The 288,358-nt window shown below is 41.6% G+C and overlaps 6 protein-coding genes across 7 annotated transcripts in view; 2 read left to right on the plus strand and 4 right to left on the minus strand.

The window, feature by feature from the left end:
- The first annotated feature begins 62,704 nt into the window (after window positions 1-62,704).
- On the plus strand, window positions 62,705-83,923 carry gch2 (GTP cyclohydrolase 2). The gene is made up of 6 exons (XM_060938879.1): window positions 62,705-62,978; window positions 76,993-77,102; window positions 77,299-77,354; window positions 80,432-80,463; window positions 80,582-80,666; window positions 83,782-83,923. Exons 1-6 carry the CDS (start codon window positions 62,705-62,707, stop codon window positions 83,921-83,923), a joined length of 699 nt encoding a protein of 232 aa, XP_060794862.1.
- A 14,116-nt stretch (window positions 83,924-98,039) lies between these two features.
- Window positions 98,040-116,746, minus strand: cript (cysteine-rich PDZ-binding protein). The gene is made up of 5 exons (XM_060940210.1): window positions 116,608-116,746; window positions 110,498-110,563; window positions 104,652-104,706; window positions 104,449-104,552; window positions 98,040-98,786 (listed from the first exon to the last, which is right to left on the minus strand). Exons 1-5 carry the CDS (start codon window positions 116,621-116,623, stop codon window positions 98,722-98,724), a joined length of 306 nt encoding a protein of 101 aa, XP_060796193.1. The 5' UTR covers window positions 116,624-116,746; the 3' UTR covers window positions 98,040-98,721.
- Window positions 116,747-118,628: 1,882 nt separating this feature from the next.
- On the plus strand, window positions 118,629-143,065 carry pigf (phosphatidylinositol glycan anchor biosynthesis, class F). Its single transcript, XM_060940212.1, has 6 exons — window positions 118,629-118,862; window positions 120,835-121,075; window positions 121,162-121,253; window positions 128,000-128,116; window positions 138,862-138,970; window positions 142,798-143,065. The coding sequence occupies exons 2-6, from the start codon at window positions 120,848-120,850 to the stop codon at window positions 142,909-142,911; spliced, it is 660 nt and encodes a 219-aa protein (XP_060796195.1). The 5' UTR covers window positions 118,629-118,862; window positions 120,835-120,847; the 3' UTR covers window positions 142,912-143,065.
- On the minus strand, window positions 142,057-186,206 carry rhoq (ras homolog family member Q). The gene is made up of 6 exons (XM_060940211.1): window positions 185,846-186,206; window positions 185,480-185,538; window positions 157,561-157,725; window positions 146,166-146,261; window positions 143,791-143,942; window positions 142,057-143,347 (listed from the first exon to the last, which is right to left on the minus strand). Exons 1-6 carry the CDS (start codon window positions 185,985-185,987, stop codon window positions 143,296-143,298), a joined length of 666 nt encoding a protein of 221 aa, XP_060796194.1. The 5' UTR covers window positions 185,988-186,206; the 3' UTR covers window positions 142,057-143,295.
- Window positions 186,207-260,817: 74,611 nt separating this feature from the next.
- LOC132897810 (cytochrome c oxidase subunit 7A-related protein, mitochondrial) lies at window positions 260,818-279,082 on the minus strand. The gene is made up of 3 exons (XM_060939033.1): window positions 278,960-279,082; window positions 263,623-263,757; window positions 260,818-263,541 (listed from the first exon to the last, which is right to left on the minus strand). Exons 1-3 carry the CDS (start codon window positions 279,029-279,031, stop codon window positions 263,401-263,403), a joined length of 348 nt encoding a protein of 115 aa, XP_060795016.1. The 5' UTR covers window positions 279,032-279,082; the 3' UTR covers window positions 260,818-263,400.
- A 6,262-nt stretch (window positions 279,083-285,344) lies between these two features.
- The window catches only part of kcng3 (potassium voltage-gated channel, subfamily G, member 3), an 11,787-nt gene continuing 8,773 nt past the window's right edge, over window positions 285,345-288,358 (minus strand). For both annotated transcript variants that reach the window (XM_060939034.1, XM_060939035.1), the window contains one exon: window positions 285,345-285,990. In XM_060939034.1, the coding sequence (XP_060795017.1) occupies window positions 285,345-285,990 (646 nt within the window). The remainder of the gene's footprint in view (window positions 285,991-288,358) is intronic.

Below are 288,358 nucleotides of genomic sequence, written 5' to 3' on the forward strand. Positions count from 1 at the left end.
CATGTTAATATGGTAAAAAATATATCATGACCTGCTCTGTCTGGATGCTTGATTGGGTGATGGGAGCACACTCCTCAGCAATGATGAGATGCAGATGGGACCCTTAGGCCTGGCCAAGACAATTCAGTTACATTTCACCGGGTCTGGGACATGCGACAGAATGTCTGACGGCCGATTCCCTGCAGGCTACGATAGCCAGTCGAGGTCCCCACTGTCTCCACCAAAAGATTTCCTGTTGACTCCATGTAACTCAGAGGGACAGATTTGGGGTGGGGGGGAGAGAAAGAAAACACAGGTGGTTAGGTATGCCCAATGTCACCTGAATAAGTAGGAACAGTATACATATTGCACCGAGTACAAGCAGGGACTCCGGCAACTAACTATGACAGCATAACTAAAAGGAGAGAGCCAGAAGGTAACACAGGCATGAGGGAGCCCCGGGACATAAAGCAGCCAGCCACTACACCGTCAACAAACTCGAGTGAGCAAGCGAGTGGGGACTGACAGCATCCATACATCCCAGTTTACCAAAACACTCTATGTCTGAGGACCCTCCAGATCTACTCCTTTACCTCATAAACACCATTAACAAAAGGCTTGACTAAACAGATATGTTTTCAGCCTAGACTTAAATGCTGAGACTTTGTCTGATTCCCAAACATTACTTGGAAGGCTGTTCCATAACAGTGGGGCTTTGTAAGAAAAGGCTCTGCCCCCTGATGTAGCCTTCACTATACGAGGTACCAGCAGATAGCCTGCACCTTTTGATCTAAGTAGGCGTGGCGGGTCATAGAGGAGCAGAAGTTCACTCAGGTACTGTGGTGCGAGACCATTTAGTGCTTTAAAGGTCAATAGTAGTATTTTATAATCAATACGAAATTTGATTGGGAGCCAATGCAGTGTGGGTAAGACAGGCGTGATGTGGTCATATTTTCTAGTTCTAGTAAGGACTCTTGCTGCGGCATTTTGAACTAACTGGAGCTTGTTTATACACTTATTGGAACATCCAGACAGTAAGGCATTACAATAATCCAACCTGGAGGTAACGAAAGCATGGACTAGTTTTTCTGCATCATGCAATGACATTAAATTTCTTATCTTTGCAATATTTGTGGATGACATCATTTGACAAAGGCACTGCTTCAGTTTTCTTCCTCTGCTCCAAGACACAAACCAACTAATAATGACACACGTTTAAATGGTAAACATGGGCCCAGCAGCAAGTCAAGAGACGCCTAGCGGTCGGCATTGTAAGGAGTGGCTGGGTGTGTTTTCTTTCAAGCAGTGGCAGGATGCATTTTATTTATTTATTTTTTTTCAATGGGAAACCGTTGATTGGGACAAGGGCTGTATAGCGAATATAAATGTTAATTTTTATCTGATCCTCACGGACCCCCTGAAACCCATCCATGGACCCCCTAGGGGTCCATGGACCCCAGGTTAAGAACCCTAGGCTTAAAACCTTGAAAGGGTTGTGGTGGATCCAGAGTCTATCCTGGGAAGCCTCTGTTACCCCTTTTTCAGTTCCTGGGCTGGTTCGGGGCCAGTGCTGGTGCTGGTTCATAACTCGTTCAACTTGCGAGCCAGCTGAGAACCAGTTTGCTTTTCCATAGCTCGCGGTGCTAAGAGAAGACATGTCATTACGTTGCTGTATACGTCAGTTACGTCGCTGTATACATCATTACATCGCTGTATACGTCAGTTACGTCGCTACGTTTGCATAAGCCTTGGCGCGAATATCGAAGCAAAAACAACACGGAAGAAGCAGCAACAACAATAATAATAATGGATGACTTCACGTTTGTACAGCTGCTGCTTCTCGTCGCTTAAAAATGTCGACCTTTCACGGTCTTGTTATTGTTGTTGGTCTTAACAACTCCGCCCCCCCGCTGACGTAAGCGGTTCTTTCCTCTGGCCCAGCAAAGAGTTGGTGCTAGCCTGGAACCGGTTTTTCTGGCCCCAGAGCCAGTTCCTTGTCAGTGGAAACAGAAAACCTGGTTCCAAACTAAGCACTAGCCCCGAATCAGCCCTGGAACTGCTTTGGTGGAAAAGGGGCATGTGTGGGGTGAGAATACTACCTGAACAAGATGCAACGAGTTCATGCATCCACATATCCACACATTTGTTCATAGCAAGGGCAATTTAGCATAGCCAATCCATCTACTGGCATGGTTTTTTTTTTTTTGAGGGGGGGTAAGAGGAAACCGAGAACCTGTAGGAAACTGGCATGATCACATGAGAGAACATGTGCAACTCTATATGGACAGTAACCCAAGCGTAGGATTGAACCAGGGCCGTTGGGGCTGTGAATCAGTGTTATATGCTGTTAATGGAGTTCTGAAAAGTTTTGAGACACCTGAAACTTCAATTCTGATCTCTTGCTTTCACTCCTTCTGACAAAGTTTCTGCACCCACTGCCATCTCGTCCAGACTATTCAACTCCAACCCCTGACCTTTTTAGAAGGAGAGTCTTGCTGCCTTGTAGGGTGTCATGGTGGTGCAGTGGTTAGCACTGCCACCTCACAGCAAGAACATTCTGGGTTCGAGCCCAGTGGCCGGCAGGGACTTTTCTGTGTGGAGTTTGCATGTTCTCCACATGTCTGTGTGGGTTTCCTCCTGGTGCTCTGGTTTCCCCCACAGTCCAAAGACGTGCGGTTAGGTTAAATAGCTACTCTATAGGTCCATAGGTGTGAATGTTTGTTTCCCAAGCTTGGAAATGGGAGGGTTGCAGCAGGAAAAGCATCCGATATAAAACTATGCTCCAATTAATATGACATGTGGATCAATACGGTCCACATGGCAGCGACCCTACATATATAGCTGGAAGAAGTGAGTGGGTCTTGCTGTCTAGTGCAAAGCTACATCCTCAGAGTTCTTTATCTTATTACAGTGCCACTCTCACTCTTCATACCACTCAGTTGAAGGTGTATCTGCAAACTGTAAGCAAGCAAGACCCCTAAGTGCTCAGCTCTCTGCTTGAATTGTATCCTGTCACCATAAGGTGCTTAAACTCCTTTACCCAGTAAATGAATGCCATATTGCTATAAATCTGCTTCTCATTTTCATGTTTTCACTGTTACATAAGGGTAAGAAATCCTTTAATCAACTTAAACTCAAAGTAGTAATTATAATCACAATCAGATGATCATCCACACACATGCTGGTTGTCTTTATGTAATATAATTTGGGTATTAAACAAACAAACAGATCATGTGATTAGTTATAGACACAAGAAATTACAAAATTCTTGAATGGCATGAGAAAATTATAACAGAACATACACTCACCGGCCACTTTATTAGGAACACGCACCCACCTGCTGCTTTATGCAGTTCTCTAATCAGCCAATCCCTTGACAGCAGCACAATGCATAAAATCATGCAGATACAAATCAAGAGCTTCAGTTAATGTTCACTTCAAACATCAGAATGGGAAAAATTGTGATCTGTCTGACTTTCACTGTGGCATGGGTGTCGGTTTGAACCAGATGGACTGGTTTGAGTATTTCAGAAACTGCTGATCTCCTGGGGTTTTCACACACAACAGTTTCTGGAGTTTACACAGAATGGTGCGAAAAACAAAAAACACAGAGTGAGCGACAGTTCCGTGGGTGGAAACACCTTGTTGATAAGAGAGGTCACAGGAAAATGGACAGATTGGTTTGAGCTTCCAGAAAGGATATAGTAACTCATATAATCATGCTTTACAACCATGGTGAGCAGAAAAGCATCTCAGCATGCAACAGCAGAAGAACACATTGGGTTCCACTCCTGCAGCCAAGAACAGGGATCTTAGATTTAAGAACAAGTTCCTATTAAAGTGACCGGTGAGTGTATGTGATTATACAGAATTGTCTGGAGGCATGTCGGAATGAATGTACAATGTAGTATGATATATAAGGGTGATTCTTAGACTACGGGCACTTTTATGTCCTTTGATCATATTTTATGAAAGAAAGAAAAAAAGGGAAATTTCACACCTTTATAGTTATCTTTACAATGAGAGTGTTTTAGGAAATTTGTACTGGTAGTGTATGATGACTTTTTCACCTTTTTCAACATCATTATATATGCAAATGTTGCTGTTTTGTGGTTGTCCCACACCCAGACTTTTGATCTTCAATGATAAAAATTAATTGTAAAAAAATGTTTTTTCTAATGTTTTAAAATGTCACTGAATAAAGTATCAGTAAAATAATCAAAACATAATTGGGGTATTCGAGGTCATTCAACTGTTTATGTGGGTTTTTTTAACCAAATGTAGTTGTCCCACACTGTTGTATGTAATTTCCACCACAACACTGTAATGTCCCTTTAAAAAGTTTGTATGAAAGATTGTTTGGGTAGTTTCTATGGAGATGAACAGTGACACATGTCTGATATGGAGGAATTTTGACTTCATCCATCAACTTTTGAAGAAAAGCCAAGGTGAATATAGCTTGAAATGAAAATATTTTTATTGTATGTAATTTCCAAACATGCCGTAACGTCAACTGAGTTTGTAAATAAGTTGTTTTTCTAACGCACATAGATGTATTTTGCGTGCACAAAATGCTAGATACCACTTCTTAGCTAATATAAGATGTTAGCGTAGATTTTTCCTCAAAAAACTGTAGAATTGTAATTTCCACCACCGTAATTTCCACCACATTGCATTCTTGGGTGGAAATTACAATGGTGTGGTGGAAATTAAATTTATGCATGCAGGCGAAATTCTTAGATCCCCATACACTGCCTTTGCTCTCTCACACACTCATCTCATGCTCTCCCCACACATTCAGCCTATGCACACACTTCACGCACTCAGTCTACTCTCCCCCATCACATCCTGTCCATGCTCTCCCACATCCACATCACTGAATGCTCTCTCACACCACAGACACGCATAGACCCCAACTACCTCATGCCCCTTCACATTACCCCACTCATAGCTCACTTCTCACTGACACACACACAAAGTTCATGGTGCCCATCGCATCCAGTATAGTCCATGTTGTTCCACACACTCCATCTCCCTTTCACAGAGAGCCCATGTCCAGGCCAACCACCATGGCAGTGTACCCTCACACACACACACACACACACACACAGTACAGTCGCACAACTCAAACTGCAATTTATTTATTAAATTATACAATATTAACCCCATAATACGCACCGTTCCACCAGTGGAACGCTTTACTATTTGCTGAAAACCTTTTACTATAGTACTACAATACTATGACATTAAAGAGTCTTTAGTCATATATTATGACTTGGTCATTGTCATTCCGATAACGACAAACTTATAACAGGGGCCGTGTCTTAATGGGTTAATGTATGTACCCTGACTATGAATTCTATTCTCATCTCATCTCATCTCATTATCTCTAGCCGCTTTATCCTTCTACAGGGTCGCAGGCAAGCTGGAGCCTATCCCAGCTGACTACGGGCGAAAGGCGGGGTACACCCTGGACAAGTCGCCAGGTCATCACAGGGCTGACACATAGACACAGACAACCATTCACACTCACAATCACACCTACGGTCAATTTAGAGTCACCAGTTAACCTAACCTGCATGTCTTTGGACTGTGGGGGAAACCAGAGCACCCGGAGGAAACCCACGCGGACACGGGGAGAACATGCAAACTCCACACAGAAAGGCCCTCGCCGGCCCCGGGGCTCGAACCCAGGACCTTCTTGCTGTGAGGCGACAGCGCTAACCACTACACCACCGTGCTGCCCATGAATTCTATTATTGAAGTAAATTTATCTGTTTTCAAGATGCCACGGAAGTCCACAAAAGAAAGGTTGCAAGCCTACAGGGACAGGATAAAAGAAGACCCTGTGAAATATGAAGAGCGACTGAAAAGAGACCGGGAGAGATACCAGAGAATAAAAGAGAGGGGTGTGGTAAAACCGATTAGAGAATTAACAAAAAGAGAACAACGCAAAAAAAAGGAGACAAAGAAGAAACTATATGAAAAAATATCGGGAGAAGATTAAGAATGCTCTTGGGGTACAGGCCTACCTTGCAACCACAACCCCACCAAACTCTCCAGAATCTGTTCCACCGGAACCTGTCCCTCCACCTCCCACACCACCCTTACCGTTACCCTCTGGCCAACCTGTGACGCAAAAACAAAGAGGAAGAAAAAAGGTCCTAAGAAACTGTTCAAAAGTGTACCGGTATGCAGCATTATATGAAAGAACACACACACACACGCTCCTCGCTTAGCTCAGAAAACTGTGAGTAATCAGAATGTTTCAATATCTCATCCAAATGTCTTCAGGTTTACTTGATTGCAAGTTCACATGATGGCTGTGTTGTGACATTTTCTTTCTTTATTGTGAATACTGTTCCCAGCCCAATGACTTGTGTTCTCATCGTGACAACTCCAGCCGCCGCCTTATTTTGTTTGTTTGTTTTTAGTGTTCCTGATTAACCATTCACATGCCAACAATGGTCATGCTCTCTTGGCCAACAATGGTCATGCTGTCTTGGCCAACAATGGTCATGCTCTCAGGACAAACCTCCCTCTCTCTGTGTTCAGAATACTTTTCATGATACCGTCAAGACTACTGTTTGTGAACGGTTTCAAAATACTGTTCATGTTGTATGCAATATATGATATGAAATGGATATGAAGTTGTCTTTTTAAAAAGAAAGGTTCAAACATACTAAATGAATTTGTTGAATGGAATTAGGTGCTTCATAAAGTTTTAAAATAAAAGTTTTGTTTTTCTATGGGGTCCATTTATTGTAATTTCCACAACAACCAGTAATTTCCACTACGCCTAGTAATTTCCACCACCCCATTTCTTTTTAATCAAATAGTTACAAAACTCTAATCACTCATTAAAAACATCTGCATAATTTATGAGGTAATGTTCCATTTCAAGTAAAAACACAAGTAGTTACTCCTTGAAGTGTATCTAACCATTCCAATGTTATATCTCAGGTTGTGGTGGACGTAAGATTCGTGTTTGGCCCTCATCACAATTAATTTTCCTAATACATAAATTCATAGGAATTACAATATAGGCATAAACTGCTAAAACTATATATGAAATTGGTCTTCCAGTGAAAAGAAATGATGTGTATCATACAATTTTAAAATAAATGACAAATATTTACATGTGATGGAAATTACATTTGTGCAAGGGGAGTCGGGAAATCTGTTAAAAATCACCAACTTGTCTTAGAATATCAGTGTGTTCTCTTATGAACCATCAAACTAGACTAGTTGTGTTTACCTATCCCAGTGTGACAATTTATATTTTCACACTTTTTTCCCCTTCAAGTTCACAAGGCCAATAGTGCCCATAGTTAAAGAATCACCCATAAATTAGTGGTGTAATGATCAGATGAGGCGGCACAGTGGTGTAGTGGTTAGCGCTGTCGCCGCACAGCAAGAAGGTCTGGGTTCGAGCCCCGTGGCCGGTGAGGGCCTTTCTGTGTGGAGTTTGCATGTTCTCCCCGTGTCTGTGTGGGTTTCCTCCGGGTGCTCCGGTTTCCCCCACAGTCCAAAGACATGTAGGTTAGACTAATTGGTGGCTATAAATTGGGCGGCACGATGGTGTAGTGGTTAGCACGGTTGCCTCATAGCAAGAAGGTTCTGGGTTCGCAGCCGGCAAGGGCCTTTCTGTGTGGAGTTTGTATGTTCTCCCCGTCTGTGTGGGTTTCCTCTGGGTGCTCCGGTTTTCCCCACAATCCAAAGCCATGCAAGTTAGGTTAATATGGGACGGCCTTGGGCTGAGGTGCCCTTGAGCGAGGCACCTAACTCCCAACTGCTCCTCGGGCGCTGTTAACGTGGCTGCCCACTGCTCTGGGTATGTGTGTGTGCTCATTGCTCACGTGTGTGTGTGTATGTGTGTGTTCACTGCTTCAGATGGGTTAATTTCAGAGAGGAAATTTCACAAGTGTGTGATGAATAAAGTTGTGCTTTCTTTTCTTTCCTTTATTTTCTTGCAAAAAGAACAAAAAAGATTGTCTTCAGTTACCCTTTGAATTTGTTTTGATGAGCGTTTACCACATTAAGTTGTTTGTACAAAGTCTTGCACTGAGAATCTTTACCAAGCCTTTTTCGCAGCTATTTATATTTTTATTATAGATGATTTTTCTAACTTTTTATTGTAACCACTCACTCTACAATGAGTCAAGAACCTAGAGTAATTTCAGGCAAATCAGGGCAGCAGATTCACTGGGCTGGAGTTGAGAAAACTGGAATTATTGTTTTATACGTAGGTACTGATATTACTCTATGTTCTGCCCCAGGACACAGGGTCTCTCATGAGACCTTCAGGTCAAGGGTGTGAAAAAGTCCAATGCAGGAAGCACGTGCCACACTGAGCTGCAGAGGGAAATGGAGCTGATTCTTTGGTCCTGCAGAACTAATCGTCTCAGAATATTTATCTGATTTCACAATGCACAGGCCTGCTGATAATCTAATTTTCCCACAATTAATCCTACTCCTACTACTAATCCTAATTAATCTGATTATTTCAAAGTCGGGAAGATCTTGGCCATGTGTAGGGGAGAGTGGGGAAACTTGGGATGGGGGAGACTTGGGACAGTTTGTATTCCCATAAATTAATTTCAACCAATCAGGTTTTAGATTATATCAGAAGTTAGATGTTGTCCCTTAGAGTGACCTACTTCCTTTGGAGACCCGAAGCTGCATATTCCAGTAAGGTTTGTGTAATTAAACATTTTTGTCAACCAAAACTTGCATTTTCTACTTCACAGTCCGCCTTCATTCTATGGTGTAATGGACACTGGTGAATTTGGGATTTGTTACAAATTAAAGTATGTAGTGCAGACTTACCAGATATAATATTATTTATTAAACTTAAATTCTGGAGAGAGGGCGGCACGGTGGTGTAGTGGTTAGCGCTGTCGCCTCACAGCAAGAAGGTCCTGGGTTCGAGCCCCATGGCCGGCGAGGGCCTTTCTGTGTGGAGTTTGCATGTTCTCCCCGTGTCCGCGTGGGTTTCCTCCGGGTGCTCCGGTTTCCCCCACAGTCCAAAGACATGCAGGTTAGGTTAACTGGTGACTCTAAATTGACCGTAGGTGTGAATGTGAGTGTGAATGGTTGTCTGTGTCTATGTGTCAGCCCTGTGATGACCTGGCGACTTGTCCAGGGTGTACCCCGCCTTTCGCCCGTAGTCAGCTGGGATAGGCTCCAGCTTGCCTGCGACCCTGTAGAAGGATAAAGCGGCTAGAGATAATGAGATGAGAAATTCTGGAGAAAAAAACATTGAAGGGTTGGAGATAGTTGAGAGAGTTGGAATAGTTCATGTTACAGCTTTTTTCTTGTGGTTTACAAATATAAAATTATTTAAAATGTTTGTTAAAAATGTGGGCGTGTACCTGCATGAGGATTAAACTTATTTCATTCCTTCTTGAGAATGGAACTGTTTTGTCTCGTCAGGTTGTGGGTAAATTGACATTTTTCTATCACTGTACCGGCATTGTGTGTTCATACAGTTCATATGTTACAAGTTTTGCTATTAAATAAAAATTAAACATGTAGGATTAAGTTAGGCATTTTATTTTTATTCCATGTCTCCCCACTATGTCCCAAGTCTCCAAACATAATGTCCCATGTCTCCCCTCAATGGCTCATGCCTTCCCGCAAAAAATAATGACAGAAAAAGTGAAGCCTGACGGCCAGTATATGTGACAATCTGAGAAACTAATGTTGTAGTAAGAGGGTACAGTAAGTACTCTTGAATGCAATATGAATGTGACGCTACCTGCAAAGAATTTCACACAATCTACCAAAATTGAAAACTCGCCCCAGGTCTCCCCGCTCTCGCCTATATTGAAAAAAAAATCTTAAAGGAGAACTGAAGTCATTTTTAAACTTGCTTTATTTCTTAATTAATGTGTTATTCAATTACGTTTTCAGTTTTAGTAACCTTATATCGTGACTTGTATTGGCAACTAATTGCAATTAAATATTATACTTATCGGCCTATGCGGCACGGTGGTGTAGTGGTTAGCGCTGTCGCCTCACAGCAAGAAGGTCCGGGTTCGAGCCCCGTGGCTGGCGAGGGCCTTTCTGTGCAGAGTTTGCATGTTCTCCCCGTGTCCGCGTGGGTTTCCTCCAGGTGCTCCGGTTTCCCCCACAGTCCAAAGACATGCAGGTTAGGTTAACTGGTGACTCTAAATTGACCGTAGGTGTGAATGTGAGTGTGAATGGTTGTCTGTGTCTATGTGTCAGCCCTGTGATGACCTGGCGACTTGTCCAGGGTGTACCCCGCCTTTCGCCCGTAGTCAGCTGGGATAGGCTCCAGCTTGCCTGCGACCCTGTAGAACAGGATAAAGCGGCTAGAGATAATGAGATGAGATGAGACTTATCGGCCTATTCGGTTTTTAGCCATGTTGAATGTAGTTCGTTTGTCCACGGCAGGCGTCGCTTATCCGGGGAATCTTCATGAGACTTGTGCGAGACTTTGAAACGTGAAATGTCAGCCAGGTGTCCTCAGCATCTTGTGTCACATTTATTCCACCAAATGAACTGTTTTCCAAATGAAATATTGCACAAAAATGAGTTTAAATGACGATTACTGCCTACTTTTTTCAAACTTTCCTGATTGCTATCAAAACAAACAAAACTTCCGGCTTGATTACATCAGCATTCGAAAGAGGGCGCGTGCATCTTTTGACAACATTGGCAGATGTTGGTCACTTTGATTTCTGCTGTACGTTTTACTTCTGTCCTATGATGTCTCGCACAGGTCTCAATGAATCTTGTTTACGGCCATTGTTTTGACATATGGACTGATATATTACAGAGCATTTCAAACACTCATAACTTGCTATAGCAGTGACAAAATAGCGATCAAAAATGCCTTCCTACATTTAATAAAATGAGATAAATAGAATTTTGATAATAAAAAAATTTGCCTTCAGTTCTCTTTTAAGGCATTTGGGTGCAGCGCCAGTCTCCATTTCAATAGCCCTTGGCCTCTTGCCTATACAGCAGGGGGCTAGTCCTCTGATAACCGCAAGAGTTTGACTTCCCCACTCGCATCCGTATTGTAGCATGCCTTGCCACATGGTAGTAGGTACCATTTTTATGATGGTATGACCCGACTGCGAGTAGAACTCGTGATTTCCTAGTCAAGAGGCAGACATGCTAACCACTAGGCCAACTCACAGTCTGGCTAATTAGCGGGCTAATTTAATTGTTGTCATCGTTGTCGGCCATCCATCTCTAGCGATGATGACTGCTTCATTAAGATGCCCAAAAACGCAGATGGGCCATGAGGCCCGCAGCAGAGTGACAGAGTCATCTGCAGTGGTGGCATGAATGGCCTGGTTGAGCTGCGATGGAATGTCTGGTTTTGTGAGTTCTCGTATACTCCCTTTGACGCTTGTCTTCAATTGCAGACACTGGGCTTTTAACTATGCGTCGCCATGTTACTCAATCCGAGGCATCCCTTTTCCACGTACTCCTCTCCTAATGAAGTGCCTTGCACTGTAAGATAAGACAAACGATGTCGTGCCCCCATTGTGCTGTCTCTCTGGACCTCCAGACCTGATGTCAAGTGGTGCACAAAAGTGCCATAGACCTGTCGGGTGTGGAAGTTGCCCCGCAGTGACAACTGACTTGCTGAGTGATGCCATCTGGTGGCCATTTGTGTGGTTCTTCCGCATGCCATCTGTTGATGTGCCATTGACCCTGTTGGGTTCATTTGCCACATTGCACTGAAAAGTGCCCTGCTGCCAGCGCCTTATTGGTGATGTACTGTTTAACCCATAGCTGGAACCCAGGCAGGTGCTACCACTCCGGGTCAGAGCGGACCTGGGCACAATGATGATTAAGGGGTAACTCCACTTTCCCCAATACTCAAGTCCTCCTGGACCTGAGACTCACCACCGGTTGGAGTTTAAAGCCATACCCAGGACTAATTTAATAAAACTAGACTGTTTAATGTAACTATTTGGAAAAATCAAATGGGAGTCGATCAGGGTGATCATGCGATTAAAATAAATATTTTACTTCTTCACTCTGGGTTAATATGACCAGCAAATTCTTGTCCATTTTTTTTTTTTGCTGTGATTCTAATTGTTGGTATTTATAACTCAATATTATTTGTTAATTGAAAACAATCTGTAATTATGCGTGCTGGGAAAAGTAGTAAGAGAAATATAATGCTATTCATTTTATAGTAATTCATTACTGTTCTTCGAGGAAACCTTTTAACAATATAAAAACAGATTTGATTCCAGCTGATTAGGTCTTGCAAGCACATACAGTATCTGTATTTGGGTATTCAGAGTAAGCTCCTTTGAGCTGTAAGCCTATAAATGGCAGGTGCTTTGAGATAAGTGTATTGTACACAAAAGTGTATTGTAAGATCAACTAAGGGGAAACATACTTACATAATTATTACTTTTTCAAATAAGTATTACTTGAAATCATGATGCTTTACTGAACCTCAACAAGTTGACATTTAAACACATGGATAACCAAACCCTCCCAGAGCCTTAAGCGATGTGATCTGGTCACCTGCTCTCCATGGCAATATGACTAGTGTGATCTGACTCCAGGGCAGTTGTGTTTCTTGCCACACTCTGATTACCTGACCCTATCGTCCACTGATGATGTCAGGCCTGGCGCAAATCAGAGCACCATAACCCTCTCCTGCCACGTCAGAGAAGCTCTACAATAGTCTGTGCCAGTGTGTGCAGATCCATCATCGCCACTCACATCACACACCTGCTTTATATCTGATAACATCTTTTACTCTGTTTCCACTCATGGCAATGAGTCATGATAAAAAGGAAAGACAAAAGCTATATGTTTTTCCTCAACCCTAAGTAGGTGTGGCAGGTCATAAAAGACCAGAAGTTCACTCAGATACTGTGGTTTTTGGTTGCATGTTGTCCTAATACAAGCATTTCCATCTTGTCAGCATTAAGTTAGAATGAAAATAATAAGCATTCAGTGTCTAATGTCTTTCAAACATTTCTCAATTTTATTAAGCTTGTGTCTGTCATCTAGCTTTGCTAAAACATACAACTGTATGTCGTCAGCATAAAAGTGGAAGCAAATACCACGTTTACCAATAATATTATTTAGACGTAGTGTAAAGAAAAAAAACAGTGGGCCTAAAATGAAACCTTGCTGAACACCAAACTTTACCTTAGTATATGAAGAGAAGTCACCATTTATCTTTGGTCTGGAGCACATGGTGTCTATTTCTTACAAAAAAGACCTGGATTACTGATTCATCTGACCACAATGCATGTTTCCACTGTGTGATGGTCCATCCCAGATGCCTCCGAGCTCAGAGAAGTCGACTGCATTTCTGGACACAGTTAACATAAGACTTCTTTTTTGCATAGTAAAGTTTTAGCTGCCATTTGTGGATGTAACTCGGTATTGTAGTGCTTGACAAAGGTTTGGCAAACTAATCCCGAGCCCATGTGGTTATATCAGCTATAGATGAATGATGGTTCTTGATGCAGTGCCGTCTGAGGGATCAGAGATCACAGGTGGTCAGCTTAGGCTTGTACCCTTGCTGTTTATACACTGAAATTCCTCGAGATTCCTTGAATCATTGAATGATATTATGTATTGTAGAGGGTGAAATATCCAAATCCCTTCCTGTCTTTCTTTGAGGAACATTATGTTTAAACATCTTAATAATTTTCTTGTGCATTTGTTTACAAACTTTAGATCCTCAACCCATCTTTGCTCCTCAAAGTCCTAGGCCTTTCCTGGATGCTGATTTTGTACCACATCATGATTATAATCACCTGTTGACATCACCTGTTTCAAATAACATCATTTTTTAATTGTTTTACCTCATTACTAGCCCTAAATTGCCCTGCCCCAACTTTTCTGGAATGTGTTGCAGACCTGAAATGCAGGAATGGATGGACATTGACAAATGAAATGAAGCTGACCAGACAAAACTATATACTGTCTGCAATGAAATAGAAGGCAAGGCAAGGCAAGTTTATTTATATAGCACATTTCATACACAGTGGCAGTTCACTGTGCTTTACAGAAGTAAAAGCAGAACAGTAAACAATAGAAAATAAAATTACATAAAATAATTGGGGAAGAAAAATAATAAGAATTAAACAATAGTAGAAATAAAATAATAAAATGGAATAAAGTTCAAAAAAGGAATCAGCCTCGAGATTAATTATTATTATGGGTTTAACTCATAAAGCGCGCTCTTCCACGAGGATCACCAAAAATCGTCCCGCAGACAAAATCTACGAGGATCACCAAATAAAATCGTCCCGCAGACAAAATCTACGAGGATCACCAAAAATCGTCCCGCAGACAAAATCTACGAGGATCACATAAAGCGCGCTCTTCCTGTGGCTCTTCCATGAGGATCACCAAAAATCGTCCCGCAGACACAATCTACGAGGATCACCAAAAATCGTCCCGCAGACAAAATCTACGAGGATCACCAAATAAAATCATCCCGCAGACAAAATCTACGAGGATCACCAAAAATCGTCCCGCAGACAAAATCTACGAGGATCACATAAAGCGCGCTCTTCCCGTGGCTCTTCCACGAGGATCACCAAAAATCGTCCCGCAGACACAATCTACGTGGATCACAGTAACAAAGAATTAAAGTAAAAGTAAAATCATTAAAATCCAAGATTAAAAAGAAATTAAAAGAAAGTAAAATCATTAAAATCAAAATTAAAAGAAATTATGTTAAAGGAAATTAATTACTTAGGTAAAAATTAATCAAGTGAAAGCATCTGAAAACAGCTTTGTCTTGAGCCTGGATTTAAAACTAACAACAGTAGGAGCATTTTTGATATCATCTGGAAGTTGGTTCCAAAGCTTAGCAGCATAGCAACTAAAGGCTGCTTCACCACACTTCGTTTTGACAGCTGGTATTACTAGCAAGTTTTTCTCCTGTGATCTTAGAGACTTATTTGGTGCATATAATTGAAACATATCCAGTAGGTAGCTGGGTCCCATCCCATTTAATGTTTTAAATAGAAGAAGTAGTGCTTTAAAGTCAATTCTATAGTTCACTGGGAGCCAGTGCAGAGACCTTAGGATTGGAGTGATATGGACTACCCTTTTTGTTCTTGTAAGAACCCTTGCTGCTGCATTTTGGATTAGTTGAAGCTCTTTGATGGTCTTTTTTGGAAGACCTGTGAAAAGGCTATTGCAGTAATCAACCCTACTGGAGATGAAAGCATGAATAAGTTTTTCTAGATCATGTTTTGACATGAGACCCCTGAGTTTAGAAATGTTTTTTAGGTGATAGAATGTAGACTTTTTTTACCACTTTCATATGACTGTTGAAGTTAAGCTCGCTGTCAATAAGGACACCAAGGTTTTTGACAGTATCCTTTGCTTTAAGCCCCTTAGTTTCAAGAACAGTGGCAATCCTAAGCCTTTCCTCCTTTTTCATCTCATCTCATCTAATCTCATTATCTCTAGCCACTTTATCCTTCTACAGGGTCGCAGGCAAGCTGGAGCCTATCCCAGCTGACTACGGGCGAAAGGCGGGGTACACCCTGGACAAGTCGCCAGGTCATCACAGGGCTGACACATAGACACAGACAACCATTCACGCTCACATTCACACCTACGGTCAATTTAGAGTCACCAGTTAACCTAACCTGCATGTCTTTGGACTGTGGGGGAAACCGGAGCACCCGGAGGAAACCCACGCGGACACGGGGAGAACATGCAAACTCCACACAGAAAGGCCCTCGCCGGCCCTGGGGCTCTAACCCAGGACCTTCTTGCTGTGAGGCGACAGCGCTAACCACTACACCACCGTGCCGCCCCTTTCCTCCTTTTTGCCAAATATAATTGCTTCAGTTTTATCTGCGTTCAGCTGAAGAAAATTGTGAGACATCCATTTGTTAATTTGTTCAATGCATCTATGAAGAGACTCAAAAGGGGCATAGTCATTAGGTGACATAGCTAAGTAAAGCTGAGTGTCATCTGCATAGCTATGGAAGTTTATTGAGTTATTCTTAATAATTTGTCCAAGTGGGAGCATATAAAGGTTGAATAGTAATGGTCCCAGGATTGAGCCCTGGGGAACCCCACAGTTCAAGGACACGGGTGATGAACTGTGGCCTCCAATGGCCACATAAAAAAAATCTTTGTTGTAGGTAAGATTTTAACCAGTTGATTACTATACCAGTAAATCCAACCCAATGCTCCAGTCGATGTAACATTATGGAATGATCTACCGTGTCAAATGCAGCACTTAAGTCTAAAAGCACCAAGACTGATGTTTTACCAGCATCAGAATTAAGACGTAGGTGATTCATGACTTTAGTAAGAGCTGTTTCAGTGCTATGATTGGCACGAAAACCTGACTGAAACTTATCAAAACATCCGTTTAATGTCAGGAAGGCAGTTAATTGATTAAAAACAATTTTTTCAATTATTTTACCAATGAATGGCAAATTGGATATGGGCCTGTAGTTGTTGAGTACTGAGACATCCAGGTTATTCTTTTTCAGTAGGGGTTTTACAACCGCTTTTTTCAGAGATGAGGGAAACATGCCAGTTCGTAAGGAGGTGTTGATAATCTGAAGTACCTCGTCTGATATTAGGTGAAGAACAGATTTGAAAAAGACTGTAGGTAAAATGTCCAGTTCAGATGTGGAGGAGCTGAGACTTTGTACTGTTTTTCTCAGAGTCTCAACATCAATTAAACTAAATGTTGACGGTGTATTACGACCCCCTCTCTCGTTATCCAATGGTTCCAGATTTTGAAGTGTTTGCACCTGTGTGGCTATATTCATACGTATTTTATCAATCTTTCCTTTGAAAAAAGATGCAAAGTCATTGCATGTATTAACTGAGAGAAATTCAGAAGGCATTTGTCTTGATGGGTTTGTTAGCTTTTCAACTGTAGAAAATAGCACACGGGTATTGTTGATATTCCTATTAATAATGTCAGCAAAAAAAGACTGTCTTGCTTTAGAAATTTCTAAGTTGTATTTACATAACATCCACAGGCGATTGCTCTAAGACAATGAGGGAGGCTCAGCCTCCTCTAAAAATGACAAACATCGTGTAGGATGAATTGCGCTAGGCTTATGTTATAGCCGACCTTATAACATTGCTATTTCAGATCCAGAATCATAGAAATATATGTGCTCAACCCAACTACAGTGCGAAATCATTCCGTTATAACTTTCCCCAGTTCGCCTAATGTGTGCGTGAGTTTTCCCCCCTCGTGACAGAGCGATGCAGCCCAGCCTCAGTGGATTGGGAGCTATGTGCTTGTCAATCTCAAAATGCAAGACGATTATTGGACAAATACTGCAAAAATGCCCGCCCACGGAGTCTCACGGACTCCCAGCCTCAATGGACTTCAACGGCATTTGGGAGCTATGCGCTTTTCAATCTCAAAATGCAAGACGGTTATTGGACAAATACTGCAAAAATGCCCGCCCACGGACTCCGAGCCTCACATGGGAGGGACATGGCAGTTTCCGCGAGGAGACTGGTGATTGGTGAAAGCGGCCGGATATTTTCTTTGATTGACAGCTCGTTTCAACTATAGACAGGCAGCGGTACAGTGTTGCCAGATTGGGCGGTTTTAAGTGCATTTTGGCGGGTTTTGAACATATTTTGGGCTGGATAACGTCAGCAGTATCTGGCAACATCAGTTCAGTCCCATGTGGATTCGCAAGTGCTGTGGTGTATTGTAAGAGATCAGCTTACATTTCGATTTCATTCATTACATACGGTTTCTACCAGCTTTTTTAGTTTGTATATATTTTCATTGTAAATAAAGTGTAAATATAGTGTTGTCAAGTTTGCTATCTTAGTTCCAGAAATTTCGTTTATTTGAGTGACTGAACTTGAACTTGAGGGGGCTAGTCAGCTAGCAAGAAAGCTGCACACGGATGCCAAGCATTGCTGATTTAATTTTGGCGAAGCCATTTGCCAGTCTTCCTTTCGAGGAAAAAATTAAAATTAAAGAGGAGGGTAGACCAACGCCTCAAATTGACTTGGTGAAAAAGGTAGGGAATAATACTCGTTCCTTTCAGCTCTCCTGGTACGAGAAAGTGAATTGGCTAACAGCAAGTGACCCACATCAACAACAGTAAATAGGCTACTTTAGTAATATGTCATGGATGGACCAAAAATATAGAATCTATTTAAAATGTTTATGCTGAGTATATTATATTGGAATATATGTTTTTCTGGATATGAATTAAACACAGCTACAATTTGGAAAACATTTTTATACAAAAACACAGCCGAGGTCAAATTTTAAACAACATGCCACAATTTTAAAATATAAAATGCTAAAATATACCCCCCCCAACACCACCATCATGTATATTGGACAGTAGGCTAATAGGCCAAAAGAACCTGTTATTTCACAGTTTGTGACGCTGCCAACAATCAGCCAGATCAGAGGCAAGAGTATGGGCAAAACTGATGTGTTTTTTCTTTTAAAATCTGGAAATATCGTAACCGACCAGCCTCCCCTGTTTGAAAGACTACCAGCCGCCACTGATAACATCCCTTTGTAGATTTGATAATGAATCTGGAGTTTAGAGTTACGCCATTTTCTTTCAGACTTTCTACATTCCCTCTTTAACATTTTAACTGTTGGATTTAGTTTCCAGGGTGCTTTTCCTTTGTCTATGACTCTTTTGGTTTTAAAAGGAGCAATAGCATCCATAATATGATTCATTCTTGAATTAAAAATTTCCATTAGATCATCTGCACAATCTGAAGATTGACATGGGAGTTCTGAGAGTGCCTGCTCAAAAAGAGCTGCTGTGCCATTGGTAATTACCCTCTTTTTTACAGTCACAGACTTGTTTTGAAAGTGAGGGGAAATGGAAACACCAAAGAAAACACAGAAATGATCAGATATACCCAGGTCCATGACACTAGTAGATACATTAAGACCCTTAGTGATGACAAGGTCGAGGGTGTGGCCATGGGAGTGTGTTGGCCCTTGTACATGTTGTGTTAGGTTGAAGGCATCAATCAGTGTAAGAAATTCATTTGCATATGTGTTATCTGGATTATCAACATGGAAATTAAAATCCCCAGAAATAATAAGATTGTCAAACTCTAAACAAATATTTGACAACAGTTCCCCAAACTCCTCTAGGAACAGTGGTGCAGAAAGTCTTGGTGGTCTGTAAATAGTCAACACTAATATGTTAGAAGAACATTTTAGGATTGCACTTAGGTATTCAAAAGATGTAAAATCACCAAGAGTTGTCCGTTTGTACTGAAAACATGCCTTGTAAATATTTGCTATTCCTCCTCCCCGTTTATTGGCTCTTCCAACACTCATGAAATCAAAGAGTGGGGGAGTTGCTTCAATAAGAGTAATAGAGCTACTTGATTGTTCAAGCCAAGTTTCAGTAAGAAGCATAAAATCCAGTTTGTGTGTACCGATGAAGTCATTAATTAAAAAAGGCTTATTAAGTGATCTTACATTCTGAAGAGCTAGTTTTACAGTGAATGTGGGGATAATTTCCACAGAAGCGTTCTGTGGTTGTTTTGGAACTGGAAGGAGATTTGACGAGTTTACCCCATTGATAGGATGAATAAGAACACCTCTCCTTCTTGTTAGCACAGGAATAGAAAAGTACGTCGTGGGTCCCAGCTTATTTTCAAAACTACCATCTGGACCCAGATTATATCAGTTCGTTCCAACATGAAGGTCTTCACTGCTGCTGGTGAACTGTAGCTGTGCACATGGTCCTTGAGTCTTATCTGTAATCACAGGGGGAGATGGTGCCCTCTGTTTCTTGGGTGCTGTGGCAGTTGGATATATCATTAGAGATTTTGGGGTACACAAGGCCTGACCATGAGACAGCTCTGTGTACGGTACTTGATTTGAGTGTCCTCTTGGGCTTGCCAAAGACACTCGGCTTAAAGACAATAGTCTCTCCATTTTCTCAGGAAAACGCAGTCTGGGGGGTGAAGGAGATACAGAGGGGCTTGGGGTTACATCCACTGCTGTTGTTGGTGATTGCCTATTGCCAGTCTCAGGAGGTTGTGGTGATGCTTGTTTGTCTGATTGTCTTTCTGATAGTTCTGCCAGCTTACCCGTTAGCTCAGATATCATGTTGCTAGCCTTGGAAAGTGACGGGGATGTGTGTGGTCATAGATCCACCCTCTGATCATTTTCCTGAACTGTATTGGGGGCAGATGAGTCAGCATGATCCTCTGTAGTTGCTGGGGGCTTAGTTGCCTTCGCTGGTGACAAGGAGTTTTGCTTGAATCCATCAGAGTGAGCGTTAGTCCCACTTCTTTCTGCCTGCAGATTCACTGCTTGAGTTTGAACCTTAACAGTGTGTTTCCGTACTGTTTTTGAGCCTTTGTTGATGTCCCTGGGACGTTCAGTTTGTACCCAAACAGAGTTCGTATCAGTGTTATTAGCTCCTTTCAGTGCAGCTACAGAGCGCTTATCAGAGAGTGTACCCAAGGTCGGCATGGAATGGTGGACAGAGTGTTGATAATGGTCTGCCAAGACTTTGGCACCAGTCCAGCTGAGTTCTGTGCTATTTGGGCTGAAAAAGGCTTTGCGTTTCCAGAAAAGGTTAAAGTTGTCAATAAAATTAATGCCAGAGGAAAAACATGTCTTTGCAAGCCAGGTGTTGAGACTGAGCAGTCGGGAAAACCCGTAATTGCCGATCACAGATCCTGGTAATGGACCACTGATAAAAAAAAGGCATTCCAAGTCAGTTTAGGGCAGAAAAAAGGTCTTTGAAAGATTTCCTCACAGTGAGCTGTTCCCTGAAAACATCATTTGCTCCAACATGCACAATAATGCGTTTAATTGATTTGTAGTTTGACAGGATTTTTGAAATGTTGTCTGTAGTCTCTGAGATGGAAGCGTAAGGAAAACAGCACACAACCATGGACTCTCCTCCAATATTTTCCACAGTGAAATCACCCACAACAAGGGTTGTAGGATTAACAGGTGTTGGCGGCTGCTTTCTACCTCTACTGCGAGCTTTATTTTTGTTATTCAAATTCTGCCACTTTCTAGGAACTACTCGTTCCATGTCTGTAAGGCACTGAAATCTGTTCTGGAGTGTAATGGGCTGTGTATATCTGTAGTTTTCAGCCCGGTGGTATTCATAGACTGTAGGTTTGACGGCATCAGACTGCAATGGAGTTGAAGTTAATGCCCTTTTGTTTTTGGGTCTAGCACCTTGTCTTTTCCAGCAATCAGTACTCACATTTTGCTTTGTGAAGTCAACCGATTCATCCAAGTTCCCATCATTCAGATGCTGAACATTCCCCGCATTCCCTTTAGCGGTATCGGCTGCTGGACTCCCTTCAATCCTTAATAGACGGGCATTAATCATAGATTCCAGGCTAGAAATTCTTTTTTCAAGCTCAGTCCATTTGTTACTAGAGTTCCTTGGTTTCCCCATTTTGCTATAATCCAGTCTTCTGTGTCAGTTGCTTTGTCTAACTTCTAGGTTATCTTGTTGACTGTAAGTAAAAAGAAAGCAAATAAGAAAAAATAGAGAAATAGTGAAAAAAGCAGAAAAGAGGAGTGCAAGCAGGAGCAAAGCAAAAAGCGTCCTACTCGCTTGAGTAGGAGGAGCAAAGAGAAGTCAAAATAAATTTAGAAATCACTGTTTTCTTTTTTAATTTGCATTTTCCATACCATCCCAACTTTTCTCCTTTTTTTTGTGGTTGTACATCAAATTGATAACAGTCAAATAAGACCTGAGCAAGGGGAGGGCTGTTCCCTTCACTCCAACATTTTCTAGTTTATCAAGGAGAATAGTACAATCAATGGTGTCAAAATCTGCTCTAAGGTCAAGCAAAACAAGCAAGGAGACACAACCCTGATCATAAACCAGCAATAGGTCATTTACTACTTTAACCAGCACTGTCTCTGGTGCTATCATGAGGCTTAAATCCTGATCAATACGTTTCATGAATGTTATTCCTATGTAGATATTAGCATAACTGCTGTGTTACAGCATAGGATCTTGGAGAGAAAGGGGAGGTTTGATATTGGCTTATAGTTGGACAGTGGACAGGGGTCAAGTTTTAAGTATTTTGGTATTTTAATGACTGAGGTACATAGCCAGTGCTAAGGGAAGAACTGATTATTTTTCAAAGATGTCTGATTGCTTCTGGTAGTATCTGTTTGAAGAAATGTGTAGGTCAGGGATCTAGTACACAAGTTAATGATTTTGATCAGGGAAATTAGTTTGGTCTCTCAAACTGGGGGATAAAACATTGTAATTGCTGATCTGATATAGCTATATTGTTATTTACAGGGGTAGTTATCAAATTGTGTGGCTTAAAATTTATAGTTAAAATTTTTTTAACTGATATTTTTAATTTTGCCATTCAAAATTTTCATGAAGTCCTCACTACTACATATTGATGGTGTGCATGCTTCTGTGGTGGTCTTAATTTTGCTACAGTATTAAACGAGAATCCATCTATCCATTATCTGTAGCCACTTATCCTGTGCAGGATCACAAGCAAGCCTATCCCAGCTGACTACGGGCGAGAGGCGGGGTACACCCTGGACAAGTCACCAGGTCATCACAGGGATGACACATAGAGACAAACAACCATTCATACTCACATTCACACCTACGGTCAATTTCATCTCATCTCATTATCTCTAGCCGCTTTATCCTATTCTACAGGGTCACAGGCAAGCTGGAGCCTATCCCAGCTGACTACGGGTGAAAGGCGGGGTACACCCTGGACAAGTCGCCAGGTCATCACAGGGCTGACACATAGACACAGACAACCATTCACACTCACATTCACACCTACGGTCAATTTAGAGTCACCAGTTAACCTAACCTGCATGTCTTTGGACTGTGGGGGAAACCGGAGCACCCGGAGGAAACCCACGCGGACACGGGGAGAACATGCAAACTCCACACAGAAAGGCCCTCATCGGCCATTGGGCTCGAACCCAGGACCTTCTTGCTGTGAGGTGACAGTGCTAACCACTACACCACCGTGCCGCCATTAAATAAGAATGTTTTTTTGTTATATTTTATTAATTAAGGTGGAGAGATGTGTGGATCTGACAGCATTAAGAGCTTTTATATAGTTCAGGAAGCTCTCCTCCCATGCTAATTGCAATACTACCAATTTTGTTTGACAACATTTGTGTTCTAATTTTAGACTAGTCTGTTTTAAGGAGTGTGTGTGTGATTATTATACCAGGGTGCTCATTTTTCTCTTTAATTATTTTTCTTTTAAGTGGAACTACATTATTTAGAGTATAGCGGAACATCAACTCTAAATACTTAGTTGCCTGATCATGTTCTGTGGGATCTGAAACTGATCCAATCAAAGTTAATAACTCTGGAAGCTTATTGATAAAACTCTGTACAGTAACTGACGTGAATGTACGTTTGATGCAATAGTGTGGTAAGGTGCATACATTAGTACTAAGATACATTGTAAATGAGGTGAGATAATGATCTGAGACAGCTCTAGACTGTGGAAATAGCCTGACTATATTTTCTATATTTAATCTGAATGTTAGTATTAGATCAAAGGTGTGACCACCATTATGATTGGACCCTGTGAACTCCTACTGAATCTAGAGTGGACATGAATACTGTTCTCAGAGGGTTGTCTGGGTTCTAAAAATGAATATAAAAGTCTCCAGCAACTAAGGCTTTGTCGAAAAAAACAAGCAGGTTTGAGATGAAATTTCAGAGTATGGCCCCAGGGGTCTGTAAAAATAATTAGCGGAATAAATTGGGTAGATTTGTTTTTACTATAAAGAACTTCAAACACATTGACTTTATGTCCAGGGTTTTGTGTGACACCTAGATTATCATGATAAATAACTGCATGCTTCCTCTTCCAGTTAGACGAAGCTGGTGTATATAACAGTATCCAGGAGGACTAGCTTCATGCTACATGCTCATTTGGTTTGATCCATGTTTCTGTTAAACACAGTACATTCAACTCCTGATCAGTAATAACTTGATTTACAATAAGTACTTTAGATGTAAGAGATCTAATATTGTCTATTATTATACATACAAGACACTTTTTCGATGGAACAAAAACATGTTCTATTCCCTTCTAGCAGGTTCATTCATTTGGTTCGATAGCATGCAATATTGTTCGCATATCACTTATCCTATGTGTATTACATCACTCTACCCAATGGAGAATTAGCGTTGAATGTGGTTAATGATATTGTATGGTTGTCAAGACAACATGACGTCACACGTCAAAGCTGATGAGAATATTCAATGAGAAAATTTTCTGCTGGGGGTGGCACGGTGGTGTAGTGGTTAGCGCTGTCACCTCACAGCAAGGAGGTCCGGATTCGAGCCCCGTGGCCGGCGAGGGCCTTTCTGTGCGGAGTTTGCATGTTCTCCCCGTGTCCGCGTGGGTTTCCTCCGGGTGCTCCGGTTTCCCCCACAGTCCAAAGACATGCAGGTTAGGTTAACTGGCGACTCTAAATTGACCGTAGATGTGAGTGTGAATGGTTGTCTGTGCCTATGTGTCGGCCCTGTGATGACCTGGCGACTTGTCCAAGGTGTACCCTGCCTTTCGCCCATAGTCAGCTGGGATAGGCTCCAGCTTGCCTGCGACCCTGTAGAACAGGATAAAGCGGCTAGAGATAATTAGATGAGATGAAATGAGTTTTCTGCTGTGCATGTGCAGAAACATTTCTTTGTTCGCCGGGAAAGAGAAAGACATGTTGAACACCTGAAAGGCTACCAAAACTTCATTAGATATTCTTCACACATATTTACAAGAGAAAAACATACCAACAGGCATCGAAAAACTGGAAAAGAGACACATCAGAGTCATAAAACTTCAGCACTAGCAAGCAACTGTGACAATTTGTAAACAAACATGGCCACCAGATTTGCTCTGTTAAATACGGAATATTTTGAGAGAATTTTGAAAGAGAAAGACGCGTTGAACACCTGAAAGGAATATGTATGTATAATAATAATAATAATAATAATAATAATAATAATAATGGCTGACTTTTTTTCATGGTATATCAAATATATTCCATTGAGCTAGCATGATATTGAACTCGTCTTTGACTCATTCAATATCATGCTAGCTGAATGGAATATATCTGATGTACCACTCAACGCCAGCCAATATTATTTAAATATCTAATATCTAACACTGTATCTTCGATCATTTTGATCAAACGTGTATCATTTCAGTCAAACGTGATGGCTGAACATTCAATATGATCTAATTTTATGTTAATTAGGTTACTAGAAAAAAAAACCCTTCTGAATATTTCTACATTTTTGTATAGCTCAGGGAACAGACACAGTCTCAATATATTGGAACTCTGTGTAGCTAGCAGATAGTCGGTTTGTGGTGATTCTATGCATAAATGCAAACACACACACACACACACACACCTTGATGTAATTACACATGTATTTTGATTCATATGCAAACACACACCCCTTGATGTAATCACATAAGCAATAGTTTGGTTTATGATGATTATATTTTGATTCAAAGCCAGTCATGTTGATTTTCAGTAAAGAGTAAATGAAGTTGATATTACACATAGATCGGTGAAAGCTTTATACTGTTCCTGGAACCCTGAAGCATGGGTTAAACCAGAATTAAACCTCGTTTGGATGTATATTATTGGAATGACCTTAAAAGCCTTGTTTGGATACATATTTGTCACTTAGCACAAGTGGTCAGTTTTAATATTAAGAACAATCAGGGAGGTCTGTCCTTGAATTAAGAACAATGCAGTTCACTTTGGAAATATCGGGAGATCGAGGCTGAAATGTATCCTTACATAGTGTAAGTCTGGCATTGGTGGAATACTATAAAAATGGATGATTTGAGCTTTGGCATGGTGGTGTAGTGGTTAGCACTGTTGCCTCACAGCAAGAAGATTCTGGATTCGAGCCCAGTAGCTGATGGGGGCCTTTCTGTTTTTAAACAGAAAGTTTTTACCTTTTCATGACTTTTTATATTTGGGCTTCAGTACTAAAGCATGTCCAAATCCAGTGATAAAGATGGTGGGAACATTTAAATGTTACTGACATTTACGAACAGGGGCGTCATAGTGGGGGGAAAAGGGGGACTGAGTTACCAGGGCCCCAAGTGGGGGGAGGGCCCTTGAGAAGTCTGTAATTTTATTTTCCTTTAAATATCAATACCATTTAAAGATCACAATATATGTTGCTAACTAACGTAAATGTAAGGTTTTTTTGATCAATGGATTGAATTGTGTGTCCTAGTCTACATACAGTATAGTGTCTGGGGACAGCCCCCCTTTGCACAAAATGGTTTAGTCAGCTTTCACTGGGCTTTTTAACTAGGTGCATTTAACGTAGCGTTCATTCTTCTGAAGCAGCACTGTGCATTGTAAGCTATCTGTGCTATGGAAGATGATGCACAAGAAAGCAAAATCCAGTTTTCAGAAACGAAAAGAGAGGCAGGAAAGAGACAAGAAAAGAAATGAGGGAAAGCAACTGCTCACAAACTTCTTTCCCAAGAAAAGTGAGCCCAAATGTGAAAGCAAATAGTCTACATTAAATGAACACCTGTGGTTATAAATGCTTCAATACCACCCCGATTGTCAGTGCTAAAAACTGCACAACACAAAATTGGAAATAACATGATGCCTTTTTTGTTTGCATTGCAATAGTATACTAATCGAAAATTAAATTAATATTTATTATTGGGCCATAACATAATTGGAGCGCAGGTGGCCAAGTGGTTAGAGCGCTTGACCGCTAAGTGAACGGTCCCTGGTTCGAGCCTCGGCTCGACGGGGATCTGGGGCTCGCTCCCTGTCCACCCAGCAGTGAATGGGGACCTGGTGGAAACACTGGGGAAGTTAAAGGCGGCGAGGAAAGGAACTGGCCACCCTACCTCACTATGCCGATGGCCCAGGACAAGTGCGCTCTCTAACAGGCACTCCCCCAATGTACGAATCGTATATGGGACTCCCCTTTGCATAACATCTCTCATCTCATCTCATTATCTGTAGCCGCTTTATCCTGTTCTACAGGGTTGCAGGCAAGCTGGAGCCTATCCCAGCTGACTACGGGCAAAAGGCGGGGTACACCCTGGACAAGTCGCCAGGTCATCACAGGGCTGACACATAGACACAGACAACCATTCACACTCACATTCACATTTAGAGTCACCAGTTAACCTAACCTGCATGTCTTTGGACTGTGGGGGAAACCGGAGCACCCGGAGGAAACCCACGCGGACACGGGGAGAACATGCAAACTCCGCACAGAAAGGCCCTCGCCGGCCCCGGGGCTCGAACCCAGGACCTTCTTGCTGTGAGGCGACAGCGCTAACCACTACACCACCGTGCCGCCTCCTTTGCATAACATAATTAGGCTAATAGCCTAAGTTAGTGTCAATGTCATAGGTTCATAAGGGTAGGCTGTCAAATTAGTAGCAAAGCTAACTTGTGAAATGTATGGCACTCAGTTTCAGAGACGGTCACAGAGGGGGATGCAGCAACAGACCCCTCATCCTCTGATACTGTAGATTTGAGACAAGGTGAGCCTTTAGTTTAAAATGAAAGCACATAATTTTAGCTATTTTTACTGTAATGTGTTAAGCAACACTAAAGTCATGCTCTGTGTTTTACTGAAGCTTATGTTTGGCTATAGCCTAATTAGAATAAGAGACTAAAAGTTTACATTTTTGTCACATCCATAAGAAAAATAAAATGCCACATATTTTTTATGATGCAAATGAATATATGAAGTTTTACACAAAATATTTATATATTAAGCATGTTCAATCGGGGCGGCACGGTGGTGTAGTGGTTAGCGCTGTTGCCTCACAGCAAGAAGGTCCTGGGTTCGAGCCCCGGGGCCGGCGAGGGCCTTTCTGTGTGGAGTTTGCATGTTCTCCCCGTGTCCGCGTGGGTTTCCTCCGGGTGCTCCGGTTTCCCCCACAGTCCAAAGACATGCAGGTTAGGTTAACTGGTGACTCTAAATTGACCGTAGGTGTGAATGTGAGTGTGAATGGTTGTTTGTGTCTATGTGTCAGCCCTGTGATGACCTGGCGACTTGTCCAGGGTGTACCCCGCCTTTCGCCCGTAGTCAGCTGGGATAGGCTCCAGCTTGCCTGCGACCCTGTAGAACAGGATAAAGCGGCTACAGATAATGAGATGAGATGAGATGCTCAATCGGGGCGGCACGGTGGTGTAGTGGTTAGCGCTGTCGCTTCACAGCAAGAAGGTCCAGGTTCGAGCCCTGTGGCTGACAAGGGCCTTTCTGTGCGGAGTTTGCATGTTGTCCGCATGGGTTTCCTCTGGGTGCTCCGGTTTCATGTGCACATTGAAAAACATCATTGTCTCTTACGGTATGTCCTCCTCTGTGCAGATCAACCACAATGTCATTGTACTCATAGATGATGCAGAACAATAGATCCCTTCAATTTCCTTTTCACAACAGTACCTACAGTGTCTGATTTGGAGGACCTAATCAAATTGTACTTCAGACTTTCTTTCAGTAACAAGGAAATACTTGCAATTTTAGCACATTACAACCAGACAGTGATAAGTGTCAGAACTTTAAAGAGAGTTTGTAGAAAACTTGGTCTGTTCAGGAGGAAGAACCAGTCTGACATGGAAGAAGTGCTGGCTTTTGTCCAACATGAGGTTATGACCAATGGACAGATGCAAGGTTATCGCTGGCTACATCTTCGAGCAGTTCAGCGTGGATTTGTTGTGTCACAAGACACCATAAGATGCATCATCAAACTGGTTGATCCACAAGGTGTAGAATTAAGAAGAGCACGGCGCTTGAGAAGACGTCAGTACAGCTGCAGAGGGCCAAATGCACTTTGGCACATGGACGGCTATGACAAGCTGAAACCCTATGGCATTGCCATCAATGGCTGCATAGCTGGTTTCAACCGCTATGTGTTATGGATGGAGGCCTTTACCACAAACAGTGATCCCAAAGTAGTTGCAAGTTACTTTACCAGAACCGTGTCAAGCATAGGTGGATGTCCAGAGAGGATTCATGCAGACAGAGGAACAGAAAATGTTTGTGTTGAAGAAATGCAAATGTTTTTGTGGAGAAACCATCCAGACAGTTTTGCAGGAGAGAAGAGTTTCCTTTATGGAAGAAGCACAGCAAACCAGCGCATTGAAGGATGATGGGGTACCCTTCAAAAACAGAGTGCGCAGTTCTGGATGAACTTATTTCCAATTTTCCAGGATGATGGTCATTTCACAGGAGACTTTTTGGACAAAAGTCTAATCCAGTTCTGTTTCATGAATCTTGTTCAGGTAAAAATCTTTCCTCAACCTCTGAAATGAAGTTGCTGTAGGCTGTATTGGAATTGTAGTAGTTGTTGTTTGTAATTATTCATTAAATTATTTATTTTTGATTTTGGCATTTTCTACCCCTCCATATACAATGCAACACAGTAACCTAGGCCTCAGTATAGACAGGCAAGAGTTAAGTGTTACTGTTAAGTGTTAATGTAAGTGTTAATGTTTAAACATAATATTTTTTAAACTGTATTATTGTGAAGCTCCATAGGGCAGATAGTGTATATGGCGCTATAAAAATGCTATATTATTATTATTATTATTATTATTATTATTATTATTATTAAGTGTTGCAAAACCTATTTCACATTTCTGTATGTACTGTGCTTCTTTCTATGCAGGATGAACACCTGAGGCCACACACCAGAATAATTATTTGATTGATAAATTATTTAATTCATGTTTTGTTTACTAACATCTACCATTTTATATATATATATATATATATATATATATATATATATATTTAAAACAAACTTTATCTTTAGCACTTTGTAAAGAGAATAAAAACAAATCTTATGAATTTCAGGACTTCAGCCAGCAGCAGCCTTTTAACGACACACCCATCAGCTATTCACATGTTAAGCGCATGGAACATCAGTATCGTCATTTGCTCATTGTGTAGCAAGGGGAGGTGAGAACACGCCTCGTTTCACCGGTATAAACAAGTGCACATGTTCACTTGTTTCCATACCCACTGAGAAACTTTGAGGAAGTGCCTGGTCAGGACAGTCTATTCCATGTCCCAAACCCGTGGTAGAGTACAACAAGTTCATGGGTGGTGTGGACTTGTCTGACCAGTTGATCCAGTACTCACAGCAAGAAGGTTCCGGGTTCAAACCCAGCAGCCGGCGAGGGCCTTTCTGTGTGGAGTTTGCATGTTCTCCCCGTGTCCGTGTGGGTTTCCTCCGGGTGCTCCGGTTTCCCCCACAGTCCAAAGACATGCAGGTTAGGTTAACTGGTGACTCTAAATTGACCGTAGGTGTGAATGTGAGTGTGAATGGTTGTCTGTGTCTATGTGTCAGCCCTGTGATGACCTGGCGACTTGTCCAGGGTGTACCCCGCCTTTCGCCCGTAGTCAGCTCGGATAGGCTCCAGCTTGCCTGCGACCCTGTAGAACAGGATAAAGCGGTTAGAGATAATGAGATGAGATGAGATGAGATGAGATGAGATCTTCACATCAATAGATGCTGCTAGCTTAGGATCAAAAGATAAGGAGTTCCAGTTCATCCATTTCCTACGCTGGTTCCTAGGAGAGTGAATGGTCAGTTTAGTTGTGATGGTAACTATTCTTGGTCACTACCAAGAGGGTTTCAGAATGAATGGCCTGGCAGGATCACAAGGCTATGATTACAGATCTGTCTCCTTAATGTCTGTAATCATGAAGAACTATAAAGATCTGTAGATCTGAAAATCTGTTATCTGTTAGCATATGCTATATCAAGGCATTTGTTATGTTCTGTATAATAGCTAGTTGTGTGCTACAGTAATCATTAATTCACATTGGTTTCACACCTGAATTTGTGAAACAAATAAGGATCAAATGCACTTATATATAATTAGGTATATAATGTATGAGTTTGGAGCACATGAGATTTTTATATACTGTATGAGTTTGGAGGAAGTGAGGTTTTAGCGGAGCTCCAGCGGAGCACCATACCTAAGAAAAAATGGTAAACCCATAGAGTCGATTTTTTGTGGTTTGTCCGTGTACGTGTACCACCTGTCATACACACCGCCTAGTGGTCAGTGTTAGTAATTACCAGTCATACACACCGCCTAGTGGCCAGTGTTAGTAATTACCAGTTATACACACCGCCTAGTGGCCAGTGTTAGTAATTACCAGTTATACACACCGCCTAGTGGTCAGTGTTAGTAATTGCCAGTCATACACACCGCCTAATGGTCAGTGTTAGTAATTACCAGTCATACACACCGCCTAGTGGCCAGTGTTAGTAATTGCCAGTCATACACACCGCCTAGTGGCCAGTGTTAGTAATTGCCAGTCATACACACCGCCTAGTGGCCAGTGTTAGTAATTGCCAGTCATACACACCGCCTAGTGGCCAGTGTTAGTAATTACCAGTCATACACACCGCCTAGTGGCCAGTGTTAGTAATTACCAGTCATACACACCGCCTAGTGGCCAGTGTTAGTAATTGCCAGTCATACACACCGCCTAGTGGCCAGTTTTAGTAATTACCAGTCATACACACCGCCTAGTGGCCAGTGTTAGTAATTGCCAGTCATACATACCGTCTAGTGGCCAGTGTTAGTAATTACCAGTCATACACACCGCCTAGTGGCCAGTGTTAGTAATTACCAGTCATACACACCGCCTAGTGGCCAGTGCTAGCCAGTAAAGAAATAAAACAAAAGAGACTGGCTATGATATAAGAAAATTCTACAACCCAGAAACAGATGGGAGCTCCGCTTTTAGGCAGTGCCTAAAATCTATATATTATCTTGGAGCATGTGAAGTTTTTATAGACTGTATGAGTTTGGAGCATGTGAGGTTTTCTATATGAGTTTGGAGCACGTGAGGTTGTTATATACTGTATGAGTTTGGAGCACGTGAGGTTTTATAAATGAATTTGGAGCATGTGAGGTTTTCTATATGAGTTTGGGGCGTGTGACGTTTTACAGTGGTGCTTGAAAGTTTGTGAAGCCTTTAGAATGTTCTATATTTTTGCATAAATATGACCTAAAACATCATCAGATTTTCACACAAGTCCTAAAAGTAGATAAAGAGAACCCAGTTAAACAAATGAGACAAAAATATTATACTTGATCATTTATTTATTGAGGAAAATGATCCAATATTACATATCTGTGAGTGGCAAAAGTATGTGAACCTCTAGGATTAGCAGTTAATTTGAAGGTGAAATTAGAGTCCGGTGTTTTCAATCAATGGGATGACAATCAGGTGTGAGTGGGCACCCTGTTTTATTTAAAGAACAGGGATCTATCAAAGTCTGATCTTCACAACACATGTTTGTGGAAGTGTATCATGGCACGAACAAAGGAGATTTCTGAGGACCTCAGAAAAAGCATTGTTGATGCTCATCAGGCTGGAAAGGTTACAAAACCATCTCTAAAGAGTTTGGACTCCACCAATCCACAGTCAGACAGATTGTGTACAAATGGAGGAAATTCAAGACCACTGTTACCCTCCCCAGGAGTGGTCGACCAACAAAGATCACTCCAAGAACAAGGCGTGTAATAGTTGGCGAGGTCACAAAGGACCCCAGGGTAACTTCTAAGCAACTGAAGGCCTCTCTCACATTGGCTAATGTTAATGTTCATGAGTCCACCATCAGGAAAACACTGAACAACAATGGTGTGCATGGCAGGGTTGCAAGGAGAAAGCCACTGCTCTCCAAAAAGAACATTGCTGCTCGTCTGCAGTTTGTTAAAGATCACGTGGACAAGCCAGAAGGCTATTGGAAAAATGTTTTGTGGACAGATGAGACCAAAATAGAACTTTTTGGTTTAAATGAGAAGCATTATGTTTGGAGAAAGGAAAACACTGCATTCTGGCATAAGAACCTTATCCCATCTGTGAAACGTGGTGGTAGTATCATGGTTTGGGCCTGTTTTGCTGCATCTGGGCCAGGACGGCTTGCCATCATTGATGGAACAATGAATTCTGAATTATACCAGCGAATTCTAAAGGAAAATGTCAGGACATCTGTTCATGAACTGAATCTCAAGAGAAGGTGGGTCATGCAGCAAGACAACGACCCTAAGTACACAAGTCATTCTACCAAAGAATGGTTAAAGAAGAATAAAGTTAATGTTTTGGAATGGCCAAGTCAAAGTCCTGACCTTAATCCAATGGAAATGTTGTGGAAGGACCTGAATTGAGCAGTTCATGTGAGGAAACCCACCAACATCCCAGAGTTGAAGCTGTTCTGTATGGAGGAATGGGCTAAAATTCCTCCAAGCCGGTGTGCAGGACTGATCAACAGTTATCGGAAACGTTTAGTTGCAGTTATTGCTGCACAAGGGGGTCACACCAGATACTGAAAGCAAAGGTTCACATACTTTTGCCACTCACAGATATGTAATATTGGATCATTTTCCTCAATAAATAAATGACCAAGTATAATATTTTTGTCTCATTTGTTTAACTGGGTTCTCTTTATCTACTTTTAGGACTTGTGTGAAAATCTGATGATGTTTTAGGTCATATTTATGCAGAAATAGAGAAAATTCTAAAGGGTTCACAAAATTTCAAGCATCACTGTATATATGAATTTGGGGCACGTGAGGTTGTTATATACCTTACTGTATGAGTTTGGAGCACGTGAGGTTGTTATATACTGTATGAGTTTGGAGCAAGTGAGGTTGTTATATACTGTAAGAGTTTGGGGCATGTGAGGTTTTATATATGAGTTTGGGGCACGTGAGGTTTTCTATATGAGTTTGGGGCACGTGAGGTTTTCTATATGAGTTTGGGGCATGTGAGGTTTTATATATGAGTTTGGGGCATGTGAGGTTGTTATATACTGTATGAGTTTGGAGCACGTGAGGTTTTCTATATTGAGTTTGGAGCACGTGAGGTTGTTATATACTGTTTGAGTTTGGAGCATGTGAGGTTTTCTATATGAGTTTGGAGCACGTGAGGTTGTTATATACTGTATGAGTTTGGAGCATGTGAGGTTTTCTATATGAGTTTGGAGCACGTGAGGTTGTTATATACTGTATGAGTTTGGAGCATGTGAGGTTTTCTATATGAGTTTGGAGCACGTGAGGTTGTTATATACTGTATGAGTTTGGAGCACGTGAGGTTTTCTATATGAGTTTGGAGCACGTGAGGTTGTTATATACTGTATGAGTTTGGAGCATGTGAGGTTTTCTATATGAGTTTGGAGCACGTGAGGTTGTTATATACTGTATGAGTTTGGAGCATGTGAGGTTTTCTATATGAGTTTGGAGCACGTGAGGTTGTTATATACTGTATGAGTTTGGAGCATGTGAGGTTTTCTATATGAGTTTGGAGCACGTGAGGTTGTTATATACTGTATGAGTTTGGGGCACGTGAGGTTTTATATATGAATTTGAAGCACATGAGGTTGTTATGTACTGTATGAGTATGGAGCACGTGAGGTTTTGTATATGAGTTTGGAGCACGTGAGGTTGTTATATACTGTATGAGTATGGAGCACGTGAGGTTTTCTATATGAGTTTGGGGCACATGAGGTTTTATATATGAATTTGAAGCATGTGAGGTTTTCTATATGAGTTTGGGGCATGTGAGGTTTCATATATATAAATGAGCAGCTTAAACATTTTTTAACCCAAAACTCCATTTTAAATCCTATGCAGTCTGGCTTCCGACAAGGCCATGGTACAGTCACAGCCGTAACCGTAGTCACAAATGATATTTTAAATGCTTTGGATAATAAGAAGTCTTGTGCTGCAATATTTATTGACCTTTCTAAAGCGTTTGATACGGTGAACCATGACCTTCTTCTGAAGCGATTACAAAGCATAGGTTTTAGTGGTACTGTATTAAGGTGGTTTTCAAATTATCTCAGTGGTAGAACACAATGTATTGTTGTTGATAACTATACCTCATCATCATTAGAAGTCTTTATGGGTGTCCCACAGGGGTCTGTTTTGGGCCCAATTTTATTTTCTATTTATATAAATGATTTAGGTAAGAACTTGAAGCAAGCAAAGGTGCATCTTTATGCAGATGACACCATTTTGTACACCACAGCTTCATCGGTGAATGATGCATTTGCACAACTGCAGTCTGCTTTTAATCATGTACAAACATTTCTTATTGAGTTAAGGTTGGTACTGAATGCTAAAAAAACAAAAATAATGTCTTTTACACAATCACGCTCTCCAGCTAATATTGGTGTGTCAACATTAGATGGCACTGAAATAGAAAGAGTATCATCATACAAGTATTTAGGGATCTGGTTGGATGATAAGATGTCTTTTGGTGTATATATTGAGAGCCTCTGCAAGAAATTGAGACCAAAGTTGAATTTTTTCTTTAGAATGAGGAAGTGCTTTCCTTATCATGCAAGGAGAAGGTTAGTTCTAAGCACGTTCTTGTCAGTGCTTGATTATGGGGACACATTGTATATGCACTCCAGTTTGTTTTTACTAAAAAAAATGGATGTGTTGTACCATTCAGCCCTGCGTTTCATCACTGGTGTATCAGCCAGGACTCACCACTGCACTCTTTATTTGTTTGCCGTGTGCTTTTTTAGTTGTCTGTGTATACATAGGCTGTTAGCATTGATTTGTTTTTGTCTGTTTAGATGTGGTGTAGCTGTGGTTTGTCTTGTCTTATGTGTTTTATTGTAATGTAACTTTTTAGCCGCCTATCTTGGCCAGGACTCCCTGGAAGAAGAGTTATTGTAACTCAATGGGACCATTTCCTGGTTAAAGAAAGGTTAAATAAATACATTTTATATATATAAATATATATATATATATAGAGAGAGAGAGAGAGAGAGAGAGAGAGAGAGTTTGGGGCACGTGAGGTTTTCTATATGAGTTTGGGGCATGTGAGGTTTTCTATATGAGTTTGGGCATGTGAGGTTGTGATATACTGTATGAGTTTGGAGCACGTGAGGTTTTCTATATGAGTTTGGAGCACGTGAGGTTGTTATATACTGTATGAGTTTGGAGCACGTGAGGTTTTCTATGAGTTTGGAGCATGTGAGGTTGTTATATACTGTATGAGTTTGGAGCACGTGAGGTTTTATATATGAATTTGGAGCACGTGAGGTTTTCTATATGAGTTTGGGGCACGTCAGGTTGTTATATACTGTATGAGTTTGGAGCACGTGAGGTTTTCTATATGAGTTTGGGGCACGTCAGGTTGTTACAGTATATACTGTATGAGTTTGAAGCATGTGAGGTTTTCTATATGAGTTTGGGGCATGTGAGGTTTCATATATGAGTTTGGGGCATGTGAGGTTTCATATACGAGTTTGGGGCATGTGAGGTTTCATATATGAGTTTGGAGCATGTGAGGTTTTCTATATGAGTTTGGGCATGTGATGTTGTGATATACTGTATGAGTTTGGAGCACGTGAGGTTTTCTATATGAGTTTGGGGCACGTGAGGTTTTCTATATGAGTTTGGGGCACGTCAGGTTGTTACAGTATATACTGTATGAGTTTGAAGCATGTGAGGTTTTCTATATGAGTTTGGGGCATGTGAGGTTTCATATATGAGTTTGGGGCATGTGAGGTTTCATATATGAGTTTGGGGCATGTGAGGTTTCATATATGAGTTTGGGGCATGTGAGGTTTCATATATGAGTTTGGGGCATGTGAGGTTTTCTATATGAGTTTGGGCATGTGATGTTGTGATATACTGTATGAGTTTGGAGCATGTGAGGTTTTCTATATGAGTTTGGAGCACGTGAGGTTTTCTATGAGTTTGGAGCACGTGAGGTTGTTATATACTGTATGAGTTTGGAGCACGTGAGGTTTTATATATGAATTTGGAGCACGTGAGGTTTTCTATATGAGTTTGGGGCACGTCAGGTTGTTATATACTGTATGAGTTTGGAGCACGTGAGGTTTTCTATATGAGTTTGGGGCACGTCAGGTTGTTACAGTATATACTGTATGAGTTTGAAGCATGTGAGGTTTTCTATATGAGTTTGGGGCATGTGAGGTTTCATATATGAGTTTGGGGCATGTGAGGTTTCATATACGAGTTTGGGGCATGTGAGGTTTCATATATGAGTTTGGAGCATGTGAGGTTTTCTATATGAGTTTGGGCATGTGATGTTGTGATATACTGTATGAGTTTGGAGCACGTGAGGTTTTCTATATGAGTTTGGGGCACGTGAGGTTTTCTATATGAGTTTGGGGCACGTCAGGTTGTTACAGTATATACTGTATGAGTTTGAAGCATGTGAGGTTTTCTATATGAGTTTGGGGCATGTGAGGTTTCATATATGAGTTTGGGGCATGTGAGGTTTCATATATGAGTTTGGGGCATGTGAGGTTTCATATATGAGTTTGGGGCATGTGAGGTTTCATATATGAGTTTGGGGCATGTGAGGTTTTCTATATGAGTTTGGGCATGTGATGTTGTGATATACTGTATGAGTTTGGAGCATGTGAGGTTTTCTATATGAGTTTGGAGCACGTGAGGTTTTCTATGAGTTTGGAGCACGTGAGGTTGTTATATACTGTATGAGTTTGGAGCACGTGAGGTTTTATATATGAATTTGGAGCACGTGAGGTTTTCTATATGAGTTTGGGGCATGTGAGGTTTCATATATGAGTTTGGGGCACATGAGGTTTTTTATATGAGTTTGGGGCATGTGCGGTTTTATATATGAGTTTGGGCATGTGAGGTTGTGATATACTGTATGAGTTTGGAGCATGTGAGGTTTTCTATATGAGTTTGGAGCACGTGAGGTTGTTATATACTGTATGAGTTTGGAGCACGTGAGGTTTTATATATGAATTTGGAGCACGTGAGGTTTTCTATATGAGTTTGGGGCATGTGAGGTTTCATATATGAGTTTGGGGCACATGAGGTTTTTTTATATGAGTTTGGGGCATGTGTGGTTTTATATATGAGTTTGGGCATGTGAGGTTGTGATATACTGTATGAGTTTGGAGCATGTGAGGTTTTATATATGAATTTGAAGCATGTGAGGTTTTCTATATGAGTTTGGGGCATGTGAGGTTTCATATATATAAATGAGCAGCTTAAACATTTTTTAACCCAAAACTCCATTTTAAATCCTATGCAGTCTGGCTTCCGACAAGGCCATGGTACAGTCACAGCTGTAACCGTAGTCACAAATGATATTTTAAATGCTTTGGATAATAAGAAGTCTTGTGCTGCAATATTTATTGACCTTTCTAAAGCGTTTGATACGGTGAACCATGACCTTCTTCTGAAGCGATTACAAAGCATAGGTTTTAGTGGTACTGTATTAAGGTGGTTTTCAAATTATCTCAGTGGTAGAACACAATGTATTGTTGTTGATAACTATACCTCATCATCATTAGAAGTCTTTATGGGTGTCCCACAAGGGTCTGTTTTGGGCCCAATTTTATTTTCTATTTATATAAATGATTTAGGTAAGAACTTGAAGCAAGCAAAGGTGCATCTTTATGCAGATGACACCATTTTGTACACCACAGCTTCATCAGTGAATGATGCATTTGCACAACTGCAGTCTGCTTTTAATCATGTGCAAACATTTCTTATTGAGTTAAGGTTGGTACTGTCTGTTTAGATGTGGTGTAGCTGTGGTTTGTCTTGTCTTATGTGTTTTATTGTAATGTAACTTTTTAGCCGCCTATCTTGGCCAGGACTCCCTGGAAGAGGAGTTATTGTAACTCAATGGGACCATTTCCTGTTTAAGAAAGGTTAAATATATATATATATATATATATATATATATATATATATATATATATATATATATATATATATATATATGAGTTTGGGGCACGTGAGGTTGTTATATACTGTATGAGTATGGAGCACGTGAGGTTTTCTATATGAGTTTGCAGCACGTGAGGTTGTTATATACTGTATGAGTTTGGGGCACATGAGGTTTTATATATGAATTTGAAGCATGTGAGGTTTTCTATATGAGTTTGAGGCACGTGAGGTTGTTATATACTGTATGAGTATGGAGCACGTGAGGTTTTCTATATGAGTTTGCAGCACGTGAGGTTGTTATATACTGTATGAGTTTGGGGCACGTGAGGTTTTATATATGAATTTGAAGGATGTGAGGATTTCTATACGAGTTTGGGGCACGTGAGGTTTTCTATATGAGTTTGGGGCATGTGAGGTTGTTATATACTGTATGAGTTTGGAGCACGTGAGGTTGTTATGTACTGTATGAGTATGGAGCATGTGAGTTTTCTATATGAGTTTGGAGCACATGAGGTTTTATATATGAATTTGGAGCACGTGAGGTTTTCTATATGAGTTTGGGGCACGTCAGGTTGTTATATACTGTATGAGTTTGGGGCACGTGAGGTTTTCTATATGAGTTTGGGGCACGTCAGGTTGTTATATACTGTATGAGTTTGGAGCATGTGAGGTTTTCTATATGAGTTTGGAGCACGTGTGGTTGTTATATACTGTATGAGTTTGGAGCATGTGAGGTTTTCTATATGAGTTTGGAGCACGTGAGGTTGTTATATACTGTATGAGTTTGGAGCACGTGAGGTTATGTACGGTATGAGTATGGAGCACGTGAAGTTTTCTATATGAGTTTGGAGCACGTGAGGTTGTTATATACTGTATGAGTTTGGAGCCTGTGAGGTGTTCTGTATGAGTTTGGAGCACGTGAGGTTGTTATATACTGTATGAGTTTGGAGCATGTGAGGTTTTATATATGAATTTGGAGCACGTGAGGTTTTCCATATGAGTTTGGGGCATGTGAGGTTTTATATATGAGTTTGGGGCGCGTGACGTTTTATGTATGAATTTGGTGCACGTGAGGTTGTTATATACCTTACTGTATGAGTTTGGAGCACGTGAGGTTGTTATATACTGTATGACTTTGGGGCATGTGAGGTTTTCTATATGAGTTTGGGGCATGTGAGGTTTTCTATATGCGTTTGGGGCATGTGAGGTTTTCTATATGAGTTTGGGGCATGTGAGATTGTTATATACTGTATGAGTTTGGAGCACGTGAGGTTTTCTATATGAGTTTGGAGCACGTGAGGTTGTTATATACTGTATGAGTTTGGAGCATGTGAGGTTGTTATATACTGTATGAGTCTGGGGCACGTGAGGTTTTATGAATTTGAAGCACGTGAGGTTGTTATGTACTGTATGAGCATGGAGCACGTGAGGTTTTCTATATGAGTTTGCAGCACATGAGGTTGTTATATACTGTATGAGTTTGGGGCACGTGAGGTTTTATATATGAATTTGAAGCATGTGAGATTTTCTATATGAGTTTGCGGCATGTGAGGTTTTCTATATGAGTTTGCAGCACGTGAGGTTGTTATATACTGTATGAGTTTGGGGCACGTGAGGTTTTATATATGAATTTGAAGCATGTGAGGTTTTCTATATGAGTTTGGGGCACGTGAGGTTTTCTATATGAGTTTGGGGCATGTGAGATTTTATATATGAGTTTGGGCATGTGAGGTTGTGATATACTGTATGAGTTTGGAGCATGTGAGGTTTTCTATATGAGTTTGGAGCACGTGAGGTTGTTATATACTGTATGAGTTTGGAGCATGTGAGGTTTTCTATATGAGTTTGGGCATGTGAGGTTGTGATATACTGTATGAGTTTGGAGCACGTGAGGTTTTATATATGAATTTGGAGCACGTGAGGTGTTCTATATGAGTTTGGGGCATGTGAGGTTGTTATATACTGTATGAGTTTGGAGCATGTGAGGTTTTCTATATTGAGTTTGGAGCACATGAGGTTGTTATATACTGTTTGAGTTTGGAGCACGTGAGGTTTTCTAGATGAGTTTGGATCACGTGAGGTTGTTATATACTGTATGAGTTTGGAGCACGTGAGGTTGTTATGTACTGTATGAGTATGGAGCACGTGAGGTTTTCTATATGAGTTTGGAGCACGTGAGGTTGTTATATACTGTATGAGTTTGGAGCATGTGAGGTGTTCTATATGAGTTTGGAGCACGTGAGGGGGTTGTTATATACTGTATGAGTTTGGAGCATGTGAGGTTTTCTATATGAGTTTGGAGCAAGTGAGGTTGTTATATACTGTATGAGTTTGGGGCACGTGAGGTTTTATATATGAATTTGAAGCACATGAGGTTGTTATGTACTGTATGAGTATGGAGCACGTGAGGTTTTGTATATGAGTTTGGAGCACGTGAGGTTGTTATATACTGTATGAGTATGGAGCACGTGAGGTTTTCTATATGAGTTTGCAGCACGTGAGGTTGTTATATACTGTATGAGTTTGGGGCACATGAGGTTTTATATATGAATTTGAAGCATGTGAGGTTTTCTATATGAGTTTGGGGCACGTGAGGTTTTATATATGAATTTGAAGGATGTGAGGATTTCTATACGAGTTTGGGGCACGTGAGGTTTTCTATATGAGTTTGGGGCATGTGAGGTTTTATATATGAGTTTGGGCATGTGAGGTTGTGATATACTGTATGAGTTTGGAGCATGTGAGGTTTTCTATATGAGTTTGGAGCACGTGAGGTTGTTATATACTGTATGAGTTTGGAGCACGTGAGGTTTTCTATATTACTTTGGGCATGTGAGGTTGTGATATATTGTATGAGTTTGGAGCACGTGAGGTTTTATATATGAATTTGGAGCACGTGAGGTGTTCTATATGAGTTTGGGGCATGTGAGGTTGTTATATACTGTATGAGTTTGGAGCATGTGAGGTTTTCTATATTGAGTTTGGAGCACGTGAGGTTGTTATATACTGTTTGAGTTTGGAGCACGTGAGGTTTTCTATATGAGTTTGGAGCACATGAGGTTGTTATATACTGTATGAGTTTGGAGCACGTGAGGTTGTTATATACTGTATGAGTATGGAGCACGTGAGGTTTTCTATATGAGTTTGGAGCAAGTGAGGTTGTTATATACTGTATGAGTTTGGGGCACGTGAGGTTTTATATATGAATTTGAAGCACATGAGGTTGTTATGTACTGTATGAGTATGGAGCACATGAGGTTTTGTATATGAGTTTGGAGCACGTGAGGTTGTTATATACTGTATGAGTATGGAGCACGTGAGGTTTTCTATATGAGTTTGCAGCACGTGAGGTTGTTATATACTGTATGAGTTTGGGGCACATGAGGTTTTATATATGAATTTGAAGCATGTGAGGTTTTCTATATGAGTTTGGGGCATGTGAGGTTTCATATATATAAATGAGCAGCTTAAACATTTTTTAACCGAAAACTCCATTTTAAATCCTATGCAGTCTGGCTTCTGACAAGGCCATGGTACAGTCACAGCCGTAACCGTAGTCACAAATGATATTTTAAATGCTTTGGATAATAAGAAGTCTTGTGCTGCAATATTTATTGACCTTTCTAAAGCGTTTGATACGGTGAACCATGACCTTCTTCTGAAGCGATTACAAAGCATAGGTTTTAGTGGTACTGTATTAAGGTGCTTTTCAAATTTTTTCAGTGGTAGAACACAATGTATTGTTGTTGATAAGTATACCTCATAATCATTAGAAGTCTTTATGGGTGTCCCACAAGGGTCTGTTTTGGGCCCAATTTTATTTTCTATTTATATAAATGATTTAGGTAAGAACTTGAAGCAAGCAAAGGTGCATCTTTATGCAGATGACACCATTTTGTACACCACAGCTTCATCGGTGAATGATGCATTTGCACAACTGCTGTCTGCTTTTAATCATGTACAAACATTTCTTATTGAGTTAAGGTTGGTACTGAATGCTAAAAAAACAAAAATAATGTCTTTTACACAATCACGCTTTCCAGCTAATATTGGTGTGTCAACATTAGATGGCACTGAAATAGAAAGAGTATCATCATACAAGTATTTAGGGATCTGGTTGGATGATAAGATGTCTTTTGGTGTATATATTGAGAGCCTCTGCAAGAAATTGAGACCAAAGTTGAATTTTTTCTTTAGAATGAGGAAGTGCTTTCCTTATCATGCAAGGAGAAGGTTAGTTCTAAGCACGTTCTTGTCAGTGCTTGATTATGGGGACACATTGTATATGCACTCCAGTTTGTTTTTACTAAAAAAAATGGATGTGTTGTACCATTCAGCCCTGCGTTTCATCACTGGTGTATCAGCCAGGACTCACCACTGCACTCTTTATTTGTTTGCCGTGTGCTTTTTTAGTTGTCTCTGTATACATAGGCTGTTAGCATTGATTTGTTTTTGTCTGTTTAGATGTGGTGTAGCTGTGGTTTGTCTTGTCTTATGTGTTTTATTGTAATGTAACTTTTTAGCCGCCTATCTTGGCCAGGACTCCCTGGAAGAAGAGTTATTGTAACTCAGTGGGACCATTTCCTGGTTAAAGAAAGGTTAAATAAATAAATTTTATATATATATATATATATATATATATATATATATATATAGAGAGAGAGAGAGAGAGAGAGAGAGAGAGTTTGGGGCACGTGAGGTTTTCTGTATGAGTTTGGGGCATGTGAGGTTTTCTATATGAGTTTGGGCATGTGAGGTTGTGATATACTGTATGAGTTTGGAGCACGTGAGGTTTTCTATGAGTTTGGAGCAAGTGAGGTTGTTATATACTGTATGAGTTTGGAGCACGTGAGGTTTTCTATGAGTTTGGAGCACGTGAGGTTGTTATATACTGTATGAGTTTGGAGCACGTGAGGTGTTATATATGAATTTGGAGCACGTGAGGTTTTCTATATGAGTTTGGGGCACGCCAGGTTGTTATATACTGTATGAGTTTGAAGCATGTGAGGTTTTCTATATGAGCTTGGGGCATGTGAGGTTTCATATATGAGTTTGGGGCATGTGAGGTTTCATATATGAGTTTGGGGCACGTGAGGTTTTCTATATGAGTTTGGGCATGTGATGTTGTGATATACTGTATGAGTTTGGAGCACGTGAGGTTTATGAGTTTGGAGCACGTGAGGTTGTTATATACTGTATGAGTTTGGAGCATGTGAGGTTTTATATATGAATTTGGAGCAGGTGAGGTTTTCTATATGAGTTTGGGGCACGTCAGGTTGTTATATACTGTATGAGTTTGGGGCACGTGAGGTTTTATATATGAATTTGGGGCATGTGAGGTTTTATATATGAGTTTGGGGCACGTCAGGTTGTTATATACTGTACGAGTTTGAAGCATGTGAGGTTTCATATATGAGTTTGGGGCATGTGAGGTTTCATATATGAGTTTGGGGCATGTGAGGTTTCATATATGAGTTTGGGGCATGTGAGGTTTCATATATGAGTTTGGAGCACGTGAGGTTGTTATATACTGTATGAGTTTGGAGCACGTGAGGTTTATGAGTTTGGAGCACGTGTGGTTGTTATATACTGTATGAGTTTGGAGCACGTGAGGTTTTATATATGAATTTGGAGCAGGTGAGGTTTTCTATATGAGTTTGGAGCACGTGAGGTTTATGAGTTTGGAGCACGTGAGGCTGTTATATACTGTATGAGTTTGGGGCACGTGAGGTTTTATATATGAATTTGGGGCACGTGAGGTTTTATATATGAGTTTGGGGCATGTCAGGTTGTTATATACTGTACGAGTTTGAAGCATGTGAGGTTTTCTATATGAGTTTGGGGCATGTGAGGTTTCATATATGAGTTTGGGCATGTGAGGTTGTGATATACTGTATGAGTTTGGAGCACGTGAGGTTTTCTATGAGTTTGGAGCACGTGAGGTTGTTATATACTGTATGAGTTTGGAGCACGTGAGGTTTTCTATGAGTTTGGAGCACGTGAGGTTGTTATATACTGTATGAGTTTGGAGCACGTGAGGTGTTATATATGAATTTGGAGCACGTGAGGTTTTCTATATGAGTTTGGGGCACGTCAGGTTGTTATATACTGTATGAGTTTGAAGCATGTGAGGTTTTCTATATGAGCTTGGGGCATGTGAGGTTTCATATATGAGTTTGGGGCATGTGAGGTTTCATATATGAGTTTGGGGCACGTGAGGTTTTCTATATGAGTTTGGGCATGTGATGTTGTGATATACTGTATGAGTTTGGAGCACGTGAGGTTTATGAGTTTGGAGCACGTGAGGTTGTTATATACTGTATGAGTTTGGAGCATGTGAGGTTTTATATATGAATTTGGAGCAGGTGAGGTTTTCTATATGAGTTTGGGGCACGTCAGGTTGTTATATACTGTATGAGTTTGGGGCACGTGAGGTTTTATATATGAATTTGGGGCATGTGAGGTTTTATATATGAGTTTGGGGCACGTCAGGTTGTTATATACTGTACGAGTTTGAAGCATGTGAGGTTTCATATATGAGTTTGGGGCATGTGAGGTTTCATATATGAGTTTGGGGCATGTGAGGTTTCATATATGAGTTTGGAGCACGTGAGGTTGTTATATACTGTATGAGTTTGGAGCACGTGAGGTTTATGAGTTTGGAGCACGTGAGGTTGTTATATACTGTATGAGTTTGGAGCACGTGAGGTTTTATATATGAATTTGGAGCAGGTGAGGTTTTCTATATGAGTTTGGAGCACGTGAGGTTTATGAGTTTGGAGCACGTGAGGCTGTTATATACTGTATGAGTTTGGGGCACGTGAGGTTTTATATATGAATTTGGGGCACGTGAGGTTTTATATATGAGTTTGGGGCATGTCAGGTTGTTATATACTGTATGAGTTTGAAGCATGTGAGGTTTTCTATATGAGTTTGGGGCATGTGAGGTTTCATATATGAGTTTGTGGCATGTGAGGTTTCATATATGAGTTTGGGTCACGTGAGGTTTTCTATATGAGTTTGGGCATGTGATGTTGTGATATACTGTATGAGTTTGGAGCACGTGAGGTTGTTATATACTGTATGAGTTTGGGGCACGTGAGGTTTTATATATGAATTTGGGGCATGTGAGGTTTTATATATGAGTTTGGGGCATGTCAGGTTGTTATATACTGTACGAGTTTGAAGCATGTGAGGTTTTCTATATGAGTTTGTGGCATGTGAGGTTTCATATATGAGTTTGGGGCACGTGAGGTTGTTATATACTGTATGAGTATGGAGCACGTGAGGTTTTCTATATGAGTTTGCAGCACGTGAGGTTGTTATATACTGTATGAGTTTGGGGCACATGAGGTTTTATATATGAATTTGAAGCATGTGAGGTTTTCTATATGAGTTTGGAGCATGTGAGGTTTCATATATATAAATGAGCAGCTTAAACATTTTTTAACCGAAAACTCCATTTTAAATCCTATGCAGTCTGGCTTCTGACAAGGCCATGGTACAGTCACAGCCGTAACCGTAGTCACAAATGATATTTTAAATGCTTTGGATAATAAGAAGTCTTGTGCTGCAATATTTATTGACCTTTCTAAAGCGTTTGATACGGTGAACCATGACCTTCTTCTGAAGCGATTACAAAGCATAGGTTTTAGTGGTACTGTATTAAGGTGCTTTTCAAATTTTTTCAATGGTAGAACACAATGTATTGTTGTTGATAACTATACCTCATAATCATTAGAAGTCTTTATGGGTGTCCCACAAGGATCTGTTTTGGGCCCAATTTTATTTTCTATTTATATAAATGATTTAGGTAAGAACTTGAAGCAAGCAAAGGTGCATCTTTATGCAGATGACACCATTTTGTACACCACAGCTTCATCGGTGAATGATGCATTTGCACAACTGCTGTCTGCTTTTAATCATGTACAAACATTTCTTATTGAGTTAAGGTTGGTACTGAATGCTAAAAAAACAAAAATAATGTCTTTTACACAATCACGCTCTCCAGCTAATATTGGTGTGTCAACATTAGATGGCACTGAAATAGAAAGAGTATCATCATACAAGTATTTAGGGATCTGGTTGGATGATAAGATGTCTTTTGGTGTATATATTGAGAGCCTCTGCAAGAAATTGAGACCAAAGTTGAATTTTTTCTTTAGAATGAGGAAGTGCTTTCCTTATCATGCAAGGAGAAGGTTAGTTCTAAGCACGTTCTTGTCAGTGCTTGATTATGGGGACACATTGTATATGCACTCCAGTTTGTTTTTACTAAAAAAAATGGATGTGTTGTACCATTCAGCCCTGCGTTTCATCACTGGTGTATCAGCCAGGACTCACCACTGCACTCTTTATTTGTTTGCCGTGTGCTTTTTTAGTTGTCTCTGTATACATAGGCTGTTAGCATTGATTTGTTTTTGTCTGTTTAGATGTGGTGTAGCTGTGGTTTGTCTTGTCTTATGTGTTTTATTGTAATGTAACTTTTTAGCCGCCTATCTTGGCCAGGACTCCCTGGAAGAAGAGTTATTGTAACTCAATGGGACCATTTCCTGGTTAAAGAAAGGTTAAATAAATAAATTTTATATATATATATATATATATATATATATATATATATATAGAGAGAGAGAGAGAGAGAGAGAGAGAGAGAGAGAGTTTGGGGCACGTGAGGTTTTCTATATGAGTTTGGGGCATGTGAGGTTTTCTATATGAGTTTGGGCATGTGAGGTTGTGATATACTGTATGAGTTTGGAGCACGTGAGGTTTTCTATGAGTTTGGAGCACGTGAGGTTGTTATATACTGTATGAGTTTGGAGCACGTGAGGTTTTCTATGAGTTTGGAGCACGTGAGGTTGTTATATACTGTATGAGTTTGGAGCACGTGAGGTGTTATATATGAATTTGGAGCACGTGAGGTTTTCTATATGAGTTTGGGGCACGTCAGGTTGTTATATACTGTATGAGTTTGAAGCATGTGAGGTTTTCTATATGAGCTTGGGGCATGTGAGGTTTCATATATGAGTTTGGGGCATGTGAGGTTTCATATATGAGTTTGGGGCACGTGAGGTTTTCTATATGAGTTTGGGCATGTGATGTTGTGATATACTGTATGAGTTTGGAGCACGTGAGGTTTATGAGTTTGGAGCACGTGAGGTTGTTATATACTGTATGAGTTTGGAGCATGTGAGGTTTTATATATGAATTTGGAGCAGGTGAGGTTTTCTATATGAGTTTGGGGCACGTCAGGTTGTTATATACTGTACGAGTTTGAAGCATGTGAGGTTTCATATATGAGTTTGGGGCATGTGAAGTTTCATATATGAGTTTGGGGCATGTGAGGTTTCATATATGAGTTTGGAGCACGTGAGGTTGTTATATACTGTATGAGTTTGGAGCACGTGAGGTTTTATATATGAATTTGGAGCAGGTGAGGTTTATGAGTTTGGAGCACGTGAGGCTGTTATATACTGTATGAGTTTGGGGCACGTGAGGTTTTATATATGAATTTGGGGCACGTGAGGTTTTATATATGAGTTTGGGGCACGTCAGGTTGTTATATACTGTACGAGTTTGAAGCATGTGAGGTTTTCTATATGAGTTTGGGGCATGTGAGGTTTCATATATGAGTTTGTGGCATGTGAGGTTTCATATATGAGTTTGGGGCACGTGAGGTTTTCTATATGAGTTTGGGCATGTGATGTTGTGATATACTGTATGAGTTTGGAGCACGTGAGGTTGTTATATACTGTATGAGTTTGGAGCACGTGAGGTTTATGAGTTTGGAGCACGTGAGGTTGTTATATACTGTATGAGTTTGGAGCACGTGAGGTTTTATATATGAATTTGGAGCAGGTGAGGTTTTCTATATGAGTTTGGAGCACGTGAGGTTTATGAGTTTGGAGCACGTGAGGTTGTTATATACTGTATGAGTTTGGAGCACGTGAGGCTGTTATATACTGTATGAGTTTGGGGCACGTGAGGTTTTATATATGAATTTGGGGCACGTGAGGTTTTATATATGAGTTTGGGGCACGTCAGGTTGTTATATACTGTACGAGTTTGAAGCATGTGAGGTTTTCTATATGAGTTTGGGGCATGTGAGGTTTCATATATGAGTTTGTGGCATGTGAGGTTTCATATATGAGTTTGGGGCACGTGAGGTTTTCTATATGAGTTTGGGCATGTGATGTTGTGATATACTGTATGAGTTTGGAGCACGTGAGGTTGTTATATACTGTATGAGTTTGGAGCACGTGAGGTTTATGAGTTTGGAGCACATGAGGTTGTTATATACTGTATGAGTTTGGGGCACGTGAGGTTTTATATATGAATTTGGAGCAGGTGAGGTTTTCTATATGAGTTTGGAGCACGTGAGGTTTATGAGTTTGGAGCACGTGAGGTTGTTATATGCTGTATGAGTTTGGAGCACGTGAGGCTGTTATATACTGTATGAGTTTGGGGCACGTGAGGTTTTATATATGAATTTGGGGCACGTGAGGTTTTATATATGAGTTTGGGGCATGTCAGGTTGTTATATACTGTACGAGTTTGAAGCATGTGAGGTTTTATATATGAGTTTGGGGCATGTGAGGTTTCATATATGAGTTTGTGGCATGTGAGGTTTCATATATGAGTTTGGGGCACGTGAGGTTTTCTATATGAGTTTGGGCATGTGATGTTGTGATATACTGTATGAGTTTGGAGCACGTGAGGTTGTTATATACTGTATGAGTTTGGAGCACGTGAGGTTTATGAGTTTGGAGCACGTGAGGTTGTTATATACTGTATGAGTTTGGAGCACGTGAGGTTTTATATATGAATTTGGAGCAGGTGAGGTTTTCTATATGAGTTTGGAGCACGTGAGATTTATGAGTTTGGAGCACGTGAGGCTGTTATATACTGTATGAGTTTGGAGCACGTGAGGCTGTTATATACTGTATGAGTTTGGGGCACGTGAGGTTTTATATATGAATTTGGGGCACGTGAGGTTTTATATATGAGTTTGGGGCACGTCAGGTTGTTATATACTGTACGAGTTTGAAGCATGTGAGGTTTTCTATATGAGTTTGGGGCATGTGAGGTTTCATATATGAGTTTGTGGCATGTGAGGTTTCATATATGAGTTTGGGTCACGTGAGGTTTTCTATATGACTTTGGACATGTGATGTTGTGATATACTGTATGAGTTTGGAGCACATGAGGTTGTTATATACTGTATGAGTTTGGAGCACGTGAGGTTGTTATATACTGTATGAGTTTGGAGCACGTGAGGTTTATGAGTTTGGAGCACGTGAGGTTGTTATATACTGTACGAGTTTGGAGCACGTGAGGCTGTTATATACTGTATGAGTTTGGGGCACGTGAGGTTTTATATATGAATTTGGGGCACGTGAGGTTTTATATATGAGTTTGTGGCATGTGAGGTTTCATATATGAGTTTGGCTCACGTGAGGTTTTCTATATGAGTTTGGGCATGTGATGTTGTGATATACTGTATGAGTTTGGAGCACGTGAGGTTGTTATATACTGTATGCGTTTGGAGCACGTGAGGTTTATGAGTTTGGAGCACATGAGGTTGTTATATACTGTATGAGTTTGGGGCACGTGAGGTTTTATATATGAATTTGGAGCAGGTGAGGTTTTCTATATGAGTTTGGAGCACGTGAGGTTTGTGTTTGGAGCACGTGAGGTTGTTATATGCTGTATGAGTTTGGAGCACGTGAGGCTGTTATATACTGTATGAGTTTGGGGCACGTGAGGTTTTATATATGAATTTGGGGCACGTGAGGTTTTCTATATGAGTTTGGAGCACGTGAGGTTTATGAGTTTGGAGCACGTGAGGTTGTTATATACTGTATGAGTTTGGAGCACGTGAGGCTGTTATGTACTGTATGAGTTTGGGGCACGTGAGGTTTTATATATGAATTTGGGGCACGTGATGTTTTATATATGAGTTTGGGGCACGTCAGGTTGTTATATACTGTACGAGTTTGAAGCATGTGAGGTTTTCTATATGAGTTTGGGGCATGTGAGTTTTCATATATGAGTTTGTGGCATGTGAGGTTTCATATATGAGTTTGGGGCACGTGAGGTTTTATATATGAGTTTGGTGCATGTCAGGTTGTTATATACTGTACGAGTTTGAAGCATGTGAGGTTTTCTATATGAGTTTGGGGCATGTGAGGTTTCATATATGAGTTTGTGGCATGTGAGGTTTCATATATGAGTTTCGGGCACGTGAGGTTTTCTATATGAGTTTGGGCATGTGATGTTGTGATATACTGTATGAGTTTGGAGCACGTGAGGTTGTTATATACTGTATGAGTTTGGAGCACGTGAGGTTTATGAGTTTGGAGCACGTGAGGCTGTTATATACTGTATGAGTTTGGGGCACGTGAGGTTTTATATATGAATTTGGAGCAGGTGAGGTTTTCTATATGAGTTTGGAGCACGTGAGGTTTATGAGTTTGGAGCACGTGAGGTTGTTATATGCTGTATGAGTTTGGAGCACGTGAGGCTGTTATATACTGTAAGAGTTTGGGGCACGTGAGGTTTTATATATGAATTTGGGGCACGTGAGGTTTTATATATGAGTTTGGGGCATGTCAGGTTGTTATATACTGTACGAGTTTGAAGCATGTGAGGTTTTCTATATGAGTTTGGGGCATGTGAGGTTTCATATATGAGTTTGTGGCATGTGAGGTTTCATATATGAATTTGGGGCATGTGAGGTTTTATATATGAGTTTGGTGCATGTCAGGTTGTTATATACTGTACGAGTTTGAAGCATGTGAGGTTTTCTATATGAGTTTGGGGCATGTGAGGTTTCATATATGAGTTTGTGGCATGTGAGGTTTCATATATGAGTTTCGGGCACGTGAGGTTTTCTATATGAGTTTGGGCATGTGATGTTGTGATATACTGTATGAGTTTGGAGCACGTGAGGTTGTTATCTACTGTATGAGTTTGGAGCACGTGAGGTTTATGAGTTTGGAGCACGTGAGGTTATTATATACTGTATGAGTTTGGGGCACGTGAGGTTTTATATATGAATTTGGGGCACGTGAGGTTTTATATATGAGTTTGGGGCATGTCAGGTTGTTATATACTGTACGAGTTTGAAGCATGTGAGGTTTTCTATATGAGTTTGGGGCATGTGAGGTTTCATATATGAGTTTGTGGCATGTGAGGTTTCATATATGAATTTGGGGCACGTGAGGTTTTATATATGAGTTTGGGGCATGTCAGGTTGTTATATACTGTACGAGTTTGAAGCATGTGAGGTTTTCTATATGAGTTTGGGGCATGTGAGGTTTCATATATGAGTTTGTGGCATGTGAGGTTTCATATATGAGTTTGGGGCACGTGAGGTTTTCTATATGAGTTTGGGCATGTGATGTTGTGATATACTGTATGAGTTTGGAGCACGTGAGGTTGTTATATACTGTATGAGTTTGGAGCACGTGAGGTTTATGAGTTTGGAGCACGTGAGGTTGTTATATACTGTATGAGTTTGGAGCACGTGAGGTTTTATATATGAATTTGGAGCAGGTGAGGTTTTCTATATGAGTTTGGAGCACGTGAGATTTATGAGTTTGGAGCACGTGAGGCTGTTATATACTGTATGAGTTTGGGGCACGTGAGGTTTTATATATGAGTTTGGGGCACGTCAGGTTGTTATATACTGTACGAGTTTGAAGCATGTGAGGTTTTCTATATGAGTTTGGGGCATGTGAGGTTTCATATATGAGTTTGTGGCATGTGAGGTTTCATATATGAGTTTGGGTCACGTGAGGTTTTCTATATGACTTTGGGCATTTGATGTTGTGATATACTGTATGAGTTTGGAGCACATGAGGTTGTTATATACTGTATGAGTTTGGAGCACGTGAGGTTGTTATATACTGTATGAGTTTGGAGCACGTGAGGTTTATGAGTTTGGAGCACGTGAGGTTGTTATATACTGTACGAGTTTGGAGCACGTGAGGCTGTTATATACTGTATGAGTTTGGGGCACGTGAGGTTTTATATATGAATTTGGGGCACGTGAGGTTTTATATATGAGTTTGTGGCATGTGAGGTTTCATATATGAGTTTGGCTCACGTGAGGTTTTCTATATGAGTTTGGGCATGTGATGTTGTGATATACTGTATGAGTTTGGAGCACGTGAGGTTGTTATATACTGTATGAGTTTGGAGCACGTGAGGTTTATGAGTTTGGAGCACATGAGGTTGTTATATACTGTATGAGTTTGGGGCACGTGAGGTTTTATATATGAATTTGGAGCAGGTGAGGTTTTCTATATGAGTTTGGAGCACGTGAGGTTTATGAGTTTGGAGCACGTGAGGTTGTTATATGCTGTATGAGTTTGGAGCACGTGAGGCTGTTATATACTGTATGAGTTTGGGGCACGTGAGGTTTTATATATGAATTTGGGGCACGTGAGGTTTTCTATATGAGTTTGGAGCACGTGAGGTTTATGAGTTTGGAGCACGTGAGGTTGTTATATGCTGTATGAGTTTGGAGCACGTGAGGCTGTTATATACTGTATGAGTTTGGGGCACGTGAGGTTTTATATATGAATTTGGGGCACGTGAGGTTTTCTATATGAGTTTGGAGCACGTGAGGTTTATGAGTTTGGAGCACGTGAGGTTGTTATATACTGTATGAGTTTGGAGCACGTGAGGCTGTTATATACTGTATGAGTTTGGGGCACGTGAGGTTTTATATATGAATTTGGGGCACGTGATGTTTTATATATGAGTTTGGGGCACGTCAGGTTGTTATATACTGTACGAGTTTGAAGCATGTGAGGTTTTCTATATGAGTTTGGGGCATGTGAGTTTTCATATATGAGTTTGTGGCATGTGAGGTTTCATATATGAGTTTGGGGCACGTGAGGTTTTATATATGAGTTTGGTGCATGTCAGGTTGTTATATACTGTACGAGTTTGAAGCATGTGAGGTTTTCTATATGAGTTTGGGGCATGTGAGGTTTCATATATGAGTTTGTGGCATGTGAGGTTTCATATATGAGTTTCGGGCACGTGAGGTTTTCTATATGAGTTTGGGCATGTGATGTTGTGATATACTGTATGAGTTTGGAGCACGTGAGGTTGTTATATACTGTATGAGTTTGGGGCACGTGAGGTTTTATATATGAGTTTGGTGCATGTCAGGTTGTTATATACTGTACGAGTTTGAAGCATGTGAGGTTTTCTATATGAGTTTGGGGCATGTGAGGTTTCATATATGAGTTTGTGGCATGTGAGGTTTCATATATGAGTTTCGGGCACGTGAGGTTTTCTATATGAGTTTGGGCATGTGATGTTGTGATATACTGTATGAGTTTGGAGCACGTGAGGTTGTTATATACTGTATGAGTTTGGAGCACGTGAGGCTGTTATATACTGTATGAGTTTGGGGCACGTGAGGTTTTATATATGAATTTGGAGCAGGTGAGGTTTTCTATATGAGTTTGGAGCACGTGAGGTTTATGAGTTTGGAGCACGTGAGGTTGTTATATGCTGTATGAGTTTGGAGCACGTGAGGCTGTTATATACTGTAAGAGTTTGGGGCACGTGAGGTTTTATATATGAATTTGGGGCACGTGAGGTTTTATATATGAGTTTGGGGCATGTCAGGTTGTTATATACTGTACGAGTTTGAAGCATGTGAGGTTTTCTATATGAGTTTGGGGCATGTGAGGTTTCATATATGAGTTTGTGGCATGTGAGGTTTCATATATGAATTTGGGGCACGTGAGGTTTTATATATGAGTTTGGTGCATGTCAGGTTGTTATATACTGTACGAGTTTGAAGCATGTGAGGTTTTCTATATGAGTTTGGGGCATGTGAGGTTTCATATATGAGTTTGTGGCATGTGAGGTTTCATATATGAGTTTCGGGCACGTGAGGTTTTCTATATGAGTTTGGGCATGTGATGTTGTGATATACTGTATGAGTTTGGAGCACGTGAGGTTGTTATATACTGTATGAGTTTGGAGCACGTGAGGTTTATGAGTTTGGAGCACGTGAGGTTATTATATACTGTATGAGTTTGGAGCACGTGAGGTTTTATATATGAATTTGGAGCAGGTGAGGTTTTCTATATGAGTTTGGAGCACGTGAGGTTTATGAGTTTGGAGCACGTGAGGTTGTTATATACTGTATGAGTTTGGAGCACGTGAGGCTGTTATATACTGTATGAGTTTGGGGCACGTGAGGTTTTATATATGAATTTGGGGCACGTGAGGTTTTATATATGAGTTTGGGGCACGTCAGGTTGTTATATACTGTACGAGTTTGAAGCATGTGAGGTTTTCTATATGAGTTTGGGGCATGTGAGGTTTCATATATGAGTTTGTGGCATGTGAGGTTTCATATATGAGTTTGGGTCACGTCAGGTTTTCTATATGAGTTTGGGCATGTGATGTTGTGATATACTGTATGAGTTTGGAGCACGTGAGGTTGTTATATACTGTATGAGTTTGGAGCACGTGAGGTTTGAGTTTGGAGCACGTGAGGTTGTTATATACTGTATGAGTTTGGGGCACGTGAGGTTTTATATATGAATTTGGGGCACGTGAGGTTTTATATATGAGTTTGGGGCATGTCAGGTTGTTATATACTGTACGAGTTTGAAGCATGTGAGGTTTTCTATATGAGTTTGGGGCATGTGAGGTTTCATATATGAGTTTGTGGCATGTGAGGTTTCATATATGAGTTTGGGGCACGTGAGGTTTTCTATATGAGTTTGGGCATGTGATGTTGTGATATACTGTATGAGTTTGGAGCACGTGAGGTTGTTATATACTGTATGAGTTTGGAGCACGTGAGGTTTATGAGTTTGGAGCACGTGAGGTTATTATATACTGTATGAGTTTGGAGCACGTGAGGTTTTATATATGAATTTGGAGCAGGTGAGGTTTTCTATATGAGTTTGGAGCACGTGAGGTTTATGAGTTTGGAGCACGTGAGGTTGTTATATACTGTATGAGTTTGGAGCATGTGAGGCTGTTATATACTGTATGAGTTTGGGGCACGTGAGGTTTTATATATGAATTTGGGGCACGTGAGGTTTTATATATGAGTTTGGGGCACGTCAGGTTGTTATATACTGTACGAGTTTGAAGCATGTGAGGTTTTCTATATGAGTTTGGGGCATGTGAGGTTTCATATATGAGTTTGTGGCATGTGAGGTTTCATATATGAGTTTGGGTCACGTCAGGTTTTCTATATGAGTTTGGGCATGTGATGTTGTGATATACTGTATGAGTTTGGAGCACGTGAGGTTGTTATATACTGTATGAGTTTGGAGCACGTGAGGTTTGAGTTTGGAGCACGTGAGGTTGTTATATACTGTATGAGTTTGGGGCACGTGAGGTTTTATATATGAATTTGGGGCACGTGAAGTTTTATATATGAGTTTGGGGCATGTCAGGTTGTTATATACTGTACGAGTTTGAAGCATGTGAGGTTTTCTATATGAGTTTGGGGCATGTGAGGTTTCATATATGAGTTTGTGGCATGTGAGGTTTCATATATGAGTTTGGGGCACGTGAGGTTTTCTATATGAGTTTGGGCATGTGATGTTGTGATATACTGTATGAGTTTGGAGCACGTGAGGTTGTTATATACTGTATGAGTTTGGAGCACGTGAGGTTTGAGTTTGGAGCACGTGAGGTTGTTATATACTGTATGAGTTTGGGGCACGTGAGGTTTTATATATGAATTTGGAGCACGTGAGGTTTTCTATATGAGTTTGGAGCACGTGAGGTTTATGAGTTTGGAGCACGTGAGGCTGTTATATACTGTATGAGTTTGGGGCACGTGAGGTTTTATATATGAATTTGGGGCACGTGAGGTTTATGAGTTTGGAGCACGTGAGGTTGTTATATACTGTATGAGTTTGGGGCACGTGAGGTTTTATATATGAATTTGGAGCACGTGAGGTTTTCTATATGAGTTTGGAGCACGTGAGGTTTATGAGTTTGGAGCACGTGAGGTTGTTATATACTGTATGAGTTTGGGGCACGTGAGGTTTTATATATGAATTTGGGGCACGTGAGGTTGTTATATACTGTATGAGTTTGGGGCACGTGAGGTTTTATATATGAATTTGGAGCACGTGAGGTTTTCTATATGAGTTTGGAGCACGTGAGGTTTATGAGTTTGGAGCACGTGAGGTTGTTATATACTGTATGAGTTTGGGGCACGTGAGGTTTTATATATGAATTTGGAGCACGTGAGGTTTTCTATATGAGTTTGGAGCACGTGAGGTTTATGAGTTTGGAGCACGTGAGGTTGTTATATACTGTATGAGTTTGGGGCACGTGAGGTTTTATATATGAATTTGGAGCACGTGAGGTTTTCTATATGAGTTTGGAGCACGTGAGGTTTATGAGTTTGGAGCACGTGAGGTTGTTATATACTGTATGAGTTTGGAGCACGTGAGGTTTATGAGTTTGGAGCACATGAGGTTGTTATATACTGTATGAGTTTGGGGCACGTGAGGTTTTATATATGAATTTGGAGCAGGTGAGGTTTTCTATATGAGTTTGGAGCACGTGAGGTTTATGAGTTTGGAGCACGTGAGGTTGTTATATGCTGTATGAGTTTGGAGCACGTGAGGCTGTTATATACTGTATGAGTTTGGGGCACGTGAGGTTTTATATATGAATTTGGGGCACGTGAGGTTTTCTATATGAGTTTGGAGCACGTGAGGTTTATGAGTTTGGAGCACGTGAGGTTGTTATATGCTGTATGAGTTTGGAGCACGTGAGGCTGTTATATACTGTATGAGTTTGGGGCACGTGAGGTTTTATATATGAATTTGGGGCACGTGAGGTTTTCTATATGAGTTTGGAGCACGTGAGGTTTATGAGTTTGGAGCACGTGAGGTTGTTATATACTGTATGAGTTTGGAGCACGTGAGGCTGTTATATACTGTATGAGTTTGGGGCACGTGAGGTTTTATATATGAATTTGGGGCACGTGATGTTTTATATATGAGTTTGGGGCACGTCAGGTTGTTATATACTGTACGAGTTTGAAGCATGTGAGGTTTTCTATATGAGTTTGGGGCATGTGAGTTTTCATATATGAGTTTGTGGCATGTGAGGTTTCATATATGAGTTTGGGGCACGTGAGGTTTTATATATGAGTTTGGTGCATGTCAGGTTGTTATATACTGTACGAGTTTGAAGCATGTGAGGTTTTCTATATGAGTTTGGGGCATGTGAGGTTTCATATATGAGTTTGTGGCATGTGAGGTTTCATATATGAGTTTCGGGCACGTGAGGTTTTCTATATGAGTTTGGGCATGTGATGTTGTGATATACTGTATGAGTTTGGAGCACGTGAGGTTGTTATATACTGTATGAGTTTGGGGCACGTGAGGTTTTATATATGAGTTTGGTGCATGTCAGGTTGTTATATACTGTACGAGTTTGAAGCATGTGAGGTTTTCTATATGAGTTTGGGGCATGTGAGGTTTCATATATGAGTTTGTGGCATGTGAGGTTTCATATATGAGTTTCGGGCACGTGAGGTTTTCTATATGAGTTTGGGCATGTGATGTTGTGATATACTGTATGAGTTTGGAGCACGTGAGGTTGTTATATACTGTATGAGTTTGGAGCACGTGAGGCTGTTATATACTGTATGAGTTTGGGGCACGTGAGGTTTTATATATGAATTTGGAGCAGGTGAGGTTTTCTATATGAGTTTGGAGCACGTGAGGTTTATGAGTTTGGAGCACGTGAGGTTGTTATATGCTGTATGAGTTTGGAGCACGTGAGGCTGTTATATACTGTAAGAGTTTGGGGCACGTGAGGTTTTATATATGAATTTGGGGCACGTGAGGTTTTATATATGAGTTTGGGGCATGTCAGGTTGTTATATACTGTACGAGTTTGAAGCATGTGAGGTTTTCTATATGAGTTTGGGGCATGTGAGGTTTCATATATGAGTTTGTGGCATGTGAGGTTTCATATATGAATTTGGGGCACGTGAGGTTTTATATATGAGTTTGGTGCATGTCAGGTTGTTATATACTGTACGAGTTTGAAGCATGTGAGGTTTTCTATATGAGTTTGGGGCATGTGAGGTTTCATATATGAGTTTGTGGCATGTGAGGTTTCATATATGAGTTTCGGGCACGTGAGGTTTTCTATATGAGTTTGGGCATGTGATGTTGTGATATACTGTATGAGTTTGGAGCACGTGAGGTTGTTATATACTGTATGAGTTTGGAGCACGTGAGGTTTATGAGTTTGGAGCACGTGAGGTTATTATATACTGTATGAGTTTGGAGCACGTGAGGTTTTATATATGAATTTGGAGCAGGTGAGGTTTTCTATATGAGTTTGGAGCACGTGAGGTTTATGAGTTTGGAGCACGTGAGGTTGTTATATACTGTATGAGTTTGGAGCACGTGAGGCTGTTATATACTGTATGAGTTTGGGGCACGTGAGGTTTTATATATGAATTTGGGGCACGTGAGGTTTTATATATGAGTTTGGGGCACGTCAGGTTGTTATATACTGTACGAGTTTGAAGCATGTGAGGTTTTCTATATGAGTTTGGGGCATGTGAGGTTTCATATATGAGTTTGTGGCATGTGAGGTTTCATATATGAGTTTGGGTCACGTCAGGTTTTCTATATGAGTTTGGGCATGTGATGTTGTGATATACTGTATGAGTTTGGAGCACGTGAGGTTGTTATATACTGTATGAGTTTGGAGCACGTGAGGTTTGAGTTTGGAGCACGTGAGGTTGTTATATACTGTATGAGTTTGGGGCACGTGAGGTTTTATATATGAATTTGGGGCACGTGAGGTTTTATATATGAGTTTGGGGCATGTCAGGTTGTTATATACTGTACGAGTTTGAAGCATGTGAGGTTTTCTATATGAGTTTGGGGCATGTGAGGTTTCATATATGAGTTTGTGGCATGTGAGGTTTCATATATGAGTTTGGGGCACGTGAGGTTTTCTATATGAGTTTGGGCATGTGATGTTGTGATATACTGTATGAGTTTGGAGCACGTGAGGTTGTTATATACTGTATGAGTTTGGAGCACGTGAGGTTTATGAGTTTGGAGCACGTGAGGTTATTATATACTGTATGAGTTTGGAGCACGTGAGGTTTTATATATGAATTTGGAGCAGGTGAGGTTTTCTATATGAGTTTGGAGCACGTGAGGTTTATGAGTTTGGAGCACGTGAGGTTGTTATATACTGTATGAGTTTGGAGCATGTGAGGCTGTTATATACTGTATGAGTTTGGGGCACGTGAGGTTTTATATATGAATTTGGGGCACGTGAGGTTTTATATATGAGTTTGGGGCACGTCAGGTTGTTATATACTGTACGAGTTTGAAGCATGTGAGGTTTTCTATATGAGTTTGGGGCATGTGAGGTTTCATATATGAGTTTGTGGCATGTGAGGTTTCATATATGAGTTTGGGTCACGTCAGGTTTTCTATATGAGTTTGGGCATGTGATGTTGTGATATACTGTATGAGTTTGGAGCACGTGAGGTTGTTATATACTGTATGAGTTTGGAGCACGTGAGGTTTGAGTTTGGAGCACGTGAGGTTGTTATATACTGTATGAGTTTGGGGCACGTGAGGTTTTATATATGAATTTGGGGCACGTGAAGTTTTATATATGAGTTTGGGGCATGTCAGGTTGTTATATACTGTACGAGTTTGAAGCATGTGAGGTTTTCTATATGAGTTTGGGGCATGTGAGGTTTCATATATGAGTTTGTGGCATGTGAGGTTTCATATATGAGTTTGGGGCACGTGAGGTTTTCTATATGAGTTTGGGCATGTGATGTTGTGATATACTGTATGAGTTTGGAGCACGTGAGGTTGTTATATACTGTATGAGTTTGGAGCACGTGAGGTTTGAGTTTGGAGCACGTGAGGTTGTTATATACTGTATGAGTTTGGGGCACGTGAGGTTTTATATATGAATTTGGAGCACGTGAGGTTTTCTATATGAGTTTGGAGCACGTGAGGTTTATGAGTTTGGAGCACGTGAGGCTGTTATATACTGTATGAGTTTGGGGCACGTGAGGTTTTATATATGAATTTGGGGCACGTGAGGTTTATGAGTTTGGAGCACGTGAGGTTGTTATATACTGTATGAGTTTGGGGCACGTGAGGTTTTATATATGAATTTGGAGCACGTGAGGTTTTCTATATGAGTTTGGAGCACGTGAGGTTTATGAGTTTGGAGCACGTGAGGTTGTTATATACTGTATGAGTTTGGGGCACGTGAGGTTTTATATATGAATTTGGGGCACGTGAGGTTGTTATATACTGTATGAGTTTGGGGCACGTGAGGTTTTATATATGAATTTGGAGCACGTGAGGTTTTCTATATGAGTTTGGAGCACGTGAGGTTTATGAGTTTGGAGCACGTGAGGTTGTTATATACTGTATGAGTTTGGGGCACGTGAGGTTTTATATATGAATTTGGAGCACGTGAGGTTTTCTATATGAGTTTGGAGCACGTGAGGTTTATGAGTTTGGAGCACGTGAGGTTGTTATATACTGTATGAGTTTGGGGCACGTGAGGTTTTATATATGAATTTGGAGCACGTGAGGTTTTCTATATGAGTTTGGAGCACGTGAGGTTTATGAGTTTGGAGCACGTGAGGTTGTTATATACTGTATGAGTTTGGGGCACGTGAGGTTTTATATATGAATTTGGGGCACGTGAGGTTGTTATATACTGTATGAGTTTGGGGCACGTGAGGTTTTATATATGAATTTGGAGCACGTGAGGTTTATGAGTTTGGAGCACGTGAGGTTGTTATATACTGTATGAGTTTGGGGCACGTGAGGTTTTATATATGAATTTGGAGCACGTGAGGTTTTCTATATGAGTTTGGAGCACGTGAGGTTTATGAGTTTGGAGCACGTGAGGTTGTTATATACTGTATGAGTTTGGGGCACGTGAGGTTTTATATATGAATTTGGAGCACGTGAGGTTTTCTATATGAGTTTGGAGCACGTGAGGTTTATGAGTTTGGAGCACGTGAGGTTGTTATATACTGTATGAGTTTGGGGCACGTGAGGTTTTATATATGAATTTGGAGCACGTGAGATTTTCTATATGAGTTTGGAGCACGTGAGGTTTATGAGTTTGGAGCACGTGAGGTTGTTATATACTGTATGAGTTTGGGGCACGTGAGGTTTTATATATGAATTTGGAGCACGTGAGGTTTTCTATATGAGTTTGGAGCACGTGAGGTTTATGAGTTTGGAGCACGTGAGGTTGTTATATACTGTATGAGTTTGGGGCACGTGAGGTTTTATATATGAATTTGGGGCACGTGAGGTTGTTATATACTGTATGAGTTTGGGGCACGTGAGGTTTTATATATGAATTTGGAGCACGTGAGGTTTTCTATATGAGTTTGGAGCACGTGAGGTTTATGAGTTTGGAGCACGTGAGGTTGTTATATACTGTATGAGTTTGGGGCACGTGAGGTTTTATATATGAATTTGGAGCACGTGAGGTTTTCTATATGAGTTTGGAGCACGTGAGGTTTATGAGTTTGGAGCACGTGAGGTTGTTATATACTGTATGAGTTTGGGGCACGTGAGGTTTTATATATGAATTTGGGGCACGTGAGGTTGTTATATACCTTACTGCATGAGTTTGGGGCACGTGAGGTTTTACAAAAACAAAACACAACAAATCCTTCTGTCCGTTCGGGGTATCTGCCCTCACCAACTGATTGAGCAGAAGCGCATTTCCTTGTTATGACAGTGCTGGATCCTGTTTGTTGATCCACGCTGTGCTCTCTGCGTGACCGCTGACGTGAGCATTAAGGTGGCTATAAAAACGGAGACCGAACACAGAGCGCAGCAGGAGCCGGTAACGGGTTCCTCCCAGCGCGTGACGCACAGAACTCTTTAGACCAAAGTCGGAAGCTTCATCATCTCCTTCAGCTCACCTGAGTTCCGTGCGGCTCAGTGTCAGTAAATGTGCGCGATGGAGTTCCACCACAGCGTGGAAATGAACGGCGTGACAGAGTTGCTGTGCCCCAACGGCTGTAAGAGCGACAGCTCCGTGCAGCGGGTGAGAGGAGGCGAAGCGGCGCGCGTCACAACGGAGGAGCGGCGAGCGGCGGCCATGCAGTCAGCCTACTCCAACATCCTGCGCGCTCTCGGAGAGGACACCGAGCGGGAAGGACTGCTCAAAACTCCTCTCCGAGCCGCCAAGGCCATGCAGTTCCTCACCAAGGGCTACCACCAAACCATCCACGGTGAGGAAGCCATTCTGCGCCTTAAAACACCTGCTTTATTCTACAAACTATGGCACATTTATATGAGGTAAAGGTATCCTACAGTATATCAACGTTTAATATAGGTACCGAAGATGGACCACCCCAGGGACAAGGAACGATCCAGTAGCCAGGGTTCCCGCGGGGTCTAAAATTCAGAAAGTTAAATTTTAGGCCTTAAAATGTCTAAAAAACACACACATTTTCATCCCAGGTCTAAAATTCTTACATCCGCTCAGTGCCTGCAAAACATTAATAAAAAATGTGCCGGTTGCTTTGTTGTCTGCCTGCTAAAAAACTTCAATCACCGATGATCGCGGCAAGTATGCAACGGTCCAGTTTGTCCACTACGCCTACCGTAGTTCTGCCTTCTAAGTTCCCGCCGAGTTCATGCAGTCTGTGGCAGTCAGAAGGTTAGCGGTTGTGTTGGCAGTGCGATGAGTGTGGATAGCGCGTCGAATAATAGTGACTAAAGAGGTTCACATACTTTTGCCACTCACAGATATGTAATATTGTATCATTTTCCTCAATAAATAAATGACCAAGTATAATATTTTTTGTCTCATTTGTTTAACTGGGTTCTCTTGATCTACTTTTCGGACTTATGGGAAAATCTGATGATGTTTTAGGTCATATTTATGCAGAAATATAGAAAATTCTAAAGGGTTCACAAACTTTCAAGCACCGCCGTAAGTATGAAAAACGAGAATGTTCTGCGAGCAACAGGCTGAAGCACACTATCGCACTGTAAAAAAAGAATAGTCGAGAATACTTGAAATTTCAAGGCAACAGTCTGCATTAATAATTTTATGTTTTGCCAACGATGTGCCCATGATAATCCAAACTATGATAAAACTGTTATCTTTATTAAGAATTCTTAATTAAGTCAATTTTCAATTCCTCATTCTGCCAACATAGATTTCTCTTTTTGCTGAACAGTGGCATTCACAGTAGTACAAAAAGGCAATTGAGGTTATCACTTTTTTTTTTTAGATTTTTTTTGACCTTTATTTGGATAGGACAGTGTAGAGACAGGAAATGAGCAGGAGAGAGAGATGGGGAGGGATTGGGAAATGACCTCAGGTCGGAATCGAACCCAGGTCCCCAGATTTATGGTATGACACCTTATCCACCTGAGCCACGACAACATGAACTTCAACCGGAGAGAGAACCACATTGCCCAGCCCTTGCATTTGGGAGAGGAAACCCCGTGTCTTGGTCATTCAGAGCATGCGCTGAATAAACACCTGTGGCAATTATGTATTTTCAATTCAGATTATTCACTATTGCATATTTACACATCATTGAGGTGCACCCTATCAGTTTGATGTGGATTTTTCTGTTCGTTAATAATTATTCATATTTTCTTGTCCATTCAATTGTGAATATGGAATTACTTGAACAAAGCGTAATTCTATTTTTTAGAATTATCCACATCAAGAAAAATCCACATCAAACTGATAGGGTGCACCTCAATGATGTGTAAATATACAATAGTGAATAATCTGAATTGAAAATACATAATTGTCACAGGTGTTTATTCAGCGCATGCTCTGAATGACCAAGACACGCGGTTTCCTCTCCCAAATGCAAGGGCTGGGCAATGTGGTTCTCTCTCCAGTTGAAGTTCATGTTGTTGTGGCTCAGGTGGATAAGGCGCCATACCATAAATCCCGGGGCCTGGGTTTGATTCTGACCTGAGGTCATTTCCTGATCTCTCTCCTGCTCATTTCCTGTCTCTACACTGTCCTATCCAAATAAAGGTAAAAAAAAAAATTGTGATAACCTCAATTGCCTTTTTGTACTACTGTGAATGCCACTGTTCAGCAAAAAGAGAAATCTATGTTGGCAGAATGAGGAATTGAAAATTGACTTAATTAAGAATTCTTAATAAAGATAACAGTGTTATCATAGTTTGGATTATCATGGGCACATCGTTGGCAAAACATAAAATTATTAATGCAGACTGTTGCCTTGAAATTTCAAGTATTCTCAACTATTCTTTTTTACAGTGCGCTAAAAGGAGCTGTGTTGGGCTGGAACGGTTGGTTAAATAGCCGCTCACATTAGCGCGGAGAGCTTTCACACTGTAGACCAAGGGTGCCCAATTTGGGACCCGCGGGCCAAGTTTGGCCCATGTTCCGTTTTTTTTTTTTTTTTTGGCCCGCCTCATTTTTCCCATCTGTGCCCGCCCGTCAGTGCCAGGTCTGTGCCAGCCGCTGGGAATTTCTGTCCCAACGGCTCCGAAGTAGAGCCCTGCACTCCTGCCGGACCCGCCGCAAAGCAGTGCGGTGCGGGACAAATTTTGAAAGCTCATTGCGGGCGCGGGCGGGACCGGAAGTGCACATATGTGGCGCGGGCGGGAGCGGTGATAAGCTGCAGTCCCGCTAACTAAAAATGTGTTTGAAATAAAATGTATAAGTTATTAATTTATGTGTATCATATATAATTTGCGCTGGATATTTTACTTAGCATTAATAAAAACATTTTAAGATGTCTAAATTTGCAGAGAGTGTTAGATTGCCACAGGGGCGATTCTAGCATCTGATCTTTGGGGGTGCTTAGCCCCCAGAGCTGACAGAGGCACCTGGCTTGAACGACAGTGTTTCCACGTTTATTCCGCATTTAGACTAGACTTAACTAGACAAGAAGACTAGACTAGACAAGACTAGACTTATGCAATGTTTTAACAGAAGCTGACCCAATAAACTATGATATCTACACATTTACAACCACTGACACAAATATTTACATTATATTTTTAACTAAACAAGACCTACTACTGCATTTATAATGTTGGAGCTATTCATTTTGAACAGTGATAATTGTTAATTAATGTGTTATTATGTATTGTGTAATAGTGTGTATTATGATTTTACATTAGTTTACATTAGTAAACGCTGTGTTGCATTAAATAAAATTGACTAACACACGGTGGTCTAGCACCGTAGCACTTGTACAGCTCTGCACAAAAGTATCTCGATATGGATGATAAATGTCGTTTTTATCATTCTGTTCATAGACCAGGGAACATCAATATTGCATTATGCATATTATTGTGTTGTGTTTAACAGTTGTAACTCCAGTCCGTACCTTCACATCTCGCTATGCCAGTAATACTCAGGTGCTACTTCGAGTTCCTCATCGGCGTGGAATCCAGTTAAAAAAAACACCATGTCGTAGCAAACACTCGCGCGGACAGGCAACCCAATCAGAGGGGACGCAAGGAGGAGAGGTATTTTACTGGTCATAGAACTATCACGTAACAGGTGAATTCAAGAACACACACACGCCCGCGCACACATTCAGTGCACAAGGGCACTTATTTCTGAAAATTACGTCCAAAAGCAGTGTTTTTGAGGGTGCTGAGCTAGGGGGTGCTGAGCTCGTTTTTGGGGGTGCTTGAGCACCTCCAAAAATAGGCTAAACACGCCCCTGGATTGCCAGAAGAATAGCATCTTAAATTTGCCATTGATCACTCTAACGGGAAATCCTTTGAACACTTTAATGACTCGCAGTTCACACTCAGCTAGCAAGAGAACTATGAGTGAAGTGATTTACGGCTTGCGTTAGTCTACAACTTTACAACTTTTTTTTTCCAGTCTCACCTGTGAAAGGTAATCCCATGTGATCTCGTTTGGACAGAAAACCTGTTGGTACAGTTAAACGCAGCTAATCTTTATTCTCCGCTTTGACCTATCCAAAATGGCGGCGAGGATGACGTATGATTCTACACGGACGGCGGCGTCTTCAATGGCCCGGAATAAATTGAATGATACACGTTGATGGATTAATTTGTTGTTTCTCACCTGTGAAAGGTAATCCCATATGATCTCGTTTGGACGGTAAACCTGTTGGTACAGTTAAACGCAGCTAATCTTTATTCTCCGCTTTGACCTCTCCAATATGGTGGCGAGGATGGCGGCGTTTTTAATGGTCCGGAATAAATTGGATTAATTTGCTCCTCTACGCCCTTTTTGAGGAATGTATTGTCGGACTTAAATCAACATCTGAAGAGGTGAGATCGCTCCTTTTTTCCCCTATTTTTGCTGGCGGGATTGACTCTCTCTCTCTCTCTCTCTCTCTCTCTCTCACTTTGCACCATTACACAATAAATATTCACAGTGAAAATATTTTGTAAGCGCGTTTCATGAACCAAGTTATAGGATTTGTTGACAACTTGCATCGCAATGAGAAGATCATTGGCACTACTGGTGTTAAGAATCAGACCATTTCATAAATGAATATTTTGCTGTAGAGCTGCAGTGTTTGTACAATTGCATGTTTTTGCTTCACTATTACTGTCACTATTCTGCTTCTTGCATTACTACTGTGAACTAACACTGAACATAATAATAATATCCAAGCTCGTGTTTCACTCTCACTAGTGCTCTGTAAGGCTTTTTCCTGGTGATATTCGTTACACTTCTACCTGGCGTGAAGCACTCAGTCATGTGGTTGTGACGTCATCATAAACAAATCCGTTCTACTCATCCAGACGACTTCACAACGGCAACGTTGCCAGATCTTTCCACTCTGGAACCCGTTCTCAAAAAGATTGCGTTTTGGGCACCCAAAACGCCAGTGCCGTGTGGACGCCAGGCCTAAACGATAAGCAATTGTATCAGAGTCACCTGAATCCGTTGCCGTGTGGACAGGGCCTTAGTCAGAGAGACATGTTGCACAGTGACGGTAGGCTTGACTCAATGCTATCCCAGAAATCCTTCCTGTAATATGCAAATTTGGCTGTCCAATCAGAGGCGGCCAAATTAGCATATTACAGGAAGGATTTCTGGGATAGCATTGAGTCAAGCCTACCGTCACTGTGTAACATGTCTCTCTGACTAAAGTTGTAGACTAACTCAAGCAGTAAATCAATTCACTTTTCTTACTAGGTCTGCTTTGCAATTAAAAAAACAAAAAAAACAAACCATTGGCACAAAGCAAGCCCATTCACTTTTTTATGTTGGTCAGATAATTACAATGGTTTCTCATATGATAAAAATGTGTGATTCACGATGAAGTATTTTAATTGTTTGACAGCGCTAATTATTATTATTATTAGAGACAGTACATGCTGAATTCTGAAACAAGGTAAATAATAACAACATGAGCTGTAGATATTTATGCTGAAATCCACTCAAAGTAGGGGGCGGGGCACCATCACGCTGTGTGAAGACAAGAACTTTCCTGAGAAATAACGCGAACGTCTGCATCATGCGGGATTTGCGGGCGGGAGCGGGACAAAATATGGCAGGCGGGGCGGGAGCGGGACTGAAAATCATAATTTTTTTGTGGGCGGGAGCGGGACTGAAAATCATAATTCTTTGCGGGTGGGCGCGGGCGGGCGTGGGACTGCACAATGCGGGCGGGAGCGGGACTGAAAAATCCGACCCGCGCAGACCTCTACTCCGAAGAGTTGCCTGCAGTTCACTTTCTGACCACAGTTTTATAAGGGGGTACAAGGGGGGCGCTGTTGAGTTGCTGGCTCTTCTGCCTGTCAGCAGGCTCATGACCCGAGTGAGGAGCAGAGGTTACGATGGAGCGCTGTGTTAGGCAGTGGCACACGGATAAAAGAAAATCCAAAAATAGTTGGCAAGATTATTTTTTTTTCACGGAAATCGATTCCTCGGCAGTGTGCCTTATCTGTAGACCGAGTGGCAGCTTTGAAAGAATACAACATCCGTATACATTATGAAACAAAACATTTACCTCAGTTTGCGAAATACAGTGGTGAAATAAGAAAGCAGAAGGCTAGCGAACTGTTAGCCAGGCTCAGTGCCCAACAACACACGTTACTGAAGCCGTCATCTGCTCAAGAAAATGCAACTAAGGCCAGCTATAAGATCAGCGCAATGATAGCGAAATCTAGGAGATCTTTGTCGTGTGGAGAGTTTGTTAAAAGTTGCCTGACTGTGGCTGCAGAGACTGTGTCCCCGAGCCAGACACGGGCCTTTTCGCAAATTAGTTTATCATGGAACACAGTTACCCGCCGCATCGAGGACATGGCTGAGGATCTCAGAGAACAAATCTTTGGTAAAGCATCCAGATTTACGGCCTTTTCTATTGCTTGCGATGAGAGCACCGACATATGTGACTATGCACAATTGATGGCGTTTTTGCGCGGAGTCAGTGAGGATTTTGAAGTGACACAGGAGCTGGCTGGCCTTGAGACACTTTCAGGTACAACATGAGGGAAATGTTGTGTTGTGTTCTATATTGCTCAGTTCACATTGTCCAATTCCATACCTAATACTCAATCTAATTTCACATTCCGTCTAAGGCTACGTTCACACTGCAGGCTGAAGTGACTCAAATCCAATTTTTTTCGCCCATATGTGACCTGTATCCGATCTTTTATTGACAATATGAACGACACAGATCCGATTTTTTTCAAATCCAACCCAGGCTGTTTGGATATGTGGTCCTAATTCCGATTCCTATCCGATCTTTTCATATGCGACTTCAGTCTGAACCGCCAGGTCGCATTCATCCGACTTACACGTCATCAGCAAGCCACAAACGTCACTATTCTGCGCTGAAGTAGGCGGCGGGTCTCTCAAAAAAGTTACAACAACATGGCGCATGACATCAATGCGAGGGACGCTTCGGGCTGTGAAGGTTCTGAATCTTCTCAATGGAAGGACGCAGAGGTTAGGGAGCTGATTTCCATTTGGGGGGATGCAGCTATTCAAGCTAGATTGGATGAGTCATACCGCAACCGGGCGGTTTTACTTCCATAAACACTGGCCATGCTCACTGCGTGTGACGTCGTCGTATCCTGCAATGCGCATGCGGAACACTTTTAGGTCGCTTTTCGTTCATACTGAGGATCACATACAAGTCGCATATATTTGTTAATGTGAACGACCTCACAAAAAAATCGGATTTCACAAAAAAATCGGAATTGAGCATTAAGCCTTGCAGTGTGAACGTAGCGTAAAGTAAATTCTCTCTGGTTTCATAAGTTGGGCAATCCAGCTGGTTTCAAATGGCTTAAAAGGCACAGTGTTACAAGGGCATGTGCTATTGCTCAATTCACATTTTAGTTCATTTTTAAATAGAATTGTATATTTGGTTGTCCTGGACCTTATCCAACTGTTTTCAACTTGTTCAAGCTACCAAAGCACTTTTTGTAATATAGTCTGAAATGTTGCTTTCCTTTCAAATATGTTTCTACATCTTAAAATAAGCCATGTGGATGTTCTGTCATCTTCTGAAATTAATAAAGGTAGGCCTACTATAAATATACAAAATATGTGTTTAATTGCTTTAAACATTTACATTTGAGTTTAATGATCTTAGCCTATATAAAAATGACACGTTTCAATAAAATGTAAGGTAACATAATGTGGACGTTCGTTTTTTGGCCCGCGGCCCACCCACAGAATTAATTTTTGGCCCATTGTAGAGAAGAATTTGGGCACCCTTGCTGTAGACAATCTTAGCGTGCACATTACATGTCGTCAATGTTACCATGACAACATGGAGCGCATGAGTCCAGTCAGCATATTCCGCTTTCTAACAGTGCTTTTTTTTTTTAATATATTATTCTCTCCCCAATGGTGTCTTTCCTGGCTTTATTATTTAGTATTTATTAATTTTGCATTCATATTTTGCAATGATTTTACACCTCTGTCTCAAATGGCCCCTGTTTGCTCCGCTACTGCTTAAAAACCTGCTGTCTCCCTTGTATACCTCTCGCAAGGTATGACTTGATTTCACTGGTAAATCTCTGCCACCTTGCGTGAGTTTGCTGTTTAACTGGAAGCAAGTGTGCTACGGGGCTACTACTAGGGCTGGGAATCGATCCGGATTTCCTGGATCGATTCGATTTTGATTCATTAGGTCACGATCCGATTCGATCCACGATTCGATCCGATTCGATATCGATTCATGTACATATTGCTGTATTGTCACTTTAAAACTTTTAAATAAAAACCGACCCTATTGACAAACAGCTCCATGTCTTTTTGTGCTTGTATCTGTGTATGTGTAAGAGGGACACACAGAGAGACGAGTTCAAGTTTGAAAGAAAGCTTATTTATTTTGGAATGAAACATATCCAGGTTTTATTTGAAGTCTAAATCAAAATTATGACATTTGGTGGCCCTCTTTTAGTTAAATAACATACCCAGGTCCGGGTTTCTGACCACAAAAAAAATAGCTCATCAGTCAAGAAATTATGTTTGACTGATAAGTCTCAGAGTGTAACAAACTATGACATTTGGTGGCCCTCTTCTAGTTAAATAACATACCCAGGTCTGGGTTTCTGAACACACAAAAAAAAAAATAGCTCATCAGTCAAGAAATTACTGTCTCGCTTAGATGTTTTCGGCTGGGCAAGACGTAGCGTGGCTCTAACCTCTTTACTAGTAGCCTAAACCCAGCATTTTCGACTACGCTGTAGGGGCGGAGGTCTTTACAAATAAAGATCCCGACTCCCTCTGTAAGGCTCATAGCACGCTTAGACTGTGGGGGAAATTTCACACCAAATGCATTTTCAAGTGCCGCCTGCTTCGCGTCAGGTTTAGCACTAGCTGTCTCGGGGTGGTGCCTGGATAAATGGTTTCTTTAGATTGGTGGTATTGCCCAGATATTTTACTTCTATTTGGCACAACTTGCAAACTGCATTCGTTTTGTCCAGTTCGTCTCTGTCCTCATACCGTTTGAAGCCAAAGTGTTTCCACACATCCGACTTCATCCCCGGCGGTGTTTTTAACCGGGCAGCTTCGTCCATCTTCTTGTTTTCTTTATAAGTTTCGTTTTACCGGCACCCGCTTTTATAGTGCTCCTTGCGCGTTGGAGAAAATAGTGTTATAGGCACCTGGAAGAAATCGATTCACATGTTGTTGGATCGATATCGTGTTTTTTTTCGCGTGAATCGATATCAAATCGTGGATCGATTTTTATTTATTTATTTTTTTTTGACCACAGCTCTAGCTACTACGTATGTTTTAACTATTAGTTTTAAAAGATGTGTATGCATTTTTACTGTTAATATGGTTGAAATGGTTGCTACAGCAAGTGGAGGTCTGCGATGCTGTGGTTTGCAGCATGGGGTTCACATGAGCAATCAAGAAAGTCATCATCTGACAACAGTGCATTATATAATAACGCTGTTTTATTACCAGAACACCACTAACCAAAAGTTTAAATGAGTTCTGTTGCAGTTAGGGGAAAAAAACCAAACCCCTACAGACTGCATTTACTGCACAAATGCCCTTTATCACTCTATTGTCTTGTACTTTTGTTGCTATGTGACATAATGTACTAATGTTGTACTAATGTTGCCATATGACATAAATAAGCACACAATCAGTTTGTATCCCTGATAATCAGTTTACCAATACAAATGACTTTGTTTTGAGAATTGAACTCGATTGTCTTTTTTTTGGGAAGGGCGAGGGTAGGGCAGGTTGTAATGCTTCGTGTTGGTCTAAAAAATTTTTCATAATGGTCTTAAAAAGTCTAAAAAAGGTCTAAAATTTAACTTAGTGAATCCTGCAAGAACCCTGAGTAGCCTATAGTACTAATCTCTGAGAATGTTAGGGATACCTTTTCCAATCTTGGGGTGCCAAATCCAGTACAGTTTAATGAGCCCCCTTCTTAACTAATTCAAACTGTGCTGACCTTCCAGGACTGGATCTAGGAACGCTGACTTAGTCAAGATCAACCTAAGTTTTTATTACAAGCCTATGACAGGGACGTAGCTAGGATTTTTCAAAGGGGGGGTCACACACTGACTGGCAGCCTGAGTACATACCTGCAGGTTTGTAAATGAAAAAATACATTGAATACATTTGAGAAAATAACGTGGGCTTTGCGTCATTCTTTCATCTCATGTTGCAAGCTGTTGCGATGTCGGACAATGATTAGGCCAAATCAGCTTTATCTGGCAGTGTATGGATAGCGGCTTGACATCTTACCCTAGTCAACCGATGCAGATCTCTCTATCCTTGTTGTCTTACTGCTCATCGGCCAAAATGTTTCTAAGTAAAAGGCGTCGTGGATGACGAATGGCAAAGATGTCAACGATCTTGTCAATGTCGATCGCTCTGCTCTACGTTTTCTTGATGTTGTGTTCTAGAAACAGCACACTAAAACTTAGCTTCGAAGCCATAAAATGCAACTTTGATGGAAAAAATATATATAATAAATTGCTTTACGTCGAAAGAAGGAGTAAAGTTTTGCTTGTTTTGACATGCTGGATTATTAACACGAGGAAATGCTCGTAATTTTCAACTAAAAAGACTGCAGCTACACTGGCAGCTTGACCACGCTTTCTTGTGTGATCGTGTTGCGCTTGTGCAGAACTGGGTTTTCGTGCCCAAACCACAGGAAGTCCGTACAAGGTTATAGAAACCCTAATGAGGCTGAGATGACAATCTAGTTAAAAAAAAAGTTTGAAAAATTAGTGGCTGCTTTTCTAATATTCTTATGTTTTATTATCTCACCTCATCTCATTATCTCTAGCCGCTTTATCCTGTTCTACAGGGTCCCAGGCAAGCTGGAGCCTATCCCAGCTGACTACGAGCGAAAGCCGGGGTACACCCTGGACAAGTCGCCAGGTCATCACAGGGCTGACACATAGACACAGACAACCATTCACACTCATTCACACCTACGGTCAATTTAGAGTCACCAGTTAGCCTAACCTGCATGTCTTTGGACTGTGGGGGAAACCGGAGCACCTGGAGGAAACCCACGCAGACACGGGGAGAACATGCAAACTCCGCACAGAAAGGCCCTCGCCGGCCTCGAACCCAGGACCTTCTTGCTGTGAGGTGACAGCGCTAACCACTACACCACCTTGCCGCCCCATGTTTTATTATATTATATTGAAAAAATGTATGGTCCGACAAAGGGGGGGTCACAGGCACCCCAGGACCCCCCCCCCAGCTATGCCCCTGTATGATTAAAATAAACTGCATGTATATTTAACCCTGTCTTAGCGATGTCATGTTAAGGGATTTATGAAAGTATTTTAATATACTGCTTACAGTAATATACTCACAATGTCCATATACTTAAAAATGGGGTGGAAGGTGTTTTGCTACCAATGGTGCATCATTCAGTTAAATTCTGGAAGCCTGTTTTGATGTATATTACAGTGCCTTGCAAACTATTCATACCACTTGAACTTTTTCACATTTTTCCACCTTACAACCACAAACTTAAAAGTTTTTTATTGAGATTTTATGTGATAGATCAACACAGAGTAGCACATAATTGTGAAGTGAAACGAAAATGATAAATGGTCTTCAAAATTTTAAACAAATAAAAATCTGAAAAACGTGATGTGCATTAGTATTCAGCCCCCCTGCGTCAATACTTTGTAGAGCCACCTTTTGCTGCAATTACAGCTGCAAGTGTTTTGTGGTATGTCTCTACCAGCTTTGCACATCTAGACACTGAAATTTTTGCCCATTCTTCTTTGCAAAATAGCTCAAGCTCAGCCAGATTGGATGGAGAGCGTCTGTGAACAGCAATTTTCAAGTCTTGCCACAGATGCTCAATGGGATTTAGGTCTGGAGTTTGACTGTGCCATTCTAACACATGAATATTCTTTGATCTAAACCATTCCATTGTAGCTCTGGCTGTATGTTTAGGGTCATTGTCTTGCTGGAAGGTGAATCTCCTTCTCAGTCTCAAGTCTTTTGCAGCCTCCAACAGGTTTTCTTCCAGGATTGCCCTGTATTTAGCTCCATCCATCTTCCCATCAACTCTGACCAGCTTCCCTGTCCCTGCTGAAGAAAAGCATCCCCATAGCATGATGCTGCCACCACCATGTTTCACAGTGAGGATGGTGTGTGCAGGGTGATGAGCAGTGTTTGTTTTCTGCCACACATAGCGCTTTGCATTTAGGCCAAAAAGTTCAACTTTGGTCTCATCTGACCAAAGCACCTTCTTCCACGTTTGCTGTGTCCCCTACATGGCTTCTTATGCCTGTCTTTCAGCAATGGCTTTCTTCTTGCCACTCTTCCAAAAAGGCCAGATATGTGGAGTGTACGACTTATAGTTGTCCTGTGCACAGATTCTCCCACCTGAGCTGTGGATTTCTGCAGCTCCTCCAGAGTGATCATGGGCCTCTTGGCTGCTTCTCTGACCAGTGCTCTCCTTGCTCGCTCTGTCAGTTTAGGTGGACGGCCATGTCTTGGTAGGTTTGCAGTTGTGCCATACTTTTTCCATTTTTGAATGATGGATTGAACAGTGCTTCTTGAGATGTTCAGAGCTTGGGATATTTTTTTATAACCTAACCCTGCTTTAAACTTCTCCAGAACTTTATCCTTGGCCTGTCTGGTGAGTTCTTTGGTCTTCATGATGCTGTTTGTTCTTCAGTGTTCTCTAACAAACCACTGAGGCCTTCACAGAACAAGTGTATTTATGCTGAGAGTAAATTACACACAGTAGGACTCTATTAACTAATTAGATGACTTCTGAAGGCAGTTGATTGCACTGGATTGTATTTAGAGGTATCAGAGTACAGGGGGCTGAATACTAATGCACACCACACTTTTCAGATTTTTATTTGTTTAAAATTTTGAAGACCATCTATCATTTTCGTTTCACTTCACAATTACTTGCTACTGTGTTGGTCTATCACATAAAATCTCAATAAAAAACTTTTAAGTTCGTGGTTGTAAGGTGGAAAAATGTGAAAAAGTTCAAGGGGTATGAATACTTTTGCAAGACACTGTAGACACCTGGAAGGGGCGACACAGTGGTGTAGTGGTTAGCACTGTCGCCTCACAGCAAGAAGGTTCTGGGTTCGAGCCCAGTGGCCAGCGAGGGTCTTTCTGTGTGGAGTTTGCATGTTCTCCGCGTGTCTGTGTGGGTTTCCTCAGAGTGCTCCGGTTTCCCCCACAGTCCAAAAACATGCAGGTTAGGTGTGGCAGCAGGGGCGTGGTCAAGCGTTGGTCTGTGACCGGAGGGCGGAGTCAGGGAAGGTAAGTGGCAGAATTGACACCTGATGTCAATTAACCTGTGTTTGTGTGTCTTCCCAGCGACCACGCCCAATATAAGGAGAGAGAGAGAGCAGAGGAAGAGAGCTCTCTCCCCAACCAGACGGCTGATGTGCATGTGTCTGAGTGTCTGGGAGAGTGAAAACGCTGAAAAGTGTAAATAAAGAGTTTTTGGAAACTCAGTTCTGACCTGCCGTACTTCTGTGCTCCACCCACCCGTGCAAAGTTCTACATTAGGCTAATTGGTGGCTCTAAATTGACCGTAGATGTGAGTGTGAATGGTTGTTTGTCTCTGTGTCAGCCCTGCGATAACCTGGTGACTTGTCTAGGGTGTAACCCGCCTCTCGCCCATAGTTAGCTGGGATAGGCTCCAGCTTGCTTGCGACCCTGTCGAACACGATAAGCAGCTACAAATGATGTATGGATAGACACCTGGGACTGAAAATCTGATAAATGGACTAAAACATCCTTTTTCAGGTTGTTTTCTGTCATGTGTGTGCACTTTAGGTCCCATGGACTCACTATAGACTCAGTTTATGACCTTGCTTTCATACACACTCTTAACTAATGCAGTATATTTCATTACTTTGCTGCTAAGTTCAAAAAGGTAGTACTAAGTTACTAAGCTACCATAAGCTCCTGTAAAAATAGAATAGCAAGCATAATTTTATTTTCAAACATTTGTACAATTTTGGATGAGTTAGAATAATGTCATTGGATTTCTTTCCATTTCATATAACCTGAGTCAGAAAAGGAAATTCTAACTCCATCCCCAATTCAGTCTTGTGTGGTGTTAGACCTTTGTAGGTGTGCGGTCACATCAGTGGCAGTTTTTGCTAAACCTCAAGTTTGGCAGGAATACTGAGTGCTTGGATCAAGTTTGGGAGAAATACTGAGTGCTTGGATTAATGACTGAATAATCTGCACACAATGCATGTAAACATTAATTAAAAAAAAAACACCCTTTTGATCAAACGCAACATGGAACACAACTGCTGGTAACTAAAGCAATGATTCATTTCTGTTCACAGATGTCCTTAATAATGCCATTTTTGAAGAAGATCATGACGAGATGGTTATAGTGAAAGACATTGACATGTTCTCTCTTTGTGAACATCATCTCGTACCATTCTTCGGGAAGGTAAATTTTAGCAAACCAAAGTCATCTTGCTGGATATTTAGCTTTTTATTCAGCTATCCAGAGAGAGAGAAAGATGAGACAAGACAAGATGAGACATCAAGGTTAACAGGTTCATGTTATGTAGGATTGATAGCCAGTAAAAACAATTTGTTCAAACTGGACTGTACAGTCTACTCACATGTTTTCTGATCCGTAGGTCCACATAGGGTATTTACCAACTAAGAAAGTGGTTGGCCTTAGTAAACTTGCCAGGTGAGTATACAGTGCATGCACACACATACAGGCAAAATTTAGCATGGCAGTTTGTAAAAGCACATACAGTGGTGCTTGAAAGTTTGTGAACCCTTCAGAATTGTCGACATTTCTGCATAAATATGACCTAAAACATCATCAGATTTTCACAGAAGTCCGAAAAGTAGATAAAGAGAACCCAGTTCAACAAATGAGACAAAAATATTATACTTGGTCATTTATTCATTGACGGAAATGATCCAATATTACATTTCTGTGAGTGGCAAAAGTATGTGAACCTTTGCTTTCAGTATCTGGTGTGACCCCCTTGTGCAGCAATAACTGCAACTAAACGTTTCCAGTAACTGTTGATCAGTCCTGCACACTGGCTTGGAGGAATTTTAGTCCATTCCTTCGTACAGAACAGCTTCAACTCTGGGATATTGGTGGGTTTCCTCACATGAACTGCTCGCTTCAGGTCCTTCCACAACATTTTGATTGTACTAAGGTCAGGACTTTGACTTGGCCATTCCAAAACATTAACTTTATTCTTCTTTAACCGTTCTTTGGTAGAACGACTTGTGTAATTTGGGTCGTTGTCTTGCTGCATGACCCACCTTCTCTTGAGATTCACTTCATAGACAGATGTCCTGACATTTTCCATTAGAATTCGCTGGTATAATTCAGAATTCATTGTTCCATCAATGATGGCAAGCCGTCCTGGCCCAGATGCAGCAAAACAGTCCCAAACCATGATACTACCACCATCATGTTTCACAGATGGGATAAGGTTCTTATGCTGGAATGCAGTGTTTTTTCCTTTCTCCAAACATAACGCTTCTCATTTAAACCAAAGTTCTATTTTGGTCTCATCCATCCACAAAACATTTTTCCCATAGCCTTCTGGCTTGTCCATGTGATCTTTAGCAAACTGCAGATGAGCAGCAATGTTCTTTTTGGAGAGCAGTGGCTTTCTCCTTGCAACCCTGCCATGCACACCATTGTTGTTCAGTGTTCTCCTGATGGTGGACTCATGAACATTAACATTAGCCAATGTGAGAGAGGCCTTCAGTTGCTTAGAAGTTACCCTGGGGTCCTTTGTGACCTCGCCAACTATTACATGCCTTGCTCTTGGAGTGATCTTTGTTGGTCGACCACTCCTGGGGAGGGTAACGACAGTCTTGAATTTCCTCCATTTGTACACAATCTGTCTGACTGTGGATTGGTGGAGACCAAACTCTTTAGAGATGATTTTGTAACCTTTTCCAGCCTGCTGAGCATCAACAACGCTTTTTCTGAGGTCCTCAGAAATCTCCTTTGTTCGTGCCATGATACTCTTCCATAAACATATATGTTGTGAAGCTCAGACTTTGATAGATCCCTGTTCTTTAAATAAAACAGGGTGCCCACTCACACCTGATTGTCATCCCACTGATTAAAAACACCTGACTCTAATTTCACCTTCAAATGAACTGCTAATCCTAGAGGTTCACATACTTTTGTCACTCACAGATATGTAATATTGGATCATTTTCCTCAATAAATAAATGAGCAAGTATAATATTTTTGTCTCATTTGTTTAACTGGGGTCTCTTTATCTACTGTTAGGACTTGTGTGAAAATCTGATGATGTTTTAAGTCATATTTATGCAGAAATATAGAAAATTCTAAAGGGTTCACAAACTTTCAAGCACCACTGTAGTGTCTCATCACAGGGGCAGTCTAGAGACTGAGGGGATGCGTTAGTCACAGCCCAGTGAGTTCTTCTGTTATCATAGCCCATTGACTTGAGGCTTCGGCTACGTTTACACTAGACCGTATCTATCTCGTTTTCTTCGCGGATGCACTGTCCGTTTACATTAAACCACCTGGAAAAGCGGGGAAACGGGAATCCGCCAGCGTCCACGTATTCAATCTAGATCGTATCTGGTCCGGTGCTGTGTAAACATTGAGATACGCGAATACGCTGTGCTGAGCTCTAGCTGGCATCCTCATTGGACAACGTCACTGTGACATCCACCTTCCTGATTCGCTGGCGTTGGTCATGTGACGCGACTGCTGAAAAACGGCGTGGACTTCCGCCTTGTATCACCTTTCATTAAAGAGTATAAAAGTATGAAAATACTGCAAATACTGATGCAAATACTGCCCATTGTGTAGTTATGATTGTCTTTAGGCTTGCCATCCTTCCACTTGCAAGTAGTAAGTGATATGCGCTGGGAGCGCACACACACAGCGGCTCAGTCTCGAATCGTGGCTTGTGCACTTCACTCGCGCGCTGTGTGAGCTGCGCAGGGCCGGAGTGCGCACCCTCCAGAGGGCACTCGCTGTTCAGGGCGGAGTGATTTGGAGCGCAGGATGCCTGCGGAGCCGAGCGTATCCGTGTATTGGTGTTGCTGTGTGCACGGCTAACAGTTTTAGTGTAAACGCGAATCGTTTTAAGAACGTTAATCTGATGATCCGCTGATTCGACGTAATGTAAACGTAGCCTTAGACACAAAGCCTGACAATGCATCCTATTTGATCTGAAAACAAACGGCCAAAGTCACTTCTGGTGCTGAGGTAATCCACATCAGCCTCAACCTCAACTCGTCCCTTCACCAGCCTGTGGGAACCCATGCTATTCTCACTACATTTAGTAAGAAGCCCTTCAGTGCTGACTTCTGCATTAATGATGTGGAACCAGCCTACATCACTAATCCAATGCAGACCTGGGACTATCATTCTTCAGTCCTGAGAGTGCACCAAAGCGTTCAAACAAATCACAGTGATCCTTACTGATATATTTGTAGACAGAGAGAGAGTTGTGAATGATTGATAGAGCATTTCCAGATGTGTGTACAGTATGATCACTGCAGGACTTCAGTCCAGAGACCAGACCTGTTTTGGAAAGGATATTGATCAAAAGATTAATGATTACTGCAGGCTAGTATTCAGGCTATAGGCAACCCAAGTACAGACTTAGAAAAGAAAAAAAAAAACCTTTGTCATTCAAAACCATAATTATTTAAATTAATTATTTTAGGGAAAAAACAGACTAACTTTGGGTGTCAGTTGTGATATATTTAACTTCCTGTCTGAATATTGTCACCCTGCAGGATTGTAGAAATCTACAGCCGCAGACTGCAAGGTAATCACCACGGCTGGTGAAGTAAATGTTCCTGCATTTTTCATGAACAAATCTCCGTAGAGAACATGCTTTCTATGCTTAATATTTTACTTCCCCCGAAAACTGTCATTCATTTTAGTCCAAGAGCGTCTGACGAAGCAAATTGCTATGGCCATCTCTGAAGCCCTGCAGCCAGCAGGAGTAGCAGTAGTCATTGAAGCAACGTGAGTATCGGATTCCCCTTCGTTTAATCAATCACACACAAATATATACAATGCCTTACACAAGTATTTGAACTGATCAACATTTTGTAGTGTTGTAATCTGGAAATGAAATACACTAAATTGGGGTTTTTATCATTTGATTTAAACCGTTCATTTAACATTTGAAGTGCCAAAACATTGTATTGTGACACAAGAAGAAACCTTTATTTGTCACATGTACACTCGTGCACAGCGAAATTCCTCCTCTGCATTTAACCCATCTGAAGCAGTGACCACATGCATGCAAACACAAGTGAGCAATGAGCGCACACACACATACCCAGAGCAGTGGGCAGTACAGTGCTATAATGCCCAAGGAGTAGTTGGGGGTTAGGTACCTTGCTCAAGTGCACTTCAGCCACGATACAGAGGGAGGGGAAAGTGCTGCTCATTTACTCATCTCCCCTCATGTTTTTCCTGCTGGTCCTGGGAATTGAACCAGCAACCCTTTGGGCCCTTCAGGCCATGGCTGCCCCCATAATTAAACTGATAATTAAACAAAAAAAGCACATATTTGTTAGTTGGGCTTTTACCCAGCGCAATACTTGGTTGAACCATTTTTGGCTGCAATTACAAATGCAAATCCTCTATGATATGTTTTTCTCCACTTTGCAGATCTACATGCTAATATTTTTTTGCCCTTTTTTTTTTTTTTTTTGGGCAAATTGTTCAAGCTCTGTCATTCCCTGAATGGAGACCATTGGTGAAAAGTAATTCTCAAGTCTTGCTACATATTCTCAATTGGATCGAGGTCTTTTTGAACGGGGCCATTCAAACACATTCAGGTTTTTGTTTTTGAACCACTCCACTGTAGCTTTGGCAGTATGCTTAAGGTGCTATATAAGGCTCTGCCCCAGTTTCAAGTCTCTTGCAAACCAGAACAGTTTTTGTTCAAGAATTGCTCTGTATTTGGCGCCATCTTACCACAATTCTGACCAGTTTTGTACGCTCTGCTGATGAAAAGCATCCCCACATTATGATGCTACCACCACCATGCGCCAATGATGATGAGTGTCAGGTTTCTACTTCAAGAGAGCACTTTATGCCAAGACCAGAAACTTGAATTTTGGTCTCATTGGAACAGAGAACCTTTTTCTACATGTTTACTGAACCTTCAGCAGGCACGTAACTATAGCAGGTTCAGCCGCACCTGGGCCCGTGACCGTCGGGGGGCCCGTTGCGGATTTTTTTTTTTTTTTACAAATCCATCAAATAAATGCTACATAAAATGATAATAGGTCTTTGTTGTCATTCTATCTCGCAAAAGTAACTTTGTTTCTATTGAGATTACAAGGAGTTCTGGGTAGGCTGATCTGGGTAGACTGATCTCAGTATCTTTGATGTCTGCATATTTCCATTATCGTTGCGAGCGAAACAATGCCCTTCAAACACAAAAGCGGCTCCAAGAAGCGGCAGGAGCGTAGGGAAGAACAGGAAAGGGTGGCAAACGAACATCTACTCCTTCCCTGTATGGAAAAAGACCAGATATAATTCATCACACTGACACAGTAATAGTTGTTCTGTGTATAGTTTTTTTTTTTTTTTTATCGCTGTATATTCTGGCGAGACATTTTTAGACACTCCATGGTGTATAACTGGAGGTGGAGCTTTCATAGGCTGTGTCTGAAATCACTCACTCATTCACTACTCCCTACTCACTATCTAGGGAACTTTCGGACACTACTCCGCCGCGCTGTTATTTACGTCATTACTGTCGCACAATTAAAACATGCCAGACCAGTCGGCTGGTGGGTTTTCAAAATAATAAATACATGCGTGTATTTTTGTGATAAATCCATATTATACTGAGCGTATTTCCTCATCTCATCTCATTATCTCTAGCCGCTTTATCCTGTTCTACAGGGTCGCAGGCAAGCTGGAGCCTATCCCAGCTGACTACAGGCGAAAGGCGGGGTACACCCTGGACAAGTCACCAGGTCATCACAGGGCTGACACATAGACACAGACAACCATTCACACTCACATTCACACCTACGGTCAATTTAGTCACCAGTTAACCTAACCTGCATGTCTTACATCTTCCCTTAAGTGTCACTATGCCCACTAGGGGGCCCGCATTCCACACGTTGCACCGGGGCCCGCAGCGAGCTTCTTACGCCACTGACCTTCAGTATACCTTTTGGGAAATTCCAAATGGGATTTCATATATATTTTTTTTCTTAATGCTTTTCTTTTTAATACTCTTCCATAATGTGCAGCTTTGTAATCCTTGTAAATATATAATATAATAGTATAGTTCAGTATAGTCCACCTACTTATCTGTTTTAACTGCCTCTACATTATGGTGGCATATTAGTTGATTTATTTGTTTTAGTAATTATAATTAAATTGTTTGAATTTTGAAAAAATGAACTCTCAGTTAATGCGACTTGAATCACTTGGTGTCCGATTTAAATATTTAAATCGATGCAGGTTTATACTGTAAAAAGAAAACCTATTTTTGTGTGAATTTGAAAAGTTTAAAAAAAAAAACACTAATTTGTCCGAAATAATTTAGATAATTATAGTTTAAATGTAGTTTTGCATTTTATGTAGTCTTATAGGCGGCACGGTGGTGTAGTGGTTAGCGCTGTCGCCTCACAGCAAGAAGGTCCTGGGTTCGAGCCCCGGGGCCGGCGAGGGCCTTTCTGTGTGGAGTTTGCATGTTCTCCCCGTGTCCGTGTGGGTTTCCTCCGGGTGCTCCGGTTTCCCCCACAGTCCAAAGACATGCAGGTTAGGTTAACTGGTGACTCTAAATTGACCGTAGGTGTGAATGTGAGTGTGAATGGTTGTCTGTGTCTGTGTCAGCCCTGTGATGACCTGGCGACTTGTCCAGGGTGTACCCCGCCTTTCACCCGTAGTCAGCTGGGATAGGCTCCAGCTTGCCTGCGACCCTGTAGAACAGGATAAAGCGGCTAGAGATAATGAGATGAGATGTAGTCTTATCACAATGTTGGGCTGCATGATTATCATGTGAGTACAATGTTTCATAACATTACACCCCTATAACTCTATGAACACATCATTGGTATACAGTCATACTTTTCCTCTCAAAGTATTTCATGTTTCATTGCAGTCACATGTGCATGGTCATGCGTGGTGTGCAGAAGATAAACAGCCGTACTATGACCAGTACCATGCTGGGAGTATTCAGAGAGGATCCGAAGACTCGCGACGAGTTTCTGGCTTTGATCAAGGGCTGTTTAGTGTCCCACTGAGGCTTCATTAAAGTCTCATCTCAACATGAAACACCAGCAAAGTGCTTTCACATCAAACTGAGCCATGACTGTCACTTCTTTTGGCATCCACACAACCTAAATATGCTTGCTGTTAGAGCAACACTTTGAAATGTTCTGAATAATCAATGCATATTTTGCAAAGGACGAATGTCATTTGACGTATACTGTAATTTTACAGCAGAATTTCAGGATTCTTCTCTGGTTCATGTTCATGCATGTTTCTCCAGCCATTTACAAGACAAAAAGCTGTTACTGCATCATACATCAGCCCAATTATAAATACTCCATCACTGAAGCAATTATTTTCTTCTTATTTACTTATATTAATTTTATTTGCAGTGTCCTCCACAATTATTGGCACCTCTGTAAAGGTTAGTTCAAAGGGTGAGAAAAAAAATCCACCTTTTGGTGAAGTCGCTTCATCTCACACTGAAAAACAAAGAGAAAACTCGAACCTTTAATTGAAATAAATTTATTCAGAGGAACAACAAATCCATCATTAAGAAGTACTTATTTTCAACAAAAACGTGTTACACTATTATTGGCACCCCTGGAAATTATACTGGACACAATGTAACTGAAGCATGTTTCCCATTTACAGTAAATTGTACATTTCTGAATTGATTGGAGTGTGTAGGAACTTTCAAGCTCTAATCCATGGCTTTCTGATTAACTGGGGAACAAATATGAGATTGACACAGAGGACAAATTCCTTTACTCATCCATCAACATGGAAAAGATAAGATAACACACAAACCAAATGGCGGGCGGCACGGTGGTGTAGTGGTTAGCGCTGTCGCCTCACAGCAAGAAGGTCCTGGGTTCGAGCCCCGGGGCCGGTGAGGGCCTTTCTGTGTGGAGTTTGCATGTTCTCCCCGTGTCCGCGTGGGTTTCCTCCGGGTGCTCCGGTTTCCCCCACGGTCCAAAGACATGCAGGTTAGGTTAACTGGTGACTCTAAATTGACCGTAGGTGTGAATGTGAGTGTGAATGGTTGTCTGTGTCTATGTGTCAGCCCTGTGATGACCTGGCGACTTGTCCAGGGTGTACCCCGCCTTTCGCCCGTAGTCAGCTGGGATAGGCTCCAGCTTGCCTGCGACCCTGTAGAAGGATAAAGCGGCTAGAGATGATGAGATGAGATGAGACAAACCAAATGGGGGACAAGTGCGTTGATCTTCATACAGCGGTGCTTGAAATTTGTGAACCCTTTAGAATTTTCTATATTTCTGCATAAATATGACCCAAAAACATCATCAGATTTTCACACAAGTCCTAAAAGTACGTAGATAAAGAGAACCGAGTTATATATTTATCTACTTTTAGGACTTGTATGAAAATCTGATGTTTTAGGTCACATTTATGCAGAAATAAATTATAAAGGGTTCACAAATTTTCAAGCACCGCTGTAAATCAGAGAACAGTTATAAAAAAAATAACTACTCACCTGAAAATGTCCATTTCTACTGTTAGGGCAATAATAATCATTAAAAAAAGTGGACACCAACTGGAACTGTTACACACTTGTCTGGAAGAGGACCCAAGTTTGTTACACACTTGTCTGGAAGAGGACCCATTAAGGATGACAACTTGGCCAACATCCTCCTCTCCCCCACTACATCCACTGAGTCCAATGCACAGCCCAGGATTAAATCAGAATCTGGCTGCCTCTGTCAGGAAACTAAAACTGGGTTGTCATTGGATCTTTCAGCATGACAATGATCTGAACCATATGTCCAAATCAATACAAAAATGGTTAGCTGAGCACAGAATCAAGCTTCTGCCGTGGCCATCTCAGTCCCCTGACCTGAACCCCAGTGAAAACCTGTGAGGTGAGTTGAAGAGGAGAGAGCACAAGAGAGAGCGAGGACCCTGGATGATGTGGAGAGATTGTGTAAAGAGGAATGGGCTCGAATGCCCTGCTCTGTATCTCCAACCTTATAAAATGTTATAGGAAAAAATGGAGTGCTGTTTTACTGGCAAAGGGAGGTTGAACAAAGTATTAAACGAGTGGTGCCGATAATAGTGGCACGTGTTTTTGTTGAAAATAATTATTTCTTGATGAGAGATTTGTTTTTCTCTGAATAAAATTATTTCAATTAAAGGTTGGATTTTTCTCTTTTTTTCATTGGGAGATGAAGTGACTTCATCAAAAGGTGGATTTTTTTTCTAACCTTTACAGAGGTGCCAATAATTGTGGAGGGCTCAGATGCCCTGCTCTGTATCTCCAACCTTATAAAATGTTATAGGAGAAGACTCCGTGCTGTTTTACCCGCAAAGGGAGGTTGTACAAAGTCTTAAATGCAGGGGTGCCAATAATAGTGGTACATGTGTTTTCTGTTGAAAAAAAAAAATTCTCGATGACGGGTTTGTTTTTCTCTGAATAAATTTATTTCAATTAAAGGTTGGACTTTTCTCACTTTTTCAGTGTGAGATGAAGCTATTTACAACTAAGTCAAATTCTAGCTGCTTTAAAAATGGATGAATGATCTGTTTTTGCTTTCGTAGTATTTTAACAAAGTGATTGTACTGATATTTTTTTAAACGTCAAGCTTGTCTAATTATTCAACGCATGCTCCGGTCACTTGTGTAACTTAAATGTCATGCAATCGAAGATGAGTGGATCTGAGCCTTCTTTCTTGTCTGATATTTATGTGCATTGATAATTTGATATAAGTTGACATGTTTTCTTGTAAAATATAATATAATTGTAAAAAAAAAATAAAAATCTTGTGAACACTTAAACTTTAAAGTACATATCACGGGTAAATTCAGGAGCAAGATCAATGTAATTCTCCTATTTTATATTAAACTTTGGTCAAATATCTGTCACATTTTGCATTTTGTGCAATTTTTTTACCTTGTGCAATACCAGAAAAATTCAGTTGAAATCAAGCCATTTGAGGCGAATTGGTCCGCCTCTAAAAAAAACTTGGCATTTGGATTTCCCGGGAAACATTGATTTTCATGACGTCGCGTGCGGGACGCCTCGCTCTGAATCCTACGTCAGCGCTGGTTTGTTTATGAGAAAACGACCTGGTGATTTTCTGCAAATTTCTTCAACGTTATCACGTAATTATTAAAATGGTTAACAGATGTATCATAGGAGGGTGTAGCAACACCAATCTTGATGGGATTAGTACTCATCATTTTCCAAAAGACTGGACAATGAGAGAGAAATGGGAGCGCTTCGTGCGAGGCACGTGGAAAAATTGGCTACATGCTACAGACTACAGCATTATTTGCGGTGCTCACTTCACAAGGCTTGACGACTTTGAGAACTATTTGCAGTGGGAAATGGGCTTCACGAGGCAACTTGATCTGAAAAAAGACGCAGTTCCATCTGTCAGAATGCCCAAAGCAACACCGTCTCCATCTGTGTCAGCGTCACCAAAGGAGCCAGCCATGTTCGTCTCCTCTGACAAAAGGCGAAGTGTCGCATCCACTGAGGCCCTCAAAGCCGAGGACCAAGCAGAGCCGAGAAAAAGGCCAAGAAAATCGGCAATTCACAAGTTGACTGTTGCCAGGGCAAGAAATAATTCTGACATCTCATTATATTCTTCATCCAAAGGTGAAGTAACATTGCGCTCAGGTGACAATTCCATATTTCAATGCAAAATGGCTAGCTGCTAAACTTGGTCTACACAGGCTGTGCACTGAAACTGTGCAAGCCTGCTGGTGCTTCCGCACGTGACGTCACAAATCTGGCTCCAGACTCCCTTGGGATTTTTCCAGATGCGTTTTGTTATTTTATTTTTTTTCTGCTGTAGACAGATGGCCTTATGCAAAATTACCCTTCTGGATGAGTGTGTAAAGGGACATACTTTCATTTAAAAAAAACGAAATTGGTCCAGAATATGCACTTTAAAGCACCTATTATCCCAGTGATTTAACCCAAAACCACACTCCTTTATACTGACAGACAGGGGCGTCAGAAGCATTTTTAATGTGGGGGGGGACACACTGGCGGGGGTCCTCCCCCAGAAAATTTTTAATTAATTAGATGCCATTTCCTGCATTCTGGTGTATTTTTAACAGGTTGTTAAACACCTAATTTTACCAACAAAAGTCACTTAATTCAATGACTATTTTAGAGACTCAACAATAGTCCATATATTCATCAGCCTGTTTTTAAACCCACTGCTCTGCCTAAGATAATGAGATGAATGTGACACAATTTATCACCAACAATGACTTTATGGGTGCATTTTACTTTTTATTTTGTGTTTCCTTTCCTTTTTTATTTAGTTTTAGATATAACACAACATGCCACTGGGCCAAGCTATAGTGACACTCAATGTTTAAAAATAAGAATATTCATAATTTCACACAATGAACAGGCATGACATGGCATCATGCAAACTTCATAACATAAAATCACACAACGGTGACACAAAAAACAACTTCACACAATGAACAGATGCAATTTTGTTAACCACCAACAGTGACTTTAGTGGGTGCATTTTACTTTTTTCTGATTTAGTGATGCTCATAACAAAAATGACATGGCATCATGCAGTCTTCATAACACAATTACACTGTCAAGCAACGACACATAAAAGAGAACTTCACACGATGAACAAGTGCAGTTTTGTCAACCTACATGCAATGGTGGTACTACAGTAACATTTACAGATTAGTATAACAAATAGATTTATAAATAGAACTCCTTACATTGGTGCCACCACAATTTCTACCACTTCATCACTTTTATCCCCCTTTCCTTCACAATCCATCTGGAATAACATCCATCTCTCTCTACTGTTCCTTCCCCATACACTGATTTCCCATCTTACTTTCCAGAAAACTGGCAAAGACCAGATAAAACAAGTTCTTCAAATCACAACAGGGAATCAATAAATATCATCAGAGCAGACTTGACCTCATTCTTAGCATTACAATAAGGCAGGCCTACTGGGTTTGAATTAAATGATAGCTAACATTAAGCTAGCTGATACATCTCCTAATATTGACTAGCCAGCTGACTGCACTAACATTTCCATTGGGCCAAAAAAAAAAAACCCTGTACTTTCCACTTCTTTGTAAAGAATGTCCTTATGTCCATTGTGTCTGGGGAGGGAGCAAATATTGCAAACAATTCATCATCAACCAAGAATACCCCATTAGGCTAAGCTTATTTCATTGTTTAGTTGAACATTAACGTGGCCTAGGGTTAATTTTGAGGGCATATAACAAAAGACTAAGGTTTTAGCAAAAGCTAGACATTGTGAGGTGGCAATGGGGCTGACGTCACCGCCTCTACTTTCGAGCAGCTGCACCTTGCACCCAAATTTCTTTGCTTGCACTGAGATTCACTTCACTTGCATGTGGTAAGTTGTTGTAGGCTAGGGCGTAATTTTGGGTAGAGACGCTAGGGATGTGTCCCTACCAATATTCAGCCACTACTGTGTAATCACGATCAATAAAACCAATGTCCTAACCTGAGCAATGATTATATGGCACACAAAGGGTTAAATGTATGACACTGCTAATAATCCCCCCTCTAACGTAGATATCATTCTCTGATTAGCTACCTGTTTCTCGCTAACTTACATGGTTGGCTATCCCAGCTGTCACTCCATCTGCTGTAAAAGCAGCACACTTCCCACAGCAGCCGTGACTACCCGCCCATCAACCCCCCGTATCTCACACGTACACACCTGACCTACCCCACGCACCCCCCACTCTCCGTCAGCCTACAAATTGAGCTGGACTTCGATGTCCATGCATGCTTGCCCTACGACTCGCATGCTGACTTGAGTATCATGGATGACGGCCCCCCTCCCAAGAAACGAGACATTCGATCATTCTTCTTCAAAGTCAAGAGTGTAAGTGCAGGGTTTCCGTCGAGCTTTAAAAACTCAACAAAATCCTTTTGATATATGGAAACCCTTCATAAAAGTATTGCTGCGGCTTCTTAGGCAGGTTTAGCAAGGTGACAGGACGCATCAGAGCTAGGCTACTGCATAGCTGCAGAGAAAAGGAATGCTGGAGCAATGTAACTTGGTGTTAGAAAATATCCTCGATGAATGAATGTTAAATTTATAGACCTAATGGTTTTACAGAATGTAAGTAGTCAGATGTAGGCTACTGCATGGCCATGCAGATGTGCGACTTGCATTTCAGAATCAACAGCGTGACAGCCGCTGAGTCTGCTGCTGAGTCTGCTGCGTTCACCGTTTTACAGAGACCACTTTCTACTACTACACTAAGTAACTTTAAAAACGCACATTGATAAAACTTGCTGAATTCGTGCTGAGTTTATCTCAAGAAGAAAAGAAATATATCACAATGGAAAAATAACTTCGTTCCACCCGAATAAGTTCCAAATCTGTGCTCAAATCAGAATTTAAGGGAGTTGTACTCAATAACGTACAATATGACTCGGGTAGTCAATGACATGGACAGGCTTTAATTTTCAAACAAATTTTGCATACACTGTACACACACACAATCTTGCCTATAAATACCCGGGGGAAATGATGGGAAAATTGTCATTATTGAAGATGCCACGCCTAAGCCAAAATCAACGTGAACAGGCCATTGGGATGTTACGTGCCGGAAGTACACAGACAGAGGTCGCCCGGCACTTCGGTGTTCATCATTCGACCATTTCCCGTTTGAGTCAGCGTTACAGACAGACAGGGAGCACCAGGGATCGTCCACGCCCTGGTCAGCCTCGAGTCACGACGCCAGTTCAGGATCAGCACATCAGGCTAGCTCACCTCCGTGACAGATTCCTGACACCCTCAGTCACTGCTGCTGAGACCCCTGGACGACACAGACCCAGAATCTCCAGCATGACGGTCCGAACATGGACCAACTGTCACTTTGAATTTTTTTATTGTGAATTAATTCTTGAGTTTGACAATAAGTGTCCTTTATCGATGTTTCAAGATGTGTGTGCATTACATACAATATCATAAATTTCAAATATATGCATGGATCTAAAGTGATATCGTGTTGAATTCCATTGTGCGTTTTTAAAGTTACTTAGTATATTAGGCTAGGCTAGATACAACAAATCCATGGTCCTTTACTGCCACCTACAGACGAATATTGGTAACTGCAGCATGAACATAGAAGTCACAAGCACTTCTGCAGTGAAACTCATAACACATACTACGAACACAGAAACAGGCAACAAAAAGACATAATATGGAAAATGGAGGGGCAACAAAAAGACAAAAAATGGGGGGTATACTACAAATGCAATACTAATATAATCATAATCATGCTATAATAGGCAATCACTAAATTATATATCCAAATATCATTTTAACTAAATTTGAGCTTAATTACAGAATAGAAAATGCCACCAGTAGCACCTATTTAGCACCTATTTTGAGTGTCTCAATAAGGCAGTCAGTGAATTTTGAGACACCCCCCCCATGTCAAACAATACAGATATTGAATTTAAAAAAAAAACAATATTTAATGCTAAAAATGCTTAAAGTTTTTAATTCTTATTTTCATGTATTTCTGTGGAAGAGACAGAACGACTGCTTAAACACAAATTAGGAATTGTGTGGTGTAAAAGTAATAAATCATCAGATTCTAGAAGATCATGTGATATTATGCATCCATGTTTTTGTGGGGAATAAATTATAGTCTATGTAATAATTTTGTCCTTTTTGGCTAGCCCTTTTTCCTGAGGCTACAACCTTACCATGAAACTCTACAGTCATTCTATCCCTAATCTGTTCATATGTCATGCATCAACATATTTTTGTAAGGTGACAGACAGCAGAGAGGATGGAGGAGATGAAAGACAGTGCAGAGAAGGTAGAGGAAGAGAGGCAGGAAGAGAAAGAGGAGCAGAGGCTGAAGGAGAGGATGGAGGAGGTAGAGGAGGAGAATCCACAGCTGGAGGAGATAGAGGAGATGGAGAAGCGGAAAGAGAGGTTGGAAATTCACAGGTGAGGTTAATGGATGGATATGTCAGTCATGACATATTCAGCCCCACTGTGGCAAATGTTTGTTAGTGTGATGTTGATCTGAATAACAATGCTTTACCCATGTGGCTTTAAAATCAGAGCTTCATGTCAAGGCTGGTTTTCTAAGAGGCCTCGTCATGTATTACTGGTAGTGTGTATGTGTTTACAGTAGTTGCAATAGAGTTGATAAATTTACATTGTGGTAGCCTGGCTGTCGCGACTACAATTGTGTGCAGCATCACAGGCAATATGGGTGACCCCAGGCTAAAAAAAACACCTTTCGGAAGCTCTGCCTTGGATCACTTTTGTGTCCCCACCAATGTCAAAATCAAAGTAACTCCCTTGGTTGTAGGTAACGCTCGGAAAACCCGGAGTGGATTTTCAGTGGTATGTGTATTTTCTTATCGATCAAGTGGAATGGATTCTTTCACAAAGCAATAGAAACAGCACTGGGTGAACTAATATTTTATGTTAAATGTGGGGGGGATCCATCTCATCTCATCTCATTATTTCTAGCCACTTTATCCTTCTACAGGGTCGCAGGCAAGCTGGAGCCTATCCCAGCTGACTACGGGCGAAAGGCGGGGTACACCCTGGACAAGTCGCCAGGTCATCATAGGGCTGACACATAGACACAGACAACCATTCACACTCACACCTACGGTCAATTTAGAGTCACCAGTTAACCTAACCTGCATGTCTTTGGACAGTGGGGGAAACCGGAGCACCCGGAGGAAACCCACGCGGACACGGGGAGAACATGCAAACTCCGCACAGAAAGGCCCTCGCCGGCCCCGGGGCTCGAACCCAGGACCTTCTTGCTGTGAGGCGACAGCGCTAACCACTACACCACCTTGCCGCCCCGGGGGGGATCCAAATGAAGAATTATGAAATGTGAAGGGGACACGTCCCCTTCACATTCAATGGTGGCGATGCCCATGCTGACAGATAATATCCATACATGTTTGATTATTCATTTGTTCATATTTATACCCATATACAGTTGTGTTCAAAATAATAGGAGTGTGTTTAAAAACGTGAGTAAAGCTCAAAATCCTTATAATAGTTTTTATTTCCATGCATTGGGAACACTGCACATTATATTCTACATCAAAACATGAAGAAAAATGTATCAATATTTTAATTACTTTACAGAAAATGAAGAAAAATGAACATTGGGCTGTTCAAAAAAATAGCAGTGTCTGCATTTTTCATTACAAACTCCAAATATTTACTGTATAAACTGAAAAAATCTTAAGGATTTAGTATTCCTGTGAATCACTAAACTAATATTTAGTTGTATAACCATGGTTTCTGACAACTTCCTGCACCTGTGAACAGGTATTCCAGCCCAGGATGATTTGACAACATTCCACAATTCCTCTGCATTTCTTGGTTTTGCCTCAGAAACAGCATTTTTGATGTCACCCCACAAGTTTTCTATCGGATTAAGGTCCGGGGATTGGGCTGGCCACTCCATAACTTTCATTTTGTTGGTCTTGAACCCTGATGCTGCTCGCTTACTGGTGTGTTTGGGGTCGTTGTCTTGTTGAAACACCCATTTCAAGGGCATTTCCTCTTCAGCATAAGGCAACATGACCTCTTCAAGTATTTTGATATATGCAAACTGATCCATGATCCCTGGTATGTGATAAATGGGCCCAACATCATAGTAAGAGAAACATTCCCATATCATGATGCTTGCACCACCATGCTTCACTGTCTTCAGAGTGTACTGTGGCTTGAATTCAGTGTTTGGGGGTCGTCTGAAAAACTGTCTGCGGATCTTGGACCCAAAAAGAACAATTTTACTTTCATCAGTCCACAAAATGTTTTTCCATTTCTCTTTAGGCCAGTCGATGTGTTCTTTGGCAAATTGTATCCTCTTCAGCACGTCTTTTTTTTAACAGTCGGACTTTGTGGGAGCTTCTTGCCGATAGATTAGCTTCACACAGGCATCTTCTAATTGTCACAGTACTCACAGGTAACTTCAGACCGTCTTTGATCACCCTGGAGCTGATCATTGGCTGAGTCTTTGCCATTCTGGCTATTCTTCGATCCATTCGAATGGTAGTCTTCTGTTTTCTTCCACGTCTCTCTGGCTTTGCTGTCCATTTTAAAGCACTGGAGATCATTTTAGCTGAGCAGCCCATCATTTTCTGCACTTCTTTACAGTATACGTTTTACCTCTCCAATCAACGTTTTAATCAAAGCACGCTGTTCTTCTGAACAATGTCTGGAACGACCCATGTTTCTCAGGTTTTCAGAGAGAAATGGATGTACAACATGTGCTGGCTTCATCCTTAAATTAGGGCCACCTGATTGACATCTGTTTTTTCACAGAATGAATGACCTCACTAATTAAACTCCACACTGCTATTATTTTGAACATGTCCCTTTCACTTAATTATTCGATTACACAGACTCAGGAGCATGCATATCATGAATGTTGGGTCTGTTGGTTTTCTATGACTCTACTACACCTACTGGTAAATTATTTGCCATGTAGTAATATAATTTCCACCAAAAACAGTGATTGATCTGGTTAGTCGTGTTGGACTGCTATTATTTTGAACACAAGTGTACTTTGTCCAGATTGTTTTTCTTTTAAAATAAAACTTCCCTGGGCACTGCCATCTTACTTTCTCCAAGGTTCAAATATCAAACTCCGAGTACAAATTACGCGAAACAATCTGAGATTGTGGTGTAACTTACACACCACATGACTTACCGAGGTTGAGATCTAATGGATACATCACTTCTAAATTGTTATAAACAACCCTCAAGATGCCCAAGTGTGAAGCATTTGGGTGTAAAAATAAGCTCGGGCATAGCAAAGGGAAATCATTTTTTTGCCATCCCCAATCCTACAAAAGATAATACTTTTACAAGCGTATATTATAAGCGGCAAAAAGGCTGCACTTTATCAGTACCAGTCACACTGTGGGCAAATTTCATTTCGGCAGGGACAAGGTGGTTTAAGAAGACTGCTTCACATGGAAAAAGGTTACAGAAATGGGAAGAAAAGCAAAGCAGTAAGGCGAGCGATAATTCAGACTCTTTCATAATCGTAATGCAATCTGTCTATTGCACTTGGCCAGGCTTACATGCATAAGATATCTAAATACCAGACATAGCAGCCCTGTCAGTAACTGCTGGCAACCAGAGATTTTGCTGCCTATAAACGCTACATCGCCAGCGACTCGCAGGTTTTTTTTTCTTTAAATTTAACTGTTCCTCATATTTTTGTGTGTGACATGCTTTTGTTTGTTTTTATTCACAGCAATCTTTTCAGATGGCAAAAATCACATTTGTGCTACAACAACGGCTATTGTTTACTCGTATCTGTGTCAGTACTGCACATGCGTTATCTAGCAGAGTTAGCTTTACACTTCATAAAAGTGAAGTCTGTTGATTTGCATATTTTGTTGCTGGTAACAATCGCACGGTTACAGAAAACTTCTGATTAGATGGCTGTGTGTTACTAAGGTAAACGGTGTACTAGTGGGTAAGCCACATCACAAGCGAATATCCCGGTTTCGCCATAAATGGCCGTGCCCAGGGAAGTTTATTCTTAGCAATATCGCAACATTTAAAATGTATAAATTGTTATAAACTTCTGTTTTTAATTAAAAAGCGCCAGGGGAACACCAGGGCAATTGTGATCAGCAAATTAAGTATGGATCAAAGGTTTTGTTTGGCTTTAAAGCTAGACTGCCTTTCAGATTTTTCAAGTGTAGGTCATAAAAATAACTTTCCCCGACACAGTTATTTCTGTTTAATGGACCAAAAGCTACTAAATTCAAATCACAGACTTCCAATTGTATTATTATTATTTTAAATAGAACAATTAATGAATTTAGGGCCATGTGGCCCTAAATTCTTTGCTATTTTTTCCTGCTTCACCATGACCCAATTCAAGATACTACGTCATGCATCACGTGGTGGGCTTTCCCCGTTCGCACAAGGCATTGTGGGATATAAATTTGAAACAGGAGAGAAAAATGGAAGATGCGAGTGTGTGAATGAAACGTGAAAGACCGACTACAGTAACGGAAAGCAAAAAGAAAAGACGTTGTTATATACGAAGTAAAGGAAATGCAGGACCAAACTAATAAATATCGGCGGTCAGCGAGCACCTCCATGTGATCAGCTGTTCGTTTAGCGACAGAATGATGGAACTGTCAGTGTACGGTCAAGGTAAACCTGCGCATGCGCACATGGACTTCCTCTGTCTGCTTGACTGCATGAAGCGAGCGATTTCATGCACATTATTTGCTCGTGAATCCCCTCAAATTAAATAACTTCCCAGCCACAGAATGGCCTGATATTTTGTGAGATATTACAGAAATAAACATTTATTTTTTTCGCGGTCCGGTTTCCATCAAATCCTGTGCTCTGATTGGCTGGCAAGCGGGTCTGTATCCTACGATACGGACCCCAGTTACGGACCTCTGGCGACTTGCTCGTTCACAACAACAAACATCGTAGCATTTTTTGTCAACATTTTTTTTTACAAGATTTATTTATAAGATTATCAAAAATCTTATAAATTTTTAGGGATGTCCCGATCCGATCACATGATCGGAAATCGGGCCCGATCACATGGTTTCAGATTCGATCGGAATCGGGCATTGCCTCCCGATCAGGGATCGGATATATATCTATATAATATATTCTCATTTTTAACACATCAATAGCTATGCGTTGGCACAGAGTGAGACCAGACCTCTTGTCTCAACACAGCAACATCAACACGTGTGGCATGACATCACTTTGTAGCGGAGACGCTATTGGTTATTGGCTGCCTGTTGCCGGCAAAGTTGAACACGGAAGCAGTTCGAAGTGGAAAGCAAAGCATGAGATCATTTTTTTTTTCGTTGGAAGACAAAAGAAACGGGCTCAAACCTGAAAGGGTAGAAATGCTTGTTTTCATCAAGAAAAACGTTCATTTCCTTAATTGAAATTACTGTACACCACTGTGAGATGCGTTCTTAAAAGCAAATTACCGGCACTGTGGCACTTTATTTTTTTTTATTTGTTTACATTCCTGCCAGGTATTTTAAGGTTATTTTTTTAAATTTGTTATTTATTGTTCAAACTGCCTCACGCAAGTGCTCTGTTTGCTAACGGAGTTGTTGGATGTTAAAATAAGGTGTTAAATAAAAAATGAGGAACATCCTGGATCCGTTTCTTTCCTCGTCTTTATTTTTTATGGATTATAAGAAGTATTGGATCAGGACTCGGTATCGGCAGATACTCAAAATCAAATGATCGGTATCGGATCGGAGGGCAAAAAAACCTGATCGGGACATCCCTATAAATTTTTGCCAGCATCTCAGGAGAATAGCATTAATTGTACAGCATGGATAGTGAGAACAACAGTCTTCACAGCAAAAGCGAGTTTTACTACCCTGAGGAAGAAGAAATAAAAGAAAACATTTCAGGAGAAAGCTAAAAACCTCTAACTTGCTAACGCCAAGCGAAAACATGGCTGAATCCTGAATGACTCCTATTTGTATAAATAGGGGATTACATAGACGGCAAAATGTAGTTTTTTTTCCTGTCATGGAAGTGCACTTGTATACTGAGGAGGAAGCAATTTGCATTACAGCCGTGAATGAGGATTCAAATTGGCGGCTCGGCTCGGTTTTCCCTTTCGGGCGCTCTCGTTTTCTGTTAGAATTTGGTAAAGAAAAAAATATTATTTACCAGCTTAAGGTCGGTCCATATGGTGAAATACCGTGACCTCGGCCCAGAGGGCCTTGCTCAGTACTTTCAAGACCTCGGTCACGGTATTTCATGATACGGCCCTCCTAGCTGGTAAATAACATATATATCACAACGACTAAATTTCAGAGGGAACTAAATTTCACCAATTTTATGAAATCAAACACAGTCTTGCAGGACAAGTGACGGGGAAAATATTTAATTTGCTTGATAACGTTAAGGCACTGTAAGTTGTCAGTAGTATGACTTAAATTAAGATCAGCTCACCTTTTACAAGCCATGAACTTACAAATGCATCACTGAATATCTAACTTTCTATTACAGTTTACTCAAAATGGAACCCCCTCTCAAACATATAAAAAGTGTTATTCTACAGTAGCTTCTTTTTCATCTTCTACCTTCACGTGTCAAAAACAATTTACATCAAGATGGTTTATTCCACAAATTTATTATGGCAAAAAAAAGTCAAAATTATGAGAAGCAGAAAAGAATTTGTGCTTACAGGAGAGATAACAAAAAAAAATACATAAATGGTCATGATTATTGGGTGTATTGTACATTAAACAGTCTACGATAAAACGCAAACTTACAAAATTCATATAAATCACACAAATGGGGAAAAGAAAACTCTTGGAAAAAAACATCATGCTTCAAGTCAACGTTGGAACCTCAGGTTGAACGTCAGTGAACATTCAAAGTAATAAAATGGCTTGCACTGACTGCAGTGTGGTGTATGTGGGGAGGGGAAAAAAAGAGAGAGAAGATGGTTTGCAATTAAATCTCCATCTAAAAGGTGAAAATATATTCTAGTCTGATCAGAAAACACGAGTGAAACAAGTATTTAGACCTTTTCGTTCCAGAAAGGCATCTAATTTTATCCAAACAGTGCAAGATGCTATATTGCTTTAAAGTAATCTATTGAGGAAAAAACATCAAGAACATTTATCCAGCTTTGGTACAGTTCTATAAAACTGCACTATTGCGCTTAATAACAAGACCACAAACACCGCCACAAACTTATAGGCCACTAAATGAACTGTCTGAACATAAAGAGGCATTTTTCTCTGCAACCCTCTCCCTCCTCGAAAAAGATTACAAATGTCTGCCTGGTCCAATTACACCGAAGTCTGTTTGTAGTTCTTGGTGTCCAGAAGCTTCTTGCCACACATGGCACAGATACCTGGCATAACAGAAAGCAGGGGAAGATTATTCAGGGTGTAAAGCAGGGGTCGGCAACCTTTTTGCCATGTAGTGCCAATTAGTTAACAAGAAAATTTCTATGTGTAATTAGACACCACACATTTTAGACGGATATGGATATTTAATGCATTGAGCAAATGTAAAACACCATTGCACTTGTTTTATGCCATTAACCTCACACACAAGGTTTAAGAACCCCCCCCCCCACACACACACACACAACATTGCAAGCAGCTTATACAAATTCACAAAATAACATCCAAAGTCTTTCAGTAGGTAACAGGCCCAAGTTATTCACAATAAAGACGTAGCAGCCTAATGGAAATGGAACTGATGAATAATAAAACTACAGAAAAAAATTAAATAATGAGCGTCAGAGAACATTGACAAGTAGCCTGCATAAAGTGGCTTAACAATAAACTGCAAATTTGAAGTAGCCTTGTTACAAAATAAATGTTTTGCCTATCAGTCAGTGTGATCCTTGGCCCTGCTTCCCCTTACTTAGCTCCGAGATGTGGGGATGGTAATTGGGCACTTTGAGTTGGACGCAGGGCGGCACGGTGGTGTAGTGGTTAGCGCTGTCGCCTCACAGCAAGAAGGTCCTGGGTTCGAGCCCCGGGGCCGGCGAGGGCCTTTCTGTGTGGAGTTTGCATGTTCTCCCCGTGTCCACGTGGGTTTCCTCCGGGTGCTCCGGTTTCCCCCACAGTCCAAAGACATGCAGGTTAGGTTAACTGGTGACTCTAAATTGACCGTAGGTGTGAATGTGAGTGTGAATGGTTGTCTGTGTCTATGTGTCAGCCCTGCGATGACCTGGCGACTTGTCCAGGGTGTACCCCGCCTTTCGCCCGTAGTCAGCTGGGATAGGCTCCAGCTTGCCTGCGACCCTGTAGAAGGATAAAGCGGCTAGAGATAATGAGATGAGATGAGTTGGACGCATGCTTCCGAATGGCCCGTTGTCAGACGACTTCGGGAGGGGCAAAGTACATTCTTCATGTGCGAAAATATCTGTTCACACGGATATGTTGATCCGAACACTGACAATAAAGCCAGTGCGATATTGCGAAGACAGTTGAACTTTTCGGGTCAAGATGCCCAGCAGGATTCATTGGCTTTAAACAGCAGAGCTCCTCTCTCACAGTCACAACACCTTTACAAGATTCGGCTTATGTATGTCCTACAAGAAGACCGAGACTATGGCATTCAATGTTGATGAAAGCATAAAAGAAGAGAAAAGTCTAGTGACTGTCAATGGTGTTGCACTTAAGAACGTGAGAGAATTCCGGTATCTAGGACATCTGATGACAAACACTAACAAATAGTGCTGTCAAAAATGTCGCGTTATTAACGCGTTAACTTGACTCAATTTTAACGGCGATAATTTTTTTATCGCGAGATTAAGGCTCTGTGACATGATGCCACGCCCCACACAGCCAGAGTCCTCTGCCCTCCCCCGAAGAGCCACGGTGCTCGGCTTAAGTTTCGTTTTCCCATCGGCGGCTCCAGCCCCACTTTGCAGTGGCTGTGACAAGACGTGTTATGCTCTGCAATAAAAAAACAAACAAACAAACAAACAAAAAACATTGGTACAACCAGTGTTCGAACTATGCCGATATTTTCGGGGGGGGGGTCCCTTATTTTCCCTTGGGGGGGAGGGGGTGCTTGCGCTTGTCTCAGAGTGCGGCTCTCCATCACGTGCTCACTTCGGATATGCAAATGCTTCCCGTTACACATGATTGCTATGTCAATAAACATCATTTTGCCAATATTTTAGAGACCCCCCAACATTTCCCAAATCATGTTTTCAAGGGATCTCATGTCTGTTTCAGGGGATCTCGGATCCCCCGTGTACCCCCGTAGTTTGAACGGTGAGCAAGCCACTTTTTTATGCTGATAAGAGAATTACAATGGTTTTTCATGTGACAAAAATGTGCGATTAAATTGCGATTAATCGCGAGTTAACTATGACAGTCGCGACATTAATCGCGATTAAATATTTTAATCGCTTGACAGCACTACTAACAAAACATCAGCCTTCCTTCACCAAAGAATTGCCTCAGCATTTGAGAAATGGAACGAGCTGAAGCACATCCTTACTGATCGTGAAATCTATCCAAGTACACGAATGAAGATTTTAACCTCCTGTGTCCACTCAAGGCTGCTCTACAGTGTTCAAGCGTGGGATCTCACATCAGCAGAGACCCAAAAGTTAGAGGTGATCTGGAACAGCTTCCTGAGAAAAATGATCGCGGGAGGCTTTGCCTGTAAGAATGCTCCACCGAAAAACAAACAACGAAAGGGCGTGGACTCATCCTCCCTCGTTGATGGAGAGCTTGACTGGGCATATAAAATCTCAAACAGTAAGCTTCAGAGCGTCACCGGCTCTACACCGATAAAACACTGCTACCAGACCAAACATCTACAGTATCTTGCACACATCTGTCGGCTGAGCAACGACTCCCTACTGAAGAAAGTCCTTTTCGATAGAAGAACTAACTGGAATAAGATGGAGGAATGCCTGAATATGGACAAAAAACAGATCTTGAAAATGATGATGCACAAGACTGACTTCACGCAGCTGTTGGCCTCTTGTTTTCCATCAGCCAAGCAGCTGCCCCCCAAGGCCGACCACGTGCCACGCGGGAAAACACGATGATGATGATCACAACATCTTGCCATCACTGCCAAACGTGCCACATCATTCACATCTACGCTTTCGTCAAGCGCAATGCTAAATACCGCTGCATCTTTTATGCCGGTTGTTTGCTGCACCCTTACGTTTTCTGCCATTTCACCAATTCGTCGCTCAACAGTTCTGGCTGATACGGGCATGTCTTTTATTCTTGATTTTATTGTCTCTTTATTTGGCAGCCCCTCAAAAAGACTATCCGAACTGGAGAGAAAGGCCTCCTAAATGTATTCACCGTCTGTGAATGGCTTTCCATGTTTAGCTATGCAGTGAGAAATGATATAGCTAGCTTCAGTGGCATTGTTTTTAGCTGAGGTAAAGACTGTTAAAGTGTGGGCTTGCTTCCCATATCTGCACACTGCGCGTGAGAGTGATTCGTCCCTGTCTGCCTGATTTTTGAAAGTCTTTTCGTGCTTTGCCTCGAAATGACGTTTAACACTGGATGCTCAACACACAACACTTTCAAAACACAACGTGCACACAGCACGGTCCCTCTGAGAAATGAACCCATATTCTTTGGTAGGGCTTTGACCTTGGCCCAAAAATCATATTCGAAGTTCGTTTGGAAATTAATCTAGACATTCGAATAGTATTCGAACTTTTATTGATTATATTATTCTTAAATGCCTCACTAACACCTCGGCATCAAAATTAAATATGATATTCAGTCCACCAGGGGGCAGTGTTCAGTCAATGTCAATAAGGCAGCTGGGCCATAGAAGGTTCACGCTGCACGCTGCATGCTGCACGCTACACGTTCACGTGAAGAACCGGACCCTGGGCCATTAAACTTCATGCTTGGATGTTCACGTGTTGCGTCTGTTCTACTTTGACCGAGTAACCAACAATATGGACTCTTCGGATGACGACGATTGCCTCATTCTGCTTTTACTGAGACAGAGGAAGAGAAAAAGGAACAGAATTTGGAGCCAAGAACACTTCCTTCTGAGAGAAACCCGTGGTGAATTTCACCGAACATTCTATAATCTGCTTGACAATCCCGATGAAGAACTATTTTTCAATTATACCATTCAATTATATTTTTTCTGAAGTTTTCCCCTGAAAGCATAGAGTTATCTCCCTAGACCCGTTCTGATTGGCTGGCGCGGCGGTGACCGCATGCATTGACTGGAATTTCCATCTTCACGCCTAGAAAAAAGTGTGCATGTTCATTTCTCGCTTCACGCGTGAAGTGTGCAGCGTGCAACGTGAACGCCGTTCTATGGCCCAGAGCAAGTCATGCTACGTTTGTCCACTTTTCTTTACACGCGTGTAGCGTGCAGCATGCAGCGTGAACCTTCTATGGCCCAGCTGCCTAAGATTACGTGCAGGAAATATGAAATATTCAGGCGTGTTTTTACAACCACTACTAATGAAACGTGTAGTAATTGGCATTATACCGGCTGACACTTTTAACGTTACATAATCCACAAACTTCGTCGTTTGTCCGTTGCCTTTTTTGTGTGAAACGCTGTTCCTTCGGTTTCCTGGTTGCTTGTACTGATGAAAGCCTCTAAACTGTAGCTTCACTGACAATCAAAGGGGAACATTTACAAAATGAGCAGGTACTGCTAGGCCTACACCTAATCTGTGAGTTTATAACACTGCCGTTCCGAGCCCATTCGTGTTGGCTTTTGAGAATGTTTGTTTTGAATGAGACCGGTGTCAGCGGTCATGTCACTGCTTCCTGCTCGCGTCTCTGATTCACAATTCAAACAAACACGGACACGATATGTTATAAGATCACAGATTAGTTTTACGTGCTCACTTCGTTAACTTATGAACTTCATGGTATGTAAATTCCACCATGTGTAGGCTAAATTAATTTAGGCCTATAGGCTACTTGCGCAAGTAAGCGAATAGTTTTTTTTTTAAAGCAACTATCCCAAGTTGACAAAAATAACAGCGCATGAAAGCATTACTGCGCAGTGTCGCATAGTCTACAGACCCCTCTCGCAGCCCCCTCTCACCTTCTAGCGCTCCCGCGTGCAATGTCTTCAAGTGGGCCCTCAAGTTTGAAGTTGTTGATTGATAGGCCAATTTGTTTCCACATATTTTACAGGTAACCTTTTTTTTTAATCGCATTCTCCATCTTTTTTTTCGAATCCAAAATAGCGCCACACATCACTTTTTAAATTCTCCGGAGTGCAAATCTCCAACGTGCTAGCATCTGACTCCATTGTTCAATGCGTGCCAGCTTGACGCTAACGTCTACAGGTGCCCAGATAAGACAAAAGACAATGACCTTCGCGATTCACATAAATTCCACAGACGTAAAAAAAAAAAAAACCTGCGACCTGAACTGAAAATGTTTACAACCACATTCACAAAAATAAAAGAATTATGCCTAATGATACCATATACAGGTTCGAATATTTAGAGCTGCCTAATATTCGTTCGAACATCTCTTTTTTTCACAACATTCGAATTGTATTCCAATATCGAAGTTCGAAGTCAAAGCCCTATTCTTTGGTCCATGAGGAGAGGAAAGCCCGAACTGTCGGCTTCTTTGCCATCTTAGCGCAACTGCTGCATCAAGTGGCCCCATCTCGTGAGAAATATGGGGAGGGGAAGTGTTGCCAGATTGGGCGGTTTTAAGTGCATTTTGGCGGGTTTTGAACATATTTTGGGCTGGAAAACGTCAGCAGTATCTGGCAACACTGGGAGGGGGGGGGGCGCTATATTGTTGTGTAGTCATGCTAAAAGAGCAGGCTCGCCATGCAACAGCCAATGACTGTTCAAGATGACGTTTGAACATTTTTAATGTGTTGAATAATTAGGTTTGTGTATCGTCGTCAGTGTGCCACTGGAAATTCCTCGGCGTGCCAGTTGTGGCACGCGTGCCTAGGGTTGCCGACCCCTGGTGTAAAGTGTTACAAACCTACTTACGCAGCTTATGTTGTCAGTTATGTCAAGTACCACTGAAAACCTTACTTTTTTTTTCTTTTAAACTCACCTTTCTTGTAAGCACATCCCTGACAGTAGTGTGAGCCAGACTGATGGACAGAGCTTTTGCATATTCTGCATGTGGCAAAACCGGATTTCCCATAGGGATCGAACCTAATACAGACACAGAAGAAGAAGTGTGAATGCTCCTGTGTGCAATACAATACTATTTACGATAGGACAGCATTCACAAAATGAGGTTTGTAACCATACCTGGCCTTTTTTGAGGTCAACATTTTATTTTCGTTGAGCTTCCGTCCGCCACTCTCTATAAAACAAATCAGACACATTTTAGCGTTTCGTAGACATGAACTTTGATTTTCGATGATCTTGAGACTCTGTCTTTGCTTGGAATCTGTTAGTTTGTGGTCAAAACATGGACCTTAAGCTTATATTAAAAATGTGTCCTTGTGCCTAGTTATACAGTACTGTACAAAAGTCTTAGGTACATGCAATGAAATGCTGTGGAGCAAAGATGCCTTCAAAAATAATAAAATTAAATGTTTCTACATTAAAAAAATACTATAAGGATGCAGTAAGCCATAATAAATGAAACAAAATCAATATTTGGTGTGAGACAACCCTCTGCTTTTAAAAAAAAGTCTCAGGTACAACAAGTGCAGTTTTATAAGGAAATGAACTGTAGATTTTACTGAGCATCTTGCAGAACCAGCCACAGTTCTTCTGAACACTGACTGTTACACTTGCTTCTTACAGAAGAACTGAAGTCATTTTTAAACTTGCTTTATGTCTTAACATTATTCAATTACGTTTTCAGTTTTTGTAACCTTATATCGTGACTTGTATTGGCAACTAATTGCAATTAAAATATGATACTTATCGGCCTATTTGGTTTTTAGCCGTGTTGAATTTAGTTCATTTGGTCCACGGCAGGTGTCGCTTATTCGCGCGATCATCACAAGACTTGTGTGAGACTTCGAAACATGACGTGTCAGCCAGGTGTCAGTCAGGTGTCAGTGCCGCCATTTTGAAAACCGTTTTCCAAATGAAATATTGCACAAAAACAAGTTTAAATGAAGATTACTGCCTACTTTTTTCAAACTTTCCTGATTGCTATCAAAACAAACAAAACTTCCAGCTTGATTACATCAGCATTCGAAAGAGGGCACGAGCGTCTTTTTGACGACATTGGCAGATGTTGGTCACTTTCCCTGTGTCCGAAATCGCTCCCTGCTCACTATATAGGGCACTATATCATGAGGACGCCATTTTGTACTGCTGTCCGAAACCTTAATGAGGATTATTTACACCCTATATAGTGCACTCAAAGTATCCCACAATGCATCATGAAAAGTAGTGTACAACCAATGGTCACTAACCAAAGCAATATATCCCATCATGCATTGCGGTTGCGCTGAAAGAAGTCAAAAAGTCTCAAATTTGATTTAATAAAAGGCAGCGGCAAAGAAGAAAGTATTCAGCCTTGATTTAAAAGAACTGAAAGATGCAGGAACTTTGTATTGATTAATGTGGGAAATGCGCTCAGTATAATATGGATTTATCACAAAAACACATGCATGTATTTATTATTTTTGAAAACCCACCAGCCGACTGATCTGGCACGTTTTAATTGTGCAACAGTAATGACGTAAATACCAGCATGACGGACTAGTGTCCGAAAGCATTTTTTCATTTTACCAATGAGCTCACTATATAGTTCTCTATATAGTAATTCCCTATAGAGGGAGAAGGGAGTAGTGAACGAGTGAGCGATTTCAGACACAGGGTTTGATTGAAACAAAACTTCCAGCTTGATTACATCAGCATTCGAAAGAGGGCGCGCACGTCTTTTGACAAAGTTGGCAGATGTTGGTCACTTTGATTTCCGCTGTACGTTTTACTTGCGTCCTACGATGTCTCGCACAGGTCTCAACGAATCTCGTTTACGGCCATTGCTTTGACATATGGACTGATATATTACAGAGCATATTTCAAACACTCATAACTTGCTATAGCAGTGACAAAATAGCGATCAAAGATGCATTTCTATATTTAATAAAATGAGATAGAATTTTTATAATAAAAAATTTTTGCCTTCAGTTCTCCTTTAAATTTTGCACCAAAACCCCGTAGTAGAGCTGGGCGATAAATCGATTTTATCGATTAATTCGAATTTACAGTTAAGGACAATGTGCATACATGTCAACCTATACGGAATGTCCGTATTTTATACGGATTTGATTCAATAAACGTAGTATACGGGCGTACAAATAAAGTTATACGGATTCTTTAAAAAAAACTTCAATATTTATTTAGAGCTATAATCAATTCCCATGATGATAAAAGAGCGCATAACATTTACAGACGTACTGTACACCACAGAAAGCACAAACAGCCAGTAAAGAGTCTTATGAAATCGCGCGTTGTGGTAGCGAGACTTCGTTCCACTTTTGATCATGCGCACACCGCATTGTGAGAATCCCGCCAACCGGGAAGTAACATTTTGTTTGAAACGTGTATTTCCACCTGAGCGACTTTCACTAGCGACTGAAAAGATTCTGAATGGGCACTCCGGCAAGATCAACACAGACACTTGCTGTGACATGCAGCCTCGTGAGGTATTGGTGCAGACTGCTAAAAAAAAAGCTGTCATGGAGTACAATTCAGAACATTAGAGTGACACTTTGTGTTTTTGTCGAACATTGGAGCTTTGTATTCATTCTGAAGGTTTATTGTTATTAATATTGAATAAAAAGTAACTTGGATACATCATTGTTAATTATCATTCAAATTTTAGGTAAACTATTTTAATTTGCATCTTATACGGATTTTATAAGGGAAATACGGATTTTGGAGGTTGGTTATACAGGTTTGATTGACCAAAGGTTGACATGTATGAATGTGTTTTTATGAAAATCGATTTTCTCTCAGTTTTAACCTCTGCTACCGACGCTCCCCTCTGTGCATATGCAGAACGGATGGGGCAGCAGGGATGGATCGGGCACTGACACTATAGCCCTCCTCCCGCACGCTTGCCATAGACACACACAAACAGCATGGCAGCGATTGGGGGAAAGCCGCAACTTATGCCCAAGAAAGGAGTAACTTCCTCCGTGATCTGGAATTGGTTCGGTTTTGCGGCGTCGGACGCAGACCAAACAAGTCCTCATTGTAAGGTGTGTTTGAAAATGGTTGCTTCCAAAGGAAGCAGCATGATGAATTTATTCCAACACCTTAAACAGAAACCTGCAGCGGAGTGGGAGAAGTGCTGCTCCCAGCGGAACGAGCACAGCCGCAGCACGAGCGCACCATCCAAAGGAAAGCAAGCAACCGTCCCGGACACATTTCCGAACTGTGTGCTGATGATCAGAATGGGGCGCGGTGGAAGGCAATCACAGATGCTATCGCGATGTTTATTGCAAAAGACATGGTGCCCATACATACGGTGGAAAAGTCAGGAATTTTTTCCCTATTTTGTCAGTTTTATCGAAAAGGACACAATTTTATTTATTATTTTTATTTTTTTCGCGGTCCAAATCCTGAGCTGATTGGCTGGCGAGCAGGTCTGTATCCTACAGTACGGACCCCAGTTATGGACCTCTGGCGACTCACTTGTTCACAACAACAAACATTTATCTTTTTTTTTTTTTACAAGATTTATTTATAAGATTATCAAAAATCTTATAAATTTTTGCCAGCATTTCTCAGGAGAATAGCATTAATTTTACAGCATGGATAGTGATAACGATGGTGTTCACAGCGAAAGCGAGTTTTACTACCCTGAGGAAGAAGAAATAAAAGAAAACATTTCAGGAGAAAGCTAAAAACCTCTAACTGTTGCCAACGCTGAGCAAAAACATGGCTGAATCCTGAATGACTCCTATTTGTATAAATAGGGGACTACATAGGTGGCAAAATGTAGTTTTTTTTTTCCTGCCATGGAAGTGCACTTGTATACCGAGGAGGAAGCAATTTGCATTACAGCCGTGAATGAGGGTTCAAAATGGCGCCTCGGCTCGGTTTTCCCTTTCCGGCGCTCTCGTTTTCTGTTAGAATTTGGTAAAGAAAAAAATAAATATATTATTTACCAGCTTAAGGTCGGTCCGTATGGTGAAATACCGTGACCTCGGCCTTGAATACCAACCTCGGCCCAGAAGGCCTCGCTCAGTACTTTCAAGACCTCGGTCACGGTATTTCACGATATGGACCTCCCAGCTGGTAAATAACACACACACACACACACACACACACACAGTGGTGCTTGAAAGTTTGTGAACCCTTTAGAATTTTCTACATTTCTGCATAAATATGACCTAAAACAACATCAGATTTTCACACAAGTCCTAAAAGTAGATAAAGAGAACCCAGTTAAACAAATGAGACAAAAATATTATACTTGGTCATTTATTTATTGAGGAAAATGATCCAATATTACATATCTGTGAGTGGCAAAAGTATGTGAACCTTAAGGATTAACAGTTAATTTGAAGGTGAAATTAGAGTCAGGTGTTTCCCATCAATGGGATGACAATGAGGTGTGAGTGGGCACCCTGTTTTATTTAAAGAACAGGGATCTATCAAAGTCTGATCTTCACAACACGTTTGTGGAAGTGCATCATGGCACAAACAAAGGAGATTTCTGAGGACCTCAGAAAAAGCATTGTTGATGCTCATCAGGCTGGAAAAGGTTACAAAACCATCTCTAAAGAGTTTGGACTCCACTAATCCACAGACAGATTGTGTACAAATGGAGGAAATTCAAGACCAATATTACCCTCCCCAGGAGTGGTCGACCAACAAAGATCACTCCAAGAGCAAGGCGTGTAATAGTCGGCGAGGTCACAAAGGACCCCAGGGTAACTTCTAAGCAACTGAAGGCCTCTCTCACATTGGCTAATGTTAATGTTCATGAGTCCACCATCAGGAAAACACTGAACAACAGTGGTGTGCATGGCAGGGTTTCAAGGAGAAAGCCACTGCTCTCCAAAAATAACATTGCTGCTCGTCTGCAGTTTGCTAAAGATCACGTGGACAAGCCAGAAGGCTATTGGAAAAATATTTTGTGGAAGGATGAGACCAAAATAGAACTTTTTGGTTTAAATGAGAAGCGTTATGTTTGGAGAAAGGAAAACACTGCATTCCAGCATAAGAACCTTATCCCTTCTGTGAAACATGGTGGTGGTAGTATCATGGTTTGGGCCTGTTTTGCTGCATCTGGGCCAGGACGGCTTGCCATCATTGATGGAACAATGAATTCTGAATTATACCAGCAAATTCTAAAGGAAAATGTCAGGACATCTGTCCATGAACTGAATCTCAAGAGAAGGTGGGTCATGCAGCAAGACAACGACCTTAAGCACACAAGTCGTTCTACCAAAGAATGGTTAAAGAAGAATAAAGTTAATGTTTTGGAATGGCCAAGTCAAAGTCCTGACCTTAATCCAATCGAAATGTTGTGGAAGGACCTGAAGCGAGCAGTTCATGTGAGGAAACCCACCAACATCCCAGAGTTGAAGCTGTTCTGTACGGAGGAACGGGCTAAAATTCCTCCAAGCCAGTGTGCAGGACTGATCAACAGTTACCGGAAATGTTTAGTTGCAGTTATTGCTGCACAAGGGGATCACACCAGATACTGAAAGCAAAGGTTCACATACTTTTGCCACTCACAGATATGTAATTCTGGATCATTTTCCTCAATAAATAAATGACCAAGTATAATATTTTTGTCTCATTTGTTTAACTGGGTTCTCTTCATCTATTTTTAGGACTTGTGTGAAAATCTGATGATGTTTTAGGTCATATTTATGCAGAAATATAGAAAATGTCAAAGGGTTCACAAACTTTCAGGCACCACTGTGTGTGTGTGTGTATATATACACACACACACACACATATATACATACACACACACATATATACATACACACACACACACACACACACATACATACACACACACACACACACACACATACACACACACACACATACACACACAATATATATATATATATATATATATATATATATATATATATATATATATATATATATATATATATATATATATATATATATATAAACAGAAAGTACATCACCTGTTGTATTTCTTGCACCATCTTTCCAGGTATCAGGAGTGATAACTCGCCCGAGTTTCTTTTCACCTACAGGAAGAACATTCAGACACAATTACTACAGAGAACGTGAGATAAACACTTGATATACAACAGTGTGGATGAACAACACATTAAGGTTCTGAATAGTGGGTTTAAACTCCCCTTATTCTCATTCCTCACAACAGCTTATGACAGAGTCAAAACAGTACCTTAAAGAATACAAACTATAAAAATAGCGTACACAAATTGCTGGTGTCAGAAAACACGGACTTAGCTCTATTAGTGTTCATCTGAATGACTAAGCCAGTTTCACCACATTTATAAGTATTCATAACCACTTCACAGCTGGACGAGCAATACTGTGTCATTAAAAGTAGGTACTGACTTTCCCGAGTTGCCATTTTATCAATACCTATAACCCATCTCTGGATACAATTACTGACCATAGTCCATTGATTGCTACTGACAGTTCTTCACCCCACCATAAGTCTGCTGTTAAACAGGATCTTCAACGTCACTGCTGGATTGTGAACAAAATTTCCAGCCAACAGCAATCCTGTTTCATTGAGAAACTAAAGCTACGGTCACACAGCCCGTGATGCTTTGCGATGGGTTATCGATGAAAATGAGGTGTTTTGATGGCGATATAAAGGTGAGCTAAAAGCTGTGGTCACACAACAGGCGAACAATTGACCGTCATGCTCGAGCCTGGCGCAGCTCAAGCGGCCACGTCCACTCACAAAGCACGTTGTGCACATTCTTGGGGCCCAGTCATTGTGGGAAACACCTGATGCTGATTTGAGCGCAATCAGCACATGCATATAAGGACACTTTTCACAGAGGCTTTACGAAGTATTATCATTACCACGTTTGTTCCATATTTATGGCTCTGGTTATACCGCGAGCTGGCCTAGTGGTTAGTGTGTCTGCCTCTCCATCAGGAGTTCTACTCGCGGTCGGGTCATACCAATAACCATCATAAAAATGGCACCTACTACCGGCTGGCAAGGCATGCTGCAATACAGATGCGAGTACGGAGTCAAACTCTTGCAGTTACCAGAGGACTAGCTCCCCCACTGTAACCCAAGCTGTATAGGCGAGAGGTCGAGGGCTACTGAAACAGAGATCAGCGCCACCCAATGTGCCTTAAGGGCCTGGTTAGGATTGGGTTGGGAGACTGCCTGGGAAGACCAGTCCCTGGCTTGGGAAGGACTTTGGCTCTGGTTAAATACTCTGCTTTACTTTGTTTTGTTACTCTCACGTTTTGTTCTGGTAATTATCACACTTGCGAACAAACACACTTCCCGCACTTAGATCCATCTACCGCCGTATACTTGACAAAATACTTTGCAGTGTCTCTGAAAACAGTGTCCTTATATGTGCAGACTGATTGCGCTCAAATCAGCATCCGGTGTTTCCCATAATGACTGAGTCCCAAGCGCACGCAAAACGTACTCTGAAGGATCCCCGAATGCAAATGCACTTTTTAAGTCTCGGTGGAGGTTAGACTTTTTCGAGCCACTGTGTTGATAAGGCTCCTGCAAGCATTGGGGATATAGATTCGACACAAATACATCTCAAGAGGCTCAACAAAGGTTCCCCGAGCATCGGGAAATATGCCTAAACCCATTTGCAAGTATTCGCTGCTTAGTTTGCTGATATAGCGGATGTAGTTTGCTGATTGTTAGCTGTAGTGCGATCAGGGCCTAACACATACATAGTGCTAGAGGACGACTGACACAAATTAAGCACAACAAAACATGGCTGGCATGTAAACAAACCACCACCCTGAAGCTGATTATTTTCCCATTACAGTATGTCCCCAAAGTGTTTTATTCCTCTTAAAGCACAGCAATTTGGTGATTCAGTGACATCATACTTATTAGGTTATAGTTACATTTAATGTTGTGGAACATCCATGAAGTTTCTGTTACCATCGATATTTATAAAAACAGTTGTTCCCTCACCAGCCTCTCTCTTCTCTAAGTTAATTTTTAAATAAAATGCAGTTTTTCCGTGTTACTGAAAACTGCATAGCTTTCCGTTCCATTTTTCTGTTACAAATTACTGACACTGGAGACTCCTTCCAAAAATCCTTACAATATCTCCGGATAGAAAATGTCACCATACCCAGAATTAGACTTTTAATCCTGTTACTATATAAATGACAACGTATTAGAGCATGCGCACCAACATGAACCTTGCAGTCAGCACTACTATCAAGGAGAATTAATCAACACCTTCTGACCAATCAGAATCAAGCACTCAACAACAGTGAGGTATAACAAGCTATAATCTGTTCACCTACAACCTAGATGTCTCATGGCTGATATTTGTAAAGCATTTATCAAAAACACCTGATACACTCATACAAAACCACACACACAGCACCAACATATCAGTGGCAGAAAGAATTTTCAATGCTCCCTCATCCAAACAATACACTATATGGCCAAAAGTATACAGACACCTGACCATCAGAACCAGATGTCCTTGCTGTACACCTCATTCCAAAACCACAAGCTTTATGGAGTTTGTCCTCCCTTTACTGTTAAAATGAATGGTTGTGAGGATTTGCCCATTTAGCTACAAGAGCATTAAGGTGGTCAGGCACTGGTTCTGGGTGAGAAAGTCTGGGGTGCAGTCAATGTTCCAGTTCATCCCAAAAGTTCAGGGATGTTGTCATGCTGGAACTGGTTTGGGCTCCTCAGCTGCAGTGAACAGTAGTAATACTACAGCGTACAAAACACATCCTTCCTGTACAGTTATGTGCTTCCCCTTTGTGGGAACAGTTTTGGGAAGGCCCACATGCAGGTGTGATGGTCAGGTGTCCACATACTTTTGGTTAGTAGTGTATGTGAGTAGTGGTGGTCAGCTGGCAGCAGAACAACAGACTACAGTATAACTGCAGTGTGGCACAGAATGGCCTGTGTGAGTGGAGATACAAGTGTGGTATTACATTTGATAAACTGGACAGCTTATGGTGATAAACTAAACAGTTTTCAGGAAAGTATAATGAGTAAACAAAACAACAGAGCTTGTTCAGCTGATGAAAGGAGTAAGGTGAAAACAAAGCTAACCTCAAAATAAGCTGCGCTAATTAAATCTCACACCAACCTTCACTCGCCAGCTAAATACAGCTAAAACTAACACCTCCAGAAACAACTAATATTAAACGCATTACTTATACAAATTATATCATTGCATTCAATACAAAAAAGGGTATCCTGTAGTTTAGCCCCCAGTGTATTAGCCCCATCCTCAAGTGTATTAGCACCATCAAGTGAATTAGGCCCATCCTCAAGTGTATTAGCCCCCAGTGTATTAGCTCCATCCTCAAGTGTATTAGCCGCATCCTCAAGTGTATTAGCCCCCAGTGTATTAGCTCCATCCTCAAGTGTATTACCGCCCAGTGTATTAGTTCCATCATCAAGTGTATTAGCCGCATCCTCAAGTGCATATTAGCTCCATCATCAAGTGTATTAGTCCCCAGTGTATTAGCCCCCAGTGTATTAGCCCCATCCCCCAGTGTATTAGCCCCCAGTGTATTAGCCCCATCCCCCAGTGTATTAGCCCCCAGTGTATTAGCCCCATCCCCCAGTGTATTAGCCCCCAGTGTATTAGCCCCATCCCCCAGTGTATTAGCCCCCAGTGTATTAGCCCCATCCCCCAGTGTATTAGCCCCCAGTGTATTAGCCCCATCCCCCAGTGTATTAGCCCCCAGTGTATTAGCCCCATCCCCCAGTGTATTAGCCCCCAGTGTATTAGCCCCATCCCCCAGTGTATTAGCCCCCAGTGTATTAGCTCCATCCCCCAGTGTATTAGCCCCCAGTGTATTAGCTCCATCATCAAGTGTATTAGCCCCCAGCGTATTAGCCCCATCAAGTGTATTAGCCCCCAATGTATTAGCCCCATCAAGTGTATTAGTCCCCAGTGTATTAGTCCCCAGTGTATTATTAGCCCCATCCCCCAGTGTATTAGCTCCATCATTAAGTGTATTAGTCCCCAGTGTATTAGCCCCCAGTGTATTAGCCCCCAGTGTATTAGCTCCATCATCAAGTGTATTAGCCGCATCCTCAAGTGCATATTAGCTCCATCATCAAGTGTATTAGCCCCCAGCGTATTAGCTCCATCAAGTGTATTAGCCCCCAATGTATTAGCCCCCAGTACATTAGCCCCATCCCCCAGCGTATTAGCTCCATCATCAAGTGTATTAGCCCCCAGTGTATTAGCCCCCAGTGTATTAGCCCCCTCATCAAGTGTATTAGCCCCCAGCGTATTAGCTCAATCATCAAGTGTGAATAAAGTTGACCAAACACTTGTCTCATCTCATCTCATTATTAAAGAGAACAGCTTTTTTAAAGGAAAGTCCGAACTTGAAGTTTTTGACTGGACTCTTCATTTGACTTCTGTAAACTAATTTAAAGTAGATGAAGAAACTCTGACTCGCTAAATCAAATCAAGGCTCTGCATGTTTAAATCTATACTAACTCAGCAGAGCAGATTCACAGAACATTAGAAATTTAATTTCTAAAAATGTCAGTCATTCTAAGAGAACGCTATCCCAGTTTTCCTTTAATAATTCTTATCATTAGTACCGTGTGACGTGTTAATTTCCGGTAGTCGTTTGCAGCGGGTTTTAATTCCTTTTGTCTTTAGTATGTTTAATCGTGTCACAGATCAGATGGTAAACACCAGCACTAATCACCAGAAGAACCACCAAAAGTATCACCAGCACTAATCACCAAAAGGATTACCAGAAGAAATCACCAGAAGGATCGTCAGCACTAATAACCAGAAGAATGCATCTGTGAAGATACCCAGTCATCCAGGTACATAGTAATCTGTGGTTGGTAGAAGAGAGCAACTGGACTTGCTTGAAAAGTCTTGAAGACGTTTCGCCTCTCGTCCGAAAGGCATCCTCAGTTCTGTCTGTCTAATAGGGAGTATCAAGTATTTATCCTCTCATGGATCATCACAGAATCCGAATCAGAATGCTGATGGCTGCATTGTAGGTGGCTGATAGATGTCATAGACACCCACCTCTGTTCAGTGATGGTCGTTCCAGGTTGACAAAAATGAATGATCCTCTCTGGCTAAGATGTCTGCCAGTTTTCTGGAAGTCCTCTCATACTCCCGCACCAGTCGAAGGGATATCATCCCAAAGTGCGTAGAAACATATCTGTGAAGATACTCAGTCATCCAGGTACATAGTAATCTGTGGTTGGTAGAAGAGAGCAACTGGACTTGCTTGAAAAGTCTTGAAGACAGACAGAACTGAGGATGCCTTTCGGACGAGAGGCGAAACGTCTTCAAGACTTTTCAAGCAAGTCCAGTTGCTCTCTTCTACCAACCACAGATAACCAGAAGAATGGTCACCAACACTAACCACCAGAAGGACCATCAGAACTAATCATCAGTACTAATGACCCGAAGGACAAACAGAACTAATCACAAGAAGAACCATCAGAGCTAATCACCAGAAGGACAATCAGCACTAATCACCATAAGGGCCATCAGAACTAATCATCATCACTAATCACCAGAAGGACCATCAGAACTAATCATCATCACTAACCACCAGAAGGACCATCAGAACTAATCATCAGTACTAATGACCCGAAGGACAAACAGAACTAATCACAAGAAGAACCATCAGAGCTAATCACCAGAAGGACAATCAGCACTAATCACCATAAGGGCCATCAGAACTAATCATCATCACTAATCACCAGAAGGACCATCAGAACTAATCATCAGTACTAGGAATCACCGGCACTAACCACAAGAAAGACAATCATAACTAATCACCAGTACTAATGACCCGAAGGACAAACAGAACTAATCACCAGAAGAACCATCAGAACTAATCACCAGAAGGACAATCATCACTAATCACCAAAAGGACCATCAGAACTAATCCTTCCTCAGAGTGCCGTGAAAAGCCGAACTGAGGCGCTTCATGTCGGGATTGTGTTACTGACGGTTTTAACTTCGCCATGAACTCGACACAAATGTAAACAACCGAAGACGGGGCGAATACACTGAAGCTAAACCACCGGAATTCAGAAGAAAAAGAAAGATATACGTACATTTTTTACAAACCATCGTAAAGTTGTAAAACAAGATCGAGCTTAAAAACAACAGTAGACTGAAGCTGGAAACTCCAATTCCGCTGAACTCTGTGGAATAACAATTAAAGGATTTTAATTCCGAATCTGAAAACTACACAATGCACCCGGTTCACAACTTTCAAAATACAAGTCCCAGTTAAGAACAAACACTAAAATATCACATTCAAAATAATTCATAATTTTTTTTCCTTAAAAAACAACAACAAAGATTTAGCGAGATTACAAATGGAGATAGATAGATAGATAGATAGATGTTTTAAACTGCCGGTTTGCATCAATATCGAGTACTGGACTATATTTAATTAAAAAAAAATCACATTATTCTCTGTGTGAGTGCTAAATTAAAATTGACAACATAACCATAGAAAGAGTGTATGAAATAAAATTTCTGGGTGTGATTGTTGATCATAAAGTCTGCTGGAAACCGCATATTAATCATGTTAAAGCAAAAATAGCAAAGATTACTGCAATTTTGGGGAAATCAAGACACATTCTGGACCATAAATCACTACATACTCTGTGTAATGCACTCATACTTCCATATCTGAGCTACTGTGTGGAGATATGGGGTAATACCTACAAATCTAACCTGCAGCCGTTATGCACATTACAAAAAAGAGTAATAAGAATTGTCAATAATACGGGATATCTTGAGCATACAAACGCATTATTCGTAAAAGCACACACTGAAATTCACGGATCTGGTTAAACACAAGACTGCACAAATTATGTATAAAGCAAGACATAACCTTCTTCCGGGTGAGGTACAAAATAGGTTTATGGAAAGGCAGGGTGGGTATAACCTGAGAGGGGAAATGAATTTTAAGAGAGTAAATGTTAGAACAACTATGAAAAGTATGTGCATAACAGTCTGTGGGGTGAAATTGTGGAATGGTCTGTAAAATGAACTCAAAAATAGCACCAACATAAAACTGTTTAAAAAATTATATAAAAACATGTTAATAAAAATATATGAGAATGAGGACAGGCAGACTATATAGGTGATGATGAAATTGAGAGTAAGTCTGTGACTGGTCTTCTTGTATTTAGTGTATAGTTATAGGTATGTGTATATGTATGTACTGTATGCGTGTCTATATGCATAACATAAGTATTTGTATATATGATTTGATTTGGGGGCGGCACGGTGGTGTAGTGGTTAGCGCTGTCGCCTCACAGCAAGAAGGTCCTGGGTTCGAGCCCCGTGGCCGGCGAGGGCCTCTCTGTGTGGAGTTTGCATGTTCTCCCCGTGTCCGCGTGGGTTTCCTCCGGGTGCTCCGGTTTCTCCCACAGTCCAAAGACATGCAGGTTAGGTTAACTGGTGACTCTAAATTGACCGTAGGTGTGAATGGTTGTCTGTGTCTATGTGTCAGCCCTGTGATGACCTGGCGACTTGTCCAGGGTGTACCCCGCCCTTCGCCCGTAGTCAGCTGGGATAGGCTCCAGCTTGCCTGCGACCCTGTAGAACAGGATAAAGCGGCTAGAGATAATGAGATGAGATTTGATTTGGTCGATATTATACCATGTTGGTATGTTTTCTTTTTTGTTTATTGCTTTTGTTTTCTTTTGTATATATAGTTTATTATGGTGGAAAGTGACATTTGATTAGTGGTGGTATAGAGGGTTAGGATTGGATAAGTTATTACTTCTTCCTAATCCTTTCTGAACATTGTTATGTTATTGCCTTGTGGCTACGCTATTCTGTTTGTTTATGATGATGTTTTGATTATTGTATTTTTTATTTAAATTTTTATTTTATATCTTTCTTCTTTATTGTTCAGAATAAAGTAATCAATCAATCAATCAATCAATCAATCAAAAAATTATACAGGATGTGTTAATGATTTCCTCAGGCATTTCTGTTAAATGGCGCTTAATATTAACATGTTAAAACTCATTTGTCTGCAGAGTCTTTTATTTTGTTTCTGAGGAGTTTTGACCACCTGGATGTCGCCATTTTAGGTCACGTGACCTCATGATGCCGGAAGAGCGCGACCAAAATTAACTCGCTCGTGCCGTCTTTCTCTTTCTGTAGCATATTTATTTATTTACTTATTTATGAAATGTACAACTGAAGGTCTTTTGTGACCTTTTTTTCCGACTCGGATGATCATTTAAATTGGCTACAAAGACCAAGAGCTTTTTTTTTTCTTTTTTACAGGTTTAAAGTGAACAAAGTAGCTGCAGAAGAAGTGTTTGTTTCCCTGCTGTATGTAAGTACACTGTAATGTACAGTACTAATGACTAAGTTTCCCTGTGTGGTGTATTCACTGCAATTATTATTTTATACACATAATATTATACATATATCATTTATCTGCATGATTTGATTTTAAATGCATTACACATTCATCATATGCAATAACTGAGCATGCTCCAAGAGATGTTTTGTGAGAAATTGATAAGTAATAATAACATAAATGTTAACATGTAGGGTTTATTCACCCTAATCTTGCTATTTCTTGCATTTCAGAACACATTAATTTATTCAATCAATAATAATAATAATAATAATAATGGTTTACTAGTATTATGCAAAGCAAAATCTATAAACAAGTGTTGTTAGGCGAAACAAACCTCACCTGGTAACACTTATGATGAATATGAAGGAAGATATTGCGAAAAAAAAAATAGATGCCCTATGGGTCAGTGTGGCTACTGCTTATAAATAAAATTGTTTTCTGATCCCATGTCCATACAGTAAATATAGCATGCATATATACTCCTATGAGGCAGTAGCAACAAAAATGAAGTGTAATCCAAAAATGAACAATTTAATAATCACAGAGGGGCGGCACGGTGGTGTAGTGGTTAGCGCTGTCGCCTCACAGCAAGAAGGTCTGGGTTCGAGCCCCGTGGCCGGCGAGGGTCTTTCTGTGCGGAGTTTGCATGTTCTCCCCGTGTCCGCGTGGGTTTCCTCCGGGTGCTCCGGTTTCCCCCACAGTCCAAAGACATGCAGGTTAGGTTAACTGGTGACTCTAAATTGACCGTAGGTGTGAATGTAAGTGTGAATGGTTGTCTGTGTCTATGTGTCAGCCCTGTGATGACCTGGCGACTTGTCCAGGGTGTACCCCGCCTTTCGCCCGTAGTCAGCTGGGATAGGCTCCAGCTTGCCTGCGACCCTGTAGGACAGGATAAAGCATCTAGAGATAATGAGATGAGATGAGGTAATCACAGAAGTAAAATATACCAAGTGTCTGTACTTTATATTATTCTACCTCTTACAGTTTTCGAAACTGAAACCTCTGAACCGAGGCTGACAAACACACGCTGTCGCCATGACCGAAAAACTCTTATTTCCCGGAAATGGCCCATCGCTAGAGCTCAGTGGAATGCACTTTCCATCTGTAGTAAGCATAAACATGTCTGAAAGCGATTTCTTTAGTCCATTTATTTCGAATGGTCAACCGAATTGTATATGCTCACCGGCCATTTTAATCGAAACGTATATGTGCATGCGCAGTGCGCAATCGTTACACTCTTACATTCTTACAGCATGATGATGTAGTGGCTAGCGCCTCGATATGAGGCAGTAGCCACAACAAAAACAATTTTGACCTTTTTGGTGACCTTGACCGGATGACCCTCAAAACGTTGGAGGTTCTATTTGAGACCAACGCCCATCTATCCTGAAAGTTTCATGAAGATTGATCCAGCTGTTTTCCCGTAATATTGTTAATAAAGAAACAAAGAAACCCGACCGAAAACAATACCTCACCCCCTGGTGGACTCCGTACCAGGCGAGGTAACAAAGATAAAGACACACTAAAGAAATAGAATAAGGATATAATCAAAAATTCTAGGAAAAAAAGGGAAAATATGATACATGTATACAATCTAAAAGAAATCTAAACATAGATACTAAATAAAACAGCATACAGCAACAAAAAACAATAATAATGATTATCATAACGCGGCGCAAAACTATGAGCATTTCTTATGTGATCGATTAAAAAAGAACTTTTTATTGAGGTTATATTGTTCATTTAAACTGGTACAGTTTCTCACGTCTTTAGGAAGAGAATTAAATATTACCATTAAATATTACATAAGTACCAGATATGAATGGCAACTTAAGCTTAGGCGCACTAGATAAGCAGAGAGACCGTGCTTATGCGTGTTGTTTTAACTTAAGACAAGAAGGCCAATAAATTCATCTATGTAATGTCTTTTCTTTAAAACCAGACCTGTGTGAGTCATGTGGGAAATGGAGATTAGAGGCATGGCATCAGCTCATGCCCTCCTCGCCGGCTCTGTGTTGGTGGGAAGCCTGATGCCTGCGATCACTGTGGAAAACTTCTCGGTGTATGCGACACATTTGGTGTGGCTCTATTCTGTTTCTGGTTGTGTTGCTGTAGTCAACATTGCTGTGTTTTGGCTTCTTGGCATCAGTCCACCAACAAAGAAACACACACTGAGCTATAAGGTATAGATATTCATGTTCAAGACCTTCAAAAGGGAAAAAAAATCTTTGCATGTTATATCCATTGTGTATATTTCTCTTTGTTTCAGTTGTCTCGACTGATTAGATCCTGTGTGTATTTTCTGCTGTCTTGCCTTTTCTTCCACATCGTGGTTGTTCTGTATGGGGCACCTCTTCTGGAGTGAGTATTACACTATATTGCCTAAAGTTTGGAGACACCTGTGGTGGGTTTCCCAAAAGCCTGTAAGAGTGTCTTCACTCTGAGAGGGTGTGTTCATTGTGCTGCTTGCTCTACCATTTAATGATGATCTTTGTGCTGCGATGATTTTGGGAAACTCCGCATTGAACATTACACCCATACAGTGGTGCTTGAAAGTTTGTGAACCTTTTAGAATTTTCTATATTTCTGTATACAAGCCCGATTCCAAAAAAGTTGGGACAAAGTACAAATTGTAAATAAAAATGGAATGCAACGATGTGGAAGTTTCAAAATTCCATATTTTATTCAGAATAGAACATAGATGACATCAAATGTTTAAACTGAGAAAATGTATCATTTAAAGAGAAAAATTAGGTGATTTTAAATTTCATGACAACAACACATCTCAAAAACGTTGGGACAAGGCCATGTTTACCACTGCGAGACATCCCCTTTTCTCTTTACAACAGTCTGTAAACGTCTGGGGACTGAGGAGACAAGTTGCTCAAGTTTAGGGATAGGAATGTTAACCCATTCTTGTCTAATGTAGGATTCTAGTTGCTCAACTGTCTTAGGTCTTTTTTGTCGTATCTTCCGTTTTATGATGTGCCAAATGTTTTCTATGGGTGAAAGATCTGGACTGCAGGCTGGCCAGTTCAGTACCTGGACCCTTCTTCTACGCAGCCATGATACTGTAATTGATGCAGTACAGTATGTGGTTTGGCATTGTTATGTTGGAAAATGCAAGGTCTTCCCTGAAAGAGACATCGTCTGGATGGGAGCATATGTTGCTCTAGAACCTGGATATACCTTTCAGCATTGATGGTGTCTTTCCATATGTGTAAGCTGCCCATGCCACACGCACTAACGCAACCCCATACCATCAGAGATGCAGGCTTCTCAACTGAGCGCTGATAACAACTCGGGTCGTCCTTCTCCTCTTTAGTCCGAATGACACGGCGTCCGTGATTTCCATAAAGAACTTCAAATTTTGATTCGTCTGACCACAGAACAGTTTTCCACTTTGCCACAGTCCATTTTAAATGAGCCTTGGCCCAGAGAAGACGTCTGCGCTTCTGGATCATGTTTAGATACGGCTTCTTCTTTGAACTATAGAGTTTTAGCTGGCAACGGCGGATGGCACGGTGAATTGTGTTCACAGATAATGTTCTCTGGAAATATTCTTGAGCCCATTTTGTGATTTCCAATACAGAAGCATGCCTGTATGTGATGCAGTGCCATCTAAGGGCTCAAAGATCACGGGCACCCAGTATGGTTTTCCGGCCTTGACCCTTACGCACAGAGATTCTTCCAGATTCTCTGAATCTTTTGATGATATTATGCACTGTAGATGGTGATATGTTCAAACCCTTTGCAATTTTACACTGTCGAACTCCTTTCTGATATTGCTCCACTATTTGTCGGCGCAGAATTAGGGGGATTGGTGATCCTCTTCCCATCTTTACTTCTGAGAGCCGCTGCCACTCCAAGATGCTCTTTCTATATCCAGTCATGTTAATGACCTATAGATAGTTTTCACATGACGTCACAGAGTCGGGGATTCTCTAGTGGCGGCCATCTTGGGGGTCCAGCTTACCGTACGGGTCACTGAGCACACATTGTAACGCACGAGTACAAAGTCTTCAAAAGAACCCAAGCAGGCTATTTAAAGCTAGCAATGGTGCACACCTGTTGTATTCACGGCTGTCGTAATAGGTCAGATGATGAAGTCAAGCGGAGCTTTTATGGAATTCCCACTGTACGGGAGCACGAAGGCGAGCAAACAAACTCGGCATACAAAGGAGAAATCTATGGCTTGCGAGAATCAACCGCAAGGATTATCAGCCTTCCAAACACAGCAAAGTCTGCTCCGATCATTTTATAAGTGGTAAGTTGTTTAAATAAACAATCAATTGTGTTTAAGTTTGTTTTTGGAAACCAAGACATCATGTGAACAATCTCTGGAGGATGCCTAACTGGAACCGCTGAGTGTACGTTTACATTGTAATGTACACTTAATATCGCTTGTTTGTCACGTTTCTATTTGAAACTTGTCACTTCACTCACGCAAGGGTCATTTTTGAAAAACATTTTAGGTCTATTCTGTATGATTTGATTTGTGTTTGGGATGCAAACAGCGCGCCTTTTGGCGGATGCCGCCTGAATCGCGCAGATCCGATTTTTTTTTTTAGGGGCGGCATTGGAGTGTCTGATTATAATTTCAAAGTAAATTCTGTATTAAAATTACTAAATAAGCAAATCCGTTACAGTCCATGAAACAGGAAGTATAAGGATGAGAAAAAAACAGTTTAAATCGGAAAGCTGTGCACATTTGCGCAGCCCGAGCCGTGTGCAGGACTGCACAAATGTGCGCAGCTTTCCGATTTAAACTGTTTTTTTCTCATCCTTATACTTCCTGTTTCATGGACTGTAACGGATTTGCTTATTTAGTAATTTTAATACAGAATTTACTTTGAAATTATAATCAGACACTCCAACCCCTCCCCCCCCCCCCCCCCCCCCCCCCAAAAAAAAATCGAATCTGTGCGATTCAGGCGGCATCCGCCAAAAGGCGCGCTGTGAATATATAAAGTTGTATATATCAGACAGCCTTTAAAGTTTGATGAAGTCAGTTTCAGGCTTTGGAGCAGGCTTTGGCAGTTTCAGGCTTTGGCAGCCCTGCATAGTCACTTGAAAATGCATCTTTGTCCACTTCGTAGGGGTCAATTCCCCCAATCAAGGCCAGTTTGGCTGCATACCGTTGTCGTGAGATGTCGTCTAATGTATCTATATACTTCTGTTTGCTTGATTTTGCCGACATTGATCTTTATTTTAGAAAACTGACTATATAACTTCATAAATTCATCCGAGATAACGTAGCCGGTAGTGGCGATGGTCCGTTTTGTTTGCCCCCCAAGATGGCGGCTGGGGGGCGTTTCCCGGAATGCCGTGACATCAGTGAAAACTATCTATTGCCAATTGACCTAATGAGTTGCAATTTGGTCCTCCAGCTGTTCCTTTTTTGTACCTTTTAACTTTTCCAGTCTCTTATTGCCCCTGTCCCAACTTTTTTGAGATGTGTTGCTGTCATGAAATTTCAAATGAGCCAATATTTGGCATGAAATTTCAAAATGTCTCACTTTCGACATTTGATATGTTGTCTATGTTCTATTGTGAATACAATATCAGTTTTTGAGATTTTGTAAATTATTGCATTCTGTTTTTATTTACAATTTGTACTTTGTCCCAATATTTTTGGGGTCGGGGTTGTAAATATGACCTAAAACATCATCAGATTTTCACACAAATCCTAAAAGTAGATAAAGAGAACCCAGTTAAACAAATGAGACAGAAATATTATGCTTGGTCATTTATTTATTGAGGAAAATGATCCAATATTACATATCTATGAGTGGCAAAAGTATGTGAACCTCTAGGATTAGCAGTTAATTTGAAGGTGAAATTAGAGTCAGGTGTTTTCAATCAATGGGATGACAATCAGGTGTGAGTGGGCACCCTGTTTTATTTAAAGAACAGGGATCTATCAAAGTCTGAGCTTCACAACACATGTTTGTGGAAGTGCATCATGGCACGAACAAAGGAGATTTCTGAGGACCTCAGAAAAAGCGTTGTTGATGCTCATCAGGCTGGAAAAGGTTACAAAACCATCTCTAAAGAGTTTGGACTCCACCAATCCACAGTCAGACAGATTGTGTACAAATGGAGGAAATTCAAGTCCATTGTTACCCTCCCCAGGAGTGGTCGACCAACAAAGATCACTCCAAGAGCAAGGCGTGTAATAGTCGGTGAGGTCACAAAGGACCCCAGGGTAACTTCTAAGCAACTGAAGACCTGTCTCACATTTGGCTAATGTTAATGTTCATGAGTCCACCATCAGGAGAACACTAACAACAATGGTGTGCATGGCAGGATTGCAATGAGAAAGCCACTGCTCTCCAAAAAGAACATTGGTGCTCGTCTGCAGTTTGCTAAAGATCACGTGGACAAGCCAGAAGGCTATTGGAAAAATGTTTTGTGGACGGATGAGACCAAAATAGAACTTTTTGGTTTAAATGAGAAGCGTTATGTTTGGAGAAAGGAAAACACTGCATTCCAGAATTATAACTTTATCCCATCTGTGAATCATGGTGGTGGTAGTATCATGGTTTGGGCCTGTTTTGCTGCATCTGGGCCAGGACGGCTTGCCATCATTGATGGAACAATGAATTCTGAATTATACCAGCGAATTCTAAAGGAAAATGTCAGGACATCTGTCCATGAACTGAATCTCAAGAGAAGGTGGGTCATGCAGCAAGACAACGACCCTAAGCACACAAGTCGTTCTACCAAAGAATGGTTAAAGAAGAATAAAGTTAATGTTTTGGAATGGCCAAGTCAAAGTCCTGACCTTAATCCAATGGAAATGTTGTGGAAGGACCTGAAGCGAGCAGTTCATGTGAGGAAACCCACCAACATCCCAGAGTTGAAGCTGTTCTGTACGGAGGAATGGGCTAAAATTCCTCCAAGCCGGTGTGCAGGACTGATCAACAGTTACCGGAAACGTTTATTTGCAGTTATTGCTGCACAAGGGGGTCACACCAGACACTGAAAGCAAAGGTTCACATACTTTTACCACTCACAGATATGTAATATTGGATAATTTTCCTCAATAAATAAATGACCAAGTATAATATTTTTGTCTCGTTTGTTTAACTGGGTTCTCTTTATCTACTTTTAGGACGTGTGTGAAAATCTGATGTTGTTTTCAGTCATATTTATGCAGAAATATAGAAAATTCTAAAGGGTTCACAAACTTTCAAGCACCACTGTATATATGCTATGTTTATTGTATGGACATGGTATCAGAAAACAATTTTATAAGCAGTAGCCACATGGACCCACAGGGTACCTATTTTTAAAGAAAAGATTAGATGTACTAGTGCATCTCAAAAAATTAGAATATTGTGAAAAAGTTCAATATTTTCCATCAGTTATTTAAGAAAGTGAAAATATTATAGACTCATTACACATAAACTAAAATGTTTCAATAATTTTTCTATTTTAATTTTAATCAGTATGGCATACAGTACAAAAACATAAAAAAAACCATCTCAAAATATTAGAATATTTCATTTCAAGTTTGAGTAAAACAGTATGAACACAGTGTATCTCTCGGTCTAGTTCAGTACACACAACCACAATCATGGGGAAGACTGCTGACTTGACTGTTGTCCAGAAGATGATCACTGATGCCCTCCACAAGGAGGGTAAGCCACAAAAGGTCATTGCTGAAAAGGGTGGCTGGAAAAGGTGCACAAGCAACAGGGATGGCCGCAGTCTTGAGAGGATTGTCAAGAAAAGTTGATTCAAGAACTTGGGAGAGCTTCACAAGGAGTGGACTGAGGCTGGTGTCAGTGTATCAAGACCCATCACGAACAGACATCTTCAAGAAAGGGGATACAACTTTCGCATTCCTAATATCAAGCTACTCCTGAGCCAGAGACAATGTCAGAAGTGTCTTATCTGGGCTAAGGAGAGAAAGAAATGGACTGTTGCTCAGTGGTCCAAAGTCCTCTTTTCAGATGAAAGTACATTTTGCATTTAATTTGGAAATCACGGTTCTAGAGTCTGGAGGAAGAGTGGAGAGGCACAGAATCCAAGGTGTTTGAAGCCCAGTGTGAAGTTTCCACAGTCTGTGATGATTTGGGGTGCCATGTCATCTGCTGGTGTTGGTCCACTGTATTTTATCAAGTCCAAAGTCAACACAGCCATCTACCAGGAGATTTTAGAGCACTTCATGCTTCCATCTGCTGACGAGCTTTTTGGATATGCTGATTTCCTTTTCCAGCAGGACTTAGCACCTACCCACAGTGCCAAAACTACTACCAAATGGTTTGCTGACCATGATATTACTGTGTTTGATTGGCCAGCCAACTTGCCTGACCTGAACCCCATAGAGAATCTATGGGGTATTGTCAAGAGGAAGATGAGAAACACCCGACCCAAAAATACAGATACGCTGAAGGCCATTATCAAAGCAACCTGGGCTTCAATAACACCTCAGCAGTGCCACAGATTGATCACTTCCATGCCACACCGCATTGCTATAGTAATTCATGGTAAAGGAGCCCCAACCAAGTATTGAGTGTATAAATGAATATACTTTTCAGAAGTTGGACATTTCTGTATTGTAAATCCTTTTTTTGATTGATCTTAGGGAATATTCTAATAATTTGAGATACTGGATTTCTGATTTTCATGAGCTATTAGCCATAATCATCAAAATTAAAACAAAAAAGGCTTTAAATGTTTCACTTTACATGTAATGAATACAGAATATATGAACGTTTACCTTTTTGAATTAAATTATGAAAAAAAAGGAACTTTTTCATGGTATTCTAATTTTTTGAGATGCACTAGTATATTGGTTGATTCTGAAAATGAGCATGTCTTGTAACGCTGTAGTGTTGTAAAATCCTGAAAGTTTTAACGAAACCGATCCCACCACAGTGGTATAGTGAAGATGCTCAGGGCCAAATTCAAATGTGGTCAATTATAATTAAAATGAATCAACATAATTGTATCCCTTTCAAGTTCACAGGGAGTAGCCGGCCATATTGACCGTAACCAACATGGTAGAAAAACTACATTTTAAATTAGCAGCAGAACCAGTGTGAATAAAGTGTGGATAACTGAGTGTTGAACTGAATACTGTTTTTGTTGTGCAGGTTGGCTCTGGAGACGTTTTCTCTGGCTGTACTGCTCTCTACTCTCACCACACTGAGGTGTCTGTGTATGCTCGGTCCAAATGTACAGGCGTGGATCCGGGTTTTCAGTAGAGATGGGTGGGTGCTGTTTTTCACATATACACTATATGGCCAAAAGTTTAGGGACAGTTGACCATCACACCCATGCGTGCTTTATGAACACCCCGTTCCAGATTTATTCCCATTAATTTGCTCATTCAGCAACAAGAGCATTAGGGAGGTCATGCAAGGTACAGTTGTGGTCAGAAGTTTACATACAGTGACATGAATGCCATCTTGGATATGAATGTCATGGCAATATTTGGGCTTTCAGTAATTTCTTTGAACTGTTCTTTTTCTGTGTCAGAATGATTGTACAGCATACATCTTTAGAAAAAAAGCACTAGAATTTAGTGCACAGGTTTTAATTTTCTTTGGGTTTTCTGAAATCAACACAGGGTCAAAAGTATACATACAGGGTCAAAAATATACATACAGCACACCTAATATTTGGGTAAAATGTCTCTTCACAAGATTCACCTTGACCAAACATTTTTGTTTACCATGAACAAGCTTCTGGCAGAATTCTGGTTGGATATTTCACAACACTTCATGGTAGAATTGGTAGAATTCAATTATTATTATTATTATTATTATTATTATTATTTTTATTTTTTTCTTGGCATGGACTCGACTTATAAGCACAGTCCATATATTTTCAATAGGGTTGAAGTCAGGACTTGTTTGAAGCTTAATGTTAGCCTGCTTTATCCTCCACAACCAGCTCTGATGCGTGTTTGGGTTCATTGTCATGTTGTAACTCCCAAGTCATGTTCAAGTTTCTGATGGTTTATGCTGAAGAATTCTGAGGTAGTCCTCCTTCTTCATTATTCCATCCACTTTGTGCAATGAACCAGTTCCACTGGCAGCAAAACAGCCCCAGAGCATGATGCTGCTACCACCACCACCAGCTGGTACAGTGTCCCTCTGTACATGGTGATCATTGTGGCCAAACAACTCAATCTTTGTCTCACCTGACCATACAGCTATCCTCCAGAAGGCTTTTTCTTTGTCCGTGTGGTCAGCTTCAAACTTTAGTTAAGCTTGAAGGTGTCAATTTTGAAGCAGGGGGTTATTTCTTGGATAGCAGCCTCTTAGTCCATGGTGATCTGAACTGTAGACAGTGATCCATCAGCTTCCAGTTCATGGCAGGGCTGTGCCATGGTGGTTCCTAGGTTGTTCCTGATCATCCAAACCAATTTCCTTTCAGCTGAGGGTGACAGTTTGGGTTTTCTTGAAGCAAAGTGGCTTGGCAAAGTGACTACACCTCACAATAACTTGCATCCAATTGTTTGAACTGATCTTGGAATTTGCAGTTGTTTAGAAACGACTCCAAGAGACATTCCAGAGTTGTGTATATCTGCGATCCTCTTTCTCAGATCTGCACCGAGCTCCTTGGACTTTCCCATTTTGCTGTGTATTGGTCAGTCCACTGAGTGCTGTAAACAAACCCTTTTTATGAAGGCACAGGGAAGCTACCAGCGGTAGTCAATCATGATCACTTACAGGAAGTTAAGAGGCCTTGGCAAGATAAGAGATATTTTGGAAGTTTCAGCACCTCTGAATTAAAAATCTAAGTGAGCGTATGTACATTTTTGACCCTGTGTGTATAATTTTGACCCGGTGTTGAGTTCCGAAAACCCAAAGAAAATTAAAACTTGTGCACCAAATTCTAGTGTTTTTTTTTTTTTTAAATTATAGATGTATGCTGTACATTCTACCACAGACAAAGAACAGTTCAAAGAAATTACTGAAAGCCCAAATATTGCCATGACATTCATATCCAAGATGGCATTCATGTCACTGTATATAAATTTCTGACCACAACTGTAATTTGGTCTCTTACCACAAAGGAAATTACTGAACCAATAGCAAGACTATCATAGAGCGTACAAGATCCACCATAAACTTCCTAGTTGGACTCATGTAATTTTTTTATACGCTAGGAATTTAATTCTGGTCTAATTCTATTTATTGCAGTAGGATTCCAAATACTCTATAAACATTCCATTCTGTTATGAATCAGAAAAAAAAAATATTCACAGCACTTTTTTTTTTTAAAGTACTTCATCTATTTCAACAATGTTACACAAAGATCGATCCATAACAGTTGTAAATGTCACTTAATTCCACAGGGTGTCGATAATGGTGGACACCGGTGAAAGTGATCACTATTACTGTCACCTCACGTGACTTCTCAAACGCGCGTTTAGATACAAAATGGTGACTGTCAAATGAAAGACTAAGAAACAAAGTAGGTTTCGACAAGGAGATCATGAAATATCGGTGAATCTGATGAGATCATGGACATGTTTTTACTTTCCACCATGCTTACCTGCGATGATAACATCCCGGTTTTCCTCAAACTGCTGATCGTGCTAAAAAAAAATTCCATCTCAGGTAATGAGCTGTGCCATCAGACGACAAGATCGAAGGGCGAGGCGGGTCTTCCGGCTGATCATCACTGTACTGCCCTCACATTTTCAAATACCATGACTTTTCAGAACTGCATAAACAGTCATGCTATTACACTTTATTTTCAGATTCAAACCAGCTGTCCCTCACCAGCATGTACTGCTTTTTGTACAACATACAACAGGGGTGCATTACTAGAGCGGCGGTTACAATTATCGACAGTCCATAATTATCGACACCTTTTCAGATTTACCAATAAAAAACAATTTTACAAAAGTGAGTTTCAGTTACAACAGTTATTATTGGTTAATTAATCAACTGGAAGACCTGCCTCGCCCTTTGATCTTGTCGTCTGATGACACAGCTCGTTACCTGAGATGGAATTTTCTTTCGCACGATCAGCAAGTTGAGGAAAACCCAGACGTTATCATGGCAGGTAAGCATGGTGGAAAGTAAAAACATGTCCATGCTCTCATCAGATTCACTGATATTTCATGATCTCCTTTAGCCCAGGAGTAATAAATAGGGTTATACCCGGAACAAATTAGTAACAAGCTGAAAATTTCAGAATACCTTTAGGAATAACATACTAAAAGTCCCCGGAAATCCCCCTTGTGCTCTCTGAGAAATTCAAGATGGCGTCCAAAATGGCCGCCAAATGGAGATCTGCCCATATCTCAGGCCCAAAACAAAATATTAATGCAATTAAAAGGTCAGAATATATGTTTTGTAGGGTAGGAGAGTAAATTCCAACATGTGTGTATTAATTACATTGTGTATTAACATTATTATAACAGTATATTTGTGTATAGTGTGGATCCATTGGTTACTCATTCACTCCGTATCATCCTATTCTGTTCACAAAACAACAAACACAATTACTAGGGGTTGGAGCACTTATTTTCATTAATATTAATTAAAGTAAATTGGTGGTGTAAAATGAAAAATGGCATGTTAAAAGGTCATGCTGAGTTCAGTCATTTTTAAAAGGTCATGCTGAGTTTAGTCATTTTTTTGTCTGAACACACTGGCATTGCTAGTAGTAAAGACTGGCGCTAGAAACTCAAAGATTAATTTTTTTCCACCCTTAAACAAGCTTGAATAAATTCCCTACTTCACTGATGGTACAACAAAGGTCCAAGCATTACAACTGAGGCACTGAGAAGTGTTTAAGTCTACTCATTGTTTATAAGCAAGAGCTTTTATTGAGGCAGATCTTTTTGTCATGAAAGTCGCCGGAATGTTGAAGAAGTGGACTGAAACAGCTTGCCATTGTAGTTTTAGAAGATAGAGTTCCATAGACGTCGCCAGACCCATTTTAGGGTAGCTCCAGCCACCCTATCTTATGGCAAAGCCACCCTATATTTTTTGCCCTTTTTTAAATTATTTATATTTTTATTTTTTTTCCCAAAAAAAACAAAGGCAGTAAAGCACTGAACATGAGCCATCAAGAACGCAAGTTAATCCGAACAACAGTTTCTGCTTGCTTATTTATTGTTTAATGCAATATTATTAATATCGTTATGATTCCTCCTCATTGGCTCTGTGTCAAGCGTCACGTCGAGTGGTAGGCTAGTAGGACTTAAAATACTACGCGGGCATTCTGCAGCAGGCGCGGTGCGGGCTTCCATTGAGTTGGGTTTGTTAGCTGGTGAAGTTGCTTCAGCAAGCAATTAAATGATGAAAGCAATTTTAAAATAGAATAGAAATGGTGGGAAGTGTGTCCCCAAGGTGTGATGCTCTTGAAATAATGAATTGATTGACAGCCTTAGTAGGCGCTCTGAAAAATGTTCGGCGCACGCTGCGCGCGCACAATACCTTTTCTCCTCTGGGTGCTAAGCTACCCCTGTCTCTCAAACCTAGTGACGTCCCTGTAGAGTTCTCAAATTTAATTTCCCTTTAATATTTTATCAAAGCTTAAAGATGCACTAAATATTAAGGAAATTGATGTCTAATTGTTGTCTTACATTATGTTCATGTATGTAGGTAGCCTACTAAGCTAATCTGTCAATCATGTCAACCATCAAATTCCATGTAATTTCCACATTAATGACCTTGTAATCTTGGTTAATTTTAATTTTAACAGTGTGACAATGGTGAATTTGCATTGCTTGTATGAGAGAACATATAATTTAACATTTTAATTGCATTTATATTATGTTTTATCCCTGAGATATTGAAAAATCTCCAATCGGCGGCCATTTTGGACGCCATCTTGAATTTCTCAGAGAGCACAAGGTGGCTTCCTGGGGACTTTTAGTATGTTATTCCTAAGGGTATTCTGAACATATTCTGAAAAATTCAGCTTGTTACTAATTTGTTCCGGGTTGGACTCAATTTTGAGCTAATGCTCTTGGGCTACTTGTCGAAACCTACTTTGTTTCTTAGTCTTTCATTTGACAGTCACCATTTTGTATCTAAACGCGCATTTGAGAAGTCACGTGAGGTGTCAATAATAGTGATCACTTTCACCGGTGTCCAACATTATCGACACCCTGTGGAATTAAGTGACATTTACAACTGTTATGGATCGAGCTTTGTGTAACATTGAAGAAGTAGATGAAGTACTTTTTAAAAAAAAACAAGTTCTGGGATATTATAATATATATTTTTTTCTGATTCATAACAGAATGGAATGTTTATAGAGTATTTGGGATTCTATTTATTGCAATAGAATTCCAAATACTCTATAATTAGACCAGAATTAAATTCCTAGCATATAAAAAAAAATTACATGCTTGAAATATTGAGATTTTTCTATTCCATTCAGAATTTTTTTTGCAGTTTGTTGTAAATATCTACCACATATTACAATATCAGTAGACATTTTATATTTTGGTTCGAGGAATGACATGCGACTTTGACCTGGATTTTCATGTGGTTACAATATCAATTCCCTGTTGACATTTATTGGTAAACTACAAAACTAGAAATTAATACAAACAGCAACGAATGATTAACAAAATGTGATCTACGAAAATACTTAAAGTGGAACAAAAAGATTTTCTGACGCAGGTTAAACATTATCAGTTCATTTGTTTACAAACATTAGAATTACTTCCTCATTTACGTAAGCACTGATATCGATATATTTATATAAAAGAGATTTTGTACTAAATATGTCTATGTAAAACAAATTTTAAATAACTATTTTGTTAACTTGATACCACAGACCGATTTTAATTATTTTTATTTTTTTTATTAATAATCATCTGGATGTCGATAATTGTGGAACGGTGTCACGTGATCTGATATGCTAAGTAATCAGGAATCAACTCAGTTTTTCCCAGTGGAAGTTTGAGTAATTATTCATGCGCAATTTACATATTGAAAGTCTTTTCTACTTTTGCAACGGTCAAAAGATCATTAAGGTGTCGATAATTGTAGCTGCCACTCTAGATCAGTAACGCACACACTTCTTTCAATACCTGCTTATAAAAATATCTGTGGTCAGAGAGAATTTTTTCATACAGACTCCAAAATCTGGAATGAGATCCCCGATCACATTAGAACACTACCATCCATCACACATTTTAAAAAGGCGTATAAACTTTGTTTGATAGTCACACCTGCAATCATTGAGAGATTCTCATGCTGGTCAGGTTGGTTGGTTTATTGCTTCGATCCTCTCCCCTTTCAGTGTCTATGTATGTAGCTGCCTGTATTGTTTTTATTTCTGTTCACGTCCTTAATTATGTTTGGTTTTGTTTGTACTGTCAATTTGATTTTTGTCTTTTATGTGCTGCAAGACAAGAACCTGCTGTAAACCAGTTTTAACTGAGTGAGGCCCGTTTAACTGTAACTGAAATGTTACTTATGTTAGCACCATTTGATTTACACAACATACCTACAACTTTAAAGGTGAAATTTTTTTTTATTGTGACACAAACAATAATTAAGATGGGGGACCCCCCCCAAGAAATCTGGAGTGTGCATAAGTATTCACCCCCTTTCATATGAAACCCCTAAATAAGAGCTGGTCCAACCAATTCACTTCATAAGTCACATAATTAGCTGATTAAGATCCACCTGTGTGCAATCAAAGTGTCACATGATCTGTCACATGATGTCTGTATAAATCAACCTGTCCTGGAAGGACCCCGACTCTGCAACACTACTAAGCAAGCAACATGAAAACCAAGGAGCACTCCAAACAGGTCAGAGACAAAGTTGTGAAGAAGTATAGATCAGGGTTGGGTTATAAAAAATATCCCAAACTTTGAATATCCCACAGAGCACCATTAAATCCATTATAGCAAAATGGAAAGAATATGTCACCACTACAAACCTGACAAGAGAAGGGCGCTCACCAAAACTCACAGACCAGGCAAGGAGGGCATTAATCAGAGATGCAACAAAGACACCAAAGATAACACTGAAGGAGCTGCAGAGATCCACAGTGGAGATGGGAGTATCTGTCCATAGGACCACTTTAAGCCATACACTCCACAGAGTGGGGCTTTATGGAAGAGTGGCCAGAAAAAAGTAATTGCTTAAGAAAACACGTTTGGAGTTTGCCCAACAGCATGTGGCAGACTCCCCAAACACATAGAAGAAGATTCTCCGGTCAAATGAGACAAAAATGTAACTTTTTGGCCATCATGGGAAATGCCATGTGTGGCGCAAACCCAACACCCTGAGAACATCATTCCTACAGTAAAGCATGATGGTGGCAGCATCATGCTGTGGGGATATTTTTCATCTGCAGGGACAGGAAAGCTGGTCAGGATTGAAGGAAAGATGGATGGCACTAAATACAGGGCAATTCTGGAGGAAAACCTGTTTGAGTCAGCCAGAGGTTGGGAGACTGGGATGAAGGTTCACGTTCCAGCAGGACAGTGACCCTAAACATACTGTACTGTTAAAGCTACACTGGAGTGGTTTAAAGGGAAACATTTAAATGTCTTGGAATGGCCTAATCAAAGCCCAGACCTCAATCCAATTGAGAATCTGTGGCATAACTTGAAGATTGCTGTACATCATCGCAACCCATCTAACTTGAAGGAGTTGGCGCAGTTTTGCCTTGAGGAATGGGCAAAAATCTCAGTGGCTGGATGTGCTAAGCTAATAGAGACATACCCCAAGAGACTTGCAGCTGTAATTGCAGCAAAAGGTGTCTCTACAAAGTATTGGCTTTGGGGGGTGAATACCTTTGCACACTCCAGATTTCTCTTCTTTTTTTTTTTCATTTTAATTATTGTTTGTGTCACAATAAAACAACAATTTTCACCTTTAAAGTGGTAGGCATGTTGTGCAAATCAAATAGTGCTAACCTCCAAAAATCCATTTTAATTCCAGCTTTTAATGTTCCAAAACAGGACAAATACCAAGGGGGATGAATACTTTTGCAAGACACTGTACTAATACTACAGCATACAAAAACATTCGAGACAATTATGTTTGCGGAAGGCCCACACATGGGTGTGGTGATCTCCATCCATCCATCCATCCATCCATCCATCCATCCATAATCTATACAGTTTATCTATCAGGGTTGCAGTGGAAGCTGGAGGCAATCCTAGCTGTCTTTTGGCAGGAAGTGTCTACATACTTTTGGCAATACAGTTTCATGTTGCATTCCCCTTCTGCAGGATACTTTCTGGTATTCGTCACGACTGTTGAATATGTAGTTTCTCAGTTTCCTCTTCAAGTTCTTCTCTGATATAGCATTATCCACCATGATCCAGTGTTTCCATGAGCAGTTCTCATACAGCAATCAAAGAAAGGCAGCTGCTCATTTTTTATTTTATTTTATTTTTAATATCTCTGTGCCACGGTGGTGTAGTGGTTAGCGCTGTCACCTCACAGCAAGAAGGTCCGGGTTCGAGCCCCGTGGCCGGCGAGGGCCTTTCTGTGCGGAGTTTGCATGTTCTCCCCGTGTCCGCGTGGGTTTCCTCCGGGTGCTCCGGTTTCCCCCACAGTCCAAAGACATGCAGGTTAGGTTAACTGGTGACTCTATATTGACCGTAGGTGTGAATGTGAGTGTGAATGGTTGTCTGTGTCTATGTGTCAGCCCTGTGATGACCTGGCGACTTGTCCAGGGTGTACCCCGCCTTTCGCCCGTAGTCAGCTGGGATAGGCTCCAGCTTGCCTGCGACCCTGTAGAAGGATAAAGCGGCTAGAGATAATGAGATGAGATGAGATCTCTGTGCCACTAGGTGGAGACCTTGAACCATACAGACATTTGAGAACGGTTAACACATGATGTATCAAGTTTCAGGTACTGATGACTTGTAGAAGCTTGTAAATATTACAGGTCACTCAAATATAAACTTAACACAGCTTAACACTTAAAATCCATGAAGTCCTACTGGACAAGCGAGGTCCACTTTCTGAGTCAAGGTTGTGTATAGTTTTGAGAAAATATAATTTACATGGGCCTGGCTCAAGAACACGCAGTGTTTATACAGCTCTGCTATCTCCACCTAACTGTATGTACTGCAGGATGTTTGTCTCTTTTACACACAAACATTCTGACTTTTATTTACCTGCAGTGAAATGTGGTAAATACATATCATTAGGGAAGTTTCCATTTCACTTAAGTTTTCCTAAACAGACATTTAATTCATTATTTAGTTAGTTAACTAAAGCTGTAATCAGTTAAGCCAAATGATGAACACCTGCATTAAAGGGGAACTGAAGGCAGTTTTTTTAATCAAAATTCTAGTTCTCATTTTATTAAATATAGGAATGCATTTTTGATCGCTATTTTGTCGCTGCTATAGCAAATTATGAGTGTCTGAAATATGCTCTGTAATATATCAGTCCATATGTCAAAGCAATGGCCGTAAACGAGATTCGTTGAGACCTGTGCGAGACATCGTAGGACGGAAGTAAAATGTACAGCGGAAATCAAAGTGACCGACATCTGCCAACGTTGTCAAAAGATGCGCGCGCCCTCTTTCGAATGCTGACGTAATCAAGCCGGAAGTTTTGTTTGTTTGGACAGCAATCAGGAAAGTTTGAAAAAAGTAGGCAGTAATCGTCATTTAAACTCGTTTTTGTGCAATATTTCGTTTGGGAAAACAGTTTTCAAAATGGCGGCACTGGCACTTCACGTTTCGAAGTCTCACACAAGTCTCGTGAAGATCGCGCGGATAAGCGACGCCTGCCGTGGACCAAATGAACCAAATTCAACATGGCTAAAACCGAATACGCTGATAAGTATAATATTTAATTGCAATTAGTTGCCAATACGAGTCACGATATAAGGTTAGTAAAACCGAAAACGTAACTGAATAACACATTAATTAAGAAATAAAGCAAGTTTAAAAATGACTTCAGTTCTCCTTTAATGGGATTAACGCATCAGTCTGAAAAACAAGTAGATTTTCCCTAAATAAATAAGGCAATGACGAACGACCAAAGGACCTTAAATGGGACATATTATTAAAAATGTCACTTTTTAGTGCTTGTGCATAAACATTTAGGTAGCTGGAGCCTAGGGTGCATCAGTTGCCCCCTAAAAATGAAAAGTTCCTCCGATTATGATGCATTTTTTTGTTTTTATGTTCCTTTTGGTAAGAAAACACACTGGGTGAAATATTTTGACAATATTCAAAAGTTTAATGGTGGCACCAGGAGCTCAAAGTTATGGAAAAAGCTGCTATTTTGTGACTTATGACAAAATTTCGATCACTTTTCATGAAACATTATGGCACCTTATAGAGTATACCAAATATCTTAGATACACATTTTTAGTACATATTCTAAATATATTATCAAGCACAGTTTGAGTTTTAGCTGTCCATTGAATCATTGTTCAACTACTTTTAAACAATACAAATGTATTATGAATCACATTAATGCTTCTCAATCCCTTGCAAAGGTTCTTAACATGATCTCTGGGTCACAAGAAATCAATAAATGGAGTCCAATACTGTGATTCAAACCTTACGCGAAAACATAAAATAAGCGTTTTTTGGCAAAAAATGAACCTCATGGTGCCACCATTAGACTTTTGAATATCTCATCTCATCTCATTATCTCTAGCCGCTTTATCCTTTTACAGGGTCGCAGGCAAGCTGGAGCCTATCCCAGCTGACTACGGGCGAAAGGCGGGGTACACCCTGGACAAGTCGCCAGGTCATCACAGGGCTGACACATAGGCACAGACAACCATTCACACTCACATTCACACCTACGGTCAATTTAGAGTCACCAGTTAACCTAACCTGCATGTCTTTGGACTGTGGGGGAAACCGGAGCACCCGGAGGAAACCCACGCGGACACGGGGAGAACATGCAAACTCCACACAGAAAGGCCCTCGCTGGCCCCGGGGCTCGAACCCAGGACCTTCTTGCTGTGAGGCGACAGCGCTAACCACGATTGTAGTGTTTTATTAGTAAAAAGTGTGTGCCTGTTGCAGGGCCATGTCCGTGTGGGACACCTCACTTCAGATTACTACTGGCTGTAGCGTGGTTGGAGCTTGGCTTGGAGCGTTCCCCATTCCTCTTGACTGGGACAGACCCTGGCAGGTCAGTACAGAATCAGACAGACACACACACACAGTATCCATTTAGGAGCAACAGACAACACTGCCGTAAACACTGAATAAAATGTGTATAGTGGAGCAGATGTGCTGATGTCATACATGTCAACCTATACGGAATGTCTGTATTTTATACGGATTTGATTCAATAAACGTAGTATACGGGCGTATAAATAAAGTTATACGGATTCTTTAAAAAAACTTCAGTATTTATTTAGAGTTATAATCAATTCCCACGATGATAAACGTATTGTACAGCACAGACAGCCAGTAAAGAGTCTTATGAAATCGCGCGTTATCTTGTGGTAGCGAGACTTCGTTCCACTTTTGATCATGCGCACACCGCATTGCGAGAATCCCGCCAACCGTGAAGTCATAGACATATAAACATAGACGCCGCCTTCTGCGTAGAATCATACGTCATCCATATTGGATGTGGCAAAGTGGAGATTCTTCAACCGTCTCTGGTATAGCGTCTAGACCGTAGCCGAGAATAAAGATGCCTCGTTCATGTGCTGCGTTTAACTGTACCAACAGGTTTACCGTCCAAACGAGATCACATGGGATTACCTTTCATAGGTGAGACTGGAAAAGTACTTTGTATTCATTCTGAAGGTTTATTGTTATTAATACTGAATAAAAAGTAACTGGGATATATCATTGTAACCAGTTCGAACATGTGGGTGGAGCACAGAGGACGGCAGGACAGAGATCAGGTGTAACACAGGGCTTTATTGCGACACACTAGTGTCTCGTCCAGGGAAGCTCCCCTCTGCTCTCGCTCTCCCTCCTTAAATAGGGCGCGGTCACTGGGAAGACACACAAACACAGGTTAATTGCCGTCAGGTGTAATGATTCTGCCACTTACCTTCCCTGACTCCGCCCTCCTGTCACAGACCGGCGCTTGACCACGCCCCCGCTGCCACAATCATTGTTAATTATCATTCAAATTTTAGGTAAAGTATTTTAATTTGCATCTTATACGGATTTTATAAGGGAAATACGGATTTTGGAGGTTGGTTATACAGGTTTGATTGACCAAAGGTTGACATGTATGTGATGTTGAGTGTTTTTCACTTTTAGTGTTCAGAAATATTTCGATATGTGTCACTGAGACTTGACTTTTGTGCAAAGAAAAACGGAAACTTAAAAGAGAAGTGTCCCTATGGGAGGTTGTTTCCACCATTAGAAAGTTGAAAATAACTTGGGTATGAGAACCCTGCAAAGATGTTTTCTTCGACTTCATTATAAAGTGTAAAATACCGGATTATCATATGATTGTGTGTATACTTCTGTTCTTCTTTATCTTGTGCTATTTGAGGGGTTTATGTACGCAAAACAAGCTTCTAATTTTATCCCATTCAGCAGTTTTCTTTAAAGAAGCAACATTCCCAAATGGCCTGCGAGTGACCTGATTCTACGATTCACTCCAGAAACGTTACAGAGGACTAGAATCGTTCGACTTTAGCTCTGTTCCTATTCAGGCCAAGTGGCTAAAGATGTAACATCAACGTCAGAGATAATATCAGGTTTCGATTTCAGAGGAATCCGATCGCAGCATTTATTCTATCCACATTCAATGGATATGAGCAATTGCGTGCACTGATTGGCTACTCTACTACTAAGATATCAGCTCATATACCATGAGTAGAGAAAAACAAAATGGTGGAGCGCATCAAGTCAGATATCACTTGATAAAGTATTTAAAAGAAACAGAAATAGCTAAATAGAATATAGCTTTTGTCCCCAATAGCTCCTGTTCCACATTCCAGCCCAGTCGATGGCAGTAATAATGCACCTTTAAGTTGGTTTACCAACCACCAAAAAAAAGAAAAGTGGTGGAGCGTGTGGTTGAACCAATTGAGGACAAAATAAAAGCTCTACTTGAAAACAAAACCCCCAGAAATATGAAAAAAGGCAATAAAAGTGGAATAAAAGCATTTCATGGTAAGAATGCATCTTTAAAAAAAAATTTATAATAATGATTATTATACTATTTCATAAATTGCTCCTGTCATTTTTCCAGTTTGTTTACATTCTAAGCAGCAATTATTTTGTTGGACATTTTGTATAAAGTTTTTTTTCATCACGTTTGGAAAAAAAAGCTGTTTCTCAAAATCCAGTGAATATGGATATAATAAAAAAAAAAAAGTTATTCCACTTAATCTCGTTGTACATGGCTTAGCTGACTCAGCACTACGCGCCTCGTCGGCTATCAGCACATATCCGACTCGATTTTGCGAATTATTCATCATATTCAGTGGAGTAACTACAGTCACGTAGCGAACAACTTTGGGGGCAAGTACGACTGGACATGAAGTGACCAACAAATCTGTCATAGCCTCCAGGGAGAGAAATTTTGTCAGGAATGAACTGATGTTCATGAAAAATTAAAAGTTCTCCGAGCGTTAAAGGGCTCCACTGCAGCTTAAATTATTGATGCATAGCAGAGACATCGATCAGAAAAGGGGCTGGTGTTTGCCCTCAAAATGTCACACTGAAATCTCCCATTTGTTCTTACTTTCTCCCTCTCACACACACCCGTCCAGACCGAGCACTAAAGACACCGTGTTCCTCATCAGGGTCAAGTATGACATATTGAGCTTTAACTAATGAGAGCACAGCTCGGTGGAGAATCTTCTCCCATAGAGAGGTGGAGAGCTCTAACTCTTACAACCGCATTTCTCAGCACTAAGATACGCCACTGTAATGGAGCCTGTATCACCAGCACGGCTCAGGAGATAATTGAGAAAATCAATCTTGCTGAAGCTTTTTAATTTTGGGCCTCTCTTCAAATCATCTAGTTTTTAACAGAGCGAAGTAGACTTTCTTCGATTTAGAAATGGGAAATAGAAGATCGCATGTATGGGATCAACTAGTGTTTCCTGTAATGAGACAGCTGGAGCCAATTACCGTAAATCCGCTAAACATGACAAAAGGAGACCAAAGTGGAAAGTTCTGACTGTTAGTGAAATCTCAGTCCTAAACATTGCAGAGTTCAATAAAGACCGGATCAAAGCATAGAGCAGAAACGTCGCTCCTTTATCTTTAAAGGTCACGGCTTGAGATGTTTTCATGACAACAATTTAATACTCAGACCATAACAGATTTAGTCATTTCGTAAAATCTCACCGAAATCAAGTCAAGTAACCAACATGAGCAAGGATTAGATCAAATTTCACTTCAGCACAACATTTTTTTTTTTTATACATTCCGATCAGAAAAAAAGCAGGCAATAAGATTAAACAGAGACAGCTTTTATGAAAACAAAACACAACTTTATGTTGAGCAAACATCAGTTAGAGATAAAATGTACATAAAGTATTAATCACTGTTCACTGAGTTGGAGCCTTTTTACGTTAAGAAAATAATTTGCACCATTTAAAATCGACTTCATGGAGTTTCCCCACTTGCAACTCACTAGGTATTTAATCCACAATATTCATAAAGCTTTGTTCATTTCTTTTAAAAACTCTTAATATTGGAAGCTGCAAAAAACACGCAAATCACTGCTTGCATTTACTGTGCAATAAAATCCATTTAAAATAGCTATTGATGCTTAAGTTCGGTACTCGATAGAATTTGAAAATGCAAAATAAATCAGAGCTGAGGCCTCAAAAACACACAATCAAAAGCTATGTGCATTTTTTTTTTTAAAAAAAAAAAGGAAAAACAAACAGTTTAAAGCTTTGAGTATGAAAGTTGACCATTAAAACACCACAGTGATCTTGTTGGTTGCAGCCGGTGAGCTGTGCAGTTACAGAGCTGATTGGTTGTTGCTGATTCCAGCTTTTCTGTGGCTCCTCCCTCTAGGTGTGGCCCATTTCCTGTTCCCTCGGGGCGACAGGAGGATTTCTGGCAGGACTGCTAGTTGCTCCGATCTGGATCCGCTGGCATCGCAAGCAACTCACCTACAAACTCAAGTGAAGGACAGGAACTTACAGGCACAGGCCATGTTCTGGATCAGCGTCCAAGGGCTGCGTTATAAATCATCACCCTGCAACTTCCTCATGCTTGCACCAGCTCTGTTAAGTCATGTCCTCGGAGGTCAAATGCAGCAATAAAGTATATTTTCCCCTCAGGTTTTAAATTATTTGTCCCTTCAATAGTTGCAGTGGCTTTATACATATATATACTTGATCATTTCAGTCTCGTCTTTCTTGGAAATAAAGAATGTAAAAACCCAGACTGGAAAGAGAAGTGTTTTGTAAAAGGCATTCGTTTTGCAATCCCATGTCGCCACGACGCAGGTTCCCTTTTTCGACAAAAAGTCTTGTTTCTGTAAATGTCTGGGGTGTTTGGTTGTGCTCTTTATCTTCCTCTAGATTTTCTCGCCAGACCACACATGCCTGCAGAAGCGAAACTGGAAATACAATCAGACTGTTTTCAAATCATCAGGATTGTTGGTTGTAGTGTGCCATTCATTATCATCCCCTGCCAAGTTTTTACATTTCTGTGCTTTTGTGTTACATGTTTTGGTGTCCTTTCATTCGTGTTTAGTGTCCTTCATGGTCACTAGTCTGCCGTCGAATGCTTTTTGTCCTTGTTCTCATTCATTCATTCATTCCCTCCATCCATCCCAGAGTAACATTTGCTCCTGTTTGCTAAGCAGTAAAAGATTTCATACCTGTGTTTTTCCCCCCTCACCTACTCCAGAATGTGTTTCCATTTTTATGTCGTCTGTTTATGGAGAGGTTGCGCTCTGGTTGTGTTTTTTTTTTTTTAAATCGCCCTCCTTCATTAAGGGGATGTGTTGTAGCTCCGACACCGAATTGTCCCTGAGCTGGTGTGTGACAGGATGCTCACGTGATAAGGCAGCAGTTGATGCACCGTGGGCCGAGACGTCGCTTTAGTACACCTTTCTTGGGAGCCAGAATGGCGATAATGGCCTCGTCAAACACCGTCTTCAGGCCTTTCTGTGTCAGGGCTGAGCACTCCACATAACAGCAGGCACCAATCTACACACACACACACACACACACTGGTTAGAATTCAGAACAACCCTGCTCTATGTTTTACAGCCTGGACTTATTACTAAAACCCTTTTTTCCATATTTGCATTAACTGTTAGCAGTAAGGAATAAAACACATTGGGATATGGGGTTATTGGAAAATGAAGGAAATTATGCTTGATGTGGTGGAGTTTGTTTTATTCCTCTTATACCACAGCAATTTATCAACACTATTATTGTTTATTTAAGAATAAGATTTTTTTTTTAATGAATGAATGAACCCTTTATTGGCACTAGTCACAAGTACCAGCGAAATTGACCATCAACCTGTCCTCACATACACACAATTGACAGAGGAGGAGTAGACAGGACAGGAAGACAGGGATGAAAAGGAAAAAAAAATACAGAGTAACATAAGGAGAGGGGAGGAGAAAAAAAAAGCAACCCCCACACTATGTTCCTGTGAGGAGTACAGTGTGGGAACATTAAAAAAACACAACACAAAATAACACAAGTACACTTTACAACATGAAAACTCAGGACTTGGGGGGGGAGGTAGAGGTAACCCAGCGCAAGCAAGCAGCCATCCGTTCCTGCAGCCATCCGTTCCTGCAGCCATGATGGCGCTGGTCACGCACCCACTTGTCACACTGGAGGTAAAAGCGGCGACCGTGGGAAGTGGGGGAAGGAATACGAGAGCATCTCACAGCAGTGACCTTCAGGGGGAGATGGTGTCCCAGCAACGGCCTTGGCTGAGGCCAGTGCTGTCTGAGGGAGCCGAAAGCAGATAAGATTGGGATTGTTTGGTCTTGCGGCGAGTAGACGCATTCTTTTATACGACCACTCTGTCCATTCTGGTCTCCGAATCAATCCATTTCCTTTGCAAAGCCGAAAGCTTCTCCATGATGTTATCCATGTTGCGGTTCAAGTTCTGAATAGCCACAGTCTGAGTGCCGACAGCTCTGCCCACCACTTCAATCATGTCGGGCAGCTTTATGGGGCTTTGATTTTTAATCTCTCATTCATTCATATTTTATATATGAGAATGAGAGATTAAAAAAAGATTACTCACTCATTCTTAAAAACAGAAATAAATTTACATACAGATAAAATATTTATCTATCCAATCGTGCGCTCTGGTTGGCTACTCTACTACTAGGATATCAGCTCATATACCATGAGTAGAGAAAAACAAAATGGTGGAGGGTTTTGCCGAACCAACCGAGGACAAAACAAGATCAACTGTGAGCTACTGCTCACTTCGGTATCCCCCCATTCTCGCTTATATCAGAATGCAAGCAATTGAAGGAATAGGACACTTATTATGAATGTTGACTTCAACAAATAATTAACCCTGAAACAAGTAAGTAAAGAGCAGTGTCTCTCCCCAGGGATTTCAAATAGCATCCTGGCAAACTGTCATTTTGAAATAGCATCAAAATCCACCCTATGTTTCGTAAATACATGAAGTCAGTAAACAGGAAGTTGATGTGCGACAGACCTGAAAACGGTATATAAGGTATAGAACCCCAGGCTGAAGTTTGGTACCAAGTGGATATGATTTGTGGTTGCTGAGAAAAAGGGTGTTTCAGACAGACGGAGGTAAACCAGTATATCCCCCTCCTTCGGAGTGGGGGTATTATAATAATAATAATAATAATAATAAATAATAATAACAACTCTACTCGAAAACAAAACCCCAAAAAATACAAAAAAAGCAACAAAATATGGAATAAAAGTATTTGATGGTAAGAACATATATATGGTTTTTTTTTCAAGAATTATAACATTTTTCACAAATTGCTACTGTCATTTCACCGGTTTGATTACATTCTAAGTGGAAATGATTTTCGGACTTTTTGTATAAAGTTTTTATCAAATTTGCGAAAAATAAAAATGCTCCGTTTCTCAAAATCCAGTGAATATGGATAGAATAAAACAGTTATTCCACTCAATCTTGTCGTACATGGCTTATAGCCAACTCGGTGCAACGCACCTCGTCAGCTATCAGCTCATGTACAACTCGATTTCGTGGAATAATTGTTAAATATCCAGTAGATAATTATGTAGCAGCGTAACATCTGCCTAGTGTCTGAAATGCATCAACAGCTGTCTTCCCTCATCCCCTAGTGAGTGCTCCATGTAGTGAAGACTATATAATGAGAGAGTGAACTAGTGGACAATCCGAACACGACACTCGTTTTGACTTGTCCTTTTTTTGTGCCTTACCTCTTTTGCCAACTTCTGCCCCTGTTCTGTCACTATGGGCTTCTCCTTCACATCATTCAACTTTGTGATGGTTTTGGGGTCATCTCTCAGATCAATCTGTAATATGGGAGGAAAAAAAAATAAAGAAAGAAAAAAAAGAAACATGTAAGGGGAGGGATGAGGTCAACTACAGTTCTCATTCTCAAAATTGAGAGCACTTTTAAACAAGTCCAAAACTTTTCATGGAGGCAGCAAGAGGAGCGAGTGGTTAACTATATGAGCACATGTGGTCTATGCATCTCGATTCCCAGGGTGGTGGATGGGATTCCATATGTCGAGGTTTGTTTTTAGAGCATAAGGCTCCAGGATATCTGAGCCAAAGCCAGATGCTAGCGTTCATCTGCACACACACACACTGCCCTTTGCCCTAAAAAGCTCCCTTATAGTAGACTGGAAGGATCTCAGTCTCTTCATATCTTGTCATTTACTAAAGTTTTTTTTTTAAAGTATACCGACAGTGGTGCTTGAAAGTTTGTGAACCCTTTAGAATTTTCTATATTTCTGCATAAATATGACCTAAAACATCAGATTTTCACACAAGTCCTAAAAGTAGATAAAGAGAACCCAGTTAAACAAATGAGACAAAAATATTATACTTGGTCATTTATTTATTGAGGAAAATGATCCAATATTACATATCTGTGAGTGGCAAAAGTATGTGAACCTTTGCTTTCAGTATCTGGTGTGACCCCCTTGTGCAGCAACAACTGCAACTAAACGTTTGCGGTAACTGTTGATCAGTCCTGCACACCGGCTTGGAGGAATTTTAGCCCATTCCTCCGTACAGAACAGCTTCAACTCTGGGATGTTGGTGGGTTTTCCCCTCACATGAACTGCTTGCTTCAGGTCCTTCCACAACATTTCCATTGGATTAAGGTCAGGACTTTGACTTGGCCATTCCAAAACATTAATTTTATTCTTCTTTAACTATTCTTTGGTAGAACGACTTGTGTGCTTAGGGTCGTTGTCTTGCTGCATGACCCACTTTCTCTTGAGATTCAGTTCATGGACAGATGTCCTGACATTTTCCTTTAGAATTTGCTGGTATAATTCAGAATTCATTGTTCCATCAATGATGGCAAGCCGTCCTGGCCCAGATGCAGCAAAACAGGCCCAAACCATGATACTACCACCACCATGTTTCACAGATGGGATAAGGTTATAATTCTGGAATGCAGTGTTTTCCTTTCTCCAAACATAACGCTTCTCATTTAAACCAAAAAGTTCTATTTTGGTCTCATCCGTCCACAAAACATTTTTCCAATAGCCTTCTGGCTTGTCCACGTGATCTTTAGCAAACTGCAGACAAGCAGCAATGTTCTTTTTGGAGAGCAGTGGCTTTTTCCTTGCAACCCTGCCATGCACACCATTGTTGTTCAGTGTTCTCCTGATGGTGGACTCATGAACATTAACATTAGCCAATGTGAGCAAGGCCTTCAGTTGCTTAGAAGTTACCCTGGGGTCCTTTGTGACCTTGCCGACTATTACACGCCTTGCTCTTGGAGTGATCTTTGTTGGTCGACCACTCCTGGAGAGGGCAACAATGGACTTGAATTTCCTCCATTTGTACACAATCTGTCTGACTGTGGATTGGTGGAGTCCAAACTCTTTAGAGATGGTTTTGTAACCTTTTCCAGCCTGATGAGCATCAACAACGCTTTTTCTGAGGTCCTCAGAAATCTCCTTTGTTCTTGCCATGATACACTTCCACAAACATGTGTTGTGAAGATCAGACTTTGATAGATCCCTGTTCTTTAAATAAAACAGGGTGCCCACTCACACCTGATTGTCATCCCATTGATTGAAAACACCTGACTCTAATTTCACCTTCAAATTAACTGCTAATCCTAGAGGTTCACATACTTTTGCCACTCACAGATATGTAATATTGGATCATTTTCCTCAATAAATAAACGACCAAGTATAATAATTTTTGTCTCATTTGTTTAACTGGGTTCTCTTTATCTACTTTCAGGACTTGTGTGAAAATCTGATGTTTTTAGGTCATATTTATGCAGAAATATAGAAAATTCTACAGGGATCACAAACTTTCAAGCACCACTGGATATAAAACATTAGACATTTTCAAGTACAAGAATAGTAACAGCCTTTTCTGAGACATTCTGGAGGTGCAGCAGTTGTGTGTTATACATGTATTCATTTCACACGGTTTCACTAAAATCCATGCCTTGAAAAGAGGTGTCAATGGAAAGCATATACGCTAATGTATACATGCACTGATTATAAAAACAAGTACATATTCAAGTGCTGGAAAGAACATAATGTTCTGTTTATGAACCATCAAACTGCTTACTTTTACATATTATATGTGAAGTATAATTACACACCCTGATGTACAGTGTATTATGCTTGGTTCACACATTGGCGTTTCAGCTATGTGTATGTACGGTGTATCAGGATACATGGCAGTAAGAAAGGAACATCACAGCATCGCCAGCTTATGTAGCTAATACTCTAGGATGTGCGACACGATCTCCTTGTACGCCAGGGTGCGGCATATTTTTTAAGTCCACACTTAAAAATCCGTCGTGGATACGTAGCAGGTTTGATACGTCATACATACAGCGTAAAAACGGAAGCTACGCAGCAGAAACATTGCTCAAACACCTATTACACCGTGTGAACGCTTTAGCTGATGTGTCTAATGAAGGTGGCTCCGGGGCTGGCTGGGTGGATGCGGCTAATGTCTGCCCTCTTCTCTTGCCCTTCTTGGGTCCTGACTTCTTCGCTGGCATGATGCTTTCTTGACTGATGAATGACAACGAATGCAACATGGGGCCCCCTTTTATACCCACCTGTGAACACTGCAGGTACGCTGCAGCAACGTCACACACAAGAACAAAACGGTTACGCCGCGGCAGCACATCATACGCCACGCATACGCCTCAGTACGCCATAACTTTACGTCCCTTGAAACCCATACAAACCCCAGATATGCCACAGAAACATTACAGGACTTTAATTTTGGACAAAATACACCTCATTTCTTGGCATTTGACCGACACGCTGCTTATGTGGCAAGATACGAGACAGTGTGATAGTAGCCTTAGGTTACATCTAAATAAAATAGAGGAAGCCCATGGCCTAATGGTTAAAGAAGCAGCTTTGGGACCAAAAGGTCACCGGTTTGATTCCCTGGACCAGCAGGAATTGCCCTTGAGAAAGGCACCTAACCCTCTACTGCTCCCAGGCTGCTCTGGGTATGTCGTACATCACTCTGGATAAGAGTCTGTGCTAAATGCCTGTAATGTAATTTAACGTACATCTGCATAATATACACAGCTTAATTTACTCGGGTGTAGTGTTGCTAAGACGATCACTGAAGTATGACAGTGATTTAGGAGCTGTAGTTGTAGTTACATGGGCAAACTACAGACAGAAATCAGCCTGTCGTGTGTCTAACTGCTTGTCGAATGTAGATCAGGTGAATTTATAGGTTGCTTTACTGTGGGCTTCGCAATAAAAATACAAGATGGAAACGTCCGAAATTAATGGCTCTTCTCTCTCCTCTCCTTTTCACGTCCCTAAGCTGATTACTACGCTGAATTTTCTCTAAATTTTCTTGTACTTTGTAAATTAACAATTAAAAATATTCAGTAACCTCAACCTCAACCATGAAAGATCAGGAAGTTGGACCAATGGAAAGAGACAGTGTCCAAGTTAGTCATTAACAAATATACTGGAATAATGATTGTTTCTGATTATTTGGCTAATCAGGATTTCAACTCACGTACTTGTTATTGTATTTAAAATGTTGAAAAGAAACTGATGAATACTGGTGGCATGGACACTCATCCTGATTTTAGCTGTTAAGTAAAAATCATTCACTGATTTTACACAACTTTGGTGAAGGGAGCTGAATGAACAAGAGTAATCCTGCAAGTCAGACTTCAAGCTTTGCTAGAGTCTGGTCCGTTTTGTTTCTTGACCAACTACTTTTCCAAAAAGAAGCAATCTGACCGACATGGCAGATGACCAACTATACAGCTTTCCCACAGCCTGTCAGAGCCTGTCAGCAAACATGGGAGATCATCTTGTTTACTCACAACTAAAAGCTTCTCACAAAACACTTTTTAACTTCATAAGCTGAAATTCTGGTAACTTTTTTTTAATTAATTTTTTTTTAGTCCAGTGACTACATCTTGCGGAAACGTATTGCTGCCACACCAGGGAAAAAAAAAAAAAAACAGTATCATGTAATAACGTGAAAAATATATCGTTATAACAAACTTTTCACGTTATTACGCAATACTCATTTTTATTAGCTCATCCAGCTTGGCCTGGATGAGCTTAAGTGATCACGCGTCATCCGTCCATCGTCCACAATTTACAAAAATAGCTACTTCTCCTGCAGGATTGATCGAATTTCCATCAAACTCACAATGTTCCCCAAGTGGATGTGCATAAAAGTTGTCAAGATGGTGGCGCTACCTGTCATATTTAAGATTTCATGGACATCTTGGCCAGTATGAGCTACAACCTCGTTGGTGCTTCCCGCCCCGGTGTGGCAGCAATACGCTTCTGTATCATCTTACTCCAAAACACTTTGTTTTCTTGTTGAAAGCCAGTAAATGGACACCGAGAACTCTAGACAGCCAATCAGATTGTAAACAGAAAAGTGTTCCACGGATGGAACATCTGAGCCTGAGAACTGAACAAAAGGGACTTTTTTTTTCCCCAAAATAAAATGCAACAATGCATTTTTTTGCCCAAATGTGAAAGGGATTACGTAATAAACTGCTTCTAATATACACTATAAATCGCCAAATTTGTGGACTCCTGACCATCACATCCCTATGTGCTTGTTGAAAATCCTGTTCCAGACTTAGTCATCCTTTACTGTTATAATAAGCTCCGTTCGTCTGGGAAGGCGTTTGACTAGATTTCGGAATGTGGCTGTGGGGATTTGCCCATTCAGCCATGGGAGTATTAGTGAAGTCAGGTCTGACGTGCACTCGGCATTTCATTTCATCCCATAACGTTTTCACTGGGGTTGAGGTCCGGGATCTCAATGTGCAGGACATTCGAGTTCTTCCATTTCAACCTTGTCTTCATGGAGCTTGTCATGTTAGAAAATGTTTAGGTCCTTTTAGTTCTAGTGAAGGAAATTGTAAATGCTACAGCTATAGTTTGAGGAAGGCCCATATATGGGTGTGATAATCAGGTCAGATCAGGTGTCCACATACTTTTGATCATATATTAGTATAGATGTTCTTTGGGTACACTATCAACACCAGTGAGAACTTGCCCAGACCTAAACAGAGCTTCTGACCGTCGTGATGTTGCTTATCTTCTGAACATCCTCTCCCTGCGCAACAGGTGACATCACTTAACACGAATGATGGATCCATCCTAATTTAATGGGCTGCAGCTTCTAAAGGACAATCGATGCTCATTAAGCAGGTCTCTCCCTCCCCCAGTACGAGTGAGCAAGTCATTTACAGCCTCACCATGTTTGACTAATAGTCAGACAGGTGGAAAATCTAACCCAAATATGGCAGAATGGGAATCTTCCTGGCAGATGACGTTTTACCCATCCAAACGCTCAGTTATGTGAATGACTCATATCATCTCATCTCATTATCTGTAGCCGCTTTATCCTTCTACAGGGTCGCAGGCAAGCTGGAGCCTATCCCAGCTGACTACGGGCGAAAGGCGGGGTACACCCTGGACAAGTCGCCAGGTCATCACAGGGCTGACACATAGACACAGACAACCATTCACACTCCCATTCACACCTACGGTCAATTTAGAGTCACCAGTTAACCTAACCTGCATGTCTTTGGACTGTGGGGGAAACCGGAGCACCCGGAGGAAACCCACGCGGACACTGGGAGAACATGCAAACTCCACACAGAAAGGCCCTCGCCGGCCACGGGGCTCGAACCCGGACCTTCTTGCTGTGAGGCGACAGCGCTAACCACTACACCACCGTGCCGCCCCTTGTGAATGACTCATAAGAAAAAAAAAATCCATACAGCACCAGGATAAAAGTTAAGCGATACAGTGCTCCAGGAGGTGAAACATCATCCATACTTTGGGGGCTGAGTTATCAGATGATCTTAGCTGGGCAAAACACAGAAATCAAACTGTTGCCAAGTCAAACAAAAGGCGGCACAGTGGTGTAGTGGTTAGCACTGTCCCCTCACAGCAAGAAGGTTCTGGGTTCGAGCCCAGTGGCCAACAAGGGCCTTTCTGTGTGGAGTTTGCATGTTCTCCCCGTGTCTGTGTGGGTTTCCTCCGGGTGCTCCGGTTTCCCCCACAGTCCAAAGACCCGCAGTTAGGTTAACTGGTTAGCTACTCAATTGTCCATAGGTGTGAATGGTTGTTTCCCAAGCCCAGAAATGGGAGGGTTGTGGAAGGGCAGGCATCTGGTGTAAAACTATGCTCAAATTAACAGGGCTCGGCATTAACTTTTAAACCCACTTGCCCTGAGGGGCAAGTGAGGGTTAATTTCCACTTGCCCCCTATTTTGTGAGTACTACTTTTTTTTTTTTTTAGGAAAACCATAGAATAGTTGTGAATTGCAACATAAAATTAAGCTCACACATTGACTTGAAGTTTGGTTATTGATCAAGTTTGTTAAGTTTGGTCATTGGTTACTTTTTACTTTTAATGGACAATAACTTTTATAATTGTTTTTCTTCTTAAGCAAACTCTTCCATCCTCACTTCCGACTTTCTGTTTTTGTAAAATACATTTTAAATACAATCGTGAATTTCTCTGGAGTTTTCAGGCTGAGCTCCTCTCGTCGTATTCTTTAACCACTCATTTCCTCGTTGTTCTTGAAGCATTTGCTTCTATTTGTTAACATTTTTCTTGATAGCAGGGAGACAGTAATACCTTTTATCTATTTCTCTGTTTGAACAAGCAAAAACAGCGCAAAAATTAACCATATTGAAGACAGATTAAGCCTTGCTTACATGAAAGACGGTGTCTGTCTGACCCCAGCTGTAATTATCGCGTGCTGAGTGACATTATGCACAAGGGGTCTATAAAACAGTACGTGTACCATATTACAACAGCGGGGGGATATAAAATAACTTGCAAAGCAGTAAATGAAACAGAGACTAAGAAAACAGCCAAAACATAATGGCGGATACGTTGTGAGGGACGATTTTGTATGTCACGTGCTTGGAAACCATGGAAGCAAACCATGAACAAATCAACATCATAAGCTAACCGACAATAAGGGCCCGGTCCCATAGCACCGATAACTATACCTAGAACTACAACTATGACTATACCGCTGCCTGAATTTAGTTCCAGTCTGGAGCAGAAACACCACAACTACAATCCCCACTATAATATCACTTGGTCCTGACACTCAGGGAAATAAATGCATGCAACTTAGGAAGAGTCATGGAAGTTTTTTCCAAGTAGTAGCACATTATTCCAGGTCATACTGTACAGCTCGGACTTCAAAACAACCCATGAACACACTCCAGTGGTTGATAAAACACGGATAGGTCACGGACTACAGAAATATACAGAGTGGTTACGGATTTTAATACGGATGCATCATGGATGCTAATAATTTACGGACTGGTCACAGATGGTTCAGTATATTACAGATTGGTTACCGATTTCATACGGATGATGCATCACGGATTAAAAAATTAAGAAGTCGTCTAAAACAATTAAAATGTTTGGACTGCCGAAGTTTATAATTAAAATATCTTACCTGCATTTATATGTTTACTTTATTAAATTACTACTGAGATTTCACAGAAAATATCACGTATCCATGAAAAGATCCGTGCTTTGTATTATATTTTTTATTTTCTGTGAATCTGTATTCCGTGACTTCATGATACAACAAGGATGTATAAAGACACCCGGGGAAAATAGCACATGCTCAGAGAACATCACATGTAAACAATTACCTGATTGGTCAGATTTTTTATTTATTTTTTTTTAAATCGGATCAGGTCCAGGTCTGGGGGAAAAAAATTAAAAAAATTCAAATTAATAAAAAAAAAAAAAAAAAAAAAGAGCTCCAGAAGCAATCTCACTGATACGGATAAACCCGAGCATGGGCTATAGGTATCGTTATCGGTCTGGTGTGACCACCAAGCACATAAACTACAGGGGACCAATTTATTTATAGTCATAGTTGTAGTTAGAGTTATAAGTATCATGGGACCAGGCATTAATATTCAGACAAACAAGGACTGTTACCGCTTCTCATTATATCCAAGAACTATCCCACAATGGAACTTACTCCTCTCAGATGTTACAACTGCCAAAGACGTCTCTGCAGTTAAGGATCTGCTTGCCAGTGTTAAAATATAAGTGGACGATCTGGACATGTATAACCACTTATGGAGGCGGTTTGTGCGGGAACAACAAGACAAGACAAGAACGTTGAGCGACATAAATCCATGTGTGATGTACAGTATATGATCCATATTTGGTGTGTGAAGACCATCCTTCAGAGAAATGATCCGCTAGGCCATTACAGTAGCGTGCAATAAAAACTGATTTAGAGCTATGGGAGACAGCTACTGTGTACAAGGACATACCAGAAGTGATAGTCCTGACCTACAATCCCTTACCACTCTGTTTTTCCACTTGATATCATGGGGAGATGAAAGCTGGCAAAAGATCAGTTGAGCTCAGTTTTATGTCAGCTGATGCAGGAGATGACTTTGAACCAGAAAGACTTTTACTTAACTTCTAAGCGTTCTTTGTATTATCTGAAATAACAAATGTTATTACAAAATTTATAGGAACGACAGGAAAATGTAAAGTCAACAACAGGATGGTGCAATGCAGCTCGATATGAAGCAGAGTTACTATTACCACCCTGAAGTTGATTTTTTCTTCAAGTGTTTTATAACCACCCCAGTTTACAAACAATTACTTTTTTTTTTGTTAAAGGATGACATATTACTCATTTTATCCATTTACTACTGTGGAAATTCTTTAAAACAAATTAGTTCCTGTTATCACTTTCTTATAGCAGCTATAAACGGTCATTCCCTCATGAGCATGTCACCAAGACATGAAAATCCCTCCAACTTAAACGTCTAAAAACGTAACAGAACACCCTAACCGCTGATGCTAACACTGGAGACTCCTCCAACAACGCTAAATAAAAGGTTTCTTCACAGAAACCTTCGCAGCATCAACGATGACATCATTAATCTGTTTATCTGGAGCATATGCGAGATAAGTGAGGAGCTGTTACTACAGAAATAATAACCCATTAGAAAGCGTGCATTAATATAAACCTATGATTAGCCTTGTAGTCAGATCTACTATAATATATATATATATATATATATATATATATATATATATATATATATATATATATATATAATACTACCATTATTAAAAAAAATTATTCAACAACTTCTGACCAATCAGAATAGAGCATTCAGCAGGACTAGGGTATAAGATTCAATGAAAGAGTCACTCAAAAATGTAGTTTATTGTTATGCTTTGGCACTTTAAATGAAATTACACAATAGCAGTGGTATCAACCTGGTGTCAAACTCTGCTGAATATTGTTGCCTAGTGTTTACATGATTTCTTTAAAAACAGCCATAACCAGATACATAAAGCATATCATGCAGTGCAATGCAGTCTGATAGCAAAATTCTCAAGAGGACACTTGAACCCTTTCACCACTACGTAACTTCAAATACAGGCTACACTATATAACTTTTTATTCTATCCACATTCACTGGATATGAGCAATTGCACGCTCTGATTGGCTACTCTACTACTAGGCTATCAGCTCATATACCACGAGTAGAGAAAAACAAAATGGCGGAGCGTGTTGCTGAGCCAACCGAGAACGAAATAAAAAGTCTACTTGAAAACAAAACCCCCCAAAAAAGGCAACAAAATACGGAAAAAGTATTTGATGGTAAGAACGAATCTTTATTTTTCAAGAATTATTATAATTATAGCATTTTTCACAAATTGCTACTGTCATTTCACTGGTTTGTTTACATTCTTCATCTTTAAGTGTTAAAATTTGTTGAATTTTTTTTAGACTGGTTCAAAAGTTCAAAGAAGTTTGAAAATTACATAATTGAAATGTCCAAGAAAGAATTAAATAAAACGTCTAAAGCTATTGTACACCTCGGCATGACAGCAATACGGCACTTTCTACAAAGATACAAACACCAAAAGTCAATTCGTGCAGCCATGGATAAGTTTTTAAGAAGTCCACTGAAGCGGAAATGATTGTCGGACATTATAAAAAGTTTTTAATTTATCGAATTTGCAAAAAATAAAAATGCTCAGTTTCTCAAAATCCAGTGACTATGGATATAATAAAACAGTTGATATGTATACAACGTTTCATGAAGATATCTTGAGTAGTTTTAAAGATATGACCCGGAAAAGAAAACGTGACCAGACGGACGGAACCCATTTCTATATCTCCCCACCCAATAAATATAGTGAACTAGAATGTGTGCCATACAGTCATGTTTGGTATCGTTGGAATCTAGAGGAATTCTGCTTTGAGATTATGCAACACTTATGAGGTTAAACTGAACACAGATAAATCTGCACTTTATCCATGAAGATTTACCAAAAGGAAAGATGTGTAACCCTAATTAACATAAGTTAAAGGAGAACTGAAGGCAAATTTATGATGAAAATTCCATTTCTTATTTTATTAAATATAGGAATGCATTTTTGATCGCTATTTTGTCACTGCTATAGCAAGTTGAGTGTTTGAAATATGCTATGTAATATATCAGTCCATATGTTAAAGCAATGGCCATAAACGAGATTCACCGAGACCTGTGCGAGACATCATAGGACGGAAGTAAAATGTACAGCGGAAATCAAAGTGACCAACATCTGCCAACGTTGTCAAAAGACGCGCACGCCTTCTTTCGAATGCTGACGTAATCAAGCCGGAAGTTTTGTTTGTTTTGATAGCAATCAGGAAAGTTTGAAGAAAGTAGGCAGTAATCGTCATTTAAACTCATTTTTGTGCAATATTTAGTTTGGAAAACAGTTTTCAAAATGGCGGCACTGACACCTGGCGGACACTTCACGTTTTGAAGTCTCACACAAGTCTTGTGAAGATCGCACGGATAAGCGACACCTGCCGTGGACCAAACGATCTAAATTCAACACTGCTAAAAACCCAAATAGGCCGATAAGTATAATATTTAATTGCAATTAGTTGCCAATACAAGTCACGATATAAGGTTACTAAAACCGAAAATGTAATTGAATAACATGTTAATTAAGACATAAAGCAAGTTTAAAAATGACTTCAGTTCTCCTTTAACATTGTGCTTATTTAAATTACATCGTAGGAAATCCTGGGGAAAGGGTTAAAGGTGAAGGAGAATACCTGAGTGCCAATGAGCAAGTAGGGGACGTTGGGTGCATATTCCTGCAGCTCAGGGACCCACTCCTCCCTCACGTTCTGGAAACTGGCCGGATTCACCACGGAGAAGCAAATCAGGAAGACATCCGTCATGGGGTAAGACAAGGGACGGAGGCGATCATAGTCCTCCTATGGGGAAGGATACAGAGTGATCATGTGAGCAGGTCTGGGAGACATTTTGACTTGATTTGGAGACAAAAGTGGATCTTTCTTTTGCACTGTGTAAAGACTTGCAAAGCCACTTTGACAAATCAAATCAATAAAGGAATACTCCAGAATTTTTCCACCATTATCAGTGTAATATCTACTCCATCTGTTGTGTAAGAGTGATCACTTATTATTTGCCTTTATTGAGAAAACAGGAAGAAATGTGTTTAATTGCTATTTCACTTACAATGGAAAATCTAAGAACGGTTGTATTTTTTGCAAAACCTTTTCACTAATACATTAGTCGGATTTGAAAATCAAGATCTAAATCGTTCTTTCACAGACTCAATTACATTTACAGAGGGAAGCATATGATTCATGTTGGGCTGATGGGACATGACTAACATAAAACCTTGAGAAAGTAGAAATAATCGGAATTACTTTAACTCCAATGTTGGAAAGGTTGGATAAAACTCAATAAGAATGTCTGCCTCATCCAAAGACCTTAATGTGAGAGTATAATGGTTGGATCTCTTGAGATCTTTACTCATGGAATTCATTGCCCTTAGACCTCCATTACTGGTGAGACTGAGAAAAGAACGGATGTTCATTTTTTCTTCCTCGGTACATGGAGGCGTGTTGAAATTCTTGTTTGTGATAATCGCTCAGATAGATAAAAAATTAAAGTTGGAAAACACTAGACAATTCTTTTAAACCCAAGAACCTGGTTTTACATCGGCCTGATCCTAGAGAAGACGTTAATCTGATTTAGATTAGAATTTATGACCCAGATATTTGCGTTTTAATTAATTTGCATTCATTTGTGGGCTCGAACAGGCTGCAGAATGAGTACAACACCAAAGTGTGCTTTAGAAACCAGAGACCGTAGACACTACAAGTGATAAGCCTGGAATTACAGGGAACATGTGACTGATATTTTTGGCACCGTGTGTGTGTGATATTTATATTATATGGACACGAGTGTTTTACTGGGAAATACACCACTCGTATTTTTCATACACCTCAGACATGGAGGACAAAAACCGTGACGTGTCACTCATGAGGAAATCAATGAATCGTTTTGATAAATTTAGGTAATTTTTGTTTGTGAATGTGTCTATGTAATAAAAAGAAAATCACACATTGGCTTGAAGCTATGAAGTTTATCTTCTCGTGTTGAAAAACTTGCATTTTTCATATGAAATACATCGCGGATCAGAGTGACACATTTAAATAACACTGGCTGGCGTTGAGTGGTCTATCAGATATATTCCATTCAGCTAACATGATATTGAACAAGTTGAAGACGAGTAGCTGAATGGAATATATCTGATATACCATGAAAAAAGCCAGCCAATATTATTATTATCATTATTATTATTGGGCGGCACGGTGGTGTAGTGGTTAGCGCTGTTGCCTCACAGCAAGAAGGTCCGGGTTCGAGCCCCGGGGCTGGCGAGGGCCTTTCTGTGCGGAGTTTGCATGTTCTCCCCGTGTCCGCATGGGTTTCCTCCGGGTGCTCCGGTTTCCCCCACAGTCCAAAGACATGCAGGTTAGGTTAACTGGTGACTCTAAATTGACCGTAGGTGTGAATGTGAGTGTGAATGGTTGTCTGTGTCTATGTGTCAGCCCTGTGATGACCTGGCGACTTGTCCAGGGTGTACCCCGCCTTTCGCCCGTAGTCAGCTGGGATAGGCTCCAGCTTGCCTGCGACCCTGTAGAAGGATAAAACGGCTAGAGATAATGAGATGAGATGAGATTATTATTATTATTATTATACATACACATTCCTTTCGGGTATTAAACACGTCTTTCTCTTTCAATATTCTCTTAAAATCTTCCGTATTTAACGAAGCAAACCTAGCGGCCATATTTGTTTACAAACTGTCACAGTCGCTTACTAGTGCTGAAGTTTTACATCTCCGACGTGTGACGTCATGTCGTCTTGACAACCATGCAATATCGTAAACCGTATTCAATGCTCATTCTCCATTGGGTAGTGACGTAATACACATAGGATAAGCGATATGCTAACAATATCGCATGCTATCGAACCAAATGAATGAAACCCGCTAGAAGGGAATAGAACATGCTTTTATTCCACTGAAAAAGTGTCCTGTATGGATAATAATTCCTGATATTTCACTCCCAGTGTTTTCCCGCCGTGTTGTCAACATGGTGAACCGGTTAAAAATTAAAATTCTTTTATAGGAGATTAAACCTTTGTTCCAACACATAAGGACTCGGACTTCCGCAAATTTTCGACCGGCTTACTCCAGTCCTTGTCAAGGAATGACCCTGCGCTTCCGGCACGTGACTTTATGCGATTGGAGCAGAGGATCAAAGGTCGTCGATAACCGGAACCTCCCCCGTCTTTGTTTAGAGTCGGTTGAAGGGCCCTGATGTACATGGCTTCTTTTACTCCTCTAGTGAAAAAAGTTGGTTCACTGTCTAGTATTTCCATTGTGTCGAGCGTGACTGCATGTCCTGGTGATTCTAAATGAATGTGTTGTGACACCTCGGACGTTGTCGAGCTGGGTCGTTTGCGTTCTGAGAACCTGGTTTTCAACGAGTGTTCTGTTTCTCCTATGTAACTTTCTCTACACTGGCCTTTGGAAGTTTTTCCCTGGCAAGGAATCCGGTATACAACAGTCTGTCGGAAGAAGAGGGTCATTCCTTGACAAGGACTGGAGTAAGCCAGTCGAAAATCCGGGCAAGTCCGAGTCATGTGTTGTAACAAAAGTTTAATCTCTATAATGTCGTTTACCAACACAGATGAGTCTACACGCGGATTAAAATTCTTTTGATTAACTTAATATAAAGAACGTTACACAGTGGCGCAAAGATATGAGGTTTATCTTCTCGTGTTGAAAAATATTTATTTGTTTCACTCACTCATGAATATGTTCACCACTCGAAGATAAACTTCATATCTTCGCACAACCGTGTGATATCATACGTGTGTGTGTGTACGTGCACATGTGTGCGCACAAGTTTATGGAAGTTATTCATGGTTCTTATTTCAAGTCTGAGCATCTCCACTGTATCAGAGTACGCCTGTGGCCATGCAGACATCGCTGTAGAAATGTTTCATTAAGTGACAGGCGCTTGTCAGCACCGGCCCAGCGCCGCTCTGGAGGCGTAAAGCTGAGATGGCTTCGTTTAAAAAACTGAAGCTGTGCACTCTGTTGAAACAGCATTACATCATTTTCACATAATTATTGACTCGACCTCTAAACAGCTGACAGTCACACTTATTACCGTTGCCCCTTTTTTGACCAGTGCTGCCCTTCTGCTTCTTCAGAACAAAGTGCATGACCTCATCGAGCCTCGGCGACACCAGCTCCCTGCACTGACTCACATCGACAGACGAGTCTCATTATTTCTTACACACAGCAGACCTCTGCTATAGTCATTCAAAAAACAGAAGAACACTACAAACTGGTGTATTATTTTTTAATCTGGTGGGTCTAAGTTCAAAGCAGAATTGTCCTGTTTATAATCTTTTCCTGCTTATTGGAACAGAACCGAGATACACAGTATAGAGCAGGTGTTTCTGTGGTGTGACCACACATGTATGCATGTCTCTGTGGGCGAGTGGGGTTTATAAATATAACCCTCAACTGTTCCTTTGGCCTGTTGAAACATTCTGGAGGGAGGGAGGGAACGTGGAGTATTACTTACAGCTGGCTTCTACCCAGACAAACTCATCATCCACCCACCAGATCTCTCTGGATCATTTGCTAGAACTCGTGTTTGTGATGCAGTGCATGATTTGCGAGGTTCACGAGATTCATTAGTTCATTGATAGTAAAGTTTAGATGTAGATGTGTTCCGACACAGATTTAAACAGCATTGATTTAAAAGGCTATTAGATTTAAAAGGCTGCCCTGGTTACGCCTTGGAGCAGGTTACCAGTGGCAACGATCTGGATCTCGTTAATAATGAAGAAGTCATTTCAAAGGCTGCACACACAGGTATATATGTGTGTATGCGCGTATATAGTGTGCATGTTCAGCCAGCTCTTTTAAAAGCTGAGGGAAATGTACTGGAACAAAGAAAGACAGCAGTCTAATGCAGCGAACCTGGAAACACCCTTCCCTCTGTGGCTTAAGCATTACCATAAAGCTTTCTCTCTCTCTCTCTCCAACAACTGCAGCTTGCTTCAGACAGCTCACAGCAGGCAAAGCTCACACAGATCAGTACACACACCAGCACTCTCAAAGCTCGCTTTCTCCACAATAGTGTCGTTTGTAAAGCACACTCCCACACATGCAGACGTTTCTGTGCCGGGTACATTACTAGCAATTTGATTACAATCCAGGGTGCCAAGATTTTATGCATTGTTTTTCTTTCTGTAGCAGTCTGCATTATGGTTTTCCCAAGGCTTTTAAATCACATGCGTAATGTATTTCCAGTCATGCTTATTTCAAACCAGAAAATGTTCATCTAGCCTGTGTTCTAATCCAATTATGGTATTTCGTGCAGCAATACATCTAAGAAGCTATCTCGGACGTACAGGAATCCAGCGCTCTCTATTGCTCCGAAGCAATCGCTATCACACACAAACACACACACACACACACACACACACACACACACACACACACACAGAGAGTGATGTGTTCTATGGACCTGGAATTGAATGTCTGTGCAGCAGTGGGTTACCTTTCCTGCCTTTACAGCTCCTCAGAGATCAGGTTCAGTTTCCGCTCGCACATTATCCACAAACACACACACAAATCAACACCTCCCCTACTGTCCTCTCCTACCCTTACCCTTGTATTTGACATGGGCTTGCCATCTGTAAAGCTTATGGTGGGCCTGAGCACTATTCTGAACAAAAAACACAGGCTGGTAAAGAGACAGAGAGAGAGAAAGAGGTAGAAAGTGTTTCATGCAAATGGTCCGAGATAACATTCAACTCATGGGCCAATGCTCAGTGCATATGTGCGAGTCTGTCATGGTGCATGAACTCACAGGATTTACACCGAGCCGTGGTCAAAGTGGAGAAAAATTTTCAAATAGGATGGTGGAACTCATCATAGCGGATGGCTAGCAAGCCGGTGTATAAATGTAACAGCCTAATTAAATAAAAGAGCGATGATTAAAAACAAGATTAGAATCTCACATTTACTGCTTTATTAATCCCAGACATCATTCTCTGCCCCAACTGTAAATTGCAAGTTTGACATCCACTACCAGCAAAGCTATCATCTGTGCGAATCTCATGAATTAAATTTTAAGTGGTATAATAAAATCAGGGCGGCACGGTGGTGCAATTGGTTAGCACTATCACCTCACAGCAAGAAGGTTCTGGGTTCGAGCTCAGCGGCTGGCGAAGGCCTTTCTGTGTGGAGTTTGCATGTTCTCCCCGTGTCTATGTAGGTTTCCTCCGGGTGCTCCGGTTTCCCCCCACAGTCCAAAGGCATGCAGGTTAGACTAATTGGTGGCTCTAAATTGACCGTAGGTGTGAATGGTTGTTTGTCTATGCGCGACTTGTCCAGGGTGTATCTCGCCCATAGTCAGCTGGGATAGGCTTCAGCTTGCCTGCGACCCTGTAGAACAGGATAAGTGGCTAATGGATGGATGGATAATGAAATCAATCAATCAATGCCAAGGCAGAGTTCGAGTTTTGTGCTGGGGTTGTAAGAGCAGACCAGTTATATTCACATTTATTCCATCCAGATTCACTGGATATGAGCAATCACGCGCTCCAATTGGCTACTCTACTACTAGGTTATCAGCTCATACACCGTCAGTAGAGAAAAACAAAATGGCAGAGCGTGTTGCTGAACCAACCGAGGATGAAATAACTCGAAAACAAAACCCCAAAAATTGCTATCAAGTATTTAAAAGAATCAGAAATAGCTAAGGGCGGCACGGTGGTGTAGTGGTTAGCGCCGTCACCTCACAGCAAGAAGGTCCGGGTTCGAGCCCCGTGGCCGGCGAGGGCCTTTCTGTGCGGAGTTTGCATGTTCTTCCCATGTCCGTGTGGGTTTCCTCCGGGTGCTCCGGTTTCCCCCACAGTCCAAAGACATCCAGGTTAGGTTAACTGGTGACTCTAAATTGACTGTAGGTGTGAATGTGAGTGTGAATGGTTGTCTGTGTCTATGTGTCAGCCCTGTGATGACCTGGCGACTTGTCCAGGGTGTACCCCACCTTTCGCCGGTAGTCAGCTGGGATAGGCTCCAGCTTGCCTGCAACCCTGTAGAACAGGATAAAGCGGCTAGAGATAATGAGATGAGATATAGCTAAAAGAATATAGCCCCCCCCCCCAAAAAAAAAGTCCTGTTCCACACTCCAGCCCAGTTGGTGGCAGTAATGCACCTTTAAATTGGTTTGCCAACCACCAAAAGAAAAAAAAAAACCCTAAAGAAGAAAACCCCACAAAATACATACAAAAAAAAGCAACAAAATATGGAATAAAAGTATTTAACAGGAAAAACAGCCCTATTTTTATTTTTCAAGAATTATTATAATAGCATTTTGCACAAATTGCTACTGTCATTTCACCGGTTTGTTTACATTCTAAGCGGAAATTATTGTCGGATGTTTTGTATAAAAGTTTTTATTGATCGAATTTGCAAAAAATTCAAATAAAAAAATGTTCCATTTCTCAAAATCCAGTGAATGTAGATAGAATAAAACAGTTATTCCACTCAATCTCGTCATACATGGCTCATAGCCAACTTGGCACGACGTGTCTCATTGCCCATCAGCTCATGTACGACTTGATTTCGTGGAATAACTTAAATGTACACAGCTTCTGGGTATGACATGGATAAATGCAGACTCTCGTTCTGACTGAGCCTACTGACATGAACAAACAAAACCACTAACACTGCTGACAAAGTCTTACTGCACTGTGCATTTCCTTTAGATCAGTTATTACACAACAAAGCAGAACTGATGTAATACCAAAAAGCTGAGCTTACCCAGTGCAGTACAAGCGTACACTTCAGGCAGTGGTTTTTAAAATAGGGGAAGTGCAGCAGTCTGTCAGCAGACAAAGCCAGCAGTACTGAACATGAGCTTGGTTATAGATCATTACCGGTCAGCTAATCAACATTACTTTACTAAGAGAGAAGAAAAGACTAGGTTTTGCTCCATGAACTCTGAATTAAATAAGTTTTAGGTATTCGTCCGCCCTCCTTTTTTAATTCTCAGTCTCTCCTCGTAAGTACATGCAGGTTTGAAAAGACTTTCCCAAAATCAGGTCCAAAACATTATCAGGGTCTGCAGGAAAGCAGCTAAGCTACCTACATTTCACTGAAGAAGATAGTGACAACTAGCTAGCTAGACCAATTAATGGCAGACGTCCAAAATAAAAGCAAACGAGACCATCAGTGACGGCGAAGCTCACTCCGGCCCCGTCTAGTCCAGAAGGAACAATCTAAAGTGGGCCACCTTGTGCAATAAATGTTGCAAGCTATATACAAGCTATATACACCCGAGGCATACCGACCTATTTGTCAGAAAGAATCCAAAACGGTGAGGAATTGACTGAGAAGAAGCTATTTTTGTTGAACTGCTCATTAAGGCTTAATTAGTCCATAACTTCATTAATAATTATAACTAAGCAAATCTGGGTAGACGTTATGCACCCTAAGTACCCCTACCTTCATGCCAGAAAGAATCAAAATTGGTGAAGAATTGAGGCAGAAGAAGCGATTTGTGTGGAAACTGCTCTTTAAAGCTTAATTAGTCCATATCTTCATTATTAATTGCAATTATGCAAATTTGGGTAGAAGCCCATATGCACCCCAGGCAGACCTACATTCCTGCCAAAAAGAATAAAAATCTGTGAAGAATTGAGAGAGAAGAAGTGATTTTCGTCAAATGTGGATGCTGCCGGACGGACGCCGGACAACACATGATGGGATAAGCTCAATCAAACAGAGCTTTATATTTGCAATTTGTTTACAATACCTACTAATTACAAAAATAAAATAAAATATTTATGTACAACTGTTATGGATTAGACTACGGACCACTACTGCTACTCCAAGCACTCAGAGTTCGTGTTTGACTGACTGGTGATGATATGTTTAACTTTGAAATGCTATCATTCATTGTTCATCATTTCAATGACTGGCAGTTGGTTATGAGGTTCAGCCCGTATGGAAGATCCCCGAACCATCATACGGAGAAACCGTGCATCCAAGCAGGACAAAAATGCATGAGCGTACTCTACAATAAACATTGAGGAATTTTCTCCTATGAAAACCCCACAGGGGCGGCACGGTGGTGTAGTGGTTAGCGCTGTCGCCTCACAGCAAGAAGGTTCTGGGTTCGAGCCCCGTGGCCGGCGAGGGCCTTTCTGTGCGGAGTTTGCATGTTCTCCCCGTGTCCACGTGGGTTTCCTCCGGGTGCTCCGGTTTCCCCCACAGTCCAAAGACATGCAGGTTAGGTTAACTGGTGACTCTAAATTGACCGTAGGTGTGAATGTGAGTGTGAATGGTTGTCTATGTGTCAGCCCTGTGATGACCTGGCGACTTGTCCAGGGTGTACCCCGCCTTTCTCCCGTATTCAGCTGGGATAGGCTCCAGCTTGCCTGCGACCCTGTAGAACAGGATAAAGCGGCTAGAGATAACAAGATGAGAAAACCCCACACACTCACTCAGTGTCTCCAGTGAAGCCGCGTATCCAAACAACGCTAAAGACTGCTGACCAATGAACTTTAATCTGTGCGCATTCAAACACCGTGAACCTGAATCTGTTATAGGCTCCCACTGAGGCAATACTTCAATGCAGTTTGATTAATGTGTCTACTGGATATGAAGGACATTTTTAAGCAGGCTGTGCTGTCCATCAAAAACAGCACATCTGTAAATGAACAAATATAATGATATTGGAGAGAAATGTGATATTTTGATTCACACAGACACTGAATTTTGACCCAAAGTAATGAATAATACAGACAGGGTCCAAAATTAGCACAAACTACTCGCCAAAATGCGAGTGAAAATCTACACTGGCAAATAAAATAAACGAGGGTCAGTCGCATTTGGCAGGTTGCGGAAAAATAAGCCGACTTCACTGCAAACTTTCAGCACGACAACACATAAGATGACGGACTACATTTTGTTCCATGGCAGGTTGAAAAAGATTTTGATGGTCTTTTTTTTTTTTTTTCAGTTTTTCCACCCACTGGCAGACAGACCAAAACGTTCGAATACAGACAGGTGTGTAAATATTTCATTACTGTATTTTACTGAAATTTTAACAGAGGCTGTGTTTCCTACATCTTAACGCAATCACCGGTGTCTTCTGGATGATAAATGTCTCCATCTGTTTGTACTTTTCTCATTTCTGCATGCTGATTAAAAGTAGTCTGTGATTTGGTATTTTTATGGTTTTCCTCAGTTCTGAGCGCTCACTTTTCTATGCCTTCATGTTAAAAAGAAAAGAGAGGTGAAAGTTAAATAAAAACAAGCTGACGGGAAACAGGACACTTGAAATAACAAACGAGGAAGCATAGGTTGTTGTTTTTTTAGAAGGTACCACCAGGAGTTTTGTGAACATCTACTAACTTGGGTCCTCCTAGACAGAAATAACAATGCCATCTGGTTTTTGGTTTTAATTTAAAAACACACACACACACACACACCAAATATCCATTCTGTTGCAAATCTCAGCCAGCTATTAGAGCGGATACAGAGCGGGACTGCAGTGGTGCAAGACAGCAGGAACAGGTGCTCTTGTTAAAGCAAAAAAATACGACCTGATCAGCCTGTTTTTCCTCCGTACAGTCTTGATAACAGCGACACTACATATTAACAGCTTAACGGAAAAAGAGAAAAAGGCATTTTATTCTTTTCACAGTTTATTTTAAAAACAAAAGCCAATTCTACTCTGGCCACTTGGGCTCGCATCGTACTCCAGTCCCTTCTTAAACCTTGACCATGCATTAAACTAAAGAAGTTTGAAAAAAAGCTTTAATATAGGATATGATTTTGGGATTTATTTTTTATTTTTATTTTTTAAACCATGGGGTGTCATTCTCACATGTCCAGCCTCATATCCATGCATCTCGGTATCCATGTGTCTAGTTGTGGATCCTGCCTCTGTCTGGTCAGTCAATCCCGTAGAGAAAATAGTGCATTCATTGTTCATTTTGTTTTTGTCAGTACACACTGCTGTAAATCTGTCATTTGATCTGAAGTGATAAATGGGTCAACATTCCGCTCGGTCTTTCGTTACTAACAGCACTTAGTTCCTTATATAAGACAGCTATATTTACACCCCTGATCTGGCAAACAAGCAAAAAAAAAAAAAAAAACCACAGTCAAGGCAGAAGATGAAATGCTATGGAGATGGTAAGCAGTAGAAGAAAGATGGGTGGGCGTGGGAGAATTCTGATCCGTTATCCAAAGAGAATAATTCATGCTTGTATTTACTTAGCCAGTGCAGATTAATTGAGACTTGCTGGCTCTTCAGCGCGCGCACACACACACACAATCATACACAGTCATCCTAACTAAGGCTTTCCTTTCTATTCTTTGGAAGTGGGTGGGTGCCACAGCATGATGCTCCAGACCTCCTGCACCTGGGATTACACACACTCTGCATGCGCTAACATCTCCATGCACCGTTCAAACCCCGACCAGGTCACTCACTCACACTCTCACACACACACACACACACACAAAATCAGCTGTGATGAGTCAGACCAATCTGCCTGGTCTTCAGTGACTGAGGGTTTAAGGAAAGTGTCTCTGTGTATAAGAGAACTAAAATCAATAATCGTCCTGCTTTCCTTCCAGAGAGCCAAAGTAGATTTTCATTCCTTCAGGAATTCGAGTGCAGAGCAGCTCAGAGAGAGGGAGGCAACAGGAGGAGATTGTATGAGGAATGGGGGGGGAAGAAAAAGATAAGCAATCTGGATATCTCTGAAGACATTTCCAAAGGCTGAGAAAGTGCTCTGCCTTCTCAGAAAGTGATCACTGCACCAGCAGAACCTGAGGTTTTTCACTGTGGGAGTTCACTGGAGTGAAAACAGAACACAACTGCAGCTGGTATTCAGTGGTAATACTTAGTGGATGTGCTATTATTGTTATTATTATTATTATTATTAGTAGTAGTAGTAGTAGTAGTAGTGGAGACAAGCCTTTATTTAAATCACGCGTACACTCAAGCACAGACTTAAGCACAGTGAAATTCCTCCTCTGCATTTAACCCATCTGAAGCAGTGAACACACACGTATATAATAATAATAATAATAATAATAATAATAATAATACGGTATTATACGTATTATTATTATTCACTGCTTCAGATGGGTTAAATGCAGAGGAGGAATTTCACTGTGCTTAAGTCTGTGCTTGAGTGTACGTGTGATTAAATAAAGGCTTGTCTCATAATAATAATAATAATAATAATAATAATCTCATCTCATTATCTGTAGCCGCTTTATCCTGTTCTACAGGGTCACAGGCAAGCTGGAGCCTATCCCAGCTGACTACAGGCGAAAGGCGGGGTACACCCTGGACAAGTCGCCAGGTCATCTCAGGGCTGACACATAGACACAGACAACCATTCACACTCACATTCACACCTACGGTCAATTTAGAGTCACCAGTTAACCTAACCTGCATGTCTTTGGACTGTGGGGGAAACCGGAGCACCCGGAGGAAACCCACGCGGACACGGGGAGAACATGCAAACTCCACACAGAAAGGCCCTTGCCGGCCACAGGGCTCGAACCCGGACCTTCTTGCTGTGAAGCGACAGCGCTAACCACTACACCACCATGCTTCCCCTAATAATAATAATAATAATAATAATAATAATAATAATAACTTAATGTAATTCTGTTGAAACAAAGGTTTCCTAAAGGTTTTTACATCATAAGCTTGTCGCCTGACGTAAAAAAAAAAAAAAAAAAAAAAGCACTGAATGAAAGCATGTTAGTTATGGCAAGCAACAATTTTTCTTTTTTTCTCAACAGAACTAAGCATCAGTGAGGGGTTGTTGTTGTTTTGGGTTTTTTTTTTTTAATTAAGGCCATTTATTTTTTTCGCGGTCCAAATCCTCCGCTCTGATTGGCTGGCCAGCGGGTCCGTATCCTACAGTATGGACCCCAGTTACGGACCTCTGGCGACTCGCTCGTTCACAACAACAAACATAGTAGCATTTTTTGTCAACATTTATCTTTTTTTATAAGATTTATTTATGATTATCAAAAATCTTATAAATTTTTGCCAGCATTTCTCAGGAGAATAGCATTAATTTTACAGCATGGATAGTGATAACGACAGTGTTCACAGCGAAAGCGAGTTTTACTACCCTGAGGAAGAAGAAATAAAACATTTCAGGAGAAAGCTAAAAACCTCTAACTGTTGCCAACGCCAAGCAAAAACATGGCTGAATCCTGAATGACTCAATTTTGTATAAATAGGGGACTACACAGGCGGCAAAATGTAGGGTTTTTTTTTTCCTGCCATGGAAGTGTACTTGTATACCGAGGAGGAAGCCATTTGCATTACAGCCGTGAATGAGGATTCAAAATGGCGGCTCGCCTTGGCTCGGTTCTCCCTTTCGGGCGCTCTAGTTTTCTGTTAGAATTTGGTAAAGAAAAAAATTAATATATTATTTACCAGCTTAAGGTCGGTCCGTATGGTGAAATACCGTGACCTCGGCCTTGAATACTGACCTCGGCCCAGAGGGCCTCCCAGCTGGTAAATAAAATATATTTATCACACCCTTACTGGGATATTTTCCCTTTCCTAATATCAAAATGAAACCTAACCTGTTAAGAGAACTTTTTTTGTATTATAGTTTTTAAATATACAGTACCAGTCAAAAGTTTGTATACCCCTACTCATTCATAGGTTTTTCTGTATTTTGACTCTTTTCTACACTGTAGAACAATACTGAAGACATCAAAACTATGAAACATATGTCCCATATGTGGAATTACATGGTAAATAATTAAGAAAAAAAAAAGTGTTAAAACAAGATATGTTTCATATTTTCGATTCTTCAAAGTAGCCATCGTTTACCTTGATGACGCTTTGCACACTATTGTCATTATCTTAACCAGCTTCATGAGGTCATCACCTGGAATGCTTTTCAATTAACAGGTGCCTCGTCAAAAAAGTTAATTAGTGCAATTTCTTGCCGCCTTAATGGGACTGACACCATCAAACAGTAAATAGCCCTATTCCACAACTACTTTGGAATAATCCATATTATGTCAAGAACTGCTCAACTAAGTAAAGAGAACCAGCATCCATCATGACTTTAAGATGTGAAATGTCTTAATTAATAAGAAAAAAAAATTTAATTAGAAGGTGTATCCAAACTTTTGACTGGTACTTATTAAAGTATGCAAATTAAAGTGGTATTTATTAAAGTATGCAAATAAGGCAATTACCATCATAAAAAACCAGATGCGTTTCTGCAAATGTTCTGACTTTCACAACAGTTAGCTCGTGGGTAATTGGAAGCAAAATCAGCATTTTTGCCCATCAGCCCTGGCCCAAAACTTTATTTAAAGCTCAAACTTTGAAATGCTATGTAGTGAGCACATATCGTCAGTAGGAAGCCATTTGGGATTTGAAGGGGGGGTTAAATAAGGAGTTAAAAATTGGGGATTTTCATGTCAATCGAGTAGTCTAAAAAATGCATTATCTCGCTAAATATGAGTGATAAACAAGTGTATGGTAAATTTATAATATCGTGATCATCCTTGTGATATACTTTGGTTAAGCCAGTGACACTTTCCACCTTCCATGGATTATTCAATACAAGGACCTAGTATAACACGACTGCAAATTTTTCCGTTTGTAGCAGTATAAAATTGTACACTAATATTCAAATGTGTTCAAACACAAAATCTTTTACGCAACTACATTTTAAATGCAGATTTTTGTTGTTGTTTTTCTAAGAGAGATAGAAAAACTTGAATGCACAGTAACAGCAGGTCTGCTCAGATCTCAGTGTGGTAACAAACAGTGCGAGAAAGAGAATTATAAGGCAAAGATAGAAATCAGGACACTATGAACATCACCACCAGTAATAATTTGGAGTTCATTCTCCTGTTATTAGGAGGGAAAGACAGGATTCATTTCGTTCCATTTCTTGGCATGCTTCCAGATTTCTGCTGGAGCTTTCCACATGTCACAACCAATCAGGCAGTGTACATGAAGCCATACATCCACATGTCTAACAAGCCGAGTGAAGCTCTGTTTCCATCCACACAAGAAATTAGGAGCAAGAGACAACGTTTCTAATGTGATCCCAGCCAGCTGGCATATCACTGCTAATTTCGCTGCTTAGCTAATCATCACTTTCTGTTTTCCTTTAGCTCCATAGCCCCATTCAGCAAGGAACAGACAGTTTAATGAGGTTCCATGCAGCAGTGCAGAGTTTTGTGAGATAAAATGAGGTCTGTCTGTGGTTTTTTTAATCAGCTGGCGGTGGGAATATGATGAAGTGCAGAGAACAGAACGGTTCATCCATCACCACTGAAGAGAAACAACAAGCCCAGCTCCTGAAGTAGAGGCATGCATACTGAAATCAAGCACCAGAGAAACACACAACACAACCAGCGAAATAAAAATGCCCATTTCTTTTACACACATCATTCAGGATTGCAAAAATCATGAAGTTTCTTGTATGAATGTTTCAACAAAGAAGCACTATAACTGCCTGCTACTATATCAGAGGCATTTGGTCAACATGGACTTGATTCCTGATTTGATTCCACATGCTGAGTGTACTGTATTTTCATTTGAAACAGTAGGTTTGGTTGGGGACATGTTGAGGAGATTGATCTATTGCCATATCAACTAATAACCATCATAACTTACACTTATGAAGACAGAAGATGAATGCTCAAGAAAGCATTTAATTGGATGCTAATGCATTGCACGCCCATGAGTACACCACACTCTCAACAAATCGATTGATAAGTGGCGGAATTTGGATTTATGGTGACGGAAGATAGGCACTCATTATTCTAGACAGGATTAAAAATGGATGCAAATGTTATTTACACCCTAAGTATAGGCATTTTAAGAACTGAAAAGATATTCAAATAATTTTTTAAAATCATTCATTCATTCATTTATCATCAGTATCATAAGTCTATCCCAGGAATGCTGGATACGAAGCAGGAATGCATCCTGGATGGGGATCACAGCGCACCAAGTACACACAGCTTCAGACTTAAGGGTAACTGGCATTGTCAATCCATCCATGACATGTTTTTAGGAGAACCTGACGGAAACCCATGCAGACATGATGAGAACATGCAAAAACATTGCACAGACAGTTGAGGATTGAACTATGGATACTTCTAATATGAAAGTATCTCCAAGGATCCCCCCCCCTTCACTGTATATGCCATGGGAAGCCATGGACTAATGTTTAGAGAAGCAGCTTTATGACCAAAAGGTCGCCAGTTTAATTCCCTGGACCAGCAGGAATGGCTGAAGTGCCCTTGAGAAAAGCACCTAACCCCAAACCGCTCCTCAGGCCGCTCTGGGTATGGTGCGTCGCTCTGGATAAGAGCGTCAACTAAATGCCATTTATGTAACGTAATACAAGTGTCTATAACACCAAAAGACACAAAGTCCTCAATTAAAGTCCCAATTTTGATTTAATGGGCAGTTTCATGTGGAAAAACATTATACAGTGAAATAAGTAGCAATTAAAAATGCATTAAGAACCATATAATACATTTTTCAGACAAAAGTTCTGAGCACCATATTCTCACTCCATCCTTTGGATGGTCGGAATGAATAACGATGTTTGGCAACTAAAACATAAACTTGGAAAGATCAAGCCATACAAAACAAAGTACCATTGTGCAAGATATTTGTCCTGATGTGTGCAAGGAGTCTGTATGCGTGCACGCATGTGTAGAAGAGTGAGAGAGTGAAGTCCGTGCGGGTTGAGAGAGCATGCCTTACACTGCCAAAGCCAAAACCTCCAGCTGCTTTGATCACTCCACAAGTAAACTCTGTAGCTGAGACCAATCATGTACTCTTACCCAAGTTACAACTATATACAGTGCATTCATCTTCTACATAAGTACACAGAACATTCTTAAACAAAGTTCACACAACAGAGGTTTGTTAAGTAAGGAAGAACATTTCGCTCTTATAGGAAAATAATCAACAACAGGGTGGTGTGAAGTATTTTATACTTTTTCCACCACTGAAATGTTTCATTTATTAAAGAGCGACACATGTTTTAAGAAACTTCTAAAATCAAGTTAGCTTATTAAGAACAGCTTTATCTTGGAGTCTCCTTCCATTAATATTAAATAAATGTCTCGTTACAGAAAGCTGCGTCATCGCAAATGGTATGTACGTTTAAATAAGGTTGGCTGGCATTGAGTGGAATATCAGATATATTCCATTCAACTAGCATGATATTGAACTCCTCTTCAGCTCGTTCAATATCATGCTAGCTGAATGGAATATCTCTGATATACCACAAAAAAGGCATTATTATTATTATTATTATGATACATAGACATTCCTTTCAGGTGTTCACCGTGTCTTTCGCTTTCAAAATTCTCTCAAAATCTTCTGTTTTTAACAAAACAAACCTGGCGACCATGTTCGTTTACAAATTGTCTCAGTCGCTCGCTAGTGCGGAAGTTTTACGTCTCCGGCGCGTGACGTCATGTCTTGATAATCATGCAATATTGTAAACCATATTCAACACTCATTCTCTATTGGGTAGAGTGACGTTTATGTAGGATAAGCGATATGCTAACAATATTGCATGCTATCGAACCAAATGAATGAAACCCGCTAGAAGGGAATAGAACATGTTTTTATAGAACTAAGAACCCTTTATTTGTCACATGCACACTTCAAGCACAGTGAAATTCATCCTCTGCATTTAACCCATCTGAAGCAGTGAACACACGCGCACACACTCAGAGCAGTGGGCAGCCACACCAGAGCGCCCAGGGAGCAGTCAGGGGTTCGGTACCTTGCTCAAGGGCACCTCAGTCCAAGGCCGCCCCACGTCAACCTAACTGCATGTCTTTGGACTGCGGGGGAAACCGGAGCACCCGGAGGAAACCCACGCAGACAAGGGGAGAACATGCAAACTCCACACAGAAAGGCCCTCGCCAGCCGCTGGGCTCAAACCCGGAACCCCTTTGCTGTGAGGCGACCGCGCCAACCACCACACCAACATGCCACTTTTTTTTTTTATTCCATCAAAAAAGTGTCCTGTATGCATAATGATTTTATATTTGACAATTTCATTCAATCAGCTAAGATATGATTTTGACCCATGAGGAAATTTGATATTCAACAATACCACTGAAACGGCTATGATAAGATATGATACGTTTTTCAATTCATAAGGTTATAATTCAGTATTTGACAATAACTCTGAATCTGCTCTGATACAATACAATAAAGTGTCCAGTATATAGAATAATTGACTTTATTTAATAACACTTTTTCCTCTCGTAAATCATTTTCTTGTTTGGCTTAAATATTGTGAGAATCTACCATATAAATCGCTGTGAAATAATTGTTTCCTATATAAATGATCAAGTAGTAGAATGAGTTTAATTTGCTGTCAGAGCAACAAACAAACAAACAAACAAACAACAATTAAATACTTTCTGACCAATCAGAATCGAGAACTCAACGGCACTGTGGTGTAGTTTTCATACTTAAAGGAAAAACCGTTTAAAAAAAAAAATGTGTCCATGATGTAAAGAATAAAAGTCACTGTAATGAAAACAGTTAAAAGATAAAGTTAAAAGCCCTTTTAACACTGTTAAAAGATCAAGATGTTTCCCCACACATACAAAGTATGTTAAAATAAAATTGAAATTATTAGTATTATTATAATAATATACAACTAATCTCAAACAAATCTCACATAAAACGCTGATGTGATGTACTCCGAGGTGATGACTCTGAAATGTTGTATGTAGTTAGGTTGAAGGAGACAGTACTGTACTATATGAATTTAGTTAACATTACCTGACATAGAACTTTAAAAAAATAAAAATAGGACCATACGTCAAACTTTTTCCAGACTTTTTAAATGTTAAAGTGGATTGTAAGAAAAAACAAACAAATAAATAAACAAACAAACTATACGGCAAAAGGAATAGCCTATTCTTCAGTTTGTTGAAATGCAGGTGGTGGAAGCTACAGTTTATTATAAGGTAAAAGGAGGTACAGCCATTGTTTTTGTCTAATCTTCTCCTAATAAACAACAGCTAATCAAAAGAAGCTGCCAGATAAACCATTCGGTCTTGTTGGCAGCCATTAGCTTCAGCAAGTCTTTTTTTTTTCTCTCCAGACAATAAGTAGCTATATAACTTGATGAAGTCCCACCTTCAAGGTGAAGGTGGTACTCCATCAAGGATCTGCTTTGAGTCCTTTCTTGTTTGCCATAGTGATGGATAGCTTGACAGACGAAGTGAGGCAAGAGTCACCATGGAACATGATGTTTGCGGATGATATTGTGATATGTGGTGAAAGTAGAAAGGAGGTTGAGCTGGGTTTGGAGAGATGGAGGTATGCATTGGAATGAAGACGAATGAAGGTGAGCAGTAGCAAAACAGAATACATGTGCATCAATGAGAATGGGGATGAGAGTGTAGTGAAGATGCAAGTAGTAGACGTAAAGAAAGTTGGTGAATTCAAGTACCTGGGGTCAACTGTGCAGGAAAATGGGGGCTGCGATAGTGAGGTGAGAAAGAGAATGCAGGCAGGGTGGAGCAGTTGGAGAAGGATTCCGGGAGTCATTTGTGATTGGAAAGTCCCAGCAAAAGTGAAAGGTAAGATGTAGAAGACAGTAGTGAGACCAGCTGTGATGTATAGATTGGAGACCGTACCCTTAACGAAGAGACAGGAGGCAAAGTTGGAGGTGGCGGAGTTGAGGATGTTAAGGTTTGCGATGGGAGGTTGGACAGGATAAGGAACGAGCACATCAGAGGGACAGCACATGTGGAGAGCTTGGGAATTAAGCTAAGAGAGATGAGACTGAGATGGTACGGGCACATCCTGAGAAAAGATGCAGGGCATGTTGGAAGGAGAATGTTGAGGATGGAGCTGCCAGGCACACGAAAACAAGGAAGGCCAAAGAGGAGATACATGGATGTGGTGGCAGGTGTGGTAGAGAAGGACGCGGAAGACAGGGAGCAATGGAGACGAAAGATCCGCTGTGGCGACCCCTAATCGGGAGCAGCCAAAAGAAGAAGATAATTTGATGAAGTAAAATATACAATGTAAATAAAGAAAATATAATAATAGGTGTCCATGAGCCCATAAAATGCTTTAAATAATAAGAAAAACAAGCTACTTAATTCACAAAGCAGTTTCACTACCACCTCTCCATTGAAAAGGCTGAGCTAAAAACTAGCATGCTAATAGCTGAGCTAAAAACTAGCGTGCTAATAGCTTGGCTAGCAACAGAGCTGCCTCAGTATGTTCACAGTTACATTAGTGAAACACTCAAATGCTAACAGTTTTGTGCAGAGACGCATGTCAACACTGACATTCGATATGAGAAGATAATCCTGTCAGCTTAGACTGATCATACCGGAGTGCATTTAGTGCTAGCTGATATTAGCTTGCTAACATATCCCTCAGCGTAAGCTACATGCATTGTTGTTATTTTTCTCATTTAAATGTAAGCGCAACACTTCTGTGGAAAACATTCTACCACCATTACTGTCAGCAAAATCTACTCTATTGCCCCATCACTCATTGGTTTGTCAAATACAGTCCATAATCCATCATTTAGCTTACTATGTTTGTTTGTATATTTCTCTGCGTTCACACTAGACAGTTATGTATACCCAAAAAATATATAAATGTATAGCAAAGATGCCTTCAAAAAAAATGTTTCTACATTAAAAAAAACCTATGAGCAGTAAACAGTAATGAAATAATGCCAATATTTGGTGTGATGACCCTTCAATAGTAGTCTCAAAGGACCAGTACTACTTTAGTAGACTTTAATTGAAGTCTCAGGTACAATTTGTGCAGTTTTATAAGGAAATGAGTCCTAAGTTTACTGAGCATCTTGCAGAACCAGCCACAGTTCTTCTGGACACTTTCACTACATTCACACTGCAAGGCTTAATGCTCAATTCCGATTTTTTTGTGAAATCCGATTTTTTTGTGAGGTCGTTCACATTAACAAATATATGCGACTTGTATGTGATCCTCAGTATGAACGAAAAGCGACCTAAAAGTGTTCCGCATGCGCATTGCAGGATACGACGACGTCACACGCAGTGAGCATGGCCAGTGTTTACGGAAGTAACCTAAAGTTTCCTGTGTATGACAGTAGCCAGCATGGAGTACCTGGCGATGATGCAGTTGTTGTTGCGACGAAGCCAGAACATGTACAATAGCCTGATGTTAAGGAGGAGGTTGAGAAGGAAGAGGGCAAGGGTTTTGGCTCAGGCGTTCTGCGGGGTAGTGACTGCAACCTCCGTTCAAAGGAACGTGGGGGTGCGGAGTCGCATTGATGTCATGCGCCATGTTGTTGTAACTTTTTTGAGAGACCCGCCGCCTACTTCAGCGCAGAATAGTGACGTTTGTGGCTTGTTGATGACGTGTAAGTCGGATGAATGCGACCTGGCGGTTCAGACTGAAGTCACATATGAAAAGATCGGATAGGAATCGGAATTAGGACCACATATCCAAACGGCCTGGGTCGGATTTGAAAAAATCAGATCTGTGTCGTTCATATTGTCAATAAAAGATCGGATACAGGTCACATATGGGCGAAAAAATCGGATTTGAGTCACTTCAGCCTGCAGTGTGAACGTAGTGTTTGACTATCGCACTTTCTATTTTGCAGCAAAATCCAGCAGGCTTCATTATTATTTTTTTTAATATGAAAAGTGATCTTTTACATAATGTGCTGCTTTGTTTACTGGCATACAAACATTTAGTATTTCAGTCCTGCATAGGGACCATTTTGCTTTACAGCTCTGAATCACAGTCATTAAATTCAAAACGCAGCAAAAGACTGGATGGTACTGTACATACACCAGAATGTAGCAAGCAGCTTATAACATCTCCTGGAGAAGTCATATGACTGATAAAAAAATTCTCTATGGATCCTTGCCCAAGGTTTCTCGAATTGTAAGAAGGCGTCGTCTGACACTAGCTGGTCATGTTTCACGTCACGATGAACCTGCTGGAAAATTGCTCTTGTAGTCTCCAGAGGCAAAACGTAAAAAAAAAAAAAAAAGTCGACCTCACACTACACTGAAGCCCGTCATCGAGATGGAGACTGGCCTTAATGGATCAAATCAACTGGCTGCAATGAAAAATCGAGGGATATGGAATGCAAATTTTGTTAAATGCTTCACCACTGCCTGATGGTACTGGAGGACTCAAAAAAGAACAACAAACATTTCTCAGTGTTCATACACTAACATTTAATTTTGTGATGGAAAACTCATGTTTGGAAATCTAAAATGTTTTGTACTGACTTGATAACGTATACACTCACCAGCCACTTTAATAGGAACTTGTTCTTGATTCTAAGATTCCTGTTCTTGACTGACAGGAGTGGAACCCAATGTGGTCTTCTCCTGTTGCATACTGAGATGCTTTTCTGCTCACCACGGTTGTAAAGAGTTGCTATATCCTTCCTAGCAGCTCGAACCAATCTGGCCATTTTCCTCTGATCTCTCTTATTAACAAGATGTTTCCACCCACAGAACTGTCGCTCACTCGGTGTTTTTCGCACCATTCTGTGTAAACTCCAGAAACTGTTGTGTGTGAAAACTCCAGGAGATCAGCAGTTTCTGAAATACTCAAACCAGTCCATCTGGCTCAAACCAACAACCATGGCACAGTGAAAGTCAGAGAGATCACAATTTTTCCCCATTCTGATTTTTGAGGTGAACATTAACTGAAGCTCTTTATTTGTATCTGCATGCTTTTATGCATTGTGTTGCTGTCAAGGGATTGGCTGATTAGAGAACTGCATAAAACAGCAGGTGTATAGGTGTACTTAATGAAGTGGCCGGTGAGTGTAAGTAATAAAATAAAAGTCTACAGCAACGTTTGTACTTAAATTTTAAAAAAGTGGGTGCCAAGACTTTTTCACAGTACCGTATCAACTCCTCACATCTCATTATCTCTAGCCGCTTCATCGTTCTACAGGGTCACAGGCAAGCTGGAGCCTATCCCAGCTGACCACGGGCGAAAGGCGGGGTACACCCTGGACAAGTCGCCAGGTCATCACAGGGCTGACACATAGACACAGACAACCATTCACACTCACATTCACACCTACGGTCAATTTAGAGTCACCGGTTAACCTAACCTGCATGTCTTTGGACTGTGGGGGAAACCGGAGCACCCGGAGGAAACCCACGCGGACACAGGGAGAACATGCAAACTCCGCACAGAAAGGCCCTCGCCGGCCACGGGGCTCGAACCCAGGACCTTCTTGCTGTGAGGCGACAGCGCTAACCACTACACCACCGTGCCGCCAACTCCTCACATGTAACATGAAAAGATTCCTTTGCTCTCTTTTGATCAGAGTTATGAAGCCAGGTTTTGAGACACACCCTCTTATTTCTCATCTAAGCAAGGCCTCTGAGTATTTGATCAATCAAAATCCGTAGTTTTTTTTTTTTTTTTTTAGTTTTTTAAACCAACTCCAGCTGTGTGAGTACAGGGCAGCATTAGACTTTCGCCTGCTTTGAAATCAAACCCCAGCATTTGGCCCTTCCTGACCCTTCTGCAACAGCTGGCCCACTCCTCATATTTTCATTCCTTCATTTCCAGCACCCCTTAAAGGGAAATGAAAAATAGCAGCCATGTCAGATCCAGCTTTCAGCTTTGCTCTGGAGAAAAGCCTGGGTCTCAGATCTCCTCTTATAGTGCACTCTCAGCACAGTGCAGCAGATCTGCTTCTATTCACACAGCTCGTGCCTCCTCAGCCACCTCATTAGAGCTTCAGACCCATAAAGATCCGCTTCTATGAAGTTGACCACCTTCTAAGAAAGGAAAGAAAGCTTCCTCTCTGACCTTGAGAGCAGGCACTCCTGATTAGTGCGCTCAACTCTTTCAACCCTTTAGATCCTCATTTCGGATCACATGATTGCACTTTTGCTTTCAATCCAGTAAGACGCCCTGAGCATGTTAACTTTCCAGAATTACACTCAAAGATCGTTTGTTTTTCCAAAGTGACTGAATTAGCTCACTGACACACACAGTTTCAGACCTCCTTATGATGACACCACGGTATGAACATTGTCTACGTGCAAACATACACCACCACTTTTAGGAATCAGAGCCACTGGATTTTTTTTTTTTATTCTTGAACATACGCCATATTGCATTACATTATTCTTTTTTTTTTTACCTTTTTCCAAGTTACTAAGGTTTAATGTTATTTAATCCAGGTGATTATAATAAGCGGGCGGCACGGTGGTGTAGTGGTTAGCGCTGTTGCCTCACAGCAAGAAGGTCCGGGTTTGAGCCCCGTGGCCGGCGAGGGCCTTTCTGTGCGGAGTTTGCATGTTCTCCCCGTGTCCACATGGGTTTCCTCCGGGTGCTCCGGTTTCCCCCACAGTCCAAAGACATGCAGGTTAGGTTAACTGGTGACTCTAAATTGACTGTAGGTGTGAATGTGAGTGTGAATGGTTGTCTGTGTCTATTGCCGCTTTTCCACTACCAACGCGGCTGAGTTGGGCTGAGCTGTGTGGTGCTGAGTTGGGCTGAGTCGAGCTGAGTGGGGCTGTTGGAGTTGCATTTCGACTACAACCGCGCTGAACCATGCTGGCTGGAAGTGGGTGGACACATTGGGTGGAGTTAGCGAAAGTGGGTGGACGTCACGTGATGTCGTTAGGCGGCGCAAACAGTGACATCAGTGACCTTTTAAGCGGTAGTCTCACGACCCGGATAGTAAACAATAAACATGGAGGACATGGAGTCGTTAGTGTTGCTGGTCTTGGTGCTGTGGCTTGTTGTCACCGACAACGCCAACAGATACTGGCAAGAGCGTATAGATGAGGCGAGGCGCATAAGGCTTCAGAAATTCTCGTAATTCGTAATTCTTCTTCTTCCGGGTTTACAGTGTTTACAGATCCCAGCGTGCTCGCGGGGCGTGTGTGGGCATGTGAGGACACTCCTCCTCACCAATCAGTGCACAGGGGAGTGTCTCCTCACGCCCCTAGCCCCACTCGGCTCGGTTTGGCTCGCTTCAGCCCTACTCCAAAACCGTGCGGGTTTTGGGTGATGAGTAAGGCTGAAGCGAGCTGAGTCGTGCTGCTCTGAGGTAGTCGAAACGCGAGCCGTGTCAGGCTGAAGTGAGCTGAAAAAGGGTAGTGGAAAAGGGCCATATGTGTCAGCCCTGTGATGACCTGGCGACTTGTCCAGGGTGTACCCCGCCTTTCGCCCGTACTCAGCTGGGATAGGCTCCAGCTTGCCTGGGACCCTGTAGAACAGGATAAAGCGGCTAGAGATAATGAGATGAGATGAGATGAGATTATAATAAGCAACAACTAGCAACCATCATAGCGATCCCCTCTTTTGTAACGTGGTTTAAAAATAATTTCATTTTTTTTAAAAACCTGCTTTTGTGTCACTGACAGGATTGCGACCGAATGCTGAAAAGTCTATGCAGAAGGATGGCAATGAGGAAAGAAAAGCCCCATTCACAGATGAAACCTGTTAATGAGTGGCATGGTGATGTGAGTGGTTAGCACAGTCGCCTCACAGCAAGAAGGTTCTGGGTTCGAGCCCAGCGGCCGGCCTTTCTGTGTGGAGTTTGCATGTTCTCCCCGTGTCTGCGTGGGTTTCCTCCGGGTGCTCCGGTTTCCCCCACAATCCAAAGACATGCGGTTAGGTTAATATGGGATGGCCTTGGGCTGAGCTGCCCTGCCCTTGAGCGAGGCACCTAATTCCCAACTGCTCCCCGGGCGCTGTTAACAGGGCTGCCCACTGCTCTGGGTATATGTGTGCTCACTGCTTCAGACGGGTTAAATGCAGAGAGGAATTTCACAAGCGTGTGATGAATAAAGTTGTTGTTGTTCTTCTTAATGTATCAGGTTAAAAACAACACGGGATAAATAACCCATTTTCATTCCCACTCAGTCTTCCCTAACGGTAAAATAAAAGGTGTCATAAAGCACAAACCTCCATGAGACGTGCGAAACATGTGAGACCAAATAGGACATAATGTATTCCAATTTCTATACGTATCTGCCATTACCTTTATCTGTTTTCTTTCCTTGTTGATTTGAATTTGCCGCCAGTCACTTCACACTGAGGCAGAACCAGTACTCGGGTTATGTAGGTGTCAGTAGTTCTGTGACGTTGCAATATCACTGCGTCATCATTTATGTCACCAACGACAACATTACACCCAGTCACAACACGTTAACCCAATACGAGGGTAAGTCAAAAAGTTCTAAGACAAATTGAAAAAAAAAAATCTTTATTTCTGAAAATAACAAAGCTATTTCTCTACATATCCTCCATTTAAGTCTAAACACTTCTGCAAGCGGCGTTTCCATCGGAGAATTCCTTCTTTGTAGGATTCTGGGGGCTGTCTTTCATACCTTTTGAAATTATAACATCTGTCTTCGAACTTTTTGACTTGCATTCATATTTCTAAATCCGACTGGATCCGATCCGTGGCAAAGGATTATCGTTAATGTTAGTGGATTGCCAAGGGATAGATCGATGTTTTGACTTTACTGTTTTGCTCTCATTCCCACATGACACCATTATACATAATAGCCATAAATATGATTTGCAGTGTTCAATGTCAGTGAATTAAAATAAACAGGATTCCACACACTCAGAAAATAAAGTACATTATTTTTTTTGTGGTCCAGTTTCCATCAAATCGTGCACTCTGATTGGCTCGCGAGCGGTCCGGAATCCTACGATACGGACCCTGGTTACGGACTTTTGGCGATTCGCTCGTTCACAACAACAACAAACATACGTAGTAGCAATTTTTTGTCAACATTTATTTTCGCATTTCTCAGTATAACAGCATTAATTTTACAGCACGGATAGCGATAACAACAGTGTTCACAGCGAAAGCGAGTTTTACTACCCTGATGAAGATGAAATAAAAGAAAACATTTCAAGAGAAAGCCGAAAACCTGTAACGCCGAGCAAATCCAGCAGTTTATTGAGGAGCAAAGGGCAGAAAATACAACAAAAAAGATGACCTACGACCTCAATGTCTTTGGGAAGTTCTGTCAAAACCTAAATGAAGGTCGAAAGGTGGAAGACATACCTGGCGAAGAACTAAACATGTTGCTGTGCAACTTTTTCACGTCCGCAACAAAGAAAAATGGCGATGTGTACGAGCCGTCCTCGCTCATGTCTTTCCAGACAAGTATCCAGCGCTATCTGAATCAGTCCGGCTTGAAACTAAATATCTTCACACACCCTGAGTTCAACAAGTCAAGAGAAGTCCTTGTGGCCCGTAAACAGAAGTTGGTCGAGGTTTTCGTGAAGGGAAACCGTCCACAAGCAGCCAGGGCGTGTTTTTGATGAGCTTATAGCAGATTTGGTCTAAATACGGTTTCCCTTTCGGGCGGTCTCATTTTCTGTTAGAATTTGGTAAAGAAAAAATAAATATATATTATTTACCAGCTTAAGGTCGGTCCGTATCGTGAAATACCATGACCGCGGCGCGGCCTTGAAAATACTGGGCCTCGGTCAGTATTCTCAAAGCCGCGGTCACGGTATTTCACGATACGGACCTTCCGGCTGGTAAATAATATATAATTTTTTGTACTTTAGGGGTACAATAGCGTGTTTTTGACAAGCTTGTAGCAGGTTTGTTCTAAATATGGTTTCCCTTTCGAGCGCTCTCATTTTCTGTTAGAATTTGGTAAAGAAAAAAATAAATATATATATTATTTACCAGCTTAAGGTCGGTCCATATCGTAAAATACCGTGACCTTGGCCTTGAAAATACTGACCGAGACCTCTGGGCGGTCAGTATTTTCAAGGCCGCGGTCACGGTATTTCACGATATGGACCTCCCAGCTGGTAAGTGATATATATTTATTGTACCTTTAGGGGTACAATGGCTTGTCACTGGGGCAGTCCCTTCTAAGGTACCTTTATATACTGCTCGGGAACAGATATATATACCCTTTTGGCCTTAAAAACGTACAGTTACCTTGAGGTCTAATAATGAGCCGTAGGGGGTACATTAGTGAAAACTGTACCTTAGGGGATAGAACTGGACTCCTACTGTACCCTTATTTCTAAGAGTGCAGATTTCATATGATTATATTTTTAAGGAAAATATTACATGTGGGCGGCACGGTGGTGTAGTGGTTAGCGCTGTCGCCTCACAGCAAGAAGGTCCGGGTTCGAGCCCCGTGGCCGGCGAGGGCCTTTCTGTGCGGAGTTTGCATGTTCTCCCCGTGTCCGCGTGGGTTTCCTCCGGGTGCTCCGGTTTCCCCCACAGTCCAAAGACATGCAGGTTAGGTTAACTGGTGACTCTAAATTGACCGTAGGTGTGAATGTGAGTGTGAATGGTTGTCTGTGTCTATGTGTCAGCCCTGTGATGACCTGGCGACTCGTCCAGGGTGTACCCCGCCTTTCGCCCGTAGTCAGCTAGAGATAATGAGATATTACATGTGAAATTAACATATCACCTGTCGAGCGTAAACAAATTATGCAAGACGGCAAGTTTAAACACATATTGATATTACTGAAATATATCTAGAGATCAGCTGAAGTCATGAGACAGGGAGATGGATTTTGTTCATACCTGACCAGCAGTGTCATACAGCCCAAGGAGGTACTGCTTTCCCCCAACTGTCACGCTCACTGCAAAATCAGACATGCAATAAGAGTTACTTTACGAAAACATGCGATGATCCAGATACCGTAGTGTGTCATGAGGTTTGATGATGATGTGACTGGCATGTGAGGGAGGAAGTGTGGCTCAACACATCAGCTGCCTTCCCTGAAGCCCACAGGTGGTTTTGATCAGAGGAAGCACAAGACAATGAAGCCACAACACACACACACTGAATCTTTTCAGCATGTTTGTAATGCACAGACAGACTAGAAGGTTGTGCATGGTAGGAACGCCCTGATTTGCTATAAATCATGCAGTGATCCCAGAACTTACCTGCATAATGATCAAACACAGTGGGCACATATTCCTCAGGAAATGCATCATTGGCATAGCTCATCAAGAGGCAAGTTTTACCGACGGCACCGTCACCGACCACCACACATTTCAACATGATCGCACTGGTCCCATTGGCCATGACACACAGCACATCATCATCATCATCATCAGCTCCTGATCAGCTTCCTCTAGCTGTTAAAGAGCTGCTGCTGCTTCAGCCTGACTCACCACCTCACACTCCTCCTCCCACCCACACAGTGCGCTCTACACCCCTTCTGTCCCCATAACCATCCTTCCTGTGCTTCTCAACACCTGCTCTATTGTTCCACTTTGCCTACTTTCTAAAGACAAAATCAGTCTCCACGAGCTCAGCTCACTCTCCACACATGGGCGGGGGAAGACCTCTGGATCAAGGGATCGAGTCAAAAGTGCAAGTCTTACTCTTGAACGCAAAAAAAAAAAAACTTAAAACCCTCTTCATCTCATCTCATTATCTCTAGCCGCTTTATCCTGTTCTACAGGGTCGCAGGCGAGCTGGAGCCTATCCCAGCTGACTACGGGCGAAAGGCGGGGTACACCCTGGACAAGTCGCCAGGTCATCACAGGGCTGACACATAGGGGAGAGCGGGGTAAGATGAGCCACTTTTTACATTTTTCATCATAACTACATGTTAAAGCCATTTTTGCTTCCAGTCTACACACCATACCAAATTTCAAAGTGTACTGTTACTATCTGAGCAAAAAATAATTGATAAGCTGTTATGGTTAGAGTGATATTACCTCTTGAAAAAAAAATGTCAAGTGGCTCAACTTACCCCATGCACGGGGTAAGATGAGCCACTGTGTGGGGTAAATTGAGCCAACACAAAACATGTTAGGTTAACAAAGTCAACAACTTTTATTATTAGAAATGCAATCAGTGAATCAAGTCAAGTCAATCAAGTGGGGGATAGGGCCGTTGCATAGAGAAGGGGAGATGAAGAGAGAGGTGATAGAACGAGATGGGATAGGGAGGGATAGATAGATGGATAGAGAGAGAGATATGCGTAGATAGATAGATAGAAAGAGGGATGGTTAGAGAGGGAATGAGAGATGTATTATATTATAGAAATTACTAAAACAGTAGAACAGTGCCAAAAAATCTTATTTCTTTCAGTAGGTTAAAACATGCAGCAATCATTCCATCCATAATAATTTCATCATTATTCAATGCTCCAAGCGTTCAAATTGCAAGGGAACACCATTTGCCTCTCCCTCCGTGCTGTCCCCCCAACAGTAAAGGGGCGGGGCAATTTTTTCACAATATCCTGTCTTGACAGGACAGCCTCATCTTTCTCTTTGAAGACAAAGGTCAGCTTTCTTGCAGAGCCATGGCATGACCGGCTTCTTTTGAGAAATCTTGCCTCTATTTCGAAGACATCCAATTTGATTATCTGGCCAATGAAGAAATGCACTTTCTTCTTCCCTGTGAATTTTGCCACAACGTAATCCCCCACATCTAACAACTGGTCTTCCTCATCTGATGTCATATATATATATATATATATATATATATATATATATATATATATATATATATATATGTCATATATGACCAGTAAATGTGAAAACTTAAGTGTCATCCATATTGGGTAAGCTCAGCCACCAATGGGGTAAGTTGAGCCAGTGGCTCAACTTGCCCCACATCTAATGGCTCATCTTACCCCGTGGCCACCATTTTGTAGAAAAATGCTAATAAAGGGGATTAGGCTAATCAAAATTATTTTTATTAGCATTCATATCATAGCTTAGAAAGCCACTAACTTAACCCTAATGTGTCTAAATATTATTCTACTTTTGTCTTCTCTAAATCATCTTCACTGTGGACAAACATGGAATTGACTTAGAAAGCACAAAAACACATTTTTATAAATATCTCCCTCACCTAGTTTGACATGTGGTGCTCCTCTCCACAAGTGTAAGTAAATGGTCCCAGCCCCCTTTGAATGTGGTCACATGGTCACATTTGTGTACTGTTTCTTAGAAACAGGGGGTGGCTCATCTTACCCCCTGGCTCATCTTACCCCGCTCTCCCCTACAGTGGTGCTTGAAAGTTTGTGAACCCTTTAGAATTTTCTATATTTCTGCATAAATATGACTTAAAACATTATCAGGTTTTCACACAAGTCCTAAAAGTAGATAAAGAGAACCCAGTTAAACAAATGAGACAAAAATATTATACTTGGTCGTTTATTTATTGAGGAAAATGATCCAATATTACATATCTGTGAGTGGCAAAAGTATGTGAACCTCTAGGATTAGCAGTTAATTTGAAGGTGAAATTAGAGTCAGGTGTTTTCAATCAATGGGATGACAATCAGGTGTGAGTGGGCACCCTGTTTTATTTAAAGAACAGGGATCTATCAAAGTCTGATCTTCACAACACGTTTTCTGGAAGTGTATCATGGCACGAACAAAGGAGATTTCTGAGGACCTCAGAAAAAGCGTTGTTGATGCTCATCAGGCTGGAAAAGATTACAAAACCATCTCTAAAGAGTTTGGACTCCACCAATCCACAGTCAGACAGATTGTGTACAAATGGAGGAAATTCAAGACCATTGTTACCCTCCCCAGGAGTGGTCGACCAACAAAGATCATTCCAAGAGCAAGGCGTGTAATAGTCAGCGAGGTCACAAAGGACCCCAGGGTAACTTCTAAGCAACTGAAGGCCTCTCTCACATTGGATAATGTTAATGTTCATGAGTCTACCATCAGGAGAACACTGAACAACAATAGTGTGCATGGCAGGGTTGCAAGGAGAAAGCCACTGCTCTCCAAAAAGAACATTGCTGCCTGTCTGCAGTTTGCTAAAGACCACGTGGACAAGCCAGAAGGCTATTGGAAAAATGTTTTGTGGACCGATGAGACCAAAATAGAACTTTTTGGTTTAAATGAGAAGGATTATGTTTGGAGAAAGGAAAACACTGCATTCCAGCATAAGAACCTTATCCCATCTGTGAAACACGGTGGTGGTGGTATCATGGTTTGGGCCTGTTTTGCTGCATCTGGGCCAGGATGGCTTGCCATAATTGATGGAACAATGAATTCTGAATTATACCAGCGAATTCTAAAGGAAAATGTCAGGACATCTGTCCATGAACTGAATCTCAAGAGAAGGTGGGTCATGCAGCAAGACAACGACCCTAAGCACACAAGTCGTTCTACCAAAGAATGGTTAAAGAAGAATAAAGTTAATGTTTTGAAATGGCCAAGTCAAAGTCCTGACCTTAATCCAATGGAAATGTTGTGGAAGGACCTGAAGTGAGCAGTTCATGTGAGGAAACCCGCCAACATCCCAGAGTTGAAGCTGTTCTGTACGGAGGAACGGGCTAAAATTCCTCCAAGCCGGTGTGCAGGACTGATCAACAGTTACCGGAAATGTTTAGTTGCAGTTATTGCTGCACAAGGGGGTCACACCAGATACTGAAAGCAAAGGTTCACATACTTTTGCCACTCACAGATATGTAATATTGGATCATTTTCCTCAATAAATAAATGACCAAGTATAATATTTTTGTCTCATTTGTTTAACTGGGTTCTCTTTATCTATTTTTAGGACTTGTGTGAAAGTCTGATGATGTTTTCGGTCATATTTATGCAGAAATATAGAAAATTCTAAAGGGTTCACAAACTTTCAAGCACCACTGTAGACACAGACAACCATTCACACTCACGGTCAATTTAGAGTTACCAGTTAACCTAACCTGCATGTCTTTGGACTGTGGGGAGGAAACACACGCGGACAACATGCAAACTCCGCACAGAAAGGCCCTCGCCGGCCTCGAACCCGGACCTTCTTGCTGTGAGGCGACAGCGCTAACCACCACACCACCGTGCCGCCCTAAGAGGAGAAATATCAAAGTGTATTCTAACTGCATTCTAAATATTCTTACGGCATTCCAACAGCATTCGAAACATTCTGATCGTGTTCGAGGGAAAAATCGAAATGGCAAGCCACTTCAAATCCTGCCAGAAGGTCCCGAATGGGCCTCGAATGAGCCGGAATGCCGTCAGAATGAAAATTCTTTGTATATTCCGGGATATTCGAAGTGCATTCTAAAAATTCTGACTGCATTCTGAGGCCATTCCAAACATTCAGGCCCATTCTTGTGGCCGGCCCGAATGTTTTGCTCATGCTCAAAACATTCGAGGTGCATTCAAAGAGGCGAAATATCGAACGGCATTTGAAGTGTATTCTAACTGCATTCTGACTGCATTCTAAATATTCTTACAGCATTACAACAGCATTCGAAACATTCTGATCGTGTTTGAGGGAAAAATCGAAATGGCAAGCCACTTCAAATCCTGCCAGAATGTCCCGAATGGGCCTCGAATGAGCCGGAATGTCGTCGGAATGAAAATTCTTCATATATTCTAGGATATTCGAAGTGCATTCTAAAAATTCTGACTGCATTCTGAGGGCATTCCAAACATTCGGGCCCATTCTTGTGGCTGGCCCGAATGTTTTGCTCATGCTCAAAACATTCGAGGTGCATTCGAAGAGGCGAAATATCAAACAGCATTCGAAGTGTATTCTAACTGCATTCTGACTGCATTCTAAATATTCTTACAGCATTCCAACAGCATTCGAAACATTTTGATCGCGTTCGAGGGAAAAATCGAAATGGCAAGCCACTTCAAATCCTGCCAGAATGTCCCAAAAGAGCCTCGAATGAGCTGGAATGCCGTCGGAATGAAAATTCTTCATATATTCTGGGATATTCGAAGTGCATTCTAAAAATTCCGACTGCATTCTGAGGGCATTCCAAACATTCGGGCCCATTCTTGTGGCCGGCCCGAATGTTTTGTTCATGCTCAAAACATTCGAGGTGCATTCGAAGAGGAGAAATATCAAAGTGTATTCTAACTGCATTCTAAATATTCTTACAGCATTCCAACAGCATTCGAAACATTCTGATCGTGTTCGAGGGAAAAATAGAAATGGCAAGCCACTTCAAATCCTGCTAGAATGTCCCGAATGTGCCTCAAATGAGCCGGAATGCCGTCGGAATGAAAATTCTTCATATATTCTGGGATATTCGAAGTGCATTCTAAAAATTCCGACTGTATTCTGAGGGCATTCCAAACATTCAGGCCCATTCTTGTGGCCGGCCCGAATGTTTTGCTCATGCTCAAAACATTCGAGGTGCATTCAAAGAGGAGAAATATCGAACAGCATTCAAAGTGTATTCTAACTGCATTCTGACTGCATTCTAAATATTCTTACAGCATTCCAACAGCATTTGAAACATTTTGATCGCGTTCGAGGGATAAATCTAAATGGCAAGCCACTTCAAATCCTGCCAGAATGTCCCGAAAGGGCCTCGAATGAGCCGGAATGCCGTCGGAATGAAAATTCTTGGTATATTCTGGGATATTCAAAGTACAGTCTAAGTATTCGAGCTGCATTCTCTTTGAATTCTTAGATGTTCGAAACATATTAGGTGGCTATTCCGGGAGCGTTCTGATTGCATTTGAGGTGAATTCGTACAGCATTCGAGGCACCTTCCGACCAGACTTCGGGTGGTATTCTTACAGCAATCAAACCACACTCGTACAGCATTCGAAGTGCATTCTTAATATTCTTACAGCATTCTAACAGCATTCTAGGTATTCCTACTGTGTTCCAACTACATGGGAAGTGCATTTGAAAGCTAATACAGCCGGAATGTGCAAGAATCATTCGAGGCAGGTTCAAAGCGCATTCTAAGTATTCGAACGGCATTCTTACAAAGCTTTAAGAATGTTGGTCAGTTTGAAATTCCCGCCCAAATGTGGCATGAATTTTTAAAAAATTTTCATTCCAGCTGGTTCTGCTTGATTCCTGCTAATTCCGAATAAGTGTGACGGGGCCTTTAGGGATCGCCACAGCGGATCATCATGATCTGCATAGTTTTTCCAAAGACGTGGTTAGGTTAATATGGGACAGCCTTAGGCTGAGGTGCCCTTGCAGGGACGTAGCTAGGATTTTTCAAAGGGGGGGCAGGGGCGTAGCTGGGGTGGGGGTCCTGGGGTGCCCGTGATTCCCCCCCTTTGTCGGACCGTACATTTTTTTAATAGCCGCATAAGAATATTAGAAAAGCGCCCACTGTAATTTTTCTAACTTTTTTTTTTTTAAACTAGATTGTCACCTCAGCCTCATTAGGGTTTCTATAACCTTGTATGGACTTCCTGTGGTTTGGGTGCAAAAGCCCAGTTTGTCAGAGTGTGTGTGGGAGAGGCGGCTGTAAGTGCAGATATGTTAAATAGTACACAGTGTGATATGAGCATAAAGTGCATGAAACGCACACAACAGGCAAACAGTCCGAAACAACAGGCAAAGTCGTAATCGATGAAACATGCAGGAGGTCAATCGAGGCGCGGACAGAACATCAGAGGCAAAACTATACAAGATCAAGGGACGAGAAACAGGAGTTGAAAAACCAGGAGGTCAACAAGAACAGGAAACAAGGCTCTCTAAGGCACACTAGACATGGCGTAATACTTCGCATCGTTCTTGCATGGACACAGTCCTTAAATAGTCCAAACATAGTTCACTGATTAAAGACAGGTATTCTTTGTTAACGGCGTACGTGCCGGAGCTCGTTAGGCGTGCGAGCAGCCTGAGGCGCGCATTCAGGTGCACGAGGCAAGGCGCGCAGGACTGACACCGTTCTGCGCAAGCGCAACACGATCGCACTAGAAAGCATGGTCAAGCTGCCAGTGTAGCTGCAGTCTTTTTAGTTGCGAATTATGAGTATTTCCTCTTGTGTTAATAATTCACCATGTCAAAACAAGTGAAACTTTCCTCCTCCTTTCGACGTGAAGAGAGGTAAGCAATTTATTCTATATTTTTTCCATCAAAGTTGCATATTGTGGCTTCGAAGCTAAGTTTTAGTGTGCCCTTTCTGGAACACAACATCAAGAAAATGTTGAAGAAACAGCAATAATGGAAGAGCCAGTTTCTAAGCTACCTAAAACTAGCAACAGTAATTATTTTTTGTTGAAAGCAAGAAGGTCCTGGGTTCGAGCCCAGCGGCCGGCGAAGGCCTTTCTGTGTGGAGTTTGCATGTTCTCCCCGTGTCTGCGTGGGTTTCCTCCGGGTGCTCCGGTTTCCCCCACAATCCAAAGACATGACTTGGGGCGGCCTTGGGCTGAAGTGCCCTTGAGCAAGGTACCTGACCCCTGAGTGCTCCCTGGGCGCTTTGGTGTGGCTGCCCACTGCTCTGAGTGTGTGCGTGCGTTCACTACTTCAGATGGGTTAAATGCAGAGGATTAATTTCACTGTGCTTGAAGTGTGCATGTGACAAATAAAGGTTTCTTTAAAAAAAATATATTAACCTAACCGCATATCTTTGAACTGTGGGGAAAACCGGCGCACCCAGAGGAAACCCACGCAGACAACACGCAAACTCCACACAGAAAGGCCCCTGCCGGCTGCTGGGCTTGAGCCCAGAACTTTCTTGCTGTGAGGTAACCGTGCTAACCACTTACACCACCGTGCCGCCCTAGTTAGTATTAACACCAAGTGGTACACCCTGGACAAGTCGCCAGGTCATCACAGGGCTGACACGTTTAGAGTCACCAGTTAACCTAACCTGCATGTCTTTGGACTGTGGGGGAAACCAGAGCACCCGGAGGAAACCCACGCAGACATGGGGAGAACATGCAAACTCCACACAGAAAGGCCCTCGCCGGCCACAGGGCTCGACCCCGGACCTTCTTGCTGTGAGGCGACAGCGCTAACCACTACACCACCGTGCCGCCCTGGTTAGTATTAACACCAAGTGCGTGGTTCTGCTTCTTGACTGAATCATCTGGTGTGAGTGTTCTTCACATTAAAATGTTAAAAATTGGTTAAATCTTTTGTTATATCTATGGTCTCCCATGTTTTTAAAATCAGTTAAGATTTGATGCCCCAGGCATTAAGACACAGACAGGTATGATGAGAGACAGCCCACTTCTGAAAAATACCAATGGACCAGTACTGCGCGAAAGTCTTAGGCACCCGATTTTTTCATACAAACTTTGTTATAGATTTCTATTTTATGACTTCTACATTATCTCATCTCATCTCATTATCTCTAGCCGCTTTATCCTTCTACAGGGTCGCAGGCAAGCTGGAGCCTATCCCAGCTGACTACGGGCGAAAGGCGGGGTACACCCTGGACAAGTCGCCAGGTCATCACAGGGCTGACACATAGACACAGACAACCATTCACACTCACATTCACACCTACGGTCAATTTAGAGTCACCAGTTAACCTAACCTGCATGTCTTTGGACTGTGGGGGAAACCGGAGCACCCGGAGGAAACCCACGCGGACACGGGGAGAACATGCAAACTCCGCACAGAAAGGCCCTCGCCGGCCCCGGGGCTCGAACCCAGGACCTTCTTGCTGTGAGGCGACAGCGCTAACCACTACACCACCGTGCCGGCCCACTTCTACATTATCGAGTCAGTAAAAAAAAAAAAGTTTAGAGTTCCAAATATTCGTTTTCCAGCACAAAATTAAATGTTACAGAAAAAAATGTTTGTATCTGAGCAGCGTATTACATAAAAGCCCACTTTTCAGATTAAAACAGTAAACATAATGAAGGCTGCTGGGTTTTGGTGCAAAATTAAGAAGTGAGTGTGACAGTCAAAGTGTCCAGAAGAACTGTGGCTGGTTCTGTAAGATGCTCAGTAAAACCTACAGCTCATTTCCTTATTAAACCGTACTCATTGTACCTGAGACTACGATTTTTTTTTTTAAATCAAAGGATTGTCTGGCACCAAATATTGACTTTGTTTCATTTATTATGGCTTACTGCTGTTTATAATATTTTTTTTGAATGTCGAAACATTTTATTTCATTATTTTTAAGCCATTTTTGGTGTACAGCATTTCTTTACACGTGCCTAAGACTTTTGCACACTACTGTACATCATCACTTCCAGGAAAATGACTATTTTTAATGATACTAATGTTGTATTTGTCCACTGAAATGCTCTCTACAATGTATTGTATATGACTTGCTCTAAAGTAGCAGCTGGGGAGTAGAAATTATGGTTCTTTTGGGCTGGTTCATCTTCCTGCATACGATTCCCTTTTCTAAGAATCCTTTGGTTGAAAAAGAAAACAAAATACATTGCTGGAAGGTATTCGTTTTGAAGAAAATTTAATTTGTGCATGTTTATGGTTAGGTGTAATTGTAATTCATGCAACTCACAAAAAGTAATTTTAAAAATCAGTTCAAGGTCTTTCAGCTAAATTAAAAAAGATCACTTTCCGGCTGTAAAAAACATGAGGGGGGCATAATGGCATGGCTTTCAGATTATGCAGCTTGTGAGTTATTTTTTATGTAATTCTTGTGCCAGGAGCGTTCACCCTGTCAGACAAATAGGTTACAGTTGAGACATGCATACTGTAGTGGTAATGCAGAACACACTTTTCAGCAGTTATACACTTGAGTGCTTGGGTTTCCTCAGGGTGCACTGGTTTCCTCCCAAAGTCCAACGACATGCAGATTAAGTCAACTGGCTAATCTAAATTGCCCATAGGTGTGAATGTGAGTGTGAATGGCAGTCTCTCTCTCGCTCTCTCTCTCTGGTGGTGTTTACATTAGACCGTATCCGTATCGTTTTCGTCGTGGATGCACTGTCCGTGCACATTAAAACGCCGGGAAACGACTCCACAGGCGGAACAGTTTGAATCCACCAGGGCCCATGTATTCAACCCAGTACGTATCTGATCCAGTGCTGTGTAAACATTGAGGAACGAGGATACGCAGTGCTGAGCTCTAGCTGACGTCGTCATTGGACAACATCACTGTGACATCCACCTTCCTGATTCGCTGGCGTTGGTCATGCCACATTGGTCATGTGATGCGACTGCTGAAAAACGGCGCGGACTTCACTTCCTGCTATTTGTCCCGAATCACTGCTCGTGCGCTTCACTCGCGCGCTCTGTGAGCTGCGCAGGGCCGGAGTACGCACCCTCCAGAGGGCACTCGCTGTTCAGGGCGGAGTGATTTGGAGCGCAGGATGCCTGCGGAGCCGAGCGTATCCGTGTATTGGCGTTGCTGTGTGCACGCGAATCGTGTATAGGTGTTGCTGAGTGCACACGAATCGTTTTAAAAACGTTAATCTGATGATCCGCTCATACGGTCTAATGTAAACACCACCTCTGTGTTAGGTCTGTGATAGACTGGCGACCTGTTCAGGGCATACCCTGCCTCTCACCCGAAGTCAGCTGGGATTGGGTCCAACTCACCTACTAGATAAATCATGGATGGATGGATAATAGAATAGAATGCCTTTACTGTCACTGAACAAATCTCATCTCATCTCGTTATCTCTAGCCGCTTTATCCTGTTCTACAGGGTCGCAGGCAAGCTGGAGCCTATCCCAGCTGACTACGGGCGAAAGGCGGGCTACACCCTGGACAAGTCGTCAGGTCATCACAGGGCTGACACATAGACACAGACAACCATTCACATTCACACCTACGGTCAATTTAGAGTCACCAGTTAACCTAACCTGCATGTCTTTGGACTGTGGGGGAAACCGGAGCAAACCCACGCGGACACGGGGAGAACATGCAAACTCCACACAGAAAGGCCCTCGCCGGCCCCGGGGCTCGAACCCAGGATCTTCTTGCTGTGAGGCGACAGCGCTAACCACGACACCACCGTGCCGCCCCACTGAACAAATGTACAATGAAATTTAGTTGAAGAAGAAACCTTAATTTGTCACATGCACACTTCAAGCACAGTGAGATTCATCCTCTGCATTTAACCCATCTGAAGCAGTGAACACACACACACACACACCCAGAGCAGTGGGCATCCATACCACAGCGCCTGGGGAGCAGTTGGGAGTTAGGTGCCTCACTCAAGGGCACCTCAGCCCAAGGCCGCCCCATGTTAACCTAACTGCATATCTTTGAACTGTGGGGGAAATCGGAGCACCCGGAGGAAACCCACGCAGACACGGGGAGAACATGCAAACTCCACACAGAAAGGCCCCCGCCAGCTGCTGGGCTCGAACCCAGAACCTTCTTGCTGTGAGGTGACAGTGCTAACCACTACACCACTGTGCTGCCCCAAATTAGTTACCACTTGTTCCCGCCCGGTTTCGAACCAATGACCTTTCATGTGATAGGCGAATGTGATAACCACTACACTACAGGAACTGAGCTACTTCATCATAGGAGAGCAAAGCCGCTGCGTATGTGTGCGCCGCCACTCTTGGGCACTTCAGCCCAAGGCCGTCCCATGTTGACCTAACTGCATGTCTTTGGACTGTGAGGGAAACCAGAGCACCCGGAGGAAACCCAGGCAGACAGGAGGAGAACCTGCAAACTCCAAACAGAAAGGTCCCCGTTGGCCACTGGGCTTGAACCCAGGACCTTCTTGCTGTGAGGTGACAGTGCTAACCACTACACCACCATGCCACCCAATCATGGTGAATATCTCATCTCATCGCATCATCTCTAGCTGCTTTATCCTGTTCTACAGGGTCGCAGGCAAGCTGGAGCCTATCCCAGCTGACTATGGGCGAAAGGCGGGGTACACCCTGGACAAGTCGCCAGGTCATCACAGGGCTGACACATAGACACAGACAACCATTCACACTCACATTCACACCTACGGTCAATTTAGAGTCACCAGTTAACCTAACCTGCATGTCTTTGGACTGTGGGGGAAACCGGAGCACCCAGAGGAAACCCGGGCAGACAAGAGGAGAACATGCAAACTCCACACAGAAAGGCCCTTGTCGGCCATTGGGCTCGAACCCAGGACCTTCTTGCTGTGAGGCGACAGCGCTAACCACTACACCACTGTGCCACCCCATGGTGAATATATTCTTAAATATTTTTATCCCGAGTTAGCTTTCTTAAATGTTTAAATAATGTTAAAATAACCTGTTAATTTATGTAAATTTGTTAATTTTTTATCTCTAAATTTGTAGTTTATTTCTTTTATATATAGAAATATATCCTTTTTGTATACTTAGTACTTTTGCACTACTCCTTCACTGCCTTATCTTTTTCTCTTTATATATATTTTGCTGCTGTAACAATGTAAATTTCCCCTTATGGGATAATAAATGGTGATCTTATCTTATCTTATCTTATCTTATCTTGCCACGGTGGTGTAGTGGTTAGCACGGTTGCCTCACAACCGTGAGGAAATTTCACAAGTGTGTGATGAATAAAGTTGTACTTTCTTTCTTTCTGCTTTTCTTTATTTTGCTGCTTACTCATGCTTCATAGTTTATACCATCATTTTTTCCAAAATATTCTGTCAGACCTTCACGTCTTGTAATCCTACTACTGATAAAACATCTAATAGGCATGTATTTTTGTTTAAAAAATACAATTTTATTTTAGGTGGCACGGTGGTGTAGTGGTTAGCGCTGTCGCCTCACAGCACGAAGGTCCGGGTTCGAGCCCCATGGCTGGCGAGGGCCTTTCTGTGTGGAATTTGCATGTTGTCCGCGTGGGTTTCCTCCGGGTGCTCCGGTTTCCCCCACAGTCCAAAGACATGCAGGTTAGGTTAACTGGTGACTCTAAATTGACCGTAGGTGTGAATGGTTGTCTGTGTCTATGTGTCAGCCCTGCGATGACCTGGCGACTTGTCCAGGGTGTACCCCGCCTTTTGCCCGTAGTCAGCTGGGATAGGCTCCAGCTTGCCTGCGACCCTGTAGAACAGGATAAAGCGGCTAGAGATAATGAGATGAGATGAATTTTATTTTATCCATGAAGTGTGATGGAGCAAGAAATGAAGTAGGAAAATGGGATTTTAAATTTGCTGTGTCTAATCTACTCAACAACAACAGCAAAAATCTTCCAATCAAAAGCAGCACTGTATATTCCTATGGCTGTGATTACTCATATGCCAGTGGCTGTTCTTCAGCCTTGTCAACGTGATCAGTGTAATTTGTAGACGATCCCTAACTCCTGCTTGCAGTCCAATAGGCTGGGAGTGGGTGGGTTGGGTAGGGATGCGCTGCTGTATCACTTTTGACAGCCACTGCAGAAGTCACGTGACCAAACAATTACCTCATACTGTGTGTGTGTGTGAGAGAGAGAGAGAGAGAGAGAGACGCGCGCAGGCGTACAAGTCTCGAGACGCACCCATTGGTTTGGACATGGACGCTGAAGCTCCTCAGTCATCCCACAGTAACCTACCTGACAACAAAACATGGCTCCTACAATCAGCAGAGCATGAGAGAAGCTTTATAAGTGACTTTTATTCATTACTATTAGCATCTCACAGTGGGCTACTGGTAATCTACGTGTTGCACATCATTCTGTAGGATCATACAGTTAACTCCAGAATTATCCACACCTTCCAAAAGGGTTAGAATCATTATAAACAGACCCTGGATTATTTAAATGTTCCACGCCTATAACAAATATCATTTTCTCTCTAAAGCATACATGCCAAGACAATTGTCATTCCTCAAGAATATTTCAAATAAATGCAAATAAATTATCATCCTTGAAAATAAATATTTTCGTTTTAATTCACTCGATCCAGAAGTTCTGCTGTTGCTTTTTACCAAAAGTGGACGAAGTACCGTACTTGAGTACTATACTTAAGTACGCTTTTTGAGTATCTGTACTTTACTTGAGGATTTTTTTTGGGGGGGGGAAACTTACAGTATGACTTTAACTTCACTACATTTGAAAAGCGGGCGGCACGGTGGTGTAGTGGTTAGCTCTGTTGCCTCACGGCAAGAAGGTCCGGGTTCGAGCCCCGTGGCCGGCGAGGGCCTTTCTGTGTGGAGTTTGTATGTTCTCCCCGTGTCCGCATGGGTTTCCTCCGGGTGCTCTGGTTTCCCCCACGGTCCAAAGACATGCAGGTTAGGTTAACTGGCGACTCTAAATTGACCGTAGGTGTGAATGTGAGTGTGAATGGTTGTCTGTGTCTATGTGTCAGCCCTGTGATGACCTGGCGACTTGTCCAGGGTGTACCCCGCCTTTCGCCCGTAGTCAGCTGGGATAGGCTGCAGCTTGCCTGCGACCCTGTAGAACAGGATAAAGCGGCTAGAGATAATGAGATGAGATGACATTTGAAAGGCAAATATCGTATTTTTCACTCCAATACATTTCCATCAAGGTCCTCGTTTCTATGAAGCGGCTTTGAAAGTGGATGGTTTTTTTTTCTCTTTTCTAAAATGTGATTGTTTTTTTCACAGGTGACACTGAGACAGCCGATCAGTAATCATTAGGGTCACGTCACATCCATAGACTGGATAAAATCAAGTTCAGTGATTTCTCCGCAGCGTTATTTGAACATGATCAGTTGATTGCAGAATGGAAGGAAGCGGTTCTTCTGGGGAATGCACGCACTCATGGCTATGGCTAGAACCTATGTTTCAGTTTTCTGAAAGGATTAAAGATTTGTTTTGTTTTAAATGTTTGCTGAAAACAAACCAGATCACGGCCTACAAAAACTCGCCATCCAACCTGCGGAAGCATATTGAGGTATATAAACGTTTTATTCCAAGAGAAAGCTTGCAACGAAGTTGTCTGTGCTTTTAGAGCTAGCGATAACGTTGCAATAGCTGTGCAGTCTGGTTAGTCAAATGACTTTCTATGGATTTGGTCACCAAGTTGCCATTGCCTTGTCCACAGCTAACATTAACAAATAGCTAGTTAACTTGGACACTGTTAGCATGTAAAAACGTAGTTATGCTAACATGAATAACATTAACTTATCTGAAGTGCTTTCAGAAATATGTTTTAGCATAATCTTGCCAAATAAACAGAATGTAGAAATTTTTCTTTTCTAGTAGCGTTAGCTACCCAGTATGATTTCAAGTTTGAAAAGAGTTTGCTAGCATGTCAGGTGGAGTTTCACTGACTAGCTAGCTTAACGTTAAACCACCATGATGACACAGCATGTGTTCATTTTGCGAAATCACATTTCTGTCTTTGGTAACAGCATTCGGTATTGTAAGTGTTGTGGCAATAATACAACGATGCGTTGACAGAAAATGTACTTTTAATACTTAAGTATTTTTAAAAGCAAGTACTTCAGTACTTTGACTTAAGTAAAAAATTGACTGGACAACTTTCACTTGTATTGGAGTAACATTTGACTAGTGGGATCTGTACTTTGACTTAAGTAATGAAGTTGGGTACTTTGTCCACCTCTGCTTTTTACCAAACATACCCTCAATGAACACTTTGTTAGGAACACCTATTCACCTACTCATTCATGCAGTTATCAAATCAGCTAAAGTTATGCTGTCATAGTTAGTTTTGCCGGAGTCCCTGCTTGTACTCAGTGCAAAATGTATACTGTTCCTACTTATTCAGGTGACATTGGGTATACCTAACAACCTGTGTTTTCTCCCCCCCCCATCTGTCCCTCTGAGTTACATGTCAATCCTGGGATCGAGGTGCTGACCTCTTCTGCTCCTCGGACCTGCCTGATCCATCCTGGTGCCCTATGTCTGGTTGGAGTCTCATTGCATCGCTCCTGTAGAGGATGGCCCCATATGGACAGTTGAAAGTCACACTTGGAAGACACTCTGGACTCTTACAGTAATGCTTTTATGGCTGAGGACTACAGTTGACTTGCTAACTTTAGGACTGCAATTGTCATGAACAGTTTTGCACTCAAGTTTCCATCAATGAAGAGTTTATAACATCAACAAAACTGACTTCATGTTAATAGTCATGTTGTCTGTTGTTGTCCAAATGAGGATGGGTTCCCTTTTGAGTCTGGTTCTTCTCGAGGTTTCTTCCTCTTGTGGTCTGAGGGAGTTTTTCCTTGCCACCGTCGCCATAGGCGTGCTCATTGGGGATAGATTAGGGATAAAATTAGCTCATGTTTAAAGTCATTCAAATTCTGTAAAGCTGCTTTGCAACAATGTTTATTGTTAAAAGCGCTATACAAATAAACTTGACTTGACTAATCATGTGGTAGCAGCACAGTGCATAAAACCATGCAGATCTGGGCCAGCAGCTTCGGGTAATGTTCACATCAACCATCAGAATGTGTTCTCAGTGATTTGGACCGTGGAATTTTGTTGGTGCCACACGGGCTGGTTCGAGTATTTCTATAACTGCTGCTCTCCTGGTATGTTCACACATGATATTCTCTAGAGTTTACTCAGAATGGTGCAATAAATTAAAAACATCCGATTAGTGGCAGTTCTGTGGATGGAAACACCTTGTTAATGAGAGAGGTCAATGGAGAATAGCCAGACTGACCTGATTTGAGCTGACAGAGGATCTACAGTAAGTCAGATAACCACTCTGTACAACTGTGGTGGGCAGAAAAGCATCTCAGAATGCACAACACAATTTCCAACTTTATGGAGGATGGGCTACAACAGCAGCAGACCATGTCAGGTTTAGCTTCTGTCAGCCAAAAACAGAAAGCTGAGGCTGTAGTGGACAAAGACTCACCAAAACTGGACAACTGAAGACTGAAAAAATGTAGCCTGGTCGAATGAATCTCGATTACTAATGAGGCACACAGATGTTAGAGTCAGAATTTGGCATTCCAAGCATGAATCCATGGGCCCAATCTGTCTTGTGAGAACAGTCCAGGCTGGTGGAGGTGATGTAATGTTGCGGGGAATGTTTTCTTTGCACACTTCGGGCTCATTAATACCTATCAATCATTGCTTGAAAGCCACAGACTATTTGAGTATTGTTGCTGACCATGTGCATCCCTTCATGGCCACAATTTACACATCTTCTAATGGCTAATTCCAGCATGATACAGTAATACACCACATCACAAAGCAAAAGTCGTCTCATACTGATTTCATGAACACAACAATGAGTTCAGTGTTCTTCAGTGGCCTTCCCAGTCATCGGATCTGAATTCAGTAGAACACCTTTGGGATGTGGTAGAACGAGAGATTCACAGTTTGAAAGTGCACCTGAAAAATCTGCAGGAACTGCATGATGCAACCAATTCAACATGGACCAGAATCTCAAAGGAATGTTTCCAACATCTTGTGAAGTCCATGCCATGAAGAACTGAGGCTGTTTTGACAGCAATGAGAGGCCCCACCTGGTATCAGTATACTTTTAAGTTTACATTAATGGCATTTGGCAGATGCCCTTATCCAGAGCAACTTACAGAAGTGGTTTGAAGTCTCTATCAATAAATACATCCTGATGCTGGTTCACTCAGTCATAGACTAAAATACCATCAGTCTCTGTTAGGGAGGCAATACTGTAAGAAATGCACACAGACAGCATATTTAAAAAAAAAAAAAAACATAAGTATAGCATATTGTTCCTAATAAAGTGTACGGTGAGTGTATATGATATATGATAAATAGAAAATGTGCATCCAGTGTCACTAAAAACAGACAGACAGAAAAAATAAACAGTGTGAATGTGCTCCATTCTACAGCATTAACATAATTGTCCTTAAATAAAGGGTGGCACGGTGATGTAGTGGTTAGCACTGTTGCCTCATAGCAAGACGGTTCTGGGTTCAAGCCCGGTGGCCAACAGGGGTCTTTCTGTGTGGAGTTTGCATGTTCTCCCCGTGTCTGTGTGGGTTTCCTTTGAGTGTTCCAGTTTTCCCCACAGTCTAAAGACATGCAGATTAGGTTAATTGGTGGCTCTAAAGTGAGTGTGAATGGTTGTTTGTCTCTATGTGTCAGCCCTGCGATGACGTGGTGATTTGTCCAGGGTATACCCCGCCTCTCGCCCATAGTTAGCTGGGATGGGCTCCAGCTTGCCTGTGACCCTGCACAGGATAAGTGGTTATGGATTGATGTCCTTAAAGGAGATATGCAGAACCATGGCCTCACTTTTCGTTTATAAATGCCTTGAGACCTCAAGAATGGCATAAAAATAGTTCTAAGCATTAACAATAAACCTAATATACTAATTTTTACAGTTAAAATGATTCATATAGGTAGTGATCTGAGTGAATGACCTCAACATCTGTGATATCACAGTGGGAAGGCTATCGGTCTCATCACCATTTCCGCTATACTAAAACACAGAGCTAACTGCAACTTCGATCCTCCATTTTGAGCTAATTTATCGTCATGCCATGTAGATGTGTTGCTGGTGGGTGCAGCAACACAACAGAAGGTGGATTTACGTTGCATTCATGGCCCAAGAATGTTCAAACTGCAAAGATTTGGATGCGTTTTGTGAGAAATTCACAGGCACATTTTACTGATGACTTGTACGAAACCTCTGATCTGTTGAGGAGCGTTGGCTATAAGCCCGTATTGAAAGAGGGTGCAGTACCAACAATTAAAGGAAAAGAAAACTACAAAAAAAGGAAAGTAAGTTCAGTTGCACCAGTTCTCCCGGAGTGTGAGCTGAGCAGTAATGGCAGAGTACTCAGTACGGAGAAAATGGAGAATGAGCGGACCAGCCATCTGAATACTCCGCTGGATATGCTTACCTCAGCAGCAATATCTCACCCTTACGCGGAAGAAGCGAATGAACTAAGAACTGAACGAACAACTGAAAGTCAGATTGTTTCAAAACAATCAGCCACAAGGTCGGCCTTCAAGAAGCGAGAACCCAGATGCTCCGACTCTCATTTGGTTACATCACAACAACAACAACAACAACAACACTCGTTGTTTACCTGCATTTAGATTAATACATGTAACTTGTATTGTGTATTTAAGTTACAGGTATAAGATTATTTAATTTGCTTCAGAATGTGATTGTCTCAGTTCATCTGATTATTTAATTAGCCTTTTACGTTTTATCAGTGAAAATACATGCATGTACATGTATGTTGCATAAGTTATAACGCCTATCATGTTTTAATGAGAGTCACATGAGACTGTCAGTTCAATTCCATCCAATTCTCTAGACGGCTTTGTTCTCTGGGTTTATTTCGTAAGGTGGGGGCCTCCGTGGCCGACGTGTTACTATCGGATTCGCTTTATGATGGTTCAAACTGATACGGTTCTATGTGTATAGCAGGAGCATGTACACACACTCCAATTTCAGGACTATCACGGTCAGGTGTATTACTATCTGAGGAATCCGAAGAATCTCCAATAAATCCAAATGAAGAGGCCATTGCAACCACTCTCGCCTGCCGAGTCTGGCTTTGGTCTATAGCTGTCAAAGGCCTTGGCCTTAAAACCGGTTACTGTTGTGACGTCACTCACTCAGGGCTGGCTGGCTCAGTGGGGGAGCTTGAATGCCAACTTTGCGGTCGATTTTAACTCTCAAAAATATATATTTTTCCCATTTATGCAGCATACAAGAGTCAAGGATGGAGATACTATCCACTCAGAAATGTATTTAAAAATAAAGGTTCTGCATATCTCCTTTAAATAAGGTCAAGGTCAAATTTTCACCACACACACACACACACACACACACGCACAAAAGTCTTTTTTACTCCAGAACCCCAGACATGGTAAACATAATGCTATGGCAATGCACGTCTATCTTGTACAATATACAATACATCTCACCCATGCTATATTGTACAATCTACAAACTCCATTTCCAGAAAAGTTGGGATATTTTCTAAAATGCAAGAAAAACAAAAATCTATGCTCTGTTAATTCATGTGAACTTTTATTTAACTGACAAAAGTACCAAGAAAAGATTTTCAAAATGTTTTACTGACCAACTTAATTGTATTTTATGAACATAGACGAAGTTAGAATTTGATGCCTGCAACACACTCAAAAAAAGTTGGGACAGAGGCATTATTACCAATGTATTACCACTGTATTCCTTTTAATAACACTTTTTAATCATATGGGAACTGAGGATACTAATTGTTGCAGTTTTGCAATTGGAATTTTTGTCCATTCTTGCTTGATACAAGACTTCAGCTGCTCAACAGTCCGTGGTCACCGTTGTCTGATTCTCCTCTTCATGATGCGCCATACATTCTCGACATGACTACGTGCCAGGCCTCCTCACCTGACATCATTGCCTGACCTCACTAATGCTCTTGTGGCTGAATGAGCAAAATCCTACAGCCACTCTCCTGTGGAGGTTATTATAACAGCAAAGGGGGACTAAATCTGGAATGGGATGTTCACCGAGCATATAGGGGTATGATTGTTCAGGTGTCCAGAAACCGTTGGGTATATAGTGTAGCTGGATCCTCCACCATTCAGTAAAGTCAATGAAGTGGAATTCAGTGGTGGCTCAACGGTTAGGTCTGAGTTACTGATCAGGTGGTCGGGGGTTCAAATGGTGCCCTGTGATGGACTGGTGTCCTATCCAGAGTGCATTCCCAACTAGCACCCCGTGTTCCTGGAATAGACATCCGATTCGCAAGATCAGGTGTATTAGATGAGCATTGGAACTAAACTCTGCAGTGCAGTAGACAGGGCTGACTCTAGTGTTTTAGGGGGGCTAAGAAGACTCTGATCTGACACTTTGTAACTCACTGACACAGAATACAGTGTTTTTAAAATAATATTTGATTCATGTACAAAATCTGTAGAGATCTATTAGAAATACCAAAGAAAACTGTCTCAGTGAGGACACTTTCATTTTTAATTACCTAAAATATATTATTCAACAACAATAATTGGAACTCATCAACAACTACATCCATTGCACTAGAAAGACTTCTTAAAATGACAGCTGCACAAGTGATAGGGGTCATGCTGGAAAACATTAATGGATCTGGATTAGTAAAAGCGTAAAATTATTTACAACCCCGATTCCAAAAAAGTTGGGACAAAGTACAAATTGTAAATAAAAACAGAATGCAATAATTTACAAATCTCAAAAACTGATATTGTATTCACAATAGAATATAGACAACATATCAAATGTCGAAAGTGAGACATTTTGAAATTTCATGCCAAATATTGGCTCATTTGAAATTTCATGACAGCAACACATCTCAAAAAAGTTGGGACAGGGGCAATAAGAGGCTGGAAAAGTTAAGGGTACAAAAAAGGAACAGCTGGAGGACCAAATTGCAACTCATTAGGTCAATTGGCAATAGGTCATTAACATGACTTGGTATAAAAAGAGCATCTTGGAGTGGCAGCGGCTCTCAGAAGTAAAGATGGGAAGAGGATCACCAATCCCCCTAATTCTGCGCCGACAAATAGTGGAGCAATATCAGAAAGGAGTTCGACAGTGTAAAATTGCAAAGGGTTTGAACATATCATCTAGAGTGCATACAGTAATATCATCAAAAGATTCAGAGAATCTGGAAGAATCTCTGTGCGTAAGGGTCAAGGCCGGAAAACCATACTGGGTGCCCGTGATCTTTGGGCCCTTAGACGGCACTGCATCACATACAGGCATGCTTCTGTATTGGAAATCACAAAATGGGCTCAGGAATATTTCCAGAGAACATTATCTGTGAACGCAATTCACTGTGCCATCCGCCGTTGCCAGCTAAAACTCTATAGTTCAAAGAAGAAGCCGTATCTAAACATGATCCAGAAGCGCAGACGTCTTCTCTGGGCCAAGGCTCATTTAAAATGGACTGTGGCAAAGTGGAAAACTGTTCTGTGGTCAGACGAATCAAAATTTGAAGTTCTTTATGGAAATCAGGGACGCCGTGTCATTCGGACTAAAGAGGAGAAGGACGACCCAAGTTGTTATCAGCGCTCAGTTCAGAAGCCTGCATCTCTGATGGTATGGGGTTGCATTAGTGCGTGTGGCATGGGCAGCTTACACATCTGGAAAGACACCATCAATGCTGAAAGGTATATCCAGGTTCTAGAGCAACATATGCTCCCATCCAGATGACGTCTCTTTCAGGGAAGACCTTGCATTTTCCAACATGACAATGCCAAACCGCATACTGCATCAATTACAGCATCATGGCTGCGTAGAAGAAGGGTCCGGGTACTGAACTGGCCAGCCTGCAGTCCAGATCTTTCACCCATAGAAAACATTTGGCGCATCATTAAACGGAAGATACGACAAAAAAGATCTAAGACAGTTGAGCAACTAGAGTCCTACATTAGACAAGAATGGGTTAACATTCCTATCCCTAAACTTGAGCAACTTGTCTCCTCAGTTCCCAGACGTTTACAGACTGTTGTAAAGAGAAAAGGGGATGTCTCACAGTGGTAAACATGGCCTTGTCCCAACTTTTTTGAGATGTGTTGTTGTCATGAAATTTAAAATCACCTAATTTTTCTCTTTAAATGATACATTTTCTCAGTTCAAACATTTCATATGTCATCTATGTTCTATTCTGAATAAAATATGGAATTTTGAAACTTCCACATCATTACATTCCGTTTTTATTTACAATTTGTACTTTGTCCCAACTTTTTTGGAATCGGGGTTGTAAGTAACTGGGTTGAATTGTTTAGTAAAGGGAAAGTTACCACACTTTACCTCACTTGACTCAGTTTGAGGACTCGGGGGGAAAAAAAACCCTGCACATTTGAAGCCATATTTGGTAAAATCAATTACCTGATCATACCTCATTATAATTTTGGATTGGTAAACAAACAGCTTTTCCACCTAATACAAATTACATTTCATTACAGGTATTTACTAGCCACTATTATCCAGAGTGACATACAACATACCCAGAGCAGCCTGGGGGTTATACGCCTTGCTCAAGGGCACTTCAGCCCTTCCTACTGGTCTAGGGAATTGAACTGGCAACCTTTTGGTCCCAAAGCTGCTTCCTCTAACCATTAGGCCATGGCTTCCCCTGGATGCCTGGACTTCTGGACTTGAAAAAGCAAAATCAATGCTTCCTAGTGTTTTGCTTCCCTCTTGTGGCAGTGACTTGTGTGTAAGTTATCTTAATAATAAGGAGTGATTATTTCTGATAATCCCTTTCATTTTTTTCCTTTAGTCATTTTCATACCCTGCCATTCATCCACTGATGTAACATTACAAAGTGAGATAGAACACAATTACAGCACTGGGTGATAACTTTGTGGATATCGTTCAATATGAGCAGTTAGACATGTCTTAGGGTGAACCAGAGATTTCTTCCTGTTATTAAAAAACATTTATTTTAATAAAAACGGAGCAATCAAGATGAGCTCTGAATTTGCAAATAGAGCAGAGTGAGTAAGTGTTAAACACACATGCTGCTGTACATTGTGGTAGAATTATTGTTAATGTTGGACAGTGAAGGGTAACAATATTCAAACGGAACCCAACAGGCCAAATGCAGCCTATGAGTAAAATTTAAGTGGCCAGTTATGTAATTTGCTATGACTTTAATTAAACATATAAATCAATTTTTATTTCAGCTCTGTCAAGAGTCTTAATAGCCACTGTGGAAAGGAAAGGCCAAAGTTGGCAAAGCTAGAAATATTCTGAAAGAATCAAGCAGTGACTTTTTATATTGTATAAGTGTTAAATATCAGATAGTTTACATAAAAATGATATATCCAGTTACAAATGGGGACAAAAATAGTTGAAAATAGATTGAGTTACTTTATTGAAACAAGGAGTTCATTGAGTTGTTGTTGTTGGGGAGTGACTTAGGGCATGGGTTCTCAGACGTCACAGGCAGGGATGTCTTTAACTGTGAAATAAATTCCATGCACTTCTTCAGAACAGATTTAATTCAAGAACATTATTTAAAAGTAAGCAATAATATTTTGTCTATTTATTAGAGCAATAGAGCCTTTTATTCCTAATATTTCCCCTGATGAAAGTTGACATTATTTATAGACTACTTATTTTTGAGGACAAGATTACACCCATCCAGTTCAAGGAATTAAACTGGCAAATAACTATATCTATACTACTAAAGGAAGGCTGTCTGTCTCTCTGTCTGTTCATCTATGCAAATCGATATGGCTGGATGCACATACTCCATACTTTGCACATGGATTGGTGACATCTCGGAGGGGCCCAAGACAATATTTTCGATTTTCCAAAACATGAGATTAGTGCTAATCCAACACACTATTCATTTCCCATAGGCTATATGCTCACACTAACACACTGTGCGCAGCCTCGGCAGGGAATCCCCTCCTCCAGTCGCCTGAGAGTTTCAATTGTATGGGACCTCACAATTAGCGCTCCTCGCCGGAGACTTCCGCTAGGGCCGAGTCTATGTCATTGACGAGACATGGGGAGCGATTTACGTCATTTTGACAGAATACAGTGAAAACATATACATAGCACACGTTTCCACTCAACTCTCCACTGGGCCTTCTAGACCTGTGTTATACAAAGGTACCATTGAGAAGAAATCAGGTTCACGGGCAATAACTACAAGTGTATTCAATGATAAAAGTAATAGCTTTGGTAGTGGTACATTGTGGTTTCCAATGTTGTGACTTTATGTTAAAAAAATCACAGACAGAGATGCAAACATGAACTTACTCTTGCTACACTACTTTTACTACTGTATTTCACCTTTCCTCATAAACTGCCATTTTCCTCAGCATGAAGTGCACCATCCATCCATCCATCCATCCATTATCTGTAGCTGCTTATCCTGTACAGGGCCCCAGGCAAGCTGGAGCCTATTCCAGCTGGCTATGGGCGAGAGGCGGGGTACACCCTGGACAAGTCGCCAGGTCATCTCGGGGCTGACACATAGAGACAAACGACCATTCACACTCACACCTACAGTCAATTTAGAGCCACCAATTAGCCTAACCTGCATGTCTTTGGACTGTGAGGGAAACCAGAGCACCCGGAGGAAACCCATGCAGACATGGGGAGAACACGCAAACTCCACACAGAAGGCCCTCATCAGCCACTGGGCTCCAACCCAGGACCTTCTTGCTGTGAGGCGACAGCGCTAACCACTACACCACCGTGCCACCCATGAAGTGCTCCTTTTTGGAAAATGTACCTCTTGTCCACCTCAGATCAAACTTCCAATATTTCTAGTTCAGTGGTTATTCTTCACCCTGTAACTGTGGACGAGTCCAGTTTTACTCGCAAGGTGGTGCTGTTGATCAAGAGTGCGGAGTTTCACAAATTAGGACATCTACTATCCAAGGTTGCCTGCCTTATTTTCAAATGGATCCTCTAATATAATTGAAATTATCAAGTATGAAAGCTTAGGCTTTAGGCAGTAGATATGGATTAAATGATCAACCAGCATCGTAAAACCATTTTAGCAGGTCTGGCATGCGCCATTGAGGACCTTTTTCTGCTGCTGAATCAGAGATTTCTTTGGGAGAGACTTTGTAAGACAGTTAAAGACCTGAGGGGTATAAACGAGAGATGTGGAATGAGTATAAGATCTAATAAATAATGCATGTGTTACTGAAACATGGCCTTTCCTTTTCTCTGGGATGTAATTGGTCGCCTGAGGCTTAGGAGTCCAGTGTCAGCCTGAAACTCAACTCATCTCACATTCACAAGCCTCTCTCGCAGTACGCATCTTAGCACTGCTCTCCTATTTGTTCCTCTGTGTTTGCACTGTTCAGTCCTCAGCTTTATTCTCTATCCTCCATGCACCCAGCTATAATTGAGTTCTCCTTGTTTTCCCTTCCTCGTTTCAGTTTTGTGTGTCATCTCTTTTTTTGACACTTGATGAGGACAAAGATAAGGTGAGTGACAGATCAGGTAAGAGGCAAGGCTTGAGTACTCATGAGGCCACGGTGAGTGCCACTTGGCCTTTAAACAACAGATGGATGAGCACAGTGTGTTTATTACACATCTCCACGAACAGCCGTCAAGTGTAGACTCAAGGCTTTGTTTCTCATTCTCATGGATATTAATGAGATTGAGAAGAGTGAGATGGAAAAAACAGAGAGAATGAGAATGAGAAAGGGGAAAGGATAAACAACAGATGAACTGTACTGCATAAGATACTTTTCATTACATAATGTATCTGTTCATTATGTATTGTGCCAGTGCTCTCAGGTCTGTATGATCAGACTGGTTGGGTTAAATAATGATCACCAAGGACATGGCAGTAATAAGGCAAATGAGAGGGAGGATGAGGGAAGACGTATTAATGCTACTAGTGGAAAGTGGCATTTACATGCTAATTTCTGATGACTTTTTTAATCTGTTAGTCACAAATATAAATACACCACAGCACAATAATTTGTTAAACACAAGAATATCCAGCTGCTATGAGCATGATGAAGACCTCAGTATTTATTTTTACACTCTTTACCAATATGGAAACATGCTGTCTATTTTATTAACAGTAGGCACAGCAGCAACTCATTTGATTCAAATTTTCATTGAAACTGGGACCTTGGATTAGAGCCTTGTCATGCCAGAAGGGCTTGGGTGGTCCAGTGATGCTCAGAGCTATGCTGTCTGGCGCTAAATCCTTCTGGCAGGGTCTCCCAAGGCAAACAGACCAAGGGTGAATATCCAGTTTAATATGATCCAGAAGACCTCTATGAAAAAAAGGACAAAGAAAACCGTTACTCTGCCTGAAACAGGGAAACTGCTACCTACTGCTGGAGCCAAGCCTGGGGATAGATTTTGTCAGCTAGCACCTGGTGGCTGGGTTGCCCACAGAACCTGGTTGGGCTCAACCCGAAAAGGCAATGTGGAGCGACCATACGGGACCACCACCTGCAAGTTCTAGGATAGTGGTCTGGTCTGCCAATGTCTGCCAGGTGGGCAGTCTATGGGCATCTCAGAGTTTGGCAATAGAAACTAGCTCTTGGTTCTTGGAACATCAATTCCCTGAAGGGAAGGAGCCTGAGCTGTTGAGGGAGGATGAGAGATACCAACTAGATATAGATAGCCTCAATTCCACACACAGCATTGACTCCTGAATCAAACTCCTTGAAAAGGGATGATCTCTCTAATAATTAGGAGTTGCCCAGGGTGAGTGGCACCGGGTGGGTGTGGGTATACCAGACCCCTACTCTAAACCTTGTGGGTGGTGGGTCCAGATGGTAGACTTCAACAACCACATTAGCAATGATTAAGAAGCATGGAGTGATGTTGTTCCTGTTTTCCAATTGTTTGCCAGGAGTTTTTTGTCAGTGTCGGTCTTTAAACTATACCCCTTTTTTCTGCTTTTCATCAATACATTTCTGATATCTTTTTATTTTGTTGTATTTTTCACTGTCTCCTTCTGCTGCATTTTCATTTTCTTAAAGAGCACTTTCCTCTGTCTAAAGACAGCAAGTAGAGACCATTCATGTCGGATCTGAATAAGATAATGTCAACAAGTCTTTGACTAAGGTACGTTGATCATTCATTCATCATGGCAAACATTCAGCTTGTTCAGTGTATTGAGTGCAGGGTATTTAGTCATTCTTCCTCCACCATTAGTAATAGCTTTATTTGTGATAATTGTATATGAGTTATCTCTCTGATAGAGAAGATTACAGCATTAGAGGTGCGCATCCAGGCTCTAGAGAAGGTTAATGAGAGTGAGAACAGCGTAGTTTATGTAGGGGAAAGTTTGGATGCCTTAGGCGAAGTTAGCAATCTCCCAACTCCAGCATTAGAGCTCTCACAGTGAAGCAAATGGGTGAGGAATTGAAGGCCTAATCACAAAGCCAAAACTAGAGCTAAGGATCGCCCACGGGAGCACCACTCCATTCTACTTCACATGTCTAACATGGTTGCTGTCCTCAGTGAAACACCCACTGAGAAACCTAAAAGATCTTTGGTTATAGGAGACTCTATCTTAGGGTACATGAAATTATCTAGGCCTTTAGGGGCACCAGCAGCTTTAGTTAGGTGTATACCAGGAGTCAGAGTGCTCGATATAGCGGGAAATCTTAGGGTCTTAGGCAAGCATAACTGTTCAAAGATAGTTATTCAGATAGGAGCTAATGATATACGCCTTCATCAGTCAGAGGTTATTAAGAGTGGCTTTGCAGATGAAATGTTTCTAAACAATGTTCCTCAAAGAAATATATGAAGGGATTTGGATATTTTGCCCTCTATAGGGCGTAATATCATGAAACGATTCAAGGAATCTGGAGGAATTTCAGTGCGTAAAGGGCAAGGGCGCAAGCCTAAGCTGAACACCCGTGAACTCTGATGACTGCGGAAGAAGAGGGTGCCTGTCCCTTCTGTCCCCGATAGAGAATGTGTGGTGAATTTTGAAACAAAAAAATATGACAATGACGACCCTGTATTGTTGCACACTTTAAGATGGGTTTGCAGGAACAATGGGACAAAATAGCACCTGAAACACTTCTTCATTTGGTGTCTTCAGTCAATAAACATCTTTTAAGGGTTGTGAGAAGGAATGACAGCATTATAAAGTGGTTAATGCTTTACCGTTCCAACTTTTTTTTAAATGTGTTGCAAGAATCAAAATTGAAATGAGTTTATTCTGAAAATAAATAAATAAAATTCATGAGGTAAAACATCAAATAATGTGCTGCTGTGTTGTTGTTTTGAGTGCAATGCAAGTCAAAGATTATTTACAAATCATTGTTTTCAGTTTTAACTTCATATTTAGCCTATGTTAGGGATATATGACACATAGATGATGTAGGCCTTTACAAAATATGATCTTTTGCCTTACACTATTTATATTTCAGTGATGAATATGTGGCTGTATCTGCTTAGATGCCAGTCAGAATGGTCTAATAACAATTCTCCACTCAGCCAGATTTGCTATGTTGCAGACATGTCCATGCTGATTTGAAACTTCCATACATGAGGTGAGACTTGACGTGAGATTTGATCATAGCTTTGGGTTACATCCACATTGATAAATGTCGAGCTTTGCATGGAAAAAACCATATGCCCAGTTTGCATATGTTTTGTCATACATTTGTTTTGTAAATGTGGCACGGTGGTGTAGTGGTTAGCACTGTCGCCTCACCACAAGAAGGTTCTGGGTTCAAGCCCAGTGGTTAACAGGGGCCTTTCTGTGTGGAGTTTGCATGTTCTCCCCATGTCTGTGTGGGTTTCCTCCGGGTGCTCTGGTTTCCCCCACAGTCCAAAGACATGCAGGTTAGGTTAACTGGTGACTCTAAATTGACCGTAGGTGTGAATGTGAGTGTGAATGGTTGTCTGTGTCTATGTGTCAGCCCTGTGATGATCTGGCGACTTGTCCAGGGTGTACCCCGCCTCTCACCCATAGTCAGCTGGGATAGGCTCCAGCTTGCCTGCGACCCTCTAGAACAGGATAAAGCGGCTAGAGATAATGAGATGAGATTACACTTACTCTTTTACTTTCAGTTATTTTTGTTCTTCCTCTAACATGCACTTTATTCCAATCTTGGTCCTCACTTCTCACAGACCCCAAAGTCATCCTCCACAATGCAGCACCATACTGCCAGCATCCTTATTCATCCACCACTGTTGTCTCAATCCTATCAATCACATTGGTGGTAAGTTAGCTTTGAACTGCTTTAGCTTCACTTCACTCTCTCCACCTCCAGGTGCTGACTGAAACGAGAATCACTCCAGATAATTCAAGAACCCTGGCTTCTCTGTCCTCGTCCTCTCTCTATGCTTTCTCTCAGACTCCATGAGAAATTGGCACATCACAACCCTCCTCCTCATTCACTCTCCTCCCTGATGACTTTGCCACCTTTGATGAGAAGATTAATAAAATCTGTCAATCTTTCCCTCCTACCCATATTCCTACACTGCAAAATTTCCTTTTTTCTATCTCTTTAACACATTTTCCTCCTCTTTGTATCGTAGAAACACTGCTATAAATGTTTCATTTATAGCAACAAGACATTTAGTGTGTTAGGTTTTTAACATTCCTTCATTATCACATGATCACAAGTAACAAAAGTGGTCAAATAGTGTGTTAAAAAAATAGTGAAAAGAAGGATCAGTTCAAAAGTTTGCATCTCCTCTGATGAGAGGCACCAGCTTACAAGTCTCCCAAAGCAACAAATACCCATCTGTCAGGGAGTGTAAATCAGCTGTCACAGTTAACGCTTTTTAAAGATTTATGTAATTTTTGGACTTCCGTAGACAAATTAATTCAATTGTAATATGGATATTTAATTGGGGAAACATATACCTCCTTTAAATATAGAGAAAGAGACACGTAGACATACACAATTATTACAGATAGATTTACCGTGCCTGAAATCGCTCATTCGTTCACTACTCCCTACTCCCTATATAGGGAATTACTGTATAGAGGACTATATAGTGAGCTCATTGGTAAAATGAAAAAACGCTTTCGGACACTAGTCTGTCGCATTGGTATTCACGTCATTACTGTTGCACAATTAAAAGGTGCCATAGCCGGCTGGTGGGTTTTCAAAATAATACATACATGCATGTATTTTTGTGATAAATACATATTATACTTGGTGTATTTCCCACATTAATCAATAGAAAGTACCTGCCTCTTTCAGTTTTTTTAATCAAGGCTGAATACTTTCTTCTTTGCCGCGGCCTTTTATCAAATCAAATTTGAGAATTTTAATTTGATTTCTTTCAGTGTGACCGCAATGCATGATGGGATATATTGCTTAGTTAGTGACCATCGGTTGTACACTACTTTTCGTGATGCATTGCGGGATACTTTGAATGCACTATATAGGGTGTAATAATCCTCACTATCGTTTCGGACAGCACTACAAAATGGTGTCCTCACTATATAGTGCCCTATATAGTGATTAGGGAGCGATTTCGGACACAGGGTAACTGTCATTGACTGATATCTACTAGAGATGTGATGATGTCATTCTATAGATCTACTCACATCGACTACAGATCTGATGACATCATTTAATATACAGCATACATATTCCCAGGAAATGAAGAGCTGTGTCACAAGACATTTTATATGTGTAAAAGTTCTTTGTCTTTGCCTTAAAAGTTACATGTACTAGACAGTTTTCTCAGTAAATATTAGCTAGTTGTTTTAGGCTGCTAGTTTAGAGATTTGATTCAAAGTTCAGTTAAGCAAGCAGGGTAGTTCAGTTTTATTGGGCAAAAACTTTATTGTAGCCCCATTGGATTTAATAAACGTAACAGTATATTTTGGACTCGGACTTTGGGGTTTTTATTTAAGTTCTCAAATGATAAATGTGACAGACTTTGCAAAAAAAAACCCACTTTGATTCTGTTACACAATTTAAAGAAAAATACAGATGAGGGTCTATGGCAGTTTACTTGGGAGTAACGTGAATAGAGGATATTGCATGGTTGCGTGAAGATATGAAGTTTATCTTCAAGTGGTGAACATATGCGCAAGTGAGCAAAGCAAACCAGTGAAAATATTTTCAACACAAGAAAATAAACTTCATATCTTCATGCCACAATGTAATGTTCTTTATATTATTTGGACACATTCACAAAAAAAATAAAAATAAAACCCCACGAAAGTTAATCAAAAGAATTTTTATTTTGAACCAGTTCACTATTTTGACAATTCATGTCTAGTCAGTGGGAAAACACTGGGCGTGATATCATCGGAATGAAATATCGGAAATTATTATTCATACAGGACACTTTTTCGATGGAATAAAACATGTATTCTATTCCCTTCTAGCAGGTTTCATTCATTTGGTTTGATAGCATGCAAAATTGTTAGCATATCGCTTATCCTATGTGTATTACGTTACTTTACCCAATGGTGAATGAGCATTGAATATTGCATGGTTGTCAAGACAACATGACATCACAAGTCGGAGACATAAAACTTCCGCGCTAGCTTGTGACTGAGACAATTTGTAAACAAACATGGCTGCCAGATTTGCTTCTTTAAATATGGAAAATTTTGAGAGAATTTTGAAAGAGAAAGACGCGTTAAACACCGAAAAGAATGTGTATGTATAATAATAATAATAATAATAATAATAATAATAATTCTTCTTCTTCTTCTTTTGGCTGCTCCCGATTAGGGGTCACCACAGCGGAGCTTTCGTCTCCATTGCTCCCTGTCTTCCGCATCCTTCTCTACCACACCTACCACTTTCATGTCCTCTCTCACCACATCCATGTATTTCCTCTTTGGGCTTCCTCATTTTCGTGTGCCTGGCAGCTCCATCCTCAACATTCTCCTTCCAACATGCTCTGCATCTCTTCTCAGGATGTGCCCGTACCATCTCAGTCTCATCTCTCTTAGCTTAATTCCCAAGCTCTCTACATGCACTGTCACTCTGATGTGCTCGTTCCTTATCCTGTCCAACCTTGTCACTCCTATCGCAAACCTTAACATCCTCAACTCCGCCACCTCCAACTTTGCCTCCTGTCTCTTCGTTAAGGGTACGGTCTCCAGCCCATACATCACAGCTGGTCTCACTACTGTCTTCTACATCTTACCTTTCACTTTTGCTGGGACTTTCCGATCACAAATGACTCCCGAAATCCTTCTCCAACTGCTCCACCCTGACTGCACTCTCTTTCTCACCTCACTATCGCAGCCCCCATTTTCCTGCACAGTTGACCCCAGGTACTTGAACTCACCAACTTTCTTTACGTCTACTCCTTGCACCTTCACTACACTCTCATCCCCATTCTCATTGATGCACATGTATTCTGTTTTGCTCCTGCTCACCTTCATTCCTCTTCGTTCCAATGCGTACCTCCATCTCTCCAAACCCAGCTCAACCTCCTTTCCACTTTCACCACATATCACAATATCATCCGCAAACATCATGTTCCATGGTGACTCTTGCCTCACTTCATCCGTCAAGCTATCCATCACTATGGCAAACAAGAAAGGACTCAAAGCAGATCCTTAATGAAGTCCCACCTTCACCTTGAACCATTCAGTCGTTCCAACTGCACACCTCACTGCTGTTTCACTGTTCTCATACATGGCTTGCATTACTCTAATATACTTCTCATTCACTCCACACTTTCTCATACAATACCATAACTCATCTCTCGGCACCCTATCGTATGCCTTCTCCAGGTCTACAAGCACACAATGTAGCTTTCTCTGGCCTTCCCTGTACTTCTCCATAAACATTCTTAAAGCAAAAATTGCATTCGATATGCTCTTCCTTGGCATAAACCCGTACTACTGTTCACAGATTGCTACCTCTCTTCTCAATCTCACCTACAATACCCTTTCCCATAACTTCATGATGTGGATCATCAGTTTTATCCCTCTGTAATTACTGCAGCTCTGTACATCTCCCTTATTCTTGTATATTGGGACTAGCACACTCTTTCTCCATTCATTCGGTATTGTCTCATTGTAATTAATTGTAATTGTAATTTATTTCATATCAGGGACAATGCACAAAAAAAAACATTAATCTTGTACAACAAGATAATATGCTTTGTGCCAGGTTATAGCAGATTGCTACTTTCCGCCTGCAGTCCCTGAAGATCTGATTCTCTAAGATCTTTCAGATTTATGGTTATTTAACATATGAAAGTAACAACCATGTTAGTCCATCCATCCATTATCTGTAACCGCTTATCCTGTGCAGGGTCGTGGGCAAGCTGGAGCCTATCCCAGCTGACTATGGGCGAGAGGCAGGGTACACCCTGGGCAAGTCATCAGGTCATCGCAGGGCTGACACATAGAGACAAACAACCATTCACACTCACATTCACACCTACGGTCAATTTAGAACCACCAATTAGCCTAACCTGCATGTCTTTGGACTGTGGGGGAAACCGGAGCACCCAGAGGAAACCCACACAGACAGGTCATCGCAGGGCTGGTACATAGAGACAAACAACCATTCACACTCACATTCACACCTACGGTCAATTTAGAACCACCAATTAGCCTAACCTGCATGTCTTTGGACTGTGGGGGAAACCGGAGCACCCAGAGGAAACCCACACAGACAGGGGGAGAACATGCAAACTCCACACAGAAAGGCTCCCGTCGGCCACCGTGCTTGAACCCAGAACCTTCTTGCTGTGAGGCGACAGTGCTAACCACTACACCACCATGCCGCCCACAACCATATTAGTACATTTGGGAACTACATAACTACAAGTCATGGTGCAAAATCAGTTTGTTTTTCTAATTTTTGCTGGTTAAATACATTTATTATGACTATGTGCAGGTACTGAATATTGTAGTGCAGATGTAGAATATTGCTTCATTTTAGCCATTATGTTTTCCAGAAGAAAAAGACTGCTGTAATTATCCTTACGTATGACTGCATTTATATATCATCAAGCAACATCAGAAAGTTCAATTGAAGCCATCCCTGTTAAAGAAACAAAAGGCCATTTTAGTATTAGAGCTGCACCCAGCACCACACACTGTAGACACTATGAGGGAAGGACCATGAATTTTTTATCCCGGCGTGAAATATGGAGTCATGTTTTATTGAAAGCTTTAAGTTTAGCCCCAGACCATTGTTCACACCCACAGAAGAGAGACACATCACACACGGAGCACTGGGTGTGCAGGGCGCAGACACAATGAAATGTCAAAGGAATGTCTGAAAAATAATAGAAAATAAGGTAAACATGCCTTTTCCTCCTCTTTAAACCTCATCAGATAAATATTATCAAAACTCATCATGAATATTTTAAACCCTTTTTTTGGGTCTATCATCAATGACAGTGGCATTGTTGTGCTCAGAATGGTGCATCACTCAATGGCTCAGCATTAACAGTGATCCCTTTTGACTGATAGACAAATTGTGCAGAACAACAGATGGTGTATATTTAACAGTTATTCCACAAAATCGAGTCGTACATGAGATTAAAACTGACGAGGCTCGGAGTACCGAGTTGGCTATAAGCCATGTACGAGGAGATTGAGTGGAATAACTGTTTTATTCTCTCCACAGTCACTGGATTTTGAGAAACAGAGCATTTTTATTGTTATTTTTTGTGAATTCGATAAATAAAAGCTTTATACAAAACATCTGACAAAATAATTTCTGTTTAGAATGTAAACAAATTTACAAAATGACGAGCAATTTGTGAAAAATGCTATAATAATAATCATTGAAAAATGAATTTAAAAAGATACGTTTTTACCACCAAATACTTTTATTCCATATTTTGTTGCTTTTTTATTTATTTATTTTTTTTTGGGGGGGGAGATTCTTCTTCTTCTTCAGGGTTTTTTTGGTGGTTGGCAAACCAACTTAAAGGTGCATTACTGCCACCAACTGGGCTGGAGTGTGGAGCAGGAGATATTGGGGGGGGGGGACCCTCACTACCGTTCAAAAGTTTGGGGTCACTTTGAAATGTCCTTATTTTTGAAAGAAAAGCACTGTTCTTTTCAATGAAGATCACTTTAAACTAATCAGAAATCCACTCTATACATTGCTAATGTGGTAAATGACTATTCTAGCTGCAAATGTCTGGTTTTTGGTGCGATATCTCCATAGGTGTATAGAGGCCCATTTCCAGCAACTCTCACTCCAGTGTTCTAATGGTACAATGTGTTTGCTCATTGCCTCAGAAGGCTAATGGATGATTAGAAAACCCTTGTACAATCATGTTAGCACAGCTGAAAACAGTTGAGCTCTTTAGAGAAGCTATAAAACTGACCTTCCTTTGAGCAGATTGAGTTTCTGGAGCATCACATTTGTGGGGTCGATTAAATGCTCAAAATGGCCAGAAAAATGTCTTGACTATATTTTCTATTCATTTTACAACTTATGGTGGGAAATAAAAGTGTGACTTTTCATGGAAAACACAAAATTGTCTGGGTGACCCTAAACTTTTGAACGGTAGTGTATATTCTTTTAGCTATTTCTATTTCTTTAAAATACTTGGTAACAATTTTTGGGGTTTTGTTTTTGAGTAGAGTTTTTATTTCATTCTCGGTTGGTCCTGCCATTCCTGCACGCCTTGGCGCGTGCACCTGAAGGCGCGCCTTGGACTGCGTGCGCACCAAACAAGCTCGAGCATGTGCTCCGTGAACGCACAAGCTCCAGCACGTGCGCCTTGCATCTGTCCTCAATCAGTGAACTAAATGTTGGGCTATTTAAGGACTGCGCTGATGATAATGCGACACGAAGTATTACACCACGTTAGTGTGCATTACCGAGCCTTGTTTCCCATCCTTGTTATTTTCCTGGTTTCTTGACTCCTGTTCCTGGTTCTAGTTCTCGTCCTCGCTTTGCCTCTGATATCCCGTTCGCGCCTCGATCAACCTCTTGCCTGTTTTCATGTTTATGACCTTGCCTGCTGATTTGGACTGTTTGCTTTGTGTATGTTTTATGTACTTCCTGTATATATCGCACTTTGTTCAATAAAACACTTCTGTGTTTACATCCGCCTCTGTCACGCACCTGACAGCTCCTCCATTTTGTTTTTCTCTATTCACGGTATATGAGCTGATATCCTAGTAGTAGAGTAGCCAATCAGAGAGTGTGGTTGCTTACATCCAGTGAATGTGGATAGAATAATTAGTAATTATATACCTACAATCTGACTTTCATTGTAGGTGTACAAGATAAATTGCCAATAAATATAGGCATAAGACAAGTGTACCTGATAAATAGGTATGCCCTGATAGGGTGGCACGGTGGTGTAGTGGTCAGCACTGTCACCTCACAGCAAGAAGGTTCTGGGTTCAAGCCAACGGGGGGCCTTTCTGTGTGGAGTTTGCATGTTCTGCCCGGGTTTCTTCCGGGTGCTCCGGTTTCACCTACAGTTCAAAGACATGCAGTTAGACATGGGGCAGCCTTGGGCTGAAGTGCCCTTGAGCAAGGTACCTAACCCCTAACTGCTCCCTGGGTGCTGTAGTATGGCTGCCCACTGGTCTGGGTGTGTGTGCGCATGTGTTCACTGCTTCAGATGGGTTAAATGCAGAGGATGAATCTCACTGCGCTTGAGTGTGCATGTGACAAATAAAGGCTTCTTCTTCTCCAAATTGTTTCCTGTAGGCTTTTATGCTGACAAACAAATGTTATACTTGATCATTTAATATTAGGAGTGTTTTTAAAAAACAATATCAGCTTTTTGTGTTCTGTACTGCTGTGCTGTTAAAGTTTCTGTACAGAAAATAGCTTCATGGACCTCATATCCTCGTATGTATTACAGTGCCTGAAACAGTTCTGTTCAGCATTGCCATATGCCTAATCGCCAGCCTTCCTGCTCCTTCAACAGTGTGTATTTGACTGGGGAATTAGCCAGATCTGCAGGCTCCAGAGCCATTATGTTTCTGCTCAGTGTCCAAAGAAAAACTGCATGGCTATACGTCTATTATGCACCCATCATTAACATCTGCAGGTTCTATTACATGCGGGAGGAAATAGCTCTTGGTCTACATCCTAATTATGTAAAAGCTCCTTCCATTTTTCTGTATATGAGGAAATCCAACACACTGATTTGTGGATTTGATGTCAGGATTAGAATGCATAATGGGATTCTGTAGGGTGAGGCTAGAAAGCAACCCTACACTATTACTGTATATGCCAGATGATAAGCAGTTGCTCAGTAGTGCTTTATCATACAGTGTACACTTTTGTACCAGTTTGCATTGAAGGATTGATCGCCATTGTGTGGCATAGCCCTCCAGCTTTCTTTACACTTCAGGACCTCGTGATTTATAGTTTTTTTTTGTACAATGTGTATCACTTTCTTTGTTCTTTATTTCATTCTTTATTCATTCTCTCTCTCTCTCTCTCTCTCTCTCGCTCTCTCTCTCTCTTTCATCAGAAAGGCCCATTGGTGAAGTACAATGTGATTAGTGATTGCTTTCGAAGTACAGCTCTGACAGGCATACTTATTAGGCCAGTGGTCTTGGGGCTGAGCAACAGAACCTCTCCAAACCCAACTTAAGTACAAATCAAATAGATTGAACACAACACACAATGTTGCTCATTTTGTTCACGGTTATAATTCAAAAATCCCAGATAGATGTGTGGTGTGCAAATCATTTCTACAAGCTATGAATTATCTTCATTATATACACGTGTGAGTGATATGATCAGACACAGAATATGTAAATTGTATGTACAGAAAAAGATGACACAAGTGGTTGTCACTTTGTTTTCACAGGGTTCGTTTCACAGACAAATATTACAATAAGTCTAATTGTATTTTATCCCCAAATGATGAGCCAATGCTTTAGGAAAATTTGAATGAGACAAAAAATTCAATCAGAAGTTAATATATTTGTTGATACCACAGCACTGTTGAATTCTCTATTTTAAATTCTCTGAATGGTCAAAAGGTGTTGATTAATTCTCTATAACAGCAGCTCTGACAATTACTTCAGTGAGTTACTGTGCGGCGGCACGGTGGTGTAGTGGTTAGCGCTGTCGCCTCACAGCAAGAAGGTCCTGGGTTCGAGCCCTGGGGCCGGCGAGGGCCTTTCTGTGTGGAGTTTGCATGTTCTCCCCGTGTCCGCGTGGGTTTCCTCCGGGTGCTCCGGTTTCCCCCATAGTCCAAAGACATGCAGGTTAGGTTAACTGGTGACTCTAAATTGACCGTAGGCATGAATGTGAGTGTGAATGATTGTCTGTGTCTATGTGTCAGCCCTGTGATGACCTGGCGACTTGTCCAGGGTGTACCCCGCCTTTCGCCCGTAGTCAGCTGGGATAGGCTCCAGCTTGCCTGCGACCCTGTAGAACAGGATAAAGCGGCTAGAGATAATGAGATGAGTTACTGTGCTTATTAGTGGAGCTCCATACTTAAGAGAATATGGTCAACTTGATTTTTGATGGCTTTGGCGACCATGTGTTTCTCCATCCGTACGTACAAATGACGTACATGAACCACCACAGGGAACCTGATCATAAGTGCAGGGCAACTTATCTCGTAACCACTTGACCACTGGACAACGAAATGTGTATCTTTATTTACATAAGATAGATGGGCTTTTATCCAGCACTTATTTTTAATGTTTACCCGTGTAAACATAGTTATTGTGTAGTTCAATAGGAATTATGAGCATCTTTCCTTAGTTTTAGATAATCTAAAACTACCATGAATCGATATCAATTAGTGCTTATGTCTGATAATATTCAATCGTAACTATATAGTAATGATGTAAAGTGAAAGCGCTGGTTCACTGCTGTCCACCAGGCATCCAGCAGAGTCACACCATAATAAATGTCATGGTGTTGTTTCTGGCACATGGCATGCGGCGTCAAAGAAAGGAATAAATATGTATTCATAACTGCGATGCGTATCTCATTATTGGTCTCACTGTCACAAGACAATGGAGCAGTTTATTGATGCAAAATACAGGGTGTTTCAAAAAAATTTGATATAATTTCACAATCTAATAACTTTGCCAATTTTCATTCAACTGACCTCAAATTTTAACAGCATGTGTGGAAACAGGTTAAATTTTATATTTAATGTTTTTTTGTTTTTATCTTTTTAGGTATAGAAATGCCATTCTCTGGAAAAGAAAAGGTGTTTGTGTGTTAGAGTACGCTCAAACACAGTCGAACAGTGTTCATTTATGAGAGAATTCTCTAAAAATGCACTGTTACCAGAAAAGACTGTTACCAAAGACATCCTGCAGCGTGTTTGGCAGGAGCTGGAATACTGACTTGACGTGTGCCATATCTCAGGCGATGCTTACTGAAAATTTGTGAAACTGTTCATGGAATCCACATACCTTTGAATTTCTCATTCAAATTTTGAGGAATAAATCTTATATTGCTCAACATTAAGCCTGTTCAGTTTCATTTGCCTAGACTATGTAGTTTCTGAGATATTTACATCTCAAATAATATCAAATTTTTTGAAACACCCTGTACATGACACTACACAATTTTGATGATTCATATGCTATAATATTATTCTTCTATTCAGGTTGAGTTTGTGCCCTTGCAAATATTTTGCTCATACACTCATCAGGAGCTCAGCTTTTAGCTTTTATTATTTATATATTATAAAATACACTCTGCATAGAGCCCCCCTCCTAGAACTGCCACCTTATTGTGGTGGAGGCGTTTGTGTGCTTGAATGATCCTAGGAGCTATGTTGTCGGGGGCATTACTGCCCCTGTTAGGGTCTCCCAAGGCAGACAGATCCTAGGTGACAGGCCAGCAGACCCGTTGCAGACTTGGCAATTGCCTAGGGCCCCAGCCCTCGAAGGGCCCCCGCTGCCGAACGACTGGTTATGTATTCAATAGCAATGACAACTTTTTGAGCGCGGCAGCGCAGCGCCTAATGACACTTGTTGAAATACCCTAGTTCCAAGGGGGGCCCCCTAATGCACAACAGTGCCTCCCTACATGCTTTGGCCGAAAAGTGTAATGACAGTCACCCCTCAATGCCCATCTCCGTCCAGTCAAGTGGTTGCAGAGCTCATTCTCATCTCATTATCTCTAACCGCTTTATCCTGTTCTACAGGGTCGCAGGCAAGCTGGAGCCTATCCCAGCTGACTACGGGCGAAAGGCAGGGTACACCCTGGACAAGTCGCCAGGTCATCACAGGGCTGACACATAGACACAGACAACCATTCACACTCACATTCACACCTACGGTCAATTTAGAGTCACCAGTTAACCTAACCTGCATGTCTTTGGACTGTGGGGGAAACCGGAGCACCCGGAGGAAACCCACGCGGACACGGGGAGAACATGCAAACTCCACACAGAAAGGCCCTTGCCGGCCACGGGGCTCGAACCCGGACCTTCTTGCTGTGAGGCGACAGCGCTGGTTGCAGAGCTCCACGGCAAAAAAAAAAAAATCAAATATGAAGCGAAATTACCCCTCAGGGAGCCAGAAGAGAAAGAAGAAAAGGGAAGAGGAAGACAGAAAAAAACAAGACACTGGTAAGTGAGAATGTACACACTCATTAATACCAAGCGGGTCGACAAGCAAATTTGGTAGCTAGCTTACATTAATGGTAGTTATCTTGTGTAGAGAGTGTTTATAACAGTGATGTAAACGTTGTCATGCACAACAGGCTTACAAACTTGCAAGGACTGGCTAAAAATTCTAATATGTGCCACACAAATAGGTGAAAGACTGTCAACTTCTCCCAGATTAACTTATTGTGTTTATCAAAATGTCATAGTCAGAGTTAGTTTCAGTGAGCTGCATGGCTTTCATCAGAAGTAGCTAGTGTGTCGTGAGCATGAATGGAGTAGGACAGGGGATGGCTCACAAGAAAGCTCTTTTTTACATAAATAGGCTATGTTTGTGACCTTGGTCGGATATTAATGCAGTAACTCAGCTAAGAAACCCAGATAATGCATCCACCTGCCCATTTGACATGCTTGACTACATATACAGTGAGAAGCTACTAGACTTGTACAGCAATTTAAGCATTGCACTACGTTTACTTCTTACACTTCCTGTGTCAGTTGCTTCAAGTGAGAGGAGCTTTTCAGCTCTGAAGCTTATTAAGAACTATATGAGGTCCGCCATGGGCTGATGTCAATTGAATGTGATGTCCGCAGGTCTTTGGATATGGAGGGTATTGTGGCTGCCTTTGCTGAAGCCAAAGCCCACAAGCAGCAGTTTTAGACATTTTGCCCATGATTCTAGTTGTGTATTCTTAAATTTTTATGTGTTTTTCTATACCTTTTGCACTTTTCTGTGTGTGCTGGTTCTTATTAAGATTCTTATTCATGTTTGTAATCATTTAATCACCATTTGAAGTTATTTCTACTTGTGTATATATTGTAAATATTTAGTGTTGTGTTATTTGCACATTTTTATTTTTATTACTTTGTCTTATTTTCATATTTTATATATATATATATATATATATATATATATATATATATATATATATATATATATATATATATATAAAATGTGTGTGTGTGTGTGTGTATGTATATTTTGTCTATTCTTGTGTTTAATTGGGTTTGATAATTATTTATAATAAAGAGTTCATTTATTAAGTAAAAATCGTAAGAATGATTACAATTTGTGTGATGTTTATTTATTAAGTCTTCAGTGGGTAGGCGGCCATAAGGCCTTTCGTTGAGGGAGGGATAATTATGGGCCCCAGATCCCCCTTTGCCTAGGGCCCCCAAATAGCTTGAAACGGGCCTGCAGGCCAGACCAAGAGCAGTTCACCAAAACCCCTTATGGATAACACTCAATCAAGGACCGTGACATCGCCCGGTATGATGCAGCTGGGGCCCCACCCTGGAGCCAGGCCTGGGGTTGGGTCTCGTATGTGAGCACTTGGTGGCCGGGCCTTTGCCCACGGGGCCCGGCCGGGCTCAGCCCGAAGCGGTGACATGGGCCCGACCTCCTGTGGGTTCACCACCCACAGAGGTAGCTGTAGGGGGCCGGTGCAGTGTGGATTGGGCGACAGTCGAAGGCAGGAGCCTCGACGACCTGATCCCCGAACACAGTGGCTAGCTGTTGGGACATGGAATGTCACTTCACTGGGGGGGAAAGAGCCTGAGCTTGTGCGGGAGGTTGAGAGGTACCGGCTAGAGATAGTCGGGCTCACCTCCATGCACAGCTTGGGCTCTAGAACCCAGCTCCTCGAGAGGGTCTGGACTCTCCACTTCTCTGGAGTCGCCCATGGTGAGCAGCAGTGGGCTGGTGTGGGCTTGCTTATAGCTCCCCAGCTCAGCCGCCATGTGTTGGAGTTTACCCCAGTGAACGAGAGAATCGCCTCTCTGCGCCTTCGGATTGGGGATAGGGCTCTTGCTGTTGTTTGTGCCTATGGGCCGAATAGCAGTATAGAGTATCCGTCCTTCTTGGAGTCCCTGGGAGAGGTACTGAGAGGTGCTCAGACTGGGGACTCCATTGTTCTACTGGGGGACTTCAGTGCTCACGTGGGCGACGACAGTGACATCTGGAGGGGAGTGATTGGGAGGAATGGCCTCCCCAATCTGAACCCGAGTGGTGTTTTGTTATTGGACTTCTGTGCTAGTCATGGTTTGTCCATAACGAACACCATGTTCGAGCATAGGGGTGTCCATAAGTGCACGTGGCACCAGGACACCTTAAGTCGGAGGTCGATGATCGACTTTGTTGTTGTTTCATCGGACTTCCGGCCCTATGTCTTGGACACTCTGGTGAAGAGAGGGGCTGAGCTGTCAACTGATCACCACCTGGTGGAGAGTTGGATCCGCTGGCAGAGGAGGAAGCCGGACAGACCTGGCAGGCCCAAACGTATGGTGAGGGTCTGCTGGGAACGTCTGGCCGAGCACTCTGTTGGGGAGGTCTTTAACTCCCACCTCCAGGAGAGCTTCTCCCAGCTTCCAAGGGAGGCGGGGGACATTGAGTCTGAGTGGACCATGTTCTCTGCCTCCATTGTCGACGCGGCTGTTCGGAGCTGTGGCCGCAAGGTCTCCGGTGCCTGTTGTGGTGGCAATCCCCGAACCTGGTGGTGGACACTGGAACTAAGGGATGCCGTCAAGCTGAAGAAGGAGTCCTATCAGGCCATGTTGGCCTCCGGGACTCCTGAGGCAGCTGACGGGTATCGGCAGGCCAGGCGTGCCGCAGCTCGGGCAGTTGCGGAGGCAAAAACTTGGAACTGGGAGGAGTTCGGTGAGGCCATGGAGGAGGACTATCGGTCAGCCTCGAAGAAATTCTGGCAAACCGTCCGGCGCCTCAGGAGGGGGAAACAGTACTCTGCCAAAACTGTTTATAGTGCGGGTGGGGAGCTGTTGACCTCGACTGGGGACATTGTCAGGCGGTGGAAGGAATACTTCGAGGATCTCCTCAATCCCATTGTCACGTCTTCCATTGAGGAAGCGGAGGCTGATGACTCAGGGGTGGACTCGTCCATTACCCAAGCTGAAGTCACTGAGGTGGTTAGCAAGCTCCTCAGTGGCAAGGCACCGGGGGTGGATGAGATCTGCCCTGAGTATCTCAAGTCTCTGGATGTTGTGGGGCTGTCTTGGCTGACACGCTTCTGCGGCTTTTTAAGAAAGGGGACCAGAGAGTGTGCTCCAATTATAGGGGAATCACACTTCTCAGCCTCCCAGGGAAGGTTTACTCCAGGGTACTGGAGAGGAGAATTCAGCCAATAGTCAAACCTCGGATCCAGGAGGAACAATGCAGTTTTTGTCCTGGTCGCAGAACACTGGACCAGCTCTATACCCTTCATAGGGTACTCGAGGGTTCATGGGAGTTTGCCCAACCAGTCCACATGTGCTTTGTGGATCTGGAGAAAGCATTTGACCGTGTCCCTCGTGGTATTCTGTGGGGGTGCTTCAGGAGTATGGGGTTCGGGGCTCTTTGCTAAGGGCTGTCCGGTCCCTGTACGAACGGAGCAGGAGTCTGGTTCGCATTGCTGGCAGTAAGTCAGACCTATTCTCAGTGCATGTTGGACTCCGGCAGGACTGCCCTTTGTCACCGGTTCTGTTCATAATTTTCTAGGTGCAGCCAGGGGCCAGAAGGAATCCTGTTTGGGAACCACAGGATTTCATCTCTGCTTTTTGCAGATGATGTTGTCCTGTTGGCTTCTTCAAACCAGGACCTTCAGCATGCACTGGGGCGGTTTGCAGTCGAGTGTGAAGTGGCTGGGATGAGAATCAGCACCTCCAAGTCTGAGGCCATGGTTCTCAACCGGAAAAGGGTGGCTTGCCCTCTCCAGGTTGGTGGAGAAGTCCTGCCTCAAGTGGAGGAGTTTAAGTATCTCGGGATCTTGTTCACGAGTGAGGGAAGGATAGAGCGTGAGATCAACAGGCAGATTGGTGCAGCCTCCGCAGTGATGGGGTCACTTTACCGGTCCGTTGTGGTGAAGCAGGAGCTGAGCCAAAAGGCAAAGCTCTCGATTTACCGATCGATCTACGTTCTGACTCTCACCTATGGTCATGAGCTTTGGGTATTGACCGAAAGAACAAGATCGCGGATACAAGCGGCCGAAATGAGTTTCCTTTGCAGGGTGGCTGGGCGCTCCCTTAGAGATAGGGTGAGAAGCACAGTCACTCGGGAGGAGCTCGGAGTAGAGCTGCTGCTCCTCCACATCGAGAGCAATCAGCTGAGGTGGCTTGGGCATCTCTTTCGGATGCCTCCTGGACGCCTCCCTGGGGAGGTGTTCCAGGCATGTCCCCCCAGGAGGAGGCCCCGGGGAAGACCCAGGACACACTGGAGGGACTATGTCTCTCGGCTGGCCTGGGAACGCCTCGGTGTTCTTCCCGAGGAGCTGGCCGAGGTGTCTGGGGAAAGGGAAGTTTGGGCTTCCATGCTCAGACTGCTGCCTCCACAACCCGGCTCCGGATAAGCGGAAGAAGACGAGACGAGATGAGACTCTGCATAATGAAAGCATAATTAAGGTCTAATAATCAACAAATGGTTAAAAATGCGTTTCTTTTCATTTAACAAAGAAAAACCTTGAATAATTAAAGGAAACCTATTATACCCCTTTTCTACAAGTTGACACAGTTCCTTAAGGTCTTAATGAAATGTCTGTGACATGTTTTGGTCAAAATACCACAAGGATAAAGCATCACAGCTCCCTTCTTACCATCCCTGTGTCCAAAATCGCTCACTCGTTCACTACTCCCTACTCCATATATAGGGAATTACTATATAGAGGACTATAGTGAGCTCATTGGTAAAATCAAAAAACACTTTCGGACACTGTTCCATCGCGCTAGTATTTATGTCATTACTGTCATACAATTAAAACGTGCCAGATCAGTCAGCTGGTGGGTTTTCAAAATAATAAACACATGCATGTATTTTTGTGATAAATCCATATTATCGTTGCTGTCAGTTCAAAACCTGCTATGTGACAATTTAGGTCAAATTGAGTTCTCTATGCTGATTGGTCAATTTTGACCTCGTGCTTCAATTTATGCTAATTAGAAAAGCTAATAATAGAACAAGTAAACTTTTACTGGCTTCTCAGCTTGTTATTTCAGAGTTTTATTCAGTTTTTTACGTCTCCTGTAAAAAAGGAAAAATGTCACATAACAGGTTTTGACCTGACAGCGACATTATACTGAGCACATTTCCCACATTAATCAATAAAAATCCCTGCATCTTTCAGTTTTTTTTTTAAATCAAGGCTGAATATTTTCTTCTTTGCCGCTGCCTTTTATTAAATCAAATTTGAGACTTTTAATTTGATTTCTTTCAGCGTGACCGCAATGCATGATGGTATATATTGCTTTGGTTAGTGACCATCGTTGTAAACTACTTTTCGTGATGCACTGTGGGATACTTTGAGTGCACTATATAGGGTGTAAATAATCCTCACTAAGGTTTTGGACAGCACTACAAAATGGAGTCCCCATTATATAGTGCCATATATAGTGAGTAGGAAGCGATTTCGGACACAGGGCCTGTCTGTCTGAACAGCCCTGTTCAGAACAGCAGGTTTGAGTGCCTGTTCCTTTCAATGATAATGAGCCAGTACTCACTCCACCCCCCTCTCTTCCTCAGGTGCCTCTTTTCCACCAAATCAGTTCCAGGGCTGGTTCGGGGCCAGTGCTGGTGCTGGTTCACAACTCGTTCAACTTGCGAGCCAGCTGAGAACCAGTTTGCTTTTCCATCGCTCGCGGTGCTAAGGGAAGCCACGTCATTACGTCGCTGTATACGTCAGTTACGTCGTTGTATACGTCATTATGTCACTGTATACGTCAGTTACGTCGCTACGTTTGCATAAACCTTGGCTCGAATATCGAAGCAAAAACAACACGGAAGAAGCAGCAACAGCAGCAACAGCAATAATAATAATGGATGACTTCGCGTTTGTACAGCTGCTGCTTCTCGTCGCTTAAAAATGGCGATCTTTCGTGGTCTTGTTATTGTTGTTGGTCTTAACAACTCCGCCCCCCGCTGACATAAGCGGTTCTTTCCTCTGGCCCAGCAGAGAGTTGGTGCTAGCCTGGAACCAGTTTTTCTGGCCCCAGAGCCAGTTCTTTGTCAGTGGGAACAGAAAACCCGGTTCCAAACTAAGCACTGGCCCCGAACCAGCCCTGGAACTGCTTTGGTGGAAAAGGGGCAAGGGTGTGTCAACATAATGACAGCTTCACCCAACCATGGCAAATAGCAACCTGCATGCCCAGTTCAACAGGTGGCACAGTAGGTGAGCTCTGGATCCAAATTAAATTACTGTTTGCACTGCTGCAGCTCTAGTACAACACTCAGTTTGCACTAAGGTCAGGTCTTTGCTCATTCTAGCAGCAACACACACACACACACACTAACATACATACCCACACACTGTAAAGTGTGCCTGTTTGCAAATTACAGATGGACGCAAAGCACATTTTCCCCTAGTACAAAATCCCCACGTCATTAACTCCTTCACCCATTCTCTCATTTTAGCGTCATGTTATTTAAAAGCATTTTTAAGATAAAGTTCATCTTACAGACATTCAATAAACAAACTAATAGCGTTAACATTATTGTAGATTCTGCAGTAATGGCAATAACTTTCTAGAAAATTAGCTTACATCTGCTACTTCAGCTGTTAAGATTAGCTAGTGCTAAACAGCCAAAGAAAAACATTGCATAATTATTTTTTAAATAAGCTCTCTCTCATTTCCCTCATCTGCAGTTTTGCCATTTGTAACTGAAACCTCTTTTAGGAACAATTTTGTTGCCAGTTCTGCATTATGCTGGCCCAGGTTGGTCAAGCATTCAGACAGAAAGTGGTTAGCACACACGAACAGGACTTTGCTGACTGTAGCTGGGACATTACCTTCAAAAATAAAGTCCTGTCCTCTGAAACTGGGGGTCAGTGTAACAATATCTGCTGCTTTGTGCAGCCAACCACAGAGCAGTTCCTCTGCTTAGTTCGCTTTGACATAACGCTAACAGATCCGTGCTTGTGAGAAAAAATAGTACACCTTCGCAAAAGTAGTTCTGTCAAGCCCTGGGTGGAACTACTCAGATGGGGGATGGCATAATTCTAATGAGCTCTCCTCTTTACATAAGAAGAGGAGCCAAATCTGAATAGCTTGTTGAATCACATGTTTTCTGATCTAGGCAGCTCAAAATAAACCAACTGGGTCATCTTATTTTAGAGTTTGTAGGTTGGTAGGCACTCCAGATACCCAAATGTATATGCACAAACACCAAAAATGTGAACCATAGATGCTAAAGAAGGCAACTGGACTTGCTTGAAATTCTTGAAGATGTTTCACCTCTCATCCGAAAAGCTTCTTCAGTTCTGTCTGACTAGTGGGGAGTTCCAGGTATTTATCCTCTAGTGGATCAAAAGCAACCCGAAGGAGACTCATTGAGGTCACCTGAGTCATTGAGTCATCCTGTAGGTGTAGGTCACTGGGGGCCGGGTGTGAATGGTGTTAGGATGGTATTTGTCAAGACCAGAAAAGGAAACATAATAGACAGGGACGAAAACAGAAACAAACGCAAGAACATTGTCATTTCCTACATTTCTGGACTATCTGAGAAATTCAGGAGGATCTTCTACAAACACAACATTCCTGTACATTTCAGACCCAGTAACAGTCTGGGGCAGAAATTGGTCCACCCTAAGGACAGAATACCCAGACACAAACGGGACAACATAGTGTATGCAATTCAGTGCAGTGAGGAATGCATGGACCTGTACAGTGGGGAAACGAAACAACCGCTTCACAGGCACATGGCTCAATACAGGAGAGCCAATTCCTCAGGCCAGGACTCTGCAGTCTATCTTCATCTCAATAACAAAAGACACTCATTTCAGGACTGCAATGTACGCATTTTAGCCAGAGAAGACCAGTGGTTTGAAAGAGGAGTAAAAGAAGCCATTTTCGTCAATTTGGAACAACCATCACTGAACAGAGGAGGTGGACTGAGACACCACTTATCAGCCACCTACAATGCAGTCTTCCCAGACTGCACACTTCCCAGGAAACTGAATACACATCCACACCAAGACTCAGCTGACTTCAACAACTCACATGATGGCAGAGAGAGCTAATACTGTTCACACCCGGCCCCCAGTAACCTACATCTACAGGATGACTCAATGACCCAGGTGACCTCAATGACTCTCCTTCGGGTTGCTTTTGATCCACTGGAGGATAAATACCTGGAACTCCCCACTAGCCAGACAGAACTAAAGAAGCCTTTTGGATGAGAGATGAAATGTCTTCAAGAATTTCAAGCAAGGCCAGTTGTCTTCTTTAGCACCTATGGTTTACTATGACCTGGATGACTGAGAACCTTCACAGACATACCAAAAATGTGAGTTTTTCATTATATGTCCCCTTCAGTATCGTGCAACTTTTTAACCCAGCCACTGGGGCAGGAAAACCCAGCCACTGGGGCAGTCAGGCCAGCCCAACTCGATGCCGGTCCCAAGCCCGGATAAATGGGGAGGGTTGATGTCAGAAAGGGCATCCGACCATAAAAAACGCCGCCAAAACAAATGATGTGATGATGATCAGAAGTACAATGAATAATACTAGGGCGTCCCCTGGAAGTGATGTGCAGGGGCTTCACCTGACTCCTGTGGAAAATTAGTGAGGGCTACATCGTAGGAGACGGACCATGTTTAGGAAGCAACTCTGTATGAGAGCTGGAATGTTTAATGTTGGTACCATGAATGGAAAAGGCAGGAAGCTGGCAGACCTGATAAAGAGATGAAAAGTTGGAATTCTGTGCATGCAGGAAACAAGATAGAGAAGAAACAAAGCAAAAGAACTGGGTGATGGGTACAAGCTATTTTACAGTGGAACACATCAACAAGGAAGGAATGGAATTGGTATTATCTTATCAAAGGAACTTAAGGAAAACATTGCAGGAATAAATAGGAGAAGTGACAAAGTGATGAGTGTAAAGCTTAGTCTCAAGGACATGATAAACTTCATCATATCATATGCATGTATGCTCCCCAAGTTGGTTGTTCAGAAGAGGAAAAGGAGAAATTTTGGGAGTAGATGGATCAGGAGCTTAGTGGCACACTGGAAGGAGAGAGGGTGGTTGTTGGAGGTGATCTACGGTAAATGGACATGTGGGGAGAAGCAGACAAGTAATTGAAAGAGTGCATGGTGGTTGTGGTGCTGGAGAGAGAAAAGATGATGGTGAAAAGATTGTAGATTTTGCAGTAGCCTTTGACCTAGCTATAATAAGCACATTCTTTGAAAAGAAAGTGACATAGCTCATGACATATAAGAGTGGGGGAAGAGAAAGCCAAATTGACTTTCTGATGTGCAGACATGCTCAACTAAAAGAAGTTATAATCATGCAGTATGGAAGAGACTCGTCAAATCCGTCTACCCCACATAGAAGCGGGAGTCACAGAAGAAGTGTCAGTAGAAGTATGGTGCAACATTTTGTAGAGTGTTTATTTAGCAATTGTAGATCGAGCCTCTGTATCAATGCTTTGTAACAGTAAGTTTTCTGCTATGAAAAACTCTTCAGGGCAGAGTACATGCGCTTTCCAGTTTTTCAGTAACTGACAAGCTGCATTTTCTTTTTTTTCCATCTTGTTAACTTCAAGAAAGCAAAAAAGAGAGGCTGATGATGGAATGAATATTTATAGCTTTTGTGAAAGTGATAACAAAAACGTATTTGTTTTGCAGAATTCCACAAAACACTGGTCGAAAGTACAATATGATATTCAATAACTAATAATCACACCACCCTGCAATTGATCATTTTCCAACAAAACCATGCCACATTGCATTTTATTCCTTATATAAAAGCTAGTCACAAGCATTATTAATATATGGTGTACAAAAAATGATTGGAAAATCACAACCAACATGCAAATTACACAACAAAGAATGTTTTGGAACATGTTCTCATCTCATGACACCAGACAACAATCATTACAAGAAAGAATTGTAATTGGGCCTTGACTAATTGGAGTGTTTTATTCTGATGACATGTTTTATGCTTTTGAAAGCCTCATTGCTTACTTTCCCTGGCCATTTATTTTGAAATGTATTATTTTCTGAGAAGGTTTGTTATATTAATTTACACTATTTCACCAAATGTTTGTGGACACCTGACCCTTACACCCATATGTTATCTTCTTCTGGCTGTTCCTGTTAGGGGTTGCCACAGTGGATCATCATGATCCACATATTTTTGATTTGCCATAGGGTTTTGTTTTGTGTGTGTTTGTTTGTTTGTTTGTTTGTTTGTTTGTTTGTTTGTTTGTTTTTTACACCGGATGCCCTTCCTGATGCAACCTTCTCCAATCTCGGGACCAGCACTAAGTATGCACTGGCTTGTGTAACCCCAGTCGGTATTTTTACCTAATCCACATCTTTGAACTGTGGGAGGAAACCCATGCAGACACTGGGAGAACATGCAAACTCCACACAGAAAGGCTCCCATCGGCCATGAGGTTAAAACCCGCAACCTTCTTGTTGTGAGGTGACAGCACTAACCACTGCACCACCATGCTGCCCAAACCCCACCACATATGCTTATTGAAAATCCCATTCCAGATTTAGTCCCCTTTTGCTGTTATAATAACCTCCACCAGCCTTCTGGGAAGGCTTTTCACAAGATTTTGGAGCATGAGGAGATTTGCTCATTCAGTCACAAGAGCATTAGTGAGGCCTGGGATGCAGTTGGTGTTCCAGTTCATCCCACAACTGTTCAGTGGGTTGAGGTCATGGCTCTGTGCAAGCCACTCAAGTTCTTCAACTCCAACCTTGGCAAACCATATCTTCATGGAACTCACTTTGTGCACAGGGCATTGTCATGCTGGAAAATGTTTGGACCTCTTCGTTCCAGTGAAGGAGAATTGTAATGTTTATAGCACACAAAGACATTAAATACAATTCTGTGCTTCCAACGTTGTGGCAACAGTTTGGAGAAGAACCTCATATGGCTGTCTAAATCTAAAAGCACCCAAAAGTATCATATGCCATCAATAATACGTTTTTCTTCATAGACCTTGTTTACACACACAGACATCATTGTAGAAGAGCATAAATCTGGATTAGAATTCCCATTTTGAACACAGAATGACTGAGCACTGATGGGTTCTTTACAGAACATCTTGTGGTGTACATAATACTGGTTGGATTCTCCTGAATACAGCTCACATCGGGAACATAAGTAGTGGAGGTAATCAGAGCTGCAATCACACTTCTGTGTGCTTTCCCCAGGGTTTTGGTGGTGTAGTAGCTTATTGTAATGAGCACCTTCACTTCCTTTGCAAAGCACACTCTCAGAGATAGTGCATAATGTTATTAAAGGTCACAATCAGTTTTGAAAGGCAAAAGTTATGTTTGTTGTTAAGCCTTCAATAAATTAGTTGAGCATTAACAAAAAGTGTCAAAGGTATGTTAAAATATTTAGAAAAGAATAGATGCTCTCATTGACCTCATTGTATAAAAGAAAAGACGAGCTTGAAGCTAATATGATCTGGTGAAGGATGTTGCATGAATGCAAATACCCTGAAAATGGTACTCAGTTAAGCCCTGGAGGATTTCCTTATTTACTTGGTGGCAGGAGAAAGGGAAAATGTGAGGATGATGGATGCAGCAGCTGGAGTGCAGGGGAGGTAAGATCTCTTGAAGTGGCTCACGTCCATATGCTGCTGTACTTCGGTGGCTGGAGGAGCTGAAGGCAATTTTGCTGATAGAACATAAAGAGAGTTATGTTAATATTTGGTAAGAAGGCAATATAACATATTTGACATTTGGCCAAACAACTTGAGTTTTGTCTTATCTGACCATAAATCTTTCCTCCAGAAGGTTTTTTCTTTGCCCATGTGGTCAGGTGCAAACTTTAGTTGAGCTTGAAGGTGTCAATTTTGGAGCAGGTGCTTTTTTCTTGGATGGCAGCATCTCAGTTCATGGTGATGTAAAATTGCTTAACTGTAGATAGTAATCAGAGGTGGAAAAACTGGATTGACAAAGTAAAAGTCCTGCTTAGGTTTTCCTTCTGCCTGTGCTCTCAACACAGGTGATTTCACCAATTAGCTCATCAACCTGGCTTAGGGGATGTGGTAATTAGGATCAGCTGGTTCATTGAATTGGCTGGAGCAAAAATGTGGCAGGGTTTTTACTTTCTGCACCCAGGTTTTTCCACCTCTGATAGTAATACAGATGTTCCAGCAGCTAGTTCATGGCAGGCCTGTGCCTTGTTGGTTCCTGGGTTGTTCCTGATCATCTGAACCAACTTTTTTTCTTTCTAGCTGACGGTGACAGTTTGGGTCTTCTTCCAGAATATAGCAATGTGGTTACACCTCCCAATAACCTGTACTTGTCAAACAAACCCTTTTAATTTTGGCGCAGAGAAGCTACCAGCTGTAGTCAATCATGATCACTAATAGGAAGTTAAGAGGGCTTGGTTTTGTTAAGCTAAAAGACATTTTGGGACTTTCGGCACCACTGAATTGCATCCATCCATCCATTGTCTGTAGCTGCTTATCCTGTGCAGGGTCGCAGGCAAGCTGGAGCCGATTCCATCTGACTATGGGCGAGAGGCGGGGTACACCCTGGACAAGTCACCAGGTCATCACAGGCTGACACATAGACACAAACAGCCATTCACACTCTCATTCACACCTACGATCAATTTAGAGCCACCAATTAGCCTAACCTGTCATGCTCCGCCCCGGACGTCCACTCCGGAGATTACGGATCTCTCACGCCAGCGCCGATCGGGATCCGGGACAGGAATTCCTTCTCTTCTGAACTCACTTCCTGGTTTTTACTGCTGCCTATTTAAAGGCCGTTCTCAGACTCTGACTTTGCCAGAACGTCTTGTTTGCTTCTCTAGCCATTTCTGTGCCTCTCTTGCTTCTCGTGGGTTTTCTCTCTAGCGACTTTTTCTTGTTTATGGTTTTTGTACTTGCGTTCTTTTGGTTCATGGTTTCTTGCACTAAGGGACTTTTCTTGTTCATGTTTTTTTTGCACTAGTGTTTTTGTCTTTGCCTGTCTCATGTTTTTGTCAAGTTGTTTGTCTAATTTTGTCCGGACTATTTTTGCCATTTGTTTTTTGTCCTGTTTGTTTACCTTTTTGCCATGCCCTTTCTTCCCTGAATTAAATCATATTATTTATTGGATTACTGTCTGTTCTGCTCCTGGATCCTAAATTCACCACACCTTCATCAATCCTAACATAACCTGCATGTCTTTGGACTGTGGGGGAAACTGGAGCACCCGGAGGAAACCCACGCAGACATGGGGAGAACATGCAAACTCCACACAGAAAGGTCCCTATCGGCCCCTGGGCTCGAACCAGAACCTTCTTGCTGTGAGGCAACAGTGCTAACCACTACACCACCGTGCCGCCTCGCACCACTGAATTAATAATTTAAATGGGTGTATGTAAATTTTTGATCCTGTATGCATAATTTTGATCTTGAGTTGATTTCAGAATCAACACAAGGTCAAAATCAATTACATTTTGTGCACCAAATTCTTGGTTTTATTCTATTAAAGATGTATGTTGTGCAAGCATTCTTCATCAGTAAAAGTTCAAAGAAATCATTGAAAACCGAATATTTCCAAGACGTTCGTGTCCATGATTGCATTCATGTCCCTGTATGTAAACTTCTGACCACCACGGTCTATACCCGTGTAAGCTCCAAACCGATTATTGCCTTCCAGCTACAGGGGATTGAATCTAACCTTGTTTCAACCTCAACAAAGTTGCTTTCTATTAAAGGTGCTGTCTAAAGTACTAATGGAGACATGTTGGTCATGTCCCTGCAGCAACAGCGCTCACTGATTTACTAAAGGTTTGTGTGTGTAAAAGCACATACCGGTACAGTCTTAATAATACCGCAAACAGGTTCTACAATGGACAGAAATCACACCTTGTTCATTTAAGGCTTGCTATTCAGGGAATTTCTACCAAAAGGTACAAAAAATAAGTGGTGTGAATGCAAATAGTTTAATTTAGCACATTCTGTGTGGGCGGCACGGTGGTGTAGTGGTTAGCACTGTCGCCTCACAGCAAGAAGGTCCGGGTTCGAGCCCTGTGGCCGGCGAGGGCCTTTCTGTGTGGAGTTTGCATGTTCTCCCCGTGTCTGCGTGGGTTTTCTCCGGGTGCTCCGGTTTCCCCCACAGTCCAAAGACATGCAGGTTAGGTTAACGGGTGACTCTAAATTGACCGTAGGTGTGAATGTGAGTGTGAATGGTTGTCTGTGTCTATGTGTCAGCCCTGTGATGACCTGGCGACTTGTCCAGGGTGTACCCCGCCTTTCGCCCGTAGTCAGCTGGGATAGGCTCCAGCTTGCCTGCGACCCTGTAGAACAGGATAAAGCGGCTACAGATGATGAGATGAGACATTCTGTGTGATTTATGTAGTCTGGTTATTTCTTCTAGAAGAAGAAGCCTTGATTTGTCACATGTTACATGTCACAAGCACAGCGAAATTTCTCCTCTGCATTTAACCCATCTGAAACAGTGAACACACAAGTGAGCAATGAGCACACATACATACCTTGAGCAATGCACAGCTATGCTACAGCACCCAGGAGGTTAGTTGGGGGTTAGGTGCCTTGCTCAAGGGCACTTCAGCCATGATGCAGAGAGAGGGTTTATTCACTGTTTATCATCACTGCTGTTTATTCAGTCAACTCCTTTCATGTTTTTCCTGCTGGTCCCCGGAATCGAAATGGCAACCCTTTGGGCCCAAGGCTGCTTCTCAAATGTTCAGACCATGGCTGCCCCTAGGTAGGGGTCTCTGAGATCTTCTAGGAGTCTCTGAGATCTGATCAGGGTTGTTGATCATAATAATATTACCAGAAAAAACACTCATTTAAATATTTCTCCTTCCACTACTTTGCATTAAAATTCTTTATACATGTTCTAAGTTAATCAGGACTTTGATGTGATGTTGTCCATAGAAGAGGCCCAGACACCAAAGGCATGATGACACACAGTAATTACACAGAATACACAGTCTGAAACAACAGTTTTTATTTATAACTTCTCAGTTTTTGTTTTAAAGCAGGACAAATCTGACTGTACCATTTCAAAACAAAGTCAGGACAGAGTATTTGAAGATGTGGGGAGAATCATAATGAAAACAGAATGAATGTATTCCTGATTCATTTCAATCACTTTCCAGCCCACTCACTGTCATTTCATTCTACACTTTTGGAGCCAATATCGATTGTGTCCACTCAGAGCAAAATTAATTCTGTCTAGGAAACTCCAGTGGGCTGAGCTATACTTATCAGACACCTTAGGGAAATGTGAGTAATGACCTCTCCTTGCAGTTGTTGATTAACCATAGACTTTCCACCCATGATGATATGACTTTGTTTCATCTGGGTGTGCTACTGCAAGTAATAAGAAAGTTTTAATTGGTGTCCAGACAGGCCATGAGGTGTATGAGCTTAGGTGTAATCTCACTGAGTACTGTGATTTTCAACTAGAGAATTTAGAGAAGTCTCATCTCATCTCATTATCTCTAGCCGCTTTATCCTGTTCTACAGGGTCGCAGGCAAGCTGGAGCCTATCCCAGCTGACTACGGGCGAAAGGCGGGGTACACCCTGGACAAGTCGCCAGGTCATCACAGGGCTGACACATAGACACAGACAACCATTCACACTCCCATTCACACCTACGGTCAATTTAGAGTCACCAGTTAACCTAACCTGCATGTCTTTGGACTGTGGGGGAAACCGGAGCACCCGGAGGAAACCCACGTGGACACGGGGAGAACATGCAAACTCCACACAGAAAGGCCTTCGCCGGCCACGGGGCTCGAACCCGGACCTTCTTGCTGTGAGGCAACAGCACTAACCACTACACCACCGTGCCGCCCATTTAGAGAAGTACTGAAATGAATTAACTCTTTATCCTAAACTGGATAGTCTGCAGACAATCTTCACTAATATACACAATATATGGAATCTGATCTGTGTTTCTTCACAGAACCATTTTATTTGCACTTTGATGCTCTATGACTGATGCTTAACACACACCTACGGAATATGCACAGAGACGATACTGAATGTAATTAGATGCAATGGTTTGCATGGCTATTATTATTATATGGTTTTATAACATAGACACAAGTGTTTTACTGGGAAATAGACCACTTGTATTTTTCATAAGAACAACATCTGGGACATTGAGAAACTCATTTTGTTTCACAGGAAAAAAAGAAAGTGTGGAAGAGCAGAGTCAAGGAATAGTAGGATCAAACAAAGTAATGACAGAGATATCAAGATCGCATGGAATGAAGGCTGAAACAGCCTTCAAGGTGAGAGTAGTTTATAAAACATGGAGCTCAAAAATGCTCCAATTTGAGCTTTCATCATCTGTGTGGTGGATCAAAATCCTTGAAATCACACCTTTGAAAAATCCCATCTGTACCCAACGAATTATTGAACAGGTATATGGATGGTGCTGTACTGCTGTTATCAGAACACCTACACCTCTGAATGAGTTATATGAAATAATGAAACTTTAGTGGGGCTTAATAACCTATGAAATATTCGGTTAGAAAAACCTACAAAGGCTCTCATGCTCAGTATGTGCAAGGAGAAGTGCTCTCCGAAGAGAATGGCGAGCTGTTTACAGCTGACTGAAAAAACCATGCACAGAATGGAGATAGAGTCAACACAAAACAATCAATAACACTCTGGAGAGATGGGATTCTCCTTTCTTTAGTTAAAAACAAATGCACAGTCATTAGCCACTGGAGCACTTTAATTGCAGTGATTCACCTGCATGTAAAAGGCTCAGTTATTTGATAGCAGTGTTGTTTCTGTTGTTCATAGACACATACGATGAATGAAGGGGCACTCAGTGTTGACAGTGCATCTCTGGCTTTGTATGATGATGTATCGGTTTCAATTCAATATGATTTGATGGAATAGGTAATGTGTTTATATATCATGAAGAAACACATTCGGTCTCAGGCCTTGCTGGAAATAATAATAATAAAAAAGAAACAACCACTTCAGTGCAGCTCTTCTGTGTGGTCATTTAAAGAAAAAGAAAAAAGGGTCATGCACTCTGGCTGTCCTCCTCTGTAGCGACAACCTGGCAATTTCCTGGAACTAAATTCCCATGAGTCTGCTGGACATGAACCCATCACCCACTAACTGACCCCTATTAAATAATATCCTGCTGGGGCAAAGGCAGGCCTCAAGGCTTTTTTGTGGTTCATGCAGGGCAACTAGACATCTTGAAAATGACATGGTTTGAAATGATACATTCAAATAGCACACATGCACATACTTTTTTCCACACAATGACAAGAAAGTCTGCGGTAATGATGTAATACTTGCGGCGTTTCATCCCTCGTTGTATAATCCCTCTTACTGCCTGAAGTCTGCTATATGTAGACCACACTACATGTTTGTTAGTTTCTGGTTAGACTTTTAGTGCTCAGTCTCATCAAGTACCATTACATCCATCCATCCATCCATCCATTATCTGTAGCCGCTTATCCTCTTCTACAGGGTCGCAGGCAAGCTGGAGCCTATCCCAGCTGACTATGGGCGAGAGGCAGGGTACACCCTGGACAAGTCGCCAGGTTATCGCAGGGCTAACACATAGAGACAAACAACCATTCACACTTACACCTACGGTCAATTTAGAGTCACCAGTTAACCTAACCTGCATGTCTTTGGACTGTGGGGGAAACCGGAGCAAACCCACGCGGACACGGGGAGAACATGCAAACTCCACACAGAAAGGCCCTCGCCGGCCCTGGGGCTCGAACCCAGGACCTTCTTGCTGTGAGGCGACAGCACTAACCACTACACCACCGTGCCGCCCGAAAATAGAAATATTCAGAGTAAAAATAAATATAGAAGGTGAAAATGTTAGTACAATGTAGTGAAAAGCACAGACCAAAGTTTCAGCATTTTTGTGTTGAGTGAAGGAAAATGACAAACATGCAGAGGAAGGTTTAATAATCTACTGTATGTTCATAACCAGAGCAGGCATTTAGACTCCAATAATTAGAATCGAAGGCTATATCTAAACGTCTTTTGTAATTAAAAAAAGCCCAAAGTCTATATAAAACGTGCTATATTTTCATCTTGGATGTGAGAACATAGTTTCATCTCCAGATTGCACCAACCTAAAGCTAAAACCCTTACTTTCCCATCTTGCCTTTGAAGTAAAACTTCAGACTTTGTATGCAGTGGATGTCTCTGAAATGGTATGTAGGTAGGAAAAGGGTAATCCTGACATTGTGAATTTGCCTGCAGTACGTGCTCTGATCTGGCGCTATTCTTGCAGAGGCAGATGGTTCCCCCCTCATTCATGTCAGTTTCACAGAGCCGTGTCAATCCTGAGAGGCTGTTGACATGAAACCACTCAACAGTTCTCTGCCAGCCTTACTGGTTCTGGAGCAGTGATTTTATCCCCAGTTATAATTTACAGGTTACAGTCTGGCAAAGAATAGCCCACGGTGACTGTTTGAAGGAACAGACTTGGCTTCCTGTGTCTGTAGTGGGTGTCTCTCTGTGGAACGGTTGGCGTGGATTTAAGCCAGTACAAATGCTGTGCCGCTCCTTACTGCTACCCCACTGTGCAGAGACGAGCAAATGAAGGCTATTCCTAAAAGCCTTTCAGTGTTAAAGGAGAACTGAAGTCATTTTTAAACTTGGTTTATTTCTTAATTAACGTGTTATTCAATTACGTTTTCAGTTTTAGTAACCTTATATCATGACTCATATTGGCAACTAATTGCAATTAAATATTATACTTATCGGCCTGTTTGGTTTTTAGCCATGTTGAATTTAGTTCGTTTGGTCCATGGCAGGCATCGCTTATCCGCGCGATTGTAGAAATAGTTGAAGGTGGGTGGAGCACAGAAGTACGGCAGGCCAGAACTGAGTTCTCACAAACTTTTATTTGCGCTTTTCAGCGTCTTTATTTCACTCGCCCACACACACACACACACACAAAAGTGTCCAGGTTGGGGAGAGCTCCCTTCCTCTGCTCTCCCTCTCCTCTTATAGGGCACGGTCACTGGGGAAGACACACAAACACAGGTTAATTCCCATCAGGTGCAGTGATTCTGCCACTTACCTTCTCTGACTCCGCCCTCCATTCACGGACCGACGCTTGACCATGCCCCCGCTGCCACAGCGATCTTCACAAGACTTGTGCGAGACTTCGAAACGTGAATTGTCAGCCAGGTGTCAGTGCCGCTATTTTGAAAACTGCTTTCCAAATGAAATATTGCACAAAAACGAGTTTAAATGACGATTACTGCCTACTTTTTTCAAACTTTCCTGATTGCTATCAAAACAAACAAAACTTCCGGCTTGATTACGTCAGCATTCGAAAGAGGGCGCGCGCATCTTTTGACAACGTTGGCATATGTTGGTCACTTTGATTTCCGCTGTATGTTTTACTTGCGTCCATCTCGCACAGGTCTCATCGAATCTCGTTTACGGCCATTGCTTTGACATATGGACTGATATATTACAGAGCATATTTCAAACGCCCATAACTTGCGATAGCAGTGACAAACTAGCTATCAAACATGCATTCCTATATTTAATAAAATGAGATAAATAGAATTTTGATAATAAAAAATGTGCTTTCAGTTCCCCTTTAATGCCATGCTACTGCTATTTTCTACTAAAACAGGAATTAAGGATGGGATCTTTACACTCATAACTATTGACCAACCATACAGTGTAAATTAGGGGCATTTTGGAGTTTAACATTCATTACTTATGAATTTGACCTGGAATAACTTCAATTAACTTTTGAAAAAGAAATATTTTTAAAGCAGCATATCTGTGTAAAGTCAGCACAATGTCCTCATTATGAGCTCGAAAAGGTGTGAATTTTTGATGGAAGCTTGAACAAAAGGCATGCCACTGGAAAAATTTTCAGAGAAGTAATCTCTTCCAAAAAATATTCTCAGAACTTTGAATTTTAATTGGTGTACCACAGTGCCGCTGGCTTCTCAAATCTGATAAGATAGGTGTTGATTAATTACTGTCAGCTCATCAGGCTGTAGTTCCAGCTGCAAGGCAAATCCATCCATCCATCCATTATCTGTAGCCGCTTATCCTGTCCTACAGGGTCGTAGGCAAGCTGGAGCCTATCCCAGCTGACTATGGGCAAGAAGCGGGGTACACCCTGGACAAGTCGCCAGGTTATCGTAGGGCTGACACAGAGACAAACAACCATTCACATTCACACCTACTGTCAATTTAGAGCCACCAATTAGCCTAACCTGCATGTCTTTGGACTGTGGGGGAAACCGGAGCACCCGGAGGAAACCCACGCAGACACGGGCAGAACATGCAAACTCCACACAGAAAGGCCCTCGCCGGCCACTGGGCTCGAACCCAGAACCTTCTTGCTGTGAGGCAACAGTGCTAACCACTACACCGCCCTGCAAGGCAAATCATTTATATAAATTTATATTAATGTGCTCATTCAAATATGTTGCTCTATATGTTCTATATTAACAAGGTACATAAGGACTTGTATGACAGATGCTATACATAAACACATAGGAAAGAGGGTGTTGGGCATCATTTTTTGTCTTATTAACTTATTAACTTGAGTGGTTGGTGAGGGAATGACTATATATACAGTAGATACTATAATGTGGGGGCGGCACGGTGGTGTAGTGGTTAGCGCTGTCGCCTCACAGCAAGAAGGTCCGGGTTCGAGCCCTGTGGCCGGCGAGGGCCTTTCTGTGTGGAGTTTGCATGTTCTCCCCGTGTCCGCGTGGGTTTCCTCCGGGTGCTCCGGTTTCCCCCATAGTCCAAAGACATGCAGGTTAGGTTAACTGGTGACTCTAAATTGACCGTAGGTGTGAATGTGAGTGTGAATGGTTGTCTGTGTCTATGTGTCAGCCCTGTGATGACCTGGCGACTTGTCCAGGGTGTACCCCGCCTTTCGCCCGTAGTCAGCTGGGATAGGCTCCAGCTTGCCTGCAACCCTGTAGAACAGGATAAAGCGGCTAGAGATAATGAGATGAGATGAGATGAGATGAGATACTATAATGTCAGCAATCTAACTTATTTCATTGTCCAACTAGTTTCAGGGATGTTCCACAACATTAAACGTAACTATACAGTGTCTTGCAAAAGTATTCATCCCCTTTTGTGTTTGTCCTGTTTTGTCGCATTACAAGCTAGAATTTAAATAGATTTTTTGGGGGGTTAGCACCATTTGATTCACACAACATGCCTACAGCTTTAAAGGTGAAAATTGTTGTTTTATTGTGACACAAACAATAATTAAGATGAAAAAAATAAAAATCTGGAATGTGCATAGGTATTCACCCCCCACCCCAAAAAAAAGAAGAAGTCAATACTTTGAAGAGCCACTTTTTGCTGCAATTACAGCTGCAAGTCTCTTGGGGTATGTCTCTATTAGCTTAGCACATCTAGCCACTGGGGTTTTTGCCCATTCCTCAAGGCAAAACTGCTCCAACTCCTTCAGGTTAGATGGATTGCTTTGGTGTACAACAATCTTCAAGTTATGCCACAGATTCTCAATTGGATTGAGGTCTGGACTTTGATTAGGCCATTCCAAGACATTTAAATGTTTCCCTTTAAACCACTCCAGTGTAGTTTTAGCAGTATGTTTTGGATAATTGTCCTGCTGGAATGTGAACCTTCGTCCCAGTCTCAAACCTCTGGCTGATTCAAACAGGTTTTCCTCCAGAATTGCCCTGTATTTAGTGCCATCCATCTTTCCTTCAGTCCTGACCAGCTTTCCTGTCCCTGCAGATGAAAAACATCCCCACAGCATGATGCTGCCACCACCATGCTTCACTGTAGGAATGGTGTTCTCAGGGTGTTGGGTTTGCGCCACACATGGCATTTCCCATGATGGCCAAAAAGATCAATTTTAGTCTCATTTGACCAGAGAATCTTCTTCTATGTGTTTGAGGAGTGTGCCACATGCTGTTGGGCAAACTCCAAATGTCTTTTCTTAAGCAATGATTTTCTTCTAGCCACTCTTCCATAAAGCCCCACTCTGTGGAGTGTACGGCTTAAAGTGGTCCTATGGACAGATACTCCCATCTCCGCTGTGGATCTTTGCAGTACCTCCAATGTTATCTTTGGTATCTTTGTTGCATCTCTGATTAATGCCCTCTTTCCCTGGTCTGTGAGTTTTGGTGAGCGGCCTTCTCTTGTCAGGTTTGTAGTGCTGACATATTCTTTCCATTTTGCTAGAATGGATTTAATGGTGCTCCCTGGGATATTCAAAGTTTGGGATAGTTTTTATAACCCAACCCTGAATCCATTTTAATTCCAGCTTGTAATGCGACAAAACAGAACAAACACCAAGAGGGATGAATACTTTTGCAAAACAATGTAAATGGACAAAATGCACAACATATCATTCTTTATCATTCATTAGGACAGCACGGTGGTGTAGTGGTTAGCACTGTCGCCTCACAGCAGGAAGGTTCTGGGTTTGAGCCCAGTGGCTGATGGAGGCCTTTCTGTGTGAAGTTTGCATGTTCTCCCGTGTCTGTGTGGGTTTCCCTCACAATTCAAAGGCATGCGGTTAAGTTAACATGCGTCAGCCATGGCCTGAGGTTGGACTGAAGTGCCCTTGAGCAAGGCATCTAAACCCTAGCTGCTCCCCGGGTACTGTAGCATAGCTGCCAACTGCCCTTGGTATATGTGTGTATTCATTGCTCACTTGTGTGTGCATGTATGTGTTCACTGCTTCAGATGGGTTAAATGCAGAGGTTAAATTTCATTGTGTGCTTGAGTGTACGTGTGACAAATAAAGGCTTCTTGGCTTCTTTAATAAATTTAAAATTGTTAGTGCTGGCCAATCACTATGATATACAAGGAATAACCACTTTGGGGCATGACATTGCTGTTATTGGAAAATTAACAAATAATCAACAGCCTGTTGTTGATTATTTTCCTGTATAACAGCATTCACCCGAGTGAATGCTTTATTCCTTACACAGAACACTTTGTATTCTCTCCATAAGAATATGTGGATCTCTGTAAGTTACAGATATCTAAAGGAGAAAAAAGGAACAATTTGTGATTCTTAAAGTATTATCACAGTGGGGATTCTGCATGGTCTCTGGTGAATTTTTCAGCAGTGGGAGGCAGATAGTGAAAGAAAATGCAAACAGAGCCCAGACTTGTCATTTAGGTTGTATAACTCAACATGACAAGAAGTTGCTATTCATGGATGAGTGTTCAAAGTCCTTTCAGCATTGAAAGAATGTTTGGATAATTTCTTCAAAATGCTGTTTACAGAATGATTATCATCCTTACAAACAGCATTTCATGAAGTCTCTTCTTGGAGAGAACCACAGCACTAAGTCTCTTCATGGAATATTTAACAAGGATGGAGATATCTTGGCCATTACTCCATGCACAACATTTCATATTACTTTATATTCTTACATTTGTGCATAGGGACCTCTCATCATTTCAGACCAAGCTGTTCCCATCATTCAAATCCAGATATTGACATAAACATTTATTTTGTGTTCTGCGGTCATATTGAGTTGGATGATTAGTTTCAATGATTTATATTCTGTAGTCGGTTTGGGTGTTTCTCCTTTAATGCAATTTACTTTTTTCCAAACAGGCCAATGGTGTACAAAGCCAAAAGTTCTCACCAGACCAGGACACCATTCCAGTTATAGTTAGAATGATAACTGAAAAAGTTCAGAAGCTGCATTTTGTGAGTTGCTCACAGGATAATCTTCTTTCATGCAACTTTGTGTTCTTCTGTGCCTCCCTCAATATCGCTATGCATTTGTATCCACTTTCGGGCAAAAGTCAGCCAGTTCAAACCTTTCAAACATATTATGCTCCTGATTGTGCTTTGTTAAAGTGCATATCATGGGTAAATTCAGGAGCAAGATCAATGTAATTCTCCTATTTTATATTAAACTTTGGTCAAATATCTGTCACATTTTGCATTTTGGGCAATTTTTTTTTACCTTGCGCAATACCAGAAAAATTCAGTTGAAATCAAGCCATTTGAGGCGAATTGGTCCGCCTCTGAAAAAACTTGGCATTTGGATTTCCCGGCAAACACTGATTTTCGTGACGTCACGTGCGGGACGCCTCCCTCTGAATTCTACGTCAGCGCTGGTTTGTTTATGAGAAAACGACCTGGTGGTTTTCTGCAAATTTCTTCAGCGTTATCATGTAATTATTAAAATGGTTAACAGATGTATCGTTGGAGGGTGTAGCAACACCAATCTTGATGGGATTAGTACTCATCGTTTTCCAAAAGACCGGACAATGAGAGAGAGTATGCAAGGCACACACACTCAGGCTGTGCACTGAAACCGTGCAAAGCTCTCGCAGCCTGCTGGTGCTTCCGCAGGTAACGTCACGAATCTGGCTCCAGATTCCCTTGGGATTTTTCCAGACGTGTTTTGTTATTTTATTTTTTTCTGCTGTAGACAGATGGCCTTGTGCAAAATTACCCTTCTGGATGAGTGTGTAAAGGGACATACTTTCATATTTTAAAAAAAAAACGAAATTGGTCCAGAATATGCACTTTAAAGGACATCTTAGTAAGTGAAAATATCTTGAATATAGTCAAATTGATCAAGTATTTCTGCATGGTATGGTATTGCAACCTCAGCTCCTGTTCAGGTACTGGGCCATTTCAGTTTTACAAATCATGCAGAGCACCAATTTATTAGTTCTCTGTTTAAAGAATTCCCACACTTTGGACAATCGAGTTCATGCCTTTTGGCATAAAGTCTCATTTTCAGAATTCCCATAACTGGGAGCCACCATAATCGGGGATAAATGCTTCTAGTGTGTCGCATCGATGCATTACACAAAAAGAGACATATTTATGCAATTGGGGCGGCACGGTGGTGTAGTGGTTAGCGCTGTCGCCTCACAGCAAGAAGGTCCTGGGTTCGAGCCCCGGGGCCGGCGAGGGCCTTTCTGTGCGGAGTTTGCATGTTCTCCCCGTGTCCGCGTGGGTTTCCTCCGGGTGCTCCGGTTTCCCCCACAGTCCAAAGACATGCAGGTTAGGTTGACTGGTGACTCTAAATTGACCGTAGGTGTGAATGTGAGTGTGAATGGTTGTCTGTGTCTATGTGTCAGCCCTGTGATGACCTGGCGACTTGTCCAGGGTGTACCCCGCCTTTCGCCCGTAGTCAGCTGGGATAGGCTCCAGCTTGCCTGCGACCCTGTAGAAGGATAAAGCGGCTAGAGATAATGTGATGTGTGTGTGTGATTTATGCAATTGACATAAATGATTACATCGACACATCATTCCAGCCATACTCATGAACATACTGTATAACACTAATCATTTGGTTACCTTGACTTCAAATTTTGACAGGATACAACTGAGCAGATGCTGTTGCTCAAGGGTCCAAGAATGGAAGCTTGGAAGTGCTGGGATTTAAACTCACAACCTTCTGATCAGCAGGCTAAAACTGTAACCACTAAGCCACTTGGAATGATTTTAGTTCCTGGGCCATAGTTCATAGAAAAGAAACAGGTGGAATGGGGGTTGCTATCATGAATATCACTGATTAGTCAAACACAAGGACACATGACCAACCCTCTCAACACTTCCATTTTTAGTAATATCTGAGCCAACACGGTGGTGTAGTGGTTAGCGCTGTCGCCTCACAGCAAGAAGGTCCTGGGTTCGAACCCCGTGGCCGGCGAGGGCCTTTCTGTGCGGAGTTTGCATGTTCTCCCCGTGTCTGCGTGGGTTTCCTCCGGGTGCTCCGGTTTCCCCCACAGTCCAAAGACATGCAGGTTAGGTTAACTGGTGACTCTAAATTGACCGTAGGTGTGAGTGTGAATGGTTGTCTGTGTCTATGTGTCAGCCCTGTGATGACCTGGCGACTTGTCCAGGATGTACCCCGCCTTTCGCCCGTAGTCAGCTGGGATAGGCGCCAGCTTGCCTGCGACCCTGTAGAAGGATAAAGCGGCTAGAGATAATGAGATGAGATGAGATCTGAGCCAACAGGGCAAAATCAACAAAGAGGAAGGTGTCCACCATCCATCCATTCATTATTTGTAACCGCTTATCCTGTACAGGGTCACAGGCAAGCTGGAGCCTATCCCAGCTGACTATGGGTGAGAGGCGGGGTACACCCTGGACAAGTCACCAGATCATCACAGGGCTGACACATAGACACAAACAACCATTCACACTCACATTCACACCTACGCTCAATTTAGAGCCACCAATTAGCCCAACCTGCATGTCTTTGGACTGTGGGGGAAACCAGAGCACCCAGAGGAAACCCACACAGACACGGGGAGAACATGCAAACTCCACACAGAAAGGCCCTCATCGGCTGCTGGGCTCGAACCCAGGACCTTCTTGCTGTGAGGTGATAGTGCTAACCACTACACCACGTAACTTATGTAAATCTCATCTCATCTCATTATCTCTAGCCGCTTTATCCTGTTCTACAGGGTCGCAGGCAAGCTGGAGCCTATCCCAGCTGACTACGGGCGAAAGGCGGGGTACACCCTGGACAAGTCGCCAGGTCATCACAGGGCTGACACATAGACACAGACAACCATTCACACTCACATTCACACCTACGGTCAATTTAGAGTCACCAGTTAACCTAACCTGCATGTCTTTGGACTGTGGGAGAAACCGGAGCACCCGGAGGAAACCCACGCGGACACGGGGAGAACATGCAAACTCTGCACAGAAAGGCCCTCGCCGGCCATGGGGCTCGAACTCAGACCTTCTTGCTGTGAGGCGACAGCGCTAACCACTACACCACCGTGCCGCCCACTTATGTAAATAAAGATACAAATTTTGTTGTCCAGTGGTCAAGTGTTTGAGATACGTTGCCTTGCACTTACAGTACGATCGGGCTCCCTGTGGTGGTACATGTATGTTGCTCGTATGTATGTTGTTTGTATGGACATTATACAGTCAAAAGCCATTGCAAAAGCCTTGATTTCCATGCATTATGCAAAGTCTGAAAACACTTCATCTTTTTTTTATATAACATTGCCATTTTATACAACCATTTTTTTTCATGGGTAGCATTGCTGCCTTACAGCTCTAGGATCCTCAGTTTGACCCCAAGCTTGGGTTACTGTCAATGTGGAGTTTAACATGTTCTCACCATGTCTATGTAGGTTCCTTCCCACCTACCAAAAGTATGATAGTAAGTGTATTTTGTGACTCAAAATTGACCCTAGATGTGAAAGCATGTGTGCATGGTGTGCTGCGATGTTTCCCGGCTGTATTCTCAATTTGCACCCAGTATTCCTGTTAAAGATTCCGGATGGTCCATGATCCCAACCAGGATAGAGCGGTTACTGAAGCTGAATGAATGTATTCATTTTTGTCCATTCTCCTTAAGGCTGACAATAATTTTAGCCTTGATTGTAATATAATATTTTATTGTGCAGTTTTCATAATTATTTGTAAACTGTGTTATACATTTTGCAGTTCACAAATAGATAACAGAAAGATAATATCTGATCAAGACTGATGTCGCTGTTATAATGTCAAACAGGACACAAATTAATTAGTAATCCAATATGATATGAAAAAAATCAGATCAGCATATTGAAAATGAAATGCAAATAATCTCTGAAATCAGCTTGCTTCTTAAATAAGCTTTCATTTTTCATGACTTTTCATTACCCATGGATGCAGATAGTACATGATGTTGAAGGCAATGTGTACGCAAAACATACAGATAAATGAGGTACATTGTTATGAAACAAGCATGGAAAGGAGCCTGATAGATGAAACCTGAAACAGTCAAAACTCGTCGAGTGTGTCGGAAAGTACACTGTATTGGGCACTTCATGACATGAAGTGAGGCTATTTATCAGTTTCTTATTTTGTGGTGATAATGATTATTTCGGGCGGCACGGTGGTGTAGTGGTTAGCGCTGTCGCCTCACAGCAAGAAGGTTCGGGTTCGAGCCCCGTGGCCGGCGAGGGCCTTTCTGTGCAGAGTTTGCATGTTCTCCCTGTGTCCGCGTGGGTTTCCTCCGGGTGCTCCGGTTTCCCCCACAGTCCAAAGACATGCAGGTTAGGTTAACTGGTGACTCTAAATTGACCGTAGGTGTGAATGTGAGTGTGAATGGTTGTCTGTGTCTATGTGTCAGCCCTGTGATGACCTGGCGACTTGTCCAGGGTGTACCCCGCCTTTCGCCTGTAGTCAGCTGAGATAGGCTCCAGCTTGCCTGCGACCCTGTAGAACAGGATAAAGCGGCTAGAGGAGATGAGATGAGATAATTATTATTTCATTGTATAACAAATCCATTGAATATTATTTCAGCCAAAACCGTGACACATTTGTGCAAAGTACTTCAGAAAGCAAGATGCCGCCCTGAGCCTTACCATTCACATTCCATGCTCTGGAAGTATTCCCTACTACATTTGGAAAGGTCCAGGAATAATATGTGAGAGAATGGGTGGAAAGTAAATGACAAATTATTCTGGAAAACAAACACAAGTATAAATTCCCCAGAGCAGTGTGAGAACAAGCTTGTCTGAGCCAAGAGAGCAGCAGGGCTGCAGATGGAGAAGAATGATGGCTCTCCTTCAACCAGTCAGATCCACAGGCTGGGGGGTCTCACACCAAGCCGACTTCCAGCTCCCTGCACCCCCGCAATGTCTGCTCTTTCCCTGCTCTTTCCTCACACACTGGTTCATTCTTTCTTTTTCTTTTGTGGATGAGGAAGCACAGGTCAGTGAGTTGTGCAAACTATGAATTGGGAGAGAGAAGTTGGGAATGTTTTTGCACATATTTTATCCACTATATACAATGCCCTCCACAATTATTGGCACCCTACAGTGGTGCTTGAAAGTTTGTAAACCCTTTAGAATTTTCTATATTTCTGCATAACGTCGCTGTCAGTTCAAAACCTGCTACACTATATTGCCAAAAGTATTTGCTCACCTGCCTTGACTCACAGAGCTTAAGTGACATCCCATTCCTAATCCATAGGGTTCAATATGACGTCGGTCCACCCTTTGCAGCTAGAACAGCTTCAACTCTTCTGGGAAGGCTGTCCACAAGATTTAGGAGTGTGTTTATGGGAATTTTTGACCATTCTTCCAGAAGCGCATTTGTGAGGTCACACACTGATGTTGGATGAGAAGGCCTGGCTCTCAGTCTCCGCTCTAATTCAGCCCAAAGGTGTTCTATCGGGTTGAGGTCAGGACTCTGTGCAGGCCAGTCAAGTTCATCCACACCAGACTCTGTCATCCATGTCTTTATGGACCTTGCTTTGTGCACTGGTGCATAGTCATGTTGGAAGAGGAAGGGGCCAGCTCCAAACTGTAAAAACAGTCTGCATGCCTAGGTGCTTGATTTTATACACCTGTGGCCATGGAAGTGATTGGAACACTTGATTCCGATAATTTGGATGGGTGAGCAAATACTTTTGGCAATATAGTGTATGTGACAATTTAGGTCAAATTGGGTTCTCTATGCTGATTGGTCAATTTTGACCTCATGCTTCCATTTATGCTAATTAGAAAAGCTAATAATAGAACAAGTAAACTTTTACTGGCTTCTCAGCTTGTTATTTCAGAGTTTTATTCAGTTTTTTACATCTCCTGTAAAAAAGGAAAAATGTCTCATAGCAGGTTTTGACCTGACAGCGACGATAAATATGACCTAAAACATCATCAGATTTTCACACAAGTCCTAAAAGTAGATAAAGAGAATCCAGTTAAACAAATGAGACAAAAATATTATACTTGGTCATTTATTTATTGAGGAAAATGATCTAATATTACATATCTGTGAGTGGCAAAAGTATGTGAACCTCTAGGATTAGCAGTTAATTTGAAGGTGAAATTAGAGTCAGGTGTTTTCAATCAATGGGGTGACAATCAGGTGTGAGTGGGCACCCTGTTTTATTTAAAGAACAGGGATCTATCAAAGTCTGATCTTCACAACGCCTTTGGGAAGTGTATCATGGCACGAACAAAGGAGATTTCTGAGGACCTCAGAAAAAGCATTGTTGATGCTCATCAGGCTGGAAAAGGTTACAAAACCATCTCTAAAGAGTTTGGACTCCACCAATCCAGTCAGACAGATTGTGTACAAATGGAGGAAATTCAAGACCATTGTTACCCTCCCCAGGAGTGGTCGACCAACAAAGATCACTCCAAGAGCAAGGCGTGTAATAGTCGGCGAGGTCACAAAGGACCCCAGGGTAACTTCTAAGCAACTGAAGGCCTCTCTCACATTGGCTAATGTTAATGTTCATGAGTCCACCATCAGGAGAACACTGAACAACAATGGTGTGCATGGCAGGGTTGCAAAGAGAAAGCCACTGCTCTCCAAAAAGAACATTGCTGCTCGTCTGCAGTTTGCTAAAGATTACGTGGACAAGCCAGAATGCTATTGGAAAAAAAATTTTGTGGACGGATAAGACCAAAATATAACTTTTTGGTTTAAACGAGAAGCATTATGTTTGGAGAAAGGAAAACTCTGCAGTCCAGCATAAGAACCTTATCCCATGTGTGAAACATGGTGGTGGTAGTATCATGGTTTGGGCCTGTTTTGCTGCATCTGGGCCAGGACGGCTTGCCATCATTGATGGAACAATGAATTCTGAATTATACCAGCGAATTCTAAAGGAAAATGTCAGGACATCTGTCCATGAACTGAATCTCAAGAGAAGGTGGGTCATGCAGCAAGACAACGACCCTAAGCACACAAATTGTTCTACGAAAGAATGGTTAAAGAAGAATAAAGTTAATGTTTTGGAATGGCCAAGTCAAAGTCCTGACCTTAATCCAATCGAAATGTTGTGGAAGGACCTGAAGCGAGCAGTTCATGTGAGGAAACCCACCAACATCCCAGTGTTGAAGCTGTTCTGTACGGAGGAATGGGCTAAAATTCCTCCAAGCCGGTGTGCAGGACTGATCAACAGTTACCGGAAATGTTTAGTTGCAGTTATTACTGCACAAGGGGGTCACACCAGATACTGAAAGCAAAGGTTCACATACTTTTGTCACTCACAGGTATGTAATATTGGATCATTTTCCTCAATAAATAAATGACCAAGTATAATATTTTTGTCTCATTTGTTTAACTGGGTTCTCTTTATCTACTTTTAGGACTTTGTGTGAAAATCTGATGATGTTTTAGGTCATATTTATGCAGAAATATAGAAGATTCTAAAGGGTTCACAAACTTTCAAGCACCACTGTATAAAGATTCGTAAAATGGTTAGAAAAAAAACATTCTGGTGAAATTGCTTCATCTCACACTGAAAAAATGAGAAGAGTCCAACTTTTAATTGAAATAAATTTATTCAAAGAAAACCAAATCCCATAAATAAATATTTACTTTCAACAAAAACACATGCACCATTATTATTGGCACCCCTGGAAATTATATTGAACATAATGCAACTTGAAGCATGTTTCCCATTTAAATTGTACAGTATTTCTGAGTTGATTGGAATGTATAGGAACAAGCTGTAATCTATGACTTCCTGATTAACTGGGGTACAAATATGAGGTGACACAGAGGCCAAATTCCCTTAGTCATCCATTAACATGGGAAAGATAAGACAGAACACACAAACCAAATGAGGGAGAAGTGTGTTGATCTTCATAAGTCAATACTTAGAAATAACAACAACTTTATTTCACGCGTACCCTTAAGCACAGTGAAATTCCTCACTGCATTTAACCCATCTGAAGCATGGTTATAAAAAAAAAAAAGCTACTCACCTGAAAAATGTTGATTTGTACTGTTAGGGCAAGAATAAAAAAGTGGGCTCTAACTAGAACTGTTACAAACTTGCCTGGAAGAGGAACCAAGTTTATTTTTCCTCACATACAGAGAGGAGGATGGTAAGAGAGGCAAAAAAAAATCCCCAAGGATCACTGTTGGTGAATTACAAGAAAAAGTAACATCTTGGGATTTCTAAGTCTCCAAAACCGCCATCAGACGCCAACTCCATGTCAACAAATTATTTGGAAGGTCTGCCAGAAAAAAAGCCTTTTCTGTCAGTTAACCACAAACGTAAGCATGTGAAGTATACAACTTTGACTGGAACTGTGTTCTATGGTCTGATGTAAGAAAAATGGAGCTTTTTGGCAATAAACACTCAAGGTGAGTTTGGCGTTAAAAGAAGGATGGCTATAATGAAAAGAACTCGATCCCAACTGTAAAATATGGTGGAAGTTCTGTGATGTTTTGGGGCTGTTTTTCCTCCAAAGGCCCTGGAAACCTTGTTAAGGTACATGACATTGTGGATTCCATAAAATACCAGGACATTATCAATCAAAATCTGGCTGCTTCTGCCAGGAAACTAAAACTGGGTCATTACTGGATCTTCCAGCAGGACAATGATCTGAACCATATGTCCAAATCAACACAAAAATGGTTAGCTGAGCACAGAATCAAGCTTCTGCCATGGCCATCTCAGTCCCCTGACCTGAACCCCATTGAAAACCTGTGAGGCGAGTTGAAGAGGAGAGAGCGAGGACCCTGGATGATGTGGAGAGATTGTGTAAAGAGGAATGGGCTCGGATGCCCTGCTCTGTGTCTCCAACCTTATAAAATATTCATCTCATCTCATTATCTCTAGCTGCTTTATCCTTCTACAGGGTCACAGGCAAGCTGGAGCCTATCCCAGCTGACTACGGGCGAAAGGCGGGGTACACCCTGGACAAGTCGCCAGGTCATCACAGGGCTGACACATAGACACAGACAACCATTCACACTCCCATTCACACCTACGGTCAATTTAGAGTCACCAGTTAACCTAACCTGCATGTCTTTGGACTGTGGGGGAAACCGGAGCACCCGGAGGAAACCCACGCGGACACGGGGAGAACATGCAAACTCCGCACAGAAAGGCCCTCGCCGGCCACGGGGCTCGAACCCGGACCTTCTTGCTGTGAGGCGACAGCGCTAACCACTACACCACCGTGCCGCCCCCTTATAAAATATTATAGGAGAAAATGAAGTGCTGTTTTACTGGCAAAGGGAGGTTGTACAAAGTATTAAACAAGTGGTGCCGATAATAGTGGCACGTGTTTTTGTTGGAAATAATTATTTCTTGATGAGAGATTTGTTTTTCTCTGAATAAAATTTCAATTAAAGGTTGGATTTTTCTCTTTTTTTTTCATTGGGAGATGAAGTGACTTCATCAAAAGGTGGATTTTTTTTCTAACCTTTACAGAGGTGCCAATAATTGTGGAGGACACGGTAGATAGAGTGAAGTGTCTTCTTGGGTTTTCTGTGCAAACCAAATCAATTTTCTTCTCACCCTTAACCTATTACACTCGTTATCAGTTGCACTTGCTGGCAAATTGATTTAATGTAAAATCAATATAGTTGGCAAAGTGCACAATGGGGAGCCTGAAGGAAACGGTATTTCACTGTACTGTATGTGTGTATGGACGTACTGACAATAAAGCACTCCTGAAACTTGAATCTGAAGTCATTTGTTGGATTAGAATAAATATATTTCTGGGAGGGCGGCACAGTGGTGTAGTGGTTAGCACTGTTGCCTCACAGCAAGAAGGTCCGGGTTCGAGCCCCATGGCCGGCGAGGGCCTTTCTGTGCGGAGTTTGCATGTTCTCCCCGTGTCCGCGTGGGTTTCCTCCGGGTGCTCCGGTTTCCCCCACAGTCCAAAGACATGCAGGTTAGGTTAACTGGTGACTCTAAATTGACCGTAGGTGTGAATGTGAGTGTGAATGGTTGTCTGTGTCTATATGTCAGCCCTGTGATGACCTGGCGACTTGTCCAGGGTGTACCCCGCCTTTCGCCCGTAGTCAGCTGGGATAGGCTCCAGCTTGCCTGTGACCCTGTAGAACAGGATAAAGTGACTAGAGATAATGCGATGAGATATTTCTGGGAAACCAGGACACACCTGGAAAGAGTCCTTGTGTTTCCATAGTTACAAGATTTCTCTTAAATCTCAGTGAGGAAGATTACCATTGATCGGCAAGGAATAAAATGTCTTCGTCTCCAGACTATTACTGAAACCTCTAAAGTGTTTATTGATTCACAGTTAACCATCCACGTGCCTATCTTGGATGCTGTCCGATTAAATCAGGACACCAGTTCAGTCTTTGTCTGTATTTGCACACAAGTTGTGGTACGGAGTGAAGCTTCGAGCCTAGCGTGATGGATCATTTCAGCTGCTGATGACTCTGTCTAGGGCTGGAAATAAATGGTCTTTCATTACCACAGACGTCAAGCCATAGCAAATGAATTATTGTGTTGTATTGTCATAGACTGCCTTGCACTGCTTTGTATTGTGACAGCCTATTAAACTTCAGGCAACAGTCATGCAAACTGTCAGCTTCATCGTGTATTATTACCACTGACTGCAAAGAAATTTTATGAAAATAAGATCCAGAGGAACAATGAAGCCCTGTTGTCATCAGTAGTATACACAAAGTTCCTGATCATTTTGGTTGAAAAAAGAGAGGCACATTCAAAACTCTTTTGTTTGTCACGGAATCTTTTTCCAATTGTGTTTCAAACTCTTGTTGCCATGTGAACGAGCAGAGTGACACATTCAGAGGCTCAGAAAAAAAAAAAAAAACCAGACAGAATACATCATCTTCAGTTATCCATCATAAAGTTTATATGAATAAGGAAAGAAATACACACACATTCATCTATCATATCATGCAATTCACATTATTTGCAATATTTCAATTCACAAGGACATTCATATTGAAAGGTAACTTACTCGAACGCGAATGGTATTTCTGTTCACTAGAAGGTGCTCTGCTATCCCTGACTCACATCTCTTGCACTCGCTGCAATAACATTGTTCTATTGAACTGATTCATAGAGGTGAGACCAGGTGCATTATAATTCAGCAGCAATCGACAAAGCTGTGAGAAACAGTTTCCTCCCCTTTTTCACTTGGCAGATGTTTCTGCAATCTCATTCTCAAAACAGATTCGATCACTGACACCTCCATGTAGCCCGAGCTTAAATGTAGTCTGGGCTTTACGTGACCACTGTGTGTGAATGGAGTTTGAATGTAGAGAAACTTTTACAGCCTAACCTACCCTATATACACTACCGTTCAAAAGTTTGGGGTCACTTTGAAATTTCCTTATTTTTGAAAGAAAAGCACTGTTCTTTTCAATGATCACTTTAAACTAATCAGAAATCCACTCTATACATTGCTAATGTGGTAAATGACTATTCTAGCTGCAAATGTCTGGTTTTTGGTGCAATATCTCCATAGGTGTATAGAGGCCCATTTCCAGCAACTCTCACTCCAGTGTTCTAATGGTACAATGTGTTTGCTCATTGCCTCAGAAGGCTAATGGATGATTAGAAAACCCTTGTACAATCATGTTAGCACAGCTGAAAACAGTTTAGCTCTTTAGAGAAGCTATAAAACTGACCTTCCTTTGAGCAGATTGAGTTTCTGGAGCATCACATTTGTGGGGTCGATTAAATGCTCAAAATGGCCAGAAAAATGTCTTGACTATATTTTCTATTCATTTTACAACTTATGGTGGTAAATAAAAGTGTGACTTTTCATGGAAAACACAAAATTGTCTGGATGACCCCAAACTTTTGAACGGTAGTGTACAGCCTGCTCTATCCTTTCACTGTCTAAATATATGTGTGTTATTTACCAGCTGGGAGGTCCGTATCGTGAAATACCGTGACTGAGGTCTTGAAAGTACTGAGCGAGGCCCTCTAGGTCAAAGTCAGTATTCAAGGCCGAGGTCACGGTATTTCACCATACGGACCAACCTTAAGCTGGTAAATAATATATTTATTTTTTTCTTTACCAAATTCTAACAGAAAACGAGAGCGCCCGAAAGGGAAAACCGAGCCGAGCCGCAATTTTGAATCCTCATTCACGGCTGTAATGCAAATTGCTTCCTCCTCGGTATACAAGTGCACTTCCATGGCAGGAAAAATAAATAAATAAATAAAAAACTACATCTTGCCACCTATGTAGTCCCCTATTTAAACAAAATTGAGTCATTCAGGATTCAGCCATGTTTTTGCTTGGCGTTAGCAAGTTAGAGGTTTTTAGCTTTCTCCTGAAATGTTTCATTTCTTCTTCCTCAGGGTAGCAAAACTCACTTTTGCTGTGAACACTGTCGTTATCGCTATCCATGCTGTAAAATTAATGCTATTCTCCTGAGAAATGCTGGCAAAAATTTATAAGATTTTTGATAATCTTATAAATAAATCTTATAAAAAAATTAAAAAACATAAATGTTGACAAAAAAAATTATATTACGTTTGTTGTTGTTGTGAGCGAGCGAGTCACCAGAGGTCCATAACCAGGGTCCATATCGTAGGATACAGACCTGCTCACCAGCCAATCAGAGCGCAGGATTTGATGGAAACCGCACCGCGAAAAAAATAATTGTAATTATTCTATCCACATTCACTGGATATGAGCAATTGCGTGCTCTGATTGGCTACTCTACTATTAGACTATCAACTCCTATATCATGAGTAGAGAAAAACAAAATGGCGGAGCATGTTGCTGAACCAACCGAGGACGAAATAAAAACGACTTGAAAACAAAACCCCCCAAAATAAAGAGGCAACAAAATATGGAATGAAAGTATTTGATGGTAAGAATGTATCTTTTTATTTTTCAAGAATTATTCTTACTATTATTATTATTGCATTTTTCACAAATTGCTCGTCATTTCGCCGGTTTGTTTACATTCTAAGCGGAAATGATTTTGTCGGACATTTTGGATAAAGTTTTTATTTATCGAATTTGCAAAAAATAAAAATGCTCCGTTTCTCAAAATCCAATCAATTTGGATAGAAAAAAAAACAACAACAACCAGTTATTCCACTCAATCTCGTCGTACATGGCTTATAGCCAACTCGGCGCTACGTGCCTCGCCAGCTGTCAGCTCATGTACGACTCAATTTCGTGGAATAACTTAAATATATACACTACAAATTTCCCATTATTCACCAACACACACTTATTGCTGCTAGAGAAGCAGACCGTTTGTCCCTTTGTATTAACCAGAGCTATGATCAGTACAACAGAATTGTTCACTGTAAATGAGGTCAGAGGTTGTTCAGAGTCCTCCCTATAATCTTCACACATAACTGCCATTTGTCCCATGATGTTAAATATATCCCAGAAAACATTACAGTCTCTTTTAAAGTTCATGAATACCAATGTGCCTTTACTTATTCTTAGGCTGTGCAGCTATGTAAAGAGCCACCAAACAGTACAGAGCACCTCCGACAGTTAAAGCCATGGTGGTTCTGTACAGGAGCCGGTCAGGAACACCGCGTTTAAGGTGCACCGGGACCCCATCTGATGCCTGAAGGACAGAGAACAACCCAATCATTAACAGAACGTACATCACTTCGGTAATATTTGAATATTTTCTTAACGTGCATACCTGAAATATCCTCTGGAGATCTGGAACCCTGTTGGCACCCATGTATTCTGGAGACACTCCAGATTCAGAAATCACTTTGGTTGGGGTAGCAAAGATCAATGGAGAGGTTTCAGAGGGTGCACTTGACCTTAAACCCTGGAAATCACATTACATACGATATGAAAGATCTCTCAATATGCCTGATCAATGTAGATCAAAATGTCCGAGTTTAATTTAATTCAGTCTTTTGGAGGTAAATTCATGTCTGATCATCATTGCAGGGCGGCACGGTGGTGTAGTGGTTAGCGCTGTCGCCTCACAGCAAGAAGGTCCGGGTTCGAGCCCCGTGGCTGGCGAGGGCCTTTCTGTGTGGAGTTTGCATGTTCTCCCCGTGTCCGCGTGGGTTTCCTCCGGGTGCTCCGGTTTCCCCCACAGTCCAAAGACATGCAGGTTAGGTTAACTGGTGACTCTAAATTGACCGTAGGTGTGAATGTGAGTGTGAATGGTTGTCTGTGTCTATGTGTCAGCCCTGTGATGACCTGGCGACTTGTCCAGGGTGTACCCCGCCTTTCGCCCGTAGCCAGCTGGGATAGGCTCCAGCTTGCCTGCGACCCTGTAGAAGGATAAAGCGGCTAGAGATAATGAGATGAGATCATCATTGCAGTGCATCCTTCCTTTACAGTAAATTTAGACTCCCGAGATCTGTTATTAGATGCCAGGATTTGAAGAATATGGAATCAGTTATAGAGAAATAAACAGGTTTACAATGACAAAGCTAGAAATATCATGAGTCTACTGTTAGTCTAATGCATTTCATTACATTTACTACATTATTTTTTTTTCCTGTTCTTTCTGATATCTTCTTCTATCTTGTTCTTTCTATTAGCATTGATAGTGTGCTTGCTAAGCCTGCTCCTGTCGTCAGGAATCTTGGCATACCATTTGATCCATCGCTCAATTTTGATCTTCATATTAAGTCACTCATCAAACTTGCTTTCTTTCACCTCCGTAACATTGCTCATCTCCGTCCCCTTCTGACTAGAAATGAAGCACAAACTCTGGTTCATCCTTTCATTATGTCCCGTTTAGATTACTGTAATTCACTCTTCATTGGCCTTCCTGCAAAGTCCTTACAAAATCTACAATATATTCATAAATCTGCAGCGAGACTTCTAACTCGTACTAAACACTCTGCTCACATCAGAATCATGTTTATTGGCCAAGTATGTTGACACACACAAGGACTCTGGTTCCGGCAGTTGGTGTCTCTCTAATGATTCAGGTCAAAAAGTCAAAGTCCTTCCCGCACCATTCATGGTGCGTTTGGCAGCGCCGAGCTCCATTTCGTAGCCCTCAGCCTCTCGCCTATATTGCATAGCTAGGGTTACAGTGAGGGGCTAGTCCTCTGGTAACCATGAGAGTTTGACTCCCCATTCGCATCTGTATTGCAGCGTACCTTGCCAGATGGCAGTAGGCACCATTTTTATGATGGTCTTTGGTATGACCCGATTGTGAGTAGAACTTGTGATCTCCCGATCAAGAGGCAGACACGCTAACCACTAGGCCACTTGCTGGGGGGGGGATTATACGGAGGGGGGCTGAACTCTCTCAGCTACACTGGCTACTGGTTTTATCCCGTATTAAATTTATAATCTTGCTTCTTACTTTCAAAGCCATGCGTAATCTTGCTCTGACGTACCTTGGGGAACTACTGACCCCTTACACCCCCACTTACTCACCAAGGACTTCTAGTAACAATTTACTTGCTGTCCCACGCACCAGATTTTCCACTATGAGGGGCAGTTCCTTCAGTGCCATTGCCCCTAAACTCAAACTCCTTCCTCAATCTCTCTGTGACTGCTCTTCTTTCAAATCTCAATTGAAGACTTATCTTTTCCATGATCATTTCTCTTCCTCTCTTAACCTCTCTCCCCCTACTCTATAAATTGAACTTGGGATTGTAAAAGGCACTACAGACATTTCCATCCATTATCTGTAGCCGCTTATCCTGTTCTACAGGGTCGCAGGCAAGCTGGAGCCTATCCCAGCCGACTATGGGCAAGAGGCGGGGTACACCCTGGACAAGTTGCCAGGTCATCACAGGGCTGACACAGAGACAAACAACCATTCACACCTACGGTCAATTTAGAGCCACCAAGTAACCTAACCTGCATGTCTTTGGACTGTGGGGGAAACCGGAGCATCCGGAGGAAACCCACACAGACACGGGGAGACACTGCTTTTATCTTCGTGTTTTGTGTTTGAATCCTTAGGTACAACCCCGATTCCAAAAAAGTTGGGACAAAGTACAAATTGTAAATAAAAACGGAATGCAATAATTTGCAAATCTCAAAAACTGATATTGTATTCACAATAGAACATAGACAACATATCAAATGTCGAAAGTGAGACATTTTGAAATTTCATGCCAAATATTGGCTCATTTGAAATTTCATGACAGCAACACATCTCAAAAAAGTTGGGACAGGGGCAATAAGAGGCTGGAAAAGTTAAAGGTACAAAAAAGGAACAGCTGGAGGACCAAATTGCAACTCATTAGGTCAATTGGCAATAGGTCATTAACATGACTGGGTATGAAAAGAGCATCTCGGAGTGGCAGCGGCTCTCAGAAGTAAAGATGGGAAGAGGATCACCAATCCCCCTAATTCTGCGCTGACAAATAGTGGAGCAATATCAGAAAGGAGTTCGACAGTGTAAAATTGCAAAGAGTTTGAACATATCATCATCTACAGTGCATAATATCATCAAAAGATTCAGAGAATCTGGAAGAATCTCTGTGCGTAAGGGTCAAGGCCGGAAAACCATACTGGGTGCCCGTGATCTTCGGGCCCTTAGACGGCACTGCATCACATACAGGCATGCTTCTGTATTGGAAATCACAAAATGGGCTCAGGAATATTTCCAGAGAACATTATCTGTGAACACAATTCACCGTGCCATCCGCCGTTGCCAGCTAAAACTCTGTAGTTCAAAGAAGAAGCCGTATCTAAACATGATCCAGAAGCGCAGACGTCTTCTCTGGGCCAAGGCTCATTTAAAATGGACTGTGGCAAAGTGGAAAACTGTTCTGTGGTCAGACGAATCAAAATTTGAAGTTCTTTATGGAAATCAGGGACGCCGTGTCATTCGGACTAAAGAGGAGAAGGACGACCCAAGTTGTTATCAGCGCTCAGTTCAGAAGCCTGCATCTCTGATGGTATGGGGTTGCATTAGTGCGTGTGGCATGGGCAGCTTACACATCTGGAAAGACACCATCAATACTGAAAGGTATATCCAGGTTCTAGAGCAACATGTGCTCCCATCCAGACGACGTCTCTTTCAGGGAAGACCTTGCATTTTCCAATATGACAATGCCAAACCACATACTGCATCAATTACAGCATCATGGCTGCGTAGAAGAAGGGTCCGGGTACTGAACTGGCCAGCCTGCAGTCCACATCTTTCACCCATAGAAAACATTTGGCGCATCATAAAATGGAAGATACGACAAAAAAGACCTAAGACAGTTGAGCAACTAGAATCCTACATTAGACAAGAATGGGTTAACATTCCTATCCCTAAACTTGAGCAACTTGTCTCCTCAGTCCCCAGACGTTTACAGACTGTTGTAAAGAGAAAAGGGGATGTCTCACAGTGGTAAACATGGCCTTGTCCCAACTTTTTTGAGATGTGTTGTTGTCATGAAATTTAAAATCACCTAATTTTTCTCTTTAAATGATACATTTTCTCAGTTTAAACATTTGATATGTCATCTATGTTCTACTCTGAATAAAATATGGAATTTTGAAACTTCCACATCATTGCATTCCGTTTTTATTTACAATTTGTACTTTGTCCCAACTTTTTTGGAATCGGGGTTGTATTACTACTTGATGTAGTTTGGACATAAAAAACAGACACTGCTAGCAGCTTAGTAATAAATGTTTCACAGAAATTTCTGAAATGAGAGATTGTGAGCTGAGTTCTGGAATGCAGATAAGCTATAAATATTCTCAAGTTCTGTAGCAATAGTGTAAAATATTTCTGGCTTTTTTTTATGTTCTCTATGTACTTAAATGTCTCATTTTAAACTTAACGTGATAAGATCATGTAAATATATGATTTCTATTCACATAAAGTTAGTAAACGGGTAATTTAAAAAAAATACAGATGTTATAATGGACTTGAGTGATACGGATATATGTGGGGGGGTTGGGGGGGGTTATGTTTTTACATGCGATATTTAGCACTTCCTTTTTTTGGTGAAAATGGTGATTGCTGACATTACAACAAGTAAAAATAATTTATTTGGGATGTAAATAAAGGGTTAATACTGAGAAACCAGACTTGGTAAATTTTGCAAAGTAGGTTACATATGCTCCCTGACTACATCCCCTCGATGCCTTCCATGGGCCCACATGTGAGAAAGGAGACCAATGCGGGACCCACAAATCCGGGGGCAGATGGTGCAAAGGAAGACGCCGGCCGGGGCAGCTGGGTGGAGTCTTCGGGCTGTGTGCTTCTCCTCAAAGCGCTGGACTCCATTCTAGGAGGTAGATGAGAAAGCCTGTGCGAAGATTTGTTGATAATGGTGGTGGCAAGCTTGCGCAATTCCCGCCCGCACCACTTGACTCCACAGCAGTGATCCGATGGCAGGCCAACCCACGCGGACACGGGGAGAACATGCAAACTCCACACAGAAAGGCCATCGCTGGCCACTGGGCTCGAACCCGGACCTTCTTGCTGTGAGGCGACAGTGCTAACCACTACACCACCGTGCCACCCATAGTATAGACATTTAGTTTTTATTATTATTGTTGTGCGGGGGGAGAAGTCCAACTCCACGTCCACGTCGTCCCTTGGTGGGCAACGCATCAAAGTAAGGGACTGCCAGCCAAGGTGAAGTACGGTGGGGACTTCGTGTGCCCTGGCGCCGCCACGGTAGCTGTCAAGGCTTGGCTGGAACCCTGAAACGACGCTGCCAATGGAGCTCTGGCACCCCGCTCCACGAGGGAACCAGCATCAGTGGTGCAGCTCCTCACCAGCCTGATCGTCTCGCCCTATGGCCTGCCATCGGATCACTGCTGTGGAGTCAAGTGGTGCGGGCGGGAATTGCGCAAGCTTGCCACCACCATTATCAACAAATCTTCGCACAAGCTTTCTCATCTACCTCCTAGAATGGAGTCCAGCGCTTTGAGGAGAAGCACACAAGAGACCGGGAGGAGAAGCACGCAGCCCGAAGACTCCACCCAGCTGCCCCGGCCGGCGTCTTCCTTTGCACCACCTGCCCCCGGATTTGAGGGTCCTGCATTGGTCTCCTTTCTCACATGTGGGCCCATGGAAGGCATCGAGGGGATGTAGTCAGGGAGCATATGTAATCTACTTTGCAAAATTTGCCAAGTCTGGTTTCTCAGTATTAACCCTTTATTTACATCCCAAATAAATTATTTTTACTTGTTGTAATGTCAGCAATCACCATTTTCACCAAAAAAAAAGGAAGTGCTAAATATCGCATGTAAAAACATAACCCCCCCAACCCCCCCACATATATCCGTATCACTCAAGTCCATTATAACATCTGTATTTTTTTTAAATTACCCGTTTACTAACTTTATGTGAATAGAAATCATATATTTACATGATCTTAACACGTTAAGTTTAAAATGAGACATTTAAGTCCATTGAGAACATAAAAAAAGCCAGAAATATTTTACACTATTGCTACAGAACTTGAGAATATTTATAGCTTATCTGCATTCCAGAACTCAGCTCACAATCTCTCATTTCAGAAATTTCTGTGAAACATTTATTACTAAGCTGCTAGCAGTGTCTGTTTTTTTATGTCCAAACTACATCAAGTAGTAATACTTTGCCTAAGGATTCAAACACAAAACACGAAGATAAAAGCAGTTATTGGTAACACATATTATGACCACAAATAAAGCAGAATGAGCATTTTCTAAGAGCATGCATATTAAGCTACCTTCAAATGTGCACGTTTATGATGCAATGAACTCATCATTTGATATTCCATATTAACGAATAAGTAAAAAACGAATGATACTTCTAATTCGAAATATTATATTTGACATGTGCAGGTTTCAAATTTTGTCTTATAAAATCTTTTATTCAAATAAGGAATCACTTATCCCAGCTTTTTCTTGAAGAGTTGGTATGTGGACACATTGTTATTAAGCATTAGCATATTAGCACAAAGCATATTTACAAAGATGAGGAATCTGTTGTGGTATGTGGTTGTGTATGGAGAGTGCATCCATCCATCCATTATCTGTAGCCGCTTATCCTGTTCTACAGGATCGCAGGCAAGCTGGAGCCTATCCCAGCTGACTGTGGGCGAGAGGCGGGGTACACCCTGGACAAGTCACCAGGTCATCGCAGGGCTGACACATAGGTGGGGTTTACATTAGACCGTATCAGCGGATCATCAGATTAACGTTTTTTAAAACGATTAGCGTGCACACAGCAACGCCAATACACGATTCGCGTGCACACAGCAACGCCAATACACGGATACGCTAATCACATGACTAATTCGGCACGCAAGTTGAAATGTGTCAGTGCAGCTCATCGCTTCCTCCTCAGCGGCTGCGCTCCAAATCACTCCGCCCTGAACAGCGAGTGCCCTCTGGAGGGTGCGCACTCCGGCCCTGCGCAGCTCACAGAGCGCGCGAGTGTAGTGCACAAGCAGTGATTCGGGACTGAGCCGCTGTGTGCAAGTCACTTACCACTTGCAAGTGGAAGGATGGCAAGCCTAAAGACCATCATAACTACACAATGGGCAGTATTTGCATCAGTATTTGCAGTATTTTTATACTTTTATACTCTTTAATGAAAGGTGATACAAGGCGGAAGTCCGCGCCGTTTTTCAGCAGTCGCGTCACATGACCAACGCCAGCGAATCAGGAAGGTGGATGTCACAGTGACGTTGTCCAATGACGACGTCAGCTAGAGCTCAGCACAGCGTATCCGCGTATTCTCAATGTTTACACAGCACCGGATCAGACACGATCTGGATTGAATACGTGGACCCTGGCGGATTCCCGTTTCCAGGCGTTTTAATGTAAACGGACAGTGCATCCGCGAAGAAAACGAGACAGATACGGTCTAATGTAAAATTGGCCATAGAGACACACAACCATTCACACTCACATTCACACCTACGGTCAATTTTGAGCCACCAATTAGCCTAACCTGCATGGCTTTGAACTGGGGGGGAAACCGGAGCACCCGGAGGAAACCCACACAGGAGCCGCTGGGTTCGAACCCAGGACCTTCTTGCTGTGAGGCGACAATGCTAACCACTACACCACTGGTATGGAGAGTGAATGTGCAGATAAGCATCAGACATTTCAGTAACTCTATAACTAACAGGTTCACTAGTTATCTACAATTTGTAAGAAAAAAAGAGTTATATTCTTAATTATGGCAGACATCTGAGACAAGCATACAAACATACAGATAGGCAAAGATAGACACACAAAGAAGCGACTAAGGGCCCGTTTACACAAGGACGCAGTCGGGTAAAAACGACTAAATATTTTATCGGGAGTGCCTTTCGTCTACACGGGGACCGCGTTTCCGAGGCTGAAAAACGGAAAAAATCGAAAACGCCTTCCAGAGTGGATAAGTTAAAAACAGCCCCCGTTGCATATCCGTCTAAACTACCCAATACGCGAAACTCTGCTCGGATCTGCTCACGTCGGGTACGCGTTTATGTCATACATATGTCATATACCGTCCATGCCAGCCCGGGAAGTAAGAAAGTAAGTAAAAAAGTAAGAGCATGTCTGATTACATCGATCCAACGGACCTTCAAGCTGCTCTGGCAGCTTTAATAAACGTCCAGGAGTCCTTCGAACATTATACCGAATCTGCACATATACCGTTAATGAACAGAGGCGGGTATGCAATTACCTTTATGAATTTTTGGATACACCGATTCGTCGGAGGACGTTTTTCTTAACCTCATGAATAGCCATAGCCAGAGTAGTCAAAGTTTTCGCGGCGCAGATGTGCAGATTAGGGTATTAGGCAGAAAAAGAAATTTACCAGTCAAAAATAATATTTTATATAATCCTGATAAGCGCCGCAGGTGCGAAGACAAGCGCCGCAGGCGCGAAGTCCCTCTAGGGGGGTCTGGGGGCATGCCCCCCCAGAAAATTTTTGAAATTTAGACTTCATTTCCTGCATTCTAGGACATTTTCAGGGTGAAATGGCGTGTAATTTTTGATCAGAAATATTGCATATTTTTACTTTGTATTTTTTTCAGTTTCACTCCTGAATGTATCAGATGTATGTATGGTGTTTGATTTGGTAACAAAAGTGAAAAGAAAATAAACAACAATGAATTGTATATAATCTTTTGATCTAGTTACAGTATTTAATAAAAAAAAAAACCCAACAGTATTCTATTTTACCATACCCCAATGAACCCCCCTTGTTAATCAATGTATCACACATACCTTTTCTGTCTTTTTGTGGAAAAACGAATCAGTTTTTGTCACATTCAATTTGGGGCGTTTGTTGGGATTCATCTTGATCCAGAAGAGTGAGTCAGCAAAAAAAAATGCGGTTCTCCCGCCAAGAAAGAGGAAACTACAACGCAGGGTGTTTGGCAATTTTCGACCAATCAGAATTCGCGATTTATTCAGTCCGCATGTTACAAGATTCAGTGCGGGCCAAAATGGCGGAAACGATGAAATATTCTGATTTTTCATTTCAAGTTTTCAGTATTTTTCGTATTAAACTGTGTTTCTTACGATTTGTAAATGATGGCGGAACCACACACGGACTGGCCATCGGGAGTAGCGGGAGTTTTCCCAGTGGGCCGGTGGTTCAGTGTGGGCCAGCGGAGAAAAAAAAAAAACAGTTGCGCGCTGGCCTTTAATATGATAAGCAATGTTAACAGTTTCTTTAACAAACTGTTAACATTGCTTATCATATTAAAGGCCAGCGCGCAACTGTAATAAGCAATGTTAACAGTTTGTTAAAGAAACTGTTAACATTGCTTATCATATTAAAGGCCAGCGCGCAACTGTTTTTTTTTTTTTTCTCCGCCGGCCCACGCTGAACCACCAGCCCACCGGGAAAACTCCCGCTACTCCCGATGGCCAGTCCGTGTGTGGGCGGAACATAACTGGATTTATCGGATGACATGTGGGAGTATTCATGTGCGAAAATTTTCGGCATTATCGTCCGTTTCAGTATCCGTCTGTGTGTATACTTGCCCGTTGAAATCGGCAATCGCCCGTCAAATTTACGGGTGGACGGGTCTCTGCCTAATACCTTAGTGCAGATCAGACAAGACGGAAGACGTTGCGCAAGCGTGCAGACATAGCGGAGGTCTTTCACAGCACCACCTAGCCGCCTGGCATGCACATCCAATTTAATTCCACACATTTATGCGTCACCGTATAGATGCAGATTTCCTCCTTGAAAACGGTCGTGTAGACGCGGAGAAAAGTGAGAACGAAAACGGACTTTTGCGTTTTTGTTTCAGACCGTCCCCGTGTAAAGTGGGCCTAACTTGCTGAAATATTTTTGCAACAGAGTTATGGGACCCCAACAGAAAACCAGTCACCTTGTTAAGCACTTTTTTTCATCAATCTTGAAACAAACATACTTTTAGATAAAGAATCTATAGAGTAACAAACTCCTAAAAGCAAAAAGTTATGTCGGTTGAATAGACTGAGCAGCACACCACACCACCTTTGAGGTTTGAACTGATCCCACTCAGTAGTTGAGGTCCTTTTAGGGTTAAATGGGCATCTAATGTATGAACCATGCTTTTGACCTGAGTAAAAAGGTTGTGTGTCACAAATAACACCTATTACGGATATAATAATTGCATATTAATGATGTAATACTTTTATACCAATTTCCTATATGTGGTTTCAGGGCTCTTTTTATGAGCAAAGTTCCCCTGTATAATGAAATATGAAACAGCAGCCTACAAACATTACAACGAGTCCAGATTTATGAATTTATATCTAAACTTGTATATTATTACCAAAAACAAAACTTGGCAAATTTTGCAAAGTAGCCTCCAAATATAAATAAATACTGCCTGACTACATCAGGGGGCGGAGCCTTTTCTTACAAAACCCCACAGTTATGGAACAGCCTTCCAAGTAGTGTTCGGGACTCAGACACAGCCTCAGGCCAAGTTTACATTAGACCGTATCTGTCTCGTTTTCTTCGCGGATGCACTGTCTGTTTACATTAAAACGCCTGGAAACGCCGGGAAACGGGAATCCGCCAGGGTCCACGTGTATTCAATCCAGATCGTGTCTGGTCCGGTGCTGTGTAAACATTGAGAATACGCGGATACGCTGTGCTGAGCTCTAGCTGGCGTCGTCATTGGACAACGTCACTGTGACCTCCACCTTCCTGATTCGCTGGCGTTCGTCATGTGACGCGACTGCTGAAAAACGGCGCGGACTTCCGCCTTGTATCACCTTTCATTAAAGAGTATAAAAGTATGAAAATACTGCAAATACTGATGCAAATACTGCCCATTGTGTAGTTATGATTGTCTTTAGGCTTGCCATCCTTCCACTTGCAAGTGGCAAGTGACGCGCATGCCCGACATGCACTGAGATCACACACACAGCGGCTCAGTCCCGAATCACTGCTTGTGCACTTCACTCGCGCGCTCTGTGAGCTGCACAGGGCCGGACTGCGCACCCTCCAGAGGGCACTCGCTGTTCAGGGCGGAGTGATTTGGAGCGCAGGATGCCTGCGGAGCCGAGCGTATCCGTGTATTGGCGTTGCTGTGTGCACGCGAATCGTGTATTGGTGTTGCTGTGTGCACACTAATCGTTTTAAAAACGTTAATCTGATGATCCGCTGATACGGTCTAATGTAAACCCCACCTCAGTGTTTAATGGCCCTTTTCCACTACCCTTTTTCAGCTCACTTCAGCTCGCTTCAGCCCGACACAGCACGACTCAGCTCGCTTCAGCCCTGCTTAGCACCCAAAACTCGCACGGTTTTGGAGTGGGGCTGAAGCGAGCCAAACCGAGCCGAGTGGGGCTAGGGGCGTGAGGAGACATTCCCCTGTGCACTGATTGGTGAGGAGGAGTGTCCTCACATGCCCACACACGCCCCGCAAGCACGCTGGGATCTGTAAACACCGTAAACCCGGAAGAAGAATTACGAATTACGAGAATTTCTGAAGCCTTAAGCGCCTCGCCTCATCTATACGCTCTTGCCAGTATCTGTTGGCGTTGTCGGTGACAACAAGCCACAGCACCAAGACCAGCAACACTAACGACTCCATGTTTATTGTTTACTATCCGGGTCGTGAGACTACCGCTTAAAAGGTCACTGATGTCACTGTTTGCGCCGCCTAACGACATCACGTGATGTCCACCCACTTTCGCTAACTCCACCCAATGTGTCCACCCACTTCCAGCCAGCACGGTTCAGCACGGTTGTAGTCGAAATGCAACTCCAACAGCCCCACTCAGCTCAACTCAGCCTGGCACGGCTCAGCCCAACTCAGCCGCGTTGGTAGTGGAAAAGCGGCATAAGTCTAGGCTGAAAACATATCTGTTTAGTCAAGTCTTTTGTTAAATAGTGTTTATGAGATAAAGGTGTAGATCTGGAGGGTCCTCAGACATAGAGTGTTTTGGTAAACTGCAGAGGTGGAAAAACTGGATTGACAAAGTAAAAGTCCTGCTTAGGTTTTCCTTCTGCCTGTGCTCTCAACACAGGTGATTTCACCAATTAGCTCATCACCCTGGCTTAGGGGATGTTGTAATTAGGATCAGCTGGTTCATTGAATTGGCTGGAGCAAAAATGTGGCAGGGTTTTTACTTTCTGCACCCGGGTTTTTCCACCTCTGGTAAACTGGGATGTATGGATGCTGTCAGTCCCCCACTCGCTCGCTCACTTGAGTTTGTTGACGGTGTAGTGGCTGCTGCTTTATGTCCCGGGGCTCCCTCATGCCTGTGTTACCTTCTGGCTCTCCCCTTTTAGTTATGCTGTCATAGTTAGTTTTGCCGGAGTCCCTGCTTGTACTCAGCGCAAAATGTATACTGTTCCTACTTATTCAGGGTGACACTGGGCATACCTAACAACCAGTGTTTTTTCTCTCTTCCCCCCAAAAAAAACTGTCCCTCTGAGTTACGTCAATCCTGGGATCGAGATGCTGACCTCTTCTGCTCCTCGGACCTGCCTGATCCATCCTGATGCCCTATGTCTGGTTGGAGTCTCATCACATCGCTCCTGTAGAGGACGGCCCCATATGGACAGTTGAAAGTCACACTTGGAAGACGCTCTGGACTCTTACAGTAATGCTTTTATGACTGAGGACTACAGTTGACTTGCTAACTTTAGGACTGCAGTCGTCATGAACAGTTTTGCACTCAAGTTTCCATCAATGAAGAGTTTATAACATCAACAAAACCGACTTCATGTTAAAACTGTTAATGTTATAGTCATGCTGTGTGTTGTTGTCCACGTGAAGATGGGTTCCCTTTTGAGTCTGGTTCCTCTCGAGGTTTCTTCCTCGTGTCATCTGGGGGAGTTTTTCCTTGCCACTATCGCCACAGGCTTGCTCATTGGGGATAGATTAGGGATAAAATTGGCTCATGTCCTGGGTCATTCAGATTCTGTACAGCTGCTTTGGGACAATGTTTATTGTTAAAAAGCGCTATAGAAACAAACTTGACTAATGGATGTCAGAAGGGAGGAAGATGAAATGTCATCAACCACGAAGGACTGCCATAAGCTAAGCGATTATTGTTGTTATAACAAAAACCCAAACATCACTAAAGCAAAGAATAATTCAAACTGATATCTACATAGAGTTGTGTAAAAAACCTGCTGAAACCTTTCAGTTCTCTCCAGTAGAGATGTAACAACCCCATAGAGACTGTCCTGGCCTAATTATTTCGAACTGATATACAGCGGTGCCTGAAAGTTTGTGAACCCTTTAGAATTTTCTATATTTCTGCATAAATGACCTAAAAAAAGTTCAGATTTTCACACAAGTCCTAAAAGTAGATAAAGAGAACCCAGTTAAACAAATGAGACAAAAATATAATACTCGATCATTCATTTATTGAGGAAAATTATACAATATTACATATCTGTGAGGAGCAAAAGTATGTGAACCTTTGCTTTCAGTATCTGGTGTGACCCCCTTGTGCAGCAATAACTGCAACTAAACGTTTCCAGTAACTGTTGATCAGTCCTGCACACCGGCTTGGAGGAATTTTAGCCCGTTCCTCCGTACAGAACAGCTTCAACTCTGGGATGTTGGTGGGTTTCCTCACATGAACTGCTCACTTCAGGTCCTTCCACAACATTTGGATTGGATTAAGGTCAGGACTTTGACTTGGCCATTCCAAAACATTAACTTTATTCTTCTTTAACCATTCTTTGGTAGAATCACTTGTGTGCTTAGGGTTGTTGTCTTGCTGCATGACCCACTTTCTCTTGAGATTCAGTTCATGGACAGATGTCCTGACATTTTCCTTTAGAATTCGCTGGTATAATTCAGAATTCATTGCTCCATCAGTGATGGCAAGCCGTCCTGGCCCAGATGCAGCAAAACAGGCCCAAACCATGATACGACCACCACCATGTTTCACAGATGGGATAAGGTTATAATTCTGGAATGCAGCGTTTTCCTTTCTCCAAACATAACGCTTCTCATTTAAACCAAAAAGTTCTATTTTGGTCTCATCCATCCACAAAACATTTTTCCAACAGCCTTCTGGCTTGTCCACGTGATCTTTAGCAAACTGCAGACAAGCAGCAATGTTCTTTTTGGAGAGCAGTGGCTTTCTCTTTGCAACCCTGCCATGCACACCATTGTTGTTCAGTGTTCTCCTGATGGTGGACTCATGAACATTAGCCAATGTGAGAGAGGCCTTCAGTTGCTTAGAAGTTCCCCTGGGGTCCTTTGTGACCTCGCCGACTATTACACGCCTTGCTCTTGGAGTGATCTTTTGGCCCTTTTGCACTACCCTTTTTCAGCTCACTTCAGCTCGCTTCAGCCTGACACGGCTTGTGTTTCGACTACCTCAGAGCAGCACGACTCAGCTCGCTTCAGCCTTGCTTAGCACCCAAAACTCGCACGGTTTTGGAGTGGAGCTGAAGCGAGCCAAACCGAGCCAAGTGGGGCTAGGGGCGTGAGCAGACACTCCCCTGTGCACTGATTGGTGAGGAGGAGTGTCCTCACATGCCCCCACACGCCCCGCGAGCACGCTGGGATCTGTAAACCCGGAAGAAGAAGAATTACGAGAATTTCTGAAGCCTTATGCGCCTCGCCTCATCTATACGCTCTTGCCAGTATCTGTTGGCGTTGTCGGTGACAACACGCCACAGCACCAAGACCAGCAACACTAACGACTCCATGTCCTCCATGTTTATTGTTTACTATCCGGGTCGTGAGACTACCGCTTAAAAGGTCACTGATGTCACTGTTTGCGCCGCCTAACGACATCACGTGACGTCCACCCACTTTCGCTAACTCCACCCAATGTGTCCACCTACTTCCAGCCAGCACGGTTCAGCGCAGTTGTAGTCGAAATGCAAATCCAACAGCCCCGCTCAGCTCGGCTCAGCCGCATTTGTAGTGGAAAAGCGGCATTTGTTAGTCGACCACTCCTGGAGAGGGTACCAATGGTCTTGAATTTCGTCCATTTGTACACAATCTGTCTGACTGTGGATTGGTGGAGTCCAAACTCTTTAGAGATGATTTTGCAACCTTTTCCAGCCTGATGAGCATCAACAACGCTTTTTCTGAGGTCCTCAGAAATCTCCTTTGTTCGTGCCATGATACACTTCCACAAACATGTGTTGTGAAGATCAGACTTTGATAGATCCCTGTTCTTTAAATAAAACAGGGTGCCCACTCACACCTGATTGTCATCCCATTGATTGGAAACACCTGACTCTAATTTCACCTTCAAATTAACTGCTAATCCTAGAGGTTCACATACTTTTGCCACTCACAGGTATGTAATATTGGATCATTTTCCTCAATAAATAAATGAGCAAGTATAATATTTTTGGCTCATTTGTTTAACTGGGTTCTCTTTATCTACTTTTAGGACTTGTGTGGCAATCTGATGATGTTTTAGGTCATATTTATGCAGAAATATAGAAAATTCTAAAGGGTTCACAAACTTTCAAGCCCCACTGTATGTGTGTGTGAGATTGAAACGGCACAGTCTGTGTTAGCGTTCATCCAATGACACATTCCAGGTCACGGCACTGTTAGCTTTCCCAGCTAGCTCGTTCTGCTCCAGTTAGCCAACATAAAGATTATTTTTAGCCTAGTAAAATGCTTCCTTTCTTCCAGATAATTATGACAGATTACCTGTGGACTGTAGGCCGAAGATGACACAGATCCCGTTAGTCTCTGAGTTAAACCGCTAAATTTATAATACATTTTACCCGCTAAGTGAGCGACCTCAGTACACCGCACGTGACCGACCGGCTTTTTCTCCTTCCGCTTCCCAGAGTCTGTCCAACAAATATGACGTCACACACACGGGTCGAGTCTCAAAAAATGCACTTTTCTCTAATTTAACCCAACAATTCTCACGACAAATTATATTCTTCACAACTTTTCAAAAGATTTATCTGAATTTCAGAGTTTCTTAATATTTCACAGTGCCTGTACTTATTTTAATGACAGTGTGCACTCCAGAACCCAACAAATTTGTGCAAAAAAACTTTTCATTCATTCATTCCAGATCAAATCCATCGAAAGTGTCGTCTGAACACATGCTTCAATAAAAGAGATTAGGTGTGAGGAAACTCTAACCTTTTCTGCAAAGTAATTAATATAATATTAATTATTTCTATTTAATATTAACTATTTAGGTGGTACGGCGGTGTAGTGGTTAGCGCTGTCACCTCACAGCAAGAAGGTTCTGGGTTCGAGCCCAGCGGCCGACGAGCGCCTTTCTGTGTGGAGTTTGTGTGTTCTCGCCATGTCTGCGTGGGTTTCCTCCAGGTGCTCCGTTTTCCCCTACAGTCCAAAGACATGCAGGTTAGGTTAACTGGTGACTCTAAATTGATTGTAGGTGTGAATGTGAGTGTGAATGGTTGTCTGTGTCTATGTGTCAGCCCTGTGATGACCTGGCGACTTGTCCAGGGTGTACCCCGCCTTTCGCCCGTAGTCAGCTGGGATAGGCTCCAGCTTGCCTGCGACCCTGTAGAACAGGATAAAGCGGCTACAGATGATGAGATGAGATGAGATGAGATGAGATGAGGTGGTACAGCGGTGTAGTGGTTAGCACTGTCACCTCACATCAAGAAGGTTCTGGGTTCGAGCCCAGCGGCCGACGAGGGCCTTTCTGTGTGGAGTTTGTGTGTTCTCGCTATGTCTGTGTGGGTTTCCTCCAGGTGCTCCGGTTTCCCCTACAGTCCAAAGACATGCAGGTTAGGTTAATTGTTGCCTCTAAATTGACTGTCTCTACTGTATGTGTCAGCCCTGCGATGACCTGGCGACTTGTCCAGGGTGTACCCCGCCTTTCACCTGTAGTCAGCTGGGATAGGCTCCAGCTTGCCTGCGACCCTGTAGAACAGGATAAGTGGCGACAGATAATGGATGGATGGAGTGGTGTAGTGGTTAGCACTGTCGTCTTAATGCAAGAAGGTCCTGGGTTCAAGCCCAGTGCCTGACGAGGGCTTTTCTGTGTGGAGTTTGCGTGCTCTCTCTGTGTCTGCGTGGGTTTCCTCCGGTTTCCCCCACAGTCCAAAGACATGCATGTTAGGTTAATTGTTGGCTCTAAATTGACCGTAGGTGTGAATGGTTGTTTGTCTCAACTGTGTGTCAGCCCTGCGATGACCTGGCGACTTGTCCAGGGTGTGCCCCGCCTCTCATCCATAGTCAGCTGGGATAGGCTCCAGCTTGCCTGCGACCCTGTAGAACAGGATAAGCGGCGACAGATAATGGATGGATTGAGTGGTGTAGTGGTTAGCACTGTCGTCTTAATGCAAGAAGGTCCTGGGTTCAAGCCCAGCGCCTGACAAGGCAAGGTGCTCTCTCTGTGTCTGCCTTGGTTTCCTCCGGTTTCCACCACAGTCCAAAGACATGCATGTGAGGTTAATTGTTGGCTCTAAGTTGACCATAGGTGTGAATGGTTGTTTGTCTCTACTGTATGTGTCAGCCCTGTGATGACCTGGCGACTTGTCCAGGGTGTACCCCACTTCTCGCCCATAGTCAGCTGGAATAGGCTCCAGCTTGCCTGCGACCCTGTAGAACAGGATAAGCGGTGACAGATAATGGATGGATTGAGTGGTGTAGTGGTTAGCACTGTCGTCTTAATGCAAGAAGGTCCTGGGTTCAAGCCCAGTGCCTGACAAGGGCTTTTCTGTGTGGAGTTTGTGTGCTCTCTCTGTGTCTGCCTGGGTTTCCTCCGGTTTCCAACACAGTCCAAAGACATGCAGGTTAGGCTAATTGGTGGCTCTAAATTGAACGTAGGTGTGAATGGTTGTTTGTCTCTATGTGTCAGCCCTGTGATGATCTGGCGACTTGTCCAGGGTGTACCCTGCCTCTCGCCCATAGCCTGCGACCCTGTACAGGATAAACGGCTACAGATAATGGATGGATGGGCACCCCTCTACTATATATATATATATATATATCGCCTATTGAGGATATTACACAGTCGCGTGAAGATATGAAGTTTATCTTCAGCTGTTGAATGTATATATTTTTGTACACGAGAAATCACACCACCGTGTAAAGTTCTTTATATTCTATGGACACATCCACAAAACTAAAAATATGCAAGTTAATCAAAAGAATTTTAATTTTGAACTGGTTCGCCATTTTGACAACGCACGTCTAGTCAAGAGGAAAACACTGGGAGTGACATCATCGGAGTGAAATATCAGGAAATATGTCACTCAGATCCGTGATGTTTTTCGTATGAAAAATGCGAGTTTTTCCAACACGAGAAGATAAACTTCAAATCTACAAGTCAACTTGTGATTCTCTTTTTATTATATAGACACTTCCACAAACAAAAAGTACGCAAATTTATCAAAACAATTCATTTATTTCTGCATGAGTGACATATAGAGATTTACATCACAGTTTTGGTTCTCCATGTCCCGGATGTAGCTCGTATGAAAAATATGAGTATATTTCCCAGTAAAACACTCGTGCCCATATTTTATATACATTTATTGATTCTATCCACATTCACTGGATATGAGCAATTGTACTCTACTACTAGGATATCAGCTCATATACCTTGAGTAGAGTAAAACAAAATGGCGGCGCACATCAAGACATATATCACTTTGTTGTTAAGTATTTAAAAGAAACATAAATAGCTAAATAAAAGAATATAGTTATCCCCTAAATATTGCCTGTTCCACACTCCAGCCCAGCCGGTGGCGGTAATGCACCTTTAAGTTGATTTGCCAACTGCCAAAAAAAGAAGAAAAGAAAATGTCTGAACCAACTGAGGATGAAATAAAAATTCTACTCTAAAACAAACCCCCCAAAAATACAAAAAAAGCAACAAACTATGGAATAAAAGTATTTGATGGTAAGAACATATCTTTTTTTATTTTTCAAGAATTATTATTATCGCGTTTTTTACAAATTGCTGTTGTCATTTCGCCGGTTTGTTTACATTCTAAGTGGAAATGATTTTGTCGGATGTTTTGTACAAACTTTTTATTTATTGAATTTGCAAAAAATTAAAATCTCTGTTTCTCAAAATCCAGTAAATGTGGATAGAATAAAACAGTTATTCCACTCAATTTTGTCGTATATGGCTTATAGCCGACTCGGCTATATATTTAGAGAGAGAGAGAGAGAATGTTATACAATATAAGGAAAAGCACATGGTCCAAGGTCCAAGTGGGATGCAGAAAGGTGAAGAAATGACATATATGCAGCCAATATGCAAATGCATCACTTTATTTTCTAAACGTCCAAATATTTCTGCAATAAAGCCTACCAAAAATGTATACTAAATATAAAACATGTACGAATGTCTCTTTAGTAGAGGGCAAGTACATTTTTCACACAACAAACATATGATTTCAGGTTTATCTTTCAGGATCTACAACAAATGGCTGCATAAAGGATTCTTTTTTAAAGGATTTTTTTCTTTTGCAATGTTCATAGCTTCACAGTTAGAAAGCAGAATGTTTCAATTGGAATTGGTGGAACGTGGTGAGAATAATTACCCAATGAGCACAAAGATGATTAAAAAGACATGATAATGCAATCTTTTCCAGACTAAACGTTTGTATTCTATCCTCTGTAGAGGTGGAAAAGTGTACAATTAATTGCAAAAGTTTGTATTCCTGATGGTTCCCCAAGGAAAGTCTGCCATCACTGCTAACAAGAAGACCCTACAGCAGGCAGAGAGAAAAAAACAGAATATAACCACAAAAAAACCTACAGTATTATGTATTAACTCTAGAGTATTAAATGATCTTTAACTGTGATCTGTAGAAATGTTTGGATAAGCAAGCAGCTGAGTGTATACACTTCTTTTATACATTTTTTTTTTTTACAAAATTATCATAATTTCCAGCCCTGCGATAACCTGGCGACTTGTCCAGGATGTACCCCGCCTCTCGCCCATAGTCAGCTGGGATAGGCTCCAGCTCGCCTGTGACCCTGTAGGACAGGATAAGCGGCTACAGATAATGGATGGATGGATCATAATTTCCACATTATACCGCACATAATACTGTAATAAAAAATTATCACAAGCAAGAAATAAATCTAAAACTTAAAACATATTTACTGTTAGTCAACTGACATTTGTAGATCTGAGCATCAGTAGAGTATAAAAATAGGTCTTTACTCTTTTTTGTATTGTATACAGTAATCTCAGTATACAGTATATTTATACTTTTCATGAATTAATTGTTGGTGAATGGTGAAACAGCACATCCTACCCTGCATTTTTATTACTGATCAACGTGTCTGTTGATAGTGAAAGCAAATGCTGTTTTTTTTAATTAAAAAAGCAAGTTAAAAAAAAACCTCCATATTCCATACAGCTAATGCATTTCAATTTCCTCACAGATTTTTTTTTTAAACAAAGAATATAAGAGCGTTTAGAGACAGCTGAAGAGGTAAAGGATGGGTTTACAAGGGTAGCTCTTTTGAATTGATCAAACATCTTTCATTTTTTTCCTCACTATCTTAACGTTTGTCGCTTTTTGTTCATTTCTCTGTAACAAAATATCGTATGGCATCATTTGAATTGTCCTCTTGTCAATTTTGTTTCAAACTATGCAGACTTTTGCACTCAACTGGAAAAAAACCCCATAAATTTTAATGTAGATGGACACAAAAGGACTAACGCAAACTGAACTTATAAAACCGTATTCTTCTGCCCAGAATGGTCCGATGTCCCTGAATGTATCCGGTCATATGGTGCTCACTGGGTAATATTAACGACATCATACCTGTGCAGGACGAGCTTTTCTTTCTGTTTCAGATTTACCAAACCATGCAAACATTCATAAGGGTTTCCTGTGTAGGTATGAGCATTAGTGTTAGACAAACCACTGCATGCATCATTAATTAAGTGGCATTTCTTGTTAGATTTTCCTCCAACATAATATTTGATACTACCAAGCAAACAAATCTACAGGTGAATGAACTGATGAATTGCTTTCAGTATACCTCTAACCACTGAATAGGCAGGAGCCAGTGATGGAGAGAGGCTAGCTTTTGTGCTTGCTATGTGTATGTTGAAGGAGGTGGAGAGTGACAGCTCTCCGACTGCTGAGTGTGTGGGTGAGGTGTTTGCTAATCAATTTGGTTAACACCTCTTGGTCCACACAGTCATCTTCTTCGATTGAGATATGGGCAGGTGGTGACTTGATCCTTGTGTAGCTCAACATCTGATGTTTGTTTCTTGCAGTTAAGGATATGATCTTCATAATGTGGCTGCAAAAATGACCGGATTTTTGTTTCAATTCTAACGTTATCCACTAGGACTACATCTTGCTGCATGTTGTTGGATTTTTTCCTTCTTCTAATCTTTCCACAACATCCCTTCAGTTGCTATAAATATTTGTTTTCCTTTATGGCCTATCTCTGTTCTTCCATCCTTTATATCTGGAGGGCTTTCAAATCCAAATTAATTTGACATAATGATCTAAAGGGCTGGAGAATTTTCTCCATGGGAACGAAGTGTTTCTGTTTGTAAAGCTAGACCAGGGCTTTTGAGGAAAAGCCAACAAAAGTTTAGAGAACTGTCAACACCCAGAAAAGGCTTGCCAGATGCCCCTCATAGGCGGCTGTGTCATCTAATACCGGCTGTTGCCACAGTTGTCCTTTTTAAATATCACCAAACACCGGAAATTATGTCTCTTTGTGTCACTTTCACTGGTTTTCACAGAGATGGGGTTATAACGTGAACACTGGCTTATGTAGTTCCTTACGTAGTAACAATCGTAACGTTGTTACGATTTCTGTGTGCTATCCAAATTGGTGCTCTTTGTATTTCTCTCCTGTCACTTACAATCAAAGTGTGAATCACAGTTGTCTGAGGTACTTGTTATCATTTAAACTTGTCAAAATGTAGAGATGCTGCATTTTGGAAGTCATTAGTAGTCATTTTTCTCCATAGACGTGATCATATCGCTATAGTTTAGCTTACAATTCATGAGGCTGTTAAAGGTGTTCAAGCAAAGGCACAGAAAGATCAGATGAGGGGTAACGGAGTTGGGCTGTGGACTAGTGTGTCCTCGAGAAACCAATGTCAGTTGAGAAATTCAGCAGAGAGACTTCGCACGCAGCGTGCTGAGCGGAATTTGAGCTCGTGGTAGCACTGCACAAAGCTGTGGTAGATAAAGGTAATTGGGAGAGCCAGGAGCACAATGCCACTCACGACACACACACCACCCAGCACGCGGCCCGGCATCGTGATGGGATACATGTCTCCATAGCCTACCGTGGTCATGGAGATAATAACCCACCAGCAGGCTGCCGGGATGCTGGCGTAGTCCTCGTTGCTGCTTTCCAGGTCCAGCCCGTGCTCCAGAAGTTGAGCCAGAGCACTGAAGATGGCCATAGCGACACACACAAACACCAGTAGCATGACCATCTCGCGGTAGCAGCGGCGCAGCGTCAGCCCCAGCGTCTGCAGACCAAGGAAATGGCGTGCCAACTTAATTAGCCAGAAGATACGCATCATCCTCAGCACACGCAGCGTGACTCCTACTCTTTGAAGCTGTGGGTTTTCCCCAGTCAGGGCCGTCATGGCCACTGATACATAGTAAGGTGTTATAGCCAGGAGGTCGATGATGTTCAGAGGCCGCCGTACAAACTCACATTTGTCCCGTGAGACAATGAAACGCACTATGCACTCAGCAGTGAACCAGCCAATACATACCGCTTCAATGATCCTGGCAGAGAGAGGACAGAGAGAAAGTGAGCAAACAGCAATGGTTACAATTCATGCTAATAGCACGACTGTCTGCTCCTCGACAAGTGATTTAAGCTTATGTCTAAGTTACAGCATTTAAAATACAACCATGCAATGTGAGGATCATCAGTTTAAATGTCATCATGCAGATAATGAGTGTCCTTTAGACTGAAACAGCTACACAGATGGAAAGCGTGATGCTGCTCAAAGATTACTCTATATTACAGTCTATGAAACTCCAACCAGACAATACCAGTCAAAAGTTTGGACACAACTTCTAATTAAATGGTTGGTCATTTCATTTTCATTTCCTATACCGCGTATCCATCGCGGGTTGCGGGGAAGCTGGAGCCAATCCTAGCTGACATTGGGCGAGAGGCGAGACACACTCCGGACAGATTGCCAATCCATCGCAGGGTTAGCACAGAGAGAAAGACATCCATTCACAATCACATACACACCTACAGTGGTGCTTGAAAGTTTGTGAACCCTTTAGAATTTTCTAGATTTCTGCATAAATATGACCTAAAACATCATCAGATTGCCACACAAGTCCTAAAAGTAAATAAAGAGAACCCAGTTAAACAAATGAGACAAAAATATTATACTTGGTCATTTATTTATTGAGGAAAATGATCCAATATTACATATCTGTGAGTGGCAAAAGCATGTGAACCTCTAGGATTAGCAGTTAATTTGAAGGTGAAATTAGAGTCAGGTGTTTTCAATCAATGGGATGACAATCAGCTGTGAGTGGGCACCCTGTTTTATTTAAAGAACAGGGATCTATCAAAGTCTGATCTTCACAACACATGTTTGTGGACGTGTATCATGACACGAACAAAGGAGATTTCTGAGGACCTCAGAAAAAGCGTTGTTGATGCTCATCAGGCTGGAAAAGGTTACAAAACCATCTCTAAAGAGTTTGGACTCCACCAATCCACAGTCAGACAAACTGTGTACAAATGGAGGAAATTCAAGACCATTGTTACCCTCCCCAGGAGTGGTCAGCCAACAAAGATCACTCCAAGAGCAAGGCATGTAATAATCGGCGAGGTCACAAAGGACCTCAGGGTAACTTCTAAGCAACTGAAGGCCTCTCTCACATTGGCTAATGTTAATGTTCATGAGTCCACCATCAGGAGAACACTGAACAACAATGGTGTGCATGGCAGGAGTGCAAGGAGAAAGCCACTGCTCTCCAAAAAGAACATTGCTGCTCGTCTGCAGTTTGCTAAAGATCACGTGGACAAGCCAGAAGGCTGTTGGAAAAATGTTTTGTGGATGGATGAGACCAAAATAGAGCTTTTTGGTTTAAATGAGAAGTGTTATGTTTGGTGAAAGGAAAAAACTGCATTCCAGAATTATAACCTTATCCCATCTGTGAAACATGGTGGTGGTAGTATCATGGTTTGGGCCTGTTTTGCTGCATCTGGGCCAGGACGGCTTGCCATCATTGATGGAACAATGAATTCTGAATTATACCAGCGAATTCTAAAGGAAAATGTCAGGACATCTGTCCATGAACTAAATCTCAAGAGAAGGTGGGTCATGCAGCAAGACAACGACCCTAAGGACACAAGTTGTTCTACCAAAGAATGGTTAAAGAAGAATAAAGTTAATGTTTTGGAATGGCCAAGTCAAAGTCCTCACCTTAATCCAATCGAAATGTTTTGGAAGGACCTGAAGCAAGCAGTTCATGTGAGGAAACCCACCAACATCCCAGAGTTGAAGCTGTTCTGTATGGAGGAATGGGCTAAAATATCTCCAAGCCGGTGTGCAGGACTGATCAACAGTTACTGGAAACGTTTAGTTGCAGTTATTGCTGCACAAGGGGGTCACACCAGATACTGAAAGCAAAGGTTCACATACTTTTGCCACTCACAGATATGTAATATTGGATCATTTTCCTCAATAAATAAATGACCACGTATAAAATTTTTGTCTCATTTGTTTAACTGGGTTCTCTTTATCTACTTTTAGGACTTGTGTGAAAATCTGATGATGTTTTAGGTCATATTTATGCAGAAATATCGAAAATTCTAAAGGGTTCACAAACTTTCAAGCACCACTGTATGGGCAATTTAGAGTAGCCAATTGAACTAATCTCTATGTCTTTGGACTATGGGAGGAAACTGGAGCACCCGGAGGAAACCCTTGCAGGCACCAGGAGAACATGCAAACTCTTAAATGGTTTTTCTTTGTTTTTATTAATTAAAAGACACTTCGTGTCTTAAAGTAATGATGGATGTAGTTTCTCTTTACTTACCCTGTGTCCGAAATCACTCACTCGTTCACTACTCCCTCCTCACTATCTAGGGAATTACTATATAGAGGACTATATAGTG

Source organism: Neoarius graeffei, chromosome 14 (genome assembly GCF_027579695.1).
Source record: "Neoarius graeffei isolate fNeoGra1 chromosome 14, fNeoGra1.pri, whole genome shotgun sequence".
NCBI lineage: Eukaryota > Metazoa > Chordata > Actinopteri > Siluriformes > Ariidae > Neoarius > Neoarius graeffei.

Excerpts from the sequence above, each read along its gene's own strand:
- gch2 (XM_060938879.1), top strand. The coding sequence starts at position 62,705 with ATGGAGTTCCACCACAGCGTGGAAATGAACGGCGTGACAGAGTTGCTG. Across the intron at positions 77,103-77,298 it reads TCGTACCATTCTTCGGGAAG|GTCCACATAGGGTATTTACC; the intron begins GTAAATTTTAGC and ends TCTGATCCGTAG. Across the intron at positions 80,464-80,581 it reads CTACAGCCGCAGACTGCAAG|TCCAAGAGCGTCTGACGAAG; the intron begins GTAATCACCACG and ends CATTCATTTTAG.
- cript (XM_060940210.1), bottom strand. Across the intron at positions 104,707-110,497 it reads TGGTGCAAGAAATACAACAG|AGAGTGGCGGACGGAAGCTC; the intron begins GTGATGTACTTT and ends TTTGTTTTATAG. Across the intron at positions 98,787-104,448 it reads GGGATGTGCTTACAAGAAAG|GTATCTGTGCCATGTGTGGC; the intron begins GTGAGTTTAAAA and ends CTGTTATGCCAG.
- pigf (XM_060940212.1), top strand. The coding sequence starts at position 120,848 with ATGTGGGAAATGGAGATTAGAGGCATGGCATCAGCTCATGCCCTCCTC. Across the intron at positions 121,076-121,161 it reads AACACACACTGAGCTATAAG|TTGTCTCGACTGATTAGATC; the intron begins GTATAGATATTC and ends TCTTTGTTTCAG. Across the intron at positions 121,254-127,999 it reads TATGGGGCACCTCTTCTGGA|GTTGGCTCTGGAGACGTTTT; the intron begins GTGAGTATTACA and ends TTTGTTGTGCAG.
- rhoq (XM_060940211.1), bottom strand. The coding sequence starts at position 185,987 with ATGGCCAATGGGACCAGTGCGATCATGTTGAAATGTGTGGTGGTCGGT. Across the intron at positions 146,262-157,560 it reads ACTTGCTCATTGGCACTCAG|ATTGATCTGAGAGATGACCC; the intron begins GTATTCTCCTTC and ends CCCATATTACAG. Across the intron at positions 143,348-143,790 it reads ATCAACTGCTGCCTTATCAC|TTTCGCTTCTGCAGGCATGT; the intron begins GTGAGCATCCTG and ends TTGTATTTCCAG.
- LOC132897810 (XM_060939033.1), bottom strand. The coding sequence starts at position 279,031 with ATGTATTATAAATTTAGCGGTTTAACTCAGAGACTAACGGGATCTGTG. Across the intron at positions 263,758-278,959 it reads CTTCGGCCTACAGTCCACAG|GGTTTAAGGTCAAGTGCACC; the intron begins GTAATCTGTCAT and ends TGTGATTTCCAG. Across the intron at positions 263,542-263,622 it reads ATCTCCAGAGGATATTTCAG|GCATCAGATGGGGTCCCGGT; the intron begins GTATGCACGTTA and ends TCTGTCCTTCAG.